This window comes from Phaseolus vulgaris, chromosome 1 (assembly GCF_051622355.1).
Source record: "Phaseolus vulgaris cultivar YP4 chromosome 1, ASM5162235v1, whole genome shotgun sequence".
Taxonomy (NCBI): Eukaryota; Viridiplantae; Streptophyta; class Magnoliopsida; order Fabales; family Fabaceae; genus Phaseolus; species Phaseolus vulgaris.
The window spans coordinates 51,031,784-51,297,500 of NC_143498.1; the positions used below are offsets into that span (position 1 = coordinate 51,031,784).

Sequence of the window (265,717 nt, forward strand, 5' to 3'; positions counted from 1 at the left end):
TAACATCAATCTTAACCCTAACTTACATCTACAACCAACCATGATCCTAACCACAATCATAACTTTAACTTCTAATCTAACTTTATTCCTAACCACAACCCTAAATTTTATTTTCAAATGAAACAAATTATTTTATTCATAATCATTATTATCTTTAAACAATGTTAACAATTAATATTTTTTTCAAAATCTATGTAAATACGTTATTACTCATGTTGGGGAAAAAATTATAATTACAAATAAATAAAACTCACAATAAATTAAATTATATTCATTTTTATTTTTTTTACATATAAGAATAAATTTATAATCATAATTTTTTAAATAAAAAAATATAATTTTAATCTGATCCCATCACATCACTCATAATTTTTCATAATATTTTTTCTTCATTTTTCAATCTATTTACTTTAATCCAAATAACTTAAATTTGTTCACACTTTTTATTCAAATTATCTTAAATTCACTAACATACATAATTATTAATTAAATAAAAATATATGAATATATACAAAAATTTATTTGTAAAACAAGTGAGTCTAAAATAGTATGTTAGAGTCAAATTCTCCCCCACAATATCAATTTGAATTTGTAATTATTTTTCAATGAAATCACGAAAACATCATTGTAAAATAACGAAAATGTCCCTGCAAAAATAACGAAAATGTCTCCATAAATACAATTAATTTGGGTTAAGTGGGGTTTTACCTCCCCATAAATACAACCCAACAAAAAAAAATTATTGTAAAATGTGTGTAAATTCTCTATCTAGCACCATTTACACTTTTATTTCTCCATCTAACACTTTTTTTGTTTTTATTTCCCTATCTAGCACCCTTTTGTTTTTATTTCCCTATCTAACACCCTTTTATTTTTTATTTCCCTATCTAGCACCATTTCAAAAATAAATAAATAATAAATTAATTTTTGTTTGATAACTTTAATTTTGAATGCATTAAAAAAAAAAAATTTTTAATGTTTAAAATAGTTAGAAATATAATTAACGAATAAAAAATGAGTTTTTGCAAAATAAAAATAAAAAATAAAAAATTTAAAATGTTTAGTTTAATTTTTTTTTAAGAATGAAGAAAATAAAAAATTAAACTCTGTAACAACATAAAAGTTGAATCTATAAACATAAATTAGTATTTATTTTTATTATTGATGATGTAATCACGTTAATTTCAAGTAAAAAATACAAGACATAATTATAAAAAAAATCAAGTTGAATAAAAATTGATATGGACATAAGAGAACAACATGACCGAACAAAAAAAATGTTCATATTGTCAAACACCACACACCTAAAGAACTTGTCATAGTATTACTGGATTGCGCAATTCTCGTCATTAATTATATCATTGAATAAAATATTAAATGAATGATCATATTTCATTTATTTTCTTTTTTATGATCAACATATACTTATTTAATATCACCTTATATCTCTTATATTTATCTTATTTAGATTTTTTTATATCTTTTATCTTTATCTTATTTTGTTTTGCCTTTATTTTATATATTTTATGCTTTTAGTTATTATTTTTTTTCTGTCATTCTTTATTTATTTTTGTTTTTTGTTTTTATTTTATTGTTGCTATTTTTATTTTCTAGACTTATTTTTTTTTGCATTTTTTCTTATCATTTTTAAGCATTAAGTGTAACATTTGCTTTAGTTTTTTTTTAGGATTTTGCATTTAAGGTAGACACTTCAATATTATTTGTGTGTCCACTATTAATTAATACTAATTGACTTTGGTTTTTTTATAATTATGTCCTGTATTTTTTACTTGAAATTAACATGATTATAAAAATAAATACTAGTTTATGTTTATAGATTTAACTTTTATGTTGTTGTAGGGTTTAATTTTTTATTTTCTTCATTCTTAAAAAAAATAATTTTAAACTAAACATTTTAAATTTATTACTTTTTTATTTTTATTTTGTAAAAACTCATTTTTTATTCATTAATTATATTTCTAACTATTTTAAACATTAAAAGTATTCATTTTTAATACATTCAAAATTAAATTATCAAAAAAAAATATTATTTTTTATTTATTTTTAAAAAAGTGCTAGATAGGGAAATAAAAAATAAAAGGATGCTAGATAGGAAAATAAAAACAAAAAGATGTTAAATAGGGAAATAAAAATAAATTAATACTAGTTAGGGAAATAAAAATGTAAATGGTATTAGATAAAAAATTTACCCGTAAAATGTATGTTATGGAATTTTATGAGATGATAAGAAAACTTTTAATTTATCTTTTGTAAAAGAAAAAAAAGAGATGGAAGGGGAAGGGTGTGGATTTTGTTTGATTGAAGGCGGTGGCAGGTGGCTATAGTGTTTTAACCCTTTCTATCTTCAATCAAAGCACTCACCTATTGAACCCATTGAACCTATTGAAGCTATTGACGTAAATTTTTATATCACAACCTTCTCCGAACCTTCCGTCTCCCGGTCATCGAAATTCCTTCCGACCCACGGAAATCGCAAATCATCGCTCCAATATTTAAATCATTAATTCAAGATCCAAAACACCAATCCTTCTCAAACCCTAGAACCCCAATTCCAATCCATTCCTTTCTCTCTGTTCTCTCTTTGTCGCAATAACCTAACTTCGTGTCTGATCCGGCACTGGACTTAGGGTTTGTGATTTTACAGCTCAATAATCAACAATCAAGAGGAGAGGAGAAGAGATGGATGACTGTTGTGCTGTTTGCGCAGAGCCTTTGGAATGGGTCGCCTACGGACCCTGTTTGCACCGGGAGGTCTGCTCCACGTGCGTCGCTCGCCTCCGTTTCATATGCGACGATCGCCGCTGCTGCATCTGCAAGACCGAATGCAACCTCGTATTCGTCACCAAGGTTGTGCCCAATGCCCAGCTCTCTCTTTTCTTCTCACTTAATTTGTGTCGTTTTTTTCTTGTTTGAGTGTCGGTTTTGTGGAATTGTTTTACATCCATTGCCCTTGTTGAAGAGTCTTCGAGCTCTGGGGTTGATTCAGTTAAAATCTTTACTTTTTCACATTGATACTTACTGTTGTGTTCGATTATGACATGCATTTTTAACAAGTAGGGGAATCGTTGATATCTCTTAGCTGTAGTTTGAAGTTGTTCCGAGTTATTGGAGCGTATATTTTATCCCTAATTTGAGGCTTATTGCGAATTGTTTACTACTGAGATCATTGTTAATGGTTTTTGTGCAGCTTATTTGTTCCTGCATTCCTGTATGAACACATTTAAGCGTGGCGTGCTTGTGTTTGTGGAACTTTACTTTTGATCTAATGGAAGTCTGTAATTCACCCAAAATAACATGTTTGTCTCTGAAGATTTTTGCTTGATGTTGCTTCTAAACCACTGGATTTAACAATCCATGACTTGGTTAACATGGTTTGGAAGCTGTGGTTTTATTCAAAATTGTAGCCTTTTAATCCTGTCAATATTGATACGTTATTGTAATCGGTGCTATCTTTTGATGTTAATATTGCTGCGTACTGCCAGGCTCTGGGAGATTATACGAAGGTGATTAATGACTTTGCTGCCCTTCCTTCAGAGGTAAGGGAGGGCAAGATTGGATCATATTGGTACCATGAGGATACAAATGCATTTTTTGATGATGTGGACCATTACAAGATGATCAAGGCTATGTGTAGACTTTCGTGCAATGTATGTGACAAGATGGAGGAGCAACCACAGGATGCTGCTTCAAGGCGACGTGCTAAGTTTAGGAATATAGGGCAGTTGAAGGGTCATTTATTCCACTGTCACAAGTTGCATATGTGCGGTTTGTGTTTGGAGGGCAGAAAGGTGAAATTTCATGACGTGTCTGATAAGAATTTCTTGGACAACATAATTTTGTAGTCTTTTCTATTGACTGAGACTTGAAACCATTTCTATGACATAGGTTTTTATATGTGAGCAAAAGCTATATACCAGAACACAGTTGAATCAACACATAAACACAGGTGATTCTGAGGTGGATGGAAGTGAGAGTGAGAGAGGTGGTTTCATGGGGCATCCAATGTGTGAATTCTGCAGAACCCCATTTTATGGAGACAATGAATTATATATGCATATGTCTACAGAACATTATACTTGTCATATATGCCAAAGGTAACAACTAAGCTAATCCCATGGCGCAATAGTTGTGTCATAAATATAATATTTGTAATATTTGTACTTCTTAATGCAGGCAGCATCCAGGGCAGTATGAGTACTATAAGAATTATGATGACCTAGAGGTAAGATATATGCATTAGGCTCTTTTTACTCTATCATGAACTAAATGGGTTTACAAGATCTTTGCTGTCATTTGAAATTGAAATATTTGTATTGACATATGTCTTGTGCAGATTCACTTCCGTCAAGAGCATTTCTTATGTGAAGATGAGGCTTGTCTTGCTAAGAAATTTGTTGTTTTTCAATCTGATCAAGAGATGAAGGTGACTCATTATTTATAGCAGATGGATCTCATTTTAGTGATTTGTTTAGAATGTGCAGCTGCACAATTATTCACAAGCCTGTGCATTTTGGGCCTTATTGTTTTTGTCTTTTACTATAAAATTATTAGATGTGTTGGTATTATTGTGGGTTTTATTCTCATTGTTGAAATTTTTTTCCTTGATTATGGCTTAGAGGCATAATGCTATCGAACATGGAGGACGGATGTCACGATCTAAGCGTAATGCTGCTCTTCAGGCATGTATATAGTGACAGTAATTTATTTTGATCTCACTTCTCTTTTCTTTTGTTTTTCCGATGATTTATTATTTCCTAGATTCTTCTCTCTCCCTTATGGAAGTAACTGTAGCTACATTCCTCCCTTACAGATTCCAACTAGTTTTCGATACAGACACGGTAATGAACATGAGCAACGCCGTGGAAGAAATCGTTCGTTTCGTCGTGATTTTACTGAAAATCAACTTTCTATGGCCATTGAAGCTAGTCTACAAACAGCTAATACAGAGCAAACATTTCGTGATCAATCGGCATCAGGTAGTGGGCGAGTTGCTGTTGATGATGACAATGGTGATATTGATTCTCTCATTCTGCCATTTGAATCATTAGATGCAGCTGGTTCTGAAGCATCTTCAAGATACCTTCAAGCCTTGGGGCATAGCTCAAGGAGTGGACCTCTGGAGGATTCTTCCTTTCCACCACTACCCATAACTTCCAACAATGGCCAGCAAGGATCCAAACATGAATTGGAAGGTTCATCTAGTAACTCCATGGCTGCACGTCTGCGTCGTCGTAACAACAAAACTGTAACCGTTATTAATTCTGGTAATGCCTGGCCAGCAGCTAGTCGTGGACTGGTACAACCATCAAGTAATTCTTCGCAATTTAGACTGTCATCAAATAATGTCCCGGGTCTTTCTCGTAATTCTGGGCAGACAAAGAAGACAGTGATTAACAGTGGACTTTTGCCATCAACTTATGCTGGTTCTATTCAGTCTACACAAAGAACTGCTCATGGACAGTTACCTGGTGGTTCATCGAGGGATACACGTGACAATGTTAGAATTGTTCACTCTGCATCTGCCCCAAATCTCATGGAAAACAACTCTGTCGAAGCTTCAATATCTGATTTTCCTCCTGTTTCTGCTGCACAGGCGAGCAAGTTACCTGCTAGCAGTCACTCTTCATTGAATGTGGAAAATGTTCAGTCTGCTAACAAGTCTCTGGTTGAAAAGATTCGTGGTGCTCTTGATTTTGACGAAGGAAGATACAGTATGTTTAAGGACATATCTGCCAAATATCGCCAAGGCACAATAGATACAGGCACGTATCTGGACTATGTGCAGAAGTTTGGCTTGTCTCATCTTGTGCTTGAGTTGGCAAGACTATGCCCGGATATTGAGAAGCAGACAGAGCTTGTTGAGGCATACAGCGCTACTTTGCAAAGAGATGCTTTACTTGAAAATAACTTGGTTCAAAGCAGTGCTAGCACCCATCGCAAAGACAGTAATGTAAACAAGAAAGGTAAAGGTAAGTCTATAGATAGTAGGGGGAGTAACTCCACAGAGAAATTAGCAGATAACTTTTTAAGCACCGTACATCAGCTACAGGCAAATTATAAATCTTCAGAAGAGAAGGCGGAGGTGCTATCAAGGGGTGATTACCGAAGTGACAGGGGCAAATTAAAAATCGATCAGCGGATTGATACAAATTCTGGAAGTCAACCTGCGGTGAAGCTTAGTGGGAAGACTGAGACATCAAATGGCAGTTTATCCACTCAAATTAGAGAGGATGGTGGTGGTGGGAACAAGCAACGCAAGAAAGGTTCAAAGTTCCTTAGAGTGCGACTTGGTGATGGCCCTGCTTCGGCCCTTGATCAATCAGATCCTGGAACAACAGACGGCTCAGAAGTTAACAAGGATGGATCTGGAGGAGGTCTACCTGTGCGTGGTGTTTGGCGAAATGGGGGAGGTCAGAAACTTTTTCCCTAATTTTTTGCTTCGCCGTCATTTTTGAAACGTGAAGTATCAAACGCAGTTGAACTGGCTGGCGTTTGCCATGGTTGAACTGCAATATAAGTATGAATTTGGTTTTAGCTTAGGGGATATTTGATTATATCGAATATAAGTTAGATTTCAAGTATATTGTGGGACGTGACTTTGTCGATTTGTTGATGGCCAAACGCCGTTGCCTGAATGGCACATTTTTTTGGTTTGGGGTATATGATTTTGTTAAAGACAAGTGTTCATATGAAAGTATGGTGCCAAGTGTTGCGTTGTACGAAAATGGCACTGTTCCTTATTTGCAGTCTACTGCAACTGTATTTCCTTCTGCGGCCAGGTCAGACTTGACATCATAATCCATGTCGGGTGTTTTGGAATGTCCTAAATGTTAAGGACTCTAATAAAAACAAGAGTACTTCTGATCTACACTTAGTGGAATTGATTTTAAATTAATATTAAATTAATCTATTTTACAAAAAATTATGCTAATAAAAATATTTTGGAACCACAACAACTATACACTAGTTTTACAGAAAAAGTTATAATTTTATACTTTTAAGTGATTTTTTATCACCTTGAAATTGGATTTTTATTTTTTTTAAATATTAAAATGCATGAAAGATGTTATTTTCCCAATTACGAACAGTCGCTCGTTTGCAGCTTGAATCATTCCTTGCTAATGTTGTGGGCTTCCTTGCGAAGATGAGCGCGTCATCTCTGAATTCGTTGGTTATTTTGAATGAACCTGAACCCTTTCTGCATGCTTAGACTTTGGAAATAAATCACTTACCTATTGATGTTTTCAAACTAAGATGAGTGTCTGATTCGCCAGTTTCACGTTAATAGCATTGATATGGATTGCAAACTTCGAGTCCCTTTCCATTCAAATGCTACGAATATGTTTAACCCTTTCAAATTTAAGTGTTGTTTTGCTTTGAAGGTTAAATTCCTAATAAGGCCACATAACCAAGTTCTTGGTGCACCTCTAAAAACATGTTCTGATCTATATAATGAAAACATGGATTTAGATTTTTTTTTATTTGCTAGACTGTCAGATTCTTGCAAAAATAACTAGTACGAAGAACTTCTTTATTTGCTGACGTCTTCCGTTCAAAATCTTGATCAATTTTTTTAGACCTGTTTCATTTTTTCATTGACTCATTTCAAACTGTTTATTCTTTTTTCCAAATAGAAACAAATTGGAAAAATAAGTTTAATAAGAAATCAAAAGGACATTTAAACACTTCCAAATATAAGCAACTTAATAGGCTGAACTGTGTGATATTAGTTTGCAATTGTTGTTAGTTTTTTTTTTTCGGTAGAAAGTATAATGGACTAAAAAACTTTGGAATGTAATATCGGACAAACCAGACAAAAAATAATTAAAATACAATTAAATAAAAAAATGTTGAAAGAATGTAAATAAATTTGTTAATTAACTTGTTAATCTTTGGATTATTTAACCTTTTTAAAAATGATTCCTTATACTTAAAAAAATCTTAACTACTTCTCTAAATTCATTAACCATACTTATTCAAGATACATATACTGTTCCATAAAAATACATGGATTCATCTTAAGTTGCATAAATAATTGAAAATTTAACTAAATAATAAATGTGCAAATTACTTGAAAATGTCAAATAATATCTGTACTTGGGGAAAATTTAACTTAAGTTTTTTTTTTTTACGAATTGAACAATTACACAAGCTTTTTGAAAAACTTCGAATTGACAGATTAATTTGACCAAAAAGAAGCAGCGCGAAGCAAGCTTATAAATCCTTCAGTTCAATGCATTCATGCTTAAACCCTACTCCGCCACTGCGTCGTTGAAGGAGCTAAATGGATTCGGCGAACGGAGCAATGACGGTGAGAGACCAACGGTTAACGGAATGGCGCATGCACCGTGGTCCCTACCTCGGAGACATTTCAGCTCTGTGTTTTCTCCACCTTCCAAATCTCTCTCTTCCTTTGCTGCTCGCAGGTACCGTATTACTCTCCCCGCATTCAATTGCACGTTGTTTAACCTTCATTTGTTTTGACATAGTGGACGCTTTCTTCAGGTTTGGGTTCTGAAATTGCGGTCTATGATTTGGAAATGAGTAAGAGAATTAGGTCCTTCTCCGTATTTGAAGGAGTTCGCGTCCACGGAATCGCTTCTAGTTTTCCTCGCGGGACAATGGTTGCTGTATTTGGGGAAACGAGAGTGAAGCTGTTTAGCTTCGAATTTGATGGCGTTTCGGGGAGCGCTGAGCTGACGCTAGTTCATTTGTTGCCGAAGTTTGGTCACTGGGTTTTGGATGTTTGCTTCCTCGAGGTCAGTCAGAATAAGTGCTTAACAGATTTGGTTTTGAATTGAAATGATGAATGCTTGTTCTTCTTACTTGTGTTCGTTTTTTACGTGGTAGTAGGGAAGCTTACCTCATTTCAATTTGGAGGATCGTTTTCTTGCTGTAGGATGTAGTGATAATTCAGTTCGTGTTTGGGATATTTCTAACTCCGTTGCGGTTCTTAAGGTTCAATCTCCAGGTTAGTTTCAACTTGGATTGTTTATATTTTTTTTTTTGTAATTTTTTTAATGAGGTTATGTTTGTCGTTGGATAACAGTACGGTGCCTTTTGTACTCAATGCGATTATGGGGTCACAATCTTGAAGTTCTCCGAATAGCTTCTGGTACAATATTTAACGAGGTGAGAAATCTGCTGATGATTAATCTTTACAATTGATTTTGAAAATGGCCGACTAGAGTCACAAAAATTATGAAGAATTTATTCTGAACATTTTTGTATCCACCATGCAAGTATATTATTGTTTCTTTCCTATATAGAGTCCTGATCTGACTAATCTGTAGCGGAAGCATTTTTGGCTTATGTATTTCATGCCAATTCACCAAAAGAATTCATTCACCCTTTGTTTTTCTTTTTAAATGATGGTCAATGCTTCGTATCCTCAATGATGGTAGAGAGAGAAACTGAATTCACAGATCATGCTTTTGAAGACAATCATATATACCCATAGAAAGATATTTTTTTCCTTTATGTTTAGTCTCTATCAAATGCTGAATATCATGTTGCAATCCAACATGGAAAGGTTAGGTACGTGGAAGAAGTGAACCAAGACTGAACTGATAATAACATAAATCCCCCTTTGTCCTCATTCAGGGAGCATTATTACTATTATTTCATTATCTTCCATCTGCTTTGATATTTGTTACTCTGAATTCAGCTTCTGAAGATCCACTAGGCTAGTTGCTGGAAAAGCCTTCATAATACTGATTAAATAGAATCTTTGTACTATCAATGCAATCCTGCTTGCAGACTAGAACCAAAGACCTCATGTGAAAAAAACTCTCAAAATAGTTAAAGACAATCCCAATTATCATCTTGAAGGATAATAAGTATATAAACATAACTGCTGTAATATGAGCATAATATAATACTATATGATTACATTAATTATTTTTATTGAAGCACACACATGAAGGATCTTTTTTCTGCAATGTATGTATCTCTTTACTTTATGGTTTTCTCCATATTAGTATTGTACTTAAAATACTTACCATTATTGTTTTTAAAGGTTCCTTAAGCTTGTTATGGCCAGATGTTTAATTTGTTGATGTTTCTATTTTCTTTTAATTACTTCAAAGAGTTTGGTTCGGGCAGATTATTGTTTGGAAAGTGACCCGTCAACAAAATAAATCTTCAAGTCATCAAGAAAATCATGATCACGAGAGCATATCATCTTCTGTTTGCTGCCAACTAAAGGATAAATTGTTTGAGGCTACTCATGTATGTAAACTTATTGGACATGAAGGTTCAATCTTCCGAATAGCATGGTCGTCTTGTGGATCTAAATTGGTATCTGTTTCTGATGACCGGAGGTGAGCTAGTTCTTGAGTCCTACTGTATCACTAATTTATGTTCACTCTTAGAGATAATGACGTGTCGTGATTGGTCTCCTTTTGTTAATGCAGTGCACGTGTCTGGGCTGTTTCTATTGAAAGGGAACATACATTCTGCCAGGATTCCATTGCCCTTGTCTTATTTGGACATAATGCTCGGGTTTGGGACTGCGCTATTTCTGATAATGTAAGCCATTCAGTTTTTATTTTCTTAGGTTAAATAGTATGTTTCAATAAATAAAACAACCAAAAAGAAAGATGCCCTTTCATTCATATATATGTGAACAATTTATCTTCAAGAAAAGATCTTTACCTCTATCTTTAACTTCCTATATTTTTAATCATTGTATCATATTGTGCTTCTTCATAATATGTAGTATCATTTCATAAAATTTTCCACTTTGTATCAATCTTACTGTTTTCCAAATTTTTCCTTCCAATGATCACTATTAACTAATAAACCCATTATTCTGTTTTGATTTATTTGATTTGATTGGAATGTCTATTTACCTTTGAGGTAAAAGCTTCTCCATAGACATATCTTATTGTCAATGTAGACAATTTTTACTTTTATTTGTCTCCCTTATTCTCTGCAAGTGACTTAGACTGTGGTCTTCTTGTTAGCCATTCCTTCAATTATTGCTGACTGGGAAATGCTTAAAAATTGAAATGCATAATAATATTTCTAAAGATGTTCATGTGCCACTAGCTTAAAGTTTGTGGATGGTTATACTTATTGAGTTGTCATTTTGTGACCTTTTGCTACTAAGAAGTGAGTTATTTTGACATAATCAATTATTATTTTCACCTGTCTGATAATTTTTACTGATACTGATAAATTTCACTTATTGAAATAATTTTGATAAGCTATTTTACTTGTTAATGTATTTTTAATTTTCTAGTGACTGTTTCATAAATATTAATACTATCTTTTACAAATGATAATAGCATCCCTCATAATGTGGTACACTTGTCCTCAATTAAATTTACAAGCATCTACAGCTGCACCTTTTTTTAATTTATTTGACTTGACATCATAAAGATTGTACTGATACCGTGTTTGCTTTGATTTCCATTTATATTGGTCTTTTTATTTGTGCAGTTTATTGTCACTGTTAGTGAGGATTGTACATGTCGAATTTGGGGAGTGGACGGTAAACAACTGCATGTCATTAAGGAGCACATGTAAGTTATGTTATGAACATGAATTCTTGATTGTCGAGTTAGAGTATTAATTGCTACTATTTGTAATTTACTGTGGTCCTAATCAAACAAGCATTGAAGATTATATGGACTTTTGACATTCTGTGAACTGAGTATCTGCAGGGAACAACCATCGGTAGTATGTTATCTTGAGTAACTTTGAAATTGTGATAAAAAGGTGCTAATCATATATTAACCCTTAAAAGACCTGACTCAAAAAATATCTCTTGCTTCACTTTATTTTGAAAATTGTCTTCTATACGAGGTTTAAAAGTGAACCTAGAAATTTCATAGCCTGCATTTTGGATGTTCCTACATACAGATGTTCCAATTCTGTCCTTTTTAAAAGTAAAATTAATTGGATGTGTGATACAATGTTGCACAAGCAATTTCTGTTTGCTTTGTATCTTACAATTCTAGCATTCTACAACTCTGGTAACACAACTGCGTAGGTATGTCTTCACAGCTTATCCTTGAGGAATCTACTGCTTCACAGGAGTCATAATCTGAGTAGTTGTTTTCTCTGTTAGACAGTACATATGTCCTTATTGTCTCGTCTTTAAGATTCTCATAATTTCACTTATAAAAGGAATCAGAGACATGATCAAATATTTGCATTCTTTGCTGTATACAGTGGAAGAGGTATATGGAGATGTTTGTATGACCCAAATTCATCACTGCTTATAACTGCTGGGTTTGACTCTGCTATTAAAGTACATCAACCTCATACATCTCTGCCCATGGGCTTGGAAGCAGTACAAGGATCCCCTAGTAGAACAGAGTTGTTTTCGATTTGCATCCCTAATGTGTCAGAGCATATTGGATTTATAGACAGGTTGGGCTATTAAAATATTATGAACTCACTTGGGGCTTCTTACTAACTTTACAAAATTTGGAGCTGATTTTGTTGTGTTTGTCTATTATTGTGTATGCTGATTTCCATGTTGACTGGCCTTGCCTCCTTTTTTGTTGTAGCAAGAGTGAATATGTTCGATGTTTGCGCTTTTCCTGTCAGGATTCTCTTTATGTTGCTACCAATCATGGTTATCTCTACCATGCTAAATTATGCGATACTGGAGGTGCTCAGTGGAATCAACTTGTCCAGGTCAGCAATGGGGCACCAATTATCTGTATGGATTTATTGTCCAAGGACTCTGTTGAACATGACTGTGGTGCTGATGATTGGATTGCTATTGGAGATGGTAAAGGAAATATGACAATTATTGAAGTTGCCAAGGATGATTGCACTCCTACAGTGAGATTGTGCTTTACTTGGCCAGCTGAAATGGAGAGACAGCTCCTGGGTACTTATTGGTGCAAATCTCTGGGATGTAGGTAATGCATTTCTTAAATCATGCTTAGATACGCAATACCTGTTGATAAGGTGTGAATCCATCCTTTGGTACTCTTCGATGAGTGTCCTTCCTGGCATTCTTATTAAAATGAGTGTAATTATAGAAAAAAATATACTCCACACCATTATGAAACTTTAGTCAGGGAAGAGAATTGCACTTGTTGCTAATGTAGTTCAAGTTGTCCCTCTTTGGTTGACAGGTCATAAGTTCAAGTTTGTACTGTGTTAAGCATACTTATCTTGTAGTCTCATCTCACCATATATATCACACTGTACTATCAAATGGGAGATCCTAATATATTACACCCTTCTTTAGCTTCTCCTTCCATTTCTTAAACTTTTTTTTATTTGATTTTTATTTAATTTTTTTCTATATAATAAAGTATTATGATTCTCTGGTGACACAACTGTGTAGGTATGTTTTCACAGCTGATCCTAGAGGAACATTGAAACTCTGGAGATTGCCTGATCCTTCACAATCTGATCTTCAGAGCTCCATGAGGAGTAACAATTTATCACATATAGCAGAGTTCGTATCAAATTATGGAATGCGGATAATGTGTTTGGATGCATGCATGGAGGAAGAGGTATTCTTCTATCCTTGAATTAGGATCTTCTCAATTTTTTGGTCATGTTATGAGAGAGGCATAGAATAGTTATAGCATAACCCACCATTGTGTAGGCTTCATAATTTTGCTAGTGGCTCTCTCTCATAACATGACAAATTCATGAACTTGCTAGCATGAAAGATCCAGATCCACCTATCCATATCCTACATTTTAGCAGTTTATTCTTTTTGGGGGTGAGTAGATTAAATTTTAATGTGTTCATTGTTGCTTAATTATTCTGTGGAAGACTATAAGATACTTGATAGAATCTGATTTTATAATACAACTAAAATATCATTTCAATTTTTTTTTCGTAGAAATGGACCTTAATTTGAGATTATTCGATAATTAATCATGTGGAACAGAGGCATGGGATGTTTTTCATTTTGAATTTTAAAATATTATGATATGAACATACTAGTTTGCAAATTAAAAATGGAAATTTATCTTGAATCCGAATGGCAGGTCCTAGCATGTGGAGATGTACGGGGTAATATGGTTCTGTTCCCTTTTCTAAAGAATCTGGTCCTGAGCATATCTGATGCAGAAGAAAGGAAGATAGCTCCAGTAAATAATTTCAAAGGAGTTCATGGGATTTCAAGTGTCTCCAGTGTTTCTGTGACTAAGCTTGGTTATAATCAGATAGAGATACGCTCAGTATGTTCAACTTTTCACCCTTTAGATATAGTGACCTGTTGATCCACATTTAAAGCATTTGCCAAATATAATATTGAGAGAACTCTTAATATTCTAACCTGCAAGTGCAGTGTGGTCAATCTTGATTCCAATTGTTGATTTGTATTCTTGTTCAGACTGGAGCAGATGGTTGTATATGCTATCTGGAATATGATAAAGAAATGCATAATTTGCAATTTACGGGAATGAAACAAGTTAAAGAATTGTCTTTGATTGAGTATGTTTCTGTGGATAACAAGTCCGGTGATAGATTGTCAAGCAGCTATGCAGCTGGTTTTGCATCGGTGGATTTCATAGTATGGAACTTAGTGAATGAGAATAAGGTACTTTGACAATCTTTTCCTTTTACTCTACTTAGTTAATATTTTACATTCACTTCTATGTTGCTGCATACCATTAGCACCTGTTATAGATTGGATGATAACAAATGGTAGTAACAGGTGGTGAACATTCCATGCGGTGGATGGCGACGTCCTCATTCCTATTATCTAGGTGATTTACCAGAGATGAAGAACTGTTTTGCCTTTGTCAAGGTTTGCTTTCTGCTTTGAACACTTAATTATTAAATCAGGAAGCATTTAGCATTTCCTTAAGCTTTATCTGTCCTAAAGTACATTTACACCTGCTCATTAGTTATTCAATCCTGCTGCTCAAGCTCAAAGTAGTTATCATTAGTGTTTATTTCTATTTAAGATCATTTAATGAACAGAACTTGTAGATGCGTTCTTGAGATTTCAGAATTTTCCCAATCATGTCTAAGGGTATCTGAAAGGAACTTTTGATCATCTTTGTTTGGCTTCGCTATGTTAAGAAGTTCTAAACCTTGTGTTTTCTGTAAGAACAGGGGTGATTTATATATATTGAGAAAAAGAAATTAGTTAGATAAATAGAGGAGATTTCATATCCTCTGATAAATAAGATATGATCATAGAATAATACGGACATGATCTTGATATTTTTTACTATAAAGATAAAGAGAAGCATTATACAAAACCGTGAGTTTTGTAATAACATGGGTGATTTATTTATATTGAGAAAAAAAAATCAATTAGATAAATAGAGGAGATTTTATATCCTCTAATAATAAAGATATCATCATAGAATAATACAATATGATCTTGATATCTTTTATAATAAAGATATTATAACAATAGGATCTTTTTATATATAATTGTAAAGATATGATATCCTTATTTTTGTAATAATAACAATTACCATCTTGGAATGTTGGTTTGGATTTAACTTAATCTTTCAAAATGAACTTGTAAGGTGAGCTTTGAATCTCACTTATATATTCTATTTTAGCCATATCACTGGTCATCACCCTTAATGTTGCAATAAGACAACTTCCTAAGGTGGGTTAGGGGTGACTGCAATCAAAGAGACTTTTTAATAGTTTGGGATAGTTGTGAAATTAAATTATTTTAATAATCAATTATAATCAGAATTAATTTTCTCTTGAGTAAGTTTATTGATAAATGGTTTTAAGATAATTAATTTTGTTTGGATGTAACAAAGATATCGACTTTTACATAAAAAAGAGCATATATGAAGTTGAAAGGGAAAAAAATTGTTCAGAAATAATTATAAGCTACATTTTCAGACTCATAAAATCAGGTTATTTTTTAAGAAAAAACCTTAATAAATTTCAGCTACTGTCCCAAATATTTAGCTGAAATTTAATCTTAGAAACAGCTGAAATCCTTGAAGTTAATATTTTCAAAACATATTAGCACATTTTTAAGCTTGTTCTGCTGTCACTTTATTAGCTAGTAAGCCTATTTTGTCCTAGATGATTGATTTCTGTTATCACAATTTTTTTCTGAAATACCTAACAAATATGGCCAATTGTTACAGGACGAATTGATACATATACATAGACACTGGATTCATAATAAAGATGGGAAGGTATACCCTCAAAATTTGCACATGCAGTTCCATGGTAGAGAGATACATTCCTTGTGCTTTATCTCTGATGATGTGCTTATTGGAGATAATTTCAAGTGCACCTTATTTTCTAAATCAAGTTGGATTGTAACTGGATGTGAGGATGGAACTGTGAGGTTGACTTGGTAAGACCATTGTTGTCTGCTGTCTGTAGATCTTGCTTGAATGCTTTACACCTAACCTGTCTGTTTTATTTAGGTACTCTCCAGGCACTGAAAACTGGTCCATGTCAAAACTGCTTGGAGAACATGTTGGAGGATCAGCGGTGAGATCAATTTGTTGTGTGTCGAAAGTACACACAATCTCATCAGATATGGGTGATGCAGCTGATGAGAGGATTGAACTGAATGCTGCTGTTCAGAACAAAGATAATCCAACATTACTTATATCTGTGGGTGCAAAGCGTGTCTTAACTTCTTGGATATTAAAAAATAGGAGGCTGGACTTAGAAAATGACTTCCTAATCAATCATCAATACAAATCAGAAGGAGTTGATGACTGTTTTTTGTCAAGTTTGTCCTCATCAATGACGTTCCAGTGGCTTTCCACTGATATGCCAGCCAAACATTCAATTACACATAATACTTCCAAAATTAATTTGGAGAAGAGAGTTGGTGTTGCTGAAAATGTTTCTCATACAAATAATGATGCTGGGATGATTTCTGAGAGTGGAATGGCAAATTTGATCAAAGATAAACATGAAGATGACTGGAGATATCTTGCAGTCACGGCTTTTCTTGTTAGATATTCTGGTTCCAGGTGAGAAAAGATGCCCAATATTTCCTTTCTCGATCATGTATTTGGTTCAAGTCTAACTACTTTCATGCAAAAACAGAAAAACTGAATCTAACCTTCCACTTTGTGTACGTTTCAGGATAACTTTCTGTTTTGTTGTCATTGCATGTTCAGATGCTACACTTATGCTACGGGCTTTAATTTTACCCTTTCGCTTGTGGTATTTTCATTTAATCCTATCAAATTCTATGATATTTTTTTCTCTGCTTTTCTTATTTTTGTTGCTACATTTCACATGCATCTTTCTCTTTCACCTTTTCTTTTATAAGCTTTTCCCTTTTACCTGATGGCAGGTTTGATGTCGCTGTACTGGTTCCTTCTCTGGCACCAGTTTTGTCATTGCAGCATATCATATTTCCCGTGTGTAGGCCTTGTAAAGGTTTGTATTACATCACAGTGATTCCTGGCTAGAGTTCTTCTGTACCTCCCAATTCCTTCCTTTCACGTGGATGTGATATTTTTATTACATTAGCACAAATTATTCTAACTTTGTCTCTTCAAAAGTTAATAGGGTTTTGTTGCATGATAATCAAAATTAATGGTGAAAAACTTAATTCACAATGTACTGGCATTGAGAAAAACCAAGTTCAAAGATGAAATTGTCTCAATGTTGGGTTTAATTTGTGATCCTGGGACTTCTTTTAATAGTCCAAAGGCCATTATAGAGTATAGTTACATGTGTTGTGATAATATTTATGACTAATTAATTTGGCACTCGGTGGTTAGGATATTTCAGCAATTTTCTTGTTCCCAGGTAATTGGGTGTGTTTGGGAAGTCAGCTGATTATATATAGGTATTGGTGGGTTTTCTTTTAGCACATAAGTTTTCTTATTGGTTGTTAGTAGATTGAAGTCTTAAGCTTATGAAGCTTTGATTTATTATATCTTGTGTACAAGTTATAGGAAGCCTAGTCATAGGTTTGTAATACTATCAATAAATTATCAGTTTTTTGCTTTTTGGATGTGCTTTTCCCTTTTGTAGAATGCCCCAACTACAAGCACACCCTGTTTGAAATGATAAATTTGTCATGTAATGACATCATTATAATTTTATGGGCTGTTGCTCATATTTTTGTGTAACACCTGTTTCCTGTATAAATTTGATTCATCTTATGTCTGAACATTTTTTGCAGAAAACATCCAAGCTGGAAATGTTTATATTGTGATTAGTGGGTCTACTGATGGCAGTGTTGCTTTTTGGGACCTAACTGACAGTGTCGAAGCTTTTATGCGGCGGGTTTCAGTTTGTAATGTTGAAATGCTTTTTGATTGTCAAAAACGACCACGCACAGGGAGAGGAAGTCAGGGTGGTAGACAGTGGAGATCCCTAAGCAGAGACTTGTCAAAGAAAAAACAAGACAGCAGTCTGGTCACTTTGAAAGCCAAAGAGAAGACCCCTTACGTGCCAAGTGATTCTGAAGACAGCAAGATGGATTGTTCTCAATCCTCACATATGGCTTCCCCGGAGTTAGAAAGCAAGACTGATGATTCCTCGATGGAAATATGTGAAATACAGCCTCTATGCCTTTTGCGAAAGATTCACCAATCTGGTGTCAACTGTCTCCATGTTTCAGAGATAAAGAGTGGGCAAAATACTGACAGTTGTCAAATGTACAGCATAGTTAGTGGGGGTGATGATCAAGCACTTAATCATCTAGTGGTTGAATTATCACCTAAATCTATAAATTTGAATCATGGGATTTTGAGCCCAGAGATCACTCGTATTGTCTCTGTGTCTGAATATGGAAAGGACTTCAATTTTCAAAATCCGAGCAAGAAATTTAAGATTAGATTCTTAAATAACGAAAAACTACCCTCTGCCCACAGCTCTTCTGTCAAAGGTAAAGAAGCTGTGTAATTATACTCTCTCTATTCCCATGTTTTGTTTGCTTCAGTTATAAAGAATAGTGGAGGCATAGGCTTTCATTGTTTGATTCAATAATCATCTTTTCCCCTAAAAGATATTAGCTACTTCATGTAACACCCATCTTAGAATGTTGAGTTAAGCGTATCCCCATATAATTGTTTTAGTTTACTATACAAGAAATAGATTTGTCTGGTAGATTTGCCAAAAGATTGCATCTCGTTTGGTAAATATTAACATACTTGCGATCCTTGAAAACTATATATCGAGTTTTGAATCACTTAATTAAATTGAAGCTAATATCTGAAAATGCATCATAATCAGCCTTTATTTTATGAAGGTGTCTGGACAGACGGATCTTGGGTGTTTTCCACTGGACTTGATCAACGGGTCAGATGCTGGCATCTTCAGCAGACCAAACTCATAGAACATTCATATCTAATAGTTAGTGTTCCGGAGCCAGAAGCGTTATCTGCTAGGGCCTGTGGCAGGTGATTGTTATATATGGTTGGATGATCAGGTTAGGTTATATATTTTGTTTGTCTGACTCCTGTCTTTTGCAGGAACCAATATCAAATTGCTGTTGCTGGAAGAGGGATGCAAATAATTGATTTTTCTGAATCTTGAAACAAGATTGATGACTGGCTTGGAGAGTAAAGTGATTTTTGTTGTGTTTTTTTAATTTATACGTCCAAATAGTTTATGGGGAGTGCAATGTTGCCAACCTCGTTCAAATGAACCGAATCCTGATGGTAAATTCTCCAGTGTTGGCAGACTGGTTACTCCATCCACCTGAAAAGTGAATTATATTCGTACCAAGTATGGCTATTGATTTTTGTGTGCTCACCCTCATCAGGACATCTCCCCAACTAACAGTGCAGTCTGTCAGGTTAAATTTCTGCTTTTAGCCAAGGGACCATTATCAGTAACATTGGATTTATGCCCTTCTCATAACAACCCCCTCCGTCTATGAGCTTAGGTTCTGCAAATGTCTCTGTATCGAGGTCCAAGGATCGAAGTTGTAACCTGGATACATGGGGGAGAACCAGTCAAGGGTTAAGCAGACTGACCAACAATGACTCAAGTTGCACGTATGGTTTGCTCATTGCACTAGACATTGAAGTTGGGTTTTCAATGTGATGAATTGGTCTCACTAACTTTTGAACCTCGTTCTTGCCGAGGAAATTAGTAATAGCAAGGCGATTGCTTCTGCCCCTTCCGGTGGAACTTGCATCGTTTAATAGATTGCTAGTAGTTTTCCCCGTGAGCTCTCGTTAAGCTTCTAGAAAAGATGGTTTTCCAAAACATAATTTAGGAATATTAGCAATCAGTTTTGTAATTTCACTAGTGATGCTTGGGGAACCAAGGAATTTTTCATGGAGAAAATGATTCCTCTGGTTCTCATTCCGAACACTCCTCGCCATAATTTAACTATCAATTTAGATCGATGCCCGTGTAATGTGTCTTATAAATGCATTTTCAATGTTGTAGCCGATAGACTGAAGTATTTCCTAAATGAGTTCGTCTCTCATTGCCAGGCTACCTTGGTTCTTCGCAGGAATATCATCGTGAAAACATCATCATTGCGCTTGAGCTAGTGCACTTCATGGAGGATGAACGCAATTAAATCTAGTGAAATAGATTCAAAAAGCATATGATCGAATCTCTAAACCCCTTATTCATGATTGTTTGGAGGAGCCAAAGTTCCCCATGCGTGGGAAATATTATTATGGCCTCCGTATTTTATTTTTCTTTTTAACGATTTTCATGAGGAAATTCTCATCTGATTCATGATGCTGTGCACGAAAATCTGCCAAAACCTACTCATTATGTTTGTTGACAATATCCTTATTTTGAGAAAAACTTCGACTCAACAATTGGAAGTTATCTTAAATCTTAAACTATCCATGGGCACTGTGTTCCGCGTAAGATCAGAAGTTAAAGAAAACAGAATATCACCATGTAATTTTTTTTCAGGAATGTTAAACTGGAGAATTAATACCTCATCACTCAAAAAGTGGATTCTTGATGGCTGCATGTATTCTCCTGGACCACTCCCTTGTCTTGAAGAAATGAAAAAGGAAACGTCAGAAGCACCCTTCCGAAGTTGGAGAAGTAGCTTGTTAGATGAAAAAGACAAATGGTTGGTAGAGTCATTTTAATTTTCAGCTGAAACACTCCAAGAAAGTTCTTGTTGGAATTTCCAATGAAATTGGAAAAAGGTAAGAAGCAAAGAACCAATTATGTAGAGCACATAAGAAAACTACTCATAATCACTGACTATGCAAGTGAAATAATGGAAAGAACCAAGAGCATGTCTGCTGATCATAGGGGATTTCCTGGCTCCCTTTCTTAGAACAGGTGGGACATTTTCTGCATGGCAACATTTTTGTTATAATATTTGGTCTTAATGCCTTCTTGGTCAAAGGATGTTGAGCTTGCCTATATCCTTGACATTTGGAAACACATTATGGAAACGACTATTCTATTATTACCAGTATTTTTCAGCAATCACACTTTCACAGGATCTCTCAAAGCAGAAAAATATCATTAAGACATGTATAAAGTGATTAGCCAAGAATTGGAGTACTAAAGTAAGTTAAGATTATGATATTTAGATTAAATTAAAAATGTTTTTATTTAGTATCTTTAAAAAAAAGTGATGTTATTTTATTTCTGATGTGATGTATGTAGAGATACATCATAGTTTTAATTTAACGTGTAGAGGAATTAAATATTTTTTTTAATCTTTACTCTACGTCTAGCCATACATCCCATGTGGATATCACACGCGAAGATTTGAAAAAAAAGACTAGTGTTTAAAAGGGGAAAATGTTGAAGATGGCATCACTCAGCCAAGGATTAAAAACGAAGCACTCGAACCATATTTTGCGACAGCTTTTTATAATTATTGTTTACCAAATTCATGTCATTTTATACATAGAATAAAACATACTAGATATTAATAATTGTTTTTAACAATAATAATATCTACCATAAGAAAATAATTAGTACACCATAAGAAAATGGGCACAAGTTGTGTGTGATGGGTGGTCGCTGGCATGTTGCACGTTACCACATTTATGGTTTTGAGATCCATCCAGAATATCAGATCTACACCTTTGCGTTGAAAAAGAGTAAGTTGGCAGCACTAACACACCTTCACATGCGGAAACAAATGGGACTCTCTATCTCTGTCCACAGAATGTAAAGTTCATTCCTTCACTTCTTCTTATATTTTTCTTTTTCTTTTTCTTCTCCACTTTTGTTCTCTCCATCTTTAAGTATAAGAAGAGACATCATTACATATGTACATTAAATATATGTAATTATTTATAATTTGTAATTTGGAGAATTAATTCTTCTTCTTCCATTATGTTTTTTTATTTAGGTTTCAATTCTAATATATTTGTAAAATATTTTTCGATACTTAAGTAAGTATTAAATATTTGCGTGTTGTTGATATTGTAATAAAGATATAATTTATTATGTCTAATGTGTTTATTTATATAATTTGTAATAGACTCTATTATTAATATGTATTATAATCATAAAAATTGAATGATCTGATTTATCCGTATCCTTATTATCTTAAGGTTTTTACACTAGTCGGATACTAAATGTTACTTGTTTGATTTCGATGATGTATTTAGTATAAATAACGTATATTAGGGTGGTAAAACTTTTCACTACATACTTATAACTTGAATTCCATATTAATAATACTGAAATTAAACACAATTTTTGCATATATTAATCTGCATGTTTGATTGCAAATGGAAAAAGAATTACGATGAGTACCTATTGTTTGTTAAAGAAGAGCAATACCCATTGACGTTCCTTTTATTCTCTCTCGTTCTTTTTGGCTGTGTTGGAGTGGAGAGTAGAGAGCAGCACGTGGTCTGTTCTTTACCCATGAAAGAAAGGAATATAAAATGAAGATTAAAATTAATGATTGTGATTGCGCATTACTATTCAAAAAACGTGACGTTGGTTTTGCTCTGATTGATACAGAGAAATGGTGTCACACTGAAAATGGTGATACTTTTGAATATGATAAACGATATGAGTCTTACTTAAATGTTGTTGGTTGGTCGCCAAACCAACCACTTTTCAAATAATTAACAACCACATAGGATTATGGTTTTTCCACTTGCATAAATGTGTCGGTTGTTTAAGTTAAGATTATTTCAAAGCTTTCTCATTTTTTCTTCTTCTTCAGAAATTGATGAAATACCAAAAAATGTTATATGTGCTTTCTTGCCCAACTTTCATCCCTATATGTGTGGGTTTGTGTTTTAGATATTTTATTTTGAGGTTTCTACTATGAAAAATTATAACAGTCAAATTTTATTATTTTCATAAATATGAAACTGAAAAAATGTTTCTCTTCTATTTACTTTATAAAAAATAACATTTTCCAGCAAACAAGATTTTCGGGAAATTAATTTTAGTTAAGATTTCTATTAAAATATCCCATGGGGCAATGGAGGTGGAAGACTAACTTTTTTTCATTTAAAATAAATCTTTTCCTAAAACAATACTATGCTATTTTTATTGAATCGTGTAATATGGTAAATTAAATATTTTAGTAAAAAAAATACATGATATTTTTTATTTGGCTAAAAGTTATATAAATATTAAGTACACCAACCACGTATTAATTCGCCGTTCCTAAGAATCATAATTCCTAATATTAATCATAAATTTGGTGTATGAAAGAAGAAACTTGGCTAAATTGAGTTAGTCGTTTAGAATTCAACCCGTAATAATACAAGACTACTTATAGGTAACAAAATAATAAAAGAAAAAAAATCATTAAGTTTTATACCTTAAAATAAAAATGACAAATAAACTTGTATTCATTAATATTAATAAGATATTAAATAAATATTTTTAATAAATATTTAATACAAATATTTTAATCGATTTCTTGGTATAATTAATAAATATAAGTATATGGTGTATTGTTGGTTGTTGAGTGATAGGATAATAGATGGTCTTTCAGTTAACTTAAGTTTAAACATAATCTTTGAACATTCATTTAATCAATGTTAAGTCAGTATTAAGGTATAATTGAATCTTTTTATGAACCCAATAAACGAGTCTATGACAATAAGGATCTAACCAAAATGTATAAATAGCAGAAACAGTAAAACACGGTCAAATAAATTTTTTCTCAACTTTAACCTTGACTTCCTTGTAAGAAGATATGATATTTAATACATAAATATATAATATCCGTTACATTTTAAAAAATGAACTTTATTCCTTTTTTAAAATTAAAAATTCAAATGATGAAACTAAAATCTGTTGAAGATCTCAAGTCAACTAGAAATAATGACATTTCATTATATATAAATGGGTGCAAATCTCACCCTCATGAGCCGATTTTATGAGGTTGAGTTAGACTTAGTCCACTTTGTAATATGGTATCAAAGTCTTTGTTGGGTTTATCAGGTCACCTCATCTAACACGTTCACATCCTACACAAAGGAAGTTGGGTGGAAGGGAAAAAATTGTTACTTATAATTATTATTCACGAAAATCAGAAATTTTGGGAATTACTTTTCTTAATAATAAAATAAAGTTCCTTTTGTAAGTGAAAAAAATCACATATAATTTTTAAAGATAAATTTCTTTTTTATAAAAAAACTTAATTTAACTTTAATAACTTAAAAAAATAGCATAATATTTATTAGTTTAAAAATTGTTTTAACTCATGTAGGAAACTTGACCAAATATTATTCCTGGAAAACTTTATTTCCAGAAAAATGTCTATTTTTTAAAAAAGTAAATCAAACATAGAAACCTATTTCTTGATCCATATTTTCACGAACTAAACATTTTTCTTCTATTAAACTAAACGTTTTCAAAAAAAATCAGAAAAATATATGATCGAAAAACACTATATAAGAAAGTCTTAAAATATCTAAGCAAAACACATTAATCACTCATAAATTGATTTCTCAATATTTGTATTTTATATTTTTTTGTTTTTCATTAATGTAAAACTAATGATTCAGATAATTCACGAAATCAAGATCATTATTGTTTTCATTATTAATATTTTTATTGTGGTTTTTCTTTTATGCACAGATTGGTCACAATTATTTTCCCAGATATAAAATATTTTACCTATACAACTTCATTATTTGATTATTTTATGTAACTATTAACTAAAACGATTAATATTAATGAAAGGACATTCTCAATTTCTTATTCCGTTAAAAGCATGAAAAAGAAATCAAAATGACATCTAGGAATTGAAATGTTATTTATTATATTATTAAAGAAATTCATTACGTAAAATTACTGTACTGTCATTAATTAAAGAAAATGCATTCCAAATATAAAGTGATATTCGTAGTTAAATCGAAATATTATTTTCAATAAATATAAAAAAAAACTTTAAAATATATATTTATTATATAAAAGTGAAAACGTTAAATAAATTTAATTACATATTAAAAATAGAATAATTTTGCCTACAATTAGATGCAAAAGTTACATTTTATTAAGAGTATTTTAAATTTTACCAACGATGAGGGTGGGATCTACCTGTATCCTACTGTGCTACCGACACTGACACGTTTTCGGTTAAGGTTTGTGAGTGACCGGCGGTATTCGGTTGTAGACGCGCTCTCGCTGTAGCAAATCGCAATCTCACCGACCCTTTTGATTTGGGTGTCAAATCTAACGCCTCACCGCCAGTTCCGGTATCCAGTCACAAGAGTGAGGCATTGATCACTATAAATAGCGAGACAACGTTCTTTCCCTTACCCTCATAACAATATACCCAGTCACAGGCTGCTTGGTTCTGCACTGTGGTGACTCTGGTTTACTTCCACTCACTGAATTTCTTTCTTCAAAACCTATTATTTCATTCTTTGGAGGTTCGTTCATCACGCTTATCTTCTCTTCTATTTTCCTACTTTTACTTTTCTTCTATAACCTTGTTTTGCTTACAATCCATAATTTATATATGTTCCATTTCCGCAACTGTAAGTAGTGTTTTATTCGCAATGTCTTGTACTTGACTAGACCCTTACGATTATGGATCTGAATTTTATTTATATTATTTTCCTTTTCTTCTATGCTTTTCACTATTGTAGTTTGATTATTTGAAATGGTATGGTATTTCTGTTGAATTTTCGTCTTTTGTTGTATAGATCTGACGTTTCACGAGAATAATATGTTCTAGCTTATTCTGTCTCTCTGTGTCTGTCTGGGTCTAGTTTTTGTGCCTCATGTGATACTGTTCATTTAGTTTTTTCTTTGCCCTTTAGCGTTCTCTTAATTTAAAATGACTTCTTTGAGGGCTAATTTTTCTTCTTTCAGAAATCCAAGATTCGTTTCAACTTGGTGGCCGCAAATCTTTGTGTATACTTTCTTATCGTTTTGTCTGCAATTGGTTTTTTAGGACCATAAGTTTTTTCTGAAAGTAGATCAGGATGAACTATTTTAATCCTACTTGGCATAAACTTTGGTGATTTTCTATCAATTTGTTGTAGGGATTTATGCTTTAATTTATTTTCTTTGGACTATGATCTCGAATCTCAGCTTCCATTATAGCACCGACATAAATTTTTTGCTCAAGCATATGTAGTTTGTAAGACTAAACATTGTGTTTTCTGCAGCTTGATAAATGGCAACTGAAACCTTTCTATTCACATCTGAGTCCGTGAACGAGGGTCACCCCGACAAGCTGTGCGACCAGATCTCTGATGCAGTGCTCGACGCGTGCCTTGCACAAGACCCTGACAGCAAGGTTGCCTGCGAAACATGCACCAAGACAAACATGGTCATGGTCTTTGGGGAGATCACAACCAAGGCCGAAGTAGACTACGAGAAGATTGTCCGTGAGACATGCCGCAGCATTGGCTTCATCTCTGATGATGTTGGTCTTGATGCTGACAAGTGCAAGGTGTTGGTCAACATTGAGCAGCAGAGCCCTGATATCGCCCAGGGTGTGCACGGCCACTTCACCAAGCGCCCGGAGGAGGTTGGTGCTGGTGACCAGGGTCACATGTTTGGCTATGCCACTGACGAAACCCCTGAATACATGCCGCTCAGCCATGTCCTTGCAACCAAACTTGGTGCTCGCCTTACCGAGGTTAGGAAAGATGGTACCTGCGCTTGGTTGAGGCCAGATGGTAAAACACAAGTAACTGTTGAGTACAACAATGACAACGGTGCCATGGTTCCAATCCGTGTTCACACTGTTCTAATTTCCACCCAACATGATGAGACTGTGAGCAATGACCAAATTGCTGCTGACCTTAAAGAGCATGTTATCAAGCCAGTCATTCCCGAGAAGTACCTTGATGAGAAGACCATCTTCCACCTTAACCCATCGGGTCGGTTCGTGATTGGTGGCCCCCATGGTGATGCTGGTCTCACTGGAAGAAAGATCATCATTGATACCTACGGTGGCTGGGGTGCTCATGGTGGTGGTGCCTTTTCAGGCAAGGACCCAACCAAGGTTGACAGAAGTGGTGCCTATATTGTGAGGCAGGCTGCAAAGAGCGTTGTGGCAAATGGGTTTGCCAGAAGGTGCATTGTCCAAGTTTCTTATGCCATCGGTGTCCCTGAGCCCTTGTCAGTCTTTGTTGACACCTATGGAACCGGAAAGATTCCTGATAAGGAAATTCTTCAGATTGTGAAGGAGAATTTCGACTTCAGACCTGGAATGATCACCATTAACTTGGACCTCAAGAGGGGTGGCCACAGGTTCCTGAAGACAGCTGCTTATGGACACTTCGGAAGGGATGACCCTGACTTCACATGGGAAGTGGTGAAGCCACTCAAGTCAGAGAAGCCTCGGGTCTAGGCTTATGGTCAACTTAATCCCTCCCTTCAATAGATGTCTTGCTAAGTATTGATGAATAATTTGCGTGTTTCATTAGTACTACAATCCTAGGTCTAATGCCATTTCCTTATCATACAAAATTTGTTTTTTTACTTAACATTTATTTTTTTGTTCATTCAATATTACTGTTTTGATGCAATTAAATTTTATCTGAATCCCTATTGATTGTAATTTGAAAGGGTGAAAAAGCCCTCTGCAACGTATTTTATATTTCACAAAATTGAAATATTCCCTCTCAAGCTGTCTCTCTCTACTTGGTTCTGATTCGTCTCTCTTCCTCTCTCGGATCTCTGCATGTCTTCTCAAATTAGATAAAGGGTTTGATTCTTCAGTTTGTGTTTCGGCTTTTGATTTTTTTATTTTATTTGTCCGATTTGATTATGGAATTTGCCAATGTTGTTCTAAAATTGTAGTAATCAGGATTTGGATGGTGTTTCAATGATATTTGTTTGGAGCCGAATAATCTGGCAAGCAAATTTAAAAAACTGAATGATATTGCTTTCTGTTACAATCGAAGTAAGAGCAAAATATGTAAATGTTTTCTCTGAAGAAAAAATTGAAATTGCACAAGTAGATCAAATATTTTCTTGACATATTTTTATCCACACATTAAGAACCCAATCTTGTCCATGTGCTTTGATGCATTTTGAATTTAATTAACGTTGCATGTTTTTCAAACCCAAATAAATTATTGGTTGTAATAAAGTTTACAGTGTCCTTTCTCTAAAAAAACACAATTATTATACCATAACAAAATCGTGACAAGTTGTGTGATGATAGCATGTTGCACGTTACCACATTTATGGTAGATCCATCCAGAATATCAGATCTGCACCTTTGCGTTGAAAAATAGTAAGTTGGAAGCACTAACACACCTTAAACGCGGAAACAAATCAGACTTCAATAATAATATATTGAAAAGATTAGAGAGGCATGTGGCCCAATTCTTTACCGATGAAAGGAATGTGTACATATCCTAATTACCACTACTCATACATTCATTCAGATAATACTCCTAATTACGATAATTATTCAATATTTCTTATTAATAGTTTGAGTCCAACTTTTAAATAAGTGATGACTTTTTCCGTAATGGGCACACAAGTGATGACTTTTTCCGTAATGGGCACACTAAATTCTATCTCATCTCATACTCTTAATTCTTTTATTATGTTTTTTTTAACTTAAACATAAAAAATGTATTTAGTTAGAGACTGATTGAAAGTTTGTTTATCAAAGAATATCTTGGCATTGTTGAATTATATTTTTCTGTTTTATTTTTATAAATGAAGATTAATGATTGTGATATGAAGCTCGAACACTTCTCTTAAATAGCGTATCGGTGTCAGATATTCGTATTGACACCGAAATTCATATGATACTTTTAAGACACGTATCCGTGAAATGTCTAATTCAAAAAGTATTTATTGAATTTTTAACAATTCTAATACGATTTTAACACAATTTTAAAAAGAAAAAATACATTAATTTTTGAAAGACTCAAACTTATTGTATAATTTTTTATTATAATTATAAAAATAAGAAATAAATTATTTTGAACCAATAATGAAAAATATCTTTTTATTTTAAAATATAATTTGAAATATACTTGTGTACATAAATCTTTATTTTCAATTTATATAATTAATAATTATATAATATATAGATTTATGTCTTCATGTCTTACATTTTAGAAATTATATGTATCTCCATGTTCCAATCGTATTTATGTTACATAGATCGTGATTATGCGTGATTAATAAAGTGTTTCTATGCTACATACATCGTGATTACGCGTGATTAATAAAAAAACATGGCCTTGGTTTTGTTCTGTTTGATACAGAGAAATGGTGACACAGTGAGATGGTGATACTTTTTAGATGATAAATTAGGCTATTCTTAAATGTAAGAAATCATGAACCACACACTTGACTATTTTTGACCTAGACAAGGCTCATGGGTCGCGGAGTTCATTCTTGTTGGTTGGTCACCACACCAACCACCTTTCAAATAATTAACAACCACATAGGATTATGTTTTTTCCAGTGTCGATTAATTAATAATATCTCTTATCACCCCCACTGTAAACAATAACTACAACTTTAGTCAACACTTCAAATTGATTAAGTTAATTAAGATGATTTTAAAGCTTTCTCATTTTTTCTTCTTCTTCGAAAAGTGACTAAATACCAAAAATTGTTATGTATGCTTTCTTACCCAACTTTCATCTATATATGTGTGGGTTTACGTTTTAGATATTTTATTTTGAGGTTTTCTACTACCAAAATTTATAACAGTCAAATTTTATTATTTTCATAAATATGAGACTGAAAAAATATGTTTGTCTTTTATTTACTTTATAAGAAAATAACATTTTCCAGCAAACACTGTTTTTGGGAAATTAATTTTAGTCATGATTTCTGTTAAAAAATCCCGTGCTGCAATGGAGGTGGAAAACTAAATTTTTATTTAAAATAAATATTTTCCTACCAAAAATACTATGCTATTTTTATTGAATCATTTAATGAGGTAAATTACATATTTTATAAATTACATATAATTTCATAAACGTCAAAATTATTTAGAAAAATACAGTTTTAAAGCATCATTTCGTCTTTTTAAACTTGTTATAGGTATTTTGTCTTTTTAAATTCCTTATGTCTGGAGCTAGTGTGTTGTCTAGACCGAATGATCGAAAGTTGAAAGGTCGGTAACGAGATGAAAAATTAAACAAAAATGAATAAATAATCAAATAATAAAATATTGTGGCAAAACCCATCAAATAGGTTCAAATATGTACAATATGTTTAATAAATGTAAGGTATGAAGAGTAAAAATTCAATTGGGTCCAAAGTCAATAAGTGAGTACTATAAATAGGTGATCAACTCAATAGGTAAGTAAAGTGAATTTTATCGGGTAATTAAGCAAAATCGATCTTGACTTTATTTATCGGAACCCCTTGCATACGTTCGAGAGCTAATTTTGAGCCCACAAGAGTTCAAGTCAATCCAGTACAACAAGTGAGAATCTATAACCTACATCTAAATTCAAGCCTAAATCAACGAATAATGTAGTCGAAAGTCCAAACCCAAACCAGTAACTAGTGTAGTCGAAAGCACAAATCCGAATCAGGAGACCATATGAAGCCGAGAAGTCTTGGGAAAAAAAAAATTTCTTCTAGGCCTTGTAAGAGCATTTAGGAATATGGTATTTTTTTAAAAAAAATACCATGTGTTATTTTTATTGAACCACTTAATGTGATAAAAAGAAAAAGAGTTATGAAATAGCCTAAAGTGATTCTAGTGCTGCTTTCCTACCCAACTGGTGATAATATTCCATTCATTTAGTGAATAGAATTTTGGTATTTTGGCATCCAGTTAGAATATGACTCCTCAGACTCCATTCCTATTAAGCCATCATCTTACCAATCACCTATCAATAACTATTCACCATTCACAATTTGTTAGAATTTTAAAGATAATAGTATTTTATAATATATAAATTAAATACATATTTATTTATAAGGTAATTTTATAAAATTAAATTAAATTTAAAGTTATTTTTTAATACAAATTAAAATAAAACATTGGTAATAGTTTTAGAGAGTTGGTGAAAAAGATAATTATTTAAAAAATTAAAATTGTGAATAAAATAAGTTTTTTTTCATTAATGTAAAATTTCAAAAATATTAAATACGTTCCTAAAAAGAATTTACATCATTCTCGTTCCTTTAAATTCCAAACAAATTTTTAATATCCTCTAAAATTCGAACATGTTTTTTAAATATTTATTAATAACAATCATATAAAAAATATATGTAAATGACTATCTTAGCCTGATATTATTATTAAAAAATAATTATAATATCCATATATTAAAAAAATCATTAACATCGATTTTTCATTTATCGTTATCGTTAATTATGATTTAAGAAAAAATAAAGAAAATAATATATTTTTTTCAATGATGTATTTAATATATTAAAATTTTCATGGACATGTAGATAGTAATTTATCGTAAAATTATTTAATTAATATTTTAATATTTGTACTTTTTCTTTTATCAAAATAAAAATTGAAAACAACATCGTTAGAATTGAGGAGGGAATTTGGACGAAGAGGAATGAGTGAATTTGTGAGAATTAAAGAGGATGTGTAAGGTTATTTAGATTGAGAGATGATAAAGTCAAATTGTAAGGACAATTTATTGAAATTTGAGAATGAGAGGAAATTTAAAAATTATTTTAAAAGTATAAAATGTAAGTTTATAAATTTATCTTTATTTTTAAAAAATATTTGAATAATAAGTATGATTTTTTTTTTAATGTTTGAGTTATGATACATTTTATTTTTTATTATTTACTTGGAAAATTTATTTTCTCTCAAGTCAAACACTCTTCCGATCTCAAAAGAGAGAGAGACAAATATCTTTGATGTGTTTTGAATAAATAAAATTGATTTTTTTATATTTTAATAAAGTAACATACACATATTTCATTTTATTTAAAATTTTAATATTCACAAAACTTAATGAAAGAAATTAAAGTGTTTTATAAAAAATTAAATAGTTTAATAAAGTGAGATACAAGTTTTGTTTTATAAGGAATATGTTTTAAAGACTAATTTTATTTGAGATATTGCAGTTATTGCTGATCTCGTGAGTTTTCACTTACATTAAAAATTGAACAAAAAAAATCAGTTAAAAATTGAAAAATTGAATACAAAATCTCAGTTAAGTATATGGTTTAAAACAATATAAAAAAATAATTTACAACATAAATAATATTTAATATAAAAAAAATAAACATAAAAACAGTAAACCCTAGACCCTACATCAAAATAAATACATAAAACAATGTATATTTTTAAAAAAAACATCACATGATTCTATCAAAACTTACATCTATAAACAATTTTTTTTTTCATATCAAACAGTAAACATAAAACAAAAAAACTATAAAAATTAATGAACTTAACTGTGAAGACTAGTGTCAAACAGTGAAGAAAAACACCACCACCTCAATCACAGAACGAGATCCAACTTGAAACAAGATAAAAAAATAATTACAATTTTTTCAAACTAAAAAAAGAAAAACAAGACAGCTGTATACATTTAAAAGGAATTCAATATCGAGGGAAATACTTATATCCTACTTCTCACCCGGAAACAACTCTCAAAAGATCTCTACTTCTCACCATACCAACACTCAAATGAATGAAAGCACAACATGTTCACGGGCTGAAAAAATTCAAGTCAAAAGATTCCTCAGTGTATGGTGCAGTGTGTGTTGCATTCTTTCGTGCATGTGTTGCGTTCTTTCGTGCATTGATTTCTCACAGTGGTGTCAGTCTGAGACCAATTTTATTTCATGCATTCACAGTTGCAAAGTTATGTTAAGGGTATTAAGGTAAAATACTTATATCCTACATGGACATCTGTGATCATCTCTGCATATATAAGAGAAAAGCAGAATGCATCTAACTCGCCCGTCTGCACCCTCACCTTCAAACACAACATCCTTCCACTCGTTCATTCGCACTGCAACTCCATCAACTGATCCAAACACAGTGTTAATGGAATAGTTTTTATACAGTTAATTTTACCTTATTAGATAAGATAAATATAAGTGTGATGTCACTTATATATTAATCATGAGTATATTTTATAATGGTATTTAAAAGTGCTAGTTAAATAAAATGATATTTACATTATTTATGTATTATGAGTGGGATATATTTCTAATGAAAGTAAAATTTTCTCTAAAATCATAATTAAACACATTTTCTTATTTTTTTAATAAGAATTGACTTCTACAAAAGAAAAGAAAAATTAAATGTGAAAAATGATTTCATTTTCTTAAATATTTATGATATACACACATAGTATTTTAAATATCATTTTTAATATTAATTTAGTAAATGAAATATTGATATTCTTTTCGTTCCTAATAATTTTTTAAAAAATCTTGAAAACTCCTCTTTCATTTTCTCTTGTATCATTTTTTTCTTTTTTACTACTCTAAAAGGCTATAATGCTTTTCTTGTTTTTCTTAAGAAGATTAAAAAATTAAAGTGTTTATTTTATAAAAATGTAATATTCTTAATTGTGTTTTCTACAAATTTTTCTGTTAATAAACAAATAAATGCCATGTCAAACATGTAGTCAAAATAAAAAATCTAACATAAAATGAAACAAAACAAAACATACAAAAACCACACCAAACATACATTAATACTATTATTTGATGGGATTACTAATATTTTTAAATTAAAATTTACACTACAAAGAATAATGATTTTAATACAGGTAAAAAATAATCATAAATAAAAAAGTGGACATTAAAACGTGATTAACGTTTACCTTTCATTCATTAAAAAGTTTACATTTTATACGTGAAAGCTATTAAATCTTCTATATCGGTATATGTAGGAGACGTACCGTGATCAAATAGAGACAAATTATACGATTAATATTTAATAATTTATTATTTTATGTACAAATAGTTAGTCACAATTATTCTCTCATAGATATAAAATATTTTACTTATAACACTTCATAATTTATTTATTTTATGTTACTTTTTTTTTCACTTCTATGTACACGGATAAGGAAAGTTATTAATATTAATAAAAGGAAAAGCTCAATTTCTTATTCCCTTATGAAAAAAAATAAATCCAAATGACAAGTAGAAATTCAAATGAAAATTATTCTAGATCCCAGAATACAGAAGTAAACATTTTTTATGTAACCATTTAATTTATTTGTAAGAAATATTTTTTTATCAGCATTTGCAAGAAATTTTCAAATTCTGATTCCATTAAACACATGAGAAAAATCGGAATGCAAAATAGAAATTTATTAAATACACCCACTAATTAAATTAAATGACCATTTAGACTATTACTATTATCATTAAAATAAAATAGGTACACACTCATGAAAAATAGATCATATATTCCAAAATATAGAAACTACTGTTTGTATATATTAATACAGTTATTGATATTTTACGTGATTATTTTATATTATTAAAGGATTTCATAATGAAAAAAATACTGTACTGTCATTAATTAAAGAAAATACATTCCAATTATATCGTTTAATTAAATAAAATAATATAATTATTTAAAATATTTGTAATACATTTACAATTTTAACCTTTGCAGCAAATACTACATTATATAATTTAAAAAAATATTGTAATTACAGAAAATTTAACATTATTAATTAAACAAATAAATACTTTTTTAATAAATATAAATTAATCAATAAGATCTCACGTATAAGCAGAAAAGATAATATTCTCTATAAACTCAAATGTAAAAAAAGATAATATTTAAACTTTTTAATACTAGTATTCCTAAAGTATCTTTTTATTTAGTTTTAAATATTATTTTCAATAAATATAAATAAATAAATATATTTATTATATTAAATAAAAACTACATGTTTTATCCATATGAAAAAGAGAATAATTTTGCTTACAGTTAGATGCAAAAACAATATTTTAAATTAAAGAGTATTTTAAATTTTAGCAACGATGACGGTGGGATCTACCTTTATCGTACGGAGCTACCGACACCGACACGTTTTCGGTAAGGTTGGTGAGTCACCGGCGGTACCCGGTAATGGACGAGCTCTCGCTGTAGCAAATCGCAATCTCACCGACCCCTTTGATTTGGGTGTGAAATCTAACGGCACAACGCCGGTTCCGGTGTCTAGTCATATGAGTGACCATTGATCACTATAAATAGCGAGACAACGTTCTTTCTCTTACCCTCACAACACTAAACCAGTCACTTGCTGTTTGGTTCTGCACTGTGGTGACTCTGGTTTGCTTCCACTCACTGAATTTCTTTCTTCAGAACCCATTCTTTCATTCTTTGGAGGTTCGTTCTTCACGCTTCTTCTCTTCTCATACGTTTTTTTTTCTTCTATAAACCCTGTTTTGCTTACCATCATAATTTATATATCTTCCATTTCCGGAACTGTAAGTAATGTTTTATTCCCAATGTCTTGTCCTTAACTAGACCCTTACGGTTATGGATCTGAATTTTCTTTATATTATTTTCCTTTTCTTCTATGCTTTTCACTATTGTAGTTTGATTATTTGAAATGGTATGGTATTTCTGTTGCATTTTGATCTTTTGTTGTATAGATCTGATGCTTTAACGGGAATAATCTGTTCTAACTTATTCTGTCCGGGTCTAGTTTATGTGCCTCGTGTGATACTGTTCATTTAGTTTTTTCTTTGTTGAACCCTTTAGCGTTCTAATTTTGTAATTGAAACTAATGTTTGAGGTATATGCTGTGCTTTAATGTTTCTTGAAAGGACAAAAGTTATGTGTAGATCTTTTGCGCTGTTATTGGAGTTTCGCTAATTTATGAAATAAAGGGTAATGGTGAACATAGATTACTAAAATTAAATTCAAATTCAGATTGAAGAACAACGCTAGTAAGTGCATCTAAATTTTCTTCTTTCAGAAATTCAAGATTCGTTCCAACTTGGTGCCCGGGAATATTCGTATATACTTTCTTATCGTTTTGTCTGCAATTAGTTTTTTAGGACCATAAGTTTTTTCTGAAAGTAGATCAGGATGAACTATTTTAATCCAACTTGGCATAAACTTTGATGATTTTCTATCAATTTGTTGTAGGGATTTATGCTTTAATTATTTTAGTTGGAATATGATCTCGAATCTCAGCTTCCATTATAGCACCAACTGAAGTATTTTTGCTTAAGCATTTGTACTTTGTAAAACTAAACGTTGTGTTTTCTGCAGCTTGATAAATGGCATCTGAAACCTTTCTATTCACATCTGAGTCTGTGAACGAGGGTCACCCAGACAAGCTGTGCGACCAGATCTCTGATGCAGTGCTCGACGCGTGCCTTGCACAAGACCCTGACAGCAAGGTTGCCTGCGAAACATGCACCAAGACAAACATGGTGATGGTCTTTGGAGAGATCACAACCAAGGCCGAAGTAGACTACGAGAAGATTGTCCGTGAGACATGCCGCAGCATTGGATTCATCTCTGATGATGTTGGTCTTGATGCTGACAAGTGCAAGGTGTTGGTCAACATTGAGCAGCAGAGCCCTGATATCGCCCAGGGTGTGCACGGCCACTTCACCAAGCGCCCGGAGGAGGTTGGTGCTGGTGACCAGGGTCACATGTTTGGCTATGCCACTGACGAAACCCCTGAATACATGCCGCTCAGCCATGTCCTTGCAACCAAACTTGGTGCTCGCCTTACCGAGGTTAGGAAAGATGGTACCTGCGCTTGGTTGAGGCCAGATGGTAAAACACAAGTAACTGTTGAGTACAACAATGACAACGGTGCCATGGTTCCAATCCGTGTTCACACTGTTCTAATTTCCACCCAACATGATGAGACTGTGAGCAATGACCAAATTGCTGCTGACCTTAAAGAGCATGTTATCAAGCCTGTCATTCCCGAGAAGTACCTTGATGAGAAGACCATCTTCCACCTTAACCCATCGGGTCGGTTCGTGATTGGTGGCCCCCATGGTGATGCTGGTCTCACTGGAAGAAAGATCATCATTGATACCTACGGTGGCTGGGGTGCTCATGGTGGTGGTGCCTTTTCAGGCAAGGACCCAACCAAGGTTGACAGAAGTGGTGCCTATATTGTGAGGCAGGCTGCAAAGAGCGTTGTGGCAAATGGGTTTGCCAGAAGGTGCATTGTCCAAGTTTCTTATGCCATCGGTGTCCCTGAGCCCTTGTCAGTCTTTGTTGACACCTATGGAACCGGAAAGATTCCTGATAAGGAGATTCTTCAGATTGTGAAGGAGAATTTCGACTTCAGACCTGGAATGATCACCATTAACTTGGACCTCAAGAGGGGTGGCCACAGGTTCCTGAAGACAGCTGCTTATGGACACTTCGGAAGGGATGACCCTGACTTCACATGGGAAGTGGTGAAGCCACTCAAGTCAGAGAAACCTCATGCCTAGACGTGTTGTGGACTTAATCCCTTCTTTAATGGATGTCTTGCCAGGTGTTGATGAATAATTTGCGTGTTTCATTACTGCTACGATCCTAGGTCTAATGCCATTTCCTTATCATCATACCTAAACTGTTTATTTTTACTTACCATTTATTTTTATGTTAATGCAGTATTACTCTCTTGATGCAATTAAATTTTATCTGAATTTTGCCCCTATTGGTTGTAATTTGAAAGGGTGAAAAAGCCCTTGCAATGTATTTTATCTTTCACAAAATTGAAAAATTGCCAATGTTGTTCTAAAATTGTTGTAATCATTATTTGGAGCCGAATAATCTGCCAGCAATCTTAAAGTGCCAATTAATCTGGTCTTAGTGGTGTTCTTAATTTTCCGATTTTTTATATCTCATTTTCATGCCTGAACTTGTGAATCAGTTCTCACCATCCATTGTTACACCTTAGCTTGATATTTTTAGTTTTGGCCTTGAAAATCAGACAGTACGAATTTGAATTACATTCTATAGCCATCTGTAAATAATTAAGAATACATTTTTCCTTGGCTTTTCATCGTTTCTAACTTCTCATTCAAATTCAAGAACAAGAAACCAGCGATTCAAGATTGACAATCTTTCTTTTTCCTCCTTGAACCCAACTTTTGAGTAGTTTTTATTTTATTCCGAGTAGGGTTTTCAATATATAAGGAGGTAATTTATGCATTGAGTGTGATAGATCATAGTTAAATAACCATGTAATCGTTTGTACATTATCATTGAATTGTAATTAAGATCAGAAGTATAATGCTCAACAAAATTGTTATCAATTTTGTATTGATTCTGTGAGAACATTTACATCAGGGAGATACAGTAACTGGTTTTATAAGCTTCAGAACTTCTGAAATTGGTCTTTTTCTTAAGAATAAAGTTCCACATAACTTGTATTATGCTTGGACATATTCCATTTCTTCAACAATTCGTCCATATCTAACCTGTGGATAAGCTAAGCAATCACAAAGCAAGCATATTATGTAAGAGAAGGATATGATACCATGTGTATATATGAAAATGGGAATGGTCCAACAGCATATTTTCTAACAATTTTTTTAATGGATTGAAATTTATTAAAAAATATAAAACTTTGGGGTTTATTTTTTTTAATAAGTTTTACTCGTTATTTTGTAACTTTTTAAATAAGTTTTAAAATGTTTGTTATTACTAACCCTTTTATATGAAGATATGCTCAATTTTAAAAAGTATAATTTTTTACAACAACTTTTTAAAAGTGTAATATACTATATATTATAAATTTATGATCTTTTTAGATACTTTCTGAATTTAAAATAAAACTAAAATAAACTCTGCACCTGTATAAATATTGCTTTATATCTATCTTATCTAAAATTTCATTGGTGAACATTCTTTTCTGCTTTAATTCAATATTTTAAGGAATGAACCTTTCAAAAATATTTTAATTAGGAACTTTAATTTGAAATAATTTTCCCTTGTTCGTTAAAATAAATGTAGGGGCAAGGAAATGATAAAAGGGGTGTAAATACTTAATTCGTGTTCACATCAGCAAAGTATATTTTTATTTTAGAATTATCAGATACTTTTTTTTTATTAAAACTATTATTACAAGGTGTTTGAATAGTAAAACAATTTGTTGCGATTTTAAATTTGAAAGAGAAAAATAAAAATAAGAATTAGAGGTTAGTTGTTTGCTCTGGGCTCAGATGCAGATCAGGCCCATTTTTGTTTACTTGTTTATAACTAAGAACTCTGCAATTCCATTCTGCATACAATGGTTTTGAACCTTCCATCCAATTAATTTTGGAAATTTTAAAATTATCCTTTATTCTGAAATTGAAAATCTAAAATTAAAAAATATAATTTGAAATATATTTTTTACGTTCTGGAAATAAAATTCCAGAAAACAAAATTCCGAAATATATTTTAAAAAAATATGGAAAACAAAAATTTAGAAAAGTGTTTTTAGAAATCCAAAATTCTGAAATATATTATGGAGTTTGAAAGTTTGAATAATTCTTTAGCAGTGTTAAATTTTAAATTATTATTTAAGAAAAAAAATCTGAAAGTTTTGAAGTCAATGTATGTAGTGAGAGATAAAATAAGATTATTGAACATATGGAATAGTTTGTTTACTTCACAAGTGATCATTATCTGGAAGTGGAACTAAAATGATGATCACTGGTTATATATGTTTTGACTAATCAATCTTTATTATGAAATATGGAGTTTATTTGACAAAATAATACAGAAAAAGGGAAGGTATATTTGGTCTTATTCCATATCAATTGACTTTTGAATTCCTAGTTTAATATTTAAAATTAAATATTCTTTTAGTGGACTAGGGTTGGTAAAAATCGAAGTAAATGTATGATTTATTTGAAATTTAAATATATTTACATTTTAGAGACAGTATATTTATAGTTAAACACACACAGAGATAATCAAATCAAAAGAAAATATAGAATATTTTTTTTAATATATATACTTTTTATTTTGACTTTTCACACAAAGTTTTCATGAAACATAAAATGCTTAATTACATATTTGATCACTTTATGAATTTTACTACTGAATTTTCAATTGATTTGGAATTCAAAGTGAAATTTGTATTACATTATAAATTATATACTTTATTATTGAAATTTTGCATATTTTGTAAATTTTATTACTGAATTTTTAATTTGAATAATTTCTTTTTTATCATCTAAACTTCTGTGCATATTTTGATCCACACAAAATTAAAATGTGATTCTTAGTCCTCACGATTGAGAGAGAAGTCATTAATAATATTGAAGAGTTTCAATAAACAGGATTTGACTTTTTGTTTATAAGAGTAGAAAAATTAAAATATGTGTGAATGATTTTTTCTTCCCATACAATCTCAAACATGTTATTTCCCTCCTATTGGTGGATAATATTCAAATTTTCTCCTCCACATATGTCATTATAATTCTTTTAAGTAATCTTCTGCACGTCTTAAAAATTAAAGAAAAAAAGAGATTTATTCTCAATTTTATTTATGAAAAAACATTAAATAAATATTACATCTAATGCACGTTCTTATCAAATAAATATTAAGAACTATTAAAGAAACAAGTAATTTAATCCGAATAGTATTTACACAGGACAATTTTTTATTAAAGTTACTAATCCAACCAATTTTTTTTTTTAAATACTGTTTACACGTGTGATTCCATTTGTCATATAAACGACTATATTTGATATATTTTAGTTTTTTTACCAAAAAAAACACACAAACATTTATTAAAAGACTAAAATAGAATATTTTTTTGATTATAGAAATTATAAATATTAGTGATAGAGGTGAAAGGAATGAATTTTTAACATACATGAGCGAATCAATTACATGTTGTGTGTGTAGGTGTAAAGAAGGTTTGTTGGAGTTAAATGTTGGTGTATGTAATATAATAATAATAATAATAATAATAAATAATAAATATCATTACATTCTTACTCTCACCTAATTATAATGATTTCAATTCCAATCTAGTCAAAAGCTTGGACCGCTTTATCCTACGCCCTTCGCCCTGATTATCCTGCGCATATTTAGCAGCTTTCCGCCGAGATCATCCTCCTCCGCGGCGCTATCACTTTCTCAACGACACAATATCCTGTTGGATTTCAGGTATTCTTCGATCTATGTTATACTCTCTTCAATGTCTCTTACTTTTTTTTATTTAATTTCACTATTTATTTTAAGTTTTAAGTTTTTTTAGTGAGTAAGCATTTTCTTCCAAAACTTGTGATGAACATGTGATAATTGGTTTTATTTATGACCGATCCTTGTTGGCTTCCAAAGTCAGTTGTAATTTTACTCTGATTGATGGGAAATTCCTTCCTAGTGATTTGCCAATTAGGAGTAACACTGGTTTTTGTCTTAATATTTACATGCACCAATCGTATGAATGGAATGGAAGTTCAATTACTGGTTCAAGATCAAATTGTGGTGAATTGATAATATTAATCGTTGTAATTGGACAAAAAAAAGCTTTATTATTGCTTTCGTTGTTTATTTCTTTTGAATATTTTAATTTTGCTATTGTTGTCGTCATGGTCTGTCTACGTGGGAGTAGTATTGTTTTCTTTTGATTTTGAATTTAGGCTTTATATTCAGGCTTAATATGTTAGCTATTAACTAGTGGAATTGATGGAGTGGTGAATTATTATCAGCAGAAAGAATCATGAGTTGTTTTAGCTGTTGCGAAGAAGATGACTTCCAGAAGCATGCTGAAAGTGGAGGACAACATCTTGTAAAAAACTCAACAGGTAATTGGGTTTATATTAGCTTGAGGAAGGCCTAGGCATTTAGTTGTCTAGACGCAGTGTTAGTTGATGTTATATTACCTGAGTTGCATTCGATGTAATTAATGTGAGAATTGTGTTGTGCAGGAAATGATGGAAATGGTCGTGCATCTGAAACTGCAAAGCAGGGCATTCAAGCTGTTAAAATTCAGCCCATTGAAGTTCCTGAATTACAAGTAGATGAACTCAAAGAAATTACTGATGGTTTTGGAGAAAGTTCTTTGATTGGAGAAGGATCCTATGGAAGAGTGTATTACGGTGTTCTGAAAAGTGAGCAGGCTGCAGCAATCAAGAAATTAGATGCCAGTAAACAGCCCGATGACGAGTTTTTAGCCCAGGTTCGTGTAAAACAAGGGTTACTATTCAATCATTGAGGTTGTTGAGATCAATACAATTATTTGGTTTTGTAACTTTCAGGTTTCCATGGTTTCACGGCTGAAACATGACAATTTTGTTCAATTGCTTGGTTATTGCATTGATGGAAACTCCCGAATTCTTGCTTATGAGTTTGCATCTAATGGGTCTCTTCATGATATTTTGCACGGTATGTGCTTTTATTTTTGTTTCATGTTATTTTAAATGGGGTATGTGGTTTTATTCTTGCTTCATGTTATTTTAAATGGGGTATCTGGTTATTTGCATCTTATGAATATTTTGATTTTTCCCAGCTTTTAAGGAATTAAGAATATTTTGAATTTTGACATTAGTTGTGCTTTTTATTCCTTTTTTCTTATATATTTTTTATGTTTTTATCATTGTCACTACATGAAGGCAGAAAAGGTGTTAAAGGAGCACAGCCTGGTCCTGTTCTAACATGGACTCAAAGAGTTAAAATTGCCGTAGGGGCAGCCAAAGGACTCGAGTATTTGCATGAGAGGGCTGATCCTCACATTATCCATCGGGACATCAAGTCAAGCAATGTACTCATCTTTGACGATGATGTTGCTAAAATTGCAGATTTTGATTTGTCAAATCAGGCTCCTGACATGGCAGCACGACTCCATTCCACCCGTGTCCTTGGAACCTTTGGTTATCATGCACCAGAGTAAGATATGCATACCAGATTATCAAGAGATATTGCGTGACATGCTTTATTATTTTTTCTACTGGTTAACTTATCATAGACTTCTTGTAGCTCTTGAGCATAATAGGAGGTTATGGAGATTTATTGGAAAAGTAATAGAAAGTTTTCCCACTTCCTAGCTGACTAGGAGACATTGCCAATTTCCATACATTATTTTGAGTGTTTCTCTATGTATTTTGATTAATGATCAATTTGGAAAAATGAAACTATTCTTACTTAGTTTGCTGGCAAATACCTTGATCTGTCTAATCTCGTGGATGCAGATATGCAATGACTGGTCAATTGAATGCTAAGAGTGATGTATACAGCTTCGGTGTCGTTCTTCTGGAACTTTTAACGGGAAGGAAGCCTGTTGATCATACACTACCACGTGGACAACAGAGCCTGGTTACTTGGGTAAGTGCAAACCTCCTCATTATTGTAATATAATTTCCCGTTATTGTAAAAGCAGAAAATTAAAAGTGTTGGTCAGCTATCTGATAGCAGTAACTGATGTTTCAGGCTACTCCAAGACTCAGTGAGGATAAAGTTAGACAGTGTGTAGATGCAAGACTAGGAGGAGATTACCCTCCCAAAGCTGTTGCTAAGGTATTCACTGTGTTTTAGGGTATTTCTCTTTTTTTTTGTTTTTTCTTTTATTATGCCATTTGCCCTTGCTCAGTTGTTGTGGGTGGACTGGTTTGAAACAGATGCCTATGAATTAACAAACTAATCAAAAGTACTCTACATAAGATACCTGAAGACATATGAATCTTAAATTTTGTTCTAATCATAATTTTTCTATGGGAGAAATATTATTGAATAATTTAGTTTGTTGAACAATGGGAAGCTAATGTCTTTCACTACAGTTTTGTTCTCAGTTTTTTAACTTGAGAGCCAGTAAAAATACTTGCATATAAAAATAGTATACACATTATAGTTGGACTGTCTTAGGAAATGGCAGACAACCAGGATAACTGTTCTAGGAAAAATTGATTAATTACTTAGCAAAGACAAATATTAATATATAACAGCAAGATACTTTCTTAATTACAGATGGCTGCTGTTGCTGCCCTGTGTGTACAATATGAAGCTGATTTCAGACCAAACATGAGCATTGTAGTCAAAGCTCTCCAACCTTTGTTGAATGCAAGACATGGACCTGCTGGTGAAACTTCAAACTAATCTTTGACTGTATTTCTGTCTATCTGTATCAATTAGTATGTGCAAAGTGAGCACGCGAGATGTAAGAAAGTGACTGCTTCAGAAGCGGATGGAAGATTGCTTGAACATGTTTATATATCCTATTGTTTACGCAACATTCATTTTGTTCATAATCCATAGGTACTGAGATTTACTTGGTTCTTTTATTTATTTATTTTTATTGTTACCTGCCTATGCTGGGATTATTGCCATCTTACTTGAAATTTTAAAAAATACTTAAGCTAATATTAGTCATCAATTTTTATATTAATTGTACATCTCTTTTTATCATTATTAATATGATTTTTAATTTTATAATTCAATTTTAGTGGTAAAGCTATATAGTGAATTTTATGTACCCCTTGGGTCGACCTAGTGATGTAGTTTGGATAACTAGCATTATATCTTATGTCTTGGGTTCAAACTTCTTTGTCATCATTGTAAAAAAAGGAATTATACTTTGTAAATTGAAAATATTTGATTGTGCTTATTATTAATCTTATCATTGCAAGAATAACAAGTAAGACTATATGAATTAAAATGAAACATTTATGATGAGCCATAAGTTAAAGGAGCAAAGGAAAAACAAGATAGGATTAACAGTTAAGAAAGCATGTATGAAACTAGACATGAGTATCAACCCATTTTTAACCCTCAATTTGTATAAGAGGTTTAACATGATAATGATTAATATGTTCGAAGGTGAGACTAGTCATATTGTTTTATTCTTCGTTATAAGTGTACTATGTACTTAGAATGATACATGCAGTTGATATATACTTTTTTTCTTAATTTCAAATTGCTGCAGTAATTTGTTATATTAAATTATACTTTACTTAAATTTTGACCAACCTGAGTTAAGCTCAATACTATGCAATTTAGCTCCAATGTATGGGACATACAGAAATCTTCCACATTTTCATAACCTCATCATATAATTGATGTAAGCAAAATGATTGAATTAATTTTAAGTTTCTTATGTATGATATGATATAAAATATTAAATTTATTTATGATGATTAAAAAAATAAAACATTATAATTAATGATAAATTCAATATTTGAACATAAAGAACGACAATATTTATGTGTGTGGATTAAAACTATATAGTAAAGTGACATCTTTAGAGATAAATATATTTCATCTATAAAAGTGAGTCATTTAATGAACTAATTTTGTAATGATGAACTAAGTTTAAAGTTATTTTTTATATGTATAAGAATAATTTATAACTTATTATAATAAAAGTTTGTTGGACTTTTGTTATTGAACCACCTATAAATAGTTCCATCAACAAGTTGACAGGTTAGTGTAAAAAGTTGAGTTTATATTATGATTTTATTTGGACATCTTCATATTGATGTTGAATCTTAAGAAATTAAACATTTATTAAACATTTTAGACTATTTTTTTTAAACAGGTCAACTCTATAAAATCTTATACAATTAAATTAGTTAACTTTTTTTAACATATAAACTACAAGTAAATCTTAACTACAATATTATATATATGTTGTAAAAAATCGTTAAAATTATATCTATAAGAAAAGCAATCAAAAGTATGTGTCCTAAACTTATATAAGAAGGAAGTAAGTGGACTATTTTCTATATTTTTTTTTCAATCATAGTTTACGAGCTTACAACTTTAAAATTTGACACGTTTAATTTAAAGCTATTAATTATCTATAAGAATTCAATTTAAATATGTTATCAATATCTATATTATCATTCTATTATAAATGGTTAACTATAGAAATATTTTATTTATTTTGGAGAGTCAAAAGTTTTTCACTTTTTCGTTACAGTAGCATATGCACATACAAAAATTGCAGCAAGTGGAGTCCTTAGCCATAATTTGGGATAAGAACCTTTGATTTTCAACTGTAAACACACACAAAAAAGTATCTAATTTGTAAGTAAAAAAAATCATAAATAAAATATTAACTATCGCATTTAGCAGCTCTCCTTAAAAAAACCAGTATTAATAAAATAATATTTTATTTTATTTTTTCAAATTAATATATTTACTTTTTACTGTAAATTAGAATACAGAGTCTAAAAGTGAAATTCAATTATACATTTTTAATATTTATGTTTTAGAAATCTATCTTACACACTGCTTCATAATTAGTAAAAAAACTGTTTTCTCAACTATTTGTAAAATATTAATTTTAAATTGTAAAAAAAATTTCTCTTAAAAATATTTTATACATTGATATTTTTTTATTAACCTACATATATTTTCAATTATCGTAAGATCAGTTACTTTTTTGGTAGTCGTGGTAAAACTTAATTGTTTTTTTATCCTTTTTTACCACATTTTGTTGTCTTTAAAAATATATTTTGAATTTTATTATTATGTAACATTCTTTAAGTATTTCATAAAAGATTATCATAAATAGCACTTACTAAAATTTAAATGCCGTGTTAAAATTGGTTTTTTAAAAATTTCAAATTTTTAAATAAAGAACAAATGATATTTCTCTTTGTACATATATGCAAATATTATACTATTATGTCCTGATATGTTAAATACATATTGTAATAATTTGACTTAGCACAGTTAAAAGGTTACCCTCGTCTTGAAATAAATTTGTATTACAATGTTTTCTCTCTTTATGAAAATATAAATTAATTTTAGCATAGTTCATAACATTTATTTAAAAAAAATAAAAGTAAAGATTAGAAGATAATTTTGTATACTTATCATTATATATATATATATATATATATTAATATTATTGAGTAAGATATAATATAGTTATATTTGTTGGAAAAAGAGAGTGTACATTTAAATGTTAACATAAAAAGAAGATATAGATATAATAATTACATTTATGAAAGATAATGGTGTTAGAAGATATTTTAGTAATAATTTTTAGTAAAACGTTACGATATTTTAATAGAAAAGGAAAAAAAAGTAAAGCACAGTTAACTAATAGGTAAAATCTAGTAATAAAGAAGAGTTTAATTTATTCTAAAATAAACGTTAAATATAGCGATTTTAAAATTTAAAAGATTAAAACATTAAGAAAACAAAAACTAAATTTACTTGCAAAAATAAAATAAAATTTGATAGGAATAAATAAAAAATGATAAAAAACTAGAAGAACTAAAATAAAAAACATTGCACTCCTTTTACTGCGATTAAAAAATATTTAAACCTTTGATTGAAATCTTTACCTTTGAAGCGAAGGACAAAATCTCGGATTTATCGGTTGTGGCTCTCGATGTGGTATTGGTTGCCTTGCTCTGATTCTGATTTTATGTGTTCCAATCTCTGCATTCCCCATTCTTTTTTTCAGATCACCATAGTCGGTAAAATCTCTTTCCATCTTTCTTTCTCCTTCTTTATCTTTCTTATTAATGTTTCCTTTCGCGTTTTTCGTTCAATTTCTTAGCGTCATTCCCAACTATGAATCTCACTCAACATTGCATTCTCTCAGTTTTATTCCTAATTTCTTAATAATGACTTTGTTTATGCCGTCTGAATTCAGTATCACACCGTTGAATGGAAACTGTGTCGGAAGATTCTTAACTTTGTCCGCACATAACGAATCAAACAGTACCCTCGTTCTAGTTCTTCGACGTTAGGTCGTGTGAATGTTGGTCGTTGCAACACTTGGATGATTTCCTCTCAAACAGACATTAGTTCCAAATATATATTAATTTAGGAATCAGTGCGGACTGTGCTTTTCCTAATCCGAGTAAAGCACTTCAGTTCTTGTTTTTCACTTTTTCTTTCGTTTGATTTGCTAATGCATTTTTAACTAAGGAATTGTGACTAATATTGAGCTGCTTGTAAGTCATTTTCATTTCCTTCTATTTCATATTTAATATTTGTTTGGGAGTTTGAAAGGGAAAGTTCTAATTGAGATCTGAGTTGATTATTTGTGGGAACTCATTTTAGTCGTCTCAACTATGAATGGCAATGAAAGAAAACTGTTATATTTTCGTTGTGTCTTTTCTTTCTCATGGTTGTCCATTATTTTTATTCCATTCCCAGTATACACTAACCCGGGTCTTTGAAGCGCAATGACTGCGTCAATGTAGTTAATTGTACAACAATAATAGTTTTTAAATTGTGATAACTGGCTTTCTTATGTCTGACAATTTTTACATGCTGGACTGCATCGAGTTTTGCAGGTTAGATATGTCAGTCACCATGGCAATAATGACCAAACAGCATCTGCTAACCTACATCTACCTTCTAGTTTACATTTCGCTTTCATCAGGGGTTATTCTTTACAACAAGGCAAGGCACAACAGATATGGCAATAAATTCATTCGTTTATGTCTTGTGATTAACCTTGTTTGTAATATATTTTGCTCAATCTCTTTCCTCTTATGGACATTGGTTTATTGCAGTGGGTCCTCTCTACATTATATTTTAATTTTCCATTTCCAATAACACTCACTATGATCCATATGGCTTTTTCTGGTGGTGTGGCATTTTTCCTTGTCCGTGTTTTGAAGGTACAAGTTTGTTGGATTTCCTAATGTCATTAGTTTTAGATTTTTTTTTTGTATTTCCGTAATCTCTCCTTATCATTCTGTTAACTTCTTACTGTTATTCTCTTATTAATATACATGGGTTTTTTTGAGTGTAAAATACTACTGAACTAACCAGATGATGTCTTGTCCCATTTTCAATTGATGCAGGTCGTGTCACCGATTAAAATGACCTTCAATATGTAAGAATTCTACATAGACATTCTGTTTCACTTTTTATTGAATATTTCTGGCTTCACACAAAGTGTCTGATTTGCAGATATGCAACTTGTGTGGTCCCGATAAGTGCCTTCTTTGCAGCTAGTCTGTGGTAAGTATCTGATGTACTTGACCTAAAGTTGTAATTTGAGCAAAAAAATTTGTAAATTCACTAAATTGTAATGCCTGTGTCTGTGTCTTAGAAACTCGTCCATACTGAATTATTCAATTTTAAGCTTAAGTTGATGTCAATTTGAAGTTTCCATCATTTTAGCAAAGTTGAGCTCAACTGTTTCTGTCTTGGTCCTTCTCTCTCTCTTTAATGTTTGATGGGGATTAGGGTGATGTATGTACTCCTACGACTACCCTTATTTTGATTTCAGTTTGTGTTCTTCATTCATATAAATTCCATTTGGACTTATGAAAACCTTTTTGTGTATTCACACTTGGAAATGTGGGGCTATGTAGTATTGTGGCAAAAAATGATAATTATGAATTTTATTTGTAGATACACAAATATTTAACCAACATCAGAGTTTTACAATGTATTTGTTATTTATTCTGTTGTTACCTTCTGTCTTGTTGGAAATCTGCTGATAAAACAAATGGTTTCATCACAAACTTCTTGTTCAAGCAAAATAGTTCCGCACAAATACTATCATCAATTTCTGTTTGCTGATATGAAAACTAAGAAGATTTAACTATGTTTTTATGGGACATGTATGATATGTTATGCATTATGTAGACAACCTGACAATCTTAGGGATTTAGTAGGATATTAGCTGACAAAACTAATGATTGCACAAGCTTTTCTGAGGTTGACAAATTATTTTAAAATCGCTTATTCTATATCATTCAGATTGGATTTTAATGCATTGGATGACTTTTATTCTGGTATCATAGTTTATTTATATAAAATCAAACAGAAATTGAGGTACAGTTGTATTAATAGTGATTATGTATTACATAGCCTTCAAATGAAAAGTTCTATTAGTTACTTTAAAAACTAGTAAAATGCCTCTCAGTCTTGTTGCACGACTGTATTGCATATATTCATTAAATTACTCTATTATCTATTTAGGTTTGGGAATACTGCTTATTTGTACATTTCTGTGGCCTTCATCCAGATGCTTAAAGCCCTCAGTAAGTTAATTTTTGTGTATCATCTTTACATCTGACATTTAAAAAAAAAAAAAGAATTCCTTAGTGAATGATGGTCGCTTACCTGTTCTTGGTTATTTCTTTTAATTTACACTTTACAGTGCCAGTGGCAACATTTCTCGTGGCTGTAACATGTGGAACTGAGAAATTGAGGTGTGATGTATTCTGGAACATGGTGCTGGTCAGTGTTGGAGTTGTCATTTCCTCATATGGAGAAATTCAATTTAATGTGCTCGGTACAGTTTATCAGGTCACAGGAATAGTTGCCGAAGCTTTGAGGCTAGTATTAACTCAAGTTCTTCTTCAAAAAAAGGGCTTGACACTAAACCCTATTACCAGCTTGTATTACATAGCACCCTGCAGGTAGATATGTTCTTAAGTATTTGAAAGCCCATATATAGTTCTGCTTATGCTGGTGGGAGTAAAGAAAGCAAATGAAACCTCTTTTCATCTATATGGGATCTGATGTTGATTTTGATATGTATGTTTGGAATGCCACTGAATATTATGGGATTTGCATCCCTGCCTATGTATTTTGACAAGTAATTGTTTGAATTAGCTTATTGTGTTGAGACAAGCATATAGTCAAAATGCCACATTCATATCAGTCATACCCGTCTGAGAATTCTCTGTGCCTATTTTTCATCATGTCATGGGATAAAGAATGCAATGGTGTAATGGGTTAGACCAAGGATCACAGATAAAGTAATTTAGGAAAAAGCAAATCATAATGATTTTTTTTTGTAATCTTTTGATCTCATTATTCATTTAATTTTAATGATTTTTTTTATCAATATGACTTTTTTCGGGAATCTTTGATTAATTTGGTGCTTATTCTTATGAATCAATGGAAGGCCTGTGGTTTGATATTCTGCTTCACCTGTAAATGATTGTTGTGCTGCTTTCTGCTTGGGTGCTTTATATTACTGCACTGATGGGCTGCCAGCCCAAAGCCTTCAAAGGCCAAAGCACGTAAAGATAAAACCATATTGGGTTAAGGATTTTTGTGGACTGCAGTAAAATTAGTTGCTGTATAGTACTGTTTGTGTCTCCCCAAAAGGGCCAGCTCCCAGGCCCACTAGCCAGTAGGTGCCGTATTTATTTTTTGAAGCTCTGAAGGAATGACATGAAGAAAGATATTTTGCCTCAATTTTTCCATTCTCTTATTGCTTCATATGGTAACCCTAGACGTAGGTACATATAATGATATAACTGCTAGTTCTCTTTATCATTTTGGTACTATCGTCATCGTCTCCACTCATCCTAAACACCTCCAAAGAAATGGATGGAGCCCTTCATACCATTACTGAAAAACTATCCCAACCTAGACTCAGCTAGACACCCAACAACAGGTGAATGACAATTGTCATTCTCAACTCTAACAATTGACAAAATCTCGTCAAAAGCTCCTAATCTTTCCTTAATGATTTCCATGATCATGTCACCACCCAAATCCTGAAAGCTAATGCAGCTAGACCCGTATCATCTACCCTTAACCACTACGCTCACAACCACCCCATTTTTTACTCTTGTTGGATCAAATATTTATCAATAAGCTACAAATTATAGGTGATAGTTAGAGTACAACCTTTCATATTTAAGAGTGTAACAACCAAAAGCTATTATTTGATAGTGACTTGGCTCACCTGGCCTTCGTAACAAGATAATTGATGCAATCCGCGATACCTCTCATCATCTTGGCCTCCCCTAAACACCAACATTTGCAACACCAACACCCACCACTACCTAGTACCCCTACCACCTAGACAAGCCCTACCCCTTTCCCCCCTTTTTCCTAGCCCCAAAATTTCCATTCCCTTCACCACCTTTTCTTTGCTCCCTCAAAATATAACGCAACCATTTTTAAGGACTATATCTCCTTAATTGGATTTTTTAGGCATAAAAACTTTCCAGTTCTACTAAGTTCCTATGGAACAACGTCTCCACATGACATCTTTCTACATGAAAGGTGACACACTTAACTAGTTCAAGTGATTAGCTAAACAAGCCAACTTTGTGATTGTCCTTCATTCGCCCTACCTCGGAGCTACGTTTCGAACCTTCCACCTATGCCAACCACTAAGTAGAACTCTTCAAGCTCCACCAAACATCCATAATCAGTGACTTCCAAGCATCTTTCGAAAAGCCATCTAACAAAGTCATTTACAACAAGCACGAAATAAGAACACAAAAAATTATTTATAACTATTTTAGATTCCTTGTATTCATGCACTCATCAATTACTATTGTGATGAAAAGTTCTTGTTGGGGCACCAATGTGCCTCAATCAAACTCCTCCTCATGGTGGCTAATAGGAGTCCAATCCCCCATTCGTGACACCTTAAAACAAAGCTCCTACAATAACCTCCTTCCACTTACTTCACCCACAACATGAAACCACACCAGGCAACCCCACCTTATCTCACCTTGTCCATTTCCAACTATCTCCTCAGGCACTTTGAGCCAACCATCTCCTAAGTGCCTCAAGTTTGGGCACATCCTCAACCTTTCGACCATTTTTTGATTGACACTGAAAACCCCCACAACATCTTACACCTTGTTTTGCTTCCCTCTTCCTTAGCTTCTTCTAGCGATAGTTGCTCAAAATACAAGGTGTGAAACTCTAGTTCAATATAATACAACCCATCACCTCGAGACAGATGAACACACAAAGGTTGTGAACATGGGATTAGAAACATACCTCAGGTATTTTGTTAGTGACCAGCTACACATCCAGGTTCATTTCCTTCATTTTGTTGAGTATTGGTACAACACTACCCATGACAATGTCATTGGCATGTAGCTTTTCCAAGCTATGGTCAGCCACCACCAACACTGCGTGATTACACCAAAGGCTCAACCAATAACATCAAGCTCATAGCATCCCTCTTTCTATGACAGCAAGTGCTTCATGAACTCCACCACAACTGTGTTAGTACACTAACCCTCCTATCCTATCATACCATGCCATGTGAACACTAACCTTGAAGACAAGGTAAACATATCAACATTGGGGCATTGCTGTGCTGCCATCCTAAAGCCTTCACAGGCTAAAGTGCGTAAAGATAAAATCATTTTGGCCAAGGATTTTTATAGACTAAAGTAAAATCAGTTGCTGTTTAGTATTGTTTGTTTAAGCTCCCAAGCCCACTAACTAGTGGTTGCCCTATTTATCCTGTAAAGCTATAAACGAATGATAGGAAGAAAGATCATTTACCTCTCAATTTTTCCTTTCTCTTATTGTCTTGTAGGGTAACCTTAGACGTAGGTATAAATGGGGCTTTGGCTGGTACATTTTTGGTATATTTGTGTATTGAAAAAGTAATAGTTTATTAAAGTTCAAGTTTATATTTTTGTTTTATCTGCTTGAATAATGACCATTTACACTTTTCTATATGCAGCTTTGTATTTCTTTTTATCCCATGGTACATTCTTGAGAAGCCTGAGATGGAAGATCCACATATGCAGTTTAACTTCTGGATATTTTTCTCAAATACTGTTTGTGCTTTTGCATTAAATCTTTCCACATTCTTAGTGATTGGTAGAACTGGAGCAGTGACTATTCGGGTGGCTGGTGTTTTGAAAGATTGGTTACTTATCACTCTTTCAACTGTCTTATTTCCTGAATCAAAGATTACCGGACTTAATATTATTGGCTACGCTATTGGTATATGTTTCTTCGTTTATAGCAGTTTAATTTCATTCATTGCATGGATTTATTCTAAGCATCTCTTAATATATTTAATTGGCAGCTTTAATTGGTGTCGTTATTTACAACTACCTTAAGGTTAAAGATGTTCGCACATCTCAACTAAGTACCCAAGATGGATCAGCAAAGGTGAGCCTTTTAAGTAACTTGTCTTTGTTTTGTTGTTTGATCAATATTCATGCATTATTTATTGTTGGCATATTCTCTTTGGTTAGAATTGTTGAATGGTGACTCCATTTCATACTTTATTCCAGAAAAATAGCAATTAAATACATTTAAACGTGGGTTTACTCAAACAAACACCAATCTCTTTCTTATATAGAGACCGGAGGGAGTAATAATTATGTAAATATGTAAGTTATAAAACATATAAATATATTGTGAAACTTAATTATTATTCATAGTATCACAGAAAAGTATATGCAGTATTTTTTTTCCCCGAAAACATTGTTCACATTTTTTTTAATTTTTCTTAAAATTGGAACAGTTTCCTCCTTTTGTTAACATTAATTTGTTAGTAAGCTATTAAAAAGTTGAATTCATAGACATTATGCGTTGCAAATTGGGTCTATTTGAGTAAGACTCCCCATAAGCACTTTTAGAAAAATAAAATAAGAAGAAAATTATAAAATAAATTTCTCAATAAGCTGAAAACTTATGCTTAAGTTAAAAATTTAAGTTTGTAGAAGTTAAATAAGGGATTTTTTACCAATTAGCTGTTAGTTTTAATGTTTGAAAATGTATTTAATTTTTAAGTTAATTTTAGTTTAAGAAAACATTTCATTTTTCCTTCTAGGAGTGTTTACAGAGAAGTTCTACCTATTATGGAGTGATTTGTATCATTCAGATGAAGTTTGATCCATTACACATAGTTTTATGTATCAAACAAATGAATAGCTTGGAAAGTCACTCCATTTCATTCCATACTTAGTGAATGAAGAAATTGAGTAAAGTTTTATTTCATAATGGCTTCACATGTGATTGTTGATCTGTTCTCTTTTCTGTCAACGAATTTGTTGCAACTTTTGCTGTTACATTATATTTTGCATCTTTGGTTTATTAGCTCTTCGATCAAGTATGATTTTAACTTTTGTTCCAATAAATATAGGAGCTGCAGACAGAGAAAAAAGCAGTTGATGACATGGACAACAGAGAGGAGACTTTATGGAATGATTCAGTTTCTGTTCCTAATTTTGATGAAGAAGCACCTTTAATGGCTTCGTCACGGATGTCTCATTTTGGAGTTGGACGAAAACCAGCATAGGGGGCAATCTAGCTTAGATGCTGTAAAGAACATCTCATATTGGAAGAAAGCCAGCTTAGCAGCAACCTAGCATTTAGAGACAGAGCTTACAGGAGAGGAACCAAATCAAAGTATGTCTTAAACTTTCTTCCCAAAAAGAACTCAAACGCCTCCTTCCAAAAGAAGAGGGAAAAACCAAAGGAGAAAGAAAACAGAGCCGAGGAAACACACATATTCTTTTAGTTGATTAGTTTCATGTTTGAAATATATCCAGTAGTAAAGCGATTCATTCTTGTATAGGGCTTGGCTTCACATGCTGTGTAGGTTCTGTTTCTTTCAAATGGACCTCTTTTAACACTGCTAATTTTAGTTAAAATTTGAAAATTATATGCTTCAACAACTGCAATGTCTCACTTTCTCCATGATCTGTCTGTATCGTACAATGGTAATTGAAATGTAGCACAAAAAGTATCCCTTGGCGCATTTCTCGAAAATCTTTGACAGCTACTCACTTTCTCGCTGTTTAGATTCCTCCAAGTAAATTTCTCTTCTGAAATTCATATGGAGGAAAGAATTTTTTTGACCTCTTTCCTTCAAAGGAATTAACTGTTTGTTTGCTTCTAAATTTCTCAACTTAGGATGCTTTCTAATTAATGATAAATGGACAACGTTTATTCCAACACTTGTAGATGGTCTTCGAAAATTGAAACAATTAAAACCTAATGACTTTTACTTGGAATTGGTCTAGCATTTGACTTGTTTGGTGTTATGAAAAAATTATTCTTATTAATGCTTTGAAATTTTATTATAGTCAGTAATTTGCATTGATTAAATAATAAACTTAACTACAATAATGATGTTTTACTTAAGATTGGGTTATAGTATTAATTCTCGATACTATATAATTCAATTAATATGATATATTTGCATTGTTTAGGGCTACTGTAAAATAAACTCCCAAGTAAAATATGTACACAACTTGATTTTATGTTTCAATTTTTTTCATATCTTCATGGATATAGTACAACTAAATTGTAACCCAAAACATTGTGGAGTAGAAAAACAATAGTTTGGTCTAAATTATATCAACAGTGATTTAAAATTAAATTTATAAATAATAAATCCAATATAGGTAACTTATTTTGGTATCTGTTATAAATCCAATATAGGTAAAAGTGAATAGATCATTAGAAGCTTATTATTTAAAATTAATAATATTTTGAATTTTTTTTTATCAAAAACACGTTAATCTTAAATTTCTTATTTTAATAAGCAAAATATTGAACCGGGGTTTCTTCTGTTAAGTTAAAGTCAGTTTTATTAAAAAAAATTGTGTGAATGAATTTGTTTACCAAAATTCTGTTCAAAATTTAATTTTAAGAATAAAGTAAATATTTAATTCTTTTAATAATTGATTATAAGTCTATTTTCATTTTCTACTGATATTTAATTACTTTCCATTTTGGTGATTTTTGCACACCTTGTGATCAACTGGTAATACAATAAAGCATGTTTTTTAACCAAAATACTTTTTTTAATTAATTTTTAAACATGAACGAATTAACACAAATTCTAAAACTACATAAAAACTTTTTTATAGAAGGAACAAAACTTCCAAATCCTACAAATATATCAATCTAATTTTATTGCTAATTTTTTTCACATATTGGCACACAATTTATTTTTACGATAATCTTTTTGAATTTTAAGTTTATTTTTTTTAAAAGTACATGTTTTATAAAACCTATCACATAAAAAAGTGAAGAAGCCTGTTTAAAGTTCAGACATTGACTAGATTAGAAAATCAGGACATATGAAAAGACAATCACAATTTAGTGTCACATATGTTTATGGTATGTTAACATTAAAGTTTGACTTTAGCTATAACTCAATTCATATAGAATCATTTAAAAAGAAGTTCGGCACAAAAAGTCGATTGCATTGTACATTGCAAAACATGTTTATGTTTGCTTAATGTTAAGACAGAATAAGATGCCTTAAATAATTAAAACTTGTTATACAAAACAATGGAAGAAATGAAAAAAAGGAAAATTATCGAGAATCAATCAAAATAAATAAATAAGCTAAATATGAAATATAGACATTAATTATTTGAATCCTCGTACTTGCTCATTAACTATTTAACAATTATTCGCAAATTTATTAAAACCGCAGAATGGTTGGCACTTGGCGAATTGAAGAAATCAAGAAAACCGAAAAGGAGCAGTGATAGAAATTAAAAGAAAAAGGAAAGAAAAAAAAAGAAGAAGAAGAGAGGGAGAGCTATAAAATAGGTTGTGACAGTGGAGAGAAAAGAGTGAGTGAGGTGAAGAGAAGTTGTGCGTGTGGATGGGTGGCCATGCAGGCGCAACCAACTTCACGGCGTACACGGAGGCCAAGATTTCGGTGTGGTGGGACCTTCACAACTGCCGCGTTCCAAACGGTCAAGACCCTCACTCCGTCGTGCAGAACATCAACTCCGCCCTCATCAACTCCAACTACATCGGCGCTGTCACCATCTTCGCCTACGCCGACACCACACGTGTTCCCTCGCCCATCATAAACGCCCTCTCCAGCACCGGCGTTGTCCTCAACCACGTTCCTGCTGGTAACAATCACACGCGGCGCACGTGCACACGCGCATACTCTGGTGACTTTTTGTTTGACGGTTTGATTGTGTTATTCAGGTGTGAAAGGGAGCGACATGAGGATTCTGGTGGACATGCTGCTATGGGCCGTGGACAATCCCGCTCCCGCTAACTACCTGCTGATATCCGATGACAGAGACTTCTCCAACGCGCTTCACCAACTCAGTATGAGAAGGTACAACATTCTCTTGGCGCAGCCGCCGCAATTTTCTCCCTCCCTCTTCGCCGCCGCCAAAGTCGTTTGGCTCTGGTCTACTCTCTCCGCCGGCGGCCCCCCTCTCCACATCGTCGATTCTGACTCCGCTAAACCCTCCGTTCAATTCAAACCCAAAACTAAATACGCAATAAAAAGTACCACGAAACCCCCAGTTCCGCCTCTTCAAATACCTGATGAGAGTAGGAGTATAAACAATGATGTACCTAATCCGGAACCACAGAGAAAGTTCTTTATCGGAGCTCCTCATGAGTTCTTTGCTAGTAAATGTAACCAGTCCGTAAACCCAATCCCAGTCCCAATCCCAGTCCCAATCCCAAGTAGTTCTAAGTTGAATAATGAAACTACGATTCCTCAAGATTCACGCCAACATTCTCGGAGGCAAAAGCTAATTGAAATTCCTCGTGCTGTGGATGTTGTTAATCATCAGTGGGATGATTCTAGACCAAGCATTGGCCAGCCTGAGTTCAATGTGGAGGGGCTTATTGATGTTATTGTGAGAACCCTAAACTTTCTCAAGGTTGAAATGATTGTGCCCACCGAGGCGAATATAACCGATTCCATTCGTTATGGGGATCCCGTGTTCCAGACAATTGATGTTAGGAAGGCCTTGGATTTTGCCATAAGCCAACGTAGGGTGCAGAAACGAGTCGTTGGGGCGATGCATTTGTATATTGGAAGAAATGAGGCGCTCTGGAAGTGTGTGAACCATGCAGGGGGGCATCCCGGTGATTACCCGGAAGAAACATGGTACAAAGTTAAGCAGTTCCTTACTTCATCAAAAGGGAGATCGTTGTTCTTGATTTCCCGTTGCAGGTATACTTTGGTTGTTCTCAAGGGTTAGTTTACTTTTGAGAAAATGTTTGCTGTGTTTCATTTTCTGCTGTGTCACTTTGTGCTCTCAATCTATTTCTCGGTTTTGAAGATTTGTGGAGGGAAATATAGATAACGAAAAGTTATTGAAAGTGAAATCAGAAAATGTTTTCTCAAACTAAACGGCCTGGCTTCTTGAAGCCTCATTACTGATGTATTGACCTTTACTTTTCTTAATTAGATTTGAAGCATGTTTGATTCTAAAGAGATCGTGCCTTGAAGAGGTTGTATTAGGGGAGGTGCTTAAAATTCTAGAGATGTTGATCACAGTCAAGAGATGGATTATTACACATCATCATAGTGGTTGGCAGCCGATTACCATTGGAGTTAAGGAGAGTAAAGGTGATGCAAATATTGATTCTGGTGATAACCTAGATCAAATATGATGCCAACTTATTTTTTTTTTACAGTTACAAAACAACATAAAAAATATAGTAGCTCGATTGACATGGCTGAATCATGAACGGGGACAAGTTATATACTTTTTGTGCATTACTATATGTTTGCTGAAGGGCTTTTTGTTGGCGGAGACTGTTATCTGATAGTATGTTTTTTCACCAATCTGGTATTTGGTTGGAGTGAATGCTTGCTTGCATTTAGACAGTGGTGAAGAAGTGGCAGACTGTCTTTTAGCAAGATCAAAATTAGGTGTTTTTTGGGAAAAACTCATAGACGCAGAGACATCATACACATACACCTACGGATTCTAAGTATGTAATCGGTAGGGTCGGATACTACTTTTTTTTTGGAGACAGACTTGGAGTTTGTCTGAGATATGTAGAATTGATATTGAAAGAATTGAGGATGAAAAATTAGATTTCGTTTGGGGAAAGATATTTTGAATAGAAAATTTAATATTGTTTGGATGATTGTGTGCGGGTAAATATTTTGCAAGCTTGATATTGTTGGGTGACTTTTATTCTGCGATGCTGACCCTGAAAAATTCTCTGTTTCATAAAATAATATCAGTTACTCAATCTTGATTAAAACAATGTGGTCGCACATGTTTGTTTGAGATTCTAATTGACAATATCTGGGAAATTCAGCGTTATGGTGTACTTTTTTTTATCAGCAAAACTTCATTCTTTTCCCGAACGGAGTTTAATCTCTTCCAGTGAAAAAAAAATCCAATGGGTGTGTATTACAATATGAGTTAAATAAAAATAAAGGATATATAAATGTACTAGTCGAGAGACTGAGTGAACCACGTAATCCAATATGGGAGTTGGCTTAATAAGAATATAAATTAAATATAATTCATAAATGAGATAACTTATTATAAACACGATTATACAAAATAATAAGGTACACTTTTATCAATATATTCAGTGAGTAGATATTATCTAAACCTTATTAAACCTTATATAAGTACAATAAATATTTCATTTTTCATTATGTTATTATGAAGTTGTTCACTTGGTATATTTCATTTGGTCTTTTGGCAAATATTACTTTATGGTTTTAAAGATTTGTCTATATGAATTGACCCTGATTGAGATGAACATGTTAGAAACTTGATGACTTTAAGAGTTAATTTGTATTAACGAAAAGCATAATACATACAGTATATAGTATACCCTTTGATTCACTAGCAACTATCCAACACATGAAAAAAAAATGTTACTCAAGCGATCAACGCATGGTTCTCAGACGGCATTGATCAATTTCACTCTTGAACTAGCCAAATAATCAATACACGGATAACATGCTAGATCACTATGTTCAAGAATCAATGTTGGATACGATTTAGTTTGACAAAATCAGTTCAGCAAAAAAATTGTGGCTATTTCTATCTATATTTTTATTCTTTATCGTGATACCTTCATAATTTATTTCAGTTACCTATTCTAGAAATAAACAAAAAAATGTAATTATTCTAGATTATTCAAAATATAAAAAAAATATGCTTTAGACTGTGCCAGAATTTATGAGCTGATACTAGGAAGGAGGGTGCAAGAAACAGCCAAAATTATACTATGGGTAAAGTTGACTGAGCCAGAAAAATTCGTTGAGTGATTCCCGTGAAAAAAAAAGTGAAATGCATTTGTATGCCTATAATGCAAAGAGCTCACGGCCCAAAATATAAAATAACAAAACAAAATAGTTAAATTAAAGAAGAATTAAGGAAAAATTTAAATTTATTTGATAAATGAAGACAACCCCATTTTGTAATAATCATGTCATATAAGCTTGTAGATATAACTGATATTGTAAATGTTGAAAACACAAATAGAATGTACTTACCATATTAAAATCACCAAATTTATTTAATACCTATATTAGTTCGAGTAATTGAAAATGTTAATTACTGCATCACTGAATCCTTAATTAATTTCATTGCCAATAATTGTTGTTATGCTTTGAATTTGTGATCGTAAACTTAGTATTACTTATATATGTTAATCTAGTCCTAAGGGTGTCAACAGATAAATGGTATAAACTTCATCAACGTCAAGATGCATGACATCCTTTCAAAGAATCAGGTTGAATTAACATCAAGATGGAATTCAGTTTACAATTTATGATAAAATCACATAACTTGTATTGGTTCCATTTCATTTATACATGGTATACACAAATTACAACAAAGAGGTGGTTACCGGATTGATCGAGAAGAAATCAAGGTAGAAATGGATTATGTGAAGGGTATTCCTCCTTTTGCTTTTTGTAAGCCCTGCGACACAGTAGCAGAAAAGATATCATTATGTGAATAAACACCCATTCAGTTTCTTGGTTAAACATAGAAAGAATGAGGAATCAGCCACCTCGAAGCATTAAATCCTCCAAGCGCGAAAGTTCCCAGAATGATTAAAACGAATGGGACTTTAATCATTGCATGATTTTTTCTTCTTCCATGAGCCCTCGGAAATCCAGTTCTCACAACATGCGAATATCCAACTGAAAAGGATCATGCCACGTTTAGATAAGAAAAAGAAAAACAGAAGTATAAGTTTGAAACGACACACAGGAGGGTGCGGATTACAAATTTACCTGAACCTGAAACATCTCTCCTACCTGTGTAACTAAATTTATTCAGTACTTATAGGGAGTGGCAAGAAAAATATAAACAAATGCAGTTCTTGTTTTTGTTAAACCCTTATAAGCAGTAGGACAATCTCAAGGGAGATTAGAAAATTGTAAAAGCGCAGGGGGTCTGGAGACTCTGGACAGTTACCAGATTGCAGGCATGTGTAAGCCTCTGAAATCTGCAGAAATCCATAAAGAGTTCAGTTGGTCCTTCTATTTAACAAGGGGAAAATATGGCAAAGCCAAAGGAAGGACCATCCCCTCTTCAAGAAAATCAATTTCCTTCTCAGTAGTCAATCTAATTTAACATAAATTTGTTCCTTTATTATTAAAGGCAGAAAAAAAAAGGTTTTACGATGACAATTTTCCCTCCACCAAAAATCATATAATGTGGCAATTGTGACCTTGGCCTAAATCTCTAAAACAGGTTAAATACCATCATCTTTATTCTGTGGACAATATAGCTCCACAAAATCAGATTATACATATTAGTTTACACTTTACAATGAACAAGTTCTGAAGAAAAACACACTGAAATACTAGGCTCATGAGAAATGTTTACACCAGGTCAAGCCACCAACCATCACAGGAATTCGAGCGATGATTTAGGAAAGGAATTAAAAAAGTATATGAACAGCTCACCAGTTTAAACTTAGACTCAGCAAGAGGCTTTTCCTGAGATGGAAATCGGTCAGGGTGAGATTCCCACACCTTCTTTATGTAAGCTGATTTTACCTAAAAAAACATAGAAACAAACGACAAAGCACCTGTTCATCGTCCAAGTTCAACAGTACTTTACGAATTGGGTGAATTGATGTAAGGTGGATTTGATGTGACAATCGCGATGGAAAAAATAAAAACCCTAGACATTGGGAATGAGAAAATGAAAAGACCTGGGAAGGAGTTGGACTTGAATTGGGAGGGAAACCGAGCAAATTTCTTGCTTCATGAGCATCCATTTGTGAAGAGGAGTGAGTGAGTCAAGCTTTGAATTTGATCGCAGTGTGCAGAGTCAGAGGCAAACATGGTAATTTTAAGCACTCACCAGAAATGCTACCCAGCCACTAATTTTAATAAAAGTATAGGCTCGGACACTCCTTTAACAACACAATTTAAAAAAATAAATACATTAATTTAAAAAAAAATCAAATTTTACTGTATAAATTATTATTATAATTATAAAAATCAGAAACAAATATTTTAAACTAGTTCTGAAAAACTTTGTAGAAAAATAATTTCATACATAAATCTTTATTATCAATTTATATAAATTATAATTATATTTCACATTTTAAAAAATTGCTACATAGCACGTAAATCGAAAAGAAAATTCTAAAACATTTTGTCAAGTAAATTCATTCTTTTTGGTGAACTTTTTTTCTTCGATAAACTCGAATTTAAAACAAATTTCTCAGATCCTCCAATCACCAAAATATTCAAATACTCTTTTACTGAAAAGTTGACTTTCAGAAAGTTATTTAGTAACATTAACAACAAGAAAATAGGTTGGAAATTAATTTTGGACCTTATTTCATTTTAAATCTTTTATAGAAAATATTTAAATATTTAAAAAATATCAATTCGATTTTTTTAATGTAAACTATTAAACTAAATTAAATAATTAATAGATGTTTTATTGTTAACAAATTTATGAAACAAAAAAAGTTAACCATTACTGAAAATTCTATTCGAAAAATGGAAATATTTTTTTAAACATAAATGGAAAATAAATTTAAAAAATTGATAAATTTGACCAATAATTGTATATTTAATTTAATTTTAGAAAATCATATATAAAATTTATAATTATTAGACACGATTTTTTAATAAGAATGAAGTGCTTATAACTATGATTATTAATATTCGGATTGAATTTATGAAAATATTATATAAAATACAATCATGAATATTAATTATTAATAATTGTAAAATTATACTAAGATAAAATTATACTAATATTTAAAATAATAATAAAGGTTTTTTTGAAATATGAAAATTTCAATATTAATTTAAATTATTATATAATAAGTTGAATAGTTGATCAATAATATTATTTTAAATCATACTATTTTTAAATTCTAATAATTAATATAATTTATTTACATATTTATAAATTAAACTAAAATTCAGAGTGAAAAATTAAAAAAAAAATCTCCAGTAAAACCAAATTCAAAAATTTATTCCCAATAACCAAATATTTCCAAAATAATAAATTTACTCGGTTTTTCTTATATAAAGAATAAATTATAAAATTGTTCTCCTTATAATAATAATTTTAAAAAACAATTTATGATGACAATTGTTAAAAACAATTGTATCTTGTATTCTAACTTAACTAGAAGTATCTATATCTTTTTTTTTATGTATTGTGACATTTGCTTTCTAATTTTATGATGACAATTTATAATGCAGAACCATTTCTGTATGATTTTTCAGCTTAGTGTCTTGATTCTTTTTATTATCTAGTATGTCTCCCAAATCAGTATCACTGTTTAAAATGTATGCAGAAAACACTTCACAACCTTAATTGTAGCAATGAATCCATAGACAATGTTGAACCTTCAAATCATATTCTACAAGTGCAACCTTCAAATCATAATCTACAATTGTAAAGTACATAAATTATTATTTTATTATAATATTTTTATTTTATTTTATTACGAATAACAGTTTCAAATGAAGGTCGATAAAAAAGCAGAGTCAAAAGGATATTTTTATATACAAATATAGTCTCTCCAAATATAGGTTGAACCATAATTAGTGAAGGCTAATTATAGAGTTTGTTAGATTTTAATGGTGGAAAATGGTGGAAGGAGCAGTATATAAACTCACCCCTAGCTCATCATTCTTCACCAGCATCTCAACAAAACCTCCCCCATATTCAAAGGGGAGGAGTAATAAGCCTATAATCTTTTTTTCCACCATCGTTTTGGAGAAAAGAAGATCCAAGGCCAAAAATAAAAGATGTCTGGAAAAATAATTATCTCTGCGGTTTCTCTCATCCTCGTGGTAGGAGTTGCAATCGGTGTTGTGGTTACCGTTAATAGGAGAGGTGAGGAATCCGGCATCCAAACCAACCAAAAATCTGTTGAGATTATCTGTCAAAACACCGATGACCAAAAACTCTGCCATGGCACTCTCAGCTCCGTCAAGGGTCTTGACACCGCTGACCCCAAGGCTTACATCGCCACGGCAGTGAAAGCCACCATGGACAGCGTGATCAAAGCGCTCAACATGAGTGACAAGCTCACAACCGAGCACGGAGACAATGCCAGCGGCACTAAGATGGCCCTTGATGATTGCAAGGACCTGTTGCAATCCGCCATCCAGAGTCTTCAGCTCAGCACTGACATGGTGCAAAATAACAACGTCCAAGCCGTGCATGACCAAACTGCTGATTTCAAGAATTGGCTTAGTGCGGTTATCTCGTACCAGCAGGCGTGCATGGAGGGTTTCGATGATGGCAACGAAGGTGAGAAGAAGATCAAAGAGCAGTTGCATACAGGGAGCTTAGACCAGGTGCAGAAACTCACCGCCATCACTCTTGATATCGTGAGTAGTTTGTCACACATCCTCGAGAAGTTCGGGTTGAAGTTAAACCTTAAACCGGCCTCCCGCCGTCTTCTTAGCAAGGATGGGTATCCCTCTTGGTTCTCTGCCTCAGACCGCAAGCTCTTGGCTCAGCTTGAACGTAAAGGATGGAGATCAAACATCACACCCAATGTGGTTGTTGCCCAGGACGGTTCTGGTCAGTTCAAAACCATTGCCGAAGGACTTGCTTCTTACCCCAGCAACTTCCAGGGTAGATATAACATCTATGTTAAGGCTGGTGTCTATGATGAATACATCACTGTTCCCAAGAGCGCCGTCAATGTTCTCCTCTACGGTGATGGTCCTGAAAAGACCATTGTCACAGGTCACAAGAACTTCCGTGATGGTGTCAAGACAATGCAAACTGCCACTTTTGCCAACACTGCTCAAGGCTTCATTGCTAAGGCCATGACCTTTGAGAACACTGCCGGACCTGATGGACACCAAGCCGTGGCTTTCAGGAACCAGGGAGATATGTCAGCAGTGATTGGTTGCCACATTTTGGGTTACCAAGATACCTTGTACGTCCAAACCAACAGGCAATTCTACCGCAACTGCGTTATCTCCGGAACCATTGACTTCATCTTCGGCACCTCACCCACTGTCATCCAGCACTCCGTCATCATCGCCAGGAAGCCCCTTGCCAACCAGTTCAACACCGTTACAGCCGACGGCACATCCGCAAAGAACATGGACACAGGAATCGTTCTCCAGGACTGCGAGATTATACCCGAAGCCGAGCTCTTCCCAGTGAGGTTCCAATTCAAGTCGTACTTGGGCAGGCCATGGAAGCAATACTCAAGGACGGTGGTGATGGAATCTAACATCGGTGACTTCCTTCACCCCGAAGGATGGTGCCCTTGGGTAGGCGAAAACTTCGAAGACACCTTGTACTATGCTGAGTACAACAACGCTGGACCTGGTGCCGCCGTGAATGGAAGGATCAAGTGGAAGGGTTACCGTGGTCTTATTTCTCGCGAAGAAGCTGCCCAGTTCACCGCTGGCCAATTCCTCCAGGCTGGACCTGGCTCTGGAACCGACTGGTTGAAGGCTCTTCGTGTTCCTCATGTCCTTGACTTCGCCAAAGCTTAAAACCCAACACATTTTCCATTCCTTCAGTTTTATTACTGAGAGTGTGTGATGATGAAGCATAGACAATTATTATTCTTTGTAATATCTTTTATATTAAAATATAGAAGAAATAAAACATAAAAATTCTTCCACTTTCCTTTTTGCCTCCTATTTTTTTTATGTTATAATTTAGGAATTCGATTATCGTACACTTAATTTGCTTAATTCCTTTCAACCTACACTAACAATAATAATAATAATTAGTCTTAAGAAAAAGCACAAAAATATTGAACTTGTGTATCTAATGTTGTTGATTTACTATAAGAAGAATGGATAGCTTGAAGTCATTAATATCGGAATTTTCCGAGGATAAAGTTACTCTTATTATGGCTAGAGAGGATGATGCTGACTATAGGGATTGCATTTTGGAGATGAGAATAGGTAAATTATCATGGCTGAAAACAAATATTTATTATTATTGTTAGTGAAATAAATGTTTCAATGAATATATATGACAAGATGTGCCTCCTTCTCAACCCTTGTTATTGGCCTGCCCTTGTTTTCCTAATGGTAATATGTTAACACCACAAACAAAACAAGAACAAACATATACTTCACAAACTAATAAAATAATATTTTAATTATACTTAATTTATTATTTAATTAAAAATATTATTATATTAATATAATGTGTTGTCAAGTATATTAATATAATTTTCTTGGCCTCAAACTACATAATTACTCCACTAAGGGTTATCAAACTGATGTGTCCCTACTTTTTCTCAAGTTGGTAACTCACAGTTATGCATGCGTCATATGCAGGTGGATGTTCACTTGAAATCTTTTTTATAGATAAACAGGAATATATATTTAAAAGTCCAATAACACTCCTAAGCATAATTATTGAACCACTTTTCTTTGACAAACAAAAGTAATAAAAGAAATCATATTTTGAGGTGTATATTAAGTGATGCATATGAAATCATAAAATTAACAAAATTTTCATGAATGTAGTCATGGATGGGTTGGAAATTTTTTGGGTAAGTAAAAAATGTAGACATGGATAACTAATACAATTATAAAAGCCTCTTTCTCATAATTAGCTTTAGTTTTTGAAGATTGATTCTAACTAGTAATTTATTACTAATTCTTAAATTAATTTTTAATTAAAGTAATTTAGTGTTAATCAATCTAACACAAATATAGTTTTATTTTAAAATTTATTTAATTTAGCGTCGACAACCAAATATATTTTTAGTGTTGATGTAAACTATGTCAATGAGAATAATTTAAAAAAAATGCTTCTTGTAAAATGTCTAGGCCTCCATCTTTAACAAAAATAAAAACAAAAATAACACAAAAAACTTTTGAATCGAAAGAAATGAGTGTGGATAGAGGAGATGGATGTGCATGAAATAATAGATGGATGTGGATGAAAGAGATGAATGTGAGTGAAAGAAATAAGTGTGAATGGAGAAAATAATGTGAGAAGATTTATATAGAAAAGTGAGAGAAAAAATTTGAGAGTAAAAAAATTTGTTATCTTTAAATCTAAGATTTTGGATTAAGAATAATTTATGGTTTGTATTTGTTGTCAAAAAACATACAAATTTATAACTTATAAAAAAAGTGAGTATCAATTTAGTCAATAGTAACTTAAATATTATATATTATATTAGTGTCGTCTAATAATGTTAACTTAAATACACAATAAATAAATAAATAATATTATAAATAAATATCATTAGCGTTAATTTTATTTATTTTTAATATTTATTTTAGTTAGCATCAACTAAAACAATATTAATCTAACACTAACACAAATATTTTTATTAAATATAAATATAAAAATAGTTAATATTAACTTAGAATTATTAAGTCGACTCTATTAATATTTAATATTAATGGAACTTTATTAATTTAAATTTAGTTAACTCTAATCCGACATTAACACAAATACTTTTATTCATTAAAATGTTAACGTTAACTTAGAATTTAATAAGTCGACTATATTCTTTCAGTGAATGTCGTTTATCCCATATATATGTTTTACACAATATAAAATTAAATTTAAAATTATTTTATACTTTTTAATTTTAAAAAAAAAATAACTTTTGCATCAAACTCAAATAAAGTTAAATTTTAACCCACATTATTGTTTGAAAGTTTACTTAATACTTTTTCTAGTGGTTTTATATAGATTTTGGTACTTTCAAAGGCAGAGATGGTCTCATACACAAGCTAGAAAGGATGAACAAAGAAGTATAAAATCATATCAAACCATATTATGAGCAGAAGACATTGAGATTGTTTATTAAGTCTGGGAGTACCAATGGACTAGATAGAACCTAGATTGGATCATTAGGCAGAAGCAACGAAAATTGCGAAAGTTTTTTCGTACGAGGAAATTAGTAATAATAGAACTTTTGTTTGCATTGGGATTTGTCTTTTAAAAAGAAAATAATGTCCCTTTAGTGCTATTGTTTTCATTTTGAATTTGGTTTTAGCTAAAATTACATTTGTATGATGCTTAGGGATTTTAGGTAGAGTATTCAAAATTTGGTGTTTTTATTCATAATAACTAATATTATCTAATCTTAAAGTCAATTTCAAGTAGTATAAGCAAATATCTCTTTATTTTTGTTTTTATTAAATTTCTCTATTAATGATTACTAAGTTTTCAACTCGATAAATAAATTAATTTTTTTTAATAGACGATCAAACTAACTAACAGTATACAACCAGATTCAATTCTTTAAAGACGAAGAGCCTAATTATACTCGAGTTTTAAACAAATTAAACCTTAAAAGTTTGTTAAGTTGAAACAACATTGAGTTTTTTTTAAATGAAAAACATGGAGATAAAACCATTTTAAAACAATGTGACATTAAAATAGATTAGTATAGTTAACCAAAACATTTGAGCTAATAAAGACCCATTAGCTTATAAGCTAAATAAATTAGGGTTGATTAGTCATTAATGCATGGACTAATAAATCAGGGTCGATAAGTCACTTAGAACTGGGTTGATAAGTCATGTCGGGATCAATGATTCACCTTTTGCATAACTAGATAAAGAAGTTGTATTTGAGCCTACAAGTCATGTTGTGCAAAACTTGACAAAAAAAAACATACTGGGGCCTATGAGTCACCTCAAGCATAACCCTGCAAATAAATCGTATTTGAGACTACAAGCCACCTTGTGCCTAACCCGACAAAGAAGTTTTATTAGGGTTTATAAGTCACCTCGTGCATAACTCGACAAATAAGTCATATTGGAGCCTACAAGTCACATCGTGTATAACTTGGCAACGAAGTCGTATTGGAGCCTGAGAGCCACCTCGTGGATAACCTGACAAAGAAGCCATATTGAAGCCTACAAGCCACCTCATGTATAACTCGACAAAGAAATCATATTGAGGACTAGAAGTCACCTCGTGCATAACCTCGACTGACGAGGACTATAAGCTTCCTCTGCTCACTATTGTGTTGTCTCAATCTGCCTTCTTAACTCAACTACCTAAATTACGTGATGCAAGACTATAGAATCTCCTTCTAGGACTTGGAGTTGAAGATCTCTCATGATGAATTTATAATTTGGCTTTTTATTCAATATGGTGTATGACCAATTTTAACATTTCTTGCAAATGATGTCAAAATGTTCTAACAAAAAGTACTTCGATTTGATTCATAAGGCTTATGGATAGAACATTCAAAATTTTGTGTGTTTATTTATAGTGAGAGATATATTTTATAAATCTTAATTAGTTGATATGTTATTCTTCGGATCTTAATTAATATTATCTAATTTTTAAACTTCGTATCTTTCTTAACTAATTTCAAATAATACAAACAAATATCTCATTTTTTTTACATAAAATTATAAATAATTTTACATAAAATTCTAAATAATTTTATTGAATCCTTCTATTATTAATAATTAATGACTTGTACAACTAATTCGTTGCATAATTTCTGAAGAGTACTCGGTGCTGGTGCTGGGTCTGATAGAGTGTTTGTGGCTTGTAGTAATTACTTGTTTCATTATTTAAAATAAATGTATCTTAATTACTCTTTTATAAGTATATAAAACACTGTATTGTTAAGAGTTACCCAGACTCCAATAGTTGAGTAAACAACTTGATCCATTTTATCATACACTAAATGTTTTTTCAAAGATTTTTTTATCACAAATTTTCTTCTATCCAACTGGTACTAGGTTTTAGTTTTTTTTCCTTTCAGACTCAGATATGTTCAGAGTGGAAGAAAAGGATCAGATAAAAAAACCCAAATAATCAAACGAATTATGTGACTAAGGAAAATATGTAGAGAGAAAATGTAAAAGGAATATAAGAAAGTAAACGTTAAAAATCCATATTAAATAAAAGAAAAATGAAAATCATAGTAATATCATCTTTCGTTTTGATATAATTATGTAATTGATGAAGATTGTTTTGATTTAATTATTCATTTTATTCCTACAAGTACTTTTCCACTTTATTCATTCATTTTCCCCTTTCCCCTTTATATTTTCTGTTTGTATAATGAAAGCAGCATATAAGATATAAGATGGGATAATTTAATTTTAGTCATATGATAATTGCGCAGGAAAATCTAAACAAACACCATTAAATAAGGCGTAAAAAGATCAAATAACTTTTTCTTGGGTGCCCAATTAATCAATTAAGTGTAACACAAAAAAAGTCAAATTATTAAATAAAGCTAAGAAAAAGAATTGTGGTGATTTTTTGGGTACATAAACCACTTAAATTCTTTGAGACACTCCTAAAAATAACACGATTATAAAAATAGGAAACATTAGGTAACTTTCACTTTACAACCTAATATAATAATATAATAATATTTTAGGTTAAAAAATAAATGAGTTAGCCCATTAAAATGAGTTGTTTCCTCGCTAACAGTTGGACTAATATAACACATTAAAATCAGATCCTAATTTTTTAATTAATCTTTAACAATCATGTAAGTCGAATTCATTCCTATTACTACGATTATTATAATTAATTATCACCCCTGATAATTGGGAGTTTCAAACAAATTTTCAGTTTTAGTTTCCACTATGCTGGGCTCATAATATGACAAAATTAAAATATGGATAAAAGAGATAAGAATTAAAACAAAATGGTTAGAATAAGTTTACACATTCTACCGTAATACTAGTAACAAAATGGTTGTCCATATATCATTCTTCTATGAATAAATGGGTATAAAAGTTTTCTACATTCTTCTTCTGGTACGACAGAGTCTACGTTCCTAGAAGAACGGATTGGATCAACTACAAAATAGTCTCTCCAAATAAAGGTTGAACCATAATTAGTGAATGTTAATTATAGAGTTTGTTAGGTTTAATGGTGGAAAATGGTGGAAGGAGCAGTATATAAACTCACCCCTAGCTCATTATTCTTCACCAGCATCTCAACAAAGCCTCCCCCATATTCAAAGGGGAGGAGTAATAAGCCTATAATCTTTTTTTCCACCATCGTTTTGGAGAAAAGAAGATCCAAGGCCAAAAATAAAAGATGTCTGGAAAAATAATTATCTCTGCTGTTTCTCTCATCCTCGTGGTAGGAGTTGCAATCGGTGTTGTGGTTACCGTTAACAAGAGAGGTGAGGAAACCGGCATCCAAACCAACCAAAAATCCGTTGAGATTATCTGTCAAAACACCGATGACCAAAAACTCTGCCATGACACTCTTAGCTCCGTCAAGGGTCTTGACACCGCTGACCCCAAGGCATACATCGCCACGGCGGTGAAAGCCACCATGGACAGCGTGATCAAAGCATTTAACATGAGTGACCGGCTCACAACCGAGCACGGAGACAATGCCAGCGGCACTAAGATGGCCCTTGATGATTGCAAGGACCTGTTGCAATCCGCCATCCAGAGTCTTCAGCTCAGCACTGACATGGTGCAAAATAACAACGTCCAAGCCGTGCATGACCAAACTGCTGATTTCAAGAATTGGCTTAGTGCGGTTATCTCGTACCAGCAGGCGTGCATGGAGGGTTTCGACGATGGCAACGAAGGTGAGAAGAAGATCAAAGAGCAGTTGCATACAGGGAGCTTAGACCAGGTGCAGAAACTCACCGCCATCACTCTTGATATCGTGAGTAGTTTGTCACACATCCTCGAGAAGTTCGGGTTGAAGTTAAACCTTAAACCGGCCTCCCGTCGTCTTCTTAGCAAGGATGGGTACCCTTCTTGGTTCTCTGCCTCAGACCGCAAGCTCTTGGCTCAGCTTGAACGTAAAGGATGGAGATCAAGCATCACACCCAATGTGGTTGTTGCCCAGGACGGTTCTGGCCAGTTCAAAACCATTGCCGAAGGACTTGCTTCTTACCCTAGCAACTTCCAGGGTAGATATAACATCTATGTTAAGGCTGGTGTCTATGATGAATACATCACTGTTCCCAAGAGCGCCGTCAATGTTCTCCTCTACGGTGATGGTCCTGAAAAGACCATTGTCACAGGTCACAAGAACTTCCGTGATGGTGTCAAGACAATGCAAACTGCCACTTTTGCCAACACTGCTCAAGGCTTCATTGCTAAGGCCATGACCTTTGAGAACACTGCCGGACCTGATGGACACCAAGCCGTGGCTTTCAGGAACCAGGGAGATATGTCAGCAGTGATTGGTTGCCACATTTTGGGTTACCAAGATACCTTGTACGTCCAAACCAACAGGCAATTCTACCGCAACTGCGTTATCTCCGGAACCATTGACTTCATCTTCGGCACCTCACCCACCGTGATCCAGCATTCCGTCATCATCGCCAGGAAGCCCCTTGACAACCAGTTCAACACCGTTACAGCCGACGGCACATCCGCAAAGAACATGGACACAGGAATCGTTCTCCAGGACTGCGAGATTATACCCGAAGCCGAGCTCTTCCCAGTGAGGTTCCAATTCAAGTCGTACTTGGGCAGGCCATGGAAGCAATACTCAAGGACGGTGGTGATGGAATCTAACATCGGTGACTTCCTTCACCCCGAAGGATGGTGCCCTTGGATAGGCGAAAACTTCGAAGACACTTTGTACTATGCTGAGTACAACAACGCTGGACCTGGTGCCGCCGTGAATGGAAGGATCAAGTGGAAGGGTTACCGTGGTCTTATTTCCCGCGAAGAAGCTGCTCAGTTCACCGCTGGCCAGTTCCTCCAGGCTGGACTTGGCTCTGGAACCGACTGGTTGAAGGCTCTTCGTGTTCCTCATGTCCTTGACTTCGCCAAAGCTTAAAACCCAACACATTTTCCATTCCTTCAGTTTTATTACTGAGAGTGTGTGATGATGAAGCATAGATAATTATTATTCTTTGTAATTATCTTTTATATTAAAATATAAAAGAAATAAAAACATAAAAATTCTTCTACTCTCCTTTTTGCCTCCTATTTTTTTTTATGTTATAATTAAAAAATTCGATTCTCATACACTTAATTTGGTTAATTCCTTTTAGCCTACACTTACACTAACAACAACAATAATAATAATAATAATAATAATAATAATAATAGTTACTCTTAAAATAATTCTGACTTTTAAATTATCTCAAGTATTTATAATTTTTCAAAAATAGTTATTTCCTTCATTTTTCATTAAATTAAAATGTAATTTATTAATATTTGATTTTAAACATTGACTTCAAAAGTAATCAGCTAGTACTAACTGAGGAGCGTGAATCAAGAAATAAAACGAGGAATGTCAGCTATGAATGTAAGTTAGAATACCATATAAAGTTTTTCTACTCCATCCAAAAGAGATGCTATCATCTTTCTTCAGGAACCGCAATTTTTCATGTGCTCATCAAATCATCGAAATTGGGTGTTGTGATCAATGTTAGAAATACTCTAGAGGACTTCCTACTCAAGGCATCCGAATGGAGCTGAGCTTCTTCTTCTCCAATTTCCCGAATGATCATGATGAAAAAAATATGTGGAAAAATGCTGCAGACAGTAAAAGAGAGTTTCATCATGGAAGGTTTCAGCTTCATCAGAGTAAAGGGAGAAATATGTTTTGTTGTCAGGGGAATCTGAAGGTATGGTTAAGAAGACTTACGAAGAGAATAAGGAATGGCTTCAATCGATTTTTGAATCGGTGGAACCATGGCAAAACAGTTTCGGAATGGAGGAGGAAATAGTCTGGATGAGTTGCAGAGCTATTCCTCTGAGGTTTTGGGGCCGACAGTGTTTCGAAAAGATAGTTAAAGAATTGTGTATTAATGGTTTTCAATGCAGGGTAGTCTTGGAGGAGGAGTTCCCCTGCTCGGAATCCATACGCTTTTAACATCAAAGCTCTGCGATGAGCCCAGAGGACTATAAAAAATGAAAGAAAAATTTATAAATTTTTTTGAGTAATGAGATAGATATGATTAAACTATAAATTGAGAATGTAGATTAAGATTAAAATAAATTTTAAAATATTTTTTATCATAAATTTTAATAAATAAATAAAAATATTTAAAAATAAATTACCAAAATTTAATTAATTTTATTTTGTTTATTATTTTAAATTATTTTATTTTATTTATTTATTTAACATTAAACATATACTAATAAAAATATTAAATTTATTTTTATTTTATTATAAATTTAATTATTTATTATTTTAAAATAAAAGAATCAATATTTTTTATAATTATTCAATGTAATCGATCTCTTTTTATGGTTAATTGATTATAGGTTAAAAAATTAACTTTCTTCACATTTTTACACTGGCCAACTTTCCATTATTAAATCCAAATACACTGTCAATGTGTGTTTGGATGAAAATATGAGTAGAAAGGGAAAGAAAGGTGGAAAAGACCATGCAAAGTTTTGTATAGATTTAAGAAAAGTGAGTAGATTTGAGTGAAAAATTTGTAGATGATTAAAATAAAGATTTTAAAATAATGGAATAATTTTGAAATTTATGAAAACACGTTTATCTTAAAGTTGTAAAAGTTAATATATATTTTTTGTTTAAAATAAAATATTTATATGTATCAATGTTTATATAGTTATAATTGTTTTTAGTTTGGAGTTTGTAATTTAAAAAAAAAAGACTTAAATTTTGGTAGAACCAATATTATTAATTAAATTAAATATAATTTATTTGGATCATAAAAAAAATTGTGAAAATATGTGTCCACAAAAATCACAAGTACAATCACATATAAAAGTTAAGTGAGTTATGATATGTCAAACGGTTAATAACTTAAGTATCAAAATAATACACATGAAAAATGACAATACATATTAAGTAAAAGATTGTAATCGATTATGCATGAAAATATAATAAATTATACACCATCATGTAATCGATTATGTATGCATAATCAATTACATGATGACGCATAAACGGTTTTGCTCCTATATGAAAAATTCATTACATCATAACCACAATCATTAGACACATTAAAAATATGTCATACATAACAAAAAAATTCATGCATCTATAATAGGAAACAACAAATAAAACTAACCTACAACGTTGCTTTGTTCTTCAACTTATAGCTTTTGTGGTGCAATTTTACAACCTTCACTTTTGGTCACATTCTACACATAAAAAAATCATTGTCATTCTCACACCACACAACAAAGAAAAGGGAGCTAAGACCACTTACCTCCTACTGAAAACCAACAATTTTTTCTCCCCTCAAACATGAAGTCTTTCTTTAAAAATTTCACACTCACATAACCATGACTTAGTTCCATATATGTCCAAAAAATGCCACAGTACACAAAGTTCCCATAATCAGCTATGTCATGATGTTTAACCGATTATGAGAGGTGATTTCGATCCTTATAAAAACACTCATTTAACTATTTTATTAATTTTCTACTTTTAGGAACAAAAATGGTAGGTAGTGAAATTAAGAAAAGTATATAACGTGTCCTTTGGAGATTCCAAGAGATTAGAGTCTTTCATTGTATATAAGTGGGTGTAAACCTCAATTCTATGAGCCGGTTTTATGGGGTTAAGTTAGGCTTAAAGTCCACTCTTTTTCGTAACATGATATCATAGCCATTTCGAGCCTATCCTAGCGAGTATTTATTGGGCTTAAAGTCCACTCTTTCGTAATATCCTTATTTGATTGACAAAGAAATAAGATGCGAAAGTGTTTGTCCTACCATTTTTAGATACACTTCCATATTTGATTTAGAGATCAATGCTTATTGTTTTTAATTTAAAAAGTTAAATTTTGTGTATTATTTAAAAAATAATAAATAATTTTTACATTAAGTAAAAGATAACGTATTCAGTGCTCTTTTAATCAGTATAAAAAATATTTTTAGCCAATTTTTTTCACTTTTTTTATCATTAATCATATAAGAGAAAAATCCTAAATTCAAATTGATTATTTCACTAAAAAAATTATTAAATACAAAAAATATTTAGAAAAAAAATAATAATTAATTATTATATGAATTAAATTAAATACTATTTTAAAGAAAAAAAATATTGATAAATAAAATATTTTCTATTATTAATAAAATTTATAAATTAGTTTTTAAAATGGTATTTAATTAGTTACTAAGATTTTAAAAATTAACTTTAAAATCTAAATTAATTTGTAATAGTTAATTATATACCAATTAAAATATAATTTATAAATTTTATTAATATTTAAAACTACTTTAGTACCAATAACTTTTTTGCAGTCTCTAAAATATTATTTAATTTAGTCATAACAACAATTTTTTTTAAAAATTGGTTTCTAATTAATTATATTCTTGTAATGTTTAGTTATCACAATAATTAAAAAAAAGAGTAGTAATTACACTGTAATAATATAATAATATGAATTAATGTTAGATGAGTTAAAGAAATTGTAATCTAGTTATATGTTTAAATAGGATTTTCAAAATATAATTGCTTGACTAAAAATAAATTCATTCTTTCAACATCCTTGCTAAATTATACAATCAATGCAAATAGAAAGAAATCCCTTAATCTGACCAATTGTGTTTAATTTTATTATTATTAAATCTAATAAAATTATTATTATTATTATAGCAATAATAATTGAAATACAAATGTAATAAACTAAAATGTGTATGATTAAATTATTAGTAATATTAATAATAGTTATAATACCTATTGAATTTGATGGATTAACTAATAGTTGGAATGAGACTGAAAATCCAAGGATTTTCCTAGAGAATAGCAGGAATTGAGTTTGAAGAAATGGTCTCGATTAAGTGCTACTTATAAATAGTAATTACTAAAATTAAAAGAAAATGGTTAGATTTGTTGTAAAAGCTTCCGTAAATAAAGTAGTTAATGTACGCACATATCTCTAACAGGTTGACAAGGCAACAACAATTACGGATGACCAAGTATAGAGTTTTTTTAGATTGAATGGAGGAGAAAGGTGAAAGTAGCACTATATAAACCCACCCCTACCACATCATTCTTCACCAGCATCTCAACAATAGCCTCCCCAACATTCCAAGGGGAGGAGTAATAAGCCTATAATTTTCTTTTCCACCATTATCTTGGAGAAAAGAGGATCCAAGGCATAAAATAAAGATGTCTGGAAAAGTAATTATCTCTGCTGTTTCTCTCATCCTCGTGGTAGGTGTTGCACTCGGTGTTGTCATTGCCGTTAATAGAAAAGGTGAGGAAAACGGCATCCAAACTCATCAAAAATCCGTTGAGATTATATGTCAAAACACCGATGACCAAAAACTCTGCCATGACACTCTTAGCTCCGTCAAGGGTCTTGACACCGCTGACCCCAAGGCTTACATCGCCACGGCGGTGAAAGCCACCATGGACAGCGTGATCAAAGCGCTCAACATGAGTGACAAGCTCACAACCGAGCACGGAAGCAATGCCAACGGCACTAAGATGGCCCTTGATGATTGCAAGGACTTGTTGCAATCCGCCATCCAGAGTCTTCAACTCAGCACTGACATGGTGCAAAATAACAACGTCCAAGCCGTGCATGACCAAACCGCTGATTTCAAGAACTGGCTTAGCGCAGTTATCTCATACCAGCAGGCGTGCATGGAGGGTTTCGATGATGGCAACGAGGGTGAGAAGAAGATCAAGGAGCAGTTGCATACAGGGAGCTTAGACCAGGTGCAGAAACTCACCGGCATCACTCTTGATATCGTGAGTAGTTTGTCACACATCCTCGAGAAGTTTGGTTTGAAGTTAAACCTTAAACCGGCCTCCCGCCGTCTTCTTAGCAAGGATGGGTATCCCTCTTGGTTCTCTGCCTCGGACCGCAAGCTCTTGGCTCAGCTTGAACGTAAAGGATGGAGATCAAACATTACACCCAATGTGGTTGTTGCCCAGGACGGTTCTGGTCAGTTCAAAACCATTGCCGAAGGACTTGCTTCTTACCCTAGCAACTTCCAGGGTAGATATAACATCTATGTTAAGGCTGGTGTCTATGATGAATACATCACTGTTCCCAAGAGCGCCGTCAATGTTCTCCTCTACGGTGATGGCCCTGAAAAGACCATTGTCACAGGTCACAAGAACTTCCGTGATGGTGTCAAGACAATGCAAACTGCCACTTTTGCCAACACTGCTCAAGGCTTCATTGCTAAGGCCATGACCTTTGAGAACACTGCCGGACCTGATGGACACCAAGCCGTGGCTTTCAGGAACCAGGGAGATATGTCAGCAGTGATTGGTTGCCACATTTTGGGTTACCAAGATACCTTGTACGTCCAAACCAACAGGCAATTCTACCGCAACTGCGTTATCTCCGGAACCATTGACTTCATCTTCGGCACCTCACCCACTGTCATCCAGCACTCCGTCATCATCGCCAGGAAGCCCCTTGACAACCAGTTCAACACTGTTACAGCCGATGGTACATCCGCAAAGAACATGGACACAGGAATCGTTCTCCAGGACTGCGAGATTATACCCGAAGCCGAGCTCTTCCCAGTGAGGTTCCAATTCAAGTCATACTTGGGCAGGCCATGGAAGCAATACTCAAGGACGGTGGTGATGGAATCTAACATCGGTGACTTCCTTCACCCCGAAGGATGGTGCCCTTGGATAGGCGAAAACTTCGAAGACACTTTGTACTATGCTGAGTACAACAACGCTGGACCTGGTGCCGCCGTGAATGGAAGGATCAAGTGGAAGGGTTACCGTGGTCTTATTTCTCGCGAAGAAGCTGCCCAGTTCACCGCTGGTCAGTTCCTCCAGGCTGGACCTGGCTCTGGAACCGACTGGTTGAAGGCTCTTCGTGTTCCTCATGTCCTTGACTTCGCCAAAGCTTAAAACCCAACACATGTTCCATTCCTTCAGTTTTATTACTGAGAGTGTGTGATGATGAGGCATAGACAATTATTATTCTTTGTAATATCTTTGATATTAAAATATAAAAAAAAAACATAAAAATTCTTCCACTTTCTTTTGGCTTCCGATTATTTTTATGTTATAATTAAAAAATCGATTCTCATACACTTAATTTGCTTAATTCCTTTCAACCAACAGTACCAAATAATAATAATTAGTTTTAAGAAAAAATACAAATAAATCAAACTTGTTATCCAATGTTGCTGATTTACTAAAAGAAGGAATTGATGGCTTTAAGTCATTAATGACGGAATGTTCCAACGATAAAATCACTCTTATTATGGCTAGAGAATATGATGCTGACGAAAGGGGTTGCATTTTGGAGATGAGAATAGGTAAATCATCATGGCTGTAAATAAATATTTATTGTTATTGTTACTTTCACTTCTTGCATCAATTTTTTTTTTATCTTGTGAGTTATTTCACTTCCTATATCTCAAAAATATAATATGCTCCTATCTTTACAAAAGGAAAAATCTCCAAAATCTAAGAATAGTTTTTATTCCATTGTGACTACATGCAACATTCCTGCAAGGTTTCAAGGACGCTCTGATCCACATAACCCACAAGGTTCCAAGAAATGCCAACACACAGTATTCATGGAGATAGTTGGAGCCATTCTGATGTCCATCAATTTTCACTAGAGAAGATTTCCTGTTCCTAGATCCACAGTAGTCTTTCTTCCCTTCAAAATGGGTAATTCTTGCAAGCACACACAAATGAAACAAGTGTGAATTGTGGCTGCCATGTTCACTTACATGGCAGTGTTTCAGTGTTTTCATTAGGGAGGAATGTACTGATATTTTTCCAGAGCTAGGTAACTAATGCGGTTCAGTTCAGTAAAGTAAGTTATTGCCATTAAAGTGAGTTTCAATTTTTTTTCCGTAAATAAATTTCAAAGTTCAGTTTAAAGAAAGTACCATATGATTAGGGTTCAGGGATATGCGCATCAGGAAATTACTAATACTAATATATCAACTTCAACACTCTTCTAAAATAGCGTCTACATGTCGGATATATATATCAGACACCAATACTCAGAAAGACATTCATACTACACGTATTGGTGAAGTGTCAAATTTAAAAAATATTTGTTAAATTTCTGACAATTCTAATAAGATTCTAACATAATTTTAAAAAGGAAACAACACATTCTAAAAACTCAATCTTATTGTATGAATTTTTAGTATGATTATAAAAATAAGAAACAAATTCTTTTGAACTAACCATGAAAAATATCTTTCTCCTAAAAAAAATACTGAAACATACTTGTGCACATAAATCTTTATTGTCAATTTATATAATTTATAATTATATAATATATAAATATGTGTCCCTGTATCCTACATTTTAGAAATTATACGTATCTCCATGTCTGTGTCGTATCACTGTTAGCTTCTATACTTATAAATACTAATGCGTTTCCAATGGGCTTTTAAAAACTTCAGGTGTGCGTGAAGAAAGTAGGAAGGTGTAAGAAGTAAGGTAAAGAGGGTGGCCCAATGGGCTTACGTAGCGGGTCGACACGAACTGTCAAATTTGCAGTTCTCCCTTTCACCTCAATGTCCCTACTGAAACGTGAAAGCAAAGCAGAGAAGAGAACTTGCCTGCGGAAACTATTCATTTCGCCTCATCCACACAGAGAAAGGTATTAACGATGAGATTTCGTGGGAGCTTTATATTTCGCCGTTTTCTTTCTCAGTTTCGAAAGCAATTCGATTCAAAGTCCGAATTCCCAGTTCCCAATTTCCGGAGTCGAGCTCCGTTCTTCCTTCGTTCTTATTCTTCCGGTAATTCTTTGTTCAATCTATTTACGCATTCAGGTTTTTGGGTTTATTTTAATTTCATGTAAAATGCTTATATTCATTCATCAATAATGGATTGTTCAGAGCAAGCGATGCTTCGTAGTTATAATTGGTTTGAAGTTATTAGAAACAGCGATAGGTCGTTGTGTTTAGTGTGTGTGTAACTATTGTTGTTAACAGAAGTGCAAGCTCCACTGTCCCCTCAGCTCTTGAACATAATGGAACAAAGACTCTCCGCAGTTGAGCACAGGACTGCATATCTAAACAAACTTCTAAATCAGGTAATGCAGTTGCGATTTTCTTTTTTTCAAAAACTCTCTTTCGACGTTTTCAGTGAGTAAAAGTGAGAATTTGATGGTTTTATGGCAGAGAAAAACCAGTGGAAGGATTTAATTATATAACAGTTAAAAAATTAAAGGATATTAAATTTGAGCAAAAAATTGTGAAGGGGTCATAGTCATCCTTCAGCCGTAATACAACCAAGATACAATTAAGCATAAGTTAATTTTTATAATTGGATTGTGTTTTAGTTCATTATCTTATGTTTAATTTCTGCTTCTCATTGAAGACAGCCAGAAGCATCGCCATCAGAATACGCGAGAACTAACAAGGAGCTTCGGAAGCTAAGTGGTTCTGTGGACCTTATTAATGAATTGAGGACCATACAGAAGGTAATGAGGTCATGCAACTTTACATTACCAAACAGCAACTTACCTGAATGTCAAGTGGTGTTACAGGACCGTTACTTTTTAAGAATAACAAAGATGTAGAGAACAACAATATGTCTTGTAATCAGTGTATGATTTTCTAAAATGGTTTGGTTACACAGATTATCTTTCTTTGGAACGGGACTTCTTTTTCCTTAAGAAAACATTAAATTATGTAGTTAAGCTGAGTTAAAACTGAAAGTATTTTGTGTCTTAATTTTAAGCTGGAGTTTAACCTTAATTTGAAGAGGGAATTTTTACTGTCGAAATCTGTGTGTTATGACTTCATTCTTATAGCCAGATATTTAGTTAATCATACGCGCTTAGCAAACATAAAGTTGATGGTGTATAATGGTATCAATTGTTCCATTAAGTTGTCCCCACCTAGCGGGAAAAGAAGCACATAGGATTTTTTTACTAAAATAAGTGAAAACTACTTATTTTTAAAAAAGTAGATTAGTCAAATACATAAAAATCTACTTATTTTATTAAATAAGCAATTCTTTTTAAAAACAAAAATAAGCACAAACAAACCAACCCATTATCTAATGTTACTGATTTACTGTATTAAGGAAATTGATGGCTTGAAGTCACTAATCGAGGAATGTTCTGAGGATAAAGACATGCTTAATATGGCTACAGAGGAAATGGCTCAGGCCATAGAAGAAGAAAGAAGACTGCAAAATTTGCTGCTGAAGTCATTACTTCCTAAGGACGATGCTAATGAAAGGGATTGCATTTTGGAGGTACGAGCAGGTAAAATATCATGGCTGAAAATAGATATCTATTATTATTGGTTATGAAACTATCTTGTTCTTCACTTTATTATGGTATTGGTATGCTTTTAACTCTGCTTTCTTTTTTGTTATACCATTTTTGTCCAGGTACTGGTGGGGAGGAGGCTTCCCTGTTTGCAATGGATATCTTTAGAATGTAAGGTTTCATTTTTTTAACTGGAATTTTGATAGATTTAGGAACTGTAGTTGGTTTTCTAAATGCGATCTTGTTTGACATAATATAGGTATGAGAAGTACGCTCTCAAGAAAGGCTGGAAATTTGAAGTAGTAGATATAGCTCAATCTGATCTGAAAGGGTACAAGGTACATATTTCTTATATTATTGTAGTCAATAAATATGAAGAGGTTTTTGGTGCTTTCCCCCTATTGTTTTTGGATTATTGATTGTGGCATACACCATACATTGCAACTTTCTGTTTGTTTTGTACTGTGTGCCACAAGTTCCTGCTAGTAGAATTGAATATCATCCTGCAATTGATGTAGTTTGGACTATTCTTTCGCAGGAGGCTAGTGCAGCAATTGCAGGAGTTGGTGTTTATGGGAAACTAAAATTTGAGAGTGGAATCCATCGTGTCCAGGTTTTAGTTACCACCTCTCAGATATAATCTATATGACTATAATTACATCTACTTTTGTCAACCACTTACATTCTACTTTTTACAGCGAGTTCCTGTGACAGAAAAGTTGGGAAGAATTCATACCAGTGCTGTTTCTGTTGCAATTCTTCCTCAGGCTGATGAGGTAATTAGCAATTTCTTCCTTTGAATCAATGGCCTGTGATAAGAAACTTTAAATGCTTGTTGATTTTAAGAATATGAAAAAGTATATTCAACTGTTGGTTACTCTAAAATAATTATGAAGAAAAAGACTTCACATATGATTTATGTCTCTATTTTCGTCCTTTGGTTCTGTTAGGTTGATGAATGGAATTACAAAGGCTTGGTTAAGACCTTAGGAGAACCATACTGTCATAGTTGAAGACTTAAGGCCTTATGAAACCCATACACCTAATGTGAGGGTCAACTCCTATATCTTACATTTGAATCCTAACCTAACATTTGCCACGCTCCTCAGCCCAAAGCTAGCTCTTTAACAAGTCCCAAACAAATGCTACAATACCATACACCACTTGTTTGCAACCAAGATCAAGGTGGAATGTTTTGATACCAATTGATAGAATTCTGGTATCTTTATTGAAAATACAAGGATGAACTTCCTTATTTACAAAATAGAACACTCACTCATTCTTCAAGGGAGTGCACCTCCCGAGCCAAAAGGCTCTAATTCCTTACAAATGACAAGATGTGCCTCCCTCTGAACCCTTGTATTTATTGACATGCCTTTGTTTCCCTAATTATCTTGGCCCCAGGCTAACTAATTATTCGGCTATGGGTTATCTAACTGACTTGTTCCTACTTTGCTCGTTCTGGTGACTCATAGTTATTATGCTTGTGCCATATGCAGGTGGACGTTCAATTGAAGAATGAAGACTTAAGAATCGACACCTATAGATCTGGTGGTTCAGGTGGTCAGCATGCAAATACAACCAACAGTGCTGTTAGAGTAACCCACATTCCAACAGGGATTATGATTACTATACAAGATGAGCGGTCTCAACATATGGTAAGTGGTTCAAAATATTTGGCATGATTCACATTTAATATTTTTTTATTGGCAATGTGCATTTTTTTTGGTACACAGTCTCTTTTTTTTAATTTATAGAGTGCCTCAATTAACTCCAAAATTCTGTGAGCTGGAGTTTATAATACTGCTTCAATTCCTCTTGATTGACATGCAATTTAACTCACCCTGAATAACTTTTTCCTATACTTGAAGAGATTAATTATTGAGGCAATATGTTTTGGTGTGTGTAACGACTTAATTTCTTAATTAGTTATGCTTTTCCTATGACATGCTAATGTATGTGGATAGGTAGCTTTGTCAACTAGTTGAAAAGGCAGAAAAAATCATTATGCAAGTAATAAAAAATTCTTGTTTCTGTAATTAGAATATTTTTTGTAAGGGCGGGCCTTTCTTACTCTTTTGACGAGGCAGACTTGGTTATTTATGGTCTGCAATAAATTCACTGTTTTTGTTTCTCTGTTCGTTGTTCTTACACTCTATATCGGCCATTTTCATTTCCGATTAGAACAAGGCCAAAGCTCTCAAGGTACTCTGTGCAAAACTATATGAAATGGAAAGGCTAAGACTTCATAGAAGTCGATCAAAGCTTCGATCAGAGCAGGTAGAAGAGTTATCATAATAAAATTGTTCAATTTCCATACCCTTTTGCATTCTGGAATGACTTGGCGTTTGTCAAACTGTTCAGATTGGTAGTGGGGATAGATCTGAACGCATCAGAACGTACAATTTCCCTCAGGGCCGGGTAACTGATCATAGAGTTGGTATCACTTATCACTCGGTAGATGATGTGATGCAAGGTGAAAATCTTGATGTCTTCATTGATGCCCTTCTACTACAGGAAGAAATGGATGCAATAGCAACTTTTAGTTCGTCTTAGTAAAACAAGCGGATTCAAGTTTTCTTGATTATTAATATCTTATTAGTGTAATTTGCTTCTGAAAAAAATGAACTTTCATATTTTGCGTATGATGCAAGGCAGAGGAATAAGTCGAGATAATATATATCACTTACATGAGAGAGGCTTGAGAGATGGTGAAACATGAAATGTTAAAAGACCTATATTTTTTGTTTTTGCATTGGTTGACCTGAGTGAGGTTTCTCGTTTTTTAAATTATTTAATTCCTAACATAAGAGTAGGGTTAGTGTGGCCAATCTGCATAATTTCATCTCCTTGGAATGGCTATTTTAACTATTGGAGTTGCTTCATTCTTAGGCAGTTAGACCATGCTCGGTGGACAAGAATATAGGGGGTGACAATTCAGGCTAGCCTGTTCCGAGTTTGACCTTCAAAATGTAGGTTGGGTTGGTCCGTCTTGCGTAAGGAGTACGAGCTCATTTCATTCATCCTCGATTCATGGCTTGCCGGTCAACCTATATAAGAAAAATATTTTTTTTTCAAAAATTAAAATTTTATTTAATTATAAAAAAAACTTATTCCTACTACTAATTCAAATCAAAATATAAATTCAATTATAATGGTGGTTAGAAGTTTTGATTAAAAATAATTAAAATTTTGCTTTGCATCTATTTTTCGTATATATGTATGTAAATGTATAAGAATATTTTATCAAAGTTTTGTTACAAAAATATTTTAATAAAGATGATTAATTTTTTAACTAATTGAAACTTTTTCTTTATATTATATTTTTATTAAATTTTTTTTGAATATAAGACTTTACTTAAAATTAAATTTTTGTCCCCCATTCATATACCACTTAGACAATCTTATCAAAGAATTCCAATTTATGTATTGCTCTCAATATAGATTTTTTGCTACGCTTAATATTTGACAGACATTGGATATTTATGTATTGCTCTCAATATAGATTTTTTGCTACGCTTAATATTTGACAGACATTGGATGTTGACTGATTTTTTTTTCTAAATTCATAAAAAAAATTAATAGCAAAGATGATAAAAAAATCCAATCTGACAAACTTTTGACAAAGAATAATAATGATAAAAAAAAATCTTTATGATAAAAGAGAGTATGATTGACACTGATGTGGATTAATGTTAACTGAGAAATATAAATATTCCAGTGCTTTCAACGACAAAATATAATCGACTTTGTTTAAACGTTTTTGAGTCACTATGCCTTAACCTTCACCATTCTGATTAAAGTTGAGATACTAACTAAACTAATGAGATAAATATAAAAAGAATATACAGAAATATAAGGGAAGATAGTATGAAAATTTCAAAATTTTATGTTGAAAGAAATATGCCAAATTAAGTTATTCTCGTACGTTTTAATTTCTTTTAAAATTTCTCATCTAAATAACATATTTTACGATAAAATACTTCAATTTTTTTTTTATAAAAACCAAATTATTCTCAAAATTATTTTACTCTAGCCACATAGATATACTTATCGAGAATGAAAAGGTTAAAGCTACTAAATTTACGTTTGAAGGGTTATTTCCCATTACAACTTTTCCATAAAAAGACTTGATAGTTACAAACAGTAAATTCCAATATAATTTTATTATTGAAAATTGAATGTATCAAATTTGACTTTGTAGTCCTGGCCATGGCATGAATTGTCCTTGAGTTTTCATTTCAATGTTCCAGATCTCAGTCTTGGTAGACATAATATAGCACTTGAAAGTGACCCAGTTATACATGGCGAGTCAAATAGTGTCGAATCTTTAAGAAGGACAAAACATTATTGAATCTTAATTCCTTTTCTTGCAAGGCAGAGAGGATTGAATTTTGAAGGAAAAAAATAAAATAAAAATGATTGATAGATAGCTTGCCATTATTCCTGTTTGTTAATCTTCCAAGTTGCACTTACAAAATAAAAAAAAAATATATATAAAAAGTATTATAACGCATGTAGGTTTCAAAGTGTGATATGGTGTAGCTGAAGATGACATGAATTGCTAGATTTGGACCTCTATAAACAAATAGAGATCCCAACTTGGGCAAGAAATGGATAACGAGGTGCTTTATTTAATACATTGTTTATATTATGCTTCCTGTTTGGGTGCCATAGGATCCACTTTTCATTATCACACGTTCTATCATAACTGCCCAAAACGTAGATCTAACTTATAAGAGGGACAATATTAGTATAATGCAAACACTTTTTTTTTTTTCTTTTGGGTAAAGAAAGAAATATCCTTGTAAAATGACTGTGAACATCAATAAATGCGAGATTGTTTTGTATGTTTCAATTAAAACTTTTGTAAGAAATGTTTTTTTTTTAATATTCAATTTAAAGAAGATTACTTCTAGTAAAAAATACCTCTAGTTTATGTAAAAATAAAGAAAAAAGACCCATTTAAATACTCCAAAGAAAACTATTTGGCACGTCATTGCAAACATCTAACTCCCCAGACATCATAAGGGGTGTCAGATTTTGTCTGAGAACACATACCATGAAATCATCTAATGTGAAAGAATTACTAGGAAATCCTCAATTTCCTCAGAGTGCCCTGAAGGGATCCAGAGTGAGTGAGATGGAAGATTTTGCTAACAGCTTGTGTGGTTGGAGTTGGGAGGAGAACAAGTTGTTTGAGCTAGCTTTGGCAGTGGTAGATGAGCAACACCCTGAACGGTGGGAAGTGGTTGCAGCCATGGTTGGAGGACAAAAAAGTGCAGGAGATGTTCAAGAACATTATGTGATCCTTCTCAAGGATTTACTAGTTATAGAATCTGGAAAACTGGACCATAAACTTGGGGAAGTTATGCCTGTTGTCCTAGTTGAGTGTAAGGAGTCCATATGCTTGTCCCACAACGATACAAGCATGTAACTCCCTTTTATTTGGTTGAACACGATATTCTTTTAGAATGGAAGCAACCAATATCTGTTATGAAATTGTTTGGTCTCATGTTTCTGTTTATCAAGCTGTTTGATTTGATATGTTGATTCCAGCTTGGTCATTCAATTGGAAATAATATGATGTAAGGTTGCAGAACGCATCAGTGGATCAACTTGGCTAATGGTAATTCATTTATGTTTCTCTTGTTCTTTTTCTGTTTGATTCTACCTCTTGATCTTTCTGAGGGTCGTACTTGATTTTGTGTTCAAATCTCTAGAGTCTAGCTACTCAGATTTCGTTTTGTAGCTTCTGTTTTTGGTTCTTCATTGTATCTATGGGGCAATCAGGTTGATTCTGGATGATGTTTTTTCCCATTTCATTGTCTGATTCAATTAGTTCATGTCTCTTGCTGTTGTTGGATATTCTCTCTCTAGATTGTTGAATTAGGCCAAAACACACGTTCTGCTAGAGAATCGTATCCATTTTAAGCTGCAATCACATTGGCTACTTGGAAGTGATAAATAACTCAAACATGGATAAATATAAGGTTACTATTTCTAAATTTTGAAACATTTTAAAATTCATATCATGAACAATATACAGTACTACAGCACAAAGGTCTAAAAGAAAAGCCTGACATGATTTCAGTGTCCATCTTTATACACAGAAATTTATGTTCATTGGAATCCAGAATGTGGCATCACTTGAATCTTTCCTTCAAAATTGGCAGATAAGCTGTCCTACAATTGGTCCCAAAATGTAATCACCCGGGAGGGCAGCTTGTGTTGCAAGTGCTATCAATTATCAATTATTCATTGGGACTAAAAATCGAATTGCTGTGCATGGATTAGTCCTCTCTTGACCAAGGAGTTGTCTCGTGACTTTCACTTGTAACTTTTTGATGTAGTGATAAACGCTTGATCTAATATCAATTTGATTCAAGATCACAAGTTCCGTATAATTGTTCAGGAAAAGATTGTTGCAAGTTACATAATCGAGTCACGATCGAAGAGTTTGATTTTTACTAATAAATACTTGATCCAAGAGGATGGTTGGTTGAGAATTCTTTCTTCCCCCACTTGTCAGAAACCTAAAGATCTTGCCAATGAGTTAACACAGTGGAAGCAATTATTAACCTTAAAAAAAACAGACATAAAAACAATCACAACCAGACAACTGTGAATGTATGGAACTTGACAATTGTGCATGAGATACCACATTAGCAGTAATAGGAGTGGATCCAAAAGAGCTGATGCAAAGTTTAAAAAACATTGCATCAATCAGAGCATTCTCCAGCTATAGAGCCAATCAGATTGCTTAGTAGATCACACACATGATTAAAACCCTTTTTAATAGTAAATACATAAATAAAAGAAGAGGGAACAAGAAAGAGAGAGAGCCAGGGAAGAGGCAGTGCATGAGCGTAGCCACAACAGATATCTCTCTCCTCTCATTCTCACTTCACCATTTCTGTCAATAGCTACATTCTTGCTCTGCCTTTTCCCAGCCTTTGTCCTGTCTCTTCTCTTTGACCCCTCAAACTTTGGATAGACTAACTTACCTCTATCCTCATCAACATCATTGACCACCCTCTAAAAACTGGATTTGCATATTACTTTTGCATACATTTCATACAACCCATCTCTATATATAATACTGGTAATTATAATTATAAAAAGTGTACCAGAGAGAGAGAGGAATGAATGGTTTGTAGTACAAGCATGTACTAACAAATTTCAGTCCAACGTTGGCCTGTACTACTTCATGATATTGGTAGTACACTAATGCTAATTCCATTTCAAAGTGAAAAAGAAACTTCAAGGAGACCTACCTTTCACCATGTGTTATCACCACCACTGTGCTTTTCTTCTGCTGGGGAGATGCTAAGTTACCATTCTAAATTATCTACTGTCAAGGTAAATTTTTCTGTACAGTATCAATCCATCAGCTAATGTGACAATTTGCAATTTTTAAATTGTCAATGTAATGACAACTCATCGAATATAATGACAATCGATCTACTCATCTGATGGTGAAAGCAAGTGTTCCTTTTTTAGTAAAAGTACAACTAGCAGAGTCCAAATGTTACTGAACAATTTCACCAAACATAACTACCGAACATGAACATGATCCTTTGTTTGAGTTTTCTTGTGATAACATAAAAGTGGATAGTTAAACAAAATGAGGTGGTGGTATGAATGGCAATTAAGATAAAACTTGGGATGGTGGAAGGAAGGAGAAACACATGGTGGGTCCTTCTCCCTTCTCAATTTCTTTTCATCAAATACAAAAAAGTATTGGTTTACAGTGAGGAGTTGAATGGAACCACTGAACCTCCACAATAAAGAAAAATACATTTATATGGTTTTGTTACATTTCCAAACATAAACCAAACATTTCCAAGGAAAGCAATCATTTTCATACTTTTGTTATTTTTCTTTCTATGGAGAGGGTAATTAAGTTGTCAATAATATTATATATGGAAAACTTTTCTTTTTTTAGGGTTTATGGTTGAAATCTTAAATTTTGTAGTGTCTCATTTCAGCATATTTGCATGTAAAAGAAATTTTTAGTTTCCTCCTTAAGTATGGTTGAAGTTTGCTTCTTCGAGATTGGAGAATACAAAAACTTTCATATTAATCAAGATAAGAGATTTATTCTATAACGATTCATAAGGGGGTTTATTTTTTGAGATGTGAGACAACAAAATTCCAAAATTCTGTAAATAAATTGGCTTGCAAATAAAGAGATTTAGAAACATTTAATGTGTTGATTTTTTTTTCAGCATACCATTTTATTGAAGGGTTTCTACAAAAATTTAGTTTAAAATTCCTTTAGCTTTAGAGAAATATTGCATCAAGAATTTAGATTAATTATCAACATGTCAACATGCAAAATCGTTGTACTACATTTTTTTTACTATTATAATTAAAAATGATTGAAAATCATAAAATTAAGTATCCAATTCTTTCTTTAACAGGTTGAAGTAGATAAGTGCTCACAAACTGGTGACAATTCTAACAGGTTGAAATAGTTGAAGGATGCTGAAACTTGATCGATTAACATAAAATTTAAGGTTCTATGGATAATGATGTTGCGGGTGCAGAAATGTGTAGTATCCAATTGTCAAGTGTATTTTCTTAGAACAATAAAGCAACACGAATTCATTGTGAATAAAAGAAGAAATGCAGAAATGTTTCAATTGTTGTCGCGGACACCATGTTTCTGCGCACACAACATGTGTACGGTCACATCCGCAAAGCTGAATTACATGATCGACGCTCACATACAAGACAACAACATAAACCAGGCTCGTAAACTGTTTGACGATAATCCCTCATCCCGCAACCTTGTTTCCTGGAACATGATGATGACTGGGCACGTCAAACACTATCAAATTGAACATGCCCACAACCTGTTTGACCAAATGCCCCTTAAAGACACTGTTTCCTGGAATATCATGCTCTCTGGTTTTAGTAGAATCACGGACTCTGAGGGGTTGTACCGCCATTTCTTGCAAATGGGAAGATCTGGTGTTGCCCCGGATGACTATACCATCTCCACACTGCTCAGAACAGTTATAAGTACTAAGTTGGATGTTTTGGTTCCCCAGGTTCATGCTCTAGCGCTTCATTTGGCACTTAACTTGAGTGTGTTTGTTGGTTCTTCATTGATCAGAGCTTATGCGAATTTAAGAGAGGAAGAGGCTTTTAAGCGTGTGTTTGATGATATATTGGTGAAAGATGTCACATCTTGGAATGCTTTGGTTTCTGGTTATATGGAAGTGGGAAGAATGGATGATGCACAAACAAACTTTGATGCGATGCCCCAGAGGAACATAATTTCCTGGACTACTTTGGTGAATGGTTATATCAGAAACAAGAAGATAAACAAAGCAAGGTCTGTTTTTGACAAAATGAGTGAGAGGAATGTGGTGTCTTGGACGGTAATGATCAGTGGGTATGTGCAAAATAAGAGATTTATGGATGCATTGAAGCTTTTTCTTCTGATGTTTAAGTCAGGAACTCGTCCCAATCATTTCACGTTTTCAAGTGTGTTGGACGCATGTGCTGGTTGTTCCTCTCTTGTGGTGGGAATGCAGGTGCACCTGTGTGTTATCAAGTCTGGCATACCAGATGATGTCATCTCATTGACCTCGCTTGTGGATATGTATGCTAAATGTGGGGATACGGATGCAGCATTTCTTGTTTTCGAGTCCATTCTGAAAAAGAATTTGGTGTCATGGAATTCCATAATTGGCGGCTTTGCGAGGAACGGGCTTGGTAACCGAGCACTAAAGGAGTTTGATCGGATGAAAACAGTTGGTGTTAAACCAGATGAAGTTACTTTTGTAAATGTGTTGTCAGCGTGCGTGCATGCAGGTCTTGTTCAAGAAGGTGAAAAGCACTTCACTTCTATGCTGTCAAAGTATGGAATCCAAGCAGAGATGGAACACTTTACTTGCATGGTGGACCTCTACGGAAGAGCAGGGCAATTTGATGAAGCAGTAAAATTGATCGAGAATATGCCATTTGAGCCTGACGTGGTGTTGTGGGGTGCGCTGCTGGCAGCTTGTGGCATGCATTCAAATTTAGAACTCGGGGAGTATGCTGCAGAGAGGATCCGCAAACTGGAAAGCAACCATCCTGTTTCTTACTCAATACTTTCAAAGATCCAAGGTGAGAAAGGAATATGGAGCAGTGTTAATGAACTGAGGGACTTGATGAAAGTGAAACAAATCAGAAAGCAGAAGGCAATTAGTTGGGTTCTGTAAACTCAGCCGAGTGATAATGGTTATGTGCATTGTGCAATTTATGAGTTTGTGACTCTTTCTACTCAATTGAATTCCCATGGTACATTAAAGCCCAAGAGGGATGTTGAAGTCTCTATCATACTCAAGCCCCTGGCGAGGGAACATTCCAGATGAAATGGCAATCACTTATTTCCCCCCATTGGCTTCTGAAGAATTAAATGCCCATTTTATTGGAGAAGAATGAAAAAATTGAATGACGTTTATAATAATTTTCACTAGCTGTTCAGTGGCAAATTCTGAGAGACACTTGACACCTTATTTGTTTTATTGGAAGGTTTAGGTACTTATTTAGATTTTATACTTCTACAATCTTTAAGTTTTAATTCCTATATCTTAAAAATTACTCATTAATATAAATTTGTTACAAATTATGTGCTACTGTATATTTATATATGAAAAAATCAGTTCAATCTCTCAATTTTGCTCAACTTCATAATGGATGGACTGAAAAACTCTTGCCAAAAGTGCTTTCTAAGGTGCAACGAGTGGATCGGTCACATTATGATGACAATCAACTTCTTCTCGACCTAACTATACAAAGCAACTTTGATTTTCTATTTCAACGGAATGCATATATCCGAAAGTTGGAAACTGGCTTCATGTCTTAGTAGTGAAACAAATTTGGATTATAAGGTACAACCGAAGATGCAGAATGATTAAGAAACTTCACTATTATTCTGGCCTTGCTACAATGAACTTAGCTCACTTAAACTAACGGCAATTAGTGGTCCTTCCAAATGTAGTAATTAAGGGTCAAAGGCTAAATTAGTGTGGATACACAATGAAAATTCAAAGTCCATTCTTAACTCCTATACTAATAAGAACCCTTGCCCTTTTGACTATTATCAGCTGTCTGATATCTCCAAGCCAGTTTTTCAATTTTGGACATTGGCTCTGCTAGAATGACATCAAAATTTCCGAGTCCACTTGCTACTTCAACTAGAGCACCAATAAATATCTCAGTTCCGGTATCAATAGAAGCCCCTATTCTTTAAGCAGGAGGAGTGTCAGGGTCCTGCTTCAAGAAATTTAAATAGTTTATCACACTCATGTGCTTCCAACACTAGAATAGAAAATCAATCACTGACATGATGGAAGTAGAGTCTACTGGACAGCCCCTCAACATCAAGTTCCCAAGTCCTAAGCATCTCCTTTTTTGGTAGGATATCCATAAGAATCCCATATAGGGTGAAGCAATAACTGAACAATCTCCTGTGCCTTAGGGTTGCTGTAGGGATCACAAATGCTTACAGGTTGCTCCAAGTGTTTGGCATTACCAGGAGCACACGACTAGGGGAAATGGACAGTGTCATTTCTACATATTCTCCTGTCGATATGAAATGGAGGGCAGTTAATAAAACCTGTGGGGCTGTACCAAGCTTGAGTTTCAGGATTATTGTTCATCTTACTATATCTAGTCACATCAGTTAGGGCATCTCCATCACAAGGAAGCATCATTGTCCTTCTAGCAGCTTCCCATATCTAAAGGTAGAACTGGCTCCTAGGTCCTCCCCCGTTTTTGACATCTAAGTTCAGCCTGACTCTACAATTTGGTGACTCTGGAAGCTGAATCATGAAACCAAATGGTTATTTGTTGTTGTTTCATATTGAAGGAAATTGAATGTTGATTAGCTTACAAATTTTATGACTTCAGTGGTTGAAACATTCATTATAAAGGAAATTGTGGACAAATGAAGACTCTGCTTACAGTTTTATGCATTCCCCTTGTGTCGTAATGGTAACCTTCAGAAAATCCGCTGGTTGCATCAGCTCCAAGGTAGAACATCAACCACGGATATTTCTTTGAAGTCTTGAGCTTGTGTTTGAACGTTCAACTTCCACATTAACTTTCTTCTCCCAAACTACCTCATAATAAGAGTGATTACCATTTCCAACTCCCTCACAGTCAGAATCCAAAATCATAAGAACCAAAGAATCTCCCTTTTGCATTGGAGCCATTGAGCTGTGTCTGTTGAGGACATGTGATAATATTGAAGACTTGTATAAAATCTTTTCACAATAACTAAGACATCTTTGAATAGTTAAACAAAAAAACAAAAGAGATAAAGCACAAAAATAAGTTTATATTAGCTCATTTTTACTATTAGGGTAATGTTCCATTATTGAAAACACATCAAATTTCACTAAATCACAAACAACTATTTCCAAATTCTTTAGACTTGAAGCCTTTTCACGTTTCCCCCAAGATCATCAATAATTGTTAAGAGACTCACAATCTCATTAACTTGATATATGGATATACAAATTGAATTTAGGATTTTTTTTTTTCTCACAAGAACAACATTAGATCATAGAATTCCAACAATTGACAACATTTTATTCTCTAAATTGTGCTTTTAAGACTATAAGAAAGTCCTTCTCTCTTCTTTCCTATTTATTTTAATCTTTGTTCGAGGTATTGACAAAAAATGTTTACTAGGAACATTATAACACTAAATGTGCTTCATTAATTAATCATCTTTGTACGATAAATTTTATTTTATTTTTTTATTTTCACATGAAAGTAACATGAACTAATGGGATTTTTTTTTCCTTTTAAGAGAATGAGTTTTTCATTTGAAGTTGATTTCTCTTTTGAAATTTTATAGAGCATAAATTTAAATAAATTGCTGATCATCTAACATGCACATTAACTATAAGAAGAATAAAACACGATATTAACAATAGAACAAGAAACACATAATTGCATCGTTTGATCACTAGACGAAGTGTATTTCTTTCATATTTAATTTTATATTTAGAGAAAATGTATTTTTAATTTGTTATAAATCAAAATAATCAACATTACTAATAAATCATATATTTCAAAAAAATTTAAATTATTTGCATTAAAAATGAAAAATGGTTTCATATAGTAGTTTCAAATTGTCCAACTCAATGTCTCAATATCAAATTATATCATGCCTGAATATTTTAGATTAAAAGTAAATTGAACTGATTTTGAGGTCCACCACACCTACATATGCAAATGACTCAAATTTACTTTTACTTTTTATTTTGTCTTTATAAAATTTTAATCACAAATTAGATCTTTAGATTTTTAATTTTTAAGCATTTTGATCTAATGTTAATATATAATCTAATTACTTAAAAATAATATATATATATATATTGCTAGCAATTTAATGATATATTAAAATTAATTAATTTTAAAAATTAAAATAATTATTAAAGGATACAAATACCAAAGTTATAGAAGGATCATAATATTAATTGGGTGTGTTCTCTAATCATCAGTTGCTTCTCTTTGTAGAGGAGAATAATTAACCTTTATTTTGTATTTATGTGTTATGATTCTAGTATTTAATTATTGATTTTTTTTTCTCTCTAGTTAAACCTATAATGAGTGTACTACTTGTATATAGTCAAACCATTTGTTTTGATTTCAATAACAAGAAAAGACAGATATTTATTCTCATATCTTTTTACCTCTCTTTTACTCTTTTGTTCTCTTTTATCATCATTGTTCTATTTCGTAGTAATAATGAAATCTATAATTAAAGTTTTATTGAAACTGAAATATATAGTAAGCAAAATTACAAAAAGGGGCCATATAAAAGTTATACCAATCTTTTTGTCTTTGCAAAATACTACATAAGGCACAATTACAAAATGTCAAATAAGAAAAATAAATCATTTAACTTTTCTTATTTTTGTTTGTCACGTGCATGCAGGTTCTCTTTAGTGGCTGACAGAGCAAAAAGTATAAACCAGTTAGTCTGATTAGATATAGCAAAAATGTCATATTCCTGAATAAAATTTGTAATACTTTTAAATACATATCCACTTCCAGCTTTTGTTTCACTACAATTATATAAATATAAATATTTCCGTACTGATGTAATGAATTACTTTTTAATTAAAAATTTGGATTAATAAGATATTTTTCATTTTTTTTCATTTTAGACTCTTTAAAATTAAAAGTAACCCAAACTATATTGTGGAAAAAATTATCCATTTCTATTTTTCTTTTCCTAAAGAGTAATCTGTATTAAAATTCATCTTATTACACTTTTACTTTAAATAAAATAGCTTGTATTTAAATGTGTAAGTGTAATAACATGAATTTCTCGTATAAATAAATAAACGAAACGTCACCATTCAAGCAAGAAAAATGTGTGGCCAGAAGCAAATGGAGTTTCGTCTCTGCAGTTTTCTCTTTACGATCTTGTGCTCCTTGAATATGGCTTGTGGCACGTTTGGCTCCACACCGTTGACGGGTTTTTTCACGTTCAGCTACCAACAAATAATTGTAGCTTTCACGTTTTTCACTACTGATAAGTTACTTTCACGTGATTTCTCCGCTTTCCAGATGTGCCGTAAGTAAGTTGGAAATCAATTATTGTAACGTTTGTTTCAAACGTGAATTTTGACTTAAATGTTATATGTTAGCTTATATATTATAAGAGATTTGTCACTTTCATTAATTCCAATTTTAGATGGCTGGTTCAATAAATTATTATTTATATTATAGAAATTCCAAAAGTTTTAAATAATTATTGAGTTAATTTCCTTTATCCATGAATCAATATAGATAAATAATTAATAGGTTAAAAATGTTTTTGTGCATCGAATTAAAAATCAATTTAAAAGAAAAGAATTTTAGTATAATTAACAAAACTGACTTGTGATAATGCATTTTCATAGCTGCAACAACTTGAATGAGGTCAGAATGGTTGACCCCTTTCTTTCTTCTTCTTTTTTCTCCTTCTACTACTGTTTACTTGTGCTTGTTTAGGATAAAATTCAATTTTTTCATAATTGATTTTAATTTCATGTTAGGAAAAGGCTTTATCAACAATGGCAGAACTTTTTCAGCTCCCTGGTTCTTGTGCAAAAATGGTGGTTTTCCCCTTGCAAGGTTCTCTTCTGGAACGATTATGTATTCATTCATACATACACCAGCTGATTCGCCTAGAAAGTGTCCTCTAAGAGATGAGGTAGTGTTATCTTCCCACAGTTAGAGGGGTCAAGCTTCCTGAATTGGTCACAAATTTGCAACACATCTTTTTCATGTATTTTACCCATTTCTTTCAGCTTGAAGATTACATACTCAGACTTGCTGAAAACAAAGCCAAGCAAGGGGGAAGATCAATGGCAGACACGGAATTACAGTAAGAACACCTTTCAAATAATTACCACATAAAATAATCAAATAATTCATTGATGACTCACACTCTCTGCCCCTACCTGTACTATCTTTATTTAGAAAATGACATTTTCTGCAACAGATGACAGTTCATGAACGGAAACAAGTAAAGGGGAAAAAAATTCCCTGCAAACCATAATGTTTAATCAAATTATAGTTATGTCCGCACATGACTACTGTTTTTATATTTTTGTTAAGAATATTTTAATGCGGCTCTTGATTTCACGAATATCCGCTCCATAACCAACATATGATGTTAGCTAATTGAGGTGCGTTGTTAATTAGAATATCCTAATCATGGCATCCTATGTATTTGGAGCTATTCTCCGACTAATACTAGCTAGATACCAATAATTGCAATAACTCCACTGTTTACTTGTCATAGGCAATAGGCAAAGTGTAAATTACCATGGTAACTAAATTATTAGCGATTGCTAAAGCAGTTGTGGTTTCATCAAATCTTTAAGGTTATGCAAAACATAACTGATGCAGACACGATTGTTGTACTGCTATCACACTCAGTCAAAAAGATTTCAATGTTACAGTCTCTCAATTGCGGTTGAAGATGTTCTTTTAAAGCCATGATAATTGGTAAGAAGGCATTTTCATAATATCACTATCAATTTTTTAGACTTTTTGGCGAGCATATAGCAATTATCGATCGTGTTTTTATACAATTTCTTAGCATGCTAAAGATCGTGATGAAACTGTGACAGATTAAAAGCTTGACAGGTAGCAAAGAAAAAGAGATGATAGGAGGTGAAATGACGATAATACCTGATGAAACCAGTGTGGTTGATATCAGCAGCAAGCAAATCCTCAACAGTAATTTCTCTTTGCAAGACCTTGTTGGCCATTCTGCGATGCCTTCTATTAATTCTGGCCTCTGCCAAATAAAGGAAAGCCCGTGCCACCATCAAAGTAGAAAAGAGCAACCAAATAGCAGCAAATAAGCGACCGGGAAGTGTCTTAAACGCCCTGTCCCCATAGCCAACCGTTGTGACAGACATAACCGACAAGTAAATAGAATCAACCCAATCCAAACCCTCCACAAAGTACAACACCAAACTCCCAATCCCAATACACAGCACCACAACCCCAAGCGCCAAACCAACCTTCAACCTGATCCTCATCCTCCCCTTCACCACATCAACTATGTAGTTCCTGGCAGAAAACCCCTCCCTCCCAGTTGCACCCATTTGGAGCCCCGTAAGGATCATGTTCTCTTGCACATCCAAAACAAAATTAACAAGCCCACTGAGGAGTATGTCTATGAAGCCGAACCCCACCAGCACAAACACGCAAGCGAAGACCTTTGTAAGTGGGGTCAAGGGAGCGATGTCTCCGTATCCTATGGTACACATGGTAACTATACAGAAGTAAAGAGCATCGACCACAGGGTGGGTCTCGATGCCGGAGAAATGGTCCCTGTTGAAAGAGTAAATGGCGACTCCGACGCAGAGGTACATGGCGAGTAAGCACATGGCTTGTCGGATTATGGAACTGGACTGAGGCTTGGGGAGTTGGGGCGACTTGGGTTTGAGGTCTCGCATGGTAACCATGGCGGGTGCTGTCTTGCAACGACTGAGTTTTTTCTTCTTGGGGTGAAAGGGAGAGGGTTGGGACAGGTGCTCTTGAATCTCGGCGTTACGGGCGGCGCGTGGGGCGGTGACGTCGTCGAAGGACTTGGAAGATTGCAAGAGGAAATCGGCGCGTTGGGAAGTGGTTGTGAGAAAAGGGTCGTCTTCCATTGCAGAAAACAAAAGAAGAAAAGAGAACATAGAGATGAGAGGAGATTGGTGTGCGTGGATAGATTTAGATGGTACGGTCTCTGAGAAATGGTTTTTTGGTGTTTCGTTCATTATTGTTCCTTTCTGACTCATCACTCAGCCACCAAAAACACTCATCACTTCCACTGGACCCCACGCCACGTATGCTGATTGCGACCCTTCTCCTCCTTCTTCTTATTCATGCTACAACCAAACAAATTCAGCATCGGAATAGTGAATTAACAACCACCAATCCCACAACTCATTTACTTCTTTAATTACCATTTTCATAATTATTACTTTTTTTAGAATATTTTAAATCAATTAATACTTTTTATGCACATGATTTTCTTAAAGAATGGGTTTATACTATTTATATTTTAAAACAAATTAAATCACCTAATTTCATCCTATTTCGTTTTTCAAGTTGAATCACCCTTAAACCATTTTGTCACTATTATTATTATTCTAGTTAAGAAAATAATGATGGTAAATTTTAATAATTTTATGCTAATTTAAAATATAATAATATTATCCAATAAAATAGATTTCTTGTTGTGATGGTGAGGGTGGCTTTCACTGTTCTCCATGTCGTGATGTGAGGGTTTTAGTTTTATAAAATAAAGTAGTTTTGTTTTGTTTTGTGCTTTGCGTCAGGGAGCATACCATATTATCCAGTTAAACACAACTTGATGACTAAATTAAGCTCAATTATACACAAATAAAAAACAAAATTAAAGTCCAATTATTGTAGTTTGGCAATTAGGAACTTTGCGCCGGAAAATCATTGCAATAAAAATAGCAATAAAAAAGAATTCATTGCGGTAGAGTAAAAAAGATAAAAGCAAGAAGAAATACACAAAAAATTTAAGCGAATTTTTTTTCTATTCATACTTTAGACTTTTTAAATAGCTATAATAAAAATTATTAAAATTTATTATTTTCAAATTTTTTTCATAACCAACAAAATTATAATATAAATTATAATATTAAAATATTTCATGTTAACTTATAATTGATTTATAATATAGTTCACACTCAAATTTTATTTGTTATGTTAAAATAAAAATTAATAAAAATATATTTAAATATTTTTTTATTATAATTATACATATGTAGAATAAAAAAAATTAATTTCATGTTATAGAACAGAAACACAAAAAATATATTTAATTTTAATAAAAATAAAAAATAAGATGAAAAGTTAATAAATATTTACAAATTTCATGAAAAAAAAGGTGTTGGGACTCACATTTCTCATTTGAAGCCATACTTTTTTTAATACAAGATACAACATTTATATGTAAATAATTTCTTGAAAAAGTCAAAAACTCAGACTACTGTCTCCATAAAGTGATGATTTTTATGACTAAAAATAATCAACTAAATACCCAAAATAAAACAACAAATAATTATTTATACCTTAGCGTAGCATTATAATGATATTGTATTTAATAATTAATTTTTTAATGTTAACTAAACATATTGACCTTTTTTTAACTATGAGAATGTATAATTTCATTACAAGATATTATTATTATTTGGAAAAAAATTAAGGCAAACAATACATTGTTTTCTTGAATACAATGACGTTTTAATTTTTTAATAAATTTTGTTAATATATATACTCACATCTTTTTTATAAAAAATTTTATGTTAAACATAACTATGCAACTTGACATTTTTCTTAAACTAACAAAGTAACAACAAATATATATAATCGCATTTTAAGCCTTTATTAATTAGATGAACATCTATTCTTTTAAAATTATGTGTGTTTTAAGGATAATTATATTTTATTTTCTATTTGACCTATGAGGTGGAATTGGAAGACAATTTAGATATGTAAGAATCAAACTTTCCTTAATTATGTAATGAAGATTTATTCTATTTTAGTTTACCCCAACATTTATTTATTTATTTTTTGATTTGAGACTCAAAGATTGGAGAACTACAAAAACCTAAAAGAGAGAAAAAGATGGCCCAATCTGCATTACAAAGCCCGTGAAGAAAGACCAACAAACTGAGCTTCAAGTTACGGTCTTCTTATTTGGGTTCTTTTATTCCCACCTAATCATTTTGCTATTTAATTCTATATTCTTCTATGTTGTTTTTAACTTTTTTTATGGACTTGTGTTCAAAATGGTCATCATATGGTCATCCCAAAGTTCGTCCCAAAACAAAAAATAAAAAATAAAAAATATATATATATATATAAATACAATTTTTTTAAGAAATACAATCAATTAATATTTATTTAATAAATTAATATTTATTTATTTTTATTTATTTTTTAATTTAAAAATAATATTATATTATTATAAACAGTATCAAATGTATGTTATTTATGATTATGGTGTGAACAAAACTTTTCTCTATATTTGGAGTAACATAAAGCTTATTGGCCTGAGTAATATATGTTTACGACTCACATTTTTTTATACAATCAATCATAACTCTCAATACTATTATTTTAATATCTTTTATATAATTTAATTTTAAATTTATCTTTTAATAAATATCTTTTATATAATTTAATTCTAAATTTATCTTTTATTATATATATTTATGGGTGATAATATTTTCACATCCTGCTCCACTTTACACCCACAACAAAATATTTTGTAATAAAAAATGAAAAAATCTTCTTAATAAAAATATAAACAAAATGTAAAATATTAAAATAATTTTCAAAAAACAAAAATAAAAAAAAATAAAATTAGAGAAGTGTCGAAAGGAGAAAATCTAATTAACTCTAGTTCATGAAATGTCGAAAGGGATCGATCCACTTTATTTTACTATAAGTAAAATTGAAAGTCGTACAACATAAGGTGTAAAAAACAATTTTCCTATATTTATTTATAAATTCATCACATTAAAAATTGTATCCAATTTCGGATATTTCCCTTAATCAATGTAGTCCTGCAATAACAATAAGTAACCTTATAAAACATCACTATCTGTTTCATCTGTCTCTTACTCATATATAAATTAACCCTAACGTAAAAAAGGAGTCTCTAACTGCTCCATTTTCAATCCTTAACTAATGCATAAACAAATTAACATTACTTTTATACATCATTTTAAAAATAATATATGCACTCTCTCCATCTTTCTTAAGAAAACATACAAAATAATACTCTTTAAAATATAAAGCATTAAATTGTATATATGTGACTGTATGCTTGAAGGAATAGTTCTCTTTCTCTTTTCTACACCCACCAAACAAAGTTTAGACTTAAAAGCCAAGGAGCACAAAACATAAAATATGAATCTATTCATTTACAAATATAAATCCTATTCACAGTACATCATCATACACTACCATTACCAAATCCATTTTCTTCTGCATAGCATCATGGCATTGTCTGTCATAAGAACAAAAGGAGGCCTAGTTAAGCCAGGCAAGGAGACTCCCTTGACCACACTAGACTTATCAGTGATTGATAGGTTACCTGTTCTAAGATGCAACGCTAGAACCTTGCATGTCTTCAAACACGGTCCTCAAGCAACAAGAGTAATAAGAGAGGCCCTCTCCAAAGCACTCGTTCCATATTACCCTCTTGCAGGAAGACTTCGAGAATCGCAACCAGGGTGCCTTCAAATTCAGTGCACAGGTGATGGCGTGTGGTATGTTGAGGCATCTTCTCATTGCACCCTTCAATCTCTTCATTTCTTTGATGATGTTCAGTCTATTCCTTATGATGATCTTCTTCCTGATGCTATTCCCGAGAGCCAAGGTATCGACCCCCTCGTGCAGATGCAGGTATATCATTGTCACGTTACATATTTCTTGATAGGTCAAAAAAATTCATTAAACAGGCAATCATAGTGCTTACATGGTTATTTTAAGACACATATTTTTATCTTCAGACGATAGCCATCACAGAAACTCTCTCTGCATTCTGGTAATGAGTTTTGCCATTATGCAAGTCACCTTATAAAATGACAGAAAAAACAGTGACAGCTAATGGCATCAGTCTTTTAACAATGTTTCAGAGTTCAAGTTAGATAATGATATTTTGAATGTAGAATAAATTATAATTTAAAAAATACTCACCTTATCTACCTTAAAGTCTGATCTTTAAAGGAAGACTAAGGACTTTGAAAAAGTTATCTTTTTTTTTTAATTTAGTCTTTAATGTCATGTGATCTATTAAATTACCCTAGTGGGATATTACTCCATTGTTATTGTATTAGGTGTTAAAGATTATCTTTAAGATCTTAAAATTTAAGATTCTTAGATGCTTAATAATAATGATTAGAGAAACTTATCCAATACATCATTGATAATGAAAAGTCTATATATACCTCTAAATTCTCCTTTCTTAATCTGCCTGTTCGTTTTTTCTTTTCTTCTCAAAAACTTTCTGAAGTAAAATTGAGAAAATCCTACTAAGCAGACATAGAACCTTTTCATTTATAGACCAACTCATCAGATTTGGTGGTTAAACAGATAATAATAATCTATGATTATATTTCACGCATTCTAACATTAGGTTAATGGATTCTTGATGCAATTAGTTTTGTTATCTTGGAGTGTACATGCCAATCAATGAACTATGGAATGTTGATTTCGTTCAGGTGACACAATTCGGTTGCGGAGGGTTTGTGATAGGCCTCATATTCTGCCACAGCATATGCGATGGTCTTGGTGCTGCACAGTTTCTAAATGCAATAGGGGAACTAGCTAGGGGTCTGGAGAAACCTACCACCGAACCAGTGTGGCACAGGAACTTCTTTCCATCTTCTCAAACCCCTCAAGAAACTGCATTGCCACCAATACCACTCGCTCCTCCTCAAATGCCAGAATACAAACTAGAGCATGCTAACATAGACATGCCCGTGGATCAAATCAACCGTCTGAAGAGAGAATTTCAACAAGTGACTGGACTCAAATGCTCAACCTTCGAGATTGTAGCAGCAACATGTTGGAGCAATCGAACAAGGGCAGTTGAATTCGAGCCCAATACGGAATTGAAGCTAGTGTTCTTCGCAAATTGCCGTCAACTGATGAACCCAGCTCTGCCAATGGCTTCTACGGCAATTGTTTCTTCCCAGTGACGATCACGGCTTCGTGTGAGTCACTTAGAAATGCAACAACGGTTGGTGTGGTGAAGCTGATACAGGAAGCGAAGGGGAAGTTAGGCGTGGAATTTGACAGGTACCTGAAGGGTGAGCATTTCAAAAATGGAGAAGACCCTTTTGCGCCTCCACTCACCTACACCACTCTCTTCGTATCTGAGTGGGGGAGGCTGGGATTCAACCACGTGGACTACCAGTGGGGGCCACCCGTCCACGTGGTTCCCATCCAAGGGTCTAGCATTATACCAGTGGCCATTGTGGGGTCAATGCCTCTTCCCAACAAAGGGATTCGTTTGATGACGTGGTGTGTGGAGGAGCCACATCGCCTTCCTTTCCTTCATCAGATGCATGGGGCCATCAATCAGGAACTCAGTATGTAATCTCTTTGGTGAACAAGATCTAGGGTTCTAACAAGAATTAGAACCTCTCTCTGATTCTCTTTGTCTTCTGTTTCTTCATGTTGCCATTTGAAATAAATTGTAATTTCCTTCAAGTTTGTAGGAATATGGAATTTCTTTTACTTAATAATATGGAAACTCTATGAATTTCTTTTACCCAAATTCAAGGTTGTTTTAGTCAAACGCTTTAGTGAGATGGAATCTTTGATTTCATGGTGCATAAGCCTTGTTGTAAACAAATAAGAAAGATAAGCGTGAGAGTGAATGGAGGTTTTCACAACCCCTGGGTCACGACTGCGGGACGATGAACAAAATGGATATAACATTTAAAGTGTTTCTCATCAAAACTTATACTTAATGAAAATTGGAAAAATTGGAAGTTGGAGTTGCGGTTACGCAGACTGTCTAGCGACCTCTTGGTGAGTAACAGTGTATAGTCATATTATAGGTTAAGAGTGTTCTTGGTGAGTAGCAGTGTATAGTCATATTATAGGTTAAGAGTGTTAATTTCGACTAGACCTCTTGGTGAGAAGTAGTGTATAAGTCACATTATAAGTTAAGAGTGTTAATTTCGACTAGAGATTATAATAAAGTGTAATTAAATGTTCATTATATATGTAATCCTTCTTACAGAATAAAATACGGAGAAAGTGACTCTCATAGTGAAAGATAATGTTATTTTAAATTTTGAACTAGACCACTCAATTAAACTCTCCCTCAAACATCCAAAAGAGGAAACAAAAACTAATCAATATGAAACATTTGTTTTCAAAAAAGTCTCTTGTAAGAACACTACCTATTTTCATTTCATACGGGAAAAATCAAAGTTTACATCATAAGTATAAAAGATTAAACTATTTAAAAATAATTGTACCAATATGAAGTAGACTTTTGAGAAAATAAAACCGAAATTTTTTTAAAAAGTTGAAAAAGTGAATGGACAGAAATGAACCTTGCTCATGACAAGAAATCAGAAATGAGGTAAGTGTGGAGTGAAAAGATGTTTTTTTGAAAAAAGGGTGACAGGCTTACCTAAATGAATGTAATGTGTTTTGGGGTGGGCAAGTCTACAGTATATGTAAGACTGGTACAGTAATATAAATTAGTGAACAAGAGTTCTGTTTTAAAAAAACATACTTAAAACGTGAGAAATATATGTTCACGTGATTTATATTTTTAACTATAAACAATAATAAAAAGTAACAGCACAGTGGAACATACTGTTCCAATATTGGGGACAAACCTTTTGTAGTATGCACAGTTCATAAAAAAAACTTATTTTTTTGCTAAAAAGTAAGAACATTAATGAGATCATGAAGTGAGTGGTGGTTTTTCTAGCATCGAATTGAGGGAGATTATTGAAAGCTTACTGGGACTTTTTCTTACCACTTCAATCATTTTAATGAAAATGGAAATAAATAAATAGAACTAACTATAATTTTTGTTCATTAATGATTTTTTTCCATAGAGTTTCCATAGAGTGTCTACATACTGTTGATTGTGGAGTATTGCAAATAATTGAATGTTAAACTTTTTTCCATGATTTAGATGTGATTGAAAATAATTGAATATCTTTAAATAAATAGCTAATATTGAAACTTTATATCATGTTCGTTTTTATTATTTGAGAAAATTGTGTGCTAGTTAAATCCTCTGATATTGACGTTCTAGTTATCGTAGAAAGACATATTCTTTGTTAAATGATTTTAAAAAAGATTAATTGAGCATCACTTAGATATAACTCAAATTTATATAAGAGATTTATATTATTTTTAATCTAAAACTTTAAAATAATAGATTTATGGATTTTTTATATGTTATTTTATTTATTTAAATTCATATTTAAACTCTTAATATAATTTTAGATTTTTGAATTACGCGTGAAAGTGTTTGATAAATTAAATTTTTTACACAATAGTTAGGCTAAAATTATTTTTAATATTTAATATGCTGTCTTTGTACACTCGTGTCTTTAACTTGACTGTTCAATGTTCTACATTTGTTTTAAATTTTCTTGATTTGATTATAATATTAGTTGGTGTATCCTCGTATGACTACATAAAATTATTATTGCAACGAAAATTAGTAAGAGAAAATACGTCAGGATTATATTTATATCATATTTTTTTGCAAAGTTATATATTATTTTAATAAGAGAACAATTTTGTCATTAATTTCTCACTAATGACCAATACAATAAATAAACAAAACTTGTGTTGAGTGAGAAAATAATTCTTGACCTATTTTACTAGCACTCATTCAATGGCAAAGTGTCGTAAAAATATATTAAAAAATAATCTATATTAGTTAGGAAATATTTTCCTTACAAGTCCTTCGCAAATTTAATAATGGACTCCTCACCAAATCAATAGGCTATTAATTATGGTGTATCAAAATTTATATGATATACGTTATTATTGTACAAATATTTTTTTAATTTTAATTATATTCATTTATGAATTACATAAGTTAATTAAGATATAAATATTTTTAATTTATGCCATATTAATCAAGTTAGTATATCTTAATTAACTAATGAGTACTTATATTCAATTTTACCACTATAATTGGTCAAGATATTCGTAAATGCAAAACAAACATTTTTCACTCTTGTTTTAAATTTTTATTGAAAATTAAATAAGAAGTGCACAAACCAAGATCCTCTTATATTAACACAGAAAGGAACATGAGAGTTTTTCTAAGACAAAACTGCTAAAAAGAAATAATTATCACTGCATCTTTCAGAATGAAGGAGAAAGCATGTGATTATAGACAATCTTGAAGCTAAAGCTCAAAGAATTCATAGACTGAATCTTCTTCTTCTTCTTCTTCTCTTATCAGCACACATGAATTCATCAACATAGCAAATAACTGATTCACGTCTCAGACTTTGCTTTTAACAAAAAATGTTAAATAGTTATAATAGAAAACAAATTTAATGCATTTGTGTTTGTACGCAACTAAATAGGAAAACAATAATATCACTTTAATAACTCCCACAATATTTTTGAAAAATCAAACTAAAACGTATAAAAAGACAAACAAACTTCCTGAATGTTAGCAGCATTGAGCTATCATGGAAAGTATGCTTGCACAATGAACACATAGATATCGTATTTATTTATACTTTCTACGTATTTTTGTATCGATATAACTACTCATCATGATACAATATATTATGCACTAGCTGCTATAATAAGCACCCACACGGTATAACACAAATCTGCAGACACAATAGCAGAGTTGTTTATCCTCGTACTCAGTGAAATACCAGAATCTGGTTTCAGACTTTCAGATTTGAGGTACCACTATCAATCTTTTTCAACGAGGAAAGACAATTATTCTTTTTATATTTGTCTGCTTTCTTTCATTTTCTGCATTCACTTTGGTTGATTGAACGATTATTTGATAACCCCTCGTTTTGTTTCTGGTTTCTGGTACACACAGGTTTGATATTGCTCATGTTAACAGTAGTTTTGTCATGCAACGTTGCTGGTATTTAATTCTGTGACGAAGATAATCTTTTTTTCAAGTCTGACCAAGTGTGGTTTTTAAAAAATATTATTTTTAAAAGTTCATTATATAATTATGTGTATTAGATAATCGTATAATTTGATAAAAATCTTTACTTTCTAAGAACATGTTAGAAGAAGATCCTTTTATCTTGCTTTTACTGAAAAATAAGTTGTTTGCATAAATCTGAAATTTTGTAACTTAAAATTATTTTTTCATCATTTTTTTTAGTTTTATTATAAAACTGATTTTTCTATTATTTCCAAACGAAATTAATTATGTTAACAAACTAGCTTAAAAAACTGATTTTTCGATTATAATCTATTGTAATAATAATTAATTAATTAGATTAATTATATATAATTGTAAAAATTGATTATACATATAAACACGTCTTAATTAAATTATTCTCATTATTGTTACGTATTTATTAATATCATGAGATGAAAGAACATCATTGAACAAAGCTTCATCTAAGTTTTTCATCCGGTTAATGGTCCTTTTCCTTGTTTTTGCTTTGTTTTCTTTCTATCTGTGGTGGTTGGTCACAAAATGATTTTTTTTTTTCACTGCCTGGACCATTCAACTGTTCTAAGAAAATCAGTAACTTCAACGAGGAATGTATAGTTGAGCAGAGTTTTCATACTAATTTATGAACACAACACGCTTTTTTTTTCACACAAAAATGACGTGTTATGAAATTCAGTGGGATAGGCCCATTGCAAATTTTCATGGGATGGACGTGGACACTTCATCAACCTTCGCTTTGTCGCACTTTCGGAAAACACTCATTGCAATTTTTCTATTTGCATTGTGATGCTCTACGCTTCTCAGTGTTTACAGTTTCGTAATTCTGTTATAAATATCCAACTGGGTCCCGGAGCTCAATTCTGAAGCTTTAAAAGGACTTATACCGCACGAGAACTTGGTGTCCACAAAATCTTTTCACTGAGCGTTTTAGCTCAGCTCCAAACTGTGATTCTGCCATTTTTTATTACTCATTTCAGAGTTTGTTGTCCTTGGCTTGGAAGTGTAATAGGACTCTTTTGGGGTGACTAAACTTTCTGAGTTGTTAATCTTTTGTATCACAACTTTGTTCCACAGGTGGAGAGTGTACCAGTCACTGATGTCTGATAAGATGAAGCATGGGAATGACTTGCCTGATGAAGAGCTTAAACATGATGAGAGAAGGGCGCCAGAGAGCACAACAAACGGGGAAAAGAAAGAAAAGAGACAACAAAAAGAAAAGGTTGAAAGGGTTCCATATCACAGGCTGTTCTTATTTGCAGACTCCACTGACATCATTTTAATGGTTGTTGGCACCATTGGAGCCATTGGAAATGGCCTTGGGATGCCTCTCATGACATTTATTTTTGGGGAACTCATTGATACCTTTGGCAAAAACCAATTTGGCTCCAACGTTGTCAAACAAGTTTCCAAAGTAAAATCTCTGAACCATCTCAACTTAGTGATGTACTACTAGTCTTACTACTAAAATGAACTTAATATAGATAAATTACCTTGGGTTTATTTCATAAATTTATGAGGTTAAAGAGTCCTCATAGCACATCTAATATTGCAATTTAACAATATCTCATGATTTGGTTGCTTGTCAAAATTGCAGGTCTGCCTGAAATTTGTGTACTTAGGAATAGGCACTGGAGTGGCTGCTTTCCTCCGTAAGTATATTATGTAATTAAGATCATTTCACTTTTTGTCACCTCAATATCTTGTAAGAATCTGTTTACATGAAAAAAAAATAGACACTGAGCTGGAAAAACAATTTTCGTTTTTCAGAGGTGACTTGCTGGATGGTCACAGGGGAAAGACAGGCTGCAAGAATTAGAGGCTTGTATTTGAAAACTATACTAAGACAGGATATTGCTTTCTTTGATAAGGAAACTAACAGTGGAGAGGTGATAGGGAGGATGTCTGGTGACACTGTTCTCATACAAGATGCTATGGGTGAGAAGGTACTAGTACTACAACTATATGTTGCAACAATTGCTCAAAGGAATTGACTGTAAAGTAGGAGCGAAAGCCACTTCAAATTTTGTTGATTTGATACTGCTTTTTTTTATAGAGGTCATTTACTGAAGTCTTTAATTCTTAAATAGGTTGGGAGATTTCTGCAGCTAACAGCAACCTTTTTTGGGGGCTTTGTGATTGCATTTATCAAAGGATGGCTTCTAACTGTTGTCATGTTATCCGTTGTTCCACTTGTTGCTACTGCTGGCGCTGCTATGGCCCTTATCATAGGAATGATGGCAAGCCGAGGCCAAACAGCTTATGCGAAAGCTTCACATGTAGTTGAAGAAACAATAGGCTCAATAAGAACTGTATGTTGTTGAGTCTGAAGTTTTTCTATGAAATTCTGTAACTTCTCAGTATGTTTGTCATGATACTTATCTCTTGCAGTGCGGTGCTTTGATATTCATTATTTTGTTTATCTGTGTTACTTTCAGGTTGCATCCTTTACAGGGGAAAAGCAAGCAGTGTCCACTTACAAGAAATTTCTTGCAGATGCTTATAAATCAGGAGTTCATGAAGGTTTAGTAGGTGGAATGGGTTTTGGGCTAGTTTTGTTCGTTATGTTCTGCGGTTATGCTTTGTCTGTATGGTTTGGCGCAAAGATGATAATTGAAAGAGGATATGGTCCAGGTGCGGTGGTCAATGTGTTTGTTGCTGTGTTAAATGCTTCCATGTAAGTAGATTCAACTTTATATATTTCATGCATACCTCAACTCATTTGCATAAATTTCATACTGGTATATATGTCCTAGGTCTCTTGGCCAGGCATCTCCTTCCATGAGTGCTTTTGCGCAAGGTCAAGCGGCAGCTTATAAAATGTTTCAGACAATTGAGAGAAAACCAGAGATAGATGCTTATGACCCAAATGGAAAAAACCTAGAGGACATTCACGGTGAAATCCATTTAAGGGATGTTTATTTCAGCTATCCAGCCAGACCCGAGGAGTTGATATTCAGTGGATTCTCTCTTCATATAGATAGTGGCACCACTGCAGCTTTGGTAGGACAAAGCGGAAGTGGGAAGTCTACAGTTATCAGTTTAATCGAAAGATTCTATGATCCACAGGCTGGTGAAGTTCTTATCGATGGCACTAATGTGAAAGAATTTCAGCTTAGGTGGATCAGAGGAAAAATTGGCCTTGTCAGCCAGGAGCCAGTGTTACTTGCAGCTAGCATTAAGGATAATATTGCGTATGGAAAAGATGGAGTAACAGTTGAAGAGATAAGAGGTGCAGCTGAGCTTGCAAATGCTGCTAAATTCATTGACAAACTGCCACGGGTTTTAGTTTCTAGCCATTTCTACTATTTCAAAGTTATTTTATGATCTGTGATCTTGGAATTTGATATGTTACATCTACCTTTTTACCTTCTTCGTTCAGGGATTAGACACAATGGTTGGTCAGCATGGAACTCAACTATCCGGTGGACAGAAGCAGCGCATTGCCATTGCAAGAGCAATCTTGAAAGATCCAAGAATTTTACTTTTAGATGAAGCAACAAGTGCACTTGATGCAGAGTCAGAAATAATAGTGCAAGAAGCTCTAGACAGGATCATGGTCAATAGAACTACTGTCATTGTCGCACATCGCCTGAGCACGGTGAGAAATGCCGATATGATTGCAGTAATTCATAGAGGAAAAGTGGTTGAGAAAGGTATGAAACAAGTCTAACCAAAACATGGCTTCTTTCATTGAGAAACGGTTGATCATAATATGTGCACGTTGCACTTTCACATACTGTAATCAGTGATCCCAAGTTTGTCTTTCTGAATCTCTCTTTATTTTTAATATATTATTCTTGTTATTTTTACCATATAAATGAAACAATTTAGTTACTACTTTGGGGATGATTATAGAAGAAAAATAAGGAATCCTTCGGTATCAAGACCGATCCTAGAAAATAACCAAGATGAAGATAGAGACTGGGTTTTAAATTATCACACTTTTGTTTTCTGTATATTTCACTATAATTAGTGTTTATTAATCAGGAAGACACGTAGAATTAACCAAGGATCCTGAGGGAGCATACTCTCAACTTATACGTTTACAAGAAGGAAACCAGGGATCAGAAGAAACAAGAGACAGCCAAAGCAAGAGGGAACTTTCCTCAGAATCCTTTAGAAAGTTGAGTCAAAGGCTGTCATTTCGAAAATCAGGATCATCTGTGGGGAACAGTAGCCGTCACTCTCTTTCAGTTTCATTTGGTTTGCCTACAGCAATTAGCATCCCTGATCCTGACCTTGAAAACTCACAGCCTCAAGAAAAATCGCCAGAAATTTCATTCCGGCGCCTTGCTTCCCTCAACAAGCCAGAGATTCCAGTGCTCCTGATTGGATGTGTAGCTGCCATAGCAAATGGTGTTATATATCCAATATTTGGTGTATTGCTCTCCAGAATTATCAAAACATTTTTTAAACCATTTCCTGAGATGAAAAAGGATTCCAAGTTTTGGGCACTCATGTTTGTGATCCTTGCAATTGGATCTTTAATAGCAGTTCCAGTCAGAAGTTACTTTTTCTCTGTGGCAGGCAGTAAGTTAATCCGACGAATCAGGCTCATTTGTTTTGAGAAGGTGGTCAACATGGAGGTTGGGTGGTTTGATGAGCCTGAGCACTCTAGTGGTGCCATTGGTGCAAGGCTCTCAGCAGATGCAGCATCAGTGCGTGCCCTTGTTGGTGATGCTCTAGGACTAATTGTTCAAAATATAGCAACAGCATTGACAGGTTTGATTATTGCTTTTGTTGCGAGCTGGCAATTGGCGTTTATTGTTCTTGTTTTGGTTCCCCTTATTGGAATGAATGGCTATATCCAAATGAAATTCATGAAGGGATCCAGCACAGATGCAAAGGTAGAGTACTTCTCCATGTCCAGACAATGCTACTTAAATAACTGCTTTATTTAGATTTTGTAACAGAGTCTAAGTATTGTAATATAAATTTATGCAGACGATGTATGAGGAAGCAAGCCAAGTTGCTAATGATGCAGTTGGAAGCATAAGAACAGTAGCTTCTTTCTGTGCAGAGGAGAAAGTTATGGAACTATACAGGAAAAAATGTGAAGGTCCCATGAAAGCAGGGATTCGACAAGGATTGATAAGTGGAACAGGATATGGTCTTTCATTTTTCTTGCTCTTCACTGTCTATGCAGTCAATTTTTATGCCGGAGCCAGACTTGTGGAAGCTGGCAAGGCATCAATCTCAGATGTTTTTTTGGTACTAACAACTTTTTGACACTTGTCCAACATTAAGTAAGGAAATGTTACATTTTCTTCTTGAAATGTTTTGCAGGTTTTCTTTGCTTTAACTATGGCATCTGTTGGAATTTCCCAATCAAGCTCCCTTGTTCCTGATTCTAACAAAGCCAAGATAGCGACTGCTTCAATATTTAGAATAATTGATAGGAAATCGAAGATAGACCCTAGTGATGAGGTCGGTAACACACTGGATAGTGTAAAAGGAGAAATACAGATTTGTCATGTAAGCTTTAAGTATCCATCAAGGCCAGATATACAAATTTTTCGAGACTTAAGCTTGACAATCCATTCAGGCAAGGTAAAGCTTAATGATACTATTTTTTTATGTTAAACTCAATTTGGGTTCACCAAGCATCTGAAAATGCATATTGCAACTAATGGTTTGACGTTCCAGACTGTGGCCCTTGTTGGTGAAAGTGGGAGTGGAAAATCCACAGTGATTGCCTTGTTACAGAGATTTTATGATCCTGATTCTGGTGAAATTACAATTGATGGGGTGGAAATTCAGAATTTAAAACTCAAGTGGTTAAGGCAGCAGATGGGACTTGTAAGCCAAGAGCCAGTCTTGTTCAATGATACCATCCGTGCCAATATTGCATATGGAAAGGAAGGCAATGCTAATGAAGCAGAAGTCATAACCGCAGCCAAACTGGCCAATGCACATGGCTTTATTGGTGGCTTACAACAGGTAAAAACTAAGACCCCTACTAAGCATTTTGTCAGCCTCATTATGTCTGTTAACTAAAGTTTCATTTCAATGTTGTCTTCTTTAGTGCACTGTTCACTTATCCAGATGTGATTAGCATTTAACATGTGTGTTTTGTCTTTTTTTCCTGTTATAAGGGTTATGATACGGTAGTGGGAGAAAGGGGAGTCCAACTATCTGGTGGGCAAAAGCAAAGGGTGGCCATTGCACGTGCTATGATTAAAAGTCCACAGATATTGCTACTTGACGAGGCCACAAGTGCACTAGACGCTGAGTCAGAGAGAGTTGTTCAAGATGCCTTAGATAAAGTGATGGTGAGCAGGACCACTGTGGTGGTGGCTCATCGTTTATCTACAATAAAAAATGCAGATGTGATTGCAGTGGTAAAAAATGGCGTTATAGTGGAGAAAGGTAGGCATGAGACACTCGTTAACATCAAGGATGGATTTTATGCTTCCTTGGTCCAACTTCATACAAGTTCAACAACACCATGACTCTATTTCTTCTTTTACTTTTCTGGAAAAGTTCTCCTTTTTTTCACATTGGTCTTGAAAAGTTCAATAAAAGTGCAAGACTTCACCCTTGTTGGAGATATAGCAACTTTTATTAGTGAGAACGTAATTCATGATAAAGAAGTGAATTGTCATTGTGGTAACTGGCCTATCAAATGTTAGTCTTGTCTAAATGCTTGCCAGTTGAAAAAATGTATCGCTTTTCCACCACTATTAATCACTCTAGTGTTAAACCTTATAAATAATAGATATTTTAATAAAACTATTTCAATTAATAATTTATTTATTATTGTTCGGTGTAAAAAAATCTCATATAAATTATTTTGAAATTGACAGAGGAGTATAAATAGTCAGCTTGTTCAATTCATAAAGTCCAGGTAGGTTAGGTAATATTAAATGAGAAAGCGTCACTTAAAATAATTGAATTCAATTTCACTCTTATTAAAATAATAACTGAATAACTGAATTCAAGATCACTTGTATTAGAAATATCATATTTCCCCCAATTTTCCTTTTTATCATTTAAATTATTAAATATTTTATTTGAAGTGTAAAATAATTAGAAAAAAAAACTACTTATTTTTTATTTCATAATTATATTTTTTTTCTCAAATCTCTCCTCACCACTACTATAATTACCAACATTACAACCTCGTTATCATTATATTAAGATAGTTATCCCCAAACTCATTAGATTTACAATTGTTTGGAGATTCATTCTATTACACTACTTAATTTTCTTAGAAAAGTGCACGCGTTTTAAGCTTTAGTGAATGTAGAAGCCTGTAATCTATTTCAAAAGAAACCGTTTCTATATTCTAATAAATGTTTAGTTTTTTATGCCACGAAGAAATGAATGCAGCTGATAAGTAATTCCGGGGTGATCACGACACGACATACTTTTTAATGGTGGTTTCTACCGTCCTGAATATATCCATGAGGGCTATTGAAAGGAAAATAAAGGCCACATACAAAAACTAATAGAAATCACGAAATTTCTTCGAATATATGCATCAAATCACAATTCATCGTCACTTTCGTCACTGTATGAAACAAGGCCAGTTAGGGCAACTTCACGGGACTTGTCAGCTTCGCTATTCGATGACTGTACTGGTTCCAAAGACTTACTCTTATTATTCAGAGGAGTGTTTCCTGCTTTTGAAATTTCCTCAGTATTTCCTTCATCCAATCTGGCTTTTTTAGCTTGGGGTTTGACTTTTATAATCATGCCTAATGGACGAGAAGCTGGATTCTTCTTTACAGCAGACTTTTGTTCCTGCAAGAGAAAACAGGGTGGTGAAAAGCATGAAAATCAACAGCTGCAACACGCGTGATTTTTTGTTTAAAACTGCATGCATTTTTGCAATAAAACTAATAAATTAAACACCCCTTCAAAGATTGGCAATTGAAAGATCAGCTGAAGGACAAATTGAAGCAAATCTAGCTCTTGGACGAGCTAAAAAACGAGTAGAGGCCATCAATGTGATTTCATAACAATCAAATTATGGCTTCTGAAGATTTTTTATGTGCGAGCAAAAAACAGTAGAAGTAACAACATAAACAAGACTTAGTCGGACTTCTAATCCTACTATAACAGTGTGTCCCCAAACAATTTCTTGAGAAAATATAACACCCATAATTCTTTTTCCCTCCGTTAATATTATTTTCTTTCTTCTTAAAACTATCAAGATCATCCCCTCCTGAGTAGTCTAGCATTCAAAGATCTTATTGAGCATATATGATAGAGCTCAATATTGGTCTATTGTGTAAAAATGTTTTTGTAGGTATTAGGAAATCAGTTGCAACATTATTGCGTGGGAATGAAACAATATTAAATCAAACCCTCACAAGAAAAGGTAGCAACACATGAAAGTCACCAACCAACCTGGACGACAGGTAAAGGGTTTTTTTCCTTAACTTCATGCACAATGTTGGACTGTGCTGCCACTGCTGCCTGAAATCAACATACAGGAGCAATTTGGTTAGAAAAAATCATTGACCAATAATAGACACATGGTTACTCTTCAGCAAGGCAAGTCCAACATAATCCAAGAGAAAATCAAATAAAAAGTACAAGGAACTTGCATTTTCAATTTAAATATAAGCAATTTTCTCATACAGTAACTGTAATGACTTAACCTGAAAGTCTCGGATTTGTTGAGCTTCCTCGTCTGCTACTTGTCTTTCATATTGCCGTCTTGTCTGAAAGGCAGATGAAAATTGATATTACAAAAAAGAACGAGCACTAGAATAAACTTTGCAACAACTTGTTCATGCATTTCTTTTGTTCTCTGTGATGTTGTCATCAAATTGTTTCCAAACTATATAAAATAGCTATCTTGCCTGTAATCTTACAACCATTGAAGCAAAAAGAACACGCATATATAAAATACCATGGTTTACACTTCCAGGACCGATAATAAGAAAAAATCATGAAACAAGACGCTGTAAAGAGAGAACCAGAACTCACTGCTTCATAATTATCGAGAAACTCGGTCTCATCTTCGTCTAAAGCTTTAGGTGGTCCTGCGATAATTAGACAGGTAAATTCAATTCAGGATACCAACAAAACAAACTATGCTTGTCTCTAAAGGACCAACACCAAGTAAGCATGGAAGAATTAACAGGTTCCATCTCACAAGCTTCCTTAGCAATTCGCATTACAACACACTATCGAATTCAATTACTATAAAAAACTAAAAGGCAGAAAGCTCCGTGGTACTCCTAATTTATTATGGTTAACAAATTACAAAACGATGGTTGAATACTCACTGTGCTTGAACCTTTCATTGAATTCCGCATCCTTTTTGTCCTTATTCTCCTTTAGAATCTGCAATTCAAAGCTTCATGAGTGAGTAATTCCCTCACAATCAATTCTACGCATTTTCTCAGAAAACCCTAACTTAATTCCTTCCCGATAATTACAATGCAAATTTTGCGTAAGAAGAAATGAGAAAACAAACATCGAAGAGAGGTCTATCTCTCTGGGCTGTGCCGTCCTCAACTCGTTCACCCCTTGTTCTTTTCGCTTCAACCAACTGTTCCAACACAGTATATTGAACAACGATAGAAGAAATCAATAATCGTTAATGAAACCCTAAATTATCATGCACATTTCGTGCATTCGAGATTGAAGAAGGAGCCTGAGACTTAGAGTATTGGTTTACTTGGTGCTCAGAGACAAAGTTCATAATCCTGATAGGAGGATCCCTAGTTTCTTCCATGGCTTCAAGCTTCAAGTTTTGCCAACTGCCACCAGACTTCAATCCTGCAAACACAAAAAGACTAAACAGCGGGGAATTTCTTTTTTCACCCTATAAATTGCTTCTGCACCCCATAAATTTCAAAATGTCCCCTTTTTTCTTCTTTTTGGAGAAACGTTAAAAAGGCATTTTAAATTTCACAATCCACAACACTAATTAATTAGTGGTACATTGACTATCCATGTAAGACATTGTTATTTGAGATCTTCACTATATTGTTCTGTTCAGGAAACATGGTTGTTAATCAAAACAACAAATGATGAAAATAATAATAATAATAATAATAAAAATAAAAATAAAATATATTATATATATATATACTCATTTTAATTTGTAAAAACACTTTAAAAAGTATATCCATGTATTCGTTTAATTTTAATTATTGAAACATTGTCTATTTTGATTTAGATATTTTGTGTTGAACCCACTCACTCTCTATCTAAATTAACACGTGCTTCTTTATAACTTGTTTGAAGTATAAGATTCTTATTATTTTATTATTTGAGGGTTTAAATTGGGAGTTCATGAGATTTATTAGCAGTAACTTAGTACTAAGTGAAATAACTAATTCATTGATTTAAAATATAGAGACTAAAACTAAGTTTATCATCTAAAATCACATTTTAACTTTATTAAATTATTATATCATATTTGAGTTATTTTGATTTTAAAGGACAAATAGTTATTTAAAATAATAAATATTAATATATTTCGTTTTAATACAATAAAAAAATTAATAAACATTTAATTTCTTTAATGAAAATTGAAGACATATTTAGTTTTTAGTTATCATCACATGTGTTTATTAAAAAATAATTAATATTTTAATTTTTCGATATTCAACTATCTCAACTAAAAACTATTCTAAATACTAGTATTATTCATCTTTTAAAATGTTATTATTAATTTTTCATTTCTTGCGATTCAAGGAATATAATGACAAAATAATTATTTAGTTTGCAACATCAATATAAAATTGTTAATGAAATTAACAAGATATTTTTTTATCCGATTTATCTCATAATTGATCTAATTATTTTAAAACCGTTTGCTAGTGTATGATTAATAAAACTGTATAACACTTTAAATATTTAAATTTTTGGACAAAACAGATAGTGTTATTTCACTGTAAAAATATACATAGTTTTGTGTAAAAAAATATTTTGAAAATGTTTACATCTATATAAATCAATCATAATTTTTTTTAATTAAATAAACCTAACTATTCTTGAATCATTCAGATTAATTTATAGTATAATATATATATATATATATTCATATTTTTATGATGCTCACGTTTTAAAATAATAAAGTTTTAAATTTTATCGTGATACAGTTTGTAATCCATTTCGGCACGTGTTCCGTGCTTCATTGCGGTAAAGTAGTAACATACTTAAGGTGTGTTCCAGCGTTGAAGGTGACGTGAGGAAGTCCTTGTGGAGGAGTTGTCTTAGGTTAGCGAGTAGCAATGTGCCAACAAGGAAAGGAACACGTAAGATGAAAAACCGAGGTTTCACTGCGTAGCATTGTTTTTGTGTTTTTTTTTTTTTTTTTTTATCTGGCGTGTGAAAAATCTCAAACCCCAACCCTCTCCCAATCCAAATCCAATTACGAAAACAATGGGACATGAGTTTATAAAACAAAGAACAGCGTTTTTTCCTAAACCCACTCGCGGGACTCGGAATTAGCAAGAAGAGTGCCCAAAAGTCAACAATTTCGATTCTTGCCCCTTTCATCATTAATCCTTTTGTCATTCCCCCAGCATTTATCGTCTCTCTCTCAGGTAAGCAAATCCACACTTTCTTTAGTTCTGTTACACCAAATCTTGATCTCCATTCAAACCCTAACTCATTTCTTGAATTTGGGATCTGTTTGTTCCTCTGCAGAGGGGATCTGTGACCAGTTGATGATGGATGGTGACTGGGTACCCTTTGGTTGAGTATCTGAGCAGGTTAGGTAGAATTTAGTTGGGAATTATTATTGTCCTGTGAGTGGAATAAGAATCTTGATTAGGGTCTGTGTGCTTTCTTGGTAGTATTGATTTTTGTCAATTCAATTCTGGCTTTAGCACAAAGTCTGCTTCTTGATATTGTACCTGTGACTGTTTCTTGTTAGTGGCCTCCTTGATTTTCAATGGCTAACCCAACACAACCTAATGTTGGGTTCACCCCTGAGAGAGAGAGTGCAAACCCTGAGAAGAGTCCCATTCCGCCCCCTCCTAATTCTGTAGCGTCACCACCTGGTTTTCCTTCACCAAAACTGCACTTACAGCAAGATCAATCTTCTTCCCGTTCCGTTAAAACCCCTAGCGTTTTATCACCAGCCAATGGGGTTACAACTGGCAGTTCTATTCCTCACTTGAGCACCCCTCCCGGACCCCCGGTTTTTACGTCGCCGGTCCGTCCAGCTGCGGTTCCTTTTCGAACATCACCTGCATCGCCTCAGCCTCTTGCATTTTCTTCAGGTTCTTCTTTGCCAACGTCATCATCTCCGCTGCAATTTTCAAATGGATCGTTTGAGTTGCAGCAGCAAGTTTCTGATAGTATAGACGACAAGGTTCCCGTTGGAGAGTCATCATTTGTTCTTTTTTCAGCTCGTAAGGTATATATGTATGTTCTGGTTTATTTTAATTCACAGTCAAGGCATGAAATTTTACAAGGCATTATCATTCATTATTCTCAATTTTTTTAATATATAAATAACTTTTCCGTTCTATTTGCTAAGCAGATACTGAAACAGAAGAAACAAGCCAATGTGCCCAGTTTGGGTTTTGGGGCATTGGTCTCTCCTGGGAGGGAGGTTTCAATGGGCCCCCAGGTAATACAGCGTGATCCTCATCGTTGCCAAAGCTGTGGTGCTTATGCAAATATATATTGCAACATACTACTTGGATCAGGCCAGTGGCAGTGTGTTATATGTAGGAAACTGAATGGAAGTGATGGGGAGTACATTGCACATAGCAAGGAAGATCTTCGCAGATTTCTGGAATTATCTTCAACCATGTTTGACTATGCTCAAACTGAGAACAAGAGACCAGGTTTTGTTCCAGTTTCTGATTCTAGAATGTCTGCCCCAATTGTTCTTGTTATAGATGAATGTTTAGATGAACCTCACCTACACCATCTACAGAGTTCCTTGCATGCTTTTGTTGATTCTCTCTCACCAACAACGAGATTAGGAATTGTATTATATGGTCGCACTGTTTCAGTGTATGATCTTTCAGAAGAGTCAATGGCATCTGCTGATGTGCTGCCTGGGGAGAAATCACCAAGTCAAGAATCTTTGAAAGCATTAATTTATGGTACTGGTATATACTTGTCACCAATGCATGCTTCACTGGCTGTAGCACATTCCATATTTTCATCGTTGAGGGCATACAAGTTAAATATACCAGAAGCTTCTCGTGATCGGTGCCTAGGAACTGCTGTTGAGGTTGCTCTTGCTATAATTCAGGGCCCTTCTGCTGATCTGTCCAGGGGGGTGGTCAAAAGATCAGGGGGGAATAGTAGAATTATTGTCTGTGCTGGTGGACCGAACACTTATGGGCCTGGATCTGTCCCTCATTCTTTTAGTCATCCTAATTATCCTTACAGGGAAAAGACTGCAATTAAATGGATGGAAAATCTTGGTAGTGAGGCTCATCGACACAATACTATAATTGATGTTTTATGTGCTGGAACATGTCCTGTAAGAGTACCTATCTTACATCCTCTTGCAAAAACATCAGGTGGAGTTTTTGTTCTCCATGATGATTTTGGGGAAGCCTTTGGTGTTAATTTGCAAAGGGCATCTGCCAGATCAGCAGGCTCTCATGGTTTGTTAGAATTGCGCACATCAGATAATATTGTCATTACTCAAGTCGTCGGCCCAGGGGAAGAGTCACATGTAGATACCCATGAAACATTTAAAAATGATACTGCCCTTTATATTCAAATGCTAAGTGTTGAAGAAACCCAAAGCTTCTCTCTCTCCATGGAAACCGAAGGAGATATTAGAAGTGATTTTGTCTTTTTCCAATTTGCAATTCAATATTCAAATGTGTATCAAGCTGATGTGTCGAGGGTCATTACTGTTAGGTTGCCAACAGTAGATAGTATTTCTGCATATCTTGAGAGTGTTCAGGATGAAGTCGCCACTGTCCTCATTGCAAAAAGAACACTGTTGCGAGCCAAAAACCATTCTGATGCAATTGATATGCGATCAACAATAGATGAAAGAATCAAGGATATTGCTCTAAAATTTGGTTCCCAATTACCTAAATCAAAACTTCACAGCTTCCCAAAGGAGCTTGCTCTCTTACCAGAGCTTCTTTTCCATCTCAGGAGAGGACCACTCTTAGGAAGCATTATTGGCCATGAAGATGAGAGGTCTGTGCTGAGGAATTTGTTTCTGAATGCATCATTTGATCTATCACTCAGAATGGTAGCTCCCCGATGTTTAATGCACAGGGAGGGGGGAACCTTTGAGGAGCTACCGGCATATGATCTTGCTATGCAGTCTGATGCTGCTGTTGTACTAGACCATGGCACTGATGTCTTCATTTGGTTGGTATGCCTCCTGTTGCCCTTTTCTAGCTTGATATATTTTTAGTTTGATGTAGGTTGTTTTGGCACTTACCTCAGTCATTAGGTTATTCATGCTGTTTTCAAATTAAATTCATGTTAATGATATGCAACGGTGAGTGGTGCAATTGCACCAAGCCACAGAGATTATCAGTCCGTTGTTTTTCCTATTCTTTTTTTAGCCTCATTTCCTGTCTTGTTCTTCTCCAGTTTCCTCTGCTACTGGGCCACTGTTGCCACCAGCAGCTGAGGCTGGTGGCCAAATGGCTAGCCAAGGGTGTGGCAACTAGTAACCCATACTTGGGAAAAAGAAACGTTCTTTTATTTTAAATCTCTTGACTAAGATGGTGCATAACTGTTTTGAATTTGATAGACAATTGTAGAATGGGTTCCCATCCTTGAAATTTCTTCCTCGTATTTTGTTAATTCTTTTGATTTTGATTTTTTTTCTGATAAATGCTTGGTGTTCCCATCACTAAAATCTCTTCCTCGTATTTTGTTAACTCTTCTGACTTTGAACTTTTTTATGATAAATGCTTGATGTTGCATTTTTTTGTTTTTAAGCATTTGGACTAAGATTTACTTTTGGAGTTGAGTGTTATGTTTTAAGTCACATTTCATTTTATCACATCAGAAATGCTAGCAAGACGCCCTCTGACAGACTCTTTTGAACACATTTTCTCTACTTTTTATTGAAATTTATTGAAAATTACAAAATTTTATGGTTTCACATATTTAATGAGAGTCTCACACTTCTATGGCTTCTAATAAATTTTAACTAATTGTAGGTAGTGTTAGGAGTTTGTTGTTCTTTATCATAAAGTCGGTTGTTTTATTTGTATCGTTTTGTGCTTTGGATTATATTAAAAAATGTGTCATGTTGGAAATTACTATGGTTATGCTGGTGTTGCTTTTTCGTCCTCATGGTCGATGTTCCCTCAAAATTAAGGATTTAGTTATTTGTATTGTAATAGTAAGGGGGGAGTTCTCTTAGCCATTGGGGGTAGTTGATGGCTGGGGTCTATAATTTTTCATCCTTTTCTTTATTAGATGCCTGAATGGGTTTGTTGTTGAAACACACCCTATATTTAAAGCACCGTTTAAAGATCTTCAATTTTAATTTTGGTCTAAATTACACATTTGGTCTTCTTTAGTTTTTGTCTTCACAATTTCAATTGTAACAAAATGGGATGCCCAAGCCTAAAGCTGAATTGTCATCTCGTTGATGACTGATTGCTTACCTCCCCTCCTCTCTTTCTCTGTATAAAAGAATCCTTTCTCCCCAACCACATGTCCCACCTTGCTGCTTAGTTTCATGCTTCACCTGCTGAACCAGTAGTATTTCCTTATCCCTGGAATTATTGAACTCAAGGGTCTCATTTCTGCTTATGTGGTGTCAAATTTGATGCGAGTAACCCTTTTTTATTGACTTTAGTAATATGGATTGGAGATCTCACATCGACTAGGAATGAAGGCAAATTATAACATATAAGTAGGGTGCAATCCTCACTCTATAAGCCGATTTTGTGAGTTTGATTTAGGCATAAACTCTCTTACTAAGATGATATCAGAGTCATTCAGAATCTATCATAGTCAAGTTCTTTGTGGTTATGCCACCATTATCAAGTTCCTGTAAGATCCCACATCTACTAGGAATAAAACCAGATTAAAATATATAAGTGGAGTACAATTAGTAAGATGGATAATTAGAGATGACTTTAAACAATGCCTCATCAGCCGAAGTGTCTTTACGGCAAGCAACACTTCAATTGCATACTGAAAACATGCCAGTGACATTGTTGTAGTTAAACCGTGGATATTGAAACTGAAATTGATAAAATTAATGAGCCAAAAGTTTTGTTGATCCTATAATATGTGATTATGAATATAATATTCTACTCATGATTTTTTGCAGTTTGTATTTGACATTTTTGCTTGCCTTGTCTTCTGATTCTTTTCTGTTTACAATTTTTATTTTCTTGTACTGTTTGTATTCTCATAATATTTATTTTTTCTAAATATTGATGGATGGATCCTAGGGTGCCGAACTTGCAGCTGATGAAGGAAGAAGTGCTGCTGCTCTAGCTGCATGTAGGACGTTGGCTGAAGAGCTGACTGAGTGCCGTTTTCCAGCTCCTCGCATCCTTGCATTTAAGGTTAGTTTTCTTTACTGCCTGCCACATTCAGTTTCATATTCTTTTGATAAGATTTGAAACAATCAGTTTACATTTGAAACAGGAGGGTAGCTCCCAGGCTCGGTATTTTGTCTCTCGTCTCATTCCAGCTCACAAGGATCCTCCTTATGAGCAGGTAAACAGCACTAACACTTTATTCTTAATTCTGATACCAAGTAGATTGGTGGAAAAATTATTTTCTTGGGAAAAAGGCTTTTTACTAGTATTTCTTCAAAAAAAGTCAACGACATTTTAAGATTGCTCCAAACCTGTAATTGTATATTGAATGATGATTTTTTTTTGCAGGAGGCAAGATTCCCACAACTCAGGTCGTTGACATCAGAACAGCGGACAAAGCTGAAAGCCAGTTTTGTTCACTTCGATGATCCTAGTTTTTGTGAATGGATGCGAAGCTTGAAAGTGGTGCCACCACAACCAAGCTGATGATGAAGGGTCTTTGGCGCTGCATCTTTCAACTCTTTGGTTATTCTTTGTTAAGTTGGTCAAGCCAAGTTTGTTTGCGTGATTTGGGGTATACAATGTGATCTTGCAGATGTCTCCCCAAGACTTTGGCTTCAATGCCTCCTCCCATTCATTTTGTTCACTTCCAAGAATCCTCCGAAGAAGTTTTTTCTTTTTTTGGTTTGGGGCAGAGGGTGAGGGATGACTGTGACAAAGATTTTTTTTCACAATTTACGGTTAAGATGATACCATAGAGCAATAAAAGGATTTCTCGTTATTTATATTTATATACCACCTGCTGATTGCCAAGTGTATTCTTCAATTTCTGTGTTTTTGGTATGTTTTTCTTTTACCCGATTGTTTTAGATTTTGTACAGTTGATTTTAATTTTAAATATGGAACATGAATGAAATACGTCTTAGTATTAATTTTATTTACAAAATTTATTTTGGAATGTTATTCTGCGTGTAGAAAATTTATCTTGGTGACTGATCACAGACACAGGACATAGTCTCTGAGGATGTTTAGAAATGTGATTCGGTTTATAAATAATTTGTTTGATCGAAAATTTGTATAGGAGGTTGCTTATTGTGTTATGATAGGCAGGTGAATAACAACAAAGTTCATTATGAGATCAGTTTTATTGATCATGTATACTACTATTTTTCTAATGAAAAATATAAGATCTTGTATTAGAAAGATCATGTATGATTCAAATGAAAATCAAATTTTCATACATACTAATTATAAGATCTTTCTTAATAGTTTTTTCTAAAGTTTGTCTTAATATTTTTTTTCCCAAGGACTAAAACCATGTAATTGCTCTTTCTAATTGTGTTTGTAGTAGCATTTTTATGTGAACAATATTTTAATTAATTTTGTCATTTCCCCTCTCTCTATCATGCATTCTTTTTATGATTTTATGATTATGAGTATGTTTGGATAAAACTTATAAGTAGAAAAAAGAGATAAGTTTATCTGTAAATTAGAAAAACATGCTGATTATAAAAAAGGAGTGACTAAGTTTAGATGTTTTTAAATTTTAAAAAACAAATTTATTAATATAAAAGTGGACTAGTAAATATTTTTTTGCACTTTTTCATATATTATGCAATTTGAAAGTGAATTTATTATTTTATACCATAATGGTTAACAACATTTGAGACTAATGGAAACACAGGTACACTGCGACTATGTATTCACATTTTCCTCTACTATTCAACTTTTACTATAATAGAAATTTATCATATATATAGAAATAATTTTGAATGATAATATGTAAAAGAAAAATGATGAATTGATTAATCAACCTTTTTTTCTTTTCTTCTTTGGTTTGAGTTTCTCTTATTTTTTAAGTTTTTTTTTTCCTTTTCTATTGGTGGTTTTGCGATTGGAGAGTATGATGATGTTCAGTTTAAGGTTAAGATCGACTTGATGGTAGATATAAAAGAATTATTGTTTTACCAAAAAATAGAATTGTTTGAAGTGGAGTGAAGAGAGTGATTGGAAATTGAGGTTATTTTATTTTATATGTGAGATTTGATGTGGAAACTAGTGAAAATATGCTCTCTTTCTTTAAGTTGCTGCTTTAAAATAAGAAATTAAGAAAAAAATGAAGAAGTTAGTTTTCATATAAAAATGGTTCATTAATATTATTTTAAAAAAATAAAAATTAATTTTTTAAATAATTTACATGAAATGACAAAATATTTCATTGTACTAATAAAATAAGATATATTAAACAATGGTAAAATTAAAAAAAAATTAAGTAAAAAAAAAGTTATAAAAAAATCATCTTTATATATAGGTATAGATGTATCGATTATAACTATTAATATAATTTAATAATAAACTAATAGTACAATTATACCTAATTTTAATAAAAATGATTTGTGAAGAACTATTTTAGTTTTATATATATATATAAGGAATTAGGAAAAAGATAAGGTATATATTATTATTTTAACAACATGATGTCGAGATTTTTATAAATAAATAAGTAGTATAATATGACTAATGACAAATAAAATAAAGACGTTACATAAAAGGGAAATATTTACTGAAACAAAGTACGTTACACTGAGTAGTCGAAGGTGCACAGTGAAGAGTAAAAAAATAGGAGTGTAAGAAATTAAAGAGGGCGGAAGGGGCACAGCTGAACACTTTATCTGAAAGTGAAAACCCTAGAGTCAACCGTAGCGCCACAATCGCTCTCGCGCGTTTCGTTCGCCTTCGGCATCTTTGCAACGGGTAACTCGCAGCCTGCATTTCAATCCCGATATGGTTTTCTGCTTCGCCTCCTAATGTTAACATTTCTCTTTTTGGCCATGGCAGGATCAGGTGCTCGTCCTTCACCATGGCGGGGACTGAAGCAAAAAAGCCTTCTGCTAAGCAATCCGGTAATTCGCATTATTCATGCGTATTCGCGTTTCGTGTTTGTGCATCTGTATGTTCTTTCTTGTAATGGCGAATGAACGAAGCCTTGCAGGTGCGAAGAAGAAGGAGGTGAAGAAGGAGACTGGCTTGGGTCTCACGCATCGGAAGGCGGACAACTTCGGAGAGTGGTATTCCGAGGTATTTTGCGCCGTTTAATTGCTTCTGTCTGTCGTTTTGTCCCGATCTGTGTTCGGTCAAAGCTGGTCGTTCATCCTGATATGGTCTTGTTTCACTGTTAACAATTTCGGCAGTGTGTTGTGTTGGTTGACTTTGGCTTTGGATTAATCTGACAGGTTGTTGTTAATGCGGAGATGATTGAATACTATGATATATCTGGTTGCTATATTCTGAGGCCTTGGTCAATGGCAATATGGGAGATCATGCAAGTGAGTTTCTTAATTCTTGTTTTGTTTTAGATAATGAGTGAGTGGATGGGTTTGCATATTGTGTCTGTAATTTCACTCAATGCATGAGTATTAGATTTCAAAATATTCCTTAGATTTGTTTCTTTTAGCCTTTCCATAGGTCAGAGTTGTTCTAATGTTGAAAATAATCTGCAGGAGTTTTTCGATCCGGAAATAAAGAAAATGAAAATCAAGAACTGCTACTTCCCTTTGTTTGTGTCTCCTGGAGTTTTGCAAAAGGAGAAGGATCACGTTGAGGGTTTTGCTCCCGAGGTGAGAGTTTGTGAATTTGTATTAAGTTTTTTTTTAACTTGAGAATATTATCCTTGAATATTAGGAAGATTGATTTCGTTGTAAAGATTTGGAGAGTATTGCATTATTAAATTAATTATTTGTTCAATAGTCTGAGACTTTCTTGATCAGGGGGCGTGCTATACACTGGATTGTTATGTACAACAAAGAAATTAGTTTTGCGACGTTTGTTTCATTTAGTTAATGACAGTTTCATGTATTGAAATGGTTATTTATTTCGACATGCAGTTTGATTATTTATATAACTCCATTTCCTCCCAGATGGACTATTTATTCTGAAAACAGTAGTACTTGTCTGATTGTCTTACTCATCCATCAGGTTGCTTGGGTAACAAAGTCCGGGGAATCTGAATTAGAAATTCCTATTGCTATTCGTCCAACCAGTGAAACTGTCATGTATCCCTACTACTCTAAGTGGATAAGGGGACATCGTGACTTGCCTTTGAAACTTAATCAGTGGTGTAATGTTGTTAGATGGGAGTTCAGCAATCCCACACCATTCATCAGGTAGTGAATAGTTTTTTTTCTTTTCTCCACCTTTTTCTTTTGGGCCATGATATATAATGATTTGTTGGCTGGTATGTATACAATAAAAAATTTCAAACTTAAATTAGAGGCTTCAAATTTTGGAATATTCAGCCTCTGTATGTATATCTTTGCACTATGCCTTAAATTTCTGCTTGTTTTATTTATAAATGGTTGTTCTCCTAGTGGTGATTTTGGTCTCTTATCTTAAATTTGCAAGAAGTAGTATATGTTGTATGTTAAATATCTTAACATTTATATATAGAGGGTGAGCATTGGTCTTCTGACCTAGTGTTCATGTGTCGGATCCAGCTTTTCCTTAATGTGGTAAGCTGTATACGTTTATCTTCCCCCAGATACACCAAGTGGGAGCCTTATGCACGAGGTTTCCCTTATTAAATATCAGATTGCCAATATGGTTTCAGATAGTTGCTGTCATGTAAACTAATTTATATTTTGGGACTTCTTTCTAGTCTATTGCGTGGTGCTTTATGAGTTCTGATTGCAGGAGTCGTGAGTTTCTTTGGCAAGAAGGGCACACTGCTTTTGCAACAAAGGAGGAAGCAGATGCAGAGGTATGGCACCAAATAGTTATTTTTGGAATTTTCCATTTTGGTCCCGTTGTAACCTGCCTCAGTTTGGGCATCTTCTAGCTTTGCATACTTAATGAAGAGTTGTTAAGGCTCTTCTCTCATCTTTTGCTATTTTAAAAGTTCCTTTTCAAAGGAGAACTATAAGCCGTGTCACTATGTTCCCTATCTTGGTGCTCTAATGGTACATGAATTAGTTATGCATTTCGTTTTTGCTTGTGTTGCACACTATATGCATATTACTCTGTATTCTCCATCTAAGCATGCCAATTTCGCATCTTTTGGATATTTTTTTCCAAAATATTCTAAACTATTACTGTCTCAGGTTCTTGACATCCTGGAATTATATAGACGTATATATGAAGAGTATTTGGCAGTTCCTGTCATAAAGGGTAAGAAAAGTGAGCTTGAGAAGTTTGCTGGTGGGCTTTACACTACCAGTGTTGAGGTACGCATCTGACATTCTTTGCATGATATGTTTTTTAGTGGTGTAATGTAAGCGTTTTATAAAATTTTGATGTTCTATTTTGCTAGGCATTTATTCCGAACACTGGTCGTGGTATACAAGGTGCAACTTCTCATTGTCTTGGCCAAAACTTTGCTAAAATGTTTGAGATAAACTTTGAAAATGATAAGGGAGAGAAAGCAATGGTCTGGCAGAACTCATGGGCCTATAGTACTCGAACTGTAAGCTTTGATCTCTGGAATATAAATGCATTGGAGGATTCCTCCACATCATATTGTATTTAAATTTTTTATTTTCTTACAGATTGGGGTCATGGTGATGGTTCATGGTGATGACAAGGGATTGGTACTGCCTCCTAAAGTCGCATCAGTACAAGTCATTGTGATTCCTGTGCCTTACAAAGATGCTAATACTCAAGGAATCTATGATGCCTGTTCTGCAACTGTGAATGCATTGTCTGAAGCAGGTATTCGTGCTGAGTCGGATTTTAGGGATAATTATTCTCCGGGATGGAAGTATTCTCACTGGGAAATGAAAGGTGTTCCTCTAAGAATTGAAATTGGACCAAAGGATTTAGCGAATAAGCAGGTATTCAACTTTGTCCCACTGTTACATCAATCCTCATATTTGTCATTTTTCTTTTACATTGCTAGTTTTCCATCGAACACCATATAAGTCTCAGGATTTTGCATAGGTTCGTGCTGTTCGACGTGATAATGGAGCAAAGATAGACATTGCCAGTGCTGATTTGGCTGTTGAAATACAAAAGTTGCTTGATAATATTCAACAGAATCTGTTTGATGTTGCAAAACAAAAACGAGATGAATGCATTCAGGTCATACACACTTGGGATGAATTTGTGCAAGCTTTGAACCAAAGAAAAATGATCTTAGCTCCATGGTGTGATGAGGAGGTATGAATTGTGTTTTGTTTAAATATAGTGTTTCTGGTGTCTTGATCTGATTTGATTTTCAAGGAATTTTGTTCTTTGAGTTTTATGCTAGTGTCACTCTTTTAATGAGGTCAATCATTTTTTTCAAATAGTTTATACAGAATATATTGAAACTGCTATTACGGGTTAGTAAACTAATGCTTTCTATTTTAAAACTTCCAATCTGTTGGCTACTGTAGAAGGTCTTTTGTCATTGTAAGATTAGCGAAATATAAAGCATTTGTCGTTGTCAACCTTAAAGAAATTACATTTTATAATTTATTTCTAGTTTGCTCTTTACTAGCTTGAATAACGTCATAAAATCCAAATAGAACTACTGCTCGTGTTATCAAATTATGTGCTCTTGGAGAAAAGGTGTTGATTTGATATTTTAGAACCACCATTTTTTATTAAACATTTTTCTTATGATGTGAGATTGTTTTTTATCTGCAATGCTTCAGGAGGTGGAGGCTGATGTCAAAGCAAGAACTAAGGGTGAGATGGGAGCCTCTAAGACTCTTTGCAGCCCCTTTGATCAGCCAGAACTCCCTGAAGGTATATAATCTTGTGCTTATGCAGGTGTTATTATTTTTTAATGCAACAGAACTTGAAAACTATATGCAGACTTTGATTCTGTATGAATTTACTATCTACTAATGTTTAGGTCTCTTATGTAATTTTCCCTCTTTATTAACATCACCATTAATATTTGTGTTGCTTATTAATCGTGGTTGGTTTACAGGCATTAAGTGCTTTGCATCTGGAAAGCCTGCAACAAAGTGGACATACTGGGGCAGAAGTTACTAGTCTACTGGCTGTTGATTGTGGTATTATATGGAGCTAGTTTGTCATTTACTGGTCCCTTGTGTACTAATTTGTGGATCACACAAATATTAGTTTTGTTTTCTTGGTATCTTTTTCAACGAATAGTTTTACTTTGATTTTTATATGGTACAATATTTATTTTTGGTTTAAAGAATGAGTATTGCTTTTGTTGTCGTTCAATTATATTGAGGGGCATATTAGACTCTTGGTTATTATTTAGGCATAAAATGAGACACTCAATTATACAAATTAGTTGCTGCAGGTTTAGATGGATGGTGGGAAGATATGAAAATGGGACGGAAAATTGGTTGAACAGTTTGTATAATGAAGAAGTAATGAATATGTGCGTGCATGTGAATGTGTATTATGCCTAACTAATTGAATTATTAAGTTATATGAAGTAGTGAGCCGGAATTGACTATTTAATGAAGATATAGTCTTGTAGAACTATTATTAATATCCTCATCTAATGCGTTCCTATTAATTCAATTATTAGTTTTATTAAGTGGTGAGCTGGTATTGACTATTGACATCCCTATTTTGGTTGATTTTTAGTCTGCTAGTTATCGTTTAAAGTTTCGGTCCTTCTGACTCAGATTATCAGATAATTTTAAGATACAATGAAAATGTAAAGTTAAATTCATATTCTGTATTTTGAAGGTAAATAAAAAATGGACTCTTTCTTCCTACACCTTCAGGAAGCTGTTTTTGAATCCGAAAGTGTTCTTGAGATTTATAAAATCTGGAACTCTTTTTAACATTTGAAATAAGTCTATTTGAAATAAGTCTATGGATTATGTAATCTGGATATATTCCGGATTACATAATTTGGAAGTCAATCTCATATTTAGAAAAGACTTCCGGATTATGTAATCCGGAAGCTAATCACTCCTCTGAAAAAAAGGTTTCCGGATTACATAATCCAGAAGCTAATTTTATGTATAGAAAAGACTTCCGGATTATGTAATCTGGAAGCTAATCACAAAAGACTTCCAGATTACATAATCCAGAAGCTAATTCTGGATCTAAAAAAAGACTTTCAGATTATGTAATCCGGAATATTAATAAAGAGTATTTTTGAAATATAAAAAATATATGGGAGTGGCACAAGAAGGTATGGAGGTGCAGGAAGAAGCAGCCTAAAAAATGAGTGTAGATGGCAAGTGCGTTTGGTTTTGTAGCGAGATTGCTAAATTTTGGGCTAAAATTCGTCACAAATGGGGATGCCCCTTTCTCCACGTTTGTTTACATATTAAGTCAATAAGTATCATCAGTGACAGCAAACTCCCACGGATGCCAATGGTTTCATTTTTGTTCCCAAGCACGTTTTATTCTTAATTCGTTAAGAGTTGACAAGTTGTATTTGATCTGATGAATCAGTGTATTTAAATGTGCAGTTTGGGTTATTTTAGTTCTCCAACCTGTACGATTTGGAGGGAGTTGTCCCGTTGGGTTTTTATATTTCGGAATTACTAATCTCAACCCTCCAACCTAAACCCATTTGTTTATTGTTTTATACTTATTTACAATTTTCAATATTATTTTCATAAACATATGAATCTCATCTATTTATGTGAGATTGTTTCAGTTTAACGAGTGCTTAATAAATGGTTCCGAGCTTAGATATAAATTTGTGGTTTGGTGATTTAAGTATCAGCAGTGTTTTATGTGCCTAGAAGGAGTTTTACCCAATCTTATCTCATCGTTTCTAAGGGTATGTTAGAATTCAGATGCAAAAGATTACATGCTATCGGCGATGCCAACCAAATTGGAAGTTTAGTAAAGTGATTAGTTGTCTGATCCTAATCCTAAAACCACTATCAGTTGAGCATGGATCACTATTTCTTACGAATGTATTACTGCCACACAGCTCTTATAAATATATGGACCACGTATGAAAGGTATTCGCTACATCGTGTGGTGAACTTCTCCAACATTTATCTACACAACACAACCTAAGGCTCATCTTGACTGGCCATGCATTATTCTTACACTATTTTTGTTCAAAATGTTAAGAGTCTTTACAGATCCTACTTTAAAACACATGTAGTTAAAAACACTTCTGTTAAAAATAGACATTTCTACTTAGTATAAATTTGTCCATATCCATGTTTGCACATCTCATTGTGCTATCTTCTCAAAAACTACTTTCCATGTCAAACATCCCATTTGAGTTTGCCCATGTAACACTTTAATTCATTATGTCATAGACTGAAATAATAAATGGAAAATTAAATGCTAGCAATCAATGTATAGGCAATAAGCTTGACTCTTTTAATCTGCTTCTAAACTTCTTCTTCTTTTTCTGTTTTAAAATAAATATTTTTTTAAGTAATTTATTTGTAACAAATTAATTTATACCTCCTAACTCTTACCTTATCACAATATTCGATATTTTAACTCAGCTGGAGAACATTAATAAAGTAAAAAAAAATGATATAATCAAATGAATTAATAGTTTCTTATGAATGAAAATTATTTAACATTTTTTTATTCTTCATAACAAATTTTAAAGAAGTAAATATTTTAAAAGGTACTTATTTTTAAACTACAATAAATTTTACTATGCAAGCAATGGTCAAATGATCTGAAAAGCTGTATTTTCGATCTCGTGAAAACCTTCAAGACAAATGCGACTTAATCCATTGTATTTATACAGTTTTTTTACATAAATTTTATCAATTATTTAACTTTATTTCTTACATAATGATATGATTCCCTTAAATGGCTTGAACATAAATCTAACAAAAAAATATATATAAAATGAAATTGTGCTAAATAAATATAAAGAACCTCTACAAACAGACCTATAAATAGACGAATGTATGCAGTGGTTGTTCTGTGTCCGTCTTAGCATTGCATGTGGTTTGGTAGGGTTGTCTGCGGGTTTTAATAAAAATATTAAAAACGTCTGAACAACTAAAACCAAATTGAAAAATTATATATATAAAAAAACAACAATGAATAACTAACATCTTCTAACATCAAACGGTTTCAACTATCTTAATTATGCTTCCAAAAGCATTTAATAACTTTTCTTCTTAAAATGTTGTGCTGGTTAAATCGGTCCAAACCAAACGAGTTTGACCTGCAAGAAAAAAGTTAAGTGAAGTTGTATCCACCAATGTTCACTCTACACTATTAAATTTTAATTTTAACTTAACTATAAAATCAGTTTATAAGATAACTTTGTAATTACTTATATTAAAATATTCTTATTTTCAGTTGATATGAAACTTTTATAACACTTTTTTTACATCGATATCTGTTAATTCTTGTGTGACACTATGTATTATGGATGATTCAATAACGAATGACACACTAAATTCAAGAAATACTTATTATAATAAACTCTAAATAATTTTGATATCATATTAAGAATTTTATTTTTTTTAAAATAAAAATTTTCATGATAGACATCACCATGCAACTTAACATCTAGCTATGTTGAAGTTATAACAATCATTAGACAGCACATGAAATAAAAATATTATTAAAAAATACAAAAATACAAAAATTTAGAAATATCATACCAAAATTCATATGTTAACAAAAACGATACATATCTAGATTATAGCTATTCATAAAAAATTCTACGAAGAGACTAGATGATACCTTATTTTACTTACTTATATTATAAAATATTTTTTATTTCTAATTGGTATAATAAATATAGAATGTGGATCTCTAAAATAGGAAAAGAAGAATAAAAAATAATGAAGAGAGAGTTCACGTATAGCCACTCATATTTCACAAGGAATTAAGTAAGAAGCTTAATTGTATTTTTCAGCCTTTATCTCAGAAAACAGAATTAATGAATCTAGTAAGGGTGTAGGACATGCAGCTTAAAATCCAATGTCGGCAATTTTGAAGAAAGAAGAACAAATTTTCTTGTAATCTGGATGAACCCTCTTTATTATTTGTGCCAAACATCAAGGACATTTCTTTATAAATATAAACATAACAGATGATTTGTCAGATACATCTCGCGTTACAGTCAGCAGCTGCAAGTACATGAAGCAAACATAACTTAGGATATAAATAATTAATGTCTCTTCAGGACTCAATAAAATACCAGAACAAGCCATTTATTACTTCTGTTATCACAACAGTAGTTGCATATATTATCTGCTTGTTTTGATGTTTTCCTAACTTGGTCCTTTCTCACACAGCAAAAATAAATGCACTGTGACCAATCTGTTATGAAAATCACAAGTACTTGTATTTGCAGTGTAATACATCTGTGTATGTATATAGTGTTCATGCCAAGTTTTTTTTTTTTTTTTTTATCTTTTTCATTTGATCTTAAACTTTTTGTACTCCATTAATTCTTCATCTTCTCTAGGAATAATAAACTTTTAAAAATATATTTTGCATGTTATGAAAATTTTATTTTGAAATCAACAGTCAAAAAATAATGAGAATGGAAAAAAAAGTTTTCATTGAGGACAAACTGTGGCTCAAAATTTTCTGTGGGGCTTCATGACAGGTATATTTAGTGCAAGAGTCTGAACATTTATTTTCACCCCTGAATTTTAGTTGAGGCTGTCTCACCCCTTGTGGATGTGGAGGAAAACTTGGTGAAATAAAAAAAAAATATAGATTTGGTCCAATCAAATGAATTTTGGTCAAATCATGCTCATGGTTTTTATATTTAAATTATGAAAACTCAAATACCTAAGAATGGTAATATATATCCAAAGTACACTAATATTTTAATTTCCAACTGTCCCGGTTCATTCATTTAAGTTAATAATTTATTAACTAATTCTTACTGGTGAATCATGAGTTGACCGGAGTTGAATTATTTATGCATATATTTATTTAGATATAGATATCAGTGTATAAAAAAACTTAAATATTCATATCATTGTTCAATCATTTATTAAACTAAGAACATATAAATAGTAGAAGTCATCCGTCAATTATATGTTTATAGTACATAGAGTATATAGAGTGAAGATTGAATTTGAAAATTTCAACCTTAACTTTAAATAATAAATAGTGTATTTTATTCTTAAAAAAAGAGTAGAGTGAATGAGATGGGGAAAGTCATGAAAAAAAAAAAAAAACTCTAAAGAGTTCTTAAAAGTTTAAATACAAAACTATACCATTGTTAAAGAATTATTTTATATGACACAGTTATATAGTTATATGAAGTTATATAGTTATATGTTAAGGTAGGAATGATCAATAAATTTTTTAAAATTATATTATTTTATTCATTTAAAGATTTACTTAAAATCTATGTAATTATACAATGTTATCAATGTATTAGATATACGGGCGCTCTTTTATATTTGTGATATTTGTGTTGTATGTGTTTATTATTACAAGTGAAATATATAGAATAAAGACTCTGATACACATTAGACGACTGATATTTATACTACTATTTTTTTATTTTTTTTATTATAATAAAGTCATATTGGAAAAAAAAACTTTGTAGAATTGAAAAAAAAAATTAGATTATCTTTGTAAATTGACTTTGTTAGTCAGAATTATGTATATATAGAAATTAAATCAGAATGACCAACTACATATAGACATGCAAACTTTAATAAGAAAGCTTTTCCAACTATCAAAACCAACTTTTTCCACCTTAATTTATTTCAAACATCTAATAAAAAAATATAAATGTTTTAATTCAATTTATTACAAATACTCAAGTTTGAAAGAATGTTTCAGTACTAAAACCAATTATAATAACAAATTAATAAGTAATCAAATAAATAATTCTCAAATAAATGACCCATAAAAAAAATTCAGATTCAAATTTAAACAAAAATCAAATAAACAATTCAATATCTTATATCTAATTTATGGTTCAAATCTACATAAATTTCAAACTGTTTTACCCGTGTGTGAACGTCCTTGTGCATCTTAAGAAATCAATTTATAAATTATTATATTTTAACAAATCAACTAATAAATTGCAGTTATATTTGGAGTTTACTTTAAAATATTATTGATGTTAAATATTTTTTTAATCAATTATAAATTAGTCAATGTATGAATTTTAAGATGATTTTTTTTTGTAATACTTAAATATTTTATGATTAGATGACAAAATTAAAAAAAATTATATGATTAATATATTATAATAAATTATTCTGATCATAGATTCTTCAATAAATTTTATTCTAACTATTAATAATTGTACATATGTCAAAAAAAAAAATCATTCATCTCATAAGTGATCATAATTTTTGTAATGCATAGATAGGTATAAATCCTCTGCACATCTGTGACTAGTGATGTGATATTTCCTAAAGATTGATGTAAATAATATTTCGATACGACAAGTTTTCTCTTCTATATACGATAAGATTTTGCCTATGCTTTACCCTATCATTAGAATGTAACCTGATATAGTCCATAAAAAATAGCTGTGATTCTGTGACCTCTTCGAAATGAGGAAAAAATGATGAAAATATATAAAGAAGACAAATGTCCTTGGATCAAGTACTTTCATTTGTTGGTGACAATTTTTTTTTTAAATTATTAGTATAAATATTCATAAAATTTGGTTAATTATTAATATAGGTGAATCAACATTGATAGTTATTTTTAACCCCATTTTGTCTTTCATCTATCAAATTTAAACACAAAAATTTAAATATACTATCTCTACTCACTATTTATTAATTATAACTAATTAATATATTTTACTTTTTTATATTGTTAATTAAACAAGGTAGGAGTCATCTCATGGTGATAATATATTATTATTTTTAATTACAGGACAACTTACTTGTTTTATATGTTATAAGAAAATTATTTATATTGATTACTCCCTACTTAAATTATAATTTATAATTTTTAAAATAATAGATAAATAGTTATTCTCTTCTGAATAATTTGTCGTGGAGTATAAAAATACGACAACAACTAAGTTAAAACACACCGCTTCGATAAGAACTATGTTAAAGTATGCCACTTTGTGATGTAACCTTACCATACTAATAATACAATAGATTGTTATATGATAGTATAACTCAAAAGGTACCCGACACAGGTAAATTGACCTTATAGAAAAATATTTGTTTTATATCTTACCATCAATATTAAAATAATCAAATTTAATACAAGTGGATATAGGTGAAAAGAATCAAATTAAACATTTTAACAATAAAAAACATAGATTAATAAAATGGAATAATTTAACTACTGTTTTCCATTGTTTTCACAAAAGCACAGATTTGAAGAGTAGTTGATGGTTTATTACCATCTTTAATTATTATACTCCAAAGTCTAATTCACATTCTATCATGATTTCAAGATCTCTAATTATCTATGTTTCAAAAACCTAGGCATTGAATTTCAGGCATGTTTGAAAAATGTCGGGTGTTAGTTAATTCTGTCATTAATGAGAATAACAACACATGAAATGTGTATCTCATTCAAATCTTAAGTAACAAACTACTCAAAGTATAAACACTGTACTAAGGTTAATGATGCTGCACAAAACATGTTGATTACTGGTATTATTTTTTCTCTGCACAATACATTCAACTACAGTCAGCTTTGTACGGAAAGGTTCATGCAAATAATATTAAATACACCAGGTTATGCCACCATGCAACAGTGTAATCTTTACATAATTAAACATGTAAAAGTAAATTGCAACAACAACAACAAAACCTACTCCACAAGTTGGTTTATAATAATTACTCTAAAATTATTGTCTTTCTTAGCTCACAAAGAAACTATTTTAGTCAACTGTGAAGATGTTAACTAAAACAAATCAGATGTAAAGTGTGTTTAATTATTGGAAAATAAGATCTAAAGCAATACTTTGTTGCCCTATAGTGTGAGAGGTGTTTCTTTCAAGACTAATGAAAAATACTGAGTTTTACATTGAATGAATGTATGTTTGTGAATTCTTTAATCCCTTATTTATTATGATTATTAGTGCATAATGCTTTGCTGGTTGTTGTGTGGAATAAAATCATGTCAATTTAGTTAGGGTTTGAGTTATCCTGCATAGGATACCTGACTTTGGAAACCTTAACTTTTCACATGCCAGAGGGTGAAACTTAGGCCTTTGTGTCTCTGATATTGTCTGTTCTAGGACCTTGTCTCCTTCTTTCTAGACATGTATATTTTTAATACATTCATCAATATGTATAGTTGGTTGAAGAGATAGTTCACTGTAAGATTTTCTTTATATTTTTTTTTACATTTTAAGATTATTTTGGAGGAGAAGAGGAATAGGGCTAGTTGTTTCCTTGTGTGAAGCTCAAAGTTGTATCACAAACTAAATAAATAAATAAATGATGAGGCAACAGTTACAGTGATTTTGTTTATTGTGAAAATGTTGAAATGTTTCTCGAATTGCTCAACAAACAAACGACGAACTTCGTTTCGGTCCAATCACGTGACAAAGTTCAATTTTATATTACTATTTTTTATTTTAAAAATTAACATTTTTATCAGAATTTACCTTCAGCTAAGAACAATTTTATAAGGATATAGTTTAACTCCCTTTTCAAGAAGTTGTTTATGTATTTTATTTGAGTCTACTTAGCCGTTGCCTTTATACGAAAGTATTTTATTTTATTTTGTGTATGATTTTACCGTAGGAATCAGAACCTTTTGATTGATGTAAAAGTATTCATCAGACGTTGCATGATGATGACTGAGGAAAAAATTGACAGTGATATTCCTCTCAATCATTTTACATATTTTTATCATAGTATAAATACAAAATCAGTTTAAAATAACCATAGTTAATTAGAAAATTAAAATAGTCAATTTTATTTTATTAATTATATATTTTTCATCAGCAGTGTATTTTATTAATTAAAATAGCATAAATATATTATATTTATATTTATTTGATTATTTACTGTAACTGTGAAATATGAATTTGATCATGAACTCCAATTACATAAAAGAAGAAAAGAAGAGAACCTAGATAAATAGATAGACATGTTTGTTGAATATAGACAGTACAGAAAATAATGGATTAGAAAGTGATATATAGGGTGGTTGTTATCCTAGATTAAAATTACTGCACTCACTCACTCTTGAATGAAGCTAATATGTATGATTATGCTAAGGTTGTGGTTCCATGACATTGACAGCAGCCGCACTTCCCCATGCTCAAAAACACACCGGTTTTGCTTTTTATGGTTAAAAATTTGTCCCCTCCCATTCCTCCTTTCCTTTCATCCTTCCACATTTTACAATCACCCTCCATTTTCATGTCACTAATCACACAAAAAAAAAGATATAGAATAACTAAATTAACCACTTTTTGGTGTTTTATTCTTATTAATAATATGATGTTGACTGGTATAGGAAACACAGAAGAGAAGAAATGATTAGCAGTATGAAGTGGTTAAAGTTAAAACATAGTATGATTAAAAATGTTGAGGTGAGGGAGTTTAGGAAATGGAAATTGGGGTTGGGATGAAAGAAAGTATTGTGAGTTGTCAGGAGCTACACACAGGGAGGGAAGTGGAACAGTAAAGTGAAGCTAGAAGACTACATGCAAAGCTAAATTATGAGGAAAGCTGTTACCTTAGCAGTTGGCGTTGTCTGAACTTGTCTGTGTCTGTGTGTAATGGGAGTCACTGTCTCCGCTTTAGAAATAGAACCGGTTACTTAGAAAACAAACGCAAAATAAGATACCACTCCTGTGATTAATGAGTTCATCACCAGTCCCATCTTCAAAATCATTTGAGTTTCTCTTTCCTCACCCTTCTGGAGAGAGAGTTTGGAGGACTTGAAGAAGCTAGGGGGGGTCCTACTGCTTATTGTTTGGAGGGCAGTAACAGTCCCTGTCAATGATTTTTACTTGGGTGGTGACTCTCATTGACCCACCCAATCAATATCACACTTGCTTATTGCTGGGGTGGGGATTTTAATCAATGAACCAAGCCTCCTCCTCTTCACATTTGCTCATTTCAGCCTTTCTTTTCTCTCTGGGTCTTTTTCATCTAGGAGAACTTGGAGTTAGAGTTGGAACATAAAGGGAAACCCGGATCTTAGTAGTATGAGGAGACCTTCAACAGTAAGTTCTCTATCATTACTTCTTTCTCTGTCATTTCCTCCATTCTCCCTTGGAGAGCTCCCCATCTCACTTTACCCCCTCACAAACTTAATACTGGATGGAGTAAGATCTGCAGGTGAAATCCTTTTCAGACAGATGAAGAGTAACACTGGTTTGATCATCCACTGTTCATCTTCTTTTATAAATTCTGGCACTTGGAAAGTGGAACACTTGGTGGTGATTGGTTTTTTACTTTTTCTTGCTCTTTCTGTGTTTAATTTAAATTTAAACATCTACTTGAGCTATTAACTGTGGAGAAAATGTAGCTGATGATCTGAGGAGATTTTCAACTCCTCTAAGTTGAATCGTGTGTTGCTGTTTCTAGATCCTACCTGAATTTCATAATTTTTCTGGTCTTCTTTGTTTTGGCTGAAGAAGCATGTGAATTACTGTTGTTGTTCATGGTTTAATAAAATTGATGAAATGGGAAAGTTACTCACATTCTCACTAGTAGCACATGGTAACTGATGGTGAAAGTTTCTCTTGCAGCTCGTGGATGTGCTTCTGGTACTTGCATTGCTCAGCTGTAGCCCATGGATAGTATGGAGCAACACACTTTGCCAAGAGACAAACGACGAAGTTCGACCTCACAGCGTCAGCATCACCGAATTTGGTGCAGTTGGCGATGGGGTCACTCTCAACACAAAAGCATTTCAAAATGCCATCTTCTACCTGAATTCCTTTGCTGACAAAGGTGGAGCCAAGCTTTTTGTCCCGGATGGTCGGTGGTTAACCGGTAGTTTTGATCTCATCAGTCATCTAACTTTGTGGTTGGACAAGGATGCAGTAATTCTTGGATCAACGGTAAGTCACTCTCTGTAAATAATGCAGGACAAAAGAGGAAGTTGCTTAGCTGGTTTGTCTTAGTTTTTAGTAAGTAATTTGCCATACAATGCAGGGATTGTATTTTAGCTTCTAAAAAGTTCGGCTAACTTGGGTTGAAGTCCTACAAACTTGATAGTGTAATCTGTTCAGACATTCGACGATGAACTTCTTTATAACTTATGCATGTTCCAATTTTGACATGCATGTCCCGCTTGTTACAGAACCCTGAAGATTGGCCAGTTGTTGATCCTCTACCGTCTTATGGAAGAGGAAGAGAGTTGCCAGGTAAAAGGCATAAGAGCCTCATTTATGGGCGCAATTTGAGTGATGTGATCATAACAGGTTAGTAACATTCAACACAATCATCATATTCTCAATACATAAATTGGTGATATTGTCATTGTATCAATGAAGGCAATAACGGGACTATCGATGGTCAAGGGAGTATCTGGTGGAGCATGTTTAGGAACAAAACTCTGGATTATACACGTCCCCATTTGATAGAATTGATGAACTCAACAGGGGTCCTCATTTCAAATTTAACCTTCTTGAATTCTCCATTTTGGACACTCCATCCTGTGTATTGCAGGTTTGTCCTCCACTCAAGGATTGAATTTGTATTTTATTCCTTGTTTTCCGTAGTTCAAGTACTTCCATTGCATTTTTAAAACTGTGCAATAGTGGAGCTTTCATGATTAGGGGCAGATTTGAGACTGTTTTTCTGGATGAACAGCCATGTTACAGTTCAGAAAGTGACGATCTTTGCTCCTCTTGATTCTCCAAATACTGATGGGATTGATCCAGGTAAACTATTCTGCAATTGACAACTACCAAATATTCTACCTTAATTTGTCATAAAATGTTTTGAAGAAAAACTCACTTGAGCTTAAATGAAGGCAGAATATCTAAATTTGTATGCAATTGTGCATCATGGTAAAGGTAATAAATATGCTAGATTTAAAGCAATGTACCTATAAACAGTGGTTACATCCTCACAAGTCACAATTATTTTGCTTTAGAAGATTTATCAGATTCTCACACACATTACCTTTAAAATGCATCCAGATTCTTCAGACAATGTTTGCATTGAAGACTGTTACATAAGCACTGGTGATGACCTGATTGCGATCAAGAGCGGGTGGGATGAGTATGGCATTAGATACGGTCGCCCCTGCACAAACATTATCATCCACAGGCTTGTTGGTAAAACTCAAACGAGTGCAGGGATTGCAATAGGAAGTGAGATGTCTGGTGGTGTATCTGAAGTTCATATAGAAGATATTCAATTCTACGATTCACATACTGCAATCAGAATAAAGACGTCTCCTGGAAGGGGGGGTTATGTTAGAAACATCTATGTCACAAACGTGACCTTGGCTAATGTGGATATTGCTATTAGGTTCACTGGTTTATATGGGGAACATCCAGATGATGCTTATGACCCAAAGGCTCTGCCTGTAATAGAAAAGATTACAATCAAGGATGTGGTGGGAGAGAATATCAAAACTGCAGGTCTTATAGAGGGTATAGAAGGTGACAATTTTGTGAACGTTTGCTTATCAAACATTGTCCTTAATGTGAGCTCAAACTATCCATGGAACTGCTCCTATGTTAAAGGATATTCTGACCTGGTTCTGCCAGAAGCTTGTGAGCCTCTCAAAGAAAGAATATTCCCTGAGCATTGTTCAGATTGTTACTATTTGTCAAATCAAATTCAGAGTTCGAAGAGCCAAAATAGAGGTGCTTGGTTTATGTCTTGGTAAATTGTGGACTTTATAGCAGCATTATTATGCTACTAAAGCTCACTTTATAGCTGAAATTTGATTGGTGCATTTTTTCAGCAGGGCAAAGAAACTTCAGGTGACATAAGAGGTTGAGTAGAATTGCCGAACTGTGATTTTGCATCTTCAGAAAGATACCAAGAAATGATTGCTTTTTGTAGCTTGTGTGCAGTGACAAATAATTGAGTGATTTATCAGAAATAGGAAGTTGGATGATTTCGTGTCTTGCTTTCTCTAGCTACTATGGCTTTGGAAAGAAATTACAAAGTTTTGTGTTTCAGTTTATTTTAAGGGAAGGAGTGCTTTTGGCTGTTGATAGAGGTGAGATATGGTTACTCTGACATAACTCCCTTTTGCCAAAAATGTGATCCTTCATAGGAGATTTTGCAGTTGTACTAGTCAGGTGTTTGTTAGTTCTACATCTCTTTTGTTTGAATAAGGAATCCAAAAAATAAACTTCCTAGGAAGGTAAATTTACTCAATTAAATCCATCAATAATCTTATTACTTGCTGCTCTATTTTCATTTCTTTTTTAGGCTGCTACATAATCATCTCTAGATTCTACCTGGAAACAAAAATAAGAACATCATGCTGCAGATACAATAGAAAATGAAGCAAAAACATGGGTAAAGCTCAAGCTCACAAGTTATAGCCTTTTGCTAAGGAAATATTATGATTGTCTTAATAAATGAATTCCATTTTTTTGACAGGCTTAAGTGCCTAAATAAAGACTAACCCTATATTCTTTTAATAATCTTCCTACAAGCTTATAAGATCAAATGAAAAAAAAGTACATAAAAAACACGAAAAATAGAAAAATGAAATTATGAAATTGTCATTTAAGAAATATACCGGATTCATTATTGGGCTTCAAAATTACTTTAATGCAAAAATATTTTTAAGCTGGTCACACATGACGTATGATTTAGTTAATAATAAATATGGCTAGTAATTAGGTGATGGGGAAAATTTCTTCTCTCTTTTCACAAATTGAAAGTGAAACCTTCTCTTTCTTGATCAAAGGGAGAGCTCGAAAGTTTAATCCCATAGTTTAATTTAAAATCTCAAAAGAACAATTAAAAACATTATGTTAAATTATAAAAAAATGGGTCCATAAAATATGAAACTTGTTAACTTTTCAACATCCATTCCAATATCACTCTTACATTTATATATATATATATATATATATATATATATATATATATATATTACATTATTTATTTGTTGTCAAAATATTAGATTTATTCAATTCAAAAATTCAAATTGATATCTTTGAAATAATTATTTCGTAATTTAATGTCTTTAATTATTTCACGCGTGACTGGTGGGGTACATGGCAGCTAAAAAAGTTGCCTAATTCTGACCAAATCCTTTTTTTTATGCTCTTTCTGATTCATCTCTATCCTTCTTCACTATTTATTGTTTACTATGTTTCTATGTATATCAGTTTTCTTCCTCCAAATTCTAAACACTTTTCTTTATTCCTCATGTACAAAAATATCACTATAATCTCAATGGGCCTTCACTCTTTTCGCTTTCGGGCTTTAACTATTTAGTTTCGGTTTAAGCTATTTGCACTCCCTTTTTCTTTTATTTAAAGTAACATATTTATACTTATTCTTCTTTGCATCTCTTTTTCAGAACACCCCTATCTCATTTTCACTCGTGTACTCCCCTGCATACTACAAACCCCTTTATATTTTTACTATCTCAATTCTGTGACAATGTTTCTGGTATCATAAAGATTCAATTAAAATATTTTGTTTATAGTCAATAAAATTAAAGTGTTTTTATAATTTGATTGGAACTACCTTTTTATAAAATATTTAGCAAGAAAAGTGTATTTAGAAAAAAAAGACATAAATGGTAGGACTCTTCTGTTTTTGTTCCAATTATTTGGTTCTCTAAGGCCCAAACGTTGCCCAACGTCTGATTTTGTATTTCTTGAAGAACAACAAAGAATGAAAAGAAAAGAAAAGAAATGCATAATGTCATAATTGGGTCACAATTTGTAGAACTAGAACAAACGAATATAATTATTTTGTGATTGTACTTGCTTCTTTTGTGTTCAAAAATAACTTATTTTTTCATATGTTTTTTTTTAAAAATTGTTTCATATAGACATTTATAAAAGTATGATTGGCGATGAAAAAGCCTTTACCTAAAATTTTCAGTAGTGATTAATTAAATAATAATTGTAAATATTCCACGTAAATTAACTGAGATCCAAACAATCCTATAATAGGAGATAAATAGATAATAAAAGAAGTGCACATGAAGGTGAAATGATTAATGTTTCTTATATGTCAGGTTTTAGATAAGTTTATTTAAACATGATAGTGGTCTTGACTTTGACTACACTGAAAACAACTTTAGGTTCACATTCAAACATTTATAAAATTTGGATTGAGATTTGAACTGGGGTATTTAAAATTAATAAAAAGAATCTGGCTAATGTTATCCTACCAAAACTTGCAAGTCATTCATACTGAGGAGTTTTATTGAGTTTGATTTTTGATATATCTATAGCGTAAAAGCTTATGTGTCACTTATGTGACAGTTTATTATAGACAGAGGAGTGATAAAAATATATTGATTTAATTTTCAACTTCATCTAAATATTCTTTTAAAGTTATAATTAATAACTTAATTATACATATATCTATTATAAAAAAATAAAAATAATGGTTTGGTATAAAAAAGAATTATTTTTGTTTATTAACAATGAATATATCCAAAAGAACTATGTAACTTAAGACTTAGTTGATAACTATTATTTATGTTAGATTATCGTTCCTCTTTGTAAGAAGATATATATCCTTATTAGTGTGTTTTACAAAAGAAACTTCAATGTTGATTGATGTATATATGAAGTAATAATAGATAATAAATTAACATTATTTGATATATTTATATTTTCTCACACACATATATATATATATATATAATTATTTCATTGTATTCATTGTTATTGTTATCATCTATTAGATTATGTTCAAGATGTGGTCCATTTCTTAAAAATAATTGGTACCTTCTTGACTGAGGTCATTCTTATACAAGTATATTTTAATATCGTTTTAATAATATTTGATATTTTTCATTGCGTATTTTTTTTTTTTGACATTGAATTTCAATGAAAGATACTTTAAAAAAATAAATGTAAATTAAATAACATTAATTATTATTTGTTAATTGTCACACATATTATTTAAATTTATTTATATATTTGTTAATCTGAGTGTGAAGAGTATATGGATGAATAAAAACAATAATTTAAAACTAAAATGAGTATTTTTGGTATTTGTTTTTTGAGTTATAAGAGTGAAATAATAATGGCAGCATTGAGGAGTACGGTGGGAAATGTAGCTAGGGTGTAATTGGTGTATCCAGATCCAATATCTGGGATTGCTATACCTATTTTTAATAATACTTGCATCGATCTACCACTACGTGCTATGCTACTCATAGCTGTTTCTTTTCATTTGGCTTCCTCATTGACTATTGTCTCAAAGTTTTCAGACTCACGCATGAATGCAGGATATGCTTTCGGGATCTTCAACATTTGCACACAATTCTATCAACCTCCATGTTTCCTGTTTTAAGACCCACACAATAACTTCAATTCTTATGAGAAATGCTTTTTCAACATTATAATGTAATCTTGAAAGTTGGAGTATATCAAATAAATCATATCCAGATAATTAATTACTTCTGCAGAATTCATAAGCTTCCTTGGACTTCAACTCTTGCATGGTATACAAAAGATCAACATGCATGCTCTTGAACTCCAAGTGAGGTTCAAACTGTTTGTTTATTGAGTCATGCATTCAGAACCAGAAGTGACTCTTAATCTCGTTTTCATATATAATAAAAACAGTGAACAACGTGCACTAATCTTCTCTTTTTTTCTGTATATACATATACTCTATTCGAATCACAAAGAAGCTTTATTTGGTTTTTGTAATTTGCTTTCTTTCTTCTAAAAAATACTTATAGAAAAATTCATCAAAATAAAGAAAATATATAGTTTTTCAAAATTCAGAGACTAGGAAGCTAGTTGGTGGAGAAAGTAGTGCATGACTGAGGAAGCTGCGGTGACCCAATGGCACCGCTAGTTCCATTGTTGCCACCATCACTGCCTCTTGGTACTCCTATGATTGAGGAGATTGCTGCTGCCAAAGCTGCAGTGAAGTTTGGATCCGAAGCAATGGCTGCACTAACCGTTTCGACCATAGATGAAGGTTGTCGTGGATGAAGTAGGGGCGATGCCGCAGGTGGAAGCTTCTGTGAAAAGAACAAGGGGTGGCCTAGAAGGTGGGGGCCACCGGAAGCATGCAGTGGGAGAGGGAACGTAGTGGCATGGGGTGGTACACGGTGGAGGTGCATGGCGTTGGGGTTTTGGGTCAAGTCGAGAGTAATGGTTGGGAATGGTGCTGAAGCTGATAGGGTTGCCATTGAAGCATAGGGAAGTGAAGAGTAATATCCTGCAGAGTTTGTGAGGGCTTCCTTGCTGGGTGTTGAACCTGAGAGGAGCATGGCGGCGGCTGCTGACGTGGTACTTGCCATGGCAGTGGCAGCTGGTGGCAGAGGGTGATTGTGATTGCCTTCGTAGGTTGTTGTCAACACTGTCTTGTCTTCTACGCATCTCTGCACCTGTCCAATATATATGTATATATATCAACAATACACACACTTAATTAAAACTAAGAAATTAAATGATATTTGGAAGAGAATGCAATGAATTACCTGTTTGCGCACTGGGCATCCTACAGCCATAGTGCAGCGATAGTAAGCACGAGGGCAAGGGTTACCCTTCGCCATTTTCTGTCCATATTTTCTCCACTGACAACCATCACTGATCTGAAAACTCCCATCATCCAACATTAATTCATCATTCAAATATAAATCTAAATTCAGTGAAGTGAAATATAAACAAAATTTAGTTTTAATTTAATGTGGATATACTACAGCTTTTTTAAATTCAAATATGAATACCATCTTCACTAAATATAATTAGTTTAAGAACACGTAGTTATTTCACTTAATAAAGAATTAAAATGTATTTGGCCATCTTTCTTAACAAATATAAAATTAAGTATTTGAATGTGGAGGGGGTTCTTTCATTTAAATATGTTTAATAATACCTTAAAATTATTAACGAGAAATCTAAATTTTCATTAAATCTAAAAGGACAATATACAAATTATATAATATATATACTAACATTCTAAAAAAATGTGATGTTGTTCATAGTGCTGTATAACGAGTTTATTTTTTATAAACAATATATCTTACAAATTCTATCAATGATAATTAGTCAATTTTTATTTATGTTCTTAATTTCTTTAATGTGTCATTTGTTATCACATGGTTTAAGAATATATATTATATTCTACTCCTATAAAAAAGAGAATAATGTGTTGATAATCCTATTTCAATTTATAAACATATAAAAACTTTATTTAATTTATCAATCATTTATTCATATCAGTGACAGTGTATGATTATATTGAGTAGTTGTTTTGATGGTCAACATATTAATTTCCATAATAAAACACAAGTTAAGTTTTTAAGTTAGTTTAAGTGCATTTCATTTTATACCTGCTTATATAAGAATCCTCATTTTAGGGTCACAAGGGATCTAAGAGCAATGGTACCCTTAAACTAATGATCCTTAAAAAAAAACTAAAACTAAGTACGCAAAAAGTTGCTAAACTAATTACCAGTGGAGCTTCTGATCTAGCTCGTACGGAAACCCTGGCTTTCCTGAGAGGAATCTGATCTGCAGCAACTTGTTCTGCAGTTTTGGGTTGTTCTTCTAACTTGTTTGAGCCCCAGCTCTGTGAAGAGGACCGGTCAAGAACATCTTCTGCAGCATCACGACAAGCCTGTTTTCCAAGATTCAGTTTAATCAATTGAGGAGCCTCATCATGTGTCTTTGACATTACCTCCACGTTGTTTGAGCGACAAACCGATACCTCACCATCAGTCTTTTCATCACAAACCGATGCATCATTCACCACCTCTAACTTGCTGCATGCTCCAGCAGGGTCCACATTTTTTTTTCCCGACACAATCCCATTTGCTTCTGTACTATTCTGTTTCCACACATCATTTCAGTACTATGGAGTTCGACGATGAATTTTAACTGTTGCTACATGTTTATATGAATTTTGACAGTTATGTATTATAGTACTTTTGATTTTAACAGTCGGTGCAAGTACGTGCCATCACCTGTGTGTGTGAATAGTGTGTGTGAATTTCTGCAGTTATCTCTGGTGTGTTATCTGCAGCTAGATAAGACTTTTCCTTTGTATAAGATGGTCAAGTCAATTTTATCTGGAAGTACTTGTTGGTATTAATTGTCGTTTAGTTGAAATAGGAATTTCATAGTCTGAACTCTGAACAGTGAAAGGTGCTCTCAAAGGCGCAAAAAAATAATGAGATTTGTTAAGGGTTATTTTCACGACATTAATTAAATACATACAAAGAGTATAAAGTATTTCAGAAAGAATAAACTAATAAGAAAAAAAGATAAATGTTTAACATATTTAGAATAATTAATAATATTTAATTAAATATCATAAATACTTTGTAGCTGTTTGGAAAAATCCAAACAGTAATTAAAATGATAATCATAATGTGTTTGAACGAGTGAATATTTTTATATACATGTAAAGAAAGATGTTGAAAAACGACAGAGAATGAAGATAACACGCTTTTCAAAATTAAGTGAAGCACGCTACCCTGTTTCTTCACTGCCTAAAGAACAGGGAAAATAATAGCACACAGACACAACGAAACAAACCATTTCGTTAGGGTTGAAAAAAATAAAAATTTTAAAAAACTGAAATTTAATCATCAGGCAACACAGAAAAAATTATCTGTTCTGAGATGAGAATACCCTTCAATTTATATCTTGCTTTTCAAAGATAAAAAATCAATCAATCTAAGGTAGATAATTAAATGCCGAAAATCTATGTGTAATAAATCCACCTGATGAAGCTTTTGTTTCTGCAGAGTTATGAATAGCTGAGCTTGTAGTTGGGTATAGCTTCTGGTAATCTGGTCCAGCACAGTTCTCAACTTGCGATTATCTTCTTGTAGTCTCCGCAATTGACTTTCAAGAGAACTCATCTGAGAACAAAATAAATATTTCACAACAAAAAAAAAACATAATAAATAATCACACAACTTGATTTATGGTATCCATCCCTAAGGCATATTATACAAACCTCAGCTTCAGGGTTTTCACCATTTTCTTCTTTTGTGACTCCAGCACTCACACAAGTTAAATTCAGTCCGGTCTGCATATTTATATATGCATATATGTGTGTACATACAGATACAAACATGGAAAAAAAAATGGAAAAGTGAGTTGCATTAAGTACACAGTGATGCAGAATTGAAGAAATCCATATAGAAAAGCTCACGTTTACAGGATGATGAGAGACGTGTGTTGGTGATCCTTGGCGATGAGTGCGATCTTGATTTCTAACATGCTTCTGATGATCATGGTTGATATGATTGGTACTGTTGTTTTTATTAGTAGGTGGGGATGAAGGTGATGAGAAGAAGTCCATTTCTTTGATGGTAGAATCGGTGTTGTGGGTTGTGTGATCCAAAGGGGGGTTGAGAAAGTCGCCGCCGGAGCTTAAGAAGGTCAATTCACGGTGGTGTCGGTTCTCCATGTATTTAGTGAATGCAGATAGAGAGAGAGTAAGAGAGAGAGAGAGAGAGAGAAGTAGTAGAAATTATAAAGTGGTAGTTTGCGTTGGCAGTGAGAGTACAGAAGGAAATGGGATTAAATGTCTTAATGCACCCCCTCCCTCCTTGGACCTTAAGGTAGGGGTCCCACAATAAATTTAATATGGAAAAAAGGTAATGTTGTAATGTAAGTAAGAGAGGTCCACAAAAAAGTTCCAGAGGGATTCACAACTCATAAGGGACCAGCCGTTTTTTCGCCATAATTGACGTCACATAATTAACCCTCCTAGGATAGGGGGTTATGCTTATTCTTATTAATTAGCAAGGGTTTTTCATATGACTAACCAGAGTAAAAAATGTTCTACTATTCAACAACATTTTTCTCTTTTCTCTTCTGGTTTCAACTTTAGAACTAGGGTTATAATTTAAAGACACAGAAGAGGATTCAAACGTGTTACCCGATTCTGTTTTACATATTTTAAAGCCTCATCTCACATATTGATCCAAAATATTAGTGATTTCAATCCTTAATTATAAAATCAACTTTAGAATTATATATATATATATATATAATTAACGATCTAAACCAACAACATTCAAGATAATCAAGAATAAGTGTGCTCTTAACCTAAATTGAGATCTGTCTATTTGTGAAGTTTTACCTAATATATATAGAGTCCGTCTTAACTCCGTGTTTGTCGTTATGATTATCTCTTTACTGTCTGATTAATGTTAATTAATTTAAATCTTTGTCATATGTTATTTCTTTTACATTATTCATTTAATCGGCCTCCTACCTAAATTACCAAAGATCGACTCAAGATCCATAACTCAACATGCCCTTGCCTTATGCATAGACAAATAAGATTACTGTTGACTTAAAGTTGTACTCGATTACCAAGTTAAACTACACCCACGATAATTAGATCAACATCTTTCCTTAATCGCCAAGATCCCCATAACCCAACAATATATAAATCAAATTATATTTAATATTATTCAAAACAAACATATCGTTAAAAAAGAAAAATATGGAAGCTAAGGTGCAGAGGATAGAGGAGTAAAAAATGGAAAGGAAAAAAGATATTTTATAGGGATTTGAGAACGGCGTTAAGAATAACGGCGGTTCCGGATGTGAAAATGGATCCACGTGGGGTAGTCCCATAAGGTCAACCCAGTTGACGGCACGGCTCTCTCTATCGACGGTAGTTGGAATGAGTGGGGCCCACAGGATTGGAAAACCTAATCCCACTGACTTTGAAGGCAACCACGACGTCATTGGGATCAACCATACATCTCAATCGAGGTTTATTGAAGACTCAACCTTGTATTCCTTCCTATTTTCTTTTTCTTTTTATCTATTTTTAATTATAATTACAATTTTATATTTTTCATATGCATAATAAAGGTTTTTATTAAACCTTCACACAATATATAATTTTATTAAAACAAGGACACGTGGATTACTACATCATTCTTCTATCCAAAGTCGTCACTTTGAAACTCACAAAACCTTAAAGTAAATTTGTTCGTAGTAATATATGAAAGGTTACAAATGACATTCAATAAAGAAAGTCTATGTATACTATATATAAAAAGTTATAATACAAATTATTACATTAGTAAATCTTTTACTTTAAAAATGAAAACGGTAAAACCTTGACCATCATTTATTTACCCTCTATTCTTTACTATTTTTATCGTTATTTGATTCGTGAATTGGTCACAACAATATAAAAAAACTTATGTAAATTTTACACGTTAACACAATTTCAATTTGTTTAAAAAAAGGTATACAATTTTGGTGAATGTGTTGGAATTTAATTTGAACCAGAGAGAATGAAACTCAATAAATAAATCATTTTTGTGTGGCAATATATTTTTTTCAGGCAACTTTCAATAAGTTTTTTTTTTAATGTATGGCGGTCTATTTAAAGAACTGTGTAGTTATGTTTATATAGGTTTGATTTTTTAATCTTTTATCTCTTCTAATATATATTTTTCAAATTAAATTTCAATAGTTTCATTTGATCAAAATTTATTAATGGTTAAATAAACGTATGTCCAATTTATTTTGAATGAATATATAAAGCATAATATAATTTATATTAAATTATTTTTACAAAAGTTATACAAAACCATTTTTCACGTTTGTTAAAATTGTAACTAAATTAGAAAAATCTTAAAGCTTATTTTTTTCATTCCATGTAAGACAATTAATGTTTTGTAGAATTAATACAGATCTTCAAAACAGAAGCAAAAAGCAGCATGAGTGCTACTAAGGATCACATAAAAAAATAATTTCTGAGTTTAATTGGTCAATGAATTAATTGTTCTGGAATCTGGATGTGCCCTTGATTTGATATGAAGATCCATCTCTGGTTTTTCTTCTCCTCGTGGAGTAGTAAATAATAATATAGAAAAACCCAAGTATGTTGAACGATGGCAGAGAATGACCAATATATTGCCATTATACCACATATAATAAGAAATTAAGGCCATATTTCCCTTTCCATGTGAATAAGATGTGTGCAAGCTTTAGGGATATCTTCAAGTCAATGCCAAGTTACACAAATTTCTTTTAAATTCCTCTTTCTTTGTAGTAACTTTGACAAACTTGCCTCTCCACACACTACAAATTTACGACTCATTATTATCGTCCATCACGTCGTGCTTACCAACTAGCACATTCATTAATTATCTATGCATTTGGGGTTACACCCACAAGTTGTACAGTGTCATTTTTTAAGTATGGGTTTTTTTTCAATTATCAAAATTAGTATATTTTGAAAGTACATTAGAAATAACACTAAAAACCTAGAAGAAAAAAAAATCTAAATTTTATATTTTAAAAATGTTTGTTCTTACAAATTACTACCTCTATTTCAACTTTATAATTATTTTTTTGTTAATAGAATATATTCCTTTTATCTACTGCGTATAAAAATATTGATGCAGTTTATTTAAGAACAAGAGCGTTTTTTTTCTTAATTAAGATGCAATTATGTGATACAAAGAAGATAAAGGCAATTTCCGTACAGTGTATGAATGTTAACAAGATTTCAAACACTGACGTTTAACCTTTTTTTCTTGCAGGAGATTATCTTTCTTAATTATTGGAGAAACAAGGCAACAAATCTTGATTACAAGTTAAAAGTTTGATTACTTTTTTTGGGTAGGAAGTTGGAGTATAACCCTATTTTGTTGTCTCTTCCCAATTTATGATGATGTTAATTACAAGAAGCAGAGAGAAGTTAGACCATACAATAAATAGTGCTAATTGGGTGTACCAACAATGGTGGGTAGAAACAAAAATAATCCATTCCAGCATGCAAGGATGGAGATAAAATTATTATCCAAGTTAAGGAAATGTTCTTAGATGCAGTAGTGCCACTTCTTATTCCAACTTACATTGGTTTGTTTCTCAATAAACTAATAAACTAATTGAAGAAAATAAGAAAAATTTAAAGGATATAGAAATTGATTGAAAATAATTATTGAACTAATCTCTTTCATTTTGATTTACTTTAATAATATATATAATAAAATTACACTTACTGAAAACTATAAAATAGAAATACTAATGTAAACTGACCATATTGATACAATAATAACAGGAAAATAGTTTAAGAATAATAAAATTAAAATTAATAATAAAATCTGAATTAATAATGAACAATTTTACACTTTCAAATCTTTTTCTTACAAGACAAATCAACTTTATATGACTAAATTTCTGTTGGGTCGGAACCTTGAAAATGCACGGAGTATAATGAATTATGCATGTCAATTATTCTTTCAGTCATATCTATTTACATTTTTCTAATTTATTAAAAAATAATAAATAAGATTTCACCATAACGCATGACTGAAGTGTGAAGTCCGCACTTCCCTTTTCATATGAACAATATATAGATGAATAAAAAGAAACACAATGCAGATATTTTTGTGACTTCTAATAAGTTTTAATTAATAGAAAATATATTAAAAAAGTTGCATCCTTAACTTTTTATTGGAATAGCGAAAAAGGCTTAAGAAATTGTGGTTTGGGAGGGCCAAGTCAAAGTAAACCAACGTCACACTTCAATGCTGACCAGACAAATACAGTAATAGAAAGGTGTTTCAAACGTATTTTTTTAGCCGTTTATTACTAATAAACAACTCTAATTATTTTTTAAATTATAATTTTATAATTATTTTTTATTATTTTAATACTTTTTACACATTCTTTTCTAATACTTTCAATTTAGTTTTGTTTATTGTTATTTTGATATTTTATTATTTTAGTAGCTAAAGAGGAAGGTCTCTCAACTAAAATATTTAGTTTAGTCCTGGTTTCCAGTTTAGTTGTTATTCTTCTTTTATCACATTCTTTTTGTATCTGGTCTTATTTTGAGTTATATTCCCAAATTAATTACAATTTACATATCCAGTTAGTCCTCGTAATTAACGTCATCCCCTCTTTATGAGAAGTAAATGGAATTTTTTTAATTGACTTCAGAGATCGACTCTAAGATTGTTTCACTACATGATTAAATTTGTCCCATAATCTCACATTCCCCTAGCTTCAGGAGTAAGCCAATAAGACTAATAAGTCCATAAACATTAGTCATTAAGACTGTTTTACCATTTGATTGGACTCGGTCCATGACCTCACAACCCCCCTATTCTCATACGTAAGTCAATGAGGCTAATAAGTTTATAAGCAGATTTCACAAAAAAACTCCCATGTGATATTCCCTCCCCAAATTTGGTTGTCCTTTAACTCCCTATTAAAAATACTCGTAAAAATATTTCTAAGCATATCTTTTTCTTGTATAGCTTCTCATTCAAACCAGATTCTCCTCCACCTTAAACGCCAGCTCCACCTTGAGTCTTCCCATACACCTAGCTCTCCCACTGTCATTCCCTGATCCAAGGACAAGGAATAGAACCTAAGATACAAAAAAATGAGGTTATTTCTACCTAGCCAACTGTCCTCCCAAAATCTAGCTTTATCCTTGGCACCGACTTTCCATTATAAAGCTTCTAGGAACCACCCTACTTCTTTTCCCTCATCGCATACTTTTGATAGATCTCTCCACCATCAAGACTAGAATTTCATCTAAATTTGCCTTCGATTTGATTCCAACCCATATTTTGAAACTAAGATGTCTTTCCACTTTTCTTGTTCATTACTCACTAACCGTCATTTCCATTTTGCTTAAACATTCTAACATCTTTAATCCTGAATCCACCTTCCTCCATAGATTTGCAGACATTCTCCTAACTAACCCAATAAATAGATCTTTTATCACTTCTCCCCGTCCAAATAAAATTTCTTTAGATACTACCACTACAAGAACATCATGAAATAAAAACCAATTTTTAGAGACCAAAATAATTAGTTACAATAGCAACTAAATTAGAGACCATTTTAGAAACTAAAAAAAAAATGGTTTCTAAATTAGTTTCTATTATTGTTAAATAGTTTCTAAATTAGTATCTAATTAGCAACCAAGGTTTTTCTACCAAATTTAGAAACTAAATAATTGGTAGTTAAAACCTTGGTTGCTAATTAAATACAAATTTAGAAACTATTTAACAAACATAAAAACTAATTTTTTTATTTATTTTATAAAATGATCTCTAATTTAGTTACTATTACAACTAATTATTTTGGTTTCTAAAAATTTTCTTCTATTTTATTATTTTTTTATAGTGTAATAATTGGTTGGGGCATTATTTAAATGTTTCTATTAATACATTTAACTATTTTGTGGAGAAAAAAAAAATTGTTTGAACCTTGAAAAGTGATAAAATGGAAAATAAGATAGGAGTGATAATGCTCCAACTTTGCCCGCACGTTCAGTCTAAAAGAATCCAAGTCCAACCCAAACTTCACGTGCGTGTCAGTAGCTGCTACTTCCTTACTTCTTAATTCACGCTTCCATTATAATTATATTAATCATAATTATTATTATTACTATTACTGTACACTAATAGACTCTTAATCTCTTATTATTATTAAGCACCACAAATAATTAAAGCCAGCGTTTATCCGTTACTTGCCTTTTCTTTCGTTCTACATTCAGAATTTGGCTCTTCTAAACTAGTAAGTAATTTGGTATCCCCACTCAAAGCTTCCTTTGACTTTTCTAAGGGTTTTTTTATGGACATGTAAATTGACAGAACTATTTCAAAAATGTTTTCTATCAATGAAAATTAACAAGTTTGATGAGATTTGTCACTCTATTATTGAAAGTACGGGGAAGACAGATAAAAGAGAAAAAAAAAACAAATTACAATTTTAAATATTTTTAATTAATTTTTCATTAAAAAATATTTTATTCTGTTCGTTAAAAGTTTTATACCTAACATTTAAGTATATGTCATTTGATTTTCTATCACGAGAATAAGACTATATTGTATCATCATTATTTACTTGTTTTTATATAAAAAAAATAGTTTAATTTTAAATTTCTAATAAATTTAAATATTTTTATCAAATATTTTAAGATTTTTTTTTATAGTTTTTATAATTTGATTTTGCATTCATCAAAGTGATATGATACTTCTCTTAAATGGCATGTCGGTGTCAGATACTTATATCGGACACTGACACTCGTATAACACTTGTAGAACACGTATTCATGAAGTGTCCAATTCAAAAGGTAATTGTTGGATTTCTGACAATTCTAGTACGTTTCTAACACAATTTTAAAAAGAAAAAATACATTAATTTTTTAAAAACTCAAATTTATTGTATAAATTTTTATTATGATTATGAAAATAAAAAACAAATCATTTTGAATCAGTCATAAAAAATATTTTTTATTACTATAGATTTATGTCTCCATATCTTATATTTTAGATATTACACGTATCTTTATATCCATGTACTTTTCGTATTCAAATGTCTCTTGTACATAGAACATAATCCTTTTCGGACTGTTTGGCAAAAGTGCGAAGGTGCACAGGCCTGCAAAAGATTATAGGATCATGAAGCGGTTGCAGCAAGCTAAAAAGTAGGAAAAAAAATTATTAATCTATATCTCAATATAATCTTCATTTGATCCTTGTGTATTTTACGAGATTAATTAGTTGGGCAAAAAAAAATACTGTAGGAAAAATAGGAGTGGTTTGAATCTGAATTGTTGGAAAGTAGAAGGAAGGATGTTGTTGTTAGTCATAAAAAACCGACAAAAAGATGCTTTTGATTGTCCTTAAAATATAAGTAAAAAAAAAATTGGTGGGCATATTTGTATGTTGTCTGGGTCTATATAGCAATTAGGGTGGCGACTTTTGAACCTAAAAATTGAGGGTTGGTGTTGGACCAAGTTATTATGGATGTCACCCAACCCATCTTAAGAATTTCTTTTTCCGTCAAATCTCACATCTTCTTTCTTTTCAATACACCGTTTTCCACTTCTTTTTCTCCAGTCTTCTCATATTTGACTCTTTAAAATGTGTCTGCAAAATAAATGAGATGGAAATATGGAATAACGGGGAATTTGGGACGAAGGAGGGATTTTCTTTCAAGTGGTGGAACTGAAGTTGACTCATGCATCAATCCTTTGTCTTCTTTTAAATGAACGTTAATGAGTGGTGGACTAGGAAGTTTCAAGACTCTCAAATTGCTTTCTTTCACTCATGGAGCCAACAACATTGAAATCAAAGTTCATGCTCAGGGATTCTGAGATGTTTTTCCAACTAACTTTGTGATGATAAATGAAGAATTATATTTTACAATTTCTTGTGATTAATCTTTATAAAAAAGATTCACCAATTAGTTGGACACTTTCTAAATTCGACATGGGTCTCAAAGCCGACATTTTTAGATTGGCTAGATTGGGCTTAATGTGTGGAGGGGGAAGGCCAAATTCTTCCTGCAACTCCATACTTCTTCCTGCACCTCCATAGACTATGAAATGACCATTATATCCTTAATCATAAAATTAAAGTAACTCTGCACCCTTCTCTTCTTGGAGTATTTATTTTTGAAATAGATTATAAAATTCAAAAGATATTTCTGAATTAAAAAAATGGGTCCATATATTTTGTTTGTCCTGTTGACGCTTTCTACACTGTTGAGTGAATAAAAGTTGTATGAATTTTCTTTTTTTTAAAGACTTTCTTTCAAAATCTGATTAATTCTGATTTCCACCCAATATCTTTTTTTAAATCAGAAACTGTCCTTGTCACTTTTTTTAACAAAAAAAAAATCGCGGAGGAGTTCGTTTACTAGCTTTGAGGAAGTTGGACAGATAGAAAAAAAATTACAAAATTGAATTTATATAGAATTATAAATAAATAATAAAATTGAATTGATATACACTTTTTTTTGAATCCTGATATATTGGGGGATGCATGGTGTGATGTTCTTCATTTGGTGGGAATTTACCCAAAGATAATGCTTTTCCATGTTCCTTCCACTCTTCTTTTTGTCACCTCATCTTTCTAGAAAATCAACAGAGAAATGTAATGTGCATATTCTCTTCCCTTGTCTCTATTTCTGTCTTGTTATTCACCTCTTTTATGTAAATAAATTAACGGCAAAATTGTTTATTATTTTATTCAGTTTTTTTGGCAATTGTGAGCAAAAGCCTGCAGGCCAATAATAATACCCAAATCCACGTTTTGTGTGGCTTATTATGTCAGCACTCCATTTCCACCTTAACAAGTGCTCCTTTAACCCCACAATTATTCAACACTCTCTACCTTTCTCCCCTTTCCCACTCATACCTTTTCAAACACCCATCATCTGTTTTAAGGTTGAAAGATGCTACTTAACCTTTGGGATTTTTATCCAAAATTAATTATTTTAACTGCCTCTTTGATCATAATATCTTTTCAAAAATAAGATGCTGGAATTTTTAAAATCATCATAGGTTATAATTTGTTTACGGTTTTAAGCGGTCATTAATTAAGGCTAGAGAGTTTTGACATTTAGAAAACCTAACTTAAAAATACAATTTAGAAATGAATTTTTACAAGTTTTCAAAAAATTCAGAAACTTCCTGAATAACTTAGTCAATCCGTTGAACTTAATTTATTTGTCATCTATATCTCTTAGTAGACATATTTTTGAAAAAAACATTTAAAAGTGGAGTACAAGGAATTCCATTAAAGTAACCTCAGGCCTAGAGTTGACCTTTTCCTTCTTCAGTGCAAGAACAAAATTTAAAGTAATTTCAAACTTGCAAATGCTTGCGTGTTTGAAGCAAATTGTTGTAAGAAAGAAGGAATCATATTTTATAAAATATGACAATAGAAAGGTATCTCTCTCTCTTAATCATCCCTTGTTCTTATTTTATTTATATTACTTTACTTTACATATAAATTAAATTTAAATTTGAAAGTTTTTACTTTATTTTCTAAAGAAAAGTTCGTCTAAACATATTTTAGATTAAAATTTTGTTCTGATAATTCCCTCTTGACATGCATAAAAAGGCTTGTTCCTTGCTGCTACACTTCAACAGAGACTAATTGTGAGCAACACTTTTAACCACAGTGTGATCAAATGACATCTTCATTCTCTCTCATTCTTCCCTTCTTCTCCACCTTATTATGTTTCTCTTTTGCTCTTCTCTTCTCTGCACCTTTAGGAGCTGAAGCTTGGTCCAAACCCCACACACCCATCTCTTCTCTCATCACCAAAACTCTTTTTGACTCCTTTTTCCTTCACAAAGATGACACTGCATGCCCTGCCAAAGACTTCTACACCTACGACTCCTTCATTCGTGCATCAAAATCCTTCCCCGCATTTGGTACCACTGGTTGTTTAGCCACGCGCAAGCGTGAGATTGCTGCGTTTCTCGCTCAGATTTCCCATGAAACCACAGGTGGGTGGGCCACTGCACCTGATGGCCCATTTGCTTGGGGCTTGTGCTTCAAGGAGGAGATTAGTCCTCAGACTAATTACTGCGATTCTACTAACACCCAATGGCCTTGCTTCCCTGGCAAAAGCTACAAGGGAAGAGGACCAATTCAGCTTTCTTGGTGCGATCATTGTTTATTTGGTTTACTATAAACTTTTCTGTATTATTCAAAATCATGCTATATATTAGGTTAACTAATTTAAAATATAATAGCGGTAGTAGGTAGTAGATATTAACGTCTGTCATAATCTTGCTGGACTAAAACATGAGATCACTCTTGTGCCAAAAACTTCACTCCTCATAGACAGAAGAAACTTGCATTTAGAATCATTAACGTTATAACTTGATGTATAAAAGAAGAAGTTGGTTATTTAACAAGTAGGGTTAAATTATGTGCAGGAACTACAACTATGGACCAGCAGGGAAGGCGTTGGGATTTGATGGGCTGGGGAATCCAGAGATTGTGGCGAACAATTCAGTGATAGCATTCAAAACTGGTCTGTGGTTTTGGATGACAGAGCAAAAGCCGAAACCTTCTTGCCACGACGTTATGGTTGGGAAATACGTGGCTACAGAAGGTGACATAGCAGCGAATCGAACATCTGGTTATGGCTTGGTCACTAACATAATCAATGGTGGACTTGAATGTGGGATTCCTGGTGATGCAAGAGTCAATGATCGAATTGGGTTTTTCCAAAGATACACAAAGTTGCTCAACGTGGACACTGGACCTAACTTGGATTGTGCATATCAGAAACCCTTCTAACTCTTACGTTGTCTTTTTTATTTTTTCTCTATTTCTTTTCTCTTGCAAGAATTTAATAATGTATTCAAAGAAAGCATATATATCAGAAGTTGACAAACAAAGTTTTATGTTCTTCTTGATCGTTTAGTGCTCCCGTCGCCGGAGGAAATTTTGATTCTGACATAAATTTATATATTTTATGTACAAGATGGAGAGAGAGTACAAAAAAATAAATATAAATAATGAACTAACAAAACAAACAAACTGGGATAAAATAAGAATTTGGAAGTGGAGATGTCGTTCTTCTTAATTTATTTCTCCATCTTATTGCTAAATTGATCATTTCAATTATTTGGACTTATTCGATCACTACTTTACGTATTTTTTTTTAAATTTTACTTTTTATCTCCTATAGTTTTTAATTTACAAATTTTATGTACATTTACTCTTCTATTTTTTTTTTTTTAAATTTAGACACTTTTAATATTTCCATCACTTACCATCTATTGTTAAATGTTGACTCTTATTTTCCAACTCTGGATGAGTGGGTTGTGCCCATATAGCCACACAACGTTAACACTTGAATAGAATAAGTGACTTTCATGACTTATTTCCAAATTAAAAGAAGAATAAAGTTTGTTTGACAGAAATATAAAAAACAACTCCTCTACAATTATTTTTTGAAATAAAATATTGTATTATTATAAAATAATAATTTATTTGAGTATTAAATGAATGTAATCAGTACTGTTCTTAATTAGTAAATAGAAGAGTTTATGAGTTGTAGAAATCCCAAATTTTCTTTCTGAGTTTTATTTAGGAAACTCTAAATGCAGCACCATAATTGAGGACTCAGCCATTCTGAAAGGATGTTGAAAAGTCAATGGAGTTATCAGCATCCATTATCAGGTTACTCCTCTATAATGTTTAACTAGATCCGTTTTGGTTAAAGACAAATGAAACTATATTGAGATTATTGTAATTAAACCTTTTTATATTCGTGTTAGTGTTTAAACTGCGGCACCTCTTTATATTCGTGTTAGTATTATTGGATTTGAGTAACCTTATCTAATTTTATTTTAATGTTTTCACTCAAATTTGGAAAACAAAAGAAAGAGGATTGTCTCGTGGTTTGGGAAAAGAAGGAGACACACGCTTGCTAAATCACAATGTTTTATAATGCTTTATGATTTTATATTTTTTAATAATTTTTTTTTCCTTTCTATACCCTTATCAGAAAATGATTAAATAATAATTAAAATTAGATAAAAAAATAATAATTAATCACTAAATTAATTAAATTAAATACTAACTTAAAAACTAAAAAATTATTTATATTTAAAGTGATTTCTATTATTAATAAAAATTTATAAAATAGTTTTTAAATTTGTATCTAAATTAGTTACCAAGTTTTAACTATTAATATTTTAAATTTTAAATTAGTCTATAAAAGGCTATAGAGAGTAATGTAGAATATAAAATAGTAAATAATTAAAACCTAAAGAGTAATGTAGAATATAAAATAGTAAATAATTAAAACCTTGATAGCTGGTTAAATATCAAATTTAAAAATTATTTTATAAATTTTTATTAATAATAAAAAATATTTTAGATTACAATAACCTGTCTCTAATTTAATTAAATAATAACTAATTATTTTTGTTTATAAAATTAATTTTTATTTAATGATTTTTTTTTAGAGTGTGGATCTGATATTTTAAAAATGGTAATGTAGTATAATTTTTTTAATTATACCTTTATTTTCCATTTTATTATATATTGAAAATCATTTTAATATTAAATGTAGAGAGAAAATGGAAACTGATATAACAGGTAACTTATTTTAAATTGTATTAAAAATAAAATAATTAAATATTTTTCTTAGTTTTTGGTAAAAAAATCCTTAAATGATTATAATATAGGAAAGATGGAATATTAAATAGTAAGTAGCCAATGTTAACCTCTTTTTGACTTGGTTAAATGCACTAGAATCAACATTAGAGCATCTCAATGAATCTTAAATAGTTAGGATATTAAATATAATACTTATATGGTAATTAAATTCAAGGTCATATTGGGTATTCCCAATAAACTATATTTTAATTATAATAATTAAATTAATTTTGTAAAGTATAAAAACTGAAGTGCAAATAAAATATTATAGAAGTATGTTTTTCATAAGACTCACTGAACAAAACTTAAAAGAGAATCTTAAAAATTATCTAATAGGGTAATATTAATTTTGGGTTAATTCAGGCTTTACAAGAAGGTTCTATATTTGAATTGGAGATCCTCTTATAGTTGTTTTGGTGCATCTAAAAGTAACTACAAACTCAGCATAATTAACTTCATCTTTTAACAATGTTTCTTTAGACATTATACAGATCCACTTTTTAGATATAAAAGATTTATTCAAATATAAATTATATATCCACATTTCACTTAAACTTACACGAAACAAAATATTCACCATACGAATATGCTGTTTATTTAAATATATGAGCAATGCTGTTTATTTAAATATATGAGCAATACGTAGCTACAAATCCTCTTGTTTTTATATGCAGTATGGAATAGGGCCAAAGTACCTTACATGACTTCTATTTCTCAAAGATCAAAAGAATTGACATGTTATTTATTTGTTTCCTAAACTTTCTTGTTAAATCTGCAGTACAATAGTTTTGATAATATTTTAAGTGTTCAATGCTTTTGTAATCTTTAGACTACTTGTTCTGCTCTGCCCCCCAATGTAACATTACTCTATGTGCAGGCAAATACCAGAAAGACTCTGGCATAGTGCATAGGACCAACATGTTAATATTATTATTTTTTTCATTGGGGTGTCTTAAAAATTGAGGGAAAATTAATGGTTAATTAGAAGTTGAGTTGTAGAAAGAAAAGAAAACTAGTAGCCCAGAAGGGATTAGAATATACAACACCATTCTTTTCCATTATCTTCAAAGAAAGAGCAGAGTGAGCTATGCATATACATCTATTTGAGCATACTTCACTAAGTAAACTAAGATTTTCTAAACTGATCAGCCACCACAGTAGAGTCTCACTCTAGAGGACAAAATTGGAAATCTCTGGTAGTGTGTGTGTGCACACTTAGCACCCGAATGTGTCTACCCTTGTGATCTTCAATCTCTTTACTGTGGATAAGAACATCCTACACAATCGAAAGAACAAGACCATTAATACACAGAATGGAATATATAATGTATAATGCATTTGTTTCTCACAGACAAAAAAGAATCAATAACTTACTCCCAAGGAACATCTCCAACCATGACCAAATCCCCTTCTTCATCTTCGTATGTTAGTACATGGCATCTCTCAGGTTGCACTCCATTCATCTCTGTCCCCCCTGTTAACAAGCCACAATATTCCACTGATAAATATTAACACTACTTCTTACACTCCTTTCAACACATTCTTATGGACTTAAAATTAAAAAGGGTAAGTCTTAATTTGATCATTTACAACAATTATGAACTAAAAATAAAAGAATTTGAATTGATAAAGGGGAACAGACTTACAAAGAATGGTAGTGTCGAACATGTGTTCAAGAGTCTTCACTAACTCATAATAGCCTCCATGAGCAAGTATATTGAGCTTCCTTCCTATTGGAATGCCTTCCATGTAGACCTTCACAAACAAGCTGCTATGATCGTTGCAATCATTCACTTCAGCAGCTTGTGAAATGTTCACAAGAGGGTGGTGTGGTTGTTGCCAATGCCCCCTACATCATCAAATCAACACACATGATATAATTAGTCTTCAACTCACTCGTGATTTGAGCATACCTAAGTAGTAGCATAACACAAACCTTGAAATAGAAGAGCCAACATGATGAGTGGCGGAAATGCTGAGTCCAAGGCTAAGATCAGTGGGAAGTTCTTGTGTGAGAGAGGATGCAGTTGAAATGAGAAGGTGGCGGTGGTTGTTGCTGCTGCTGCTAATTGAGGAGGAAGAAGAGCTAGAGTGTTTTCCCATTGTGGTATTAAGGAAGTAGCAAGATGATGATGATGACACACCAAGCCGCCACCTTAAGGGTTTAAATAAACGAAGAAAGAGATGATGGTCCTATTCGTAGAATCAAGACTTCCTCTGCAGCAGAGCCACTTCCCACACTCAACTTTTTCTTTTTTCCATGTAATTGCTTGCTAGACCTCAAATGTTGTCATGGTAGCCGACAGCTACATGTGTCAATAACAAAACTCCAACTTGGCATCTTTCCACTGACGTGTGTTATTCAATTGAACTTTTCATTATTTTTGCATCAACCCTCTTAATATTGTCACAGTATTGGTTATAACCTCGATTAGTAGTACAAACTTTTACTACATTAGAGTTATTTAAAATTTGAAATATTAATTAGAAGGTTAAAAATAAATTTAATCATTCATGAGTGGTGATTTAAATTAAGATTGTGGTAAGGAGGGAAGAATATAGTAGTGAGTGTTAGAGGGAATGAACATGGAGTGGTGCAGAGAATTGATGGGGTGGACAAGAGAACATCGATATCTGAAACCTTGTACATACATGTAATATCCAATAATCAATGTTCAATGGATATAATGAACGTGTTGCGCATGAGTGACCTTGATTGGAGAGACAAAATATATAAAGGCATTGGAACTGGTGATGCTACATAAACTGCTGTGTGTTCAGAAACATATTGATGTAGGTATCTTGAAAGGTTCTGTGAATAGCAGAAAAACCATCAACCACACCACAACATACTTATGAAGAGAAGTTGTGCGCATTTATTACCCCTAACTTACTACCAGACAACCTTCCTCTCTTTTCCTTTTCAACCATTCCACTACACATCAAACAACCTTATTGCTAATGCCATTTTCTTTCATGCAAAAAACTTCTACCATCTTTTTAAATAACTCTAAATATTTAAGTACTAATTCTCTTCAATTATTAATTTCAAACTACTTCTCAATATTATCCTTTCTCTGTCCTTCAAACCTAGACCATGAATGATTTAACAGAGGGATAGTGTGGTAATAGAAGTTTTAAATAGTTTTTACAGAATTTGAAGTTTAAAGCATAGTTGTTGTGTTCTGAAAAGAAAGAGATTCTGAAATGGTAGACATGAGTATAAATTGGAGGAAGAAAGCAATGAAGAGGGGAGGGAGCACAGTGACAGTGGTGAAAAAAGATGTTATCAATGAGAGGGAGCAAAGCATAACAGAAAGAATCAGAATTGTGGAACAATGTGACAAGTGTGAATCTCCTAATCACTTTTTAAAATGCTCAAATCATAATGCGCTCCGGTCTCGGGGACACAAAATCAACCTTATTTTTGTTTTGTTTAATACACATTCAACAACAACAAAAAACCATAATTCTTTCTATTGGACCACCTACTGTATCATATTACACTTCGTTTCTTCTCCATTCAACACCTCACCCCCACGTGTCCAACAACTTTTTCTTTCCCTTCTCGCATGTTCATTCATAGTTTTTCATGTTTCTTCACAAACACAAAGAGGGAACAACAATTAAGAACCAAAAAATAAAGAGGGAACAACAGCTTCTATGCTTGGATCTAAAGAAACGGCCAGTGCTAGCTAATAAATGTTGAAACAGAAAAAAAAGAAAACATTTTATTCAGAATCTTTAACACATTTATTAAAATGAAAAAAATAGGTTTAACATAAGTAAAAAGAATGAAAAAGAAAAGGTAAAATGTTCCCCTCCACCCAAACATAACTCTTAAGGTTGCTTTCATTAGCCATCAATTTGTCATTTGGTCTCCAACACTGTATTTGCGTTGAACCTTAGAAAAAAAAAAAGCAGCGTCTAACCTACATTCTCCTTTTCTTCAATAGCCTTAGTAAATGTCTCACCATATTCTCCTTTAAACTTCTTTGTTAATTACCCTTTCCTTTTTACAAATTCAGTTCTATTTCATGATATTTCTATACAAAATTGAACAATAACAGATCACATCTTTAAATTCATAATTTTTTTTTCTTGTTTATTAAAATTTTTACATTGGAAAGATAAAAAAATACTGTACAAATATTTGAACATGTAAAACAATTTTTATATAATTCCCAATAAAAATGTGAAAATAAAAGGAATAATGTTCTCATGCTAATAAATACTGTGAAATGTATGAATAAATTATTTTTTATTAGCAATGTATAAATATATGTTATAATTTAACCAAAACTCTTTATTTGAGTTCATACAAATTTGATAAACTAGAAAATATTGCTTTACTACAACCAATTCAAGATCTTCTCCAATTCTCTTACTCACTTTTGTGATACAACACAAGTTATATTTATTATATATTGCAAAAAGTAGTAATTACAACAATCTGATTGGCGTTAGATAATTTTTTTTTTACATTTTAGTACATTTTGTCAGGTCGTTTTTTTACATATTTTAATTCTAAACGAAATAATTTGTCGGAAAGGTTTTCAAAAGTTAATTATTTTGAACTCTTAATTTTGTAGTTTTTTTTCTATGTTCATAATCGTTCAATAGTATTGGATCACGTAGTTGTTATTTTTCATTTTCTTTATGTAATAAAAAGTTTTATAATTGTTGCCTTTCCATAAGAACTCACTGTCAACCTTTCCTCTTTATTTTATGAAGGAAGATTGTGTATTAAAATTGAAAATGAAATTAATGAGATTACAAAAAAAAAAAAAATTGTATATCTGTCCATGTTCTGATGTTGATTTATGATTAGTGATTTTTCTTTTCAAATGAAGAGATTGCTTTTCGTAACATTTCTATTTTATTAGAAAATTTACTTGTATTACATTGCCTTTTAAAAAATATATGAAACTTTAATTTAGAAAATAAAATAAAATATTTAAAAATTAAAGAGCAGTTAAAAATTGAGAGACATCATACAAAATAAATAAAAAATTACCAGTTAAAATCATGTCACCCTATTGCTTTTATAAAAATAGTCACTAAACTATGATAATTCTGACAAAATTATGAATCTATTTATTGTGACATTCGAATGTATTAATTTATGAAAAAAAATTATACCCTTAATTTATTATAAAATATAGTTTATATTAAAACTTAAGGATATAATTTAAACAAATTTAGTTGCTTTATTAGTCTCATATGAATTAGTTATTTGTTTATTATATAGATGAATGGCAAAAGTATATATTTACATTTTAGAATATTTGTATACAAGAGTGTTGTTTATGAGTTTGAGATGGACTACCAATTATATATTAACTCATGGATGATGATGTCTTTAATAGATTAAGTTTCAAGATTTGTTGAGTTTTACTGATACTGTGAAGAGGCTTAATTGTTGTGTTAGATGAGTGAACTTGCAAACTATATTCCAAGGTGTAAGTTAATTGTTAATGTATACATTAATGTGTTGATGGGTGTTTATAAGAGTAACAAATGTACCATTTAGTTATATGAAGCCCAAAACTTCGTGCTGCTTTATCTTGATGTAAGGATAGGATAACTTTACTTCAGACACCTCTATATTTTACTATTTACCTATGAAAGCATATGCATGTGGAGCTTGATATTTTGGGCTTAATGCGGTCATTTCTTCCTACACTTCCATATTTTTTTCTCTGTCATCCCACAGATTAGATAAAAAAAATTATTTAATTGTAAAAAATATTTTGAATTATACAATTTAAAAGATGGAAAAAAGAAAAGATGTGCGTGTATAAGAGAAAGAAAAAGAGGTGAGACTGTGAGGAAGAGTAGTGTAGGTTACTTTAATTTATTTAAGGGTATAATGGTCATTTTGCTGACTTTATGGAGGTGTAGGAAAAAAAATATGAAAGTGTAATGATAACTATAAAAGTGCATGAAGAATTGACATGCGTTATACTAAGATGACCCATTAGGTATTTTCTTCCTGCACGTCCATACATTTTTCATGTAACTCCATACTATTTATGAAAAGTTTAATTTATTTTTAATAAAGTTAATTTCGTGTAGAATTTAAAAAGTATTTTGTAGATTCTCAAATAGTTTTTGAACGCTCCATTTGAGTTGATTGTGTTTGTAGTCTATTCTGGAAAAAAAAAATTAGAAGTCCATCATCTAAAGAAAACACATATATGATAGTATTTTCACGCAATTGTTTAAATGTAAGAATGTTTCTTTAGGTAAAGAATGTAAAAGTTAAAGAATGTAAGAATGCAAGAATTATAGAATGAATATATGTTAGTTAAAGAGTGTAGTAGGTGTAAGAGTTTTTGTAGGTCCAATAGTGTGAAAATAACACATTCTTGGTTTGATTGGAACAATAGTTACCTCATCACTTTTCCCTCATTAGACTCCACCTGTAATGGTTCTATTCTTGAATGTAAGTGGTGGTGGGACAACCAATCATGAAATCTTATCCCAACTTTGATAACTATTTCATGAAACATAGTTTAGAATATAGATACTAACAGAAGAAAAGAAAAGAAAAAAAAGAATTTCTTTTATTAAATATCTTCCTCCTTTTGAGTATCCATGGACCAAAGTGAAGAACAAAAAGAATGGCAGTAGAAGTTTCTGGGAGCCTACCATCTTTCACCTAAAACTAAGTCTTTTATCTGTTGTGGTGAAGAGAACCATTTATCACCTTTGAGCTGTTTGGAACAACTCTGGTCCCCACAATATTATTTCTGTATCTCATCAGTATAGTAGTTTGCTTCTTTGGTTTGACTTCATATGATAGACTAGGTCAAAAAAATTGGGTGGTTAAACTTTTTCTTTTATTTATTTCTTTACATTTAAACAAGTTTCAATTCTGTCTTTAATTATTACCTTTTCCTTTTTCTTCCAGTTCTTTCTAATTTCTAAAAGCTTCTTGTTTAATGGTAAATGAATAGTTTTCTTTAATCAGTAATAAAAATTTGAAAAAATTAAAGTATTTAAGAAATACTTAAATTCTTATAAAAAATCATATTTCATACAGTAAGAATCTACATGTAAGTATGATAAAAATTCTTAACAAAAAAAAGTCACCCTATACCTTAAGCCTTACAAAAAACCACCAAAGTTGTATAAATATAATTATGATTGTACAAAGCAAGAAAACAATAAGATTATAAATGAAAGAAAAATAATAAACTGACGATCTTTCTCCAATATACAATATTTTTATGAAATTTATCATATCATAAAAGATTATATTTTTTTTTTTCAAGCATGCATCCCATGTAAAGCATTACTAGGAATATTTGTAAATGTTGTTAATTACAACTGAAAAAAGTTTTTAAAAATACTAATTATTTAAATATTATTGAAGATCAATTGCATTGCATGATAAATCAAATGAACTAGTTTATATTATCCGTTAAAAGGGAAATATTAAAAGTGTTAAAATATAAAGGTTTATCAATAGTTTTTACAACTAAAAACAATAAAAGAATGAAATAAAGATTAAGAACTTGTGTGGCGCTCCATATGAATCCGATTTTGTGCCATAAATTTCCTAGACATAGCCCTGCTTTGTGGAAATTCCAATTTGGCAACTTTGTGTACCCTTTCTAGAATGATGTAGCTGTTTATAATCATCAACAAACTTTTAATTACAAATTCATTTGAATCATCTATAACAATTAGTTGAAGTTTATTTTTTTATCAATAAAAAATAAATAAAATAAAATAAAACATTTTAGGGTGTGTCAATCTTTATATAGACATTTTAAGGATATCACAACCCTTATACTTAAAATAGTCAAAGTTAATTTCTTCAATACCTGATCATACATACTCTACAAACTTTCAATTTAAATCTCAAAGGATAAGAATGACAAACTACACCAACGGTCAACCCTTGCTACCCTACCCAAATTCATATAACCAGACTTTAATCTAAACAATACACACAAAACAAACCCTACTACAACCATAGTCTACAAATATCGTTACAAAACACAAAACTAATACACAACAAAATTTCTCACCTACAATATCATGCCAAAAGAAAGTCACTGTTCTTCAACCCTAAACACAAATCATTTGAAGTTTATTTGCTTAATTGTAATTTTATTTCTATATTTAGCTGCATTGAAATATAAAAAGTTATACAAATAAACAAAATAGTTCTTGAACGTCACGTACAAAGTGAAATGTGAAATGTGATGGCTCAATTGATCAATTACAAAAATTATGGGCTTGCTTGAATGTTAGTTGGCAAAGGTGTTATTCCCCTTTGCCTGGCCCAAAAATTTCGAAACAGAAACAGATATGAATTTTAGCCTTAGTAGTTTGAGTGAATTAAAATTTAATATTTATATTAATTTTTGTCTTATGTTGTTATTTAAATAAAATGTATGCATGTATTTTTATTTTTATTTCGTGTGTAATCTATAGTTTAAATGAAAGCAATGTTAAAGAAACAATACAAAATTGTATATTTGCATGAAAAAAAATAAAATTATATAATGCAGTAATGATTTTTTCCTTCATCGTTATATACATAACATAATAATGCTAATTTTGAAGTTTAAAATATTAAAATTTTAAAATATAATTAAGAAAAAAATAAGTATTTAAAAGGTAGATAATTAGTTATAGATAAAAGAATTACTATATTTTTAAACATGTTTATTGTTTATCCAATAACAGTTGTTATTATAGTGATAGAAAATTTTAAAAATTAAAACGACATAAATTTTATCTAAAATACGAGATGGATTATAAAAATATATTTTTTATTATAAAATTGACAAAGGGCAGTTTAATAACATTATGTGCTCGGTTGTATAGATTGAGATCAAAACTATTTTGTTATAACCTAGATATGTTGTTATCTATGCAAAAAGTTAATCAAATTATATTTTAATAAATACAAATTTATTTAACACAAATATTAAATTTTATATTATTATTAGTTAGATAATTATACAAATTTTAATACAATTTCAAAATTGTTTAAAATTTTATTATATCACTTAATTTTAATGGATAATATGATATTTATAAGTTATAAATTTTATTAATAAATAGCATATTTGTAAAAATTTAAATTATATTATTTTTTATAGATATGTAATGAAGATGATATAAAAAAACTTCAAATGCTGAATTATTTAAATTTAAACTGTATAAAAAAACTATGAATGCATAATTTAACTAAGTTTTACACTTATAAACGAATCCTAACTTTATATAGATATATATACAGTTAAAAATAAGTTAAACAAAGCAATACAAGAGATGAACCTTTCAAAATATCCTATGTACAGAACATAACATATCCATAAGCAAAAGTTAAAAGATGTAAGTTAAATATAAAAAATTATGATAGAGAGATGACACACTTACTATTATTATTGAAACTTTATTGGTATGAAAATTAAACGTGACAAATATTTTAGAATTATATTTATGGAAAATGAGTTTCGTTTAAAACTAAATGAAGTTTCCTGAAAAAGGCGAAAGGACGGAGAATAATAGAAATAATGATCATGATTAGAGGTTTGTGTTTGGAACCGAGCAAAATAATGGTATGGTTATGGCCAAAATAAATATATGCATAAATAATTTGTGTTTCTATTTCTTTTTCCAACTAAAATCATATTTATAAATCACATTAAAGTCATTTAGATATTATCCATTTTCATAATTTTTCCTTACTAAAAATCATAATTTAAAATTAAAAAAAAAATGCACTGATTTGATGCAAAATTGGGAAATAGGATTTGTGTGTATTAGGTTATCCTCACGCCCGTAGAGTGTTATGGTGTGGGGAACTGTGTGTGTCGTTTTCAGGTGTGAGGTGTTGCTTCGTCGTCGCTAAATTTCGTGAGTCTATCCTAAAATTCTAAGTATCGATTCTGATGAGGGAAAAGTACCGACAAGAATACACTGTGGCACGTGAATCCAATGTGAGTTTCACGTGGAAGTGGGAGACCCACTCGCAGATTTTATCTTTCTAAGACTGAAAAATGAGACATGATACACGAGGAGGGTGTGGCTCTCTGTGAACCCACTGGTCCCTCCACTTCCATGCTCGTGGTGGAGGGTCCTCCAACCATCCCAACACACCCCACCATAGCCTTTTCTTTCCTTCTTATTATCATCAACATTTCTCTCCTTTTTTTTTTCACTAATACCACTTATCCTCTTTCATCTTTTTGCTTCATTATTAAGTAATAATAACATTCCACTCAAAATAAATTGGTTTTATCAGATTCTGTTTATCTCTTCAAGAACTCAGATTAATCTCAAACAGAATCTTCAAATCCTGATAGAATTGGAGTGAAGAAACAAAAGCAAAAACAAAAACATCTGGGTTCTTCGGCAAGGAATATATTCAAGATAACGTGTCTGTGCATGCGTGATTCAGTTTGTTTAAAAAAGAAACAAAACAAACAGTATTGCTTTTATTTATTCACAAAGAGAGAAATAATGCATGCTTATTTAAATATCTCTCCTTTTGATTCGGGAACATGGTGTGTCTTTTTCAGGGAGAAATGCAAACAAAGTAATTTGTTTGAGATATGAGATATCATTAGGGAAATGTGGAATAAAAATGTGGAGGGTTAGGAAAGGAGGATATGATGCTGGTCCACTTCACCTGTTTGATACCTAACCAGTTTAATAAGATGACAAAAGGGAACTGCATGAAATTTGTGGCCTCCTTTCAGAGAATCTACCATTTTTATTTTATTTTATTTTGCTTGAGTACTAGGAATTAAATTGAGAAATGACTTGTATGCCATTCCGACGAAGACCACATGGAGTAGTACTATTTATTACCAATTCATTCATTCCCTCACCTCAAGATTTTGCATCCTACAAGAAACCACTGCGAACTTCTCATCATCAAGCTTCAACAATCCAGGAATAGAGTTCGTGCTTCCACTGCCAAATCCTCATCACAACTTAGTTTCAATTTCTTAGCTTCACAAAGGCTTAAGGAGTAGTGGCTATTATTATTTACCTACGTGAAGTGATGTGCAACCCAGAAACAACATAGCAGCTCAATTGTTTACCTTAAAAATATTTTCATTCAATCAAATGATTCAGGAGATGCTTCACTCCACTCGCTCGGCTATGACAAGAACCTCTTCCCATGTACCCTCCATGTAAGTGTTAATTATTTTGGATATGATATGGCTTATATATCATAATATTTATTTCTTTCTATGTATTCCTCGTTTAGTTTTAATCAAAGTGAGTAATTTTTTTTTCAGTTATGACAATGATCTCCTTGAGCTGGTGTGGGAAAATGGTGAGGTTGTTGTACGAGGAGGTTCATCAGATAGATCAAGAAAGAGTAACGAGGAAAGAGTATACGAAGATGTCAGCATAAAAAGAACAAGGTTGAACCCTTTATACTCACTTGAAGATCACCTTCCCCCTCTAAAGGAATCTTACATGAGCTCTTCGTATCAAAGCAATGCCCAAGATTCGTGCCATTCTGCCCAAACAAAGAATTCCTGCAAGCTTAACGAAGAATTTGAAAACTTGTTAAGACAAGCAAAAGACTCTAAGCCCGTTACCCCAAGCTATACTCTCTTACAGCAGTGCTCACCTTCATCTCCTCTCAAGAAACAAAGAACAGATTCAACCCAAACACTGCCACCACCAAACGCACGGAACTTGGGGTTTGATCAAAGAACAGCTAAAGTGAACTTCTCCAATTTTTCAATACCTGCGGTGTTTCTCAAATCTAGTACTTGTCAGGGAAGCCGTACAACTCAGCAGGCAAAAAATCATTCATCTCCACCAAGAACGGAGGAGATTGAAGCGCCCAAGGTTGAGAAATCAACTAAGGAATCACAAGGGTTTCAAAAGCAGACATCCTTAACCGTTGAAAGAAGTGCAAAACCACCCCCACCCCTTGATGAGCACTCTGAAGCTATTGGTCATGGAATTCACAGATACCAAGATCAACTACGTTGTGACCAAACCTCAGGCTCAGAATCACTTAGAGCCAAGGAAAACGCTTATAATAATAATAATAATAACACTTTCTGTCAAGAACCGTTCCTAGCTTCTTCCGTGTGCTCTCTTGGAGCCTCCAACGACCCAAACCATGGTATCAGGAAACATGAAGACACTGACGACTCAATATATTTAAGTGATGTAAGTGGAACCCTAGGCTATGTTTTTACCTTCTTTAGCCCTTCGTGTTAGTTACCATCAGTCTCATGGAACATGGATCAATTTGTTTTGATGCAGAATGACGAAGAGCCTGAGAATATGGTAACGCAAGATAGGGAGGGTAACAGAGTCAAGAGAAGCAGGAACGCTGTGGTTCATAACTTATCTGAAAAGGTGAGCAAAACGTTTAGAATATGGTAAAGTAGATCCCATGAAATAAAATACACCCCAAATAAATATATCGAGAGAAAATAACAGATTAAGAGCTTGTATATCTGAAAATTAATTCCATGTATCTGACAGTTGTGGACATGTTTGCAGAAGCGTAGAGAAAAAATCAACAAGAAGATGCGTACATTGAAAGAGCTCATACCCAATTGCAATAAGGTACGTGTGTTTGAGTGAGTATGATACAGACAAGAAATTACTATACATAGTTCATAATCACTTTGGTGTTTACTAATTCAATTTCTATATGATATATAGTTCAATTTCATTAATTATGTTTTATATATAAACTAAGAAATTCAACTACATATCACTGATTGACTAGAATATAACAGATACATAATGGTGATCTCAGACTAAATAATAATTTTTAGTTTAACTTTCTCATTAAGGTTCGCGCCCTTGTTTTCTCTAAGTTTTGTCTTGTATATCTCTGTAGGTGGACAAAGCATCAATGCTTGACGATGCCATCGACTACCTGAAGACTCTAAAGCTTCAGTTACAGGTAAAATTTGAAGTTCATCTGTGTTGTACAAATGGCCTTGATTTACAAATATTGGAATTTGAATGAAAGTCTAAAGCATAGTGTTATGTATGCGGAATGATGCAGATAATGTCAATGGGAAGTGGATTATGGCCACTTATGATGCTACCTGCTGCCGCAGCGCCTCACATGAACGGACCACATTTACCACAGTTAGTGGGAGCAGGAATGGGATTCAGGCCACCGCAGCTTCCTATTCCACCACTTTCTGCTATCACAGACAACAGACTTCATCACATGTTTGGTTTCCCCAACCAAATACCAACCATGCCAATGCCTCATGCACCTTTCTTCCCCATCATTGGAAATTCTCCCACAGAACCACCCTTGGCTGCCACCACCACACCCACCATACCAAACATGGCACAACATCTTGCTAAAACTGCTGCATCTCTTCAGGTGTCACTCCCCACCAACTTGGACCCTCAGGAACATGCATCAAACAGACTGCAGAATCCAGTGTCCTTTCATCCCCATGGCATTAGTACTCCACTAGCTACCCCTTTCATTTTTCCACAAAGGTAAATATGTGTACAGGGAAGGAAAGTAGAGAGTGATGAAATTAAGAAATTAGATTAGAGAAGTTAATTGGAGGCGACTGTAGAATTTGGTTTACCCTTTTCAAAAAGGTGATGTACATTTCTCTCATCATCTAATATCAGTTGCAGAATCTGACATTTCACAGTTTCATGCGTGCTTTCGGCCTTGTACTACATATTACGGCTCTTGTGTATCTTTCAAAATTATCCATCCATACACCAATAATCGAGAGTGTGATAATTTAGATAGTGATAGCAAAAAAATCTGACAAAATTCACTTTTATAAAATTGATTTTAAACTGGAGCAATTAATTTTATATTAAAACGTGTTCAAACATAACTATTATGGTAAATCAAACTTTTTTAAGTGCTTATGTTCGATTAGATTTTAGTATATATGTGCTTTTCATGAGATAAACGTTTATCTCTATATAATTCATATTTATATTAATGAACCTGCAGTGTTTATATGAGAAAATGTGACTGGATGTCTATAGTTTCAAAATTAGTCCATATTAATTTAGAGTACTAGTGATATGTTTTAGATAATTAATAGGACTCTAATAAATATGCATGTTAAGTTATCTCTAGATTATTCAGAAATGAAAACTAGTTTTAAACCCTAGTTTTGATCTTCTCCTCATGTATTAGTTATTTTTTCTTCCAAATAATAAGTTATTAGTATGTGACAACTTTAGTGATAGAGTAGAAATGACAAATTATTTATTTAAAAATTATTTTGCTTAAAAAAATTAATCGAGGTGATATCTTTTTACTTTAAAATATTATTTTGCTTAAATATAACCAAACTCAAACTCTCTTATATCTTTGATATTATATATGCAATTATGAAGTGTTTCATGTTAGTTTTTACTTATTTACTTGAGGCTTATTATGGTATGCCACCAGCGTAACTTATAACCTAAATGCTTTAGAAAATGCTTTCATAATATTTGAATTGAAGCCAATTAGCCAATGAACTGGGTATCCAGGACTGAAGTTGAGTCCACAAGTATTAAACTTCAATTCTTTATTAATTTTTTGAGGAATCAAAATTTAATGGAAAAACTATTTTCTCCTAGAATAATAGGGCCAAGAAAGCATTTATTAACTGATTTTCACGTGAGTACTACGTATTTCTACATTGCACATTCAAGTAAGAAATGAGTGTAGTTTACTGAAGTTTAACCTTGATGATATTTTTCTAATTTGGAAACATGTTCGTTTGATGCTTTTGTTTTTAACTCAAAAATCACAATCCCTACTAAAAATTGTATTTTTATAGGATAATTATGTCCTCTAACACCCACTTTTATATGTGAAATGATAAAAATACCCTTAAATAAAAGGGAATGTACGAACAGAAATACTTCAAAAACTCGTTTCCGGAACCTGTTTTGGGTTTCAATTTTCAGATGCTTTTTTTGAATTTTGGAAATTTTTGGTCCAGGTCATAATTTGTAAGTTTCAGGAAGAATTTGTCTTTTTATAGCTTTCTTATGATATTAGTTAGTCTAGATATTAATCTTGTTAACTTTACAAGTATTTGGGAAAAATAATACTTAAACCATTCCATTCTATTACTTGTGTTTGGAATGGATGGTCATTTTTCACATGAACAAAAGCTAGTGGATCATGTTAGAAAACAAAGTACAGGTGTAGGAACCCACTAATGAACTCACCATTAATTAATACATTTGAGGCATTAAAAAATATTGTTAGTTCCTTAACCAACCAAGGCAATTGGTCAACCAATAATTAATTCATTAATATCTAACAGATGAGCATTAAGATTTGACATGTAGAAAAGATGGCTGAGAACAAGTAGACTAAATTATTAACTCATGTTAGGTACAGTTCCAAATAGAGTAACATGTAGTTTACTCGATACTTAGCATTCCAAATCGTTGGTATCATAATTCCAAACAGCAAACTCTACATGCCAGGTTTTGGTCGCACCAATAATACTTTAACTTTCATGTCAAACTTTAAAGCATATATTTGTTAAGAAAAAAATGCGTGGATTGCGACACATTACTTGTATTTAAAAATACAAATGATTGGAGACTTATCCGCAACAATAACTGTACACCTGAAATGGACATAGTTATCACCCCTGCATCTATAAAAAAGTGTCCTTTTGCCTGAAATATAGCACAACAACCGTAATTTTCATTTTCAAACTTACACAGCTTCCATTTCTAACTTTTTTGTTATTTTATCTCCATCTGATACCGCCTGAGTGATTCCTGGCTTCTCAGCTGGATGGTTAGAGAGCTTGAGATTTGAGAAAGCATCGCTAATAAAATCAGCAGCTTCTGAAGCTGTTCTTCCTTCTGTGTTAATTGTCTTCTCCGGGGTAGGAACTTGAGCCTCTTTCCCAACAGCCAACTCCAACTTCGTGAATTCTTCTTCAATATCTTCATCCTCAATATCCACATATGATGGCGTTTGTTCTGAAGTCACCAGAAAGTAAATATTGCTCACAAAAAAAATTCAAAATACTTAATTATTGACACCAAACACAAAGCATTACCACCACCCTGAAATCCCCTTAACTTCAATATCTCACAAACCAATGAAACCATTTCATTTCAACATAAACTGCAAAAGCACGGTTCAAATGTATGCCACAGTAGACATGACAAAATATACCTAGTATCTTTTCAACTTCCTTGTGTGAATCAATGCTATCTTGAATATCTCTTAAACAAAGATCAACATCTTCCACGCTGATCTTATTTTCTTTAATAGCCCGAGCCCCAATCTGCATAGCTTCAGCAACCTGCTAACAACAACCGAGCACCAATTGAAACAAAGACAAGCTGCAGCTAAAAAGATTCTTCAGATTATGATGAAACTGACAAAATTTACATAATGTTTAAAATCATGCCTTCTTTGTTGACTCGGCATCAGCAATAACATCAAGTACTTCCTCTACTCTGTTCAAAAGTGATGAACATTTTTCTCTACTCTGGGTGACTAATTTCATCTCCCTTGCATAGCTAAGGGCCAATTTTTTGTTCCCAGATTGTAGAGAAGCCAATGCTGATTTTTTCAACCTAATAAAATGAATTTGTGAGGCAACTAAAGTTTTTTGAGCAAATATCCCTACACTGATGCAGGATATCTGTTAAATCACGGCAACTTTTGATTTTTGACTTCTGAAAACAATAAACACACTTTCTCTTGGAACATAAATTTGTAGAAATATAACCCATCAAATGATATTGCAGTCAAATTATTGTCCGTTAATCCATGTTTTAAGAGTGGACGACCCACGTATTATCACAAGAGTCCAACACCAATTAGGTGAAAAGGTCTATGACAGCGGTCACACAACAGAAACAGCAAAGATATCACATGAATGACGATATCATGCACATCAACAATGCTATTTTGTCAATGTGTTTGGATAAGCTTATTTGTGTAAAAGAAGGACTTGTAGCAAGAATGCTAGAGGTTTAACAAAATGGAAAAGAATTTTTTCTAAGAAAACATCAAAACCAAACGTAAAGATAATATAATATTTAACTTTCGAACAAGAAAAGGAAAATAGTTCAGCATACGAAGATTTTCTTTTATTTGTCTTGAAACTTTTCTTACTGTTTGTATTTAGAAGTTCCTTCAGGATACATATACAAGTATAAAGTTTTATAAAATAAACTCACAATTCATAACGCCTATCAGTCACATCCAGTTGCTGCTGAAGCTTCTCGGTTGTCCAAATCAGGTGCAGTACATCATAATCTAAATTGGTGATACTAGATAATGCTCCAGCTGAAAGAGAAACTTTTACTCCCTGTAAATAAAGAAATTAAAAAAAAAACTTGAAATTAAGACAAGCACGTAATAATCAGTATTGATAATCCCTGCCTACCACAACAGAATATTCTTGGCCAGTATTGATAACAGTCAGATTTTTTATGAGTTCTATTAATTTACCAGAAATTTCAAAAGTTATACATGTCCCATCCAAAGACTATGTAAAGGGAAAAAAACTTCCCTGGTATAGAATATCAAATAATGGCATTTTTTCTGATTGGAATAGTAACTTCAGTTTTTGTACCTCAACACAATCTTTCTTGTTCACGGACAGATACTGTGCTGTTCTACACCCAGACAGATACCTCAATATTACAGATGCCTCCTCCTGCCCTCGACATATGTCCTGAAATTTCTTCATTGTGACGATACAAGACGGATTCCAGTGACTCTCAGATAGATGTTTGACAACTTCAGCAGCCTTATCCTATACATGAAGAAGTAAAACTATAATTGAGTAGTGGTAATGACAAATCGAGCATAATCATGGTTCTAAATTGCAGGCCGCAACCACAATTGCAATGACAATAGTGTTGTTGTGGTGCCTCCCATAATCACATAATTTCCGCAACAAGAGCACAACGTAGCTGCAATAGAGTCTCAACGAAACCTCAACATTGTTCTATTTCATTTTTATCACAAGAAAAAACAAAGATTCTAATTTCAATCTTTCATCCTATCTTCTAAATGACAATGGTGGAATGAGTATAGTTGTGTTGGATGCTGAAGGAGTACAAGAGACATCTCATGGTAGTTGCTGGAGGGTTGTGTGATACATAGCTGTAGAATATGTATCAATAATTAGAGTAATTTCGGGCTGCAATCTGCATCGCAGCAGCCACAATGCCCACAACCGCAATCTAGAACCATGAGCATAATCAAATAAATAAAAACTTAATTCAACTCCAGCATAACTTAATCAACTTGCTAATACTACCACTGCATGGAAGCAAACTTAATGATCACAGAGAAAATCTTAACTAAAGATGAATAAGATAAATCAAACACTAAGGAAGGCTAGGGATTTTCATAAAAATTGTTTGGTTCAAAATTATGGAGTGAGGAGATGTGCAACAATGGAGAAAATCATTGCTCTTCTCCAATTTACCTTTCCACCAATGTTTAGTGGATTTGATGAGGGGAAATGCTAAATGGTTATGGACTACACTTAATAATTTATTCTTAGTTTAAATACTTAAACTTAATATTTTAACAAATTTGACTTTTTAGTCTCTACACTAAAAATCATCTTTTTTAGTCTTTATACACACTTATTAATACATAGTATCATTAACCTCTTTTAGTCCTGATGACTTTAGATAATAGGAATTAAAAAAGATTAAAAACTGTCTGTATAAAAGGATTAAAATGATATTTAGTAAAAACTAAAATGAATAATTTTTAAGTATATATGTAAAGTTTATATAACTATAAGGACTAAATGAGTAATTAAACCTTATTTGTCTAGTATAAGGGTATATATAATAATAACGCATTTTATCTTTTCTTCCCACTCTTTGCAAACCAAACTAACAACACAAATGAAAAGAAAGGAATAAAAGGTCTTGAAATAAAAGGGTGCGTGATAACTGATAACCTTAAGCATAGCCGTTACGACGACACGCTGCTCAGCCATAATATCTGGTGCTGCTGGTCTTGTTATCAAGTTACTCACTCTTCTGACTAGTTGGGACAATCGCCCACTCGATGGATCCCCAAGATCAACCGTTCTTGTAATGTCACCTTCATTATACATTAGAGACTGGCAAATGAAAATATGTAAACACAAAACCAAACAAAAAAAATGGTTTTTTTATGGATAATAAGATAAACTGATAAGAGAGAAAGAGTAGAGTGACTCATACACACTCACCAAAACATTGTCAAGACACAAAGGGGTTAACCCTCCTCGATTAAACCAATCATTCTTAACCTGAAAATAAATAATTTAAGGTGAGAGAAAAAAAAAAGAGGGAAATTGAAATTGGAAAAACCCGGTACCATCTCGTACTTACTTGGGAGGGTCGAATGAGTAGGAGGCGAAAATGTGTGGCGATTTTGATGATCAATTGTTTCCAGAATAGGAAAGAGGGTTCCCAATCGCATCTTTGCCCGGAAAAAGCTTTGAATCGAGCATTAGCAATCACGTCGTCGTCCCAATCAGCAACTTCCTTAGCTATGAAATCCCTAACGCTCGAACTATTCACATTCGAAATCGAATCCATCTTACAAACTAAATCACTTCCCTTTCCCACATCTTCTTCCTTAAACGCAACCCTTTCGTAAACAAATTATATTTTTTATCAAATTAAAAATGCGCGGAACAAAATCAGTATCGTGTTAGTGTGTTCTTCAAAAAGTCACTATAAAAAATAGTTAATTAGTTCCATCCAAAATTTAAAAAATTGGTACTTCAACAAGTGCAATACACAAATAGTTTTTTATTTTATATAATTGAAATTTATAATTAAATTGGTTGGGCTTGTACGTGCATGTGGTGTAAAATGCTAATTTGTTGAGACTCTTCCTGCACCTCCATATCTTCTTCTGGCACTTTCATATAGAATATAAAAATACATTTTTATCTTTCTTGTGTCACCTCCATGGAATAACTTCTGGATTATGTAATCCACAAGCACATTTAAAAAAAGACTTCTGGATTACATAATCCAGAAGTTAAAAAAGACTTCTAGATTATGTAATCCAAAAAGTAATCATGCATCTGAAAAAAGACTTTCGGATTATATAGCTAATTATAAATTTGAAAAATGACTTCTAGATTATGTAATCCGGAATATTACAGAGGGTCATTTTTGGAAATACGAAAATATATGGAGGTGAGAGAAGAAGGTATGGAGGTGCAGGAAGAAGCAGTCATTTGTTGATTGTGAATATGGGCCCAAACCCAAGCCCGCTGTGTTTGTCAATCGTAGGGAAAAGTATAGAATGACGTTGAACTATAAGAAACAACGTAGTTGTTAATAATCAACTAACCATATAGGTTATTTTTTATTAGAAGTTAGAACGAAGATGTATTTGTGGAATTTAAAATTTATTTTTGTCTAATAAATAATATTTTTTATTTTTCATCTATTTTTAAGGTGGCAAGATAAAAAAATTCATGATCTTAAATATTTTAGGATAAGTTTTCTTTTATTTCTAAATGCAAATTCAAGCTTCTTAATTAATTTTGGCTAAGCTTTTCCCAAAAATTAGAAGTTTTAGCAAAAATAAGAAAGATCAACAAACATGAGTAGGAAAGTTAGAGCAAATAACATAAAACGTTATAAACAAATAACACTACAAAATGTTAAAAGTAAAAAAAAAAACATTTTTAAATTTCCAAATTGTTATTTAGGCTATACTATATTTTTAGTCTTTATTTTTTACTAATTTTTTCCATTCTTTATATTTTAAAAGATTCATTTTTTTTCTTAAACTTTTATGTTTTGTTGATCTGAATATTGAATAAATTTGGTTGGGTTATTAAATAAAGAAAGAAGGGAGAAAAGTTTGGAGAAGTTCAGTGGTGTGATTTGACAAGAAAATGAGAAGACAGAGAAGTTTGAATGAGAAACGATAACGAAGAGGCCCAGAAAAAGAAAGAAAGAGCGAGGTGAAAAGGGACTCTCATAGTATAACAATCATTTGTATTTTGGAGGATGCTAATGTTTTTTATTCCAATTAAATGCGATTGAATGATTGAGATATTTTCAGTGATGATAACTTCTACACGTTTTACTTTCGGGCTTTCTAGTCTTGCTCCATTTTTTTTCTTTGTAATGTATCAGATAATATATTATATATGCATCTACGATATTTTAGGTGCATACATATTAGACAACTTTTTTTTTGTTTAAAGGAGAAGAGTCAATGCACGGTTGTTTTCTCTCTCTTTTTCGCACTTTTTTCATCATTCATTCTTGTTTTTGGGTTTCTAGTTTCGCTTTCTTCGTATGTGCTATCTTCCTTTTTTTTCTTTGGATTGATACTGATTTTTTATTTTTTTTTAATTATCGTATTATGGTATCATAGTTTTTCATTTGAAATTGGAAGAGTTTTAGTGTATTCTATTTTACTATGAATGATTTGATTTTCTTTTACTATTTTATATGATTTTCATTCTTTTTTATTTTTTCTTGTAGATATAACTAAAGAACATTTAACACAAAGTTTCTTTTATCTCCATTCAAACGAGAATATTGTTGGTCCTCTTGTTTTGACTGTTCTTGACGTGACGAATTATCATTCATGGAGCATATCAGTCATCACGACTCTTAGTGCGAAAAATAATAAGGGATTTGTTCTTTGTACTGTCCCTAAATCGAAAAAGTATGATCTTTCTTTCTCTGTTTGGAATCGCTATAACAACATGGTGGTTGCGTGGCTAGTCCACTCAATCTCCCTCCCTATAAGACATAGCATAATATGGATGGATATGGCTTCTGACATGTGGAACGACTTGAAAATGAGATATTTCAAGAAAACCTCTATCGAATTTTCAATTTATAAATGGAAGTGTCTTCTATGAGTCAATGTGACCTTTTTGTTACATAATTTTTTGCCAAATTGAGGATTATTTGAGATCAACTTGAGAATTTTAAACATGATTCAATATGCTCCTGTCAAATTAAATGCCCTTGTTCTGTCTTGTCTATATTTTCTCAAAAAAAAAAAAAAAATCAAGTCATGCAATTTCTAAGTGACTTAAATGATGCTTAAATGATTAATATAATAATATTAGATAGCATGTGATGTGCTCCTTATGGATTCGATTCCTCCCATAACCAAAATATTTTCACTTATGGCATAACAAGAACGTCATATGACTAATCTCTTAGTGTCAAATAGTAATGTTGTTAATCCTATTGTTAATAAAAGTATTGTGTTTGTTATCCTGATCCTTTTGTGGAAAAAATGGTCAGATTGAATCGGCTTGTTATCGAAAGAATAGTTTTCCAGGCATTAAAGTTTTTTTCAAGAATAATTAAAAAAAATTATACTCATTATGGCCACATTCTATATGTACAAAAAAATGAGTCATTATTTCCTCCTCCTTTCCAACACATACTACAAATGCTGCTTGCCATAACTATACATTTTCTCACCAGATTCGCTTTAGTTGCAATCTTATTCTCAAAAACCCTTCAAACTATGTGATATATAATATTGATTGTATCTTTATCTTCTAAAAACCCTTATAGAGTACTAGATCGACCCCTGACATGCATCATCAGACAATACATTATATATGCGTCAAACGATATTTTAGGTAGTTTAGGTACATATATTAGACGTTCTTTTCTTTGCAAAGGAGAAGAGTGAATGCATAATTGTTTTCTTCTTCTCAATTTTCTCTCTTCTTCTTTCTTTTTCGCACTTTTTGTTGATGTTCATTCTTCTTCTCATATTTCTGGTTTCGTTCTCTTCGTAGGTGCTATCTTCATTTTCTTTAAGTGGATTCATAGTAATTTTTCTCTTACTTTGTCGTGGCAACCATCGAATTATAAGAAACTTAAATAGACATATAAAAAACAATATATATATATATATATATATATATATATTAAAAGTGCTTAGTTAAAAAGCTGATAAATTTAAATGTTAAATAGGTAGAAAATGAAATAAAATTATATTTGCGTACGTCATAGGTGACATATACTTTTTATTTGCATTCTTTGTCTAGAGTGAAATGGTGACGCACACTATGTAGTAAATCATTAGTTGATGAGACTAAACTTGAGCATGGGAAATTAATCCTACATCTTCAAAGTTGATATCAGTGAAAATGATGTAATCTTTATGAGAGTTGACTATCATTTCCCACTAAGGGACAGACATTTACTCAAAGTTAATGCACTCCATTTTTTAAATTAGTTCTTGATTAAAGATGCTCCATAATTATGGTTCCTCGTTTCTCTTCTAATTTTCATTTTTCCAATCAAACTTCACTTGGTCGTAATCAAAAAGTGGCGTGCCTTTCTCCCTCATTTCTAACATATCTCACTGTTGTAAATCCAAATGGGACGTGGGAAAACAAATTTTTGACAAGATTGTAAGAATAGCATCGTCATGACAAAAAGTAATCAACAGTTTCTCACTAATCATGGTGGTAATTCAGTCTACCACCCTCATAATTAACCCGTTTAATTAAGATTTCATGCATCCAATGACCAAGGATTTCTTTCTTTCTCTTTTTCTTAATTGCCCATTATCTTTTGTACGATAACCTGATATTAAAGGTATAAATCAGACACATGCATGTGCCAAATTACCTTTAACACTCATGCCTCCATGATTATGGTTCCATTGCAAAACTTCAAAACCCTTTAAAACATTCTAATTATTATCAATTTAATTCCAAAGGTAAAAATTGTTATAAAAAGAGCATGGCTTTAAAAATTAATCTCTTATTTATCAAGTATAAATACTTAAAAAGAGAGAGAGAGATAGTTGAAAACTTAAAGGAACTAGGTGTTGTTGAATAGACCCCTCTATGTGGTGGAGCTTATTAGCATGCAAGAACATGGGATGTTTCCTATAAATTGTGGGATTTGAGAGAATTAGATGTTGATCTGTTGGACGTTAACATCAAGGAGTGGATTCTAAATAGAAGGTTGGGAGATGTAAAATGTGGAATAAGCAATGATATGTGAAATATTTTGAAAAAATATGTTACTTTAACGACGACGGAACTTTGAAGATATCAGTTTACAACTGTAATTTGATTAATATAATTTTAAAAATATTTTATTTTAACAGTAATTATTTTTTTTTTATTATAATTTAGTATAGGTTATTAATATAAAACATTTTTTTAGAAAATATTATAAAGGTTTAGCTTAGCACAATGTCTAATCCCATTATCTGAAGGTGATGGTTGATGTTTCTTGTCAATTGGTTGTCATCCTTTAAGATGATGAAAGGAAGCAAATGAAGGCACCTTTCATGACTTATATATGTATATATTCAAGGACACCTTCATCATGCTCCCTTCCCCCTTCAAGTAACTTGTTCATTACAATATACAAAAACTTAACCATTTTGTAACTTCCCCCTACTAATAACCCATCCCATCACCACCCACATAGCTACCACACCTTTTCTTTCTTTTCTTCTTTCAAACAATGCCTTCCACACACTTCATGCCCCCAATCATTCAAATAATTGCCAATTACTAACTAAGGAAGAAACAAATCAAAATCTATATACACATATGCCTTCTTTTCTGGGTTTTATTCATTGCACTCCAGGTGCACATCTCATCACAACTTTAATAATTCAGGAAAATCAAGGAAAAACTCATTATCTTTTTAATTGTACCAAAATTTTCTCTCTAAGGAAAACATGACCAGATACTAATTATATCATTTTATATTTTAGATGTTTAACTAAATTTTAATCCTGCAACATAAAAATATTTTGGTTTTTGTTTCTCGTTTGAAATTCACCATTTTGGTGACGAGAACGTTATGATATACCGAGATATTATCATCACAACCCCTTAAACATGTATATTGTTATTGACATATTAAAACTGTTACATCAACCTATGACATCATTAGATAATAAAAGAATGATACGTTATAAAGAATAAAATATCATATATTTTATTTATCAAGACTAAAATAAAATAACTATTTTTTTATTAAAAATATACGTATAAATTTGTTGGAGATCACACATCAATTAGAAATGAAGACATTTCATTGTATACAAGTAGGTGTAAACCTCTTATAAGTCAGTTTTATAGGGTTGAGTTGGACTTAAAGTTCACTTCATAATATGGTATCAGAGTCATTTTCAAACTTATCCTAACGAGAATTTGTTAGACTTATCACGTCACTCGGTATCGGGCCGTTATCGGACCATCCATAATATGTGGTCACACGCACGAGCTATCACTCTCGGCGTGAGGAGTGTGTGTTAGACATCCTACATCGACTAAAGATAGGGACATTTCATAAGTGAGTGCAAACCTCATCTTATAAACTGGTTTTATGGGATTGAGTTAGACTTAAAGTTCACTTCATATTTAAAAACTAAAAAAAAAATAACACATTTAGAAAGAAGGAGAATAAAAAGTGACATGTTGATAGTGTATATTTTGATAGAGTATATTGAAGTGTCATGATAAAATTAATTGATAATGGTCGGACATCTTAAACATATTTCAATTAACTTTTATTCGTTTCAAAAATGGTTAAATTAATCATTTTTAACATTGAAATAATTTATATTTTTTAATTTTATTCAACTGGCATGTTGTTTATTATAATTGAAAATTCTCAATAGTAAATTAAATATAATTACACTGTTTATTCTTATTGAAAATTTACAATAGAAAATTAAATTTATTTTTTCTTCTTCTTAAAAAATTGTTTGCAATTATATTATTAATGTCAAGTTTTAGTTATGGAAAATAAAATTATCAAATTAATAAATCAATTCGAAAAACAATCATAAAATAAGTGAAGTTGGACCAAAATTATATTCTAAGTTAAATTCTAGAATTTAGTGTGTGAAAATAACAAGTATTAAAAATAAAATAACTTTTTCTTCCTAAAAAAACTTATTACATACGTGCAAAACAACATTTCTCTATTGTAAAAACTCTTGAATTTATTATTATTATATATAACTCTAAATTTATTATTCTTTTTCCACTTTATGAAAATAAACAAGTTATCCGAGAGAGATTAATCCACTAAAAAATTATTAAATAAAAATTAATTTTAGAAATTATAAATTATTTTATAAATTAAAAAATTAATTAGTATCTAAATTAATTATTATTATTAATAAAAAGATACCAATTTATAAATAATTTTATCTCTAGTCGATATCTTATCAGAGGTTGTCAACTCGTGCATGAAAATATATATTATGGATGAACAGACCGATAGCAGATAATCTGATAAACTCAACAAACTCTCATTATGATAAACTCTAGATGACTTTGATACCATAAACTTTAAATCTAATTCAACCTTATAAAATCGACTTATAAGGTTAGGTTTGTACCCACTTATATATTATTAAATGTCCATATATTTTGTCAACCATCTCTAACAACTAATTATTTTTTTATTTATAAATTTAATTGATATTTAATAATTTTTTTATTACTTCTCCAAATTATTATAGATATACCTAATAAAATAAAAAATTATATATATTTTTATTTAATTTCTTATAAGTATTTTTTTATGTATTTTTTATTTTAATTTTTTATGTTATATGTTGATGTGATATTTGACAATGTCATCATTACTGAGTTGATAATTTCATTTGACAATCATGTAATTCAATCATTACACATCAAGATGATGTTATGATATTAGATTAATTAATCAAGAAAATTAGCAGCAGAGATATAAAAATGAAAAAGATATAGAGTAAAGGTGAAATATCTAAATTAGAATTAAAAAGTTAATTAAGTGTTGAGATTATGTGAAATAATCTCATTAACAAGATATTAACAAGATGATAATGTAAAGAATATAGGTTTAGAAAGAAATGAGGATGGGACGCAAATCCTTGGAATGCGAACAAATAAAAGGATTATGAGTAGCTAGATTCCCTTTTTCTCCTTTTCTTTTTTCTCCTTTCGCAATGTGTGCGTTTGTTTGGACAATATATAGCAAATATTTGCTTCCTAATAGATAGGGTGCAACTCAACATGGAACTGCTGTATTAACTACTTGCCTTGCAAGAAGCCAAAAGCTACCCATTTTTAATCATTGATGTTAAGATTAGTTTCCTCCCACTTCAAACTCTACTTAGCAAGGAACATTTATTCACTATCAACAAAAATCCACACCAAACAAAACAATTCAAACAAATATAAAAGTTAATTTTAAACTTAGAGAAATATGTTTAGCTCTATGTTCCTGATGTAATCTTCAACAATTAATCATATGTAAATATCATTATTTCTTCAAAAAAAAACAACGCCACATGACACCTATCTTGAGTTTGTTCATCTGGCCATACAAACCTCCACCAATATAGGCATATAGGATCATTGGTAGATAATTATTTCTTCTTTTTCATAAAAAGTGTTTTCTAACATTCATGCTACACATAAATATAAATTTGAAACTAATGAGAATATCTAAGTATTTCAAATGTAATAACATGAGTGCAAAGTTATACTAGATTGTTAAATGTTCCTCTAACAAGGTTTCTAATCAAATAATAAAGGTATTTAGCGTTTATACCATAATAACAACTTTGGATATCGAAACAGGAATTACAACATCACCATGATAGACTTTTTCGACCATGACGTTCACTATATGAGAGGAGGAAGACATTTGTAAGGGTCAAGAGAGAATACTCGTCAACGTACAACTAAGATTAGTTTGTGAACTCAATATCATTCCTAATGGATCTCTAGCAACAACTCTCCTAGTGTTGACTTTAAGTATAAGAGGCATTTGAGATTCTACTACACTAAATGTTTGATGTGATAGTCCTAAGGTTCTCAGTCTCTTGTCAAACTTTTACGTTAAGTTTTGTATTAACTCTTGAGTCTCCTCATAATTTGTTGCATTTTTGTTGGACGAACTTTTAAGAGAGTTATCAAATAAAAGATGTTTCATAATTTCTTTAATAAGTAGTATTTTTCTATTCAAACAATTCATACAATGACACCTAATCATCATTAATATTAGGACTATATTATGCAAATTACATAAACTCTTCCACTTCTATCTCATAATCATCACTTATGCGTGCTAAATTAACCATTTATATCACTACAAGAACATTATCACATAACAATCAAATTTAGAGACAAAAAATAATTAGTCACTATATTAATTAAATTAAATTAGATACTATTTTAGAGAGTAAAAAAATGATTTCTATTATTAATAAAAAAATTATAAGATGATTTCTAAATTGATATCTAAATTAACTACCAATGTTTTAGCTACTAATATTTTAGGGTTTAAATTAGTCTCTAAAATACTATACTATAAGAAAATCATAAAATAAAAATCATCAATTTTAAAAAATAAATAATAATTAATTGTTATAGTGATTATATTAAAAATAATTTTAAAAGGAAAAAAAAAGTTATGAAGTGATGATTATTTTGAAAAAAAAAAAAGTATATACAATAATCTGTGTTTTAAAAGCATTGGGTCCCGCATGAGCTAAGCTATGTCTAATAATTCAATAATACAGCTTTTGTTTCTATTTCTTTTATTTTCTATGGCTCACCTCCCTGTTGCCTCTTATCCTCTTTTTTTCTATGGAAGATATCACATTACTCATCCTCACATTACTTTCTATTTTAAAATAAAAACAACCCAATTATTACTAATTAAGACTAATTTACAACCACAACATTTTTTAATAAAGTTTCACATACATCATTCTCACTCATTCTTCTTTTTTCCACCTCACATTATTTCTCCACACTATAATAACACATACAAAAATACACTTTTTCAATTATCATACCAGTACTTATCACTTTTACCAATTCTCTTCTTTTTTATATACAAATATACACTTTCATTTTCATCAAACAATTCAAAATACAGTTCTCATTTGATCCAGTTTCAGCAGAATTGCCAACAAAGGAATAATGCCCTAAACCCTAAAAAAAAAATAGGACAACTGACAGCTTATCAGCTCTAAGAAACAATGATTATATCTCTTTGTATTTGGTGTTAACCTAAGTTGATTTTTGATTTTGTGTTTGCATTTGAGGTATAAAATATAACAAAAAGTCTAAGGGCATTTAGATGGCATTGGAATTATTATATAGGCGATCGAGATGGTTCATGTTACTCTCAGAGACTTTGCATAAATACACCAACAAGTAGAGATGCTTTCAAGTTACAGGTGAATTGTGCGTATTTTATACTCAAATAAATATTATAGTCACATATGTGTATAACATACCACATGCATATGAAGATGTAGCTATCGTTATATATAGCCAACTGTTAAAGTTTTTTTGGTTCAAGATTGGTGCATGGTTTTATTTGCATAGCAGCGTTAAGGTCAATAGTGAATAAATAATACAGTAGTTGGAGATTTGCTTTATGCAGGTTATTGTGAGGAAGCACAGAAAAGGAGAAGCAAGGAATTTGAACTTGAAAGGAAATAAATATATAGCGTAAGTAATGAAGTTGTCTCTCTTTAATTAACTCAGCAAACTATTGTTGAATTGACACAAGGTAGTTACCAGTTATTTGGGGATCCAGCTTCCCCAATAGTTTTTTTTTTTTTAAAGTAGTGTTTCCCTTTTTGGCATTATATTGCCTCTGGCTGGAGGGTCATCATTTGGATTGTTGGGCATCCCAATTATTTTAGGGAAATGACCCTAATTATATGAAGCAAGACGGGGACCATATTTGGCACAACACATGATTTTCATCATGAGGAACCCTAGTTCTAAACTCAATGTCTACCTTGGAATGGGCATTTATTCTAGGGCGTGTGTTGTTCATCAGAGAAAGAGAACAAAATCAAATAATAAAAGTGAAATGACTTTTTAAGTTGTTTGGCATAAGAATGAGAGATATCAATGTGTGTAAAAAGTTAAAGGGGAGAAAAATAGCGTGTATGTGAAATGGCTTATATCTTCTAATATAAATACATAGAAATACTGACAAATTATTGATGCATTTGATGTAATTTTTTAATTTTTGAAAGTCAATATGTTCACAACACTCGAAAGTTTGATTTGAATTTTTATTTAGATGAAAGAAATTAGTATCCAAAGTTTTCTTATAAGTTGTATACATTGAGTTATAAAATTTGTTAACCTTCTATGTATTGGTTTTCTTGAGTAAACAAAATCCCCATATTCTATTATTCTACATTTTTTTTAATCAACAATAAACAAATAAAATAAAATAAGACATTTTAGTGATGTTTCAATTCTTATACAAAAGATAAAACTAAGATCAAATTGTTCAACCCCTAATCAACATAGGTTCCATCAAACACTATAAGAGAAATCAACATGATAGAAAAAGATAAGCTCACGCCAAACCACAACAACATCATTCCTCAGAGGTTCTAACTACCTTCCAACTACAATCAATAACAGATACAAGACAAAAGAAACACCCCCTAAAAATCCTCACTCCTGAAGTATACGGGTTGGGATACCCCTAAAGTATACAGGTTGAAATACCCTTAAAGTATCTTTTTAATTCATTTTTATTCTTTGTTGATAAAAAAAACTCCTAAAATCAACAAAAATTCACAAAAATCCTCACCTCAGTTAATAGGACAAACAGATAACTCTCACCCAAGATAGCAAGGTCAAAACCTACACTAACAAAAAAACACTCCCACACAAAAACCACCCTAAAATATTCTATTCTTCTGCATAATATTAAGACACTCATGTTAAATCAATTGGTTTTCAAGTAACATTATTATTACTATATGAAATTAATTTAACTGTTTATTATTTAATTATTTTTTATTATGAATTAATATACTTTTATAGTAGATGGGGACAACAAGATGTTTACGAATATATTTTTATTTGTTTTCTGTTGAAGACTCTAACTCTAAGGTTATCGAAGGACAGAGGGCATCAATGAGTTTAAGATGATTTTGTACTGTATTTGTCTATTTGGAGAATAAGTTTTAAGATGAAAATGTTAGATTGACTTTTTAAGATTATTTAGATTTTATTTGTATATTATTTATAACTATTATTTAGTGTTTGTGTTTGATATACATATTAATATGATATTTATAATTATTGTTTTAAAATATTATTTTTATATGTATATTAACATATGTGTAATTAATTATATATGGTGATTTTTTTCATGATTATTTCTGTAATTTAGAATTTGGTTCCAAATTTTATATTAGAAAAAAAAAGTATATCAAAGAAATAAAAAAAAAAACTAAAAACAGTGCAATTTTTTTAAAAATAAGTTAATTAATTCGTTTAATTCAACAATCTGTAATGGAACCGAACTCTTTTGGTTATAAGTTTACAAGAAAATGAGTCGCGTTGGATTACTCAATCAAGTGATCAACTCTTTGATTAAACCAAATATTCTGTTTTAGCAACTCTAATAATACATTTTTTTTTTAAATATTGGATATACTCAAAAAAATTTAAGGTTAATAAGAAAATTTAGAGGTGATGTAGTCGCGTGTTTCTTATCGTTGGGTGTGTGGGTAGATATTATGGTCTTGCAATTTTTGGTATAGAGGACTTTTTTGTTTTTTTTATAAGAGTTAGATTATTTTTAATGATTTTAAATTTATAAAAAAATTAACTAATCAATTAATTTACGTGTTTGAATCTGCAATGGAAGAAAGAAAAATACAAAAATCAAAGAGAATAAATATGAATCCCCATATTTTATATATATTTTTAAATAATATTATTTTCATATGATAGTAAATAATTATTATTGTTTCAAGTGCCTGTCTAACTGAGATATAAGTTTCATAATATAATGTACCGATCAGACACCGGACGATCGAGGGCACGAATTAATAATATAATGTATTAAGTACGTGATAAGAAAACGGTTACAACTAGCGTTGAATGAATCAAGAACACACTACAAAAGACACACACCCGTGATATCAGGAAACCACTACACACGATCTAGTGACTACTACAGACGTCTTAGTTAACCAACTACCTGGCCCATGCAGGAAGAGGCACAAGTCAACCAATAAATAAGACTTCTGAATGGAGAAAATGTACTTTTTTCATATCCTGAAAGAGCGAAAATAATCATCAGCACTGACTTGAGTGTCGGAGTGCAATCGTAGGTATCCTGCCGACCGCAGAACGCGCACGAAAAAAGAAGAACTTTAAATAGTTTAAAGACGACGACAAATTGTGTATCAAATGGATCAATGTTACTTAGGCATAAATCGTACAAAATAAACACAAACCCTAAAATTAACAATATTAATTACACGTAAAATTAAAATGAAAGAGAAGTGAGGTTGAATTAATTGGAGAAGGGTGAGTAAAAAGTGCAGAAAAATAGAAAAGAAATAAAAAATGATAGGAGGTGATGATAAAGTAGATTCATGTGATGTGATAGTGGATGAGTTTAAAGAATGCATATAGAGGCTATTAAAAGGTGAGGCAGCCACATCTATCTACGTATGGTCCTCGTTAATTAAATATGTTGACATGTTTGGGCCATATGCCATAAAGGATTCAGAACAAACAAATTTAGTTCATATTAAACATATTTCAAACTTCATTTTACTTTTTAAAACAATCAACTTAGTAATAACATATTCATTCAAATTAGTTGTTATTTGTGCTCGGTCATTGTAATGGAAAGTGAATATAGTTATACTGTGATATAATCTTTTTCTTAACTCTTGATAATAAAATATTAATATTTAGTTTAAAAACACTGATGAAGATATTCAAACAGAAAAGACACGGCAAAAAGTTCTTAAATTCTTTCATTAAATTATATTTTTTATGAAAAAAATAATAATAAATGGGTTGTAAAAGTCAAACATGTCTGCGTAATCCACTGGAACTGACAAATTAAGCCTGGCAATTGGGTGCACCACGAACTCAATAACTACAACCCACGTCAAAGTATTGTATTCATAAGTCAATTCTACTCTTTATCATTTCAAAACACAACTTAATTTTAGTGTGAATCTTGTTCTCTTCTTTTATTATTTTTAAATATAAATCTTATTTTATAAAGAATAAAGTTGAATTAAATTTAAAATATACTCTTTAATAATATTTTAAAAAGTATTTTATTTTAATAAAAATGAAAAATATTTTTTTATGTAGAGTTTTATTATCTGACTTGTCCTGTGGTAGTCCTACTATCATTCTTATTTAAATGGTGGTTAAATTTTATGATCAAAAGTGTAAGGAAAAAAAATAAGAGAAGACAAAAAGTTGTAAAAACTGATTAAATGTAATTGCACGAAATTGTAAAACTGTTTAATTAATTTTGTTATTTCGATGGACTTCAATAATATATATAATAAAATTATAATTACTGAAAGCTATAAAATACTAACAACCTGTAAACTGACCACTAATACAATAATAACGATAAAATAGTTTAAAAATAATAAAATCTGAATTAATAATCAAGAGAATAATTAGTTAAAGATATTGTTAATTAATATTATATGGATTTGAGGATGAGTTGGAAGAAGAATGAAAATGGAAAGGGTGAAGATCTGGTTTGAAAGGAGATAATTGAGTTGCATCTATTCATGGGTGTAGCTAAAAAGGTTAAAATATATATATATATATATATATATATATATATAATTGAATGTGATGAAAGATTGGGAGAATGAGATAATGGGTGGAGGTACAATGATAAAGGAGTCCTTCAATAATCGGAGTGAGAAAGCTTAGGACATCTATGGCCCAACCAGAACAACACCTACCATCAATCCTTATCATCTATCATACACCTGTTTAGACCCATCTCATCAATTCAACCACTCATCAGTTTTTCTTTTAATCATCTCCTTTTTCTCTTATCTCCTTCTTTTCTACCCACATTAATTACAATATCTTTCTTTTTTTCCAATTACAAACTACATCAAAATTAATACCATCACTCATAATTAGCATCACGTGATACATGTCACATTGTTTCTTTCCATCTATTTTTCTTCTTTTTTATTCCAATTTACATGCTTTTTCAATGACTATTAAGATATTGAAAGTTTGAAATAGAATGAATACCAATTATGTACTCAAGATTTTTTTTAAAATAACTACAGAAATTTGAAACGTCAATTGACTTGTACAATATCATTGTCCTTTTGTCTTTATCCTACCACTTATATGGCAAAATATTGTAAAATCTTATCAACAGTCACCTCTTTAAATTTTGAATTTTTGTTGTTTTTGAAAATGCAGCTTCTTTGTCAATATGCATCCAATAAGAAAAATTATTCACTCTTATTATAATTTTAAAACTTTTACTTTTAAATTTCAGAACATGTCTTGTTCGACGTTTTATTGTGAAATGCCCCAATTCTGAATTACATATATGTTATTCACCTGAATTCAATTTAAATTAACACGTTAAATAGTATAATCATGTGCTCTCATCTCAAACATAATGATAGCAAAATCAAGTCACAAACAAGTGAATTGACTGTTTAAATTAACACGTTATTATAAATAATATATGAGAATTTCACCATAAACCTATTATATGCACGTTATTTATAAATAACATATGAGATCAACATCAATCCAAAACAATAGCATGTTATAACATATCAAAAGAAAAGCAAAACAATCCCTAAAGAAGTTTAACTTAATTAATTTTGAGAAATTAATATTTGTGAATATATCTAACCCTACAAGAAAATAATTGAATAGAAAACAATTTTATAAAAAAAAATAATTAGTTATTATATTAACTAAATTAGACACCATTTTAGAGACTAAAAAAAAATTGGTTTATAAATTAGTTTTTATTATTGATAAATAGTTTCTAAATTGGTAGATACTAAGTACTAACCCTACAAGAAAATCATGAAATAGAAATCAATTTTTAGATACCAAAATAATTAGTTGCAATAGTAATTAAATTAGAGATCATTTTAGAAAAAAAAAATTGGTTTCTAAATTAGTTTTTATTATTGTTAAATAGTTTCTAAATTAGTATCTAATTAACAACCAGTATTTTAACTACCAATTATTTAGTTTCTAAATTTGGTAGCAAAAAATTTGGTTGCTAATTAGATACCAATTTAGAAACTATTTAACAATAATATAAACTAATTTAGAAACCAAAGTTATTTTTAGTTTCTAAAATAATCTCTAATTTAGTTACTATTGCAACTAATTAGTTTGGTCTCTAAAAATTGGTTTCTATTTCATGATTTCTTGTAGTGTAAATTTATAATCTAAATAATTATTCACAAAAAAACTAGTTTCTAAATTGATGTCTAATTAGATACTGAGATCTTAGCTACCAACTTTAGAATTTAAAGTAATTAGTAACTAAAATCTTAGTAGCTAATTAGATATTAATTTAGAAATTAATTTAGAAATTTTATGAATAATAGAATATAATTTAGTTAATATAGTGACTAATTATTTTTTATCTTTAAAATTGGTTTCTATATAGTGAATTTCTTTTAGTGGTAGTTAACTCACTTAACCTTTTATCTTATATTTAAAAAAAAATCCAAATTTCTAAAAGTTAGAAAAACTCTAACTTACTCTCAAAAATCTTATTCATAAATGAAACTTATCAATACAAACTTAGACTAAGATATCTATTTGACTTAGATCTCGTAATGTGTCCCTATAAACTATGCATTCAAAGTGCCAAAAGAAAGAAATACAAAGATTTAAGGGTATAGGATAACATGCTCAAAACAAAAATTATGAACAAATATAATAAATTAGAAAGTTAAAGAAAAAAAAGTAGGGGGAGAGAAAAGAAATTGGAGCTAAAAAGAGAGTGAAAGTGAAGAAAAAGTAAAAAAAAAACACCATACTTACATAATATATATATTCTTCAAAATCATTAAATTAATTATTAGTTTTAAATTATTCTCAATATAAAAAGCGAACTATGTACTGATTTTTGTTTTCATCTCAAGTATTAGTTTATATAAATTTCTATATTCAAAAATACTTTTTAACAATTTTATTATACGTTGGATATAAAACATTTTTTTTTTCTTGAAATGGCTATGGAGGGGAGGGAGTATACATAAAATGATGAATAATTAAGAATATTGTGGTTCGTGACCGAAATTGGTAAAAAAGTTGGAAGTAAGAGACATTTTGTCCACTTTGGATTTTTTTTAATAGCTCGTTCGAAATCAAATGAAACATGTGATGAAAGAAAATCTTGATGAGAAGCAGTGTCCTTTAATTTTTATTTTACATGCACTGTTTACGTCCCCATTTCACATTTTTCACATAGGTTAAAGTACGCATAGAATTAATTGATCCAAAAAGGTACGTATCATTGTTTCTTGTGCAACCACGGCACCATTGCTTTTAATTTTTTTTTAATTCTATCAACAGTACTACAAAGATGTTGACTAATTATTAAGTAAAGGAAAAGGTTAAAATATTATTTTTTAATAATTAAATACTTTTCAATTAGAGATTAAGACATTTTATTGTATATAAGTGAGTGCAAACCTCATTTCATAAGTCAGTTTTATGGGGTTGAATTATGTTTGAAATCCACTTTGTTCAATTTATAGTTAAAAAAATTGAATTGTTTATTTTTTATATATAAAAATTTTCATATTAGATATTAGATATCATTATGTAACTTCACATCTCAACTAGACTTAATAACAATTATATGTATTATATAAAAAAAATACTATTAAAAAAAAATATTATATCAAACTCATATGTTAAAAAAAAGAGACATAAATAGACAATATCTTTTTATAAAAAATTCTGAAAATCGACTAGATGGAAACCTATTATACCAATAAAATATTTTTTTATAAATAAATTCTAAATTAATTAACTTATGAACAGACGCATTCCCTTCACGTAAAATATAAATAATATTAAATCTGATTTTTTCACGGTAACTAAGAGACAACTACTCTATAAGTTATAATTAAAGAAAGTTAAAGTTTATACGGTGAATTAGATTTAAAATTTATTTATTAATAATTTGTAGAAGTTTATCTTTGCTCCTTAAATGATTAAAATATCAGTGATATATATTTAAGGAAGAACCCTAATGATTATGATTAATTTATATAAAATTGTTTGCAAGAGATATTGATCCCATAGTTTGATATTTTGTTTTTGTGATCCTCAGAGGTTCTGCAGTTCGATGTGGGCCACAGATTCGACAGTTAATGATATGCAATAATTCATGCCTTTGTTTTTGTAATCTTATACATGCTTCTCTTTTTTAAAATTGAATACAAAACACATGATGTTGAAGAGTTTGTGCAGCAGATTTGGTTAACGTTATTTCCCTTTCTAATTGTAGATGAGTTAGTGCTGAGTTGCAGAATATTCTTTTCCATTTTTAAGTATACGCAGAAGCTTCTTAATTCTTATCCTTACCGGAGTTTCTGAGTAAAGATACACAAAATAAAATAAAAATGATGCAGAAAGCACGAATGGGGAGGGCTTAAGCTATAAAGAAAAAGAGAGAGAAGAAAACAGAACAGAACATGGAGAATGAAGGTGTTGTGCTTTAGTTTCGGATGTGTACATGATGGAACGAACCTAAAGTATCATCACTGTCGTGCTTTCTTCTTTTTCTTTTCTGTTTTCTTTTTGGCTTTTCATTATTCAAAATTAATAATTTAATTCAAACAGAATACATTTCATGTATAATTGCTCATCAAATGGGGCAGGGGCATTTTTTTACAGAGCATGAGGTTTAGCTTTAGAAGGAATTATGCCTTAAAAAATATTAACCTTTAAATACTTTATAAGAAAAAGTCTTAGAAAAATCATTTTATTTAATAGAAACAAGATTTTTTTTAGTATCTTTAGTATGACAATTATGTTCCAATAAGTGATGAATACCTTTTTATGACAGTTGTATAATCAGATTTTAAATGTAAAAAGTAATGTTGTACTTATTTTAGTATTTAATGACAAATGCAACTAGTCAGTAAAAATAGATAGATTTTTAATAGTTTAAATACATTTTTGGCTATTAATCAGAGAAGAAAATTCTAAAGTAGTTTCATATGATTTGTTCAAAGAAAAAAACTGCATATGTGGTGAACATACATGAGGGTGGGATGGTTGTGGAGTTATTAAAAGTTTAATAAATTCATTGACAAATATGAATTGTCTATAATTAAAATTTTACTTAAAAGTGGTACGCTGGTAAATGAAAAAAAAAAAGGCTTTATTAAGTAAAATTATATAAAACCCTATAATATTCAAAATGGTTACTATCAGATAAGATACTAATACAATATTTTCCAAATCTCTTTCTATCTTTTACCGTGGATGTGTCTTTCGTTTTCTTCTGGTTTCGAATTCGTTATTTATGGCCCATTACTTGATAGATTAAACTTTTTCTATTTTAAATGCGTTTAACCATGATTGATCGTATTCAACAAATAAAATAAATAAAAAATTGTTGTTTCTACTTATTATGAATGAATTTAGATTAAATCTGTGATTCATTCAATCTTAATTCAAAGTGTTGATAATATAGAGACTGTGAGAATCACCCTGATCCTTCATGAGAAAGACAAATATTAGTGAGGGCAGGGCACGGATCTGCATTAAGGCACGAGTCTGGTTCATGAACACCTGCTACACAGAAATTGTAGTTTGTGGAGAGGAAATTTGCCCTGGATCCTTTTGTTTGTTACATTTATTACAATTGCAATTTTTTTTCTTGAGGGGTCCATAATGGTGGTGTTGTAGGATTAGTCAACATTCACACTGTTTGTATTATGTAGCTAGCATAGCAAGAAGAAGAGAACTTGTATTTCTCATTTCGTTCCTTCCTCCTATAACTTTTGGAGTATCCATTTTCATGCTTCATTTACAAGCATGGATTGTAGTAAGATAAGTCTTTCCCTTCATAATCCCACCATTGAAATTGCCCCCACCTTCCTAAAACTCATACCTCCCATAAGACATGCTATACTGGTTTTTTGGTAACAAAGAAGATAACATTTTTCATAAATATTGTTTAGATATTAAACATCTAGTACACATTTAAACAGCACAATTATCTCTAAACCATACACGTGTTGATGGCTGAGAGATGGTATACGTATACCAGTATACTGTTTCTTAACCCCATTTTTCTTATTTTCTGATGAAGCTAAAATGAAGCTTCCCTGGCTCGAATCCATCTCATAGGTACACATACTTTTAAGAGAAAAAAGAAAGAAATAGAAGGAACCTTAATAGTGAGTACTGATTATGACGTCTCTTTGGGGCCTCCCTCTTATATTAATTCAACTCCTTTTCTTAGCTGCCACTTCATTTCCCTGTCTTGAATTCACATAATCTCTCTCGCTCTCATATTCTCTCTATCACAGTCTGGCTCAGTGCCACTCCTGCTGACATTTCACCTACACCTACTCACAAGTTCAATTCAAGAAGCCATCAGTTAATTGGAAAGGTTCACCCCTCGTGTTGGTGGGGTGAGAAGCTTCCAAAAACTACAAATGGGGAGGCATTCCTGCTGTTACAAGCAGAAACTTAGGAAGGGTCTGTGGTCACCAGAGGAGGATGAGAAACTTCTGAGGCATATTACTAAGTATGGTCATGGTTGTTGGAGCTCGGTTCCTAAGCAAGCAGGTACTCCAACACTCTACCACCACATCTACCATAAAATCAAGCCAAGAATTTCTTGTTCATTTCCCTGTCAATGTCGTTTATTGCCAGGTTTGCAGAGATGCGGCAAGAGCTGCAGGCTTCGGTGGATCAATTACTTGAGGCCTGATTTGAAGAGAGGTACATTTTCACTAGAGGAGGAAAATCTTATCATTGAACTTCATGCAGTGCTAGGGAACAGGTAAATCCATTCCTTCTTTTCATCATTAAACTCTTCTGTTTTCTTCATGGTTAGTCTCTGGCTCTTCCATCCTTGATATCTTTACACGGACATTCTTTCTTTTCTCAGATGGTCTCAGATTGCGGCACAGTTGCCTGGGAGGACTGACAATGAAATAAAGAATCTGTGGAATTCTTGCCTGAAGAAGAAACTGAGGCAAAGAGGTATAAATCCTGTGACGCATAAGCCACTGTCAGAGGTTGAGAATGGTGAGGAGGACAAAACAAGGAGCCAAGAATTATCCAATGAATTGAACCTTTTGAATTCTGAGAGCTTCAAGTCAGATGAAGGATCCTATGAGCAGAGAGCTTCTTCGATTGCCCCCAAAGCCTATGAGATGGAAGGTTCCTGCAGCTCCAAGATTAACACCAAAAACGACACCAACTTGATAGCCAATTGTTCCAACAAAGACTTGTTCCTAGACAGCTACACCACTAGTTGCCAACCCTCAGATTTGATGGGAAATTATCCTCTTCAAATGACTGACAATCTCCCAACCAATTCAAACTCTAGCCATTGGTTCAGTCCTACTGCAAGAACCTCTGATATAAACTCTGAGTTTACTTCCAATGTTATGTCCATTCTTCCACCTACAACAACCTCATTTCTCCCTGGCACTTCTTTCTGCTACAAGCCATCACTTGCCGTCCCTTCAGAAGATATTTCAACACCTCCTTTTGCTTTGAATGGACCCAATTACTGGGAATCCAGTGCCTCCAACAACAGCAATGGCAGCAACACAAGTGATGGCAGCAGAGAATTGACTAGTAGCAAGAACAGCGTCCTCTCTTCCTGGGGACTGACAGAAGAAGCCAAGTGGTCTGAGTACCTCCACAACCCAATGTTGATGCTGGCAGCTCCTGAATCATTGTGCAACCAAATTAGGCCAGCCACACATTTGGTACCTGATAACACTTTAGGGTCCATAATGCCTGGTTCCAAGGAGCAACTCCAGTCTCAAACTTCTCCCATCTTTTCCAAGGACATCCAGAAACTAACAGCAGCCTTTGGACATATATAATAGCATCTCAGGATTTGATATAATGAAAGATTTTAGAAGGGGCTCCAAAGGATTTATTTCTGTTCTCAGTACAGGTGTCTTAAACCACAGATTAATTTTGCTCTTGTATATAGGCCAGGTCTGTCACAAAAACATTTCATTTTGGTAATTTTTATTGTGAGCCAACTCATCTGTCTTTTACCTTCTCCAGTGTGGGTGGAATATAATTGCAGAATAATAAGGATTGGTCTGCTTTGTTCTTTCTTTCTTTTTCTCTACAGTTGACTGCAATGCAATGGTGCATTAATTTCCATATCTATGCCATCACAAATGTTTACTACTGCACGGGAAGTATCACTTTATTTTTCAATGGGGACTCACTTTTAGTTACTTTGCCTACACACAATTCACCGAATCTCTTTCATCTCACCCGTTACCATCTCCTATTCTTCTCCAACCACAGCACACTATCTTTTAGAGTACTAAATATGACACCAAAGCTGTGCAGCCAGAACTTTACCCTATCCAATACTCTAAGTGCTGCACAGCATTTTCTTGACAGAAGAAGGAACACTTTTTTTTATCTGAATTCCATAAATAACAGCCTAAGCTTGAGAGTTTCCCATCTAAGCAAGTTTTAATTTTACCGGCACAAGGAGGCGGCTAGTGTTGTTCTCCCTATAAAACTATATAAGTGAATAATTTGATTCACTCATGACCAAGAAAGGGACAGCAGCAAAGATTAAATGTAGAAAAAGATGCCCAAGGATAACCTTTGACATTTGCGAGCATTTTGCTTACTTTTAATTTATTTCTAAGACCTTGTTGGGTTCTCCCTCTCACAAGTCATTGACGCAAGGGAAGACTAACAGGATCATGTGCGTGTAAGTAGTAATAAAGTGGCACCACTAATGCAATGAATTGAAGTTGAAAGTTGCTTACTTAGTTATGTCCGTACAATGAGACATGGACAGCTAAGTTAAGGAGCACCTTACATGTTTAGCCATGTCTTCTAGCCCTTTGAACACACTTGAAAACATTATCTCAAAACAACCCTTTTCTTTTGCAACTGAGAAACTTCCAATTCCTAGAAGTGTTACTACTTAATTCCAACCCAGTTCCTGCAAAACTTGTCTGTGGCTAACCACATCCTCGCCACAGGTGGCAACATCAATATCCAATTCACCTGCCATGTACAATATCTACTGCAACCATACTCTGCACTACACCTTCAATTATTGACCCTTCTTCATCATCTACAAATTTCCACAACTTTTTCTTTTTTTTTCTTTGCCTCCCAAATATGGAAGGATCCAATTTTCATTATTACATCATGGTTTGACTATGGATTAAAGTAAATCCAAATCTATCATCAATCTTCAAATTCAAATTAATTTAAATAACTCTCATTCTTTTCATATTCGAAATGCTAGACTCTAAGAACTAAACCAAACACACACTAAATTATTTGTTGTATTTGAGTATCATAAAAATCACAAAGTCTCACGTTATTAGGCACTTATAATTTCGGCATTTATAGTTTCTGCTTTTTGAAGCTTTACCTATTACTTATTAACAACATTAATTCCTCTGCTTAATGGTTAACCATCGTATCATTTGACTTAGGTCAGACCAACATATCATTTTGGTTTACCTTAAAATATAAAATATAAAAAATTTAAATAGAATGGGTATTTTTTAAAATTTTAATCATATTAATGGTTAATTTTCATTTTAAATATAATAATTTGATATATAAATTATAATATAAGAATATGATTAAATGGTTTTTAAATAAAATTATTAAGTTAGTTCATAAGTTTATGAATGAATTTAGTGTAATCATCAGAGAAAAAAACAACCTACTTCAATTTAAGATAAAACTTTTGTTATCTTTCAAAATCGTTTTTAGACTTTTTTGGACTCACCGATTAAGTCTATTGATCATTCTAAATGTATAACCTAAAATAGGACAAAGACTAAGTGAACTGAATGCTTTCAACTTTCTTCATTAGGTTTTACTATAATATGAAATAAAGCCTCAAACGAGTATTTATTTGACTCTTAATTACCTTGTTTCCTTCACTATTTTTTTTCTCTCAATGATGTAAAGATTGCATTTCTTGATTGATGTTAGATTTGGGCCTACGAAGGCAAAAGTTAGGCATTTCATCCTGCACCTCCGTATCTTCTTCCTACACCTCCATACTTTTTGTGAAAAGTTAAATTTATCCTTAATAAAATTGAAAAATTAAGCCCAAGTCCTTGTACCGTTCATCATCTTCTTTATGGTTTATTCTCCCTGCACCCAATCAATTTAGACTGGCACCCAATTGTATATACGAAAATACTAAAATGCTCTTAATGAAATTGAAATTAGGTTAAGTGAAATCTGCACCTAATCACAACACCCAACCCTCTTCATTTTTGAAGGCAATGCAACAGCCGCCACCGCCTCCTTTGTTTTCGTTTTCGCACTCAACCCAGTAGTCACCGTCATTTTTCCATTCTCTCGTCCACATTTCTCCTCTGAGGCAGCAGAAACTTCACTTGAACGAGTCATTCAATGAACATGAACCTAGGACCGAAGGACGTCCATTGTTGTGGTCACTAAGGCATTATTTGTGAGGGAGTTCAACAGCGACAGAAAACGAAGTCACTGGAGAAGACAAGGTGAGTTTTAACATGCCTTGTGCGTTCCGGATACGGAAGTGATTTTGACTTTCAAATTTTCTTATCCATAAGTGATTTATGTGTTGTGGATGAAGGTTGTGTGTATACTTCCGCATCCCCATATCCAAAACACATTTAACTCTTCCCGATATGTACATCCAGAATGCAAAACCCTATTCCGGATGATGATATCCGTAAGCCATTTTCCTTCTACGGACATGAGTGTCCAGAAGTTTCAACTGCAAATGTTAAAGAAGAGAAGGGCAGAATGGAGTTTTAAAAAGTTCATCAGGTGCAAGAAGCAATTGATTGAGTGCAGGAAGTAATTACCCTTCTTTATTCTAGCGTAGACAGTATTTCGAATTTTACAATTTGAAAAAATTTGCCAAAAATTATTTGTGATTTTTGGTGGAAAAGCCCATAAGGGTAATATGGATCGGTTTGAAGGAGGCTTACATTAGAGAAAGGGCCAAGAGAGAGGCTGGCTGAAAAAGTTTGAAGAAAAGATACCAAAATAAACAAATTCATATTATATTTCAAATAAAATCGATGACAAACTCTGAATAATTTTCACACTGTGACAAAGTGAAAGTATCATTATCAGGTATTCATGAAATTAAAGACTAATTTAAAAATGAAAATGTTCGGTCTCTACAAATACTATTTTAAAATCTAAAAACAAATCACAAATAATGAAAGCACGGTTTATAAATATTTTTTAAAAACAAATTTATTTTTAGTTTTTTTTCTCAGAAATAGCATGTCACTATCTACCGTCACCGTTATTATATTTGGAAAAGATAACGCGTGTATTCGGAGATGAGCATAGAAGTATGCACAAGATTTTGCACTTTCCTTTCACCGACATTAAAAAACATTTTTCAATTCTTTGTATTCAAATAAAAGTCAAAAGCCTTAATCCTCGGTTGCTTATTAAATAATCACTTTCTCTAACCGCAATACTGAAGAACAAAATTTCAGGTCAGGTTAACAACTTTCTTGTCACCGGTGAAATAAAATAAAATTATATAATACTAATCATATGATAAATAATAGATATTTATGATGTGACGCAGAAATGTGATAATTTAAAAAATATAAATAAAATTGTGGAAGATAAATTGTGAAAAATTATTATTATTTTAAACAGTTTCTTCCCTTTGTAACTACGTCTCCGTTTCTTTACTTTTATTTTCTTTGGACATATCAGCTATACTAACATCTCAAGTAACAATAATTATTTGACATTACATAAAATATTATTAAAAAAAACCAATTTGAATTAATGTGATTATTTCTAAGATTTTGCGAGTATCTTTCGCATCAGTGTGAAATTAGTGGTATATGTTTGGTTTAATTTACTTTAAAATAATTATTTAATTTTTCAACTTTTAAAGATTCTAAAACAAAACAAAAATTATTCAAAGTTAAGTGTAATGAATAAAAGAAAAGTTACAAAAATAAAATAAAGGGTATGGAATTTTAAGATGGTAATTATTTTTCTAAAGATTTTTTTATATATATATATATAAAATATGTTGTTTGAATAAGAAATTTTAAAAGAATTTGAAATTTTAGAGTAATTTAATTACTTAAAATTTGATACTTTTAAATTTCACCTAAAAATTAAGATTTTGGAATTTTTCATAATCTCTAATTTATGTTGGAATTAATCTCTAATTCATAATCTCTAATTTTTTTAGTTTTATTTAAACTCAATTTTAGTAGAAATGTCACTCGCTTGATTAAGATCAATATATTGTCTCCTATTCTATTGATATTAAGTAATTAAAGTTTGTTTTTATTGATGTTAATAAAAGTTGTTTTTGTAATTAGAGTTGTTAAAATTTTTGTTATTGTAAGTTACTCTTATCTTTTGCTTAATATTTAGTTAGAATTTTTGGGATCAATGTCGAGAAGGCCAATAAATTTTAAATATTTTTTTTCTAAATTGTTTTTAGTAAAATAAATATGAATTATTTGTGTACTCACTTTTAATAAGATGTAATGTAACGTCACTTTAAAAAAAAACAGAAATAGAGCATATTTTCTTCCTTATCTCCATTTCTCTCTCTCCATATACTCTTCCCTCCCTCTCTTTTAATTTTCTCTCCCAATCTTCATCTATCTTAGAATTTGATCGGACCACGTTGTAGTAGAAGAGTTAAGGAACATTTCTACCCGATCATATTTTTAAACAGAGTAAGTTCATTTTTACTCTAAATATCCTTTGTTCTCTGTTTTTTCCTTAGGATTTAGTCATGATGGGGTCAGTTGAGAAGTTTAACCCTCCCAACTTATTCTATTATATACTGAATTTTTGTTCTGTTTGGATAATTTGCATTAGGCCCGTAAATCTTGAAGTTTATCCAGACTGTGGGGAATAAAATTCTAAAAGTTGCTTGGAAAGCAAGCAATTGAGGTAAGGGAAGCTAAATTTAATTTTTAATAGCACCCTAAGATAGAAGATCGGAATGCGGAAGGGAGGTGTTCTCAATATTCAATTTTTCTTGCAAGGATGTTGTGTGTTTATATATTGGGTTGTTTGTTTATATATTATTTAAATTTGTAAAAATATTATATTTTGATGGTTTAATATTTAAGTGTTGTTTTTTTATGTTAATTACGCTTTTGAATATTGTGGATCACTTTTTGAATGATATTGTATGACAGAATGATATGAAATTGAATTCATACATTTGAGATAATGTATGGACTGATATTGATGTATATGTGGTAACAGAGATCTCCGAGCTTCATTGATGATCTAAGTCACATAGACTAAGGTATCAGATGGTGAGAAGCTGATGGGGGAGTTCATGCACACCGTGACATATGAGATGCACAACTTGGGTTGTATTGAACTTACCCTGATCCTTTCTGTTGGATTCGCTGGTAATCTTTGGATCAAGTGTTAGTCTCTGGTAGGACTTTCTTAATACGGGTCTTCCGGAAGACGTTGTTTGTTGAATATTCTGAATGTGTAGATCCATGTGAGATGTATGTGATTGTTTTATTGATGAGATTTGAAGAAAATTGAATAATTTGAGAAATTGATCATGTAATTTGATTTAAGTGTGTATATTATAAAATTATATTTTCACTAGCTTACTCTTGCTTTTCTTGCTGTGTTTGAACTGCGATGACTGTACTATGTACACGAGCAGATGAGCATACAGGTGCAGGAAAGCCTTAGAGATTTCAGAGTTTTATTTTGAGATATGGATATGTAAATATTTGTATTTTTATAAATCCTAATCATCTATTAGGAATGTTTTGAAAAACTTCAAATTTATATAGAAATACGTAGAACTTGTATTGTAATAGTTAGATGTTATTTTTTGGGGGTGTTAGATGTATTACATATTATTTTATATTTCTGCATAAATGTCACTTTGATTTATACAACATCTTCAACTCATTTAGTGTAAAAGAAGATGTATATATTTATACTCATAAGCTACGTGTATTCCTCTACTTTGTTTTCATTTTAGATGTGATTAAGTGTTTTAACTATTGTTTTGATAAATTAGATCGAGATTTAATCCCTAGAAACGGATTTCAATAAAATAAAAATGGTAGCAAAATATATTTGAAAAAATAAATAAAGGCATGAATTGCACAAATTATGTTTACATAATAATTTATGTTTTGGCCACAGTATTTGACTAATTGTTAGTGTATGAAATAGGAATGTTCGTTATTTAGAGGCTATAATCATATTTGCACATGATTTGAATTGTTAATCATATGTTATGAGTGGTTTGAAAAGTTTAGTTATAGTAATGATTTAATAGAAGTGAATTAAATTTAGCAATGAATATGAATTGATTTGAGATGTTGTTGATAGACAACGACTTTGACTCATCAAACGGCTAGGGACCCAACGTGTCCATCATGTCCCTTTTCTCATCATTCTACGATGCCATCCAAATCCACATCAATTTCAACAAGCGTTTTATCACCACACATTTCTTATGTGATCATCGTGCAAATCTCAACTTCTTACGTTATTCATTGCTTTCTTCTTCCTTTTTTTAGTATGTATATATTATAAAAACAATTATCATATCTCTTAATAACGTTGTAAGACAATAAATTTAACCTTTTAAATAATTATCGGAAAACCACTTTTTAATAACACAACTTTAATTAATATCACTGAATATTACTATAACTAAAAACGTTTGAATTTAATTTTGTTAATTATTTAAACATTCTTTTTACCTGTTTCAACCATAAAATGTAAAATTATGGTCAATAATCATATATGAATTATTTTCTATTCTGAACATTGGTCTTCCGTTACGTTTTTTTACTTAAACCATGATTTTGTACTTAAAATATGTTCTGTTTTTGATCTCGATTATTGAATAATATTAATGAGTTGATTAGAGGTGAAAATTGTTGTGAGTTACATGAATATATATATATATATATATATATATATTTAAAGATATTAGATAGGTAAGTGAGACTTTTGATATATTGTATAAAATGAATATAATTGTATAACATTGATAAGTTAGAGCTGAAAATGTGTGTAAAATAGGACGTGTAAACAATCCAATGGCAGATTGAATACATTCCAACCGTCCAAGAGCTTCCTTCCAATACTATTCATGTTTTATCAACGGTCGGTGAGCGTCTCTGCGTTAATCAACGTCGTCTCACCAAAACCCCGTTCAAAAATGGCTTCAACAATATTTAATTCGTAATTAATATATTTTTCAATAGTTTGAACTTGGAATGTGAAGCTCCACCATTCCACCCCCAAGGGACAGTGACAAATTGTGTAAAATATATAAATAGAGAAGAAAATGGGTGGCTAAGGAAAACGTTAAAAAATGAACATACATGACCTTATGGCCTGCAGGGTTTGCCTTGTACACCAACAATAGTGAATGTTAGGGACCACTTTCTCCATCACTCCTACTCACATCTTCTTCACAAATGATTCTATTCTTAATAACAATTTCTCAACTCATCTTTTTTAATATATATTTTATTACTAATAGTTATTATTATTATAGAACTAGTAGAGACCATTATGAAATAAAAAGTTAGATCCTCTACCTACCAAAAATATAAAAAAAATCAGATGATTTTATGTATCTTTTAGAGTGTAGGTATCTTTTAATCGAGTTTTTATTAATGATTATTATGAAATAAAATGATTTATTCAATGAATTTTTAATGTTTATGAAATAATGGAGGATAATACATTCAATTTAAAGGTTGTCATATAAGAAATATGTAAATACTATTTTATTAAGAAATACAATATATCTTATCTTCTTATATTCTGAATTCTTATATTGTTAAACACTTATATTATCATTTGTGTGTTTCTACTTACTTAAACATCAAAAGAAAATTTTAGATAAACACCTTCCTACAATGAGAGATCAGATAAACACTTTGTATTCGTCAAGATACACCCTCTCAATTATTTTCAATAAGAAGTGAAAAAATCTTACTTTGACAATTGTATAATAAAACATTTTAATTTATTGAATATAATTTTAAAATTATTTTATTTTAATAATAAATATTTTTTTAATAATAATCAATTTTAAGGTTCTCATTATTATTATTATGAGTAATTAAAAAAAATAGAAGGTATATAAGATGTAATAATTTATGAGATTGTGTTATCGAGGGAATGAATCATAATGATTAAGCGTTGGCGGCAGCGATGAAATGGCACGTGGTACAGACTCTGAAAGAAGGAGACAGGTACGTAGGGTTGGTCTGTTTTTTTGTGGGACACTGTTAACTTCGTTATCCCCGGCGAGTGAGAGTCTCAGTGTATATCTTCTTCCACTATTTCTTTCTCTTCAAATTCAATTCTATTATTATTATTTGTAACCAATAGTGAAAACCAAAAGCGTAATAAAACGTGGACAGGTGTCTCCCAATCCCCTCGGAACAAACGAGGAAAGGGTGAAATTACGTCACCGGAGTTGCACGTGGAGAAAAATTAGCTTTTTGTTTTGCCCGGGGTTACATTTCAATAATTAATTAATCAAAGTAAAATTAAAAAAATATAGCAAAGGTAAAGTGCCCGATTCCAATGGGCACCACAAAATTTCGAGGCTATTCTTTTTGTGTTTGTTAGTTGATTGATTGCGGCCCCAAACCAAACACTCATCATTTCAATTCCTAATTCTTATCCCTTTTCTATCCTACTACTCCGGTTACTCTTCAAACTCTGCATTTGGATAAACCACTCTTATAAAATAAAAATTAAACTGAATTACTTTAAAATACACGAAAACAATTAACGTGTAACTGCGAGATTGATGATCTGCAATTAATGAAATGGAATGGGTAAAAGGGTTAACGATGAGCGAAAGTTGGTGCCACATAGTGATACGGTTAATGAGGTAGTCAATTATAGCTTTTGCTTTAACTAACTCTTTCACTATCCATTCTTTGACCGCCAAATATAACCTTCTCTTCCTTTTTAACAAATATAAAGCAGTAAGATATAAATAATTTAATTTGATTTATTGGTCTCGGAATAATGATATTAATAATATTAAAAAAAGAAATGGGAAGTGAAGTTTTTGCATAAATAGGGTGGTTGATTGAAGGTGGGTTTCTACTACTTGTGTTCTCTACCTTATCATAAAAACCCAGAAACGAATGATTCACATTACCCAACACTAAACGCCGCTCCAGTACTCTCACTTTTTTTTCATCTTTCTTTCTTATTTTGATTCTCTCACTCACTATGGCTTCCGATGACAACATCACCTTTCTCTCTTCCTTACGAGAAGAGGATTTTGACGACGACGACGACGATCATCTCCAACAACCTCATCTCCACAACTTGTCGAGGCTTTCGGTGTGTACCAGCAGCACCTTTGGCGTAGACGAAAACGACGAGGACGTTGACAATCTGGCGTCCATGTGCGTGTCACGCTTGTCCATAGAAAGCTTTGATGCAGATGCAGATGGGGAATTGTCAGATGCGAAGGAGTTATCCTCGGACTCGGAAAACGAATTGGGGAGTTGTTACTCTTTGCCCTCGACGCCGCCTCGGAGGAGGAAAGCGGTTAAGGACTACGGGAGTGACAATGGGGGACAGGGAAATGGAAGGAAGAAGAATGATCCTGGGTGGAGGAAGAGGAGAATGGGGAGGGAGCGATGGGGATTTGAGTTTGAGGAAGTGGAGAAGAGTAAGAGAAAAGAGGAGGAACATGTGGGTCTAGGGTTGAGTGGAGAGAGTGATCAAAGTGGGGTGATGGTAATAACTAGGCCAAAAGGTGGGAAAAGGTCTCTTTGCATGGATTTGGAGGAAGTAAAAGCTTGTAGAGATCTTGGGTTTGAGTTGGAACACGAACGCATGCTTGAGATCCCTTCTCGTCTCTCTTCCTCCAACAATTCCGCATTCGAAACCAGCAGTGGTACCAACTCTCCCATCCCCAATTGGCGTATCTCTTCTCCAGGTATAAATTCAAATCATAGAAACCTGTTTTCATGGTTGTGTAAAGTGATTGTTCTTGTCTCTGATGATGATTTATGAATCAGGTGATGATCCAAGAGACGTGAAGGCTCGGCTGAAGGTGTGGGCGCAGGCGGTGGCACTGGCATCTGCATCAAAATACACATGAATTCGATTTTCCCCTAACTCGCTTCCTCTCTTTTTGTGCAATAGATAGCATATATTATAATACAAGTTTTTTTGCTTTCTTCCAACTATGATTATTGGTTATATAATTTTGTTGTAGAGTTCTTGTTTCCACCAGGAGTGTTGAGGTTCATTTCTGGTAAAACTTTCTTGTTTAGTGGTGCTCACTTCTGCTAGTGTTTGATTGAGATGAAAAGGCCCTGATAGGTGTGAATAGCCAATAAAAATATGTAGTAGAAAAAATTTGAATGGACAAAGGAAAAAAATGGTGCAACTTTTGTGCGAATTTTGGATTCATGTAAGCATCTTCGTTTCTGATTTTATTTGTCTTCAAGGTTAAGAAAAAAGTGTTCAGACAGAGACATGCATTATCGAAAGATTTTCTTTTTCATCTTCAGCAAACAGACAAATGGTCAATTATTATACAGTGGTAATGCCGTAACCAAATATTTATTTGCTTGAGTGTTTGAAGCGTCAAAATTAAAATTCAAATAAATTTATACGACAAGATCCTGCCTGAATCGTGGTTCAATTTTTTAAGAGAGCAATTAAACATGCCCTAATTAAAATACAGATTATTATTTTGTTATTTTATAAAATGCAGATTTTAGACACAAATCTTGAGTCGTTCTCCTTTCACAAACATTTTCATGGGATTCGATTCTTAAAATATTATTATTCAGCAAATAAGACAAAATGAAAATAAACTATTCCCTTTTTTTTAAACACTCTTTATTTTATTGAATAAAAAATGGTACGATTCTCATTTTTAACAAAAAATAACCATCTAAATAGTTTAAAAAAACTTTAATAATAAATTTGAATTTTAAAATTATTGTATTAATTGACAAAACAATTTATTAGTCTTGAGCAAATGTTCACTAAGAGTTTCAAACCTACCAAAAGCTACAAGAATAGCTTAACATGTACTACAGACTCCTGATAAAAAATCTAACTATACCACTAAGACTCTGAGCTAACAAAGATTAATCTTAAAACTAAAAGAGTCACATGTATAAACTTAGATTGAGACAGACCTACAAGTTCAAAATTTGATTAAAAGAGAAAGAGTAAAATTTACTCTATCAAATATTCTAATCGGGCAATCTTGTAGATCTTGCTGTCAGGAGTCTAATGGTAGACTCCGATCGTCAAACTGATGAGCGAGGAGGTTAGAATCTTAGAGAAAAAATTTCATCCCCGAAAATTGACTTAACAAAAAAGATATATGGATAGGTTTCTCTAATGGTTTCTTCTAATTCCCAAATTGAATCACCATATCTATTATCCCACACCACCTTCACCATATTGATGGTCTTGCTTCTGAGCTATTTACTCTGATGATCTTCAATCCTAACTAGTTTTGTTTCAAAAGACAAGTTATCCTTGATTTGCACATTATCCACTTCCAACACGTGACTAGGGTCTGGGATATAATTTCTTAGTTGTGATACATGAAAGACATTATGCAAGTTTGCTAATTGAGGACGTAAAGCAATATTATAAGCCACTAGACCTGTCTTCCTTAGGATCTGATATTGTCCAATAAACTTATGAGATAACTTCCTTGATCTGATCGATAGCTCGTCCTACACCCTTGGTTGGTGTCACTCTCATGAAAACATGGTCTCCAATTGCAAACTCCAAAGGTTTTCTCCTTTTATCTGCATATAATTCTCATCTAAACAGAAATTCAATTTTCTCACATTCATAAATAAATTATATAATCTTACAGTTAAAAACTATTCTAAGACGTGGATTATTTGAGAATTATGTTGCAAAATGGTATATTCACAGTTCTGTACACCCACTACATATGAGTTGTGTTGTTTTATCTAACGACCACACATTCATCTCCTAAATAAACCACTAAACACGTTAGACTTGGATTTGCACACGTGCTCCACCAAGATGTGTCAATGTTTGATAAGTGTGACTAAATTAAGAAAAATATTAAATATTATTTGGTACTGTCCCTGGAAAGCTTTAATGCATGATAATGATATTAATTTTGGTTACTTATAGGACAGATCTACTGAATAGAATACCAAATTTATGGCGCTTCATTAATTGACATTAAAATGTCGCCAAAGATAAAATTATTGAAATTAATAAGTGTAAGATTATGACAGTGAATAAATTGTATTTGGAAAGACGAATTTATTTAAGATAAAATTGCATTACAAGGGCAATTTTCATTTTTTTCATAAAACCAGAATGAAATCATCATTAACAATATGCCTCAGTTTTATTACGAATAATAATGTAATGAAACTAAAATCATACGAAAAACATGACTTCTGTACTTTTTTATACCACTTTAGTTTTATTTTAATAGTGATAATAATATTAGGTATAACAAAATAATAAAAAATTATTAATATAAATAATGATGAAGATTATTACTATTATTTATAAATATTATTATGAATTATAATAAAAATAATAACAACATTAATGATCAATAATTATTACTAATGTTAAGATTAAAATTATTTTCATTAATAATATTAGCATTATTATAATAAAATTGAAGTGGTATTTTCAGTGATAGCTTTTTTAAAGCATAATTTATCCATTTTTCCAATTTTATTTATTTTTATAATTAAAAAAAATCACACTACTTTTGTAATAACCACGATCTTGCAGCCAAGTAAGAGTAATAATTATCGGTAGTCTAATGATTTTTCCAAAAAAATTCCTTAAGCTATTAATGAATATGTCGTTTATACGGTTGATATGATATACCTTTATTTATGCCAAACATTTAATTTATCACTCTTAGATAATATTCAAATATCGTAGTATTGCTCCATTTTTCTATTGAAGACGTTACATTTTCGTCTATATTTATTTGTTTTATATTATTTGATGTTCTTGACTAACTCTCAAAATTTATTTAATAAATGAAGAAAATAAATTTGAAATAAATCTATCATTGTATAGAAAAATATAGTTGATGCTTCTATTAAAAAAAGTGACTGCAAAACAAATTGAATTAATGTAGAGTGTGGGCCTTGGCGATGGTCCATTGGTTTGCAAAAGAAGCATAATTCGCGGACTCTGTAAGGTGGGTAGGTGTACTGCGTGCTCAACTCATTTAAACCGGCCCACTCCAGAGGCCCACCTTGAACTAACTACTCGTATATGATCCAACTACTCATACTCATACATCATTTTTTCCCTTATCTCAGTATCTCAATGCTGACAATAAAATTGTGCAAGTACAGATATGTCACCATTCAATACCCGCATATGGTAGGGAACATATCCAAGTTTGGGGAAGCATGATTAATGATTGTGATGAACATTTAGAATGAAGAGTTTAAGACATTAATGAAGTTTGGAAATTTTAATTAAGGAATGAAATTATTGGAGATCCATCGACTAAAGATAATAACTTTTTATAGTATATAAATGAGTGCAGATATCACTTATAAGTCAATTTGATTATAAAGTTAAATAAGACTTAAAATTCACTTCTTAATATGATATCACAATTATTTCTAACTTATTCTAACGACGTGAGGGGGATATGCCGATTTTATAAGATTAAGTTAAGATTAAAGTTCACGTCTTAATAAGAAATTTTAGAAAAAGTGAGAAAGTATTCAGAAGATTTGAGGAGATACCACCATAGTTGCAGGTTGTTCGAGTCCTAAAACATCTATTGCTGACTCTAGACGTGTAACTAGCTGACAATGTCCATAGATAACCATAAGTGACTAAAATGTAAGATTGAAGGAAGGAATGGAAAACTGGCTGGTGCATTGGTTTTTTGGGCTAACACTGAGCGTAGTAGACTAGGAGTGAGTAATTAACGACAGAATACTTAGCATATATAAGCCAGCACTATAAGTCAGCCTCGTGGAGCTAGAATATGTCATGGTTGTGGTAGATGTGTCATCACCACTGCAAAGGAAGAATATGAGAATTTCAGTCTCACCGAGGAATTGCAAAGATGGTATTCAGAAAGGGAAAGGAGGGTGAAATAAAAGTCAACCTTGGGGACTGGTAGTCCACCACAGTAGATCTACCAGCTCTGCAAAAGCAGGATAACGTCAATCTCAATGTCACAGTGGAATTCAAGAAAAGACAAAGGGTGCAGTACTTTTATACTTGAAAGGGACAAAATAGGAAGACACTGAGAAAGAGAATGGATTTTCTTCCTCTGTAGATGACACTGTTAGTGTGTCACCACGCCGTCACGACATGCTGGTAGTGGTGGATAGGACTTAACAACAGTGAGCTACTATGGGATTATGGGGCAAAAAGGAAAATTATATAGCAGGGCACAAGACACGGGAACTCTCCTTGTAGAGAGACAATGAGTATAGCAACTGAAATTTATTGATTTACCTAATTTCTACAATGAGATATATCATAGTTTATCATACGTAGAATCCTATCAGAAAAATGATGTTTCCAGGAATCACGTTTCATCTTTTTTTTTTTTAACAAATATCAAGGAACCCTGAAAGGTGGTGTGATAATTCAAAAGGGAAAGACCCTTAACGTTAGGGGTCCCTGGTAAGTATTAATACGAGAAAATATTCACAATATTGGAAAGGTAGCAGCAGAAGCACAAGCTCAATTGTTAATTTTAGATTTTTGCTCGAAAGAAATCTTTTAGGCCTTATTAATAAGCAGATAGATCTAATTAATTGCACCTCAATCAAGAACTATATTTATTTTCATGACAATGATGAATGTTACATACACATATGGCAATTATAATGATTACATTGATAAAATATGAAATTGCCACATGAAAAATCAATAAACTTCCACTCACTTGAAGCCCAGATCATGGCAGGTTTTGTCACACGGGTAAGCGCAGTCTATAGCTTTGACGGTTTTCCGATCGAAATACCAGTCTCCAACAGCAATTGCAATTGGCTGCATGATAAGATATATCAACTTATCAGATGACTTTTCTGTAAGAACAATAAATAGTGAATAATTTCAACTAAAGGCAGTAGTTTCACTTTGTCTTAGACCTGAGCAAACAAGCGTTTGCAATCAAATGAAGGCTAGATATTTTTTGAATCATGACTGTTTTCCTTTTTATGAGAGGGTCAGACAATGAAGTTTCATATTGTCATATGTTTAACCATCAAATAAATGGATTAAAAATGAAAAAACGTTTATGCCAACATTTCAACAATATTGAAGTAATCCGGCAATTAGTCAATAACTCTAGCATCCCAGAAGATTTATCGGCATATAACTTGAAATCTTTATCATTCTACTTTTTTATTCTTTACAGAAATGATAGCCTCATGCGTTTAGAATCAGTGCATCATATAAAGACAAGGTGAACTATAGAGATGCCATGTTTTTTAATTCCAATCAAGATATTTCTTATTAACGAAGATTTTTTGGAATCTCCATACATGATCTCTCACTAAGTCTTTTCAATACTCCCAATCAGAAGAAAAAGTTAGTTTAGAAAACTCTAAAGTATTCCACCAGCACAGTTTTAGAAGCATAGAAATCTAATTCATGCATACCGTGTGGCCAATAACTGGAGAGTCATCAGCAAACCAAGTATCTTGTAGCTCAGTCTGGCAATGGGCAAAACAAGAATTGATGAATAACCCAGTTTGAGATTCCCCTGAGAAGCCTTTGATGTAGTTTAGCATTTGATTTCTGAAGTCTGATTCAGAGAAGAGATATATTATATTATATTTCAAAGAAATCAGATGATTGTAGATATGCATCAATTGCTATGCACAATACACAATTTCACATTAGTAGAGATCGAAGTGACCTTGGAAGAACAGAATTTGAGATGAGTTACAGTTTGCACGATTATGTTTACAATCATTCCAAGAGCCATGGGGATCTGCTGAAGAAGGGACCAAACTTTCTTGGACCTAAAGGAAAAAATAAGACAGGTTTATATTTAGTCCATATCATAAAGAATTCACTGCTAATCAGGTTGCCACGGGTACACACGGGGTAGTCATCGATAATCATATAGAATATATGATTCTTGCTTAGCTTACCCTATGGACTTTGGCTTAGGCATAAAATAAATTAACATTCCAAATTAATTAACTCAATGATGGTTGAATTCAATGTGCCTACATGGCCAAGGCTTTTAGTGTGGATTGGGTATTGGTAAAGTCAATTTTTTTTTCCTGTACCAAAAACAGAGAAGTAGAAAAAATTCCTGATAGAACTAGAAACCTTTGAAACAGGAAAATCATAGACCACAAATTAGTTAAATAAGAAACTATAGCATCCATGCGATAACATTTTTTAGGACAAATAAAGAGGCACAAGCTTACAAACGTCTAATCAGGCACTTTATTAACATAAAACTAAAAGAGAAACAGTGTATCCGTTAATATCACCTGCCATGCATCATAAGCTGCATTGAGTAGAAACAATGGAGTCTCAACATGGTTGACCAAATTTTGAGGAAAAAAGCACTGCAAAAGGAAAATTTATGTTTAAAATTTGGAAGTTTTACAATTTCATTTCAAGTTATCAACAGCGTGCCATTTAAAATAAATAAATAAATAAAAAATACCGAAGTTGGGTCCAATTGGTTGAGACAACTTTTTGGCAGATTTTTTTGCACTTCCTACAGTTTCAACAACATCAATGTCATGTCATACTTATACATAGTTTCTGAAATTGATATAAAATAAGTAAAACCTGTAACAAGAAAGTTTATTGCAAGCTTGAACCAAATGACTCGAAAATTGAGCTCAAAATAACGTAACCAATATGCTATATTCAATTTCTTACACATTTTTTTACAACATCAAACACTACCTGTAACTTAACTACACCTCCAAACAGATTCCTCAATGTGCGGACCCCAGAAACATCAACCCTACATGATTGAACAGATAATCAATTATATCAAACTCTGCTGATGATGCGGGCTAGTGGTAGTAGTTTAAAACAAAACTTACGCATCTAGGAAAAGCCCTGCATCGCTCAAACATTTCACTTTGGTAGATGTAGGAAACAAGGTCCGGAACTCATCACAATGTATTATAGATGCTAAACCACCAGCAGAGCATCCAGACAAAAGAGCCTGATAAAAAGAATTAATTAGCATCCATGGATATTGAAGATTGATTAATAAATTGCGAAAAAAGGGACATGGTAAACCTGGTTGGCCTGCTTCATTCCCTTTGACATTAATTCTTCCATTGCAGCTTGCCAGATTTTTTGTCCTCGGAATTGAAGCTGTGCAGCCTGAAACAAACACATTCCGATATAACTATAAATTCAGAAAATGAAGAATACTTTCTCGTGCAACCAACTCAGAAAATATATTAGTATGTTATATATAGTCCATACCAAGAAAGATTCATAATATATATATACATACATACTCATATACATATATACATACATATATATATAATTATTTCATCATGTTTTCAATCATTTTAGAAGACAAGATAGTTTCTGTTGAAATTTTAAATGTGTCCTTCCTGCCATAAGAAAAAGGTCTAAATTTGAAAAAAAGAAGAGAAGTTAGTATGTCTACTTTCTGTGATAAAAAGCAAGTATATTTTGACACTATGAAACATTGTGTCATAAAAGTTGCCTTCAAGAGATGCAAACATGGCATATATGAGTAGAAGAGTGGAGTAACACTAGGACCATAACATAACTTTAACTCTCCCACTCTCACAAAGAAACAAAATTCTGCTTCTTTGCCATTGATGTATCAGACAATACGCAAAATAAATAGCAAAACTCTGCTTACTTACTTCAAGTGACTGTCAATTGACTGAATGTACCAATAACTATACATATAAAAGGGGGAAAATATATACTATTATACTTTCATACTCTCACTAACCTCGTCTTGACTATCTCCACTGAAAGATGCCCCATCACAATACCGTACTTTAACTCTGTTCCAGTTAAAGAAATCTGTGCACACACGAAAATATCCGCAAAAATGAGAACACACAAGACCTGAGTAAGCATATCCTGTAATCTCAGAAGGAAATAATGCATGCATGTGTAAGGTAAAGAGAAAAACCAGGGTTTTCTTCAGCTTTATTGCTCAATATCCCTGTGAATGGTAGTTGCTTTTCCATGAATTTTGAGGAACCACGACGAGTAGTTTTTCTGAAGACACAACTTCTGATGGTATTACACCATCCTCCTCCCTAAGAAAGTCGAGTAGGCAAGTATTCAAAAGAGGTATACATTATAATAGAATTATGCCTTTAAATGGTCACAGTTGCATATTACAGATTTGAATTTTTTTAAGAAACTGCAAAATCTTTAAAATATTTTTAAATTTCTGATTGAAACTTTCTGTCGACACTTGGATATTCTGTTACATACCTCCAATTGAATGACCCAACTATTTGCCCCAGATCCAAATCCAGGATGAAAGTGATAACCAGGCAACGTTCCATCCAAACAAACTGGCAATTCAGGACAAAAACTATTATAAATCTTGAAAATGCATTTGAAGTGGACGGAGATATTTGAGCATATTTGGTTGCACTTGCGCGACATCTAAAATCACATTCTTCAAACATCAACTAACGTAGTTTTGGGTAAATGATCACATGTTTGATCTCATGCTGAAGAATCGATTTTTAATTCATGCAACTCTAGGTAACGTTTGCGTTCATTTTTTAATAGAGTTCTAACATTAATTTGCTTTTAGAATAAAAATAACCAAAAATAAATCACTCCACTTATCAATTCCATCAGAATCAACTATGCAAAATCAACTTCGTTAAAAATTAATTTTGCAAACGCTCATCTAAACACACGCATTTGAGACAGTCTTTATAGACCATGAAATCAATTACGAGGACCTCAATTAACCTAAAAAGCATGCACAATAAGTTAGAGCAAAAACATGCATAGTCAAGTTCAGAGACAGTAAGCTAATTAAAAAAATCGGCAAAAGCATTACCAGAAAGTGAAAAATGACAAAGAATGCATTTGGGGGCACAAAGGGAAAAATGCAATGCCAAGTTCAGAGGATACTGTTACAAAGTGGCTTTGATGGTGAAGCCAACATTCAACTCATTTCAGATAACGTAGCTTTAAGAAATCACGAGGCAAATTACAAATAACTTCACTCATTCAGAACTGAGAGAGAGAGAGAGAGAGAAAGAGATACCAGCTCCTTTGGAAGCAGCTCCCGGAATAAGAGTGAGAGGGACCAAGAGAGGATTCGCAGCCATTGAAGCGGCATCGTTTTGGTAGAAAAGCTCATGATCAGATCTAACGTTGATAGCCACAGAAACAAAGGTAAATGCTATTAGAAGAAGCACCTTCATTCTCATTTCTGAATCTACTCACTAAGTTAATCACTTCTCTTGTGATAATTATTCGTTTGTTTATATAGAACACAGAATCTGGGTTTTGGGTATTGGTTTATTCATTACTGCTGAAGTTATAAAGTAGGGTTTTTTTAATTAATTGTCGTGGATAAAACGGAATCAGACATTGTAGCTCGTAAGTCGCACCAACACTCTTCACTTCACCAAGGATACCTCTGTCGGTCCCTTTTTGTTTTTCTCTAATTATTTTTTCATGTGTCTTTTATCAATAAATAAAGTTTAACTGACACTTTAATAATAAAAAACAACTATTTAATAACTATATATTAGAATAAAATATTATATTATAATAAAATATTTTTTTTATATTAAGTGGATGATACTAAGTTCGAGGTATCATCATTTTCTCCTATTTTCAAGATAGTAACTGAAAAATAATTAAAGTATTAAATGTGCTTTAGTGATTGATGAATGTTACCTGCAAACATTTAAAAATATAGATGAATGTTACTGGTAATTATTTGATACATATATTTTTTTTTTTAGCAATGGTGTAATCTTCATGAATGTTGATGAATGCTTCACGTGGTCATTTCAAAATAATAAATATGTATTTAATAATTATTTTAAGTAACTATCAATATTTTGTTGTTGAGAAATGTAGTTGGTCTCTTTAATAGAATAATTTTTTCAGATTTCTTTTTAACCTCCTTTAATTATTTTGATATTTTAGTTTTGATATTAAAAATCCATTAAACTAATCTTTGAAAGCTATTAGAGTATTTTGATGACAGAGTCCTTAACTCATTCTTAATGAAAAAAATAATAGTTTTAGTAAGAAATGGTAGTTTAAAACATCTTTTATAATTAGAGTTATTATCTTAGTCTTGACTATGGATGATATTCATTATGTTACATCATTTTTAAGCAACTTATATTTTTATTTTTTTTAAATTACTTTGATGGATAGTTGTTATAACTCACTCATACTTTTATAAGCACTCTATATTGAAAATGCTCTGACATGAAAAATGAAAAAATAATAATTATTTAAGTTGTCGAAAGATGAAATAGTACTTATAAAAATTTGATAAAAATTTTATACGAGTGGCTTACAACTTATGTGGCATTTAGGATATTATTTTTAGTGAAATAAGAATTGAGTGTATTATTTAAAAAAAAAAAAAAACTAGCACCGGATATACTCTTAAATATTTCTCATTATGGGTTTTTCTAGATTCAACTAAGCATTTTAATTAAACATATCAATTACCATAGTTATTTTATTAAATTTTAATTTACCTTTTCCGAGTTCAATAGTTTTAAATCACTTTGTAACTTCTATTCTAGTAATTTTCAAAATATCATATTTTAACTAAGGTATGATTTTTTTTTATCTCACTATTTGAACATTTTATAATATATAGATATATGCAAACTTTAAAAAAAAAGTGTTTTATTTAAAGATATTTTTCATCAAAAAAAGTTAAATATTTAATATAATGATTTTTAGGGGCATAAACCAACATTGAATATTAATAAATACATATTTTGGAAAAAAAATAAAAAACATTCTTAGATAACTTTTAATTGAAAAAACATTCTAAAAAACTATCATTGAATTAAAAGTTCACTTTGCATTTATTATATTTATAAAAAAAATGGTCAATTCAAAATTATGTTGTATTCATTTATACATCTTAAAATTAAAATTGATGTAATATATAAAGTAGTATATAATTTAGATATCATTTCATTAAATTTTTTATAAAATTTGATATGCACTAAATAACATATAGTTATAATTTAACCATCAAATTAATTAATGTTATTGTATCAATTTTTAATGTTTATGGAAGTTATATTATTGTCACTTGACATTATTTCATGCTATATTTAGTACAATACATGTGTCTGCGTGTAATATTAATTACACATTAAATTAAATTTGATAAATATAATAAATAATATTATTGCCTATATTAAATGCATACTTTAACTGCAAACTACATTTAATAAATATAATAAATAACATCATTGTGTGTATCAAAGATGTACATTAAATATTGCAATATTAATTAGATGTTATATTTATAGATATCAAAGTTAGTACGTTTTAATATTTACATAAATACTATCTTAATAAAGCATGTGTAATGTTAATTATATATAATAAAATAAATGACATTTGTATAAAATATATATTAGTAAAGTGTATACAATATTACTTATATATTGCATGTTTAATTAATAGAATTATATAAATAATTATATATTTCTTTATTTATTAATATATTAATAATAATTCATAAATAATTAATTATATACATTTCTTTTCTGTAAAATGCAGAGCTTAGTTATACTAGTAAATGTACATACTTAAGACTTACCAATTTTATATTTCAAAGACAAATTATTGTGATTTTCCTCGGGTATACTCTGCAATTTACAACTTTAAACTTTTATTTACGACAGAAACCAACTTTAAATTTTAAAAGCACTAATATTTCTATAAAAAATCATTTTCTGTGGTCCTATAACTATTTTTAAATCAAACACAAGACAGGTATTTTTGTTCATTAATTTTTGCAAGTAAAATCTCTTTGTTTAACTAGAACGGGTTATTGAAACTATTTTGCTGTTAATTGTATCAATGTGATAATTTGGGATTTCAGAGTTTGATGAAGGATTTTGGACCGAGATTGAGATCAAAATTGATTAATTTGCATACTCGGCCAAGATAAGAAGTTTGGTAGTCGAATTCACCTATGATTTTGCTTCTTTTACCCACCATTTTTGAGCTTGCACTCCCCTCACATTAATGAAAGGAATAAATACCTTCAAGGTTTATACTTAAAAAGTTTTTTCTTTTCTTTTCGCCCTAACTTTCTTGTTGCATTGTTGTTCAAATGTATTGTGATTGCGATTTTTTTTCGTTCACTTTGCTTGGTTATCCTTTTTTCTTTGATGGATGATTTAGGTTCAACTTTATATCAAAATTTAAATTTTGATATAAGGGAAAACTAACATTATCTTATGACTTTTAGAAAAACTTTTTTCAAATATATTTTCAAAAGAATAAGTTTTATCAATGTTTTCAAAATAAGCTTTTTAAAATAAATTTCTAAACTATGTTTTTGAAAAACTATTCTAGAAACTTATTTTAGGAAGACTCTTCTTGCTCTGAATTTTTTTTTCTTTTGTGTATGGTTGTGTTTTATTGGTAAATATTTTTTTTTTATTCACATATATGCAAATAAACATGTTGAAAAGCAGAGGAGGAGGTTTTCAAATCGATCTTGTGTATCCAACTGCATCTGTTAAATGAAGAAAGCGAGGTGATACAGGTAACATTGTTGAAGGTGACGTGGGTGAAGAAAATATTGTAGTTGAGATGGTCCATGTAGTGGAGAATTAAGCATATACATAAGTGATGACCATAGACAATTATGGAATAAAGTGATGAATTAATAATGTTGACATACATGCATTGAAATTAATGTGCTCTTTATTAGACTACAACTCTCAAATGGTGTTCATTGGCTATTGTGAGATCGTAGTGAGCTGAAATTGGTGTGTTGCGACAGAAAAATGAATAAGTTGAGAGCACCACATGAACAAATATAAGTTGTAGTTGAGTTATCAAATTTAGACGATCAAATTCATGCTAGCTACAACACTGCAAACAAATTATTGTAGAGAGGTGTCATCCATATACAATTTCTTTTCATCTACCTATTGGGACGTGTCAAATTTGTTGTTCTTGCTCATTGTTGGGCAATGTTATGCATACCCTATTTTAGATGCACTTGAGATTATGGAGTTGTTGGTTGAAGTGTTTCATATTGACTGTGTTGTTGTAGCTTCGAAAACTAGACAATCATGAGTAATCATGTGCAACTCAATTGATTGATAGAGATATATAAGAAAACATGCAGCAATAAAGAATGGATAGTTGTTACTAGAGTATATTTTCAAACCCAAAGAATACAATGAACTATAAAAATCATAATACAATTTTGTTTTCCAAACTTTAGAGTTTATAAGATAATTTTTGAACCAAAAAATACATTTTGAACCAATAAAATATCTTATGAACTCTACAAATTCTAGAGTTCGAAATTTTAGAATCCAGAAAAAGAGAAAGAGGAGCGTCAATTAAAAAAATGAAGAAAAGGGTAAATCTGTCATTTAATGTCTTCTATGGAGGTGCAGGAAGAAATTGCCAGGATCTTATCCTACGTCTGTGTTGTATTGCAAATAAAAAACACAAAATAGACCATAAAGGATTCTTACTATTCCCACTCCCCTTATTTACAAGCACCTTCTATTTTATAACTTTTGTCTTGTTCAAATACATTAATACGTTTTTGGTTATCTATATATATTGACAAATTCTTACAATTCAAAAACGATTTTTAAAGCATGAGATGAAATAAAAAATAACCGACAGTCTACAGCATTTTATTTGCGCAAAAAATGTTAATTAAGTACTTATTTAGTAAGTGTTTTTATGCGAAGTTATATTACATGTTTAACAATAAATTTTGTTACAAAAACTTACAAAGAGACATAATCATTTGTTTATATCAGCTGCTACAAATTTTGGTCGCCTAAGATTATCTTTTTTGTCAGTGCTCGGAGGAATAAAACGTGTGGTTCAATCAGTGGCTAAGCTCGATACATAAAACACAGTGAATGGGATATTACCTAAGCCTCTTATTCCTTCTAAGTGGGATAAATTCCAAAAGGAAACTTATTGATGTTGTCATGAACTTCAATTTTAAATAATATCTGTGTTACTAATTTGCTTTTAAATATTTCATTTAATCAAGAGTGGTTAGACACTATTATAAATTCTCATATTTAGTATGTTGATATAAGTTTAAACTAGATCTAACACAAGTTTGAATTTTCATTAAGTAGTATTTGTTCTGTGTGATCATCATAACTGTCCATAAAGAAAAATGCATACAAAAAGTAAGAAAAAAAAAATGAAAAATTCTATTAATTTGGAGAATTCCCCAGGGGTTTTGGTATCTGATTTGGTTGCAAAGGGCATAAAGTAAAAAACAATTTGACGTTAATATGCTTGATTAGAGTTACAGAAAACAACGTTGATGCTTATAATATTCCTCTTAAAAAGGAATAAACCTCATCTTCACCACCCATCTCTATATCCAAAGAAGCAAAAGATTATCCTATTCATATGACAAATTTATATGTATATATGGAGAAGATTGATTCCTGCCCAATTGTGCTTTTGTTGAAGTGGAGTTTAGAGATAGCAATACATGGGCCACAAGCATTTATCATAATTAAATAATACCAAATCCTTCGTTCAAAAAGTTGTGGAGTTGATGAATGAAGAATAAAGTTACAAGTGGTGCAAAAAAATCCATCTTCTCCACCTCAGATTTCACCCATTCATGCGTCACCTCGCACATTCTACAAATTCATGCACGCACACTCTCATATAAATACATTCACGTGATTCTGCTACTACTTAATTCCTCCTGCTACACTCAAACACACCACACCACAAGTGTTGTTTCGTTTCTTTGCGAATTATTGTACTTTCTTTTTCTCTTCTCTAATTAGTATATTGTCCTTCATCATCCATTGCGTAGCCTTCATAATTATTTTTCCATTAGTGACTTTATGCTGTTCACATTGATGATTCATGTTTGATGTATCAGTATCACACCACATTAAATAACTCACTGAGCTCCTTGTTTTTATACTAGGTGGAACCTTATATATACTGAGCTAGAATTTGGAAGTTTGGTTCATACATACCTCTATACTCTCTTCATCTTCTTCATTGGTTCACCAAGTAAGTCTTCAACACATATACACTAACACCTTTGTTAACCTTGCTCTGAAACTTGTTTGTTTTGTAATATAGTAGTATTTCTGTTTCATTTACCTTTGTGATCTCGCTCAAACTGAAACCATTAAGTTACCGAAAGTGATGATACTTGCATTTCAAATTTAAATGGCAAAAGGCAAATATGATGATATTAACGTGTTTGGATCCATGTCCCATATATGGTTTTTCATGTTTACTGAGATGTTGACAGTCACAGCTTCTGCATCCCATACTTAATTTCTTACTTCTCAATGGATTTCCACACATATTATGGTTTACTGAACAGGGTTTTTGTGAACATTGGAATTAACAAACATGTTGCATGTTGATGCAGATTAGAATTTGTGTAAGATGGATACTTCTTGCGGGATTGCTGGAATCAAGTATGATTGCTTGCTTTTCGGTATGAATGATGCCACTCTATCAGTGCACTCTTACATGTTTCCCAAGTTCTACACTTTTGGTTCAAGAGTTACGAAACTGCGCGTGAATTTTCTATTTTTCTGCGCAAGTTTTGTAAGCTCTGCAAACATTATGATGGCAATGATATAATCAAACAGGAGTAGGGACTACAAAGTGTAGAATGATAATTCAAGTTTTGGATGAATTTTATTTGATTTTGAGAGAAAAAGAGAGAAGGGAAAATTAATTACAACGGATAGTAACAATTTTTTTTCTCCTACATAAATTGGAAATAACAACTTAAAAAAGAGGAGTTTTGGAGAGACAATGAAGCTATTATTTCCTTCTTTTTTTCTCATGTCTTCCCCATTCAACTGAACTGAGCCATTGGAAACGTGTTCTGTTAGAATTTTTTAGGAAAACGGGGACTGTTATTTATTTATGGCTCCACCTTTTTCCACAGATATGGACGATACTCTCTATCCATTGAGCTCAGGTCTCAATTTGGCATGTCGGAAGAACATAGAAGGTACAAACACTAACCATGAAAACTACAATATCTCTAGTGTTAAGATAATATGCAAAACATGTCCTTTGGTTAAACTAATCTTGTTTACAGAGTACATGTTAAAACACTTGCATATGGACGAAAGTAAAGTACCAAAGATTTGCCTGGACTTCTACAAGGAATATGGGACAACTATGGCAGGACTAAAGGTAGAGAAATATCGCCATTTTTCACGATTTCCTCTTCATCGTTCTTCCCTTACGAGAATACCAATTTCAGGCTTTTGGTTATGAGTTTGATGATGATGAATTTCATGCCTACGTGCATGGAAGACTACCATACGGGAACCTGAAGCCAGATCCAGTGTTAAGGAACCTTCTGCTTTCCATGCCTCAGCGTAAAATTGTATGTAAATATTTTATGTTAGTTTGTTCAGCGGAGAGCATTCCATATAATTCTAAGACTATAAAATGGCCATCTCAGGTATTCACTAATGCAGATGAAGCACATGCACACCAAGTGCTCAACAGATTGGGCTTGGTAGAATGTTTTGACAGTATCATATGCTTTGAAACGCTTAATCCCCCTAATCACGCAAATGTAACAACTGATAATCGCGTGCTAGCATGGAGTAACTCGTTGAACAAAGAATACTGTAACCAGGTAGAGAGTGAATGTTTCAACTCCAAGACACAAATCCTCTGCAAACCCTCTGTTGAAGCCATTGAAGCCGCCATTCACATTGCTAATGTAGATCCAAGGAAAACGGTACAATCAATTACATGTGTTTTGTTGCATATAATGTAGAAATGGGCGTGCATGGAAATTATGCCTGTGTGTTTATTTATATATTTTGGCCGTCTAGTCTTGGAATCAACTTACTATACCGTCTTTGTTCCCTCTTCCACCCTATGCAGTTGTTCTTTGATGACAGTGCTAGAAACATTGCAAGTGGGAAAGCTGCTGGACTTAACACGGTTATTGTAAGCTATAATTTACTATTCATGAATCCTCTCGGGAAATTTTAGAAATTGAATAGCTATATGATTTATGTACACATCTAACTCAAGTTAACATCTTGGCGGCAGGTGGGACGCTCAGATTTGGTGCCGGGAGCTGACCATGCACTGAACAGCATTCATAACATCAAAGAAGCGTTACCCGAGATATGGGAGGTTGAGGGAGACCAACAGCAAATTATCCAATCTCAAGCAGTTGAAACCATGGTCCTTGCATAGATTTTCCTTTGAACAAGCAAATTTTTACAACCGAGCAATCTCCCAACCATGATGCATAGCAGTTGGCTCCCCACAAACAGTGATGCTTAAAAATGTAAATCATGTTGTTGGGAGCATGTAAACGCAAATAACAAAGCATAAAGAAATGAAAAAGAGAATATTATTGTTCTAAAGATTAAGCACGAGTCTTTGTCATACAAAATATGGGTAATTAGGCACCGACTAATGACAATCCAAACCCATTAACATGACTAGTAAGGGGCAATCGGAACATTGGAAAATGAACTGAAAATCAAAAGAAAAGTAATGTACTTCCGGGTAAGGATCAACCATCTATAGGAAGTTCTCCGCAATTAACAATTCTGCAAGGCTTCCGAGGGACATCTAACCTACTCGTTTCCTGGGATTCAAGTGTTCTCACAACATCCATTCCATCAATGACATGTCCAAAAACAACGTGACGATTGTCTAGCCATGGAGTCTGCATAAAAAAATCAAGACACTTCATATTTTACAGAAGTAAAAAATTTAAAGATTCATATATTTTAGTTAAATAATTGAGCACTGAATATGATAAATAACATCCACAGCAAAATGGTCCAAATCTGTGAAGAAAACATCTTAGATCTGGAAACAGACTTGATAAATACATTCCCTGGTGACTAGTGAGTGAGGGTTTTACAATAAATAACCAGTCAGTGGATATTGAGGTTAGGCTTGATTAGAATTTTGAGCTTACTTTCATTGAGGTTTATCTATTAGTAACTTATAAAAATCAGGAAGGGCAGTAATTGTTTCTCACCTTTACAGTGCAAATGAAAAATTGACTACCATTGGTATTAGGACCAGCATTTGCCATGCTTAGAATTCCAGGACCAGTATGCTTCACTGTAAGAAAGCATTGAAACTAGAAACGTAAGAAGATTGATTAAACTATTTTAAATTGGAAAAGTAGCTTAAACTGAATTTGGAAGACCAATCAGGCAATCACTATTAAAAATTTATTATTAAATATTACTATATAGCCAGAAAAAGAGAGACATACAGGAAAAACTCTCATCTTTAAAACTAGGACCGTAGATACTAATTCCACCAGTTCCCTGCAGCCAATTAAAGCAAATTCTGAGCTAGAATAAACTTCAGTAGCCTCATTGATGCATATACATGGCATGTCAGTGTGAAAGGAAATGCTCTCATCACTACATATATGCAGGCATACAAATAAATATAATAGAGCTCACATTTCCTTCCGTAAAGTCTCCTCCTTGAATCATGAAATCTTTGATTATACGATGGAAGGAGCTTCCTTTGTAACCATACCCTTTCTCACCTGTTAAAAAATTATTCAGCTTGGTATATAAAATTCAATGTTCCACAATCCATTTCAGAGTAAATCCAACGGCAACAAGAAAAATGTTGCAGAAAAACTTAATTGCTTGCCTGTGCACAAAGCACGGAAATTTTCAGCTGTTTTGGGAACATCCTCTCCAAATAGGCCCAAAACAATCCTGCCCAAAGCCTCACCCCCAGCTTCTACGTCAAAGAAACACTTGGTTGTCACCTTGGCTTGAAGCTCTAAAGCCTAAAGGTAACAAAACCATGTAAAAAAATCATGTTAATCACAGCAGAAGAGATTATTGAGCCTTGACAAGACTTTTTCACATTAAACCATTGAATATGATTCCAAACATGGCGTCGTAAATATTAGCAATCACAAATCCAAATACTGAATAATTCTTCATCAACAAGTGGTCTAAATTTTAAGAAAATATTTTCTCCTTCTATTTTCTACTTTTGATAATTACAAAAAATACCACCTTGTTTTGTTTTCACTTGGTTTCTTATTTTAAAAAAATTGTATAAGTGTGAAAATGATGTTCTTCTCAACTCCTGTAATGATGCCCAGTGGAACAAAGAGTAAAACTTAGAGATCCTGAAGGTCTTATCCTTTAGCTTCTCCACTGTCTTGTAATAATACTAGTAACTATTTCACAAACCATAAATTTCAGATGAGAAACTTACATTGTCTGTGGCGTTGACACATGTCATACTCCTATATCTAATTGACTTTGCTTCAGATTGTTGCCTCACAGGAAACCTCATGGCATAGTGTGACCTAGATGCCAACGTTTTACCGTAACCAAGCTGTGACCCTGTACCGCAACAGACCACACGTGGCCTTTGAATCTTAGACACATCTCGGCTACAATTACCCTGAAAAAATGGTGGCAAACTTCTATCATTATTATCAGTTGACACCACCTTTGCAATCCGAAACTCCTAATGGAAAAAGGTGTGAAAAATCAAGTCTTTCATACATTATATCGAATAAAAGCGATTTGGGTGGTTCCAAAAGGGAAAGTCAAAACAGTGCACTTAACAGTAATGCCTTCTTAATAATTGTAAGTATTGGAGGATGAAGAGAAAGAGAAAGAAAGCAGAAACCTGAAGACGAGGAAGTGAGTTCTGACAATGAACAAATTGAGCTGATAATGAAGACGCCATACTCACTAGAACCTTCCCTTGTTGTGCTGTGCGGTGTTGATATTGGAGAACCAGACCCAAAGAGATAAAAGGGTTACAACTATGTGCACTTTTTATATGTAAAAGAAAAAACACATAGTACTTATAGTTTTAAATTTTAATGTATTTTTTATTTTAAAAAATAACCTTTTGTCAATTACATTAATTATCTTTTATTTATTTAATGGTTTACATATATATATATATATATATATATATATATATATATATATATATATATAGATGCACTTATTTAATTTAATATGTTTTGCATTTTAATATCAAATAAAAATAGGGGGAAAACTCTAATAAAACAAATAATAGGCAAGCTGTCTTCAGATTATTTTAGTGAACAAATCTAAAGATATTAAGGGATTACTAGAAATAAGAGTATAACATTAATTTTTATTTTTATTTTTGTTTAATGAAATGGGACGATAAAATGAAGGAGGTTTTGGTGTTTATGATTAATGGTCAATCGTGTTAGGTTAGAATATTTTTCTGACTATATAAGAATTTCAGTATTATTATATAGTATTTTACACACAAAAATGTTGCTAGTTATCTATACAATTATGACACTTTGATTTTTATTAATTATATAAGATATGAGATGAATAGAAAGTATAAGTATTGTTTTGATTGGTAGTGCTGGTCCTACCAGGAACTTGACTCACATTGATTTCTCAGTCACCATCTGTGAATTTAAAATGTAAGGTTGATTAATGGAGAAGAGAGAAATGCGTAATGTTTGTTCTCTTTTTCACAAAGTTGTTGCTGATTTTTCTTCGGCTTCTTCTTCATTGTCCCCTAAGTTTTTTTTTCCTGTATCCCACAATTTTCTAAATCTCAAAACTGGTTTTATTTGAAAAAGGCACTGTAATTACCGGAAATTGAAATCTGGGAGTGTGTAACGGATTCATCAATCTGAAACTGAATCATTTTTTTTGTCTGGATGAAGAGGTGTTCTGAAAGCAAATTTTGCATATATTATTGTTTTCTGAATTGTTGAATCTGGAAGCCTAATTCTGTTACGGATTGGTGTATCTGGAATGTTTTTTTTTTAATTATGGATTTTTGAATCTGAAATGCATACTTTTGTTACAGATTGGTAGATCCGGAATACTTTTTTTTTAACGATGGATTTTTAAATGTGAAATGCATATTTTGAATTACGGATTGGTGCATCTGAAATTTTACCAAAAATGCAAATCTGAAAATTTTCCGGATTCCGTACTCCAGAATGCAAAATAATAAATACATTTTTAAGTGCATTTTAGGATTTTTAAAAAATAATAAAGAAATTTTAGTCTTTGCATAACATTGTCGGGGTGCAAGAAAAAAAATGTGGGGTGCATGAAGAAACTGCCCTCTTCTTTTAGTGGTCCATTCTAAGATAGTTTCATTTTTGGGCTTTCACCCAAAAGTGGGAATTTCAGCCCATAAAATGGGCCAGGCTTTGAATGCAAACAATGTTTTTTTACAGCTCCAAAAGAAATAACTCCTTCGCCGCTTCTTTCTGTGTAACTTCTATAAAAAAAAATTATTTCAAAAATATATTTATGTAAAAAAATTAAAATATATAAAATTTATGATGTGGCATAGTTTATATTTTGGATTAAATAATCTAATCTAAAATCTTGAAATTCAGAATAATTTTTCTAAAAATATATTTTGGATTACATAATTCAAAAACTATTTTTAGATTTAATATAAGATTTTGAATTTTATAAATTTGGATAATATTTCTAAATTTGAAAGTGTACTGGTATGGACCAAAAGGTCAATACCAAGTTCGGCTTCCACAGTCGGGCCGACTGAATGATACACGTTCGTGCAAGTCGATCGATACCTTCGGTCCAGTAATGCTCAAATCAAGGATCAGTAAAACTAAACCATCATTAAGAATTAGGTAATACACATCAAAGTACAATCCACATCAATAATTCAGCCCAACAAGGTAAGCTCATTAAAATAATATAAATAACGCACATTCCAAGAAGTAGGTACGTCATTAATTATTGTACTTTGACACATGAGTGTCGAACACCCCTTGCTAACTTGAGCATCAGAGTGTCTTTTGCAAATACCTTCATTCGACATTTCTCAAGAGATCAAGTGATCAAGCAACCGAGACCCAAAGAAGTAGTAGGAAGACTGAAGGAGTAAACTGAAGTATAGGTCAACCGCCTGATAGAAAGAAAAAACGAAACTGCTCAATAGTTCTCTAGATTTCATCTCCCTAACAAGAAAAAAAAATATCTTTTAAATTATATAATTCATAATATTTTTGAAAAACAAAATAACTAATAAAAAAACAGTGGAGGTTCTTGTAGATACTGTGATGATATAAAGTAGTAGAAGAAAGAAAGTGAAAAAGGTGTGTGAGATTTTAAAGCTTAATTTATTTTTTTATTGAAGAAAAAAAAATATTTTATTTAATATGTGTTGATGTAAGAATGTATGAAGTTGCAGAAAGATCCAACCTCACTCCTTCCAAAAAAATGTGTCTAACCTAGGATCACACCCTTCTTTTACATGGTTAATGCCGTGACTGGTGATAGGAATTAGTTATCATCATACTTAACTAATTATTTGGATTAAGCCTAATAAAAGACTAATGTATTAGGGAAAATACCTTTTAAGAAAGTCGAGGGTAAAAAAATTACAAGTAACGATATATGAACAATTATATAGATTACAATTAAAAAAAATAACTTTTATTTAAATGCAATAATTTTAAATTTATATTAATCAAATTATAATTATAACTCGTGACGTTTCAATTTCATTTTTCAATTATTAAATTAACATTTTCTACAAATTATTCAACAACCAATTAACGCTTACACAGTTGATATTCCCAATATCTTTTTTTTTGTATTTTAATGGTTTTTAATAAAGTGAATGAGAATAAAGGGTTTGTTGGGTGTATTAAAAACGTCTTCCTCACACGTAACAGAGCATCCATTACATGTCATGTCTCGCATAAAACAAATAAATGAAACTTGAAACCTGGTTTGATCAGTGACGTACATTGTTCATCCAACAGCTTTAATGTATTCGTTGAGACTTTAAAATAACTAACACACGTTTCTCGGAAAAATATTTATTGTAAACTTAAAAGTCGTATCAATAAAAAATCAAGGTCCTACAGTTTTTAAGAAAATGTTTCTTAAAATTTGACTAAAAAATTATAAAAAAATGAAACCAAATGCACTTGAGACAGAATGTACGACAACACAGTTCACAATTTTGGCTAGAGTTGAGTATTGAGGTTAAGATTTAATTAGTGACATAGCTTCGATCTTACTCAAATTGTAACTTTGAAATAGTTATTACCGTGTTGGTCTTACCTTCAACACAAATTGTAAAAGTTTAAGACCGTTTATATTTTGAGAAAACATTTGCTACTTTAATTTTTATAATAAATTAACAAGACTTACAATATTTTTTGTTTAATCAATGATCTCAAAAGTTGTTTAAAAATATGTAACTCGATAAATAAAGTGAGTCTAGATAGTATTTCAAACTGGTTGTACAATTGTTGACGTTTGATTAGTCTGGTGACTCCTTTGACTCTCACTTCAAGTCTCATTCTTTAATTGTTAGTTCTCGGTCGGGGTTGATCTGAAAATGATACTCCGACAATTAAGTAAGTACTCGGTATACGAAGTGCATACTAAGAACTGATTAAAAACGTAATTTACACATCTGAAAGTATGAATTTATAGTGTTTAGTCATGGGTTTGGGTCAAACCTATCATATATCAGTGTTAGTTTTATTCTAATAAGGTTCCTTGATTTATCGGAGTGTAGGAGTTCTTGAAACTGTCTTAAATATTATTTATTGTATATGTTTTAAGTGTATCTTAGACCAATGTGACATGACTTATCTTATGTCGATAGATACAAAATAAAAGTAATACAATTAACCGACTACCAGCTTTTTGATATTAACGATAACAACTTATAAATAGAAAAAAAAATATTTATTCAAACTTATTTCAAAATAACTATTGTCTCTCAAAAGCTTTTTTTTCTTTGTGTTTTTTTCACTATTTTATAAAAATGTAAAAATTTATTCAACATTTTTAATATTAAAGTGAAAAACTTATAAATAAATAAAAGATAGTTATTCAAACTTCTTTCAAAATAACTGTTGTCTCTCTAAAGCTTTTTTTTTCTTTTTGTTTTTTTTTACTATTTTATAAAAATGTAAACATTTATTTAACATTTTGAAGATTGGAGTATGTCATAAGAATCACAGTAAAAATAAAAACAAGTTTATTTGATCAGTTTATTCTTTAAAGATCAACTTTCATGTGAAATACGTAGAGTTTGAACTTTTGATTTAGTGTTAAGTAAACTAAAGAAGCAAGGGAGACTACTTAGTTTTAAATAGTAGTTTATGTTAGATGATTTGGATGTGAATGTGAGGTGACATGGTCACACTCATTCAAATTTCTTAGAAATTTTGTGTGTTGATTTTATTTGAGCTTGAAATGTATTTGTTGGTTTTTAAACGTGGATGAAATATGATTGAAATATGTGTGTATATGATTGAATTTATATATGTATAAGTTTCTCTTTTAAAATTATAACTTACCCTATTTTTTTATCAAATAGGACCTGTGTTACAGAAATAGAAAGAATATTGTAGATGGAAAAACTCAATAAGTTAAAAAGTGAGAAAAAAAATAAAAAAAAAAAAAATAAAAAAAAAAATATATATATATATATATATTTGGAAGTCATATATTAGATAATACAAGTGTAACAAGAGATATGTTACAATTAGACTCTTTAAATTCTCTATGTTAATTTAATCTATTATTAGTGTTATTTTAATCTATTATTGGTGATAACATTTATTACTTAGTCACTTGAAATCACTGCCTTTAATAAGTGTAGGCAACTTGTTTTATCACATCACATTAATGTGACAACCATAAAAGAAACTACACCATCAATCCGTAACATAGCTGTTTACTTAGTTCCTTAATTAATTTTTGGTTTTGTACTCTCGTTACTTTTCCTCTTCACCTCATTATTTTCCACAGAACATCGACCTTGTTAAAGTAAATTTGTATTAACCCCAATGATGCAAAATATGATGAGACCTGGTATTTGTAAGATGCTTAAAAGAGAAGGTTGCAGTAAGTATAATGCATTTTGTTAGTTAGCAGAAAGAAAGGTATCGTTGAAAAAAATATTCTTAAGAGCGTAAAACGTGATATGGCGAAACCTGAAGTCAGCGGATGTTTTATAATAATAGTTAAAAGGTTTGAAATGATAGGCACTGAGTTTGGGTCATCCATCGTCACTGCACACTGCATAGTGGGTTTGGTTACTAGTTATTGTGGAGAAGTTGGTGCCTATGCTCTTCGGGAATCACTTTTCCCTCACTTTTTTTATCTAATTCTTCCTACTATTCTTTTTCTTTCAAATAATACTAATATTTATTTTCAAATAATTATAAAATAAATTACTTACTTAATGTATCATCGGATAGTTTCGGAATATCTCGATATCTGACATACAATGTTTAAATACTTTACGATAAAAACAAGAAAAATTAGGTAATACATCCTTAAATATGATTTGTATGTTCGATTCAATAATAACATAGTTATCATCATAATCGTATAAATAGACATAACAATCAAGATAAATATACGTCACTACTACATTTTTATTATATCAAATACTTTAAAGTTGAAATACTTTTTATAAATATTCTCTCTAGAAAACAAAGAACGGAGAAAAAAAAGCATAATCAAACAAAAAGTGTTACGTCCCTTTATACAAGAACATTTAATAATTTAAAAACAAAAATTATCCTCAAACTTGTGAACAAAAGTTATCCCAAAATTGTGAGTTGAAAACATGCAAAAGCAAAAGGTTTACATGGTTATTACAAGTTTGCAACTTGAAGACTTTTTCAGAAGACTTTGTTTTCACCTTATACGTGAGACAAAAATGTAGCCCCAACATTGGGGCCTTACAATTAATGAGGAACAGTGGCAGGGTAAACAATTTAAACAACTTACGTGGCTAATGCATTCTCAATAATACGAAGCCACAAGTCATGAAATAGAAAATTAGAGTATCATTGATTTTTCTTTTCAAACTTTTTCGGATTGATCGGTCCTTGTCTATAATTAGGAAACTATTTTCCAATTATGTCAAACAATGAAAAATACCTCACCTACACGTTTATTTTCACTTCAAGTTTACTGATTTTTTTAAAAGATGTATTTAGTATATTAGATATTTATAAATGTGTAGAATAAATGATTTATTTGATGAATATTGTACAAATAATAATAAGTGTTTGAAAGAATATGAGAAAAGAAAAGCGATGTTAAAAAATTATTGGGTATGTCCCACTGGATTCCACCCATCCAATTTCATTGATGAGAGTGATGATGGGGCATAGCTAATTTATTGACTTCAACGGCACCAAAAACTAGCAATCATTCGGACCAAAATATGTACACTATTATATAAGCTATTCCATCAAAATTATTTATATATAAAGTGGTGATACATGTACCAATAATTTGTAATATTTTTTATTTAAAGTTTGTATTTAATTTACCTCCTAAACCCAATGAAAGAGACCCTCCATTTTTTATTCTTATTTCTTCATAGTCAAACCAAATATCTACTCCTACTACTATACTACCAAGGACTAAAGTTACATTTTTTTTTATCATATATAGTTTTTACAAATTATGTTATATGATATAACTTTTTAATCACAGAGTATTTATGGATGAATTTTTTTTTTACAAAAAGCAAGTGTATTTTTTGTTATTAAATTAGTGCTTTCCTCAACAACTAATTTACGCACTCTTTCATAAAAATATATATGTTGTATCAAATTCGTATAAATTCGTATATATGTGTGGATGACGAGGACAAAGTAATATTGATCAACTCGATACACAATCTTCTGTAGTGCTAGTAATTCTTTTATTTTTTAAAGTCTTTCACTCTCGCGCGCGTTTCGTCGGTCGGTGGGATACTTGCGATTGCACTCCGACGCTTAAGTCAGTACTAGTGATTAGTATGTCCTTTTATATAGTAAAAACGTACCTTTTTCTCCTTTCTAAAATCTCTTTTATAGGTTGACTTGAGTCTTCACACTCGCGTAAGCGAGATAACCGGTTGCCAATACATGTGTAGTGGCTTCTTAATATTAAGGAAGTGTGTTTCGACGTGCCTTTGACCTATTCAACGTTAATTGTAACTACTTTCTTGTCACATATTTATTATCTTATACTATTAATTCATATATTCGATTGTCCGAATCCGACCGGTACAATATAGTATAAAAGAAAAAAGATATATTATAAAAAATATATATTTATTTTTTAATTGCTCTTAAAAATATAAATGACTATTTTACATTATCAGTAGTCATCCTCGCATATTAAAGAGAGAGTTGAAGTAATTATATAAAATGTGAGTTGTTACCCATGCATCTAGAAATAAAATATATTATAGACTTAGTTAATTTTATAATGAATGTGTATACACTTTTTTTTATATTATTATCCAACCATAAATTATGAATATAAGAAATCTATCATTATTTAAAATCACATTAAGAAACTATTTCATCTACTGATAATGATTTTTTTTATGCTGTATATACTTGTCTATTTGACTAAGCACTTATTTGTAAAAACTCTCCTTTTATATTTTATACATGTTTAATTATTATACATGCTTAATTAAACTCGGAGTTACTCGTAAACTTAATTATTTTTTATCAAACAAATTTATTTTATTAAGTGTTCAATTTTTTTTTGTATTTTTTTAATTAAGTACTTATTATTTGTTTCTATCGTCAACTTGATTATTATAGTTGTTATAATGTATTGTCATTGTTTACAAATCTTTATATAAAAAATATAAAACAAAGTATCTCTCAAATATTTAGTATTTTCAATTGATTTTTCGTTAAAAAATTTATTCCTTTAAATGTTTAATTTTTTTATTTAATTTTTTAATTAATTATTTCTCATCAATATAAATAAGGTGAGCCATTTAACATTACAGACTTGGATAATTCAATAATTAATTTCAGAAATTTTAATTATTTCTACCGCATAATATTATTTTTTGTAGTTTGAATTTACAAAATCAAATAGTCATATCAATTCACTTTGACAATAATAAAAGTAACAGAGAAACTCAATCGAAAACTATAATTTTTTTTTTACATTTAATCAAATAATATTTTTAATAGAATTTAAATTAAAAATACTTGTAATAATAAAACATTTAAAATTTAATTATATATTTTTATTTTCTTTGTGAAAACACGTAAATAAGGATATATATAAGATAAAAATTATATTATTTTGATAAATAATAAGAACTCAATTAAAAAATATAAAAGTTTAGATATTCAATAATATAATAAATATTTTAAACAAAGTCACTTAGAAATATTAAAATTTATTATAAACTTAATTATATCTAAGTCGTCAAGTTTTTTTATTGATATTTTTTACACTCATTGCAAATAACCATTAATATTTTTTTTTCTAGGTTTAGTATTTCCTGTATAAAAAATAAAAAAAATTTAGTTAATAAAATTAGTATATACCACTATTAACGTATTCGTTAAAAAATCATATTTGTCATACATTCATACATGGCAACATCAATATTTGTGATTGGATAATTTTATTATAATGTTTTATACTCTCAATATACGCATTATTTGCTAAAAAATAATTGCTTTAACATTATTAATACAAAATATTTCTATTTCTAATGTTAAAATTTTGTAAGTGAACAGAAATAGTTAGTGGATCCTTTATTATATTTATTATATTGTTTATGTTAAATTTCACAACAATTAAAAATGTTAACTTTTTTATTATTATAGATACGCGGGCGGTGTGTGTGTATATATATATATATATTAAAACTTGTACTTCTTTATTTAATAAAATAAATAACATTATATAAATATTAATTCCAGAAAAATATTTGTGGGTATAAATGACATAATATTTTGGAATTATCATTTGAAATAATAAATATTAATTTGGTAAATAGTTTTATATTAAATAAGTCATTTGTTTTTGGATATATTTATTCTATTATTGTAATTTTTATTATATAAAATTGGATTGTTTTGTCATTGTAATATAAATTTTCACATTCTAGATTTGAATGTTGGGTGGGATATGTCTTTTAAGTAATAACATAATACATAATGTCTGCATGGTGTTATATATCTCAGTGACAAACAAAAATTAAGAACTAAGTAAATAAAAATTATATATTTTTGAAGATACTTTTGTGTATAAACGACATAACATCATTAAAAAATATGATGAAAAAATTAAATATTTGTTTTGTAAATATAATTTTATACTAAATATGCTAAATAATTTCTGTAACACATTCATTTAATTATTTTGATTTTTGTGATAAAATAATTTAGTATTGCAGTTCTTGTAAGAGTTTACATTATATTATTATGACACATGAGTCATGAATTGGAATGTCATCATGTTATATATTATTTAACTATGGATCTCTAACAATAACATTAAAACAATTAAAATTAAAATTAAAATTACAGGGACTAACATGGTAAGCTGAAATTAAAAACCAAAATAATAAAATGAATAGATCACACACACCCACCCCACCAGTAACATATTTAAGCCTTATGTGCATGACGAAATGATATTATTAATTTATAATTTTACAATAAGTGGTTTAAAAGTGAGAGATTAAGAATGATTTGTGATTAAAGGATGATGTAAAATAGTTTTAGAAGGTTTTATATATCCATAATAAGATGTTATGAGGCATTAATAGTTAATTTATTGTTTAGGTGAGGAAAAGGAAAGTAAAAGAGTTAAAAAGAGGAATTAAAATTGGATAGAAAAACAAAAGGCCACACCACACTGCTCTCATCCTTCTGCTGTTCTTGTCTTCTCCCTCACTCAGCACTCCACGGTTAGTCAAACACACACTCACTCCATTTCACACATCTTCTCAATTCCCCTCAGAAGCCCCTCGCCGTTCGTTCATGATTCAATTCGCCCACGCCTTCCTCCATGTTCATCTGTCAGATTCCGCGCCGAAGAAGGAAAAAAACTCTCTCTTTTGAAATGGGTCTGCCTCTCTATTCGCCCCTCATCTCTCTTTCACAGCACCCTCTTTCCAGCTCTTAGATCTGTTTCTCAACCACTGTCCACCAGGTTAGATCGCAACATTTTCCAACCAAAACTGTGTTTCCTGCTTTACCCCTTTGGCGCTGTTTGAGGGATTTTGTTTTTTGATTCAGACCCACTTTGTAGGACAGTGTTTTGGCCTCTTTTTATGTTACTTTATCCCGAAGCAGCAAATGGGTCGCATCGCTTTCAGCCTCGGAATTTGATGACGATGATGATGATGGTGCATGTTGATGACATGTGTAATCATGGGGTGTTTAATAATTAGGGGTATATTAGGTTTTCTTCTGGTTTGTATTTGTATCCGGTAATGGTGCTTAGGTTCAGAAACCTTGTGGTGTTGGCATCTCTGTGTCAGGGGTGTTTGCATTTGTTGGAATAATAATAATGGGCAACGGCACTTCTCGTGTTGTTGGCTGTTTGGTGCCGTTTAATGGCAAGAGTGGGGTTGATTTGGAGTTTCTAGAGCCATTAGATGAAGGGTTAGGCCACTCTTTCTGTTATGTGAGGCCTTCTATTTTTGAATCTCCTGCCATTACCCCGTCAAACTCTGAGAGGTTCACTGTTGATTCTAGCACCCTTGATTCCGAGACATTGAGTGGCTCATTTAGGCATGAGAGCATTGAAGAGAGGCCTGGCAAGAATGTTTCGGAAACCACATTCAAGACAATATCGGGTGCTTCGGTTAGTGCCAATGTTTCCACTGCCAGGACTGGTAACCAGAATGCTCTACTTGCTAGTGATGTTCTAGAGCCTGCAGCATCCTTTGAGGGAACCTCGTCGTTTGCTGCAATCCCTTTGCAGCCTGTTCCCCGTGGTTCTGGACCTTTGAATGGATTCATGTCGGGACCATTGGAGAGATTTGCTTCCGGTCCATTGGATAAGGGTGGTGGTTTCATGTCTGGGCCGATAGAGAAGGGAGTGATGTCAGGACCTCTTGATGCCACTGACAAGTCCAACTTCTCAGCCCCTCTTGCACGTGGTCGCCGAAGGCCACACCTCCAGCGCCTCATGAGAAGTGTGAGTGGTCCTATGAGAAACACTTTTTCTCGGACTTTTTCCAAGCACTCCATGGGTGTCAGTTGGGTGCAGCGGTTATTCCTTCATCCGGTGTCTCAACTAGCTTGGAATTCCAAAGAGGCGAAGTTTCGGTCTGAAGTTTCTAGAAACTGTACTGAAGTTGGATCGTCCGAATTGGAGTATAAACATACACAAAATTTGCAGTGGGCTCATGGTAAGGCCGGTGAAGATAGGGTTCATGTTGTGCTTTCTGAAGAACAAGGGTGGTTGTTTATTGGGATATATGATGGTTTTAGTGGACCAGATGCACCTGATTTTCTGATGAGTCATCTTTATAAGTTTATAGACAAGGAATTAGAAGGGTTGCTCTGGGATTATGAAGATAATCCTGTTGATCCACTTAAATCTGAAGTCCTTAATAATGGAAATGATGTAGTTGCTCTAGAATGCGGTAGGGAGGAAATGCCTGATGGTCATAACATTTCAACTGAAGAAAGTTCTTGCTGTACAGAAACTTCTTGTCCCATAATGGTCAAGGATCAGTCGTCTAATAGTGAGATAGTGGAGGTAAATGCTGAAATTAAGGTAAATGTTGAAAAGAAAAATTGTGGAAGTCCCAGTATTGACCATCCTGCTCCTGTATCTGTTCCAATTGGACAATTGAGTGGACAGGGCAGAAGAAGTTTGCGACTTTATGAGCTACTTCAGATGGAATCTTGGAATGAACAAGTGTCAGAACAAGGCAAGGATTCTATAGTTCCTGCTGAAATAACACAAGAAAGGAAGTTGAGGTTCTGCTCATCTGAAGGTAAAGAGGATAGATCTGGACACCAGGATGAATGTCCTACTACTTCAGGGGAAAATGGAGGCCCTGAGTTTAGTTCGACTAACCTAGAGCCTATAGCTCCCTTTTCTGTTTCAGGACAAAGGCAGAGTACTAGAAAGTCATTTATTGGTTCAAAAATCAGAAAAATGTACAGGAAACAGAAGTCCTTACGAAAGAAACTTTTTCCTTGGAGTTATGATTGGCATAGGGAGGAAACTTGTTTTGACAAGAAATTAGTGGAATCCTCAGGACCCATTAGAATATGCAAGTCTGGAGTAGATCATAATGCAGTTTTAAGAGCAATGGCTCGGGCTCTTGAAAGAACAGAAGAGGCATACTTGAAAATGGTGGAGAATAATATGGATAAAAATCCAGAGCTTGCCTTAATGGGATCATGTGTTTTAGTGATGCTGATGAAGGATCAAGATGTCTATGTTATGAACCTAGGAGATAGTCGTGCCATTTTGGCTCAAGAACGACCAAATGATCGTCATCCTAATCTGTGTCTCGTCAAAGATGACATGAGGCATAGAAATCGTTCTAGAGAGTCATTAGTAGGCATGGAGCTGGACAGAATTTCGGAGGAGTCCCCAGTGCACAATATAAACAAGCATGTTAACAAGATAAACAAAAATCGAGAGATTTCCATGTGCAGATTGAAAATGAGGGCTGTTCAGCTTTCTACAGATCACAGCACAAGTATAGAAGAGGTGTGTTTCCTCCTCCTTTTTTATTGATGAACTATAGGTTAATATATTACAGTCAAATGTTCTATTTCTAAATTGTGATCAGCTAGTCTTACATGGTTTATTGAATTGTCATGCATATGTTGTTGATTTATCTTGTCTCTACATGTGTTTTTAACTATTTTTCGTATTTAAATACCTGTGAATGCTCAAATTTGAATTTATATGAGAAACCCATTTGTGAATAGTCATTGGCATTTGCTAGAGGGTGTTTTTTTTTCCTGCTTTTATAAAAACTGAGAAGATATAGTTTGTAAATGGAGAAATCTGTGTTAAGGTGTAGTTCTCTGGATCAGGTCCGGTCAGATTTTTTTCCAATTTTGAACTGAGTTATCTAACAAAATAATTCAAGCAAATATTTTCAGTCTTTCAAATATTACATATTGAATTCAAAGTACTTTATTTAGAATCACCTTTTTTAAATCTCATTTACTCGTATTTCATATTTCATCAGGAAGATCTGGGACCTAGCATATTTTTACCTACTTTTATCCGTAGGCAAACTCTGCCTATTTTTACGTCTAGTACTTACACATACAGCATACAGTTGTCAAGGTCCAGTGCGATTTTCTTATTATTTATATTCGATGTTTTCTGAAATTCAAGACAAAAAATCGTAGTTATTAGGATTTTTGGGAAGGATTGGGTAACACCTTATGCAAACATTGAAATATTTATCTTTACTGGAAAGAAAAATTTATTGCATTTGTTAAAATAGTTTTGACCAATATTTTTCAATTCTGGTCGCAGGAAGTGTTTAGAATAAGAGCAGAACACCCTGATGATAATCAGGCCATATTTAATGATCGAGTGAAAGGACAATTAAAAGTGACCAGAGCATTTGGTGCTGGATTCCTGAAGAGGGTCAGTTGATCTTCTGACTTTGGCTATCTGAATTTTAGTTTGCTCCAGTCCTTTTGTCCATAGTTTTATTGGTGGGATTCCACACGTGTTCATACTTCATACCCCTTTTTCTTTTCCATAACATGGACAATTACCATTTCAGATTTTGAACATAAAAATGTAAATATTTTCAAATTCAGTTGTCTCCTTTTATATGTATGTGTGTATTCTTGAAAGAAAAATCATAAACATTTCTCTTGCAAGAATAAGTATCTCCAATGAATATTAAGAGGCTTCTTGTTCATTATTAGAAATTCATCATACTATCTGATTTTCTCATTTAACTGTCAAAGTGTTAACCAAAAAAGGAGTTGGTGGATAAGCAGAAGATGGAGTCAATTGTGAATTAGTTATATTTTGACTTCTCAAGTGTAATCTACTTTAAAGGGTAGATAAAACATGTCAGATATAAATCATATTCTTTTACCTTCGCTTTTCATTTAAAACTTTTAGTATAGTTTGTTACTGATGGTCAGTGACAGATTTGACCCTAAAGAATAATATAGAGGTAGCATGTTGAACTTAGTTATGGTATGCATCGTTATACATTCACTTACTTTATGCATGTTGTGTATGACTGAATTTGAATCTTTCTCTTGTGTTTGTGTGATCACGCCAGTATTCTGTACAGCTATTTTTTTCCTCCCTACTAGTAGTTACAAGACCAACTTTCGGGCCTTCATTGTAGTATGATATCAGAGATGCAGAGTTTATGACTTTGATATTATGAAGTTCATGATAGAATAGTTTATGATAATTCACATTCTGAAAATAATTTACATCTGCATTTTGGCTAGTACATGTTTATATAACAAAAAAACTCGTAGATATTCATCATTATTGAGGCACTTACACCAAACCCCCTGTAACACCTTACACATCAATGACTATTTCTGTAACGAGTTGAGTGTATGTTTCCAACCACTTCTCTCAATGAAGTCTTTGCATTTTCAGTCTATTTACTTTGTTTTCAATTTATATTATTCCTGCAATTTGCACTACAAGTCATTCTTTTTTACTTTGTTTCTCTTTTCATATTTTTACAGACACAGTACTACTTTTTTTTTATGATGACGATAAATAATGAAGAATACTTATTGTTATTCATTGAAACCATTTCTAACTAAAACTGTATGATTTAGCCATGTTTTAACGAACCTCTACTGAAGATGTTTCGAGTTGATTATGTGGGCAATGGTTCTTACCTAAGTTGTGCTTCGTCTGTGGTTCACCACCGGCTTTCTTCAAGCGATCGGTTCCTGGTGCTGTCCTCTGATGGGCTTTACCAATATTTCAGCAATGAGGAGGTAGTTGCCCATGTCACCTGGTTCATGGAAAATGTTCCCGAAGGCGATCCTGCACAATACCTTATAGCAGAGCTTCTCTTCCGTGCCGCAAAAAAAAATGGTCAGTGTCACCTATGCTCTCTTCTACTCTCACATTATTATTATGCCATTCATTTTTGACGATGAAGATTTTTGCAGGAATGGATTTTCATGAATTGCTGGATATTCCTCATGGAGATCGCCGAAAATATCATGATGATGTTTCTCTTATGGTCGTTTCCTTGGAGGGAAGGATTTGGAGATCATCCGGATAATCATTTTTTTATATTTTAATTTTAAAATGTGACTCTTTCATTTTTGCATGTTCCTTTCATAATGTAACAATTTTGGGTTAGAAGAAGTAAAATTATTTTAGAAATCAAAATTAGTCTCTCATTTTTCAACGAAACCCTTTTATCAAACCAGTCCTTTTCGCTTGACCAGTTCATTTTCAGAAGTCAATTTAAAAGTGACATTTTTTCTTTCAAAAAGTTAGGCTTTGGTAAAATGATTAATATATACTGAGATTTGCTGAAAGAATAACTATTTTGTCGCTTTATTTGAAATGAATTTGTGAAGTGAAAGATTAAGACGTGGATAAATTTGAAGTTGACTGAGGCTGTGGAGGGATGACGAGGCAGATACTTAATTGGGAATTGGACACGTAAATGTTGACTCACACCACCCTCTACCTCTCCTTCTTCAATCTCGTGGGCCCAAAGATAAATCTTTTCAAGTCATAAATGCTTGGACTTAGATTTGTGAAGGCTAACAATCTTAAAGAAATAAGAGTTTACCATATAACAAGCACATACTTTATGAAGCAGAAAAAAACATAGTGAGAGAAAATTGAGATAAGAAATATACCGGTACAAGGTGAAAAAGATATGCATAACCTGTTGGACTGATCAACCTTATTTGACCAGACATCAAACTATGAAGTAGATTTTTTGTTGTGGCAGATGAATATTTGGTTTCGAAGTAACAAAACACCATGGATGATGTCTTATTTATAATTTGCTTTGAATTTAAATTGAAATTTTGTTAATGCTTAACCATCACATGATTTAGCATCTACTTATTTGCCCTTAACCTCCTCCCTCTCTGTACAAGGTAGCCATCTCAAAACATTCATCTCTTCTCACTTTCCTATTGGTTCATACGCTTACTAATTCTATTGTCTCAGCACTTCTGTTCGTGTTATTAAAATCTACAATTAGAGTTTTTACACTGTAAAAAAAAACTCACGAGACTGAAAGTAAAAAAAATACTTGCAAGAACCAAAATAATATTTTTTTCAAACACTGATAAATATTTTTTAAAACCACAAATAATTATTATATCCGCATATTATTTGATGGGTAGAAGAGGTAACTAGTACCAGAGCTTCAATCGAGTGAAGGAGCTCCAAATCCCACAAGTAGTTTTCCTCGAAATCCATTTCACGGAGAAGAAAGTGTAAGTTAGTGTGATTCGAAAGGGCCACTAAGTTGAAAGTGCATTTCTTTCTTCTCTGTATCAATTTTCCAGTCAGAGCTTGCTCTCTACCGAAAGTGCAAGTGTTTGAGCACTCATTCCTTTTCTTTATCATTTGTGTTTCCAATTTATCAATTTTTCATTTCTTAACTATTTTTAATTGTAATTGTTTTGTTTTTAGTTGGCTTTAAATTAAATCTTTGATTGGGGGTTAGGGTAGTTGGCCAAAAATTGTTTATTTTGGAACGGGGACACAACGTTTGGATTGTTTTAATCACACCCAATCAATCGTGTGTTAAATTTAAACTGTGTTAGGATGTATTTTGTGAAAGTTCAATTATTTAATTGTGTGTATTGGTTTATTGCAGAAGCAAAGGAGACACTCTCTTTTTGTCACTTCCTTTTCTCTCTCTAGTATCTCACATCACAAATGAAAATGTATGTTTCCACCATTTTTTGTTTGTTTTCAAATTAATACACTAATTTTAGTTGAACCTTTCTCTTATCTGTTTGCATATGGTTGATGTTTACTAACTGTCATAGCTTGGAGGCCAATGCTGGAGCACTCACAAATTTTGAGGTCCTTGATTTCTTACGAGCTAAAGGAGCTTCAAAGGATCCAACAAGGGTAATTGCCAAAGTAGCGCAGTCTGAATACAAGGTTAGATTTGCTTTTTCTAATAGATGGCAATATTTTATAAGTTTTATTGGTTGTTGAATCTGCTGCATATCTAGCTGGTTTATGATTATTTGGTTGACACTGCTGCTTCTGATCAAACAAGAGAGAGCATCAATGAATTTTTGACAAGTATTAAACGTCATGACCTAGCAAAGTCTGAGGTTCTGAACATATTAAACACTAGGCCAGCTGCTGAAGTTGAAATATTTCCTGTAAGTATCAAAATTTTAACTTTACAATTTAGTTTACACCTAACCATTTGGTTAGAAGTTATTAGCTCTGGAATGTGTTTTCTGTTGTTGTCTTTAGCTTTGAAGTATGAACTATTGTGTAAGGGAGGATATTATAAGCAAGAACGAGGCAGGAAAAAAAAGAAGAAGAGGCACAACTTTGGTGAATAACTTCTCTGTTTGTTATTTATGTAAAGGATGCTAATCAGAATAGCAATTACAGAGAATCAGCTAAATATATACTATAGAGAGAAGAAGTAGAGTGAACACACACACACACCGCCCTTCATTACTCCTTATGATTTATATATTGTTGGGGCCCCATAGATAATCCTGCAAACATACATTCCTCACTCTCTCCTAACAGTTTTGCATTCCGTGTCCTTTGACCCTTCTGCCAGCTGTCCCACCTTGCTAACAGAATTTTCATATTGAGGACAATTTTCCACTTCAGTCCTTGCACCCTTTTTTGATATAACTTTGCCGCCCCCATTAAAACCTACCTTGTCCCCAAGGTTGGAATCAGGATATGCCTCTTTGAAAGCTAACCAGTCTTCCCAAGTAGCATGTCTCTCCTCAAGACCATCTCATTGAACCAGCACTTGTTGAATTTCGTTATCACCTTTGATAATAATCCTGTTTTGCAAAATGGCCTCAGGATGCAGAATTGGACCAATTTCATTAGTTGTCATGCTTAAAGGAATAGATGATTTAATATGGTCACCATAAGAAGGTTTCAGCTGAGAACAGTGAAAACCTGGATGAATTTTGGCATGATTTGGCAGATGCACTTTATAAGCAACAAGGCCTACTTTCTTCACAATAGGAAATGGTCCAAAATACTTCATTCCTAACTTCTGGTTTCTTTTCAAGGTCATAGAATTTTGTCAATATGGTTGCAGTTTAACCAATACCAAGTTCTCCTCTTTGAATTCGACATCCCTCTTTTCCTATCTTCATATTGTGCTGCACCTTCAGTAAATGCTGTTTTAACTGAGATTCAATCAGATCTCTTTGTTGGAGCATTTCTCGAAGGTCTAAGGGATCGGTGGAATTGAATTGAAGACATATTTGTCCCAAGGGTGCTCTACAGAACCTGAAAAGGGGCATACCTGTACTGAGATGGTATGATGTATTATACCAGAATTCACCCCAAGACAGAAACTTAGACCAAGCTTTTGAATTGTTATACGTGAAACAACAGAGATACATCTCTAAGCAACAATTGACAGCCTTAGACTGTCCGTCTGTTTGTGGGTGGGACACCGTGCTCATGGCTAGAGTAGTGCCACTCAATTTAAACAAGTGTTTCAAGAATTGAGACATGAAAACTTTATCTCTGTTACCAACAAAATTTTTTCTGACAATTAGCAGTTGTTATAGCATAATTTATATTTTCCTTCTCATAACTAATTCGCTCTGATAATATCAAAATATAATTTACGAGAAACTGTTACTGGTAAGATCAGCCAGTTTGGAAACATAGTCCCTGCATTATTAGTAGAATGATAAAAAAAGAAAGAGTAGTTGGTCGTTCCTCAATTCACATCTTAGGTGTAATAACCAATAGAATTTTGAATGATTTTTTAACCATTTATATTTTTTTATGCATTCTCGAATTGTTTTTTGTCTGGAAATCTGTAATGATATCTTAGTTGGAAGCATGCAGACTATATTAGACTTAACTTTAACTTTCTTTGGTCCCAACTTATATACAGACCTGCTAGTGAATTTTAGAGGGTGAACTGTATCGAAAAGTTAGGTGTTACCTTGTGAACTATAGAAGTCATAGGTTCAAATATTGGGAACATACTCTCCATTCTCCATTTACGAGGATAAGGCTGCATAGATCTATAAGGAAATTTTTTCCATGTTGGTTTGAAACACATGCTAGTGGTCAGAGGATTTCAGTCTTCTTAGTTTTTAAATCTTCCTGTTTTGCTACTTTCGTGAACTTTTACATACCACAAGCTTTGTTCATTCATTTAAGAGGATGGTGGAGTATATTATTAGACATTTTTAATTTATTATACACGATAATTTATAATAAATTAGATGACGGTATAAAATATTTTTACATAGTCAGTGTAGACTAGCTACTTTATCTATATGCAGGGTTTAAAACTTACAAACTTAAGATATTAAGAAGGATTAATGAACTTTTTAGTCCCTCTAAAGTTTTGGATTTTTGTTCAGTGCCTATAAATTTTTTGTTTAAAAACCACTCATTCATTAGGAAAAATGTAGTTCCGTATAGGGTTTACTTTTGATGGCTAAAAGTAAATGAAAGACTATAAATTGTTAATTTATTTTTGTACAGACTAGAATCAAAATAACATTTTTCTAAGGAGTATACTTTTTTTAGCCCTGTAGCTGATTATCATATTTTTGTCAAATTTGGTTTTGAACATGTAAACTCCTGATTAATTGTGTTTATCTAAGGAGTAAGGAGGTTGTAATCATCAGGTTAGCTAGTCTGCCAATTTTTACTGTGCATAAAAAATAGAAAGCTTGAATTGTTAAGCCTAAAAATTAAAGGGCTGTGTTGCTTTTGATAATAATTTTCTTTTGAGGGTCTTCTTATCTCTAAGTCTAAATCTCGAGTTAGGCGCTTTTAAATGTTTAGACTTTTTGAATAGCTACCCTTCCGAAACTGTAATTAATCAGTTTGTTGACTTTGATTACACAGTTCATAGAGTATTGTGAGGGGCGTTTTCCAGATGAAGAGGTGACCAAAATAGTTGAGCTGGTGACGAAAACATTGCCACCACCTCCCAATATGAAGCAGAAAGAAATGAAGAAGGGTGATGAAGAATCCAATGGACACAAGATAATGCAACTAATTGTTGTATAAAGGATGCCATTCATATCAAATTTACATCTCTGTATGGTTTGTGAAAATTGCCATGGTTATTTTCATTCAGATTATTTAAAATAAATTTAAACAGGCATTGATTCCTTCTTATTTTTACTTAAAATATATTAATAATGTAAATATTTTTTGCAATAATCCATTTATAGATTATAATGCATAATATGATAATATTTTGATGATAATTTCTTTAAAAAACTTATCTAGAATAATTTGATTTTAACCAAGTTAATTTTTTATATATCATCTCTAAACAAGTGAATTAACTTATATTACTCTAATTTAATAATAATCTCCAGCTTGAATTGGGAACATATACTTGTATTAAATGTTAAAAATAAAATTTTGCCATCTATATTAATTTTAGTTGGATTGACAAAATCATCATCTATTATCTACATAGTTTAACTTCCATTAATATCTATTCTCGTAAAAAGAACTGAATATTTGTTGTGCGTCTAAATAATTGTCCAATTATTTTAAGTTAACCAAGACCTACCGCACAAACAAAAACACCGCACAAACAAAAACAAAAGAATAAAATATAATCACATGCAAAATTTAATATACTTCCACTATGTGCAAGTATGTTCAGAAGAGAATTCACTCTAATATAGATATTACAATTTAGTAATTTTGCTCACTCATATAATTATAAGTTACAAATCTTAATCAACTTTATATTGAAGATGCAAGATTTTACTTATAGAACAAATATCTTTATAATTAATAAATAGTAATGAAAAAAATACATAAGCAGTAATTCTCATAACAAAACAAACTAATTATTAAAAAAATTCATTAGACGATCCAAAATTACAGTAGATATTATTAGTGAGACGTTACATGAAGATCTTCTATTGCATATTAATTATGCTTTAATTTCTAATGAGCTAATTTCTTACATAAATAGAATACCTAGTACTCTCCTTAAAAACCAACACCTAATTTACAGAATTTAAAGGTCTTCATGAACAACAAATACATACGTGCTGTTCTGCAAGTAACTACACTTGTGAAAGTAAACAATGGATTTCCCTTGTGAAGCAATTTCGATGTTTGGTGTTATACCAGTGTTCAAAATAAATAAAAGTTATCAGAAAATGCTAATTAAGATATAATTACGTCTTAATTAAAATGTAAGCTGCCAAAATTACTTCAATGCTTCACTTATGTAATTAATAGAGACCAAAGTTGGTAGGCTTCATCACAATACTTGAATTGCTGAGCCACAACCACATGGAACATTTATAATAATAATTATTAAAGAGTCAAACACTAATATTGATAGATACATTAATTTTTTCATTTTCAGAACTGAACATTGGTGCGGAAAGACTGGCCAAATCTCCAATTGGAGGGTGCTACATTGTATGCAGTGCGAGTCTCCCCATTGACGAGTTGAACTTTGAAAGACAAACTCTGACCATTCAGATATTTCAAGCTTTGCCAGTTAGCACCCCAATTTCTTGTCATGCTTTCCCACTGGTTTATTTTGGACGCTTTGATCCAAACTCTAGAAATCTCTCCAACTCCACCAACGTTGCTTATAACCACCAATTCAAAATAGTTTTTCCCATGGATGGTAAATCTGATGCCTCCATTTCTTTTGCACATAACTCTGCATAATATGAATATCAGTTAGCCCAACTTAGTTCATATGATGTCATTTAAAGACTTTTCATAAGAGGAGCACAAAGATGGTTAAGACATATATATATATATCACATAATGTAAACATACTTCCTGTAAAAAATTGGTACAATCCCAGCTTTGTACTTTGCTATTGTCTCAAATGCAGGTTGGGACATGTCAAAGTGTGGTCTAGGAGGATTACACCAACCACCATTGTCATTAGGAAGAGCATAGTTTGGAGGACAGAAATTCGTGGCAGTGATAGTGATGGAAGTGCCCCTAAGGCACCATTGGGGTGCTTTTTTTGCGTTACAAAATATAGTATAACAACCACCACACGCTTTTCCGTCATTAAACAAAACAGTGCTCAAAGCAGCTGTTCTTATACCATAACCATCTATGTAGAGATTTCCATAGCCACATGCACCTCCTGCCAATGAAAACAATTGAGTTGATAGTGATTATTATTTATCTATTGCACTTCATTGTACGTAAATTAATTGCTGGGACTTAACATTTCAATTGAACTAGAGAGATGATGAAGGAAAAAAGTGAGAGAATTGTAATTAATTACCCATTGTTCCTGAGGCGTGAGGCCCACCATAGAAAGTTGCATGAGCTTGCAACCATGCAGCTGATGCTACTCCAAGTTCTGTAGTGAATAGCACCACAATCAATATGAAAGCCTTCATAATGAACTTTTCCATTTTTTCTCTCTGTGACAAGACAAGGAATGATGGTTTAGTTTGATGCTGAATATGCCAGATTACTACGATCATTTATAGCTGCAGTGGGGACTTTTTAGTCCATTGTAGCAGCTAGTTGAAATTCAAATTATTGGAAAAGAAATGTTGACCAACAAATTTGTTTCCTCTTAAATATTGTCTATTAAATGTATTGATTAAAAAAATAAAAATCCTAGTACATACACCACATATCTTAGAAAATTATATAATCTAAATTAATTTTATAATGTTGAGTTGAATAAAATAAATATTCACATGTTATATATATATATATAAATATATATTATGATACCTGATAAAAGTTAATTTAAGAGATTAAAAATATAGGATTTTTTCTATCTAAAAAAGTTTGTCTTACTATTGGTCATAAAAAAAATTTAACAAGAAAAGAATTATCAAAAATAGATTGAGGATGAAATAAAGTAAATGTCTATGTCTATTTCTATTATAATTAAATATATGAAAAATGAGAATCATAATTTATAATATCTGTTTATGTTATGCAAATAAATTTTACATGTTATATCAGAGTTGTGTTGCTCAATTTATAATTATGCATGAACAATATTTAAATTACTATATATAAATTAGAAATTTATTAATGAAAGTTTATTTTTTGATAATTAAATTACTATATATATATCTCGTTGAATGATAAGATAAAGAAGTCAAATGTTTATTTTAATTTTTAAAGCATCAATTGCTTTTGCAGTTTATGAAATTATTAAGTTAAGGTGCAATATAGGAAATTATTTTTGGAAAATATAGGTTTACACCTCCAAAAGTGGTATACAATGTAATAAATTTAAAAATAAATATATATAATAAAAAATAAATTTGTAATTAAATTATATGATGTATCATTAACTATTATTATTATTATTGGAATAAAATGCAGTTTGCATGATTGCCAGAACTCATTTACGCTTCCTTATTCACCTGCATTAAATGAAAAGTGCATTAAAAAAAAGGAATGACTGGAGCCCACGCGCACTGAAATAATGAATGGGACCCACGTACATTGAATGAAATTGAATATAGAATGACCTTTAATTTTGTTTTTTATCATTCAATCTCTAATTTAGAAATTTAAATATTTTATGATTATAATATAAATAAAAATATTTATTTTTAAATTTATGTTAATTTTAGAATTTTAGGGGGAAAAAAAGATAAGAGAGTTAAAGAGGAATGAAGAAGAGAAGAATAGACATTTGGAACATTGAAAACTCGTTCGAAATTCGTCTAAGTAAGATCACTCTAGAGGAACTTGCTCAGGACTCGCCCAAACAAGTTCATTCCAGTGAAGTTTGACTTCTCTCGTCAAACTCGCCTAAGCAAATAATAACTCGCTTGGCATGAGATGTCACTTAGCTCAAACCCAATTATGTTAAATAAAAAACATGAGACATAATCCTATACATTATTGGAAGAATAGAGAGAAAAAAAAAATCCTAGAGGTGATAACTGTCAAGGATAAATATTTTGAACCTTATTTTCTTGTTTTTCATGCTTGTAATGGCCAATGAGTGACTAACTCTTCCATTTGGGATTGAGATTAGTCTCTTCAAATTCTTAAGTATTGACACTACAAAAAAACATTAAATAGCAATCAAATTTAGAGACAAAAAATAATTAATTACTATATTGACTAAATTAGATACTAATTTAGAAATTAAAAAATTATTCATATCTAAAGTGATTTTTATTATTAATAAAAAATTATAAAATAATCTATAAATTGATGTTTAAATTAGCTACCTAAATTTTAACTACTAATATTTTAGATTTTAAATTAGTCCCTAAAAGACTAATATAGACTAATTTAGAATATAAAGTAATAAGTAGCTAAAATTTTGGTGGGTAAGAATTAGATATCAATTTAAAAATTATTTTATAAATTTTTATTAATAATAAAAACTACTTTAGATACCAATAATTTCTTTAATTTATAAAATCGTCTCTAATTTAGTTAAGTAGTAACTAATTATTTTAGTCCCTATTTAATAATTTTCTTGAAGTGTGAGGTGATATTTATCTATAATATTTTATTTTCAAAGCTTTAACTATTTATTATTTTGATCATTACATTTGACTGGAAATTACTTCTAAGGATATGAACTAAATGATAATGCTTAACAATATATTTGAATGCTAGGAATATATCTAATCTGAAATGTTAATTGCTTTATAATATATGTTCTTAATGATAAAGAGTTTTTATAAATATGCGAAAAATCATTTTTTGGGACTATTATTGTATGTGAGGATTCAATATGAATTATTTTTATATATGCATCAATATCAATCAAAACTGAATATTATAAAATTTTGTAAAAGTAGATACAAGTGAGAAGGATGAATCCAAAGACTGAATATATATAGGGTTTGTGTCTTTACAAAGAAGATTGTTTCACTTTTTGGTCATAAAAAAGTGTGTGACAAGAAAAGAATTGTCAAGAAATAGATTGAGAATAAATGATAGAAAAAACTGCTCACATAAGGACTCTCTTTAATAAAGATATACTTGTCTATCTCTATTAATTGAATGTATGAGAAGTGAAAATCATAATTTATAAAAAAATTTACAATAAATTCAAAAGTAATGTGTAACATGCGTCTTCTGTAGACATATAAATTTAAATGCATTGTGAATTAACTTTTAAAAATTAAGTGTAGATTTACTTTTTTATTTTATATAAAAAATAAAGGTTTAATTACCTTTTTCGTCCCTATATTTATAGCCAATAGTCAATTTGGTACAGTGGTTTTTAAAAAATTCAATTTGGTCCCTAAGTTTTCTAAAATGTATTAAAAAATGGTCCTTTCTGTTAAATATCACCAAACGGCGTTAAGTGGTGCTTATGTGGCAGACACATGTAAGTTACGTGGATGATGCTTACATTACTTTAGTGAATACTGAATTAGGGTTTAGGTTATTCAAATTGGGGATTTCGAATTTTTGATTTAGGGTTTCTGATACGAGTATTGCTCCCCTGGTTGGATTCTGTGGTGCGCTTCCCTGCTTCGATTCCATTCGGATGTGTGCTCCCCTCATTCGATTATGTGGTGCGAGTGACCCTACATCATAAACAACTCTGTATATGTTCTCTAAAAGTAATAAAAAACAGAATCACTCTCAAACTAAGTAAAAAATTACTAACCTTATAAAGGAACAACCACAAAACGACACCACGGTATGGATCGCAATCGCTGTCCCTTCACCACCTCTGGACTACACCACATAATCGCTCCTCCAAATCGACCATGGGACCGCAGCTCACCATTGTAACTCACGATCGCACCACAGAATCGAATGAGGGGAGCACACCTCCGAATGGAATCGAAGCAGGGAAGCGCACCACATAATCCAACTAGGGGAACAATCCTCGTATCAGAAACCCTAAATCAAAAATTTGGAATCCCCAATTTGAATAACCTAAACCCTAATTCAGTATTCACCAAAGTAATGTAAGCACAATTCACGTAACTTACACGTGTCTGCCACATAAGTACCACTTAACGCCGTTTGGGGATATTTAACATAAAAGATAATTTTGAATACATTTTAAAAAAGTTAGAGACCAAATTGAATTTTTTAAAAAATACTGTACCAAATTGACTATTATTATAAATATAGGGACGAAAAAGGTAATTAAACCAAAAATAAACTAGAAAGTTTACCTTAATATCAATTACCAACATGTTGAAACTAAACTGGATTAAAATATTATATATAGTCTAGTTATTTTAGGTTCTATTTTTAATATAATCTAATGAGTTGGTACAGTAATTAAACATTCTATATTTACATGTTTTTAACAAGAAAATCATGTTTTATATATGATTAATCATAACTTAACTGGACACCAAAATACGACACAATTTTTCAATAATAAAATGCATGATAATGAATTGTGAGTAGATATAAAATACCACAATAACTTTACTAATAAAAAATTTACAGTTATAAAGTGATTTTGATATCATTATATCAATTCCTCTATTTGATACAAAAAGTTTATGAAACCAATTAAACAAAACGATCTATTTTCTAAAATAGTTATGTTGAATCGATGGATCTTTAATTATGCGAAAGAATATTACATCAGAGTGTAGTTTTAAAACTAAAGTTTTATTTTATTCTTAAAATTAAATTTGAAAACATTTATCGAATGATTGGGTATAAGGTTTTGAAACCGAATTGTTGGGGCAATTAAGGAAATTGATATTAGATATCCGTACGTGAATGGTACAGCACATGCAATTCCCAGAAGCACACAACATGTTTTGATATTACAATGATAAATGGTATTTGAATGATAGGTTATCAAAAAAACAGATAGAATGTACTTCAGCACCGTACTTATATATATAGTATATGAAAAGTCAATTGGTAGATGCAAGAGAATGAAATAAATTATGGGTATTGTGCATCTATATTTAATACTTTCATAGTTGTAGTAACATGCAATACCTAACTATATGCCATCATCATTTTGTTTATATATCAAGAAGAAGCTTTCATTCACACACATGAACTATAATCAGTGTATAAATATGTTCATGGCTTGATGCCATATATTATTGCACCATCACATGGCAAATGTCACATGGCACATGGCATTTTGTTTAATTAATTCTTATTTTGAATCCTTTTAAAAAGTCATTTAATCTATAAAAATTGGTACATATATTTCAAATTCATTTGTTATTCTATAATACATAATCACCTCAAATAATTAATTTTTCTTCATTTATTTTTATACAACTATTAATGTTGTATTTCTTAGTCAACTAGCTATGTCGAAAGAGCATTAGCATAAAAAAATATGAAAAATAATTAAATAATTAACACTGTATCAAAATTTAATGAATAAGTTCAAAATATTAAAAATACATTTAGAAAGTGTAATGTATAAAAAGTAAAAGTTCAATAAAATTAATAAAGTTTACTAATAGACACTATAAATAGACGATTTATTTAACATGTAAGTATAATGTTTTTTATAAGATTAAAACTGATTATGACTTTATCATCATAGCATCTTGTAGGTATCTCTATCCAACCGAGAGTGAGTCAAAGTCTAGTAGAGAGTAAGCCCAAGATCAATAACCGAAAGTGAGTCCAAGCCCATATAGCCAAAAGATAGTTCAAGTCAACCAATCTAGTAACGAGAAGCTCAAGTTGTAATTGAGAGACTTTGGAAGCCGTGAGAAGGAGAATAAAAAAAAGTTATTAAGAACACTTAGTATAATTATCGTCTAATGATTTTGATTAATAATGTTTTGTTGTTTTATTTTACTTTTAACAAATTGCGTAATTTATTTAATATTTTATATTAAATTATTGACCTTACAAAAATTAAATATTTACGTAGGTATTTAGATTTATTGTACCATGACCCATATTAAAGTTAGATGATAAATTAACAATAAAACTAAAGCTATTTCTCAAAATTGCAGAACAAAATCGAACCATTAAAACCAAAATTATCCTTCCACTTCAACTAAAGGAATATAATTAAATGTATTTGTAATAAAATATTTTTCGAAAGGTTTGCTTAAGAACTCTTGTTAGAAAGACCATTTCTTATTTAATGAATAGTATTATCTTAATATCGCTTAGATTGTTTACTTTACTATACATTTTGTATCTACAATCTATGTATTCTTTAAATGTTCAAAACATTATTGTAATTTTTATTTGAAAGAGAGCATAGTACATAGCTTGCAGGAGTTGACTTCAGTGGAGTTGCACAACCCTAACACTTTAAAAAAAAACTAATGAGGCTATTTCAGTCATTTCATAGCTGTGTATAGTGCCATATTCAAAATTGATATAATGCAGGAAGCAAAAGCCCTTAAAAACCGTTACGCGTTTAGAAGTACCACAGCGGCCCAAATAAGAAAGGCCCAAACATTTTTGTTTGTTCTAAACGAATCTTACAAGAGAAAAAAAACCAGTGATGTGAATATGCATTCACACATGCCCACAAATTTTGAATAGCGACAACCATATTTACACATGGGCAATTGCTTCCTGCACCATATCACTGCACCCGATCTCAGCAGAAAAGACGAAATTGTCCTTAAAAAAAATTCCAAAATATGTGTTCTGGATTTTTTTTTCCGGAACAAAATTTTTATATTACGGATTTTTTTTTATCCAGAATGAGTTTTTCATTTTTGTTTTCGGATTTTCATTTCCAAAATATAATATTTTCTTTTTTGGATTTTTTTTTTGAAATGTATTATTTTTCAATTCTGGATTTTTTGTTCGAAATAGAATTTTATTTTTTTTTCCGAATTTTTATTTCCGGAACTCAATAATCACTTCCAGATTTATTTTTCTGAAATATATTATTTTCAATTCTGGATTTTTATTT

At 31.9% G+C, this 265,717-nt stretch overlaps 32 protein-coding genes, 2 long non-coding RNA genes and 3 pseudogenes across 57 annotated transcripts; 26 read left to right on the top strand and 11 right to left on the bottom strand.

Annotated features, from left to right (window-relative positions):
- The first annotated feature begins 2,233 nt into the window (after positions 1–2,233).
- Positions 2,234–6,889, top strand: LOC137814821 (uncharacterized). The gene is made up of 7 exons (XM_068617739.2): positions 2,234–2,868; positions 3,504–3,809; positions 3,907–4,115; positions 4,195–4,243; positions 4,355–4,444; positions 4,638–4,700; positions 4,832–6,889. The coding sequence occupies exons 1-7, from the start codon at positions 2,701–2,703 to the stop codon at positions 6,449–6,451; spliced, it is 2,505 nt and encodes an 834-aa protein (XP_068473840.1). The 5' UTR covers positions 2,234–2,700; the 3' UTR covers positions 6,452–6,889.
- A 1,311-nt stretch (positions 6,890–8,200) lies between these two features.
- LOC137814822 (Transducin family protein / WD-40 repeat family protein) lies at positions 8,201–20,341 on the top strand. 3 transcript variants are annotated; one of them, XM_068617740.2, is made up of 20 exons: positions 8,204–8,447; positions 8,527–8,780; positions 8,875–8,992; positions 9,071–9,153; positions 10,126–10,343; positions 10,437–10,551; positions 11,467–11,549; positions 12,202–12,402; positions 12,543–12,902; positions 13,337–13,508; positions 13,995–14,186; positions 14,342–14,548; positions 14,666–14,758; positions 16,083–16,297; positions 16,371–16,931; positions 17,047–17,127; positions 17,261–17,346; positions 18,101–18,808; positions 19,172–19,322; positions 19,395–20,341. In XM_068617740.2, the coding sequence occupies exons 1-20, from the start codon at positions 8,306–8,308 to the stop codon at positions 19,456–19,458; spliced, it is 4,104 nt and encodes a 1,367-aa protein (XP_068473841.1). In that variant the 5' UTR covers positions 8,204–8,305; the 3' UTR covers positions 19,459–20,341. The 3 variants fall into 3 exon arrangements, with proteins under 3 accessions (XP_090149571.1, XP_068473841.1, XP_090149570.1); XM_090293445.1 differs by lacking the exons at positions 17,047–17,127; positions 17,261–17,346; positions 18,101–18,808; positions 19,172–19,322; positions 19,395–20,341 and having other exon boundaries at positions 8,201–8,447; positions 16,382–16,519; XM_090293444.1 differs by lacking the exons at positions 8,204–8,447; positions 8,527–8,780; positions 8,875–8,992; ... (2 more) ...; positions 10,437–10,551; positions 11,467–11,549 and having other exon boundaries at positions 12,268–12,402; positions 12,583–12,902.
- Positions 20,342–25,609: 5,268 nt separating this feature from the next.
- Positions 25,610–27,942, top strand: LOC137814823 (S-adenosylmethionine synthase 1-like). The gene is made up of 2 exons (XM_090293449.1): positions 25,610–25,727; positions 26,472–27,942. Exon 2 carries the CDS (start codon positions 26,480–26,482, stop codon positions 27,662–27,664), a length of 1,185 nt encoding a protein of 394 aa, XP_090149575.1. The 5' UTR covers positions 25,610–25,727; positions 26,472–26,479; the 3' UTR covers positions 27,665–27,942.
- Positions 27,943–35,479: 7,537 nt separating this feature from the next.
- Positions 35,480–37,975, top strand: LOC137814824 (S-adenosylmethionine synthase 1). Its single transcript, XM_068617741.2, has 2 exons — positions 35,480–35,593; positions 36,488–37,975. The coding sequence occupies exon 2, from the start codon at positions 36,496–36,498 to the stop codon at positions 37,678–37,680; it is 1,185 nt and encodes a 394-aa protein (XP_068473842.1). The 5' UTR covers positions 35,480–35,593; positions 36,488–36,495; the 3' UTR covers positions 37,681–37,975.
- A 3,092-nt stretch (positions 37,976–41,067) lies between these two features.
- LOC137814825 (protein CYTOSOLIC ABA RECEPTOR KINASE 2) lies at positions 41,068–44,439 on the top strand. Of its 3 annotated transcripts, none has more exons than XM_068617744.2 (8): positions 41,068–41,342; positions 41,832–41,983; positions 42,107–42,357; positions 42,437–42,563; positions 42,791–43,064; positions 43,367–43,499; positions 43,605–43,691; positions 44,139–44,439. In XM_068617744.2, exons 2-8 carry the CDS (start codon positions 41,899–41,901, stop codon positions 44,265–44,267), a joined length of 1,086 nt encoding a protein of 361 aa, XP_068473845.1. In that variant the 5' UTR covers positions 41,068–41,342; positions 41,832–41,898; the 3' UTR covers positions 44,268–44,439. The 3 variants fall into 3 exon arrangements, with proteins under 3 accessions (XP_068473845.1, XP_068473843.1, XP_068473844.1); XM_068617742.2 differs by having other exon boundaries at positions 41,069–41,342; positions 41,888–41,983; XM_068617743.2 differs by having other exon boundaries at positions 41,069–41,342; positions 41,891–41,983.
- Positions 44,440–47,471: 3,032 nt separating this feature from the next.
- On the top strand, positions 47,472–55,507 carry LOC137814826 (putative sugar phosphate/phosphate translocator At3g17430). Its single transcript, XM_068617745.1, has 10 exons — positions 47,472–47,602; positions 48,431–48,539; positions 48,653–48,760; positions 48,947–48,978; positions 49,056–49,106; positions 50,076–50,137; positions 50,257–50,518; positions 53,557–53,822; positions 53,908–53,993; positions 54,973–55,507. The coding sequence occupies exons 2-10, from the start codon at positions 48,438–48,440 to the stop codon at positions 55,126–55,128; spliced, it is 1,125 nt and encodes a 374-aa protein (XP_068473846.1). The 5' UTR covers positions 47,472–47,602; positions 48,431–48,437; the 3' UTR covers positions 55,129–55,507.
- Positions 55,508–57,328: 1,821 nt separating this feature from the next.
- LOC137814829 (uncharacterized) lies at positions 57,329–59,709 on the top strand. The gene is made up of 3 exons (XM_068617747.2): positions 57,329–57,715; positions 57,795–58,785; positions 59,024–59,709. Exons 1-3 carry the CDS (start codon positions 57,457–57,459, stop codon positions 59,226–59,228), a joined length of 1,455 nt encoding a protein of 484 aa, XP_068473848.1. The 5' UTR covers positions 57,329–57,456; the 3' UTR covers positions 59,229–59,709.
- A 1,599-nt stretch (positions 59,710–61,308) lies between these two features.
- On the bottom strand, positions 61,309–62,926 carry LOC137814830 (Chaperone DnaJ-domain superfamily protein). Of its 2 annotated transcripts, none has more exons than XM_068617748.2 (6): positions 62,763–62,926; positions 62,512–62,604; positions 62,018–62,048; positions 61,834–61,857; positions 61,608–61,740; positions 61,309–61,516 (listed from the first exon to the last, which is right to left on the bottom strand). In XM_068617748.2, exons 1-6 carry the CDS (start codon positions 62,826–62,828, stop codon positions 61,462–61,464), a joined length of 402 nt encoding a protein of 133 aa, XP_068473849.1. In that variant the 5' UTR covers positions 62,829–62,926; the 3' UTR covers positions 61,309–61,461. The 2 variants fall into 2 exon arrangements, with proteins under 2 accessions (XP_068473849.1, XP_090149600.1); XM_090293474.1 differs by having other exon boundaries at positions 61,309–61,519; positions 61,600–61,740.
- A 1,679-nt stretch (positions 62,927–64,605) lies between these two features.
- On the top strand, positions 64,606–66,683 carry LOC137814828 (pectinesterase pseudogene; annotated as a pseudogene). Its single transcript, XR_016514578.1, has one exon. The product of XR_016514578.1 is annotated as a pectinesterase pseudogene (transcript).
- A 5,279-nt stretch (positions 66,684–71,962) lies between these two features.
- On the top strand, positions 71,963–73,927 carry LOC137814831 (pectinesterase). Its single transcript, XM_068617750.2, has one exon. The coding sequence runs from the start codon at positions 72,071–72,073 to the stop codon at positions 73,787–73,789; it is 1,719 nt and encodes a 572-aa protein (XP_068473851.1). The 5' UTR covers positions 71,963–72,070; the 3' UTR covers positions 73,790–73,927.
- Positions 73,928–77,953: 4,026 nt separating this feature from the next.
- Positions 77,954–79,908, top strand: LOC137814832 (pectinesterase). The gene has a single exon (XM_068617751.1). It carries the CDS (start codon positions 78,062–78,064, stop codon positions 79,778–79,780), a length of 1,719 nt encoding a protein of 572 aa, XP_068473852.1. The 5' UTR covers positions 77,954–78,061; the 3' UTR covers positions 79,781–79,908.
- A 1,491-nt stretch (positions 79,909–81,399) lies between these two features.
- On the top strand, positions 81,400–85,887 carry LOC137814834 (Peptide chain release factor 1). Of its 4 annotated transcripts, none has more exons than XM_068617753.2 (11): positions 81,400–81,648; positions 81,844–81,944; positions 82,236–82,334; positions 82,943–83,126; positions 83,255–83,303; positions 83,392–83,470; positions 83,671–83,745; positions 83,831–83,908; positions 84,632–84,790; positions 85,317–85,412; positions 85,497–85,887. In XM_068617753.2, exons 1-11 carry the CDS (start codon positions 81,516–81,518, stop codon positions 85,686–85,688), a joined length of 1,245 nt encoding a protein of 414 aa, XP_068473854.1. In that variant the 5' UTR covers positions 81,400–81,515; the 3' UTR covers positions 85,689–85,887. The 4 variants fall into 4 exon arrangements, with proteins under 4 accessions (XP_068473854.1, XP_090149609.1, XP_090149612.1 ...); XM_090293483.1 differs by having other exon boundaries at positions 81,423–81,648; positions 82,232–82,334; XM_090293486.1 differs by having other exon boundaries at positions 81,439–81,648; positions 82,232–82,334; positions 82,943–83,116.
- Positions 85,888–88,120: 2,233 nt separating this feature from the next.
- LOC150029687 (protein RADIALIS-like 3 pseudogene) lies at positions 88,121–93,762 on the top strand (annotated as a pseudogene). Its single transcript, XR_016514589.1, has 2 exons — positions 88,121–88,761; positions 91,559–93,762. The product of XR_016514589.1 is annotated as a protein RADIALIS-like 3 pseudogene (transcript).
- Positions 89,112–90,205, bottom strand: LOC137814836 (uncharacterized). The gene is made up of 2 exons (XR_016514591.1): positions 90,140–90,205; positions 89,112–89,676 (listed from the first exon to the last, which is right to left on the bottom strand). It is a non-coding gene; the product is annotated as an uncharacterized LOC137814836 (long non-coding RNA).
- LOC137814833 (pentatricopeptide repeat-containing protein At2g21090) lies at positions 91,667–93,762 on the top strand. Its single transcript, XM_068617752.2, has one exon. The coding sequence runs from the start codon at positions 91,667–91,669 to the stop codon at positions 93,350–93,352; it is 1,686 nt and encodes a 561-aa protein (XP_068473853.1). The 3' UTR covers positions 93,353–93,762.
- Positions 93,763–94,037: 275 nt separating this feature from the next.
- LOC137814835 (uncharacterized) lies at positions 94,038–98,306 on the bottom strand (annotated as a pseudogene). Its single transcript, XR_016517130.1, has 4 exons — positions 98,223–98,306; positions 95,100–95,360; positions 94,480–94,957; positions 94,038–94,406 (listed from the first exon to the last, which is right to left on the bottom strand). The product of XR_016517130.1 is annotated as an uncharacterized LOC137814835 (transcript).
- On the bottom strand, positions 97,998–100,538 carry KCO5 (Ca2+ activated outward rectifying K+ channel 5). Its single transcript, XM_068617754.2, has 2 exons — positions 99,339–100,538; positions 97,998–98,474 (listed from the first exon to the last, which is right to left on the bottom strand). Exons 1-2 carry the CDS (start codon positions 100,442–100,444, stop codon positions 98,327–98,329), a joined length of 1,254 nt encoding a protein of 417 aa, XP_068473855.1. The 5' UTR covers positions 100,445–100,538; the 3' UTR covers positions 97,998–98,326.
- Positions 98,474–100,427, top strand: LOC137814838 (uncharacterized). Its single transcript, XR_011081687.2, has 2 exons — positions 98,474–99,152; positions 99,278–100,427. It is a non-coding gene; the product is annotated as an uncharacterized LOC137814838 (long non-coding RNA).
- Positions 100,539–103,553: 3,015 nt separating the features above from the next.
- Positions 103,554–105,975, top strand: LOC137814839 (HXXXD-type acyl-transferase family protein). The gene is given in 3 exon segments (XM_068617755.2): positions 103,554–104,096; positions 104,915–105,359; positions 105,362–105,975. Coding segments are annotated over 3 exon segments (1,377 nt in total). The 5' UTR covers positions 103,554–103,598; the 3' UTR covers positions 105,796–105,975.
- Positions 105,976–110,144: 4,169 nt separating this feature from the next.
- Positions 110,145–115,969, top strand: LOC137814841 (ABC transporter B family member 11). The gene is made up of 12 exons (XM_068617756.2): positions 110,145–110,767; positions 110,951–111,005; positions 111,124–111,299; positions 111,444–111,665; positions 111,792–112,030; positions 112,110–112,635; positions 112,736–113,009; positions 113,344–114,203; positions 114,301–114,567; positions 114,643–114,906; positions 115,003–115,296; positions 115,452–115,969. Exons 1-12 carry the CDS (start codon positions 110,453–110,455, stop codon positions 115,806–115,808), a joined length of 3,849 nt encoding a protein of 1,282 aa, XP_068473857.1. The 5' UTR covers positions 110,145–110,452; the 3' UTR covers positions 115,809–115,969.
- Positions 115,970–116,617: 648 nt separating this feature from the next.
- Positions 116,618–119,208, bottom strand: LOC137814842 (NEFA-interacting nuclear protein). The gene is made up of 7 exons (XM_068617757.2): positions 118,994–119,208; positions 118,790–118,864; positions 118,599–118,656; positions 118,297–118,352; positions 117,966–118,028; positions 117,712–117,780; positions 116,618–117,102 (listed from the first exon to the last, which is right to left on the bottom strand). Exons 1-7 carry the CDS (start codon positions 119,048–119,050, stop codon positions 116,845–116,847), a joined length of 636 nt encoding a protein of 211 aa, XP_068473858.2. The 5' UTR covers positions 119,051–119,208; the 3' UTR covers positions 116,618–116,844.
- Positions 119,209–120,513: 1,305 nt separating this feature from the next.
- On the top strand, positions 120,514–126,574 carry LOC137814843 (Sec23/Sec24 protein transport family protein). Its single transcript, XM_068617758.1, has 7 exons — positions 120,514–120,872; positions 120,976–121,040; positions 121,205–121,690; positions 121,817–123,637; positions 125,691–125,807; positions 125,890–125,961; positions 126,132–126,574. The coding sequence occupies exons 3-7, from the start codon at positions 121,223–121,225 to the stop codon at positions 126,267–126,269; spliced, it is 2,616 nt and encodes an 871-aa protein (XP_068473859.1). The 5' UTR covers positions 120,514–120,872; positions 120,976–121,040; positions 121,205–121,222; the 3' UTR covers positions 126,270–126,574.
- Positions 126,575–128,320: 1,746 nt separating this feature from the next.
- LOC137814844 (Class II aaRS and biotin synthetases superfamily protein) lies at positions 128,321–132,956 on the top strand. The gene is made up of 13 exons (XM_068617759.1): positions 128,321–128,537; positions 128,622–128,686; positions 128,776–128,861; positions 129,017–129,109; positions 129,284–129,400; positions 129,759–129,946; positions 130,473–130,539; positions 130,880–131,002; positions 131,089–131,241; positions 131,324–131,608; positions 131,715–131,933; positions 132,413–132,506; positions 132,694–132,956. The coding sequence occupies exons 2-13, from the start codon at positions 128,644–128,646 to the stop codon at positions 132,756–132,758; spliced, it is 1,533 nt and encodes a 510-aa protein (XP_068473860.1). The 5' UTR covers positions 128,321–128,537; positions 128,622–128,643; the 3' UTR covers positions 132,759–132,956.
- Positions 132,957–142,054: 9,098 nt separating this feature from the next.
- Positions 142,055–145,948, top strand: LOC137814845 (Pectin lyase-like superfamily protein). Of its 5 annotated transcripts, none has more exons than XM_068617760.1 (8): positions 142,657–142,797; positions 142,905–143,013; positions 143,326–143,640; positions 143,883–144,003; positions 144,076–144,250; positions 144,395–144,465; positions 144,727–145,401; positions 145,503–145,948. In XM_068617760.1, the coding sequence occupies exons 2-8, from the start codon at positions 142,933–142,935 to the stop codon at positions 145,523–145,525; spliced, it is 1,461 nt and encodes a 486-aa protein (XP_068473861.1). In that variant the 5' UTR covers positions 142,657–142,797; positions 142,905–142,932; the 3' UTR covers positions 145,526–145,948. The 5 variants fall into 5 exon arrangements, with proteins under 5 accessions (XP_068473864.1, XP_068473863.1, XP_090149639.1 ...); XM_068617761.1 differs by having other exon boundaries at positions 145,506–145,948; XM_068617763.1 differs by lacking the exon at positions 142,905–143,013 and having other exon boundaries at positions 142,055–142,797; positions 145,506–145,948.
- A 3,337-nt stretch (positions 145,949–149,285) lies between these two features.
- LOC137814846 (putative WRKY transcription factor 47) lies at positions 149,286–153,251 on the bottom strand. 2 transcript variants are annotated; one of them, XM_068617764.1, is made up of 6 exons: positions 152,879–153,251; positions 152,681–152,752; positions 152,442–152,582; positions 151,169–151,543; positions 150,192–150,305; positions 149,286–150,098 (listed from the first exon to the last, which is right to left on the bottom strand). In XM_068617764.1, the coding sequence occupies exons 1-6, from the start codon at positions 153,134–153,136 to the stop codon at positions 149,499–149,501; spliced, it is 1,560 nt and encodes a 519-aa protein (XP_068473865.1). In that variant the 5' UTR covers positions 153,137–153,251; the 3' UTR covers positions 149,286–149,498. The 2 variants fall into 2 exon arrangements, with proteins under 2 accessions (XP_068473865.1, XP_090149648.1); XM_090293522.1 differs by lacking the exon at positions 152,681–152,752 and having other exon boundaries at positions 152,879–153,224.
- Positions 153,252–162,560: 9,309 nt separating this feature from the next.
- LOC137814848 (chitinase 10) lies at positions 162,561–163,890 on the top strand. The gene is made up of 2 exons (XM_068617765.2): positions 162,561–163,133; positions 163,412–163,890. Exons 1-2 carry the CDS (start codon positions 162,655–162,657, stop codon positions 163,776–163,778), a joined length of 846 nt encoding a protein of 281 aa, XP_068473866.1. The 5' UTR covers positions 162,561–162,654; the 3' UTR covers positions 163,779–163,890.
- Positions 163,891–166,680: 2,790 nt separating this feature from the next.
- Positions 166,681–167,981, bottom strand: LOC137816246 (auxin-responsive protein IAA30). The gene is made up of 4 exons (XM_068619321.2): positions 167,587–167,981; positions 167,297–167,499; positions 167,025–167,124; positions 166,681–166,926 (listed from the first exon to the last, which is right to left on the bottom strand). Exons 1-4 carry the CDS (start codon positions 167,751–167,753, stop codon positions 166,866–166,868), a joined length of 531 nt encoding a protein of 176 aa, XP_068475422.1. The 5' UTR covers positions 167,754–167,981; the 3' UTR covers positions 166,681–166,865.
- Positions 167,982–175,805: 7,824 nt separating this feature from the next.
- On the top strand, positions 175,806–179,302 carry PIL2 (phytochrome interacting factor 3-like 2). 2 transcript variants are annotated; one of them, XM_068617767.2, is made up of 6 exons: positions 175,806–176,821; positions 176,930–177,824; positions 177,921–178,016; positions 178,164–178,229; positions 178,510–178,575; positions 178,681–179,302. In XM_068617767.2, exons 1-6 carry the CDS (start codon positions 176,754–176,756, stop codon positions 179,137–179,139), a joined length of 1,650 nt encoding a protein of 549 aa, XP_068473868.1. In that variant the 5' UTR covers positions 175,806–176,753; the 3' UTR covers positions 179,140–179,302. The 2 variants fall into 2 exon arrangements, with proteins under 2 accessions (XP_068473868.1, XP_068473867.1); XM_068617766.2 differs by having other exon boundaries at positions 176,447–176,821; positions 178,146–178,229.
- Positions 179,303–181,154: 1,852 nt separating this feature from the next.
- Positions 181,155–185,573, bottom strand: LOC137814850 (SNF7 family protein). 2 transcript variants are annotated; one of them, XM_090293539.1, is made up of 8 exons: positions 184,995–185,573; positions 184,853–184,912; positions 184,577–184,722; positions 183,224–183,406; positions 182,826–182,956; positions 182,048–182,216; positions 181,810–181,939; positions 181,155–181,610 (listed from the first exon to the last, which is right to left on the bottom strand). In XM_090293539.1, exons 3-8 carry the CDS (start codon positions 184,613–184,615, stop codon positions 181,339–181,341), a joined length of 924 nt encoding a protein of 307 aa, XP_090149665.1. In that variant the 5' UTR covers positions 184,616–184,722; positions 184,853–184,912; positions 184,995–185,573; the 3' UTR covers positions 181,155–181,338. The 2 variants fall into 2 exon arrangements, with proteins under 2 accessions (XP_090149665.1, XP_068473870.1); XM_068617769.2 differs by having other exon boundaries at positions 184,577–184,741; positions 184,995–185,401.
- Positions 185,574–204,123: 18,550 nt separating this feature from the next.
- On the top strand, positions 204,124–206,769 carry LOC137814864 (transcription factor MYB61). The gene is made up of 3 exons (XM_068617788.1): positions 204,124–205,249; positions 205,337–205,466; positions 205,575–206,769. The coding sequence occupies exons 1-3, from the start codon at positions 205,117–205,119 to the stop codon at positions 206,524–206,526; spliced, it is 1,215 nt and encodes a 404-aa protein (XP_068473889.1). The 5' UTR covers positions 204,124–205,116; the 3' UTR covers positions 206,527–206,769.
- An 8,853-nt stretch (positions 206,770–215,622) lies between these two features.
- Positions 215,623–217,114, top strand: LOC137814851 (uncharacterized). Its single transcript, XM_068617770.1, has 2 exons — positions 215,623–216,635; positions 216,718–217,114. The coding sequence occupies exons 1-2, from the start codon at positions 215,918–215,920 to the stop codon at positions 216,798–216,800; spliced, it is 801 nt and encodes a 266-aa protein (XP_068473871.1). The 5' UTR covers positions 215,623–215,917; the 3' UTR covers positions 216,801–217,114.
- A 3,281-nt stretch (positions 217,115–220,395) lies between these two features.
- LOC137814865 (Pectinacetylesterase family protein) lies at positions 220,396–226,316 on the bottom strand. Its single transcript, XM_068617789.2, has 14 exons — positions 225,948–226,316; positions 225,152–225,234; positions 224,841–224,970; positions 224,655–224,728; positions 223,952–224,038; positions 223,750–223,874; positions 223,607–223,667; positions 223,359–223,412; positions 223,180–223,257; positions 222,591–222,696; positions 222,331–222,476; positions 221,613–221,716; positions 220,821–220,859; positions 220,396–220,729 (listed from the first exon to the last, which is right to left on the bottom strand). The coding sequence occupies exons 1-14, from the start codon at positions 226,111–226,113 to the stop codon at positions 220,621–220,623; spliced, it is 1,362 nt and encodes a 453-aa protein (XP_068473890.1). The 5' UTR covers positions 226,114–226,316; the 3' UTR covers positions 220,396–220,620.
- Positions 226,317–231,547: 5,231 nt separating this feature from the next.
- Positions 231,548–234,303, top strand: LOC137814852 (Haloacid dehalogenase-like hydrolase (HAD) superfamily protein). 2 transcript variants are annotated; one of them, XM_068617772.2, is made up of 9 exons: positions 231,548–231,683; positions 231,858–231,946; positions 232,317–232,385; positions 232,848–232,913; positions 233,004–233,101; positions 233,172–233,297; positions 233,376–233,660; positions 233,810–233,875; positions 233,981–234,303. In XM_068617772.2, the coding sequence occupies exons 3-9, from the start codon at positions 232,334–232,336 to the stop codon at positions 234,128–234,130; spliced, it is 843 nt and encodes a 280-aa protein (XP_068473873.1). In that variant the 5' UTR covers positions 231,548–231,683; positions 231,858–231,946; positions 232,317–232,333; the 3' UTR covers positions 234,131–234,303. The 2 variants fall into 2 exon arrangements, with proteins under 2 accessions (XP_068473873.1, XP_068473872.1); XM_068617771.2 differs by having other exon boundaries at positions 233,172–233,660.
- ROC4 (rotamase CYP 4) lies at positions 234,273–236,741 on the bottom strand. Its single transcript, XM_068617773.2, has 7 exons — positions 236,576–236,741; positions 236,153–236,344; positions 235,571–235,712; positions 235,372–235,460; positions 235,176–235,230; positions 234,933–235,018; positions 234,273–234,611 (listed from the first exon to the last, which is right to left on the bottom strand). The coding sequence occupies exons 1-7, from the start codon at positions 236,633–236,635 to the stop codon at positions 234,456–234,458; spliced, it is 780 nt and encodes a 259-aa protein (XP_068473874.1). The 5' UTR covers positions 236,636–236,741; the 3' UTR covers positions 234,273–234,455.
- Positions 236,742–246,513: 9,772 nt separating this feature from the next.
- On the top strand, positions 246,514–252,075 carry POL (Protein phosphatase 2C family protein). Of its 3 annotated transcripts, none has more exons than XM_068617775.1 (5): positions 246,573–246,897; positions 246,984–249,426; positions 250,213–250,326; positions 251,508–251,772; positions 251,850–252,075. In XM_068617775.1, exons 2-5 carry the CDS (start codon positions 247,258–247,260, stop codon positions 251,963–251,965), a joined length of 2,664 nt encoding a protein of 887 aa, XP_068473876.1. In that variant the 5' UTR covers positions 246,573–246,897; positions 246,984–247,257; the 3' UTR covers positions 251,966–252,075. The 3 variants fall into 3 exon arrangements, with proteins under 3 accessions (XP_068473875.1, XP_068473876.1, XP_068473877.1); XM_068617776.1 differs by having other exon boundaries at positions 247,002–249,426; XM_068617774.1 differs by having other exon boundaries at positions 246,514–249,426.
- A 457-nt stretch (positions 252,076–252,532) lies between these two features.
- LOC137814855 (uncharacterized) lies at positions 252,533–257,033 on the top strand. Of its 3 annotated transcripts, XM_068617777.2 has the most exons (5): positions 253,016–253,148; positions 253,535–253,604; positions 253,710–253,827; positions 253,902–254,057; positions 256,765–257,033. In XM_068617777.2, exons 2-5 carry the CDS (start codon positions 253,597–253,599, stop codon positions 256,927–256,929), a joined length of 447 nt encoding a protein of 148 aa, XP_068473878.1. In that variant the 5' UTR covers positions 253,016–253,148; positions 253,535–253,596; the 3' UTR covers positions 256,930–257,033. The 3 variants fall into 3 exon arrangements, with proteins under 3 accessions (XP_090149677.1, XP_068473878.1, XP_090149675.1); XM_090293551.1 differs by lacking the exons at positions 253,016–253,148; positions 253,902–254,057 and adding an exon at positions 252,533–252,803; XM_090293549.1 differs by lacking the exon at positions 253,902–254,057.
- Positions 257,034–258,079: 1,046 nt separating this feature from the next.
- Positions 258,080–259,319, bottom strand: LOC137816247 (putative expansin-A17). Its single transcript, XM_068619323.2, has 3 exons — positions 259,157–259,319; positions 258,691–259,012; positions 258,080–258,568 (listed from the first exon to the last, which is right to left on the bottom strand). Exons 1-3 carry the CDS (start codon positions 259,287–259,289, stop codon positions 258,259–258,261), a joined length of 765 nt encoding a protein of 254 aa, XP_068475424.1. The 5' UTR covers positions 259,290–259,319; the 3' UTR covers positions 258,080–258,258.
- Between the last annotated feature and the right edge of the window lie 6,398 nt (positions 259,320–265,717).

Bases quoted from the DNA above. Each gene is read 5' to 3' on its own strand.
- LOC137814821 (XM_068617739.2), top strand. From the start codon at position 2,701: ATGGATGACTGTTGTGCTGTTTGCGCAGAGCCTTTGGAATGGGTCGCC. The intron at 4,244-4,354 runs GTAAGATATATG...TGTCTTGTGCAG, and splicing joins AGAATTATGATGACCTAGAG to ATTCACTTCCGTCAAGAGCA. The intron at 4,701-4,831 runs GCATGTATATAG...CCTCCCTTACAG, and splicing joins AGCGTAATGCTGCTCTTCAG to ATTCCAACTAGTTTTCGATA.
- LOC137814822 (XM_068617740.2), top strand. From the start codon at position 8,306: ATGGATTCGGCGAACGGAGCAATGACGGTGAGAGACCAACGGTTAACG. The intron at 11,550-12,201 runs GTAAGTTATGTT...TGCTGTATACAG, and splicing joins CATGTCATTAAGGAGCACAT to TGGAAGAGGTATATGGAGAT. The intron at 16,298-16,370 runs GTAAGACCATTG...TGTTTTATTTAG, and splicing joins GGAACTGTGAGGTTGACTTG to GTACTCTCCAGGCACTGAAA.
- LOC137814823 (XM_090293449.1), top strand. From the start codon at position 26,480: ATGGCAACTGAAACCTTTCTATTCACATCTGAGTCCGTGAACGAGGGT.
- LOC137814824 (XM_068617741.2), top strand. From the start codon at position 36,496: ATGGCATCTGAAACCTTTCTATTCACATCTGAGTCTGTGAACGAGGGT.
- LOC137814825 (XM_068617744.2), top strand. From the start codon at position 41,899: ATGAGTTGTTTTAGCTGTTGCGAAGAAGATGACTTCCAGAAGCATGCT. The intron at 42,564-42,790 runs GTATGTGCTTTT...CACTACATGAAG, and splicing joins TCTTCATGATATTTTGCACG to GCAGAAAAGGTGTTAAAGGA. The intron at 43,692-44,138 runs GTATTCACTGTG...TCTTAATTACAG, and splicing joins CTCCCAAAGCTGTTGCTAAG to ATGGCTGCTGTTGCTGCCCT.
- LOC137814826 (XM_068617745.1), top strand. From the start codon at position 48,438: ATGTCAGTCACCATGGCAATAATGACCAAACAGCATCTGCTAACCTAC. The intron at 48,761-48,946 runs GTACAAGTTTGT...CAATTGATGCAG, and splicing joins TCCTTGTCCGTGTTTTGAAG to GTCGTGTCACCGATTAAAAT. The intron at 50,519-53,556 runs GTAGATATGTTC...TTCTATATGCAG, and splicing joins TATTACATAGCACCCTGCAG to CTTTGTATTTCTTTTTATCC.
- LOC137814829 (XM_068617747.2), top strand. From the start codon at position 57,457: ATGGGTGGCCATGCAGGCGCAACCAACTTCACGGCGTACACGGAGGCC. The intron at 57,716-57,794 runs GTAACAATCACA...TGTGTTATTCAG, and splicing joins CCTCAACCACGTTCCTGCTG to GTGTGAAAGGGAGCGACATG. The intron at 58,786-59,023 runs GTATACTTTGGT...TTTCTTAATTAG, and splicing joins TTCTTGATTTCCCGTTGCAG to ATTTGAAGCATGTTTGATTC.
- LOC137814830 (XM_090293474.1), bottom strand. From the start codon at position 62,828: ATGGATGCTCATGAAGCAAGAAATTTGCTCGGTTTCCCTCCCAATTCA. The intron at 62,049-62,511 runs GTGAGCTGTTCA...GGATTTCTGCAG, and splicing joins CTGAGTCTAAGTTTAAACTG to ATTTCAGAGGCTTACACATG. The intron at 61,520-61,599 runs TTCCTCATTCTT...GCTACTGTGTCG, and splicing joins TAATGCTTCGAGGTGGCTGA to CAGGGCTTACAAAAAGCAAA.
- LOC137814831 (XM_068617750.2), top strand. From the start codon at position 72,071: ATGTCTGGAAAAATAATTATCTCTGCTGTTTCTCTCATCCTCGTGGTA.
- LOC137814832 (XM_068617751.1), top strand. From the start codon at position 78,062: ATGTCTGGAAAAGTAATTATCTCTGCTGTTTCTCTCATCCTCGTGGTA.
- LOC137814834 (XM_068617753.2), top strand. From the start codon at position 81,516: ATGAGATTTCGTGGGAGCTTTATATTTCGCCGTTTTCTTTCTCAGTTT. The intron at 81,649-81,843 runs GTAATTCTTTGT...TGTTGTTAACAG, and splicing joins CCTTCGTTCTTATTCTTCCG to AAGTGCAAGCTCCACTGTCC. The intron at 85,413-85,496 runs GTAGAAGAGTTA...CAAACTGTTCAG, and splicing joins CAAAGCTTCGATCAGAGCAG to ATTGGTAGTGGGGATAGATC.
- LOC137814833 (XM_068617752.2), top strand. From the start codon at position 91,667: ATGATGTTGCGGGTGCAGAAATGTGTAGTATCCAATTGTCAAGTGTAT.
- KCO5 (XM_068617754.2), bottom strand. From the start codon at position 100,444: ATGAGTCAGAAAGGAACAATAATGAACGAAACACCAAAAAACCATTTC. The intron at 98,475-99,338 runs GTATTATCGTCA...CTTTGTTTTCAG, and splicing joins AACCACACTGGTTTCATCAG to CAAGTCTGAGTATGTAATCT.
- LOC137814841 (XM_068617756.2), top strand. From the start codon at position 110,453: ATGTCTGATAAGATGAAGCATGGGAATGACTTGCCTGATGAAGAGCTT. The intron at 112,031-112,109 runs GTAAGTAGATTC...TATATGTCCTAG, and splicing joins GCTGTGTTAAATGCTTCCAT to GTCTCTTGGCCAGGCATCTC. The intron at 113,010-113,343 runs GTATGAAACAAG...TTTATTAATCAG, and splicing joins AGGAAAAGTGGTTGAGAAAG to GAAGACACGTAGAATTAACC.
- LOC137814842 (XM_068617757.2), bottom strand. From the start codon at position 119,050: ATGGAAGAAACTAGGGATCCTCCTATCAGGATTATGAACTTTGTCTCT. The intron at 118,865-118,993 runs GTAAACCAATAC...GTGTTGGAACAG, and splicing joins ACTTTGTCTCTGAGCACCAA to TTGGTTGAAGCGAAAAGAAC. The intron at 118,353-118,598 runs GTGAGTATTCAA...TAATTATCGCAG, and splicing joins CAATGAAAGGTTCAAGCACA to GACCACCTAAAGCTTTAGAC.
- LOC137814843 (XM_068617758.1), top strand. From the start codon at position 121,223: ATGGCTAACCCAACACAACCTAATGTTGGGTTCACCCCTGAGAGAGAG. The intron at 123,638-125,690 runs GTATGCCTCCTG...GATGGATCCTAG, and splicing joins CTGATGTCTTCATTTGGTTG to GGTGCCGAACTTGCAGCTGA. The intron at 125,962-126,131 runs GTAAACAGCACT...TTTTTTTTGCAG, and splicing joins AGGATCCTCCTTATGAGCAG to GAGGCAAGATTCCCACAACT.
- LOC137814844 (XM_068617759.1), top strand. From the start codon at position 128,644: ATGGCGGGGACTGAAGCAAAAAAGCCTTCTGCTAAGCAATCCG. The intron at 128,862-129,016 runs GTATTTTGCGCC...TTAATCTGACAG, and splicing joins TCGGAGAGTGGTATTCCGAG to GTTGTTGTTAATGCGGAGAT. The intron at 129,947-130,472 runs GTAGTGAATAGT...TTCTGATTGCAG, and splicing joins AATCCCACACCATTCATCAG to GAGTCGTGAGTTTCTTTGGC.
- LOC137814845 (XM_068617760.1), top strand. From the start codon at position 142,933: ATGAAGAGTAACACTGGTTTGATCATCCACTGTTCATCTTCTTTTATA. The intron at 144,251-144,394 runs GTTTGTCCTCCA...CTGGATGAACAG, and splicing joins CTCCATCCTGTGTATTGCAG to CCATGTTACAGTTCAGAAAG. The intron at 144,466-144,726 runs GTAAACTATTCT...AAATGCATCCAG, and splicing joins TACTGATGGGATTGATCCAG to ATTCTTCAGACAATGTTTGC.
- LOC137814846 (XM_068617764.1), bottom strand. From the start codon at position 153,136: ATGGAGAACCGACACCACCGTGAATTGACCTTCTTAAGCTCCGGCGGC. The intron at 152,753-152,878 runs GTGAGCTTTTCT...ATAAATATGCAG, and splicing joins TCTCTCATCATCCTGTAAAC to ACCGGACTGAATTTAACTTG. The intron at 150,306-151,168 runs GTAATTAGTTTA...GGGAGTTTTCAG, and splicing joins CTAGATCAGAAGCTCCACTG to ATCAGTGATGGTTGTCAGTG.
- LOC137814848 (XM_068617765.2), top strand. From the start codon at position 162,655: ATGACATCTTCATTCTCTCTCATTCTTCCCTTCTTCTCCACCTTATTA. The intron at 163,134-163,411 runs GTGCGATCATTG...AATTATGTGCAG, and splicing joins GGACCAATTCAGCTTTCTTG to GAACTACAACTATGGACCAG.
- LOC137816246 (XM_068619321.2), bottom strand. From the start codon at position 167,753: ATGGGAAAACACTCTAGCTCTTCTTCCTCCTCAATTAGCAGCAGCAGC. The intron at 167,125-167,296 runs GTAAGTCTGTTC...GCTTGTTAACAG, and splicing joins GTTCGACACTACCATTCTTT to GGGGGACAGAGATGAATGGA. The intron at 166,927-167,024 runs GTAAGTTATTGA...TCGATTGTGTAG, and splicing joins GTTGGAGATGTTCCTTGGGA to GATGTTCTTATCCACAGTAA.
- PIL2 (XM_068617766.2), top strand. From the start codon at position 176,754: ATGATTCAGGAGATGCTTCACTCCACTCGCTCGGCTATGACAAGAACC. The intron at 178,230-178,509 runs GTACGTGTGTTT...ATATCTCTGTAG, and splicing joins TCATACCCAATTGCAATAAG to GTGGACAAAGCATCAATGCT. The intron at 178,576-178,680 runs GTAAAATTTGAA...GGAATGATGCAG, and splicing joins CTCTAAAGCTTCAGTTACAG to ATAATGTCAATGGGAAGTGG.
- LOC137814850 (XM_068617769.2), bottom strand. From the start codon at position 185,204: ATGGATTCGATTTCGAATGTGAATAGTTCGAGCGTTAGGGATTTCATA. The intron at 182,957-183,223 runs GTACAAAAACTG...CTTTATTTACAG, and splicing joins ACAAGAAAGATTGTGTTGAG to GGAGTAAAAGTTTCTCTTTC. The intron at 181,611-181,809 runs GTATATTTTGTC...TGGTGACTTCAG, and splicing joins GGAAGTTGAAAAGATACTAG to AACAAACGCCATCATATGTG.
- LOC137814864 (XM_068617788.1), top strand. From the start codon at position 205,117: ATGGGGAGGCATTCCTGCTGTTACAAGCAGAAACTTAGGAAGGGTCTG. The intron at 205,250-205,336 runs GTACTCCAACAC...GTTTATTGCCAG, and splicing joins CTCGGTTCCTAAGCAAGCAG to GTTTGCAGAGATGCGGCAAG. The intron at 205,467-205,574 runs GTAAATCCATTC...TTCTTTTCTCAG, and splicing joins CATGCAGTGCTAGGGAACAG to ATGGTCTCAGATTGCGGCAC.
- LOC137814851 (XM_068617770.1), top strand. From the start codon at position 215,918: ATGGCTTCCGATGACAACATCACCTTTCTCTCTTCCTTACGAGAAGAG. The intron at 216,636-216,717 runs GTATAAATTCAA...TTTATGAATCAG, and splicing joins TTGGCGTATCTCTTCTCCAG to GTGATGATCCAAGAGACGTG.
- LOC137814865 (XM_068617789.2), bottom strand. From the start codon at position 226,113: ATGAGAATGAAGGTGCTTCTTCTAATAGCATTTACCTTTGTTTCTGTG. The intron at 224,039-224,654 runs GTTAGTGAGAGT...TGTTTGTTTCAG, and splicing joins GTGGAGATAGTCAAGACGAG to GCTGCACAGCTTCAATTCCG. The intron at 220,730-220,820 runs GTTGACTTTTAT...CTTCCTTTGCAG, and splicing joins GTGGACTACCAGTCCCCAAG to TGGTGATGACACATCTACCA.
- LOC137814852 (XM_068617771.2), top strand. From the start codon at position 232,334: ATGGATACTTCTTGCGGGATTGCTGGAATCAAGTATGATTGCTTGCTT. The intron at 232,914-233,003 runs GTACAAACACTA...TCTTGTTTACAG, and splicing joins ATGTCGGAAGAACATAGAAG to AGTACATGTTAAAACACTTG. The intron at 233,661-233,809 runs GTACAATCAATT...CACCCTATGCAG, and splicing joins ATGTAGATCCAAGGAAAACG to TTGTTCTTTGATGACAGTGC.
- ROC4 (XM_068617773.2), bottom strand. From the start codon at position 236,635: ATGGCGTCTTCATTATCAGCTCAATTTGTTCATTGTCAGAACTCACTT. The intron at 235,713-236,152 runs GTAAGTTTCTCA...TGTTACCTTTAG, and splicing joins GTGTCAACGCCACAGACAAT to GCTTTAGAGCTTCAAGCCAA. The intron at 234,612-234,932 runs GTGAGAAACAAT...TTTTTTATGCAG, and splicing joins TTTTCATTTGCACTGTAAAG to ACTCCATGGCTAGACAATCG.
- POL (XM_068617774.1), top strand. From the start codon at position 247,258: ATGGGCAACGGCACTTCTCGTGTTGTTGGCTGTTTGGTGCCGTTTAAT. The intron at 250,327-251,507 runs GTCAGTTGATCT...TGTATGATTTAG, and splicing joins GTGCTGGATTCCTGAAGAGG to CCATGTTTTAACGAACCTCT. The intron at 251,773-251,849 runs GTCAGTGTCACC...AGATTTTTGCAG, and splicing joins CCGTGCCGCAAAAAAAAATG to GAATGGATTTTCATGAATTG.
- LOC137814855 (XM_068617777.2), top strand. The intron at 253,828-253,901 runs GTTAGATTTGCT...CTGCATATCTAG, and splicing joins TAGCGCAGTCTGAATACAAG to CTGGTTTATGATTATTTGGT. The intron at 254,058-256,764 runs GTAAGTATCAAA...TTGATTACACAG, and splicing joins CTGAAGTTGAAATATTTCCT to TTCATAGAGTATTGTGAGGG.
- LOC137816247 (XM_068619323.2), bottom strand. From the start codon at position 259,289: ATGGAAAAGTTCATTATGAAGGCTTTCATATTGATTGTGGTGCTATTC. The intron at 259,013-259,156 runs GTAATTAATTAC...TTTCATTGGCAG, and splicing joins TCACGCCTCAGGAACAATGG to GAGGTGCATGTGGCTATGGA. The intron at 258,569-258,690 runs GTATGTTTACAT...CATATTATGCAG, and splicing joins GTACCAATTTTTTACAGGAA to AGTTATGTGCAAAAGAAATG.